This window comes from Balaenoptera physalus (assembly GCF_965194825.1).
Source record: "Balaenoptera physalus genome assembly, chromosome: 7".
Classification (NCBI taxonomy): Eukaryota; Metazoa; Chordata; class Mammalia; order Artiodactyla; family Balaenopteridae; genus Balaenoptera; species Balaenoptera physalus.
Genome location: NC_138886.1, coordinates 14,138,699 through 14,427,056, shown reverse-complemented (window position 1 = coordinate 14,427,056; position 288,358 = coordinate 14,138,699). Strand labels below are relative to the sequence as shown.

Sequence of the window (288,358 nt, the reverse complement as noted above, 5' to 3'; positions counted from 1 at the left end):
ATCTGTGAATAGTGGCGCTGAAGCTTGAGGCCAGTCTTCGTGATCTCAGAACCCAGCTGTACCTGTGAGAATGTGGGTGCCAGGCAGCATTACCACTTCCAGCTGACATCCTTTCTGCAGGATACCCAGGGGCTTGTATTTGCCTGCAGGAGCCAGCCAGGGGCAGCTGAGCAGTGGCTCAGGAATGAGATGCTTGTGGTCTAGAGCACATTTGAATCCCCTGGCAGGCACATTGCCACAAGCAGGATTCATCTCAGAGGTATTCATCCAGCCCAGCATGAGAGGAGATTATTCTAAATAACATACAGTCTGACGTGACATTATTATTCTTAGACTATAAATCAGTAACCAAAATAAAGTAAATTGTTAGGTCTGGCTGGCATAAAATACGGGCACAGACAAAAGAGACTTAGGGGTACAATTTGCTCTAAATCAGTTTAACCACCTTGTAGCTTCTGGCATTACAGTCTTAATCTAGCACATTAGCGAGATTAGTACGTGGTTTTTGCAATTACATTGCATATTTTATCACTTCTCCTTCTTTCATGCTATATAAACTTCCAGGAAATGACAGACTCATAAACTTTGGCATAAAGCATGAGGCGGTAGGAAGTGGAGAAACCAACAAGGCATTTGGGGGCAGCTGGTTCCACGTTCCTTATTTTTATTTGATTTTAGAAAGTCCTCCATTCAGGTAAAGAAATTTCAATGGACAGATTTAGAGATGAGTCTTTTGATGCACATAACTGGGCCCCTGGGGATTACAGTGTGGTTTTTACTGCTGAGAAGAAATGTTTGAGATTTTAATAGAGATGGGTTGAGGGGGTGGGTTATTCTGCTCTAAGAGCAAGAAAAACACATTTTCTTCTGAGTTTTGATTACTGACTTCACCATGGCCCTAATACACATGATCAGGAATCAGAATCTATTACTTAGTAAATTAGAGAGTGAAATCCATTTCATAGGGGCCTATCTGGTGAGCTATTTGCTGTGACTTTGTCCTTGTGATGTTTGAGGGACTAATGCATGATGCACACACGCACACACACACACACACACACACACATGCACAGTCTTTCATGCACAGATCAAATCCCTTTCCTGGAAATAACTCTGTCCTCCAGCAAGTCAGAAGCCCCAAGTCCATAGCTTCAATTAGCACATATTTCAAGGGCTGGACGTGGAAGGATCTTCCAGCTCATCTTCTAGAACCCTGTCCTGTGAAGCCTGAAACACAGAAAGTCTGGGGACTTACCAGGTCTCGTAAGGTCTCGAAGCAAGGTGCTGACAGAGACGAGACCGGAAGTTACAGAGCTGGACAAACTCAGTCTCCTGCCCTACATCTGCTACGGTTTGGCAATCTTAACTCCCATCGCTGCCTGTGACATCACCCATGTTGGCAAATGGCAGTCACCAATCTCAGACTGGACCTACAGCCTGGGGTCCAGCCATCTTGACCATCAAGCCTTAGACTGACCACTGCCCAAGTGGTCAGAGGCCATGTTGAGTTACAGCCTCTGTCCTGCAGGAAACTATAAACAAGATGCAAAGAAGTGGGTAGAAGTACCAGGACCTGCAGCTACACTAATGAAAGCAGAGTTCACCGGTGTCCGCCATTGTTCTAAGCATTTTTCTTATAAGTCATTTTTTTCCTCACAACAGTCCCTACTGGAGGGTAGTTGCTATTATCTTCCCCATCTTATTGGTAAGGAAACTAGGGCACAGAGAGGTTAAATAGTTTCCCCAAACCACATAGCTACTGAGTGGCAGAAACAAGATGGTACCCAGGCAGTTTGTCTCCACCCCTGGGCTGAGCCGCTTCTTAGAACCTATGTGTGTACATAGGCTCTTGGCTCCAACTAAGCACCAGCCCCAGGGACCCCTTCTGGCTGTGCAAAGTGAGACGCACACAGTCTACAAAAGCCCGTCATCCTGGAACCCGTCTCTGCTGGCCACTTAGTACTCCTGCCACAACAGCCATCCTTTTGGCTAAGAGCAATAAGCCACCTTTTATTTAAGCAATAATTGGGTGAAATTGTCGCTTTTGCCTCCTGAAAATGTGTTAGACAAAAGCACATGTATGTGTCTGGGTGGGAGGGAATTATCAACTATCAAGTTACCTGGCTATGCATTAGAATCATCTGGGAGCTATTAAAACTCCTGATGATGGGCTTCCCTGGTGGCACAGTGGTTGAGAATCTGCCTGCTAATGCAGGGGACATGGGTTCGAGCCCTGGTCTGGGAAGATCCCACATGCCGCGGAGCAACTAGGCCCGTGAGCCACAACTACTGAGCCTGCGCGTCTGGAACCTGTGCTCCGCAACAAGAGAGGCCACAATAGTGAGAGGCCCGCGCACCGCGATGAAGAGTGGCCCCTGCTTGCTGCAACTAGAGAAAGCCCTAGCATAGAAACGAAGACCCAACATAGCAATCAATCAATCAATCAATCAATCTTTAAAATAACAAAAAACAAAAATCAAAAAAACAAAAAAACTCCTGATGCCCAGGCAGCACCCCCAGAACAATTACATCAGCATCTTTGGGGTTGGCCAGCATTACCATTTTTTAAAGCTCCCCAGGTGATTGCAACATGCAGCCAAGTTTGAGAACCACTACTCCAGACTAATTTCTTGGTGGGCAGACCACGAATGGAGAGACCCATGAAAAGTTAAATCACCACTTGACGACTTCTGCTCAGTGCCTGGGGTATAGGAGAGAGCCAGGAAGGCTTCCTGGAAGAAGCAGCACTTGATCTGGGCTGTGAAGACAGACTAAGTCTGGAGAGGTGGCCATGAAGGTCTTTCTTTAGCCCTGAACTCAGCCCCGTCTTCAGAAGCCGCAGCCGCCCCTCCCCAGCAATCTTTCCTCCTTCTCTCCCCCTCCAGCCGCATCCCCACACGGTTCCTCATGTCCCCCAGGAGTGAGCCAAGCACTCCAGACAAACGTGATGTTGGATGAAGAACATATGTCCTGCCTGCGTTCAGAGAGCACTTCTCCTCCTCTTCACCAGTCTCATCGGGAAATAAGTTCTCTCGGCTTCCACATTTTAGGGATGAGCAGACGGTGAAAGCTTTGATTCAGGAATAATGTCCATCTGAAAGGCCCACGCTCAAGGGCCCCTGACTGTCATCAAAGGACCGTCATGGACACACAATCTGGACTCTTAAAAGTTCCTATTTCATCCAAAACGGAAATCTTCACCTACCCACCCCCGGCCCAGCTTCTCCTCCTGTGTCCCTGTCTCAGTAAGTGGAACCCCCATCACCCCAGCCCTGACTCCTCTGACTAGCCCTGTCAATTTCACCTCCTGAGTGCGCCTTGACTCGGCCCTCTCCTCTCTGCCCCGCCCCTCCCAGCCTGAGCTCAGGGCTCCCCACATATCCCACGGGCCGCGCCCCAGCCTCCCCACTGCTCTCCTTCCCTCCAGCTCCCTCTCTTCCATCAGCACTTGTTCCTCATTGTGGCCTCAGAACTTTCTAGAACACATCCCTGTTTAACAACCTCCGATGACTTCACCCTGCCTGCAGCATGTTTCCTGCCTTTGTCACTCCATGGCTTACATTGAAAATGGAAATATTTATCCAGTATGTTGGAGAAAGCAGATGAGCTGCTTGTTGCTGGGAGCAACCAGCCCTGGAGCCCTGGCTAAGGGCTGAGGGGCTTTGGAGCTCAGGACAGTTATAAACCACTTGCATCTGCCTGACTGGGAAGCTCAGGCCTACAGCGATGGATCCCAAACATGAGTGACCATCAGAAATATCTGGGGACCTTTTTGAAAATGCAGATCCCCAGGCCTCCTCTGACCAGTATTCCTCCCCTACCTCCCATCTATTTTAGGGTCTCACGGAGCTGGGCTTTTTTCCTTAAGAGCACTTATCTCATTGGTAATTATACAATCAAATGTATCAGGATCTGATTACAGTCTACCTCACTTACCATAAACCGTAAACTCCACTAGCCCTACTGTGCACCCAGTCTTCCTAGCTCAGATCAGGTGCTGCTCCTTCCACGAAGCTGTCAAGGATCTTTTATTCTTGGTACCCCAGACTGACCACCTTCATCAGGCATATGTGATGAGCATTGATCACATGAGATGATGCCTGGCACATAGTAGATGCTCAAAAAACATCTGTTCATGATGGATGGATGGATGGATGGATGGATGGATGGATGGATGGATAGATTAGAAGGAGGATGGATGATGGATGGAGCTTGGCTCTGCTGAGCTCTCCAGCCTTCTTTTCCACCGTATCGCCATAGACATGCCAAAAGCTCACAAAATTGAAAGCTGCCATGACTGTGTTTTTACATGGTTTTGTCCTTTTAAAAGAGGAGTCATTTTGCTATTTGAAGAGGCTTTTTTCTGCACCCAGGAAACACTTCTGGGAAGAACAGGAAGAGGTGTTTCCAAAAAAGTCATTTCCAAGATGCAGCTTTGACGCCAAAATAAAAACTTCATAGCCTCGTACACTCTCCCTCGGCTGCAGGGGAAGTGGCGTCAACACCCAGGGGGAAGATCAAGAATAGCTTTATTATTAAGCGTGTTTCATCATCCAGCATGGGACACCAAGCAGAGAGAAGGTTGTGAGTCCAATCCAATAACGCTGCAGCTGGATCCAGCTGAGGGTTCAAGGTGAGCTGCTACCCATGGTAACAGGAGCAGTAATATTAGCTACCGTTCTGGTTGAGCACATCCCATGTGCCACGCACTCTGCTGAGAACCTTATGCACAGTATCTCCTTTAATCCCACCAGATCTACACTGTAGGAAGCACCCTAAGTGGACTCTGGATCCCTACCGCCTGGGTTCAAATCCTACCTGCCCCTCCTAGTGGCTACATGGTATTGGGCAAGATATGTCATCTCTCCCTTTCTCTGTTTCTCATCCGTGAAATGGGCATGATTCTATTGGCTATTTTGTGGAGTCGTGAGAATGAAATGAATTAATATATACATGGGAAGTGCTTTAAATACAATCCAGGCACAGAGTAAGCATTCATTCGTTGTTAGCTATTATTATTATTAACTCTATTTAACAAATGAGGAAACTGAGGCTCAGAGAGTTTACACAGTAACCAAGTAGCAGAGTTGGGATCTGAATCCATCTCTGTCTAGTCAAAGCCCATATTCCTACCCACCAGTGCTGCTCCAGTACCCCGGATGTGTGGTCTCCACCTCAGGTGCCTTCCACCTCCATCGTATCCGGCAATTTCATCCCTCTAGATGCAGTCTGCCAGTCCTAAATAATTCCCACGTGACTGCGGCATGCTGGCACCAGATGGATACATAAAAGGATCAGACACAATCCCTACCTCCAGATGGTTTCTGCCTAGTAGTTAAAGACCTGGCTATGAGTAGTAAGGTACAAAGTAGAAAGGGAGCTGTGTGTATTGCACACCTACTGTGTGCCGAGCCAGGATCCTCCTCATGTCCACCTCGCTCTATGAGGTAGTGTTAGTATTCCCTTTTTATAGATGTGGGAACCAAGGCCCAGAGAGGTTCGATCACCTGCCCAAGGTTGCACAGCTAGGAAAGAATTTGAAGTAAGGTCTGCCTGATTCTGATCCACTCAGAGCAGTCTGAGCTAAAGGATGACTCACTCTAGCATGGGTGATGGACACGGTACTGGGATACGTGGGTCCTGAGGACACTATCATCTAAGGGTCACAGAGCCTCAGGTTGAGAGGAACTCCGTGGGAAGGGCTCAGATGGTGATGACAATAAATTAGCCAAAATTGTCAGTTTTCTAAAAGCATATAACTTATTGAAATGGACTTGAAAAGAAATGTAAACCTTAAGAGATCTATTATCATTACAGAAATGTAATCAGTAATTTAATATCTACCTACCAAAAGGCACACACACACACACACACACACACACACACACACACACACACACAGGAGTACAAGTAAAATTGGGGAAATCTAAATAAGATCAATGGATTGTATTAAGCGATCTCTTCACTGTGATCTTACATTGCTGTTTTGCAAAATGTTTCTATTGGGGGAAACTGGACAAAGTGTTCTGTGGATCTTTCTGTATTATTTCTTATGACTGCATGTGAATCAATAATTATGTCAAAAAAATTCAACTAAAAAATCAACAATAAAATAAAATCCCAACAGGAAAGTGAGCAAAGTATATGAACAGGCAATTCATGGAAGAGAACATATAAATGGCCAATAAACATATGTAGAGACAATCAAATTAAAACAATGAAGTAACATTTCACACCAAGTTAATTGCCAATTTTTTAAAAGAAATTTGATAACACCAAGAATTGGCAAGGATAGAAGAAAAAAGGTATTCACTCACTGCTGTTGAGAATACAAATTGGCACAAGCACTTGGGAGAGCAATTTGGCAGTATGTAGTAAGCTACAGATGCACACATTCTTAGCAACTCGGCTTCAGGTCCCTACCCTAGAAACGCTCTCATATACACACACAGGGAGACATTTACAAAGACGTTTGCTGTAGCACTGTTTATATAACAAAATAACCCCACTGTCCTTCAACAGCAGACTACAGAAATAGCGATTTGTTAATACAGTGGAATATAAGGTAGAAGTTAAAACAGCTAAAACTGATCAACATGGAATAAACTTAACAACAAACTGTTAAGTGGGGGGGAAAGCAAGTTGCAAAATAATGGGAGAGCATTTATTTTTAAAAAATTAGACCTGTAATACTCTGCTGTATATTGCTGATGGAAACATATATATATAATGGAAGGTCAGATATACATGTGAAAATTGTATGGAAATGATGCACACAGGAGAGTGGGTACCTCTGCCAGGAAAGTAAGGGAAAGGACCAAGGTGAGCTCTCCATGCAGCTATGATATTTGTTGTCTTTAAAAGAGAGAGAGAGAGATGAAGGCAATGTGGCAAATGTATATGCATGTTACATATGAGAAATGAGGATGGGTGTGGGTAACAGTTATTTCTTTACATTTCAATAAATTTTGTGATGCTTCAGAATTAAAAAGAAAAAATAATGATTATGAGAGCATTATAATTACTGATTCAGCAACGCCTATTTTAGGAATGTAGCCAACCGTTAATTTTGTGCATGTACTCATGAACAAATATTTTTCTTGTAGCGTTGTTTGTAATAGCAAAAACCTGAAAACAAGCTAAAAGCCTATGCATTGGTGACTGATTACACAAAATATATAACATCTGTAAAATGGAATACTATGCAACCATTGAAATGAATGACATGGCTCTCTGTGTGCTGATATGGAATAGTCTCTAAGATGTAATATTAAACAGGAAAAGAGCAAGGTACATAACATTATGTATAGCATGACCCTCTGTGTGTTTATGTATGTGCATGTGTGTTTCAAAGGAGTCGTGCAAAAATTCTTGTATACACATAACAACTTAGGAAACACCATGCAGTGGGGAATAGAATGAAGAAGAGAGATTTTCATTTTCATTTTATAGTCTTATGTCATGGTTTACTGGGTTTATATGCATTATTTAATTTTTAAAAACTAGTTTAATAAATTATAATCACTGATTTCTAAAATAGCCTTCTATTAGCAAAACCATATATCGCCTGAATAATCCAATTTTGTAAATGAAAATTGAATTTACTTTTGTTCAAGTAACATTTTATCTTCTGAGCTAAAAAACAAACAAAACAAGTGCGTATCGACCACGTACTCTGTGGTAGATTCTAGATACACAGAGATGAAAATACCTGGTTTTCCTTAAGGAACTTAAACAGTCCAGGAGGGGCTATAACTAAAAAGATAATAGGGCAGTAACAGACAATTGGGACCATGAGGACATGAGGACGATGAGAACTGCAATGAAGACAAACGCAGAAGGCTGGGAAAGCACTGAGGTGGGCATCCAGAGAAGGCTTCCTGGAGGAGTTGTCTACTGAATGAATCTTAAAAACTGAGTAGGAGTTCTCCAGCAAAAGAGGGAGAGGGTGCTCCATGCAGAGGCAGATGTAAAAGCGCAAAAGGATGACGCAGCATAGTGCATGCTGAAACCGTGAACAGTTCAGTACGGCTGGACTTGGAGGAGGAGGAGGTAGGCACTAAGAGTTGTCATCTGTGTTATCTCACGTACCCTTTTGTAGGTGAGGAAGCTGAGGCACAGAGAGGTTACGTAACTTGCCCATGGTCTCACAGGCAACATGTGGCAGAACCAGAATTTGAACCTGCATACAGTGGCTCCAGAGCCTGAACCCCTAACCCTTATGGAGAATGAGTCAGACCTGGGGTGATGGTGGGAGATGAGGCTGGAGAGTAAGCTCAGGAAAGACAATGGGGACTTTGGGAGCAGTGTGGGCAGTGGGGAGACAGAAGGATGGTAAGGAAGGAAGTGACATGGTCAGATATGGGTCCATTCCTAAGAATTCATGACTTAAGATCTCAGGAAACATTTGCTGAATAGATGAATGAATGAGTGCTCTGCCTGAGCTATCTATGAAACCTCAAAGCAGAGACCAAAGCAGGGGGAATTGCCTGGTAGTCCAGTGGTTAGGACTCTGCCCTTCCACTGCAGGGGGTGAAGGTTCAGTCCCTGATTGGGGAACTAGGATCCTGCACGCTGCGTGGTGCAGCCAAAATAGATAAATAGATAAATAAATAAATAAGGCTGGTTTTAAGCAAAGTGATGGCATTGGTGAAGATTTTCCCTTTAAAAACCCCTCTCCCATGAGCCCTTCCTGATTCTCAGACCCTAATCCACAAACCATCAATTTATCCTCACTGCTTTGTTACCTGTAAACAAAACAAGTTTCACATTGTTTATCTGCCAATGGTCTTTGCCCTTTAATAGAGACACTTAAAAACAGGAAAGACTACAGACACCATAATGATGTGGTTCACTGTGTCAAGTGAAGGGAAATTTCAGGACATTTGCTTAAAGAGCAAAATAAGCCTGACCTCTTTGAGGGTCCATAAATTTGACTCAAGTTTGCATTTTTTATAGAGGAGTTGAAAGTACATTCAAAACAACAAATAATGGTATTAATAAAAATCAGATGTGACAAGATGAGAGGACAGTTATCTCAGAGCCACTTTGCTGGTTTGAAATCCCAGCTCTAGCACTGTATCAGTCAGTTTCACTGAGGCAATGCTGAATAACAAACAATCCCAACATCTCAGAAGTTCAATAACAAAGATTTGTCCCTCCAGTTCATCTGTATCATCTGAGGTTCAGCTGTAGCTCTGTAGCTCTGTAACTCTGTTCCCAGCACCAAGTGGACTTGAATCTACTCCATCTGTCTCCTCGTTCTGTGACTCAGGCTGAAGGAGCAGCCTCCACTGGGTACGTGAAGTTCCCATGCAGAGGGCAGATTCTCCAGAGGAATGGTGGAAATGTGCAGTGTTTCTTAAAGCTTCTGTTCAGAACTAACACACTGACACTTCCACTCATATTTCATTGGCCAAAGCCCAAAATTAATAAGGGGCAGATGTATGCTCCAACCACCAGAGGCAAGTAAGTTACATGGTAATGGATGTGAACCTATAATCCTATGGGGAAGGAGGTACTGATGAATAGTTGTGAGCAAACTAAAATTGATTATAGCCACTTGCTGGCTGGGTAACTATAAACAAATTATTTAATCTCTTGGAGTCTGTTTTCTCACCTACAAAATGGAAATAATAATACCTCCTTTGCAAAGTCATGGTAAGAACTAAATAAGATAATGATCATTAAAGACCCTAGCACAATGCCTGGGATCTAATTGGTAGGTCCTTGTTTCTTCCTTACCCAGTGGCCGCTAGTGCATCAAAATTTCAAATGGCACTTCTTAGAGCAGTGCTTCTTAATTTTGTTTGTTGAAAGACCAATGTTTTGTTTTGCTTACTCCCAGCCAGTACTTTTGTAAAACACGGTAAAAATGAGTAGCTAGGAAATGAAAGAAAAATAAAGACATAGAAAATGCTAGCCACAATTTTTTACTATTAGAGTCAAGAGATTTATTAAATTGCATCCCATGAGAGATAGCCTACCGTAGCAGAGGTCATCAGTGGTTACAAGGGTACTGACTTCTTTCTTCCCCTTAATCCCTTCACTGCTGGGCTCTGACCGTTGCCAGGCAGGGAAGGAGGAAAAGAAAAAGCAAAGTGAGGATGAACAAATGAGAAGACTAAGCCCCCACCCCACTGCAAGTCCCTACACCATAGGGTAGGCATGGGCTGGGGGAGGGGAGAAGCTCTGAAATACAGGGGGACTGAAGTTCTGATTTGGATCAGACTGGGTTATTTAACCACTGAGAGGAGGACGATTTTAATACCTAAAAGTGATTGAATAATGATCATGTATCAATATTGGTTCACTAATGGTAGCAAATGTACCCCACTGAGTTAAGATGTTAATAATACAGGAAACTAGGATAATATAAGAACTCTCTGTACTATCTTCTCAACTTTTCTGTGAATCAAAACTGTTCTAAAAAATAAAATCAAGTCAAAGATTTTTTTTTAAAGTGATTGAAAGTCTGTGGGATCTGCCTGAGTCGTCTTGAAAGGGCGGGGAAATGAGAACCAGGAGAACATGTCTGAAGGCAGTGGAGGGAGAAAAGTAAGGCTGTTTCTTGTTTGTACCTTACGAGGCCAGTACCATCAGTGACAGGTGATATTAGTGATTCTTACAGATGCGATAATTTTGAAAGTATGACAAAACCGAATTCTCTGCTTGTTTTGCTGTGCCAAATGTAGTAAAACTTACCAGCCTTTCTTCTGTTTCAGGTACAATGCTACAGAGATGACTGGAGGCGCTGAATGTGATTATCTGTGGGCATGTTTTGTTGCCTCTGCATCCATTTCCCCTGTTTCTGGTATCAGCTCTTTAGGAAAATATGCCAGCTACCCCTACTCAAAGCCCAGGTGACCCAGGTAGGACTGGTTCCAACCTCCACTCCCACCCTAAACCAAAGATGGGACATGACCCAGGTCTGGCCAATCCTTCAGGTCAATGATTCATTCTGGAGTGAGCACCAGATCCAAATTACTCCAATGAGTTCAGCCCCTAAAACATGAGAAGCTCTCTTCCTGCTACGTGGCTATGAGGGAGTTGTAGTGTTGCCAGGTCCACCTGATAGAAAGAACTCCCTGGGAACAAAGCAAACATGGGGGAAAATAGAAAATGAAGTACCAAATTCTAATGACATCATTTGAGCACCTAGATCCAGCCTTACCTGATCCAGCTTCCCTGCAACCTTTCAATTATGTGATTCAATAGTTCTGTTGTTGTTGTTGTTGTTTGCTTAAGCTAATTTTCAGATGGGTCTATTCCTTTCCAGGAAAAGAATCCTGACAAATGTTGCATGACTTCCACCTTAGAACTAATCTGATAGGAGAGACAAGCATAAAAAGGAATATAACCAAGATGCCAACTGGACTCTCCTGGCCCTCAAGAGATGCAGGTACCTGCCTCAGACATCCTCATTCCAGGAGTACAAAGCACTTCTCATGACTTCTTCTCATTCCCAGAGACGTGTGTCTTCCTGGACCCCTCTGCCTGCACCTTGGTCTAAGGCTGCTCTCTCTGTGTCTACTCTAAATCCTCTCCAAAGCAGAAGCTGAACTTTGCCAATTTCCCAACATGCGCAAAAGCATTTGTGAGTGATATAGACTTACCTAAAGGTCTTGAAGGGAAGACGGTGGAGGTATAGTGCACATCCTACAGTGATCAACTTAAAACTCTCATCTCACACACTCTCCGTCCTCCCTAAATGCCTTCTCAGCTGCCCCGCTGGTGGAGGGGAGCTTTCCATCTCTGGCTCTGCCCCCGTACAATGCCCAATCTCAGGGACTCCTCTCTCCCTGGCCCCCACCCCTAAATTATTTTCCCATCCCCCAACCCCATTCCTGGATCTTCAAGCTTCTCTCCCTCCATCATACAAAGTGATTCAACTTTGGCTCCTGCCTAGAAGTTGTTTATACACAAATACACCGAGGTGCTTGGCTGAACAAAAGTTTGCCTATTAACTTAATCCACTCTCTTTAAAAGCAATTTGGGTTATAAACAGGAAAAGAAAAATTTATTACGCACAAAAAAAGTTACAACACAGTGTGATCAATACTGCACCAGAGAAAGATGGGCAAGGTGTATGGGAGCGGTGGGGATGTGAATTCTGCCCAAGGGAGCATTAGGGAGGCCTCTCCAAGGTGATGTTGGCAGTTTTTGACAGGCAGGGAATAGAGGAAGCACATGACCGACAGAAGGCAGAGCATGTACTAAAGTGCAGAGACGGGAAAGTTCATGGTCAATGTGTGGGGCAGCTCCTGGGGAGTCCCAGGACAAATAGTGAGTGGGGAGGGGCTGAGGAAGTGAGTCAGGTGAGGTTGGCAGGATCCCAATCACGAACGGTCTTGGAAGCCAGTGAGCAGATAGATTCGTCCAGGAGGTGAGGGGAAGCCGTTAGCAGATTTTTCAGCAGAACGGTAACATAGTCAGATTTTGTTTAGAAAGATCAGGTTGGTCACTAGTTCGGAGGAGAATTTGGAAGGCTGATGGGAAAGGGTAGAATTGGTAGGGGCAGGAGGTGATTAGGAGGCTGTTGCAATGATTGGGGCTGGAAATGATGGTGACCTGATGGGAATGAGGGGAAGCGAGTGAGACACACTGCAGAACTTGGTGGCCCCTTGAAGGAGGGATAATTATCTGTCTTCCCCCTAAAATGTAAGCCCCTCGACAGTGGGTCCAGACTTTTCTCTGTCTGTATTCCCAGAATAGGATCCTGCACAGGGTAGCCCCTCACAGCTGCATGCCTGCATGAATGAAGGAATGAGCACTGATGAATGAGCTCCAAGCGTTCTGCCTCGGGCACTGAGCGAGAGGCTGCCCCCACTGAGATGGGAACCCAAGACAAGGCACCAGTTTCAGAACCCAGGACAATGTTCAAATTCGGCTCATGGAAGAAGCTACACTAGACCCAGACAAGCTGTGAGGAAGGGGTCCCTGGAGAGGTAAGGTCACCTGGAGTCCCCACCTCAGTCGGGAAATAGGTCACAAGGTGAGCAGCCCTGCAGAACGGAAGTACTCAGGATGCTGAGCACAGATCAGGGCAGGGTAGGCGGCTCATGGCTAGGTTGGTGAAGGAGTCTCCAAGATCTACTTTTCTGTGGCACTGAATCAGACAGACATGTTAAAAGGAGCCTCAAAGAACCAATCAAGGGAAGAATTTCAAGCAATAGTCCATTTCTGCCCTGTATCAGGAAGCTGATGCTGCCTAACAAGCCACCCCAGAACTCAGTGGCTTGAAATACGAGGCGTTTCTTCTTGTGCTCAAGTCGTGCAGAGATGCAGGTCACTGTAGTTTGACTGATCAAGACTGAACTGGCTGGGCAGCTCCACTTCAGCCTGCACTTCAGCTGGGCTGGGTTGGGCTTGGGTTCAGGCTGCAGGTTTGCCTCGAGGCCACTTCAATGTCTCTCAAGTTCCTTGCACCAATGGCGCGTTCTTCTCATGGCAAATGGTAGAAGCACGAGAGCCCAAACCAAACTGTAGGAACACATGTAAGGTCTCTGAACAAATCTCATCCACTATCAATCCATTGGCTAAAGCAACTCAGGCAGACAAGCCCAATATATACTCCACTGTGTGCAAGGCATGGCAAAAGGTGCAAATGTATTATCCTATTACAGTGGAGTGAAGAATTGGAACCAATAACTCAGTCTATCACACACCATCTTACTTCTCCAGAATCTCCAGTCTCCCTCAAACCCGGCCAATACAGCACAATCATCAGGCAAAATGCTCCCACCTAGAGGGACATGCAAAATTCATGGGAAAGCACAGCTAATAGAGGTCTAGTTAACCATATCATCTGGACCTCATCCACTTATTCATACAACCCACGCATCTAAAGTAATTAGAAGTCTTTTAAGGAAGGTTAAGTTGGAGGGCCTAAGAAATTGACAATGTCCTTACGAAAAATCTTCCATTTCCTTGGGAAGACCAGAGTGGAGACTTCCTTAGCAAATTCCATCCACGTAAGTCATAGCCACCAAGGTTAGCTCTAATGTCACCCACTCCTTTGTCAGCAAGCTCCTCCCTGCATCCACTTCATGCATCTTTTATTACCACCTTAACGCCTTTATAAAATATTGATTACTCATTCCAGTGGCCCAGTCAAGGGTCCCAAAATGAGCTTGTGTGCTGATGTCTGGAGTTTGGGACACGCCACAGATGACAGAACCCACCTGGGGGACTGGGAAGACCCTCTAGCCCCAGGCTGGAAAGGATACTGGGGAGTTAAGTGCACATTGTGTTTACTAATGAGAAAGTGAGGATCTAGGAGGGGGGTTCATGAGAAGGGAGATGAAAGGAAATAAAAAGGTCAGGAGGAAGGAAAAGGAAGCTCCTGAGTTGATGGTGGGACCAGGCTGAAAGCCTGATCGTCAGCTGCATTTGTTGTTAAATTTAATGGGCTGTAAGTGTTGATTGCTCAATCCATAAAATGAGCTATTAATTTGCTGTTCTAACAGGATAGAACCTATCTTATGCAAATTGATTTGAAAACCAGCATCATCTCTGAAAGAATGGTTCAGACTTCTCTAAGCAAAAAGTTCCCAGGCTTTCCTTTGGAGGGCGCTCAGCCTGTTTGTTACTGTGCAGAGGGAGGGTCCGCCTGGTGGAGGGTCCCTGAAGTCAGAAGACCTAGGTCTCTTGTTCATCCCCTACTAGACATGAGCTCCTTAAGGCAGGGCTATGCCTGCCCTGTTCACCTCTGTACCCCAGCACCTAGCATGGTACTGGGAACCTAGAAGTACTTGTTGGAAGAATAAATGTGTGAAGGTCAATGGTTGATCCCCGTGTGTGACTTAGGGTAAGTTACTGCCCTTCTCTCAGCCTCTGGTTCCACCATCTATAAAGGGGAGGGTTTGGACCCAGTGTTGTCATGGAACTTCCATTGTCTGGGTCATCCATCATCTCTGGGCATGGCCTATAGAAGCCATGAGTCACTGAGAGATGAGAAGGTAGGTGGAGAGGCTAGGAGGCTTCTGACAGCCCTGGATCTCACATGTTTCCATGGAGTTATTCTTCTGGACACAGGGTCTGTTGACCCAGGTTTCAGGGAGCCCTGGCCTAAAAGACCTCACCTTCAGTCCTGCTCTAGTGCTGACTTGCTGGGAGACAGTCACTTTTCTTCTATGGGAATAATGACTTTGACCTCACAAGGCTGTGGGAGGCTCAGGTTGAAACAATGGGGGGAAACCGTGCCTTAAAATCAAAATGTTCTGTGAACACGTCAGGTGAAAGAGGCTGGGCTTTGGGGACAATGTGGTAAGGGTTCAAATCCCAGCTGTGTAACTTTGGGCAAATAACTTAACCTCTCTGAGCTTCAGTTTCCACAACAGTAAGGCTAGAATGATCATTCCTACCTCACAGGATTTGTCAGGAGAATTCAATGACAGAAGGTATGAGTAGTGCATAGTATCACAACACCTAAGTACTACAGGACTGGCTACACAATTGGCAGGACCCAGTGTGAAATAAAAATGCAGGGACCCTTGTTCCAAATTATGAAGAATTTTAAGGTGTGATCTCAGAGCATTAGAGCAAGTGCAGGACCCCTCTGGGTGCAGAGTCCTGTGCCATCCACAGGTCACACACACAGGAACCCAACATTGCTGACACACAATAGCTGCCTAAGATTTGTGGGACCTTTTTCTTTCCTCTACCTTGGACCTTGCCCTCCTCAACACATATAAATAGGATTTGGAAGCTTTTTATTAGAAGAAAATCACTATTATTATTCTTGAGGCAGCTTCATTTTTCCTCCCCTGAGTGGAACAGAGTCACCCATCCTGATAAGACATCAGATAAAGGTGGAAAGAAATCAAATTCCTGGCTGCTGGCAAATGCTGTCGCTGGAGGAATAGGTTTACAGGATAAGCCAGGAATTGGAACAGGGAAGACGTGACCAGCAATGATTTTCCACCCATGGCAGGAAACCATGAGCAAGTTCCTAAACACACCATGTCCCTTGTTTGTGAACCTTCAGTGGCTCCCCCTCTGGCACCTTCAAAGTAAAGTTCATTATCCCTAGCAGGGTGTTCACTGCTCTCCATGGTCTAATTTTGCAACTGTTGTCCCTTGTTCCCTATCGTGGTGCTTCAGTAAAGCTGTTTTCTCATTGGCCTCATATATTCCAATGCATGGTCCCACCTCCATGCCTTCGTTCACTCATTTTCTGCCTACTAAAATGAACTTTCCCCATGTCTCAGCCTAATAAAAAACTTCTCCAGTCTGAGTTTACATTCCACCTCTTCCAGGAGGCAATGCAGAATAGTCTCCATGATTTGGAGACTGTATTAGTCAGCTTTACAGTAACAAGCAATCCCAAAATCTCAGTACCTTAGAGTACAACATTTGTTTCTTGTTCACATTACCAGAGGGCTGCTTGGAGATTGTGGGTCAATTCTATGTGTCAGTTTTGCTCCATGTATTTTCTTATTTGGGGACCCAGGTTGAAGGAACAGCGTCTGTTGGACACATGCCACATGGCATGTTTCATGTTTTCTCATGGCAGAGAAAAGGAGCACATGAGAGGCAGAGTGTCTTTAAAGCTGCTGCACAGACATGGCGCCCCTCACATTCCACTGGCCAAAGAAAGGCACATGGCCAAGCCCAAAGTGAATGGGGTGGAAAGGACGCTCCACCTACAGGGAAGCAATGCAAAGAAAGGAGTGAGTAACTGAACAGATCCCACAATGTATTCAGCAATCAGATAGCACACGCTTCAAGATCAAATACTTCTCTTTTGAATCCCAGTTCTTCCAATGATTTGTTGAGTGTGCTCAGGCAAGTTCTTAAAGCTGTGCCTCAGTCATTATCTGTAAAAACAGGATAATAATACCTATTTTAAAGGCACCCATGAAAGATTAAGTAAGATAATGGCTGTAAAATGTTTTGCACAGCCCCTGGCACATGGTAAGCACTCAAAAATGATTATTTTTATCAATAGCATTTTGAAAATTCATTTTTTTCCCAGAATAATGCATTTTTATTGAAGTATAGTTAATTTACAATGTTGTATTCATTTCAGGGGTACAGCAAAGTGATTCAGTTATACATATATACACATATATACATATATATATTCTTCAGGATCTTTTCCATTATAGATTATTATAAGATATTGAATATAATTCTCTGTGCTATACAGTAGGCCCTTGTTGTTTATCTATTTTATATATAGTAGTGTGTATCTGTTCATCCCAAACTTCTAGTTTATGAAAAAAATGAAAATTCATTTTTATTAATCATAATTTTCTTTTTAATCATTATTTTCTATTTACTCATTTCTCCATTTTTCATTTATCTATTCAACAAACATGTCCTGTGTACCCACTGGCATCTGCCTGACTCCTCATCACACTATCTTAGCCCTAAGGAACTTGGATTCCATCAATTAGTCCTATGGTCCCCAAACCAAGGCTTGGCTGACATTTTGAGTCACCCCCCAACCCCACACTTGTAGGAGAGTCCAGAAGACTTTTCCCTCTTGGCTTAGTTCCATTTCAATCTAAGAAATCTATGATCAGTCCAGTAAAGGAATGTAAGCACATAAAGCTTTAATTAGTTTCATGAAGTTAAAATTGCTTTCATGGGTAGAAGGAATAAGATAGGGGATGTTGAGACTAAAGCCAAAAAAAAAAAAAAAAAGAAAGAAAGGAAAGAAAAGGAGAGGGAAAAAAAGATTGTAGGGAGCAGGAGGAGTTTCCCACATGAGCCTAAAAATGAACTGTCTACGTTTTGCTAGAAACACTGCAAATGTCATCTGATTCTGCAAGGAATTGTCTTTGTAAATCACTCAGCTTTTCAAGTGAATGAGAAGAACATCGGGGAAACCCTGAGCTGGATGGTGATTTAGGTCTCAGCCTCAAACAAGGGAACAGACAGTTCCCTTAAGGATGAATGGGAAAACAAGCAAAGAAACTTACTCTCCCACAAATTCCTCCAGCATCTCCCAGATGCTATTTCTATAGAAAATTCACAAATCTCAACTATGTCTTTACCATCTCTGTAGCCTTGGGCAAGCTGCTCCACTGCTGTGAGTCTCCATTCCCTCCAGTGATGAGAGGCACCAGGAGGACCCCCTCTCTGGGCTGTTAAAAGATTAAATGAGATACTGGGTGAAAAGCACCTTGTCAGTGCCTGGCACGGAGTGGCCACACAGAAGGTATTAGTTCCTCTTCCCCTCACTGTGTTAGGAAGGAAATCCTACTTGCTTCAGAGTCAGATGATTAGAAAGCGTTCTCCAGAGAAACAGAACCTGTAGGATGTATATATAGAGAGAGAAATAAATTCATTCTCAGGAATTGGCTCATATGATTATAGAGGCTGACAAGTCCCAAGATCTGCCATCTGCAAGTTGGAGACCCAAGGGAGCTGTTGGAGTAGTTCCACTCAGAAGACCAGCAGACTCAAGACCCAGGAAGAGGGACTTCCCTGGTGGTCCAGTGGTTAAGACTCCACGCTCCCAATGCAGGGGGCCCAGGTTCTATCCCTGGTCAGGGAACTAGATCCTGCGTGCCGCAACTAAAGATCTTTCATGCCGCAACTAAAAATCCCACATGCTGCAACAAAGATCCTGCATGTGGCAACATAGGTCCCACGTTCTGCAACTAAGACCTGGTGCAGCCAAATAAATAAGTAAATATTAAAAAAAAAAAAAAAAAAAACGACCCAGAAAGAGCTGACGTTTCAATTTGAGTCCCAAGGTAGGAAAAAACCACCAATGTCTCAGCTTAAAGCCAGTCAGGCAGGAAGAATTCCCGCTCATTCATGAGAGGATTAATCCTTTGTTCTATTCAAACCTTCAACTGATAAAATGAGGCCCGCCCACGTTAGAGAAAGCAATCTGCTTTCTTCTGTCTATCAATCTAAATGTTAAACTCATCCCAAAACAGCCTAACAGAAACACCCAGAATAATGTTTGGTCAGATATCTGGGCACTCCATGGCCCAGTCAAGTTGACACACAAAATTAACCATCACAATTCTTAAATCGGATGCCAAGATACTCTAAGGAGACAGTGCTGTTCACATCTCGTGTGGAAGTGCATCTGATTACTTTCTATCTGCCACACTACTGGGAGAATCTCAGCAACTAAAGCACAGGGGGCTTGGCACCATCATCATTTATCATAAAAGAAGTCACCCTCTCAGCCCTTTTCCTACTCTGTTAAAAGGAGACCAGAAAAAAAAAAAAAAAAGAAGGTCATGTAGAACCTAGGGGTAAGACGGGAATAAAGACACAGACCTACTAGAGAATGGACTTGAGGATATGGGGAGGGGGAAGGGTAAGCTGTGACAAAGTGGGAGAGTGGCATGGACATATGTACACTACCAAACGTAAAATAGATAGCTAGTGGGAAGCAGCCGCACAGCACAGGGAGATCAGCTCGGTGGTTTGTGACCACCTAGAGGGGTGGGATAGGGAGGGTGGAGGGAGACGCAAGAGGGAAGAGATATGGGAACATATGTATATGTATAACTGATTCACTTTGTTATAAAGCAGAAACTAACACACCATTGTAAAGCAATTATACTCCAATAAAGATGCTAAAAAAAAAAAAAGGAGACAACAATGTCTTTGGTACTAACGAGACACTGTCAAAGGTTAAAAGGAAGAATTTTATATGCATATGTGTGAGGCTATGAGTAATATACTCTGGGGTACCGTATATGCAGGAGAAATCAGGGCAGCCTCCCGGACCTGTTGCACAAGTGGGCTGCAAGTAACAGAATAAGCCAATACGTAATTCCTTGAGTAATAAAGATACACAATCATCTCACATGACAAGAAGCCCGGATTTCTATCCAAGATCGGCTTCTTCAGCAGCTCAGTAACATCAGAGCACTGGGTCAGCCCCTCGGAGGGTCTTCTGGCTTTCCCGTTAGGGTCTCAAAAGGGCTGAAGTAGCTCACGTTCCTCACTGGACAGTGGCCAACACTGGAAAGGAGGGAAGGAGTGGGGAAAGGGCTTTCTCCTCCCTCGTATCCTCCTTTTAAGACAGGAAAATCTTTCTCGAACTCTCCCCACAGACTTCCCCTCACATCTCATCCACATGACCTCTGCCAAGAAGAACAGTATCTCCATGATTGTCTTGGACCAATCCTGATTATCCCCTGATGCTGGGCACATTTTTCCCAACCAAAATCAAGATTCAATCAGCATGAAAGAAAAGAGAGTAATTGGATGGGCAACCAGCAGTGTCCACCATTGCTTTCTTATAAGCAGTATGTCAGTGTAAGGCAGTGTTAAGTGGCTATGAAAATATACAGGATTAGATGTGAAAAAAAGTATATCCCAGGTAAAATGGGCCGTTTTTAATCTAAGGATTATGCCTCCATCTTGAGCAGGAAGGGTCCCCAAAAAATCAGTAGAAATGCAAGGAGCATGAACTAAAGAAAACCTGGTTTTAGCGACAACAACCAACTCTATAGCGATATCAAACTGACATCATATGATCATCAAATAGGTTTTTCTTTCCCCAGGGGGGAGTTGAATTCTCAGTAGTAAATAGTAGTTTATTATTAATTCCTTTACTTTGCTCTAAAAGTTATGTCTTATTAATTTTGTATTATGCTTACTTAGTTTTGCTATTTGCTCATGAATAGTTTATCTTTTGTTCATAAACTTGGAGAATCCAGAGTTCTTATTTCTCTGATTTCTAAATCAAAGATTTATGTTCTTAGAGATACTCTGCCAGACTCTTAGATCATCAGCTGTCAAGTACCTGATACCTGTTTGCCCAAGGGCAGTAGTATCAGAGCATAGAGGTAAAACTCCCTGGCGGAAATCTACAAGATGAAGTCAAAAAGATATTGATCATAGTAGGTGCTCAATAAATGTTTGTTTAATTAACTAATTCTCAAGCACAACGAATCAACTATAGCAAGGATATGACATCCTCCTCAGTTCCCTCCTAGGGCAGGCTATGTAGCTTGTTGGTTAGCTGGTTGGTTGGTTAACTGGTCGGTCGGTCGATTGGTTGGTTGCTTGGTTGGTTCCTACTATATGTAGAGCAGTCTGCTCAGTTCTGCTCCTCAGAAAGCATCTGGCAGGAATGGGACATGAAGACTAATCCATCTATTCCTTCCCCTCGTCTGAACCAGGACCTATGCTGGGTTACTATTAGGCTGGAGAGATGGAAAAGTCCTATAAAAACCAGAAGACAGCAGATCCAGTGCTTAGGTATACAGGCGTTAGCACTTGACGCCCGTATGAAGACTGCACCACCACTAACTTGCTGGGTGACCTTGTACAAGTCACTGAACCTCTCTGTGCCAAGACTGTGGTAGGAATTAAATGGAAAATTCATGAAAAGAGTTTAATGCAGGGCTTATCCTAGAGTAAGAGCTCAAGACATTTATTACAATCATTATCAGGAAGGTCAGAGGAGCTTTGATGGGGAAGAGGGTACTTGAACTGAGCTGTAAAGTGTGAGTAGATGTTCGCCAGGGTGGGTATTCAGGGCGATAGAAAGAGTGTGAGCAGGGGCAGAAAACTGGGAAAGGGCTGTCGTGTTTAGGAAATTGCTGGAAGTTTGGGGTGAACTGGGCAGGATGGCAAACTAAAACGCCCAGCTAACACGACACCGGTTCCCTCCCCCAAGGCAAGCCCCGAAGGACCTGGAGAAAGGACACCAAGAAGCAAGTCAACAGTGATGAACCCCTTGGGGAAGGACCCTTTTTAAATGGGTGGAGGAGTGATTTTGACCCAAGCAAGGGACCAGCCCAGCTGGATAGGTGGATAAGAGGACAGGAGCTGATTGTTTATTCTTCCTTCTCAGCCACCGTTGTCCTGGGACAAGCAGTGCCTCTCCTACACCTGCAGGGACCCCCAGCAGTGGCCCAGGTATCCTCAGGAGTGACATCAGGGAAGTACAGGAGCCCTGTGCTTGGGAAAGGCTGAGAAAAACAGATGGGGGTTAGTTCACTTCAGGAATCCTTTCCCCACCTTCTCCCCTCCACACCCAAGGCTGGGGGGCTGCAATCCAAAGAAGATTTCCTCCAAATTCTGCTTTTCTCAGGGGCACAGGGTGAGGTTCAAGCTAAAAACCTGTCAGGTGGGGCGAGGGTAACTGGCTGTGGCTTTGTGATGCTATGGCCTGTCTACTTCCCCAGCCTGACCCTTGAGTCCGCTGAGCCTGGAACTGGCTGCCACCCCCATGTATGTTCCCTGGGGAAAAATTAATTCACAGGGAAACACAACTAAATATTTGAGAAGCAAACCTATACCAAAAGAAAGAAAAAAAACTAGCGTTCTGGAATACAAATTCCATCGAGAAGCAAAACCATTAGATCAGAAGGAATAAGAATTTAAAATTAGCCTAATCAACCCATAAAAGAAGGTAAGGGAAGATATTTGTCGTATGAAACAAGAAGAACAGAACAAAAATAAAAAGATCGAGCAGAATAGTGCATAGAGAAAATAGAATGGTTTCTATAATGAACAAAGCAGTTGGGATAAATAGCTAAAGAATGAATTAGTCAATGGGAAAAGAGATTGAGAAAAACTCCCTGAAGGAAAAAGAATGAACTAATTAACTAATTAATTAATTGAAAGAACAACTAATCCAGTGGGCAGAAGTCAAAGTACTGACATCGAGATAGGAGATCCAGAAAGAGAGAATGAAAATGCAGATGAAAAAATATTTAAGAGAATAATGAAAATAAACGTCCTGTAGTTTCTCTTTAAAAAGGTGATCAAATTCAAGTTGAAAGGTCTGAGAGGGGCAAAGAGAAGAGGCAAGGACCCCACACACCTCATGAGATGCATTCAAGACAAAGGAGAACAGGGTGAAGCCAAGAAGACTTGGAGCAAGAGGAGGGGAAACTCTGGGTCCAAACCTGCCTCTGACTTGAGCCCCGCCAGTCCCCAGACTAGAGAGCCCCATCCTCTGCTTTATGGTCTCATGGAACCCTGCAGTTTTCCTTCAAGTCCAAGTTTGTCGGGCTGGTTTCTTTGTGTGATTATTCAATTCAGCTCTCTTTCTCCACTGAGCATCATAACAGCAAAGACTCCACCTCTTTGTCCCCCGGGGTATATTGAACACATGTAGTTGCCACTGAGTTGCTGCTTGTTGAATGGACTAATTCATATTCCAATCTGAGTGTCTCAAGGCCCAGGGACCATTCCTTGTGCCCATCTCCCTCCATGGGGGTCTGGCCTGCTGGGCTGGGACCCTGACATCCCACCTAACTGTGGCCAACCCCTTCCGCCTCAGAGGACTAGATCCAGCCTCCTCCATCCCCTATGCCATTCACAGAAGGTGCTCATGCCAACCCCTTACCCACAGCCTGAACACTCACTCTGAATGCCCAGCCCCAGGGTTGGATTTCAAAAACCTAAATCAGAGAAGGGAATGGACTTGCCACGGTCACATGGTACCAGGGTGAGGACCTCCGATCTCCTGATTCCCAAACCAGGATGCACTGTCCTGCTCCACATTGCCTTCAGAGGACATAAACGCAAGTTTTCTGAAGTAGGTCACTTTATAGCTTTGGGTTTGAGGCAGTGATGGAGCACAAAGCTTATGAAGTCAGACAGCATGGCTATCCTCTTTCTGTCATTCATGTGGCATTGGCTCTGGAGCCAGACAGACCAAGGTTTCCATCCCAGCTCTGCCACTGACCAGCTGCCTGACCTTCAGCAATTACTTTTCTTGCTGAGCCTCTGTCTCCTCCGCCTCTAAAGGGCAGGTATTAATCCCCAAGTCCCAGGGGTGAGGACGAAAGCAAATCATGTGTGTAAAGTACTTAACCATCCATGGCACACAGTAGGCACTTGATAAATCTACTTTCCTACCAGCTTTCTTCAGTGTTGCAAGGAATTCTGTGATCACTGAGATCAGAGTACTCTAGCTCACCTTTCCATCTCCACACACTGATGGAAGTATGGGAGGTGCTTAATAGATATTTGTTGACTGAGTGGTTGGATGGATGGATGGACGGATGCATGGATGCATGGATGAATGGATGGATGGATGGATGGATGGATGGGTAGATGGGTGGATGGATGAGTGGGTAGGAGGATGGATGGATGAATGAAGGAATGAATGAGTCAATGAATGAAAAGTTTTCCATTCTGATTATGCTGGGGAATTGATGGGAGGTGTTAGCTTGTATGATGGCCTTTGTTGGCATAGAATAAGTCACTGAAATGAGGCAAAGGAATCCTTTCTGTCATATTACTAAATCCAAGGCAATCCTCACCCAGGAATTTATTGGGCCAAGCTCTCTGTGTCAGGAAAATGGCTAGATTCTCAGGAGAAGAGAAGTCAGTTATGCCACGTAATCTCAGCCTATAATATTTAACATTGTAAGCTCTGCTAATAATTCCAGGTCACTTGTCTGGGGAAGAAAGATAAGGATTTGAAAATTATGCATATTAGCATGTGTAATCTACCACACAATGTCGTTGACTCTGAGACCGAGATATTTTAATTCACTCCCCCTCACCACCACCCCACTTACCCTCTGACAACACAGTTATTTAAGGAGAAGTAAATGGAAAGAGATGATTGCTATATGGTTCCATTCTGGAAATTTTATTCCATGTAAAGCTCGTTTCCACCCATATTGCTAAGGTAAGTCCCTTCCCTGGAGGGAAAGGAAATGTTTCTGGAGCTAAATAGGAGCAATGATACCCTAAAGTTTAAGGCTGGGCTCTCCTAGTGGTCTGCCGTGTGGCTTTCTACAAATTGTGTAACTTCTCAATGCCTGTTCATTCATTTATTTATTTTCTGCCTTCCTCCACCCCCTGAATCCACACTAACTTAAAACCGGAATGTAGAGGTACTCTTTCCTAGCAGATTAAAGATAGCTGCAAATTCTTTGACCCTCCTCCGATCACGAGGTGAGCTGTACGTGCCTGCTCCTTGAATCTGGGCATGTGCTGTGGCTGATTTGAGCAACAGAATACAGCAGAAGTGATGCTGTGCCAGTTTTCAGGGGGGCCAGTTTTCAGGCCCCACGTTGCGAACCCAGCAGCTTCTACTTCTTGTAACTGGGACCACTCTCTCTGGGAGCTCTGAACGTTCTTTTTTTTTTTTTTTTTTTTTTTTTTTTAATTTATTTATTTATTTTTGGCTGTGTTGGGTCTTCATTTCTGTGCGAGGGCTTTCTCTAGTTGTGGCGAGCGGGGGCCACTCTTCATCGCGGTGCGCGGGCCTCTCACTATCGTGGCCTCTCTTGTTGCGGAGCACAGGCTCCAGACACGCAGGCTCAGCAGTTGTGGCTCACGGGCGTAGTCGCTCCGCGGCATGTGGGACCCCCCCAGACCAGGGCTCAAACCCGTGTCCCCTGCATTGGCAGGCAGACCCCCAACCACTGCGCCACCAGGGAAGCCCTGAACGTTCTTGAAAGAAGCCCAACTTCCCTGAAGCAGCCGCACTGGAGATGACCCAGGTAGGTACTGTCGTTGGCAGTCCAGCCAAGCCCAGCCTTCCAGCCATCCCCACCAGAGAGCCAGACGTGTGAGTGAAGGAGCATCTTGGGAGTGGATATTCCAGCCCCAGCTGCCCCAGGAGATGCCACGTTGTTCAGCGACTAACTGCCCGGCTGAGCCTTCCCCAAATTCCTGACCCTCAAATTATGAGCAAAATAAAATGGTTGCTTTAAGCCACTAAGTTTTGGAGTAATCTGTAACACAGTAATAGATTACAAAACATCTTTTCTACAGGGAACAACAGAGCCCATTGAGATTCAATCTAAAGCTTGTTTGCTCTTGAGTTCTTGCTTTTGTTGTTCATTTGGGAAACTCACGTCTGTAGACAAAAAGCCAGAGAGAAAAGAGCACCTAGAAAAAAGGGGATGATCAAACAGAAACAGACAATTCAAAAAAGAAGAAATGCACATAGCCAGTAAACATTACAATATTTCTTTGACCATGAAAGACATGCAATCTAAAATAAGAATGAGTACTCTTTTCGCCCATCAAATTAGCAAAGTTTCTTTTTCCTCATAATAGTTTATGCTGGTGAAGGGAGCAGGGGGGCATTGGACATCTTCACAGACTGCTGAAAAGAGTAACACTTGGGTATGATATTTCTGGAAAGCAAATTGACTAGTAAGTTTTAGATCTGAGTATTTCTCTGAGGAAAATCATCTGATATGTGGACAAAGATTGATGCGCAACAAATGCTCATCACAGTATCATTCGTAAGAGGAAAATGTTGTGGGTAGAAAAACTTAAATGTTGGATCTGGGGCAATGGCTAAGTAAATGGAACTGTCTGTACAAGATAGAATATTGTGCCACCACTACAAATGACGCTTGTGAAGTGTTCTTAATGACATGGAAAAATGCTTAATGATATAACATTAAGTAAAAGAGCAAGATAGAAAAAGCTTATAAAGTATGATTCCAACTACTTTGAAAAGCATAAAAAGACGGGAAGGAAATATGGTAAAATGTTAATAGTGTTTATCTGTGGGTGGTGGCATTATGGGTGGTTGTTTTTCTTATTTATTCTTTGCTGTATTTTCAACATTGGGAATGCATTACTTTTGCAATTTAATTTTTTTCTTTTAATCGGAAAAGAAATGGTTAACAATAGTCAATCTTAGGTCCAAATGGAGAAAAATGAAAATGGAAAAAAGGGTATTGGGAGATTTTTAAGAGTCCCTGGAATTGAAAACCTGTGGTAATGCAGACCTTTCAGGGTGAAGTTTACTTTTGTCCTTGTCTTTAAAAGGAACAATATTTGCTGAATGCATGAACGGTGTAAACACAGAATCTGCTTCCACAGCGGGGCTTAATTTGATAAATAAACCCCACCTCCTTCCCAAGAAATAGCTCTGGGTTTACCACATGAAAACTGCTTGGGACTGAGAAACTTATATTCACCAAAGCAAATGGGAATAGGTCAGAATCCAGGTAAATTGTCCTCAGACTGAAAGTGAAAAAGTCCTTGAATTTCAGACACCAGGAATCTGCCTCTGTGGTTCCTTGGGCACCTGTTTTGGGCTTTTCCTGGCAATTTCATATGGTGTTATTTATGGAAAAGGGAATGAGAGAACTGAACTCCTTAAGGACTTAGAATTATAGAATCTCAGGGTCTGGACAGGTGAGGTGGGGGAGTGGGTAGGGTTTCAAGAGTATATTTCTAGTCCAAACCTTTGTTTTACTAATGAGAAACAGAGCTACAAAGAGGTAAGGTGCTTTGCCCAAGGTCAGCCAGTGAGTCAGTGCAGATATGGGACTCAAACCTGGCTCTCCCCTGGGCCTCAGTAGCATTAACTTACTGGGTAATATTCAGCTCATTTTTGTTTTATGGGTTTTCTTGTTTCTTGGTTTTTTGTTTTTTTGTTTTTTTGGTTGTTCTTTGTATCTCCCCATAAGGACGTGAACCTTGTTTACCTGGTACACAGTAGGTGTTCAATAAATATTTGTTGAATGGATGAGTAGATGGATGAATGGATGGGTGAATGAGTGGATGACAGATGGATGGTTGGAAGGATGGACGAATGGGTGGACAAACTTAGGCAGAATGGTAAAATGGAAAGACCATGTGTTCTGGAGTCATGTAGGCCTGGGCTCAAATCCCAGCACTGCCACTTATTGGCTGTATAACCTCAAGCAAGTCACACAACCTCTCTGAGTCTCAGATACTTCTCCTGTAAAATGGGGATGATAATATCTCAAAAGGGCTTCTGAAAGTTAAATGAGATAATATATAAAGGATATAAAACCTTTTGCTAAATTCCTGCCACTGCAGTAATTGCTAATTAAATGTTTCCTCCTCTCCTCCCTCCCATGACACCAAGTCTGAGGTACAGTTATTATATAGCTATTATATAGCTATAAATCTGGGTCTTGAAATGGAGACACCAGTGTGTCCTGACTTCAGATGTCCAGGTGTGATTAACTCACCTGGATATTCTGGGACAACATCTGCATATATTATGGCCACCAAAATGAGAGTCAGGTGAACTCAATAGGATTTATTAAGCTTCTATTAGGTGGCCAGGTCAATGCTAAGACCTAGGGAGGACACAGAGAAGAATGGTCTTTGCCTTCACGTTTTGGTACAGAAAGAAACCATACATGAAGCCCATGAGGAAGCCTGTGGTTCCTCAGGTCAGATGAGGAATAACAATGTCCCTACAGCGGGCACACATGGTTATAAGAGAAAAGTTCAGCCCTGCTCAGAATCTTCCCACTTGCACAGAAATCCCCAGGAGATATGCCCCATGAATGCAAACTCTTAGACCTCCTGGCTGAGATTGTAGGTAGCTTCTGCCATTTCTTCCTCAGACACTCTGGGTATAGGCATGTGGATTCTCATTCCTCCAGGTTCAGTGGTGATGACAGCACTCAAAGAGCCTCAAAGAAGGGAGAGCCCACTATGTGAAGACGCAGTGAAGGACATCTCCTGGAAGAGGTGGCCCCTGGCTTTGACCAGGGGTGGTACATGCATGCCATCAGTGCCTCCACTCCCCACCTCATCCAATCAATTGGGGCACACACCTACACTGAGCTCAGGATCCTACTCAAACCCAGGGCCATCACCAATAGATCCAACTGGCAAATAAGAGGATACCTACTTGCCATCCCTGAACCAGTCATTGATTGGGGTAAGATTTGGGAGGCAGCATGGTGCAATGACAAAATCCTAACATCTAAAGTCAGACAGACCTGAGTCTGACTTCTCATGTTTCCACTAACCTGCTTTGTGGTGTTAGTTACATTGATTAGTCATCTCTCTAAACCTTAACTGTTTCTTTAACAAACGTTTTTGTAGCATTTACTATATGCCAGGCGCTCCTCTAAGCACTTTATAAACTTTAGGTCATTTGTCCATTGCCACCCTGTAAGCTGATTGCCATTATTACACCCATTTTACAAATGAGGAAATTAAGACACAGAAAAGTTAAGCAACTTTCCCAAGGTCAAAATATTTTTCACTGAATGATGATGAAATTATCAAAATTTATAGGATGCAGCTACAACTGGGCACAGAGGGAAAATAGTAGACTTAATCGCACATATTAGAAAAGAAAAAGGTTGACAATCAATGATCAAAGCTTCCATCTTAAGAAGTTAGATAAAGACAGCAAAATAAAACTTTAGGAAGTAGGAGAAAGGAAATAAAAAGCAGAAATTAATGAAAGAGAACACAGAGTACAATAGAGTTGATTAACAAAGGCCAAATTTGTTTCTTTTTTTAAATTAATTTTTATTGGAGTATAGTTGCTTTACAATGCAAATTTGATTCTTTGAAGATTAATAATACTGATAAGCCCCTGGCAAATCAGATCAAGGAATAAGAGAGATAGCAAGAGAGCACTAATAACCAATATCCAATGTCAGTAATAACAAGGGGAACATCATTGCAGGATTGTATATAAATTCAAAATATAATAGGATATTACAAACAACTTTATGTCAATAAATTTGAAAATAAAAATTGAAATTGACAAATCCCTAGAAAAACACAACCCACTAAAACCGACACAAGACGACAAATAATCTGACTACTGTCTCATATCCATCAAGGAAATTGAATTCATAAAGGAAACCTTCCCCCCAAAAAACTCTATCCACCCAAGTGGCTTCACTAACGAGTTTCACTCAGTACTTAGGGAATGATGCCATTTTACACAAGCTCTTCCAGAGAATATAAATACTTCTCAACTCATTTTATTTTATAAGGCCAGCATCATCTTGATACCAAAACCTGAAAAATAAATTGTGAGAAAATTACAGACTAATTTCTCCCATGAACCCAGTAGCAGAAATCCTCAGCAATGTATTAACAAGCAATTATTAACAGCAATAATTTACTGTAGTGAGTTGATTCCCTTCCCTTATTGGAGGCAACTTTGGATAGTAAAGTTGCCTGTGGAAATCCTAAACTTAGTGATAAACAGAGGTCCTTTTTTTCTACTAGGAAGGAGGGAGGCCTAGAATTTCAGAGATGCCATCATCACTTTTGAGGGAAGGAAGGAAGGAAGGAAGGAAGGAAGGAAGGAAGGAAGGAAGGAAGGAAGGAAGGAAGGAAGGAAGGAAGGAAGAAAGGAAGGAAGGAAGGAGGGAAGGAAGGAGGGAAGGGAGGATGGAAGGAAGGAAGGAGGGAAGGAAGGAAGGAAGGAAGGAATGAGGGAAGGAAGGAAGGAAGGAAGGGAGGGAGGGAGGGAAGGAGGGAGGGAGGGAGGGAAAGACACTATGATTTTTATGGGGAGGAGGAATTGGAAGCCTGTGCTTCCAAATGTCATCTGCTTTTGGTCTAATTCAGCCTGAGCGAGGACACCAGACTGGGAAGGACAGAGTATAACTCAGCCACCAAGGTTTCCAGGAGCCTTGACATCTGTGGTTTAAAAGTGTGGGAAGTCAGCGGGAAGGGAGTCAGAAAAGAGACTTCAGGCAGGATTCAGCATTTCCATATCTGTTGATGAGAGCCTTGGTTTATAATTGACTCTAACACCCTGTGCTCCCTCCCACCTTTGTTCTCTCCACTGAACAAGGAAAAATCCTCTTAACCCAGCAGCCTGAAGAGCAGAGCTTCATTTGAACTGACTGCACCTGAGTGTACCACCCCTGGTTAGAATGAAATGGTCTTGTCGCCTCTGAGTTGAGTCAACTGCTGAGCCAGTCAGGGCCCTGCAGGAAGGAAGTGAGGCTCCCAGGCTGTTCCGCTCCCCGCCCTCTGCCCTGAGCTCTCAGGAAGACCAGCGTGTGCTCAGTCACCTCGGGAGTTCATGGGCCCCGTCACTGGAACCGAGACAAGGTCAGTGGATGGGGGGGCTTCTAAGACAGAGTATCCAGCCTTCTTTTTCGCATGGGAGTGATTTGCCCAAGTTCACCCGAAGATGAAGGGCAGGGGCTCTTTCTCCTCCAGCCACCTCCAGGGGGGCTGTGCGGTATAGTACACAGGCAGAACGTCACATTCAGACCCCATCAACTTCATTTATTGGACAGATTGTCTACCTTAATTCCTTACCTCCTTTCTGATCCTGAAATGAGAGAGGCCATAAGTGCCCTTCTGCACCTCTTCCATCCCTCTAACCTTCCACCTACCCATTCATTCGTTCTTTCATTCATTCAACAAGCACTAACCCAACTAGTTGAAGTGGTAAGGACACACTGTTTAGAGTCCTGTCATTTATTATCAAGTCACTTGAGCAAGTCTCTTCTGTCTCTGAGCCTGTGCTCTCACCTGTGATTGGGGCTGACTTGAAAGACCAGACCTGATGGGTCGTAAGGATTAACTTGAATGTGTTCATAAAACCAATGACGTAGCGACTGGCATTTAACTGGTGTTCAAGGAAAGTTCATTTATTTCCTTCCTTATGTACAGGTGATTACAAAGGTGAATCTGACGTTTTCCCCTGACATCAAGAAGCTCATAATGCAATAAGGGAGATAAGGAATACATGAGAGGGGCCGGGTGGAAGAGGGTGCAGGGTCATACAATGTGGAGAAGGTGGGGAAGAGAGGAAAAAGCTGAGCTACCAGAACGGTGGTGGGACAGTGGTTGTTCTGTTCTTCAGAGGGTCCCACTGACGAGGTGTCACAGAGCATGAAGCTGGGAGTCTTCAGACCAGACCCTGGAGGGTCCTGAGTGCCAAGCCTCAAGTCTGGGCTACATTCTGGGCAAAGCATGACGTAAAAGACAGGCAATGAGAGCCACTTAGGATCGACGTCCAAGCGAGTCTTTCAGGCCTCACCTTCCCTGATGACATACACCAGGATGCAGGAGGCTCTCCACCTGCCCTCTGCAACTTCACAGCATCAACCACTGTCCTTGCCAGCTGTCACAGCGTTTTGACTCCTCTGTGTCCCAGGGAGCAACCGACTCTCAGCTCGATGTCACCGCAAAAGTGGTGCGAATCTGGAGAGGTGCGTGTGGCCAAGAACATACTAGTCAATACGTGTCAGACTCTTCCTGGGGCCCCAGACACTGATGTTCCCCCAACACCAGTACCCAGATGAAACAGAAACCAGGACATCAGCCCAGAGCCTCCCTTTCCTCATCCCTCCCCAGCCAATCCATCAGGAAGCCCTGCTGAAACTCCCTCCCAAATATCTCTGAAATCCATGTGCTTCTCTCCCCAGCCACTGCCTCCCTGCTGGCCCAGACCCCATCCTCCCAGCCAGAGCCTCTGTCCTTGCCATGCCCTTGTGTAAAATTCTTCAGTGGCTCCCACTGTCCTAGGACAAGTGGCAAACTCCTCTCCAGGGCCTTCAAGATTCTCCAATCTGGCCCCCACTAACTTCTGCAACTTTACCTGTGCCACTCCCTGTCTCACCCCCCCAGTCTCACCCAGCCAGACTGGACAACTTTTAAGTCCTTAAAATCACTGCCTCCTCTCTCACTTCCAGACTTTGTACACACTGCCCCTCCAACCCAGAATCCTTCTCCCTCTCTCCGAACTTTCACCCGAGCATTTGCCTTCAGACCCAATATTATGAGTTGACTTGTGTCCCGCCCAAAATTCATATGATGAAGTCTAACCCCTCAGTACCTGTGAATGTGATCTTTTCTGGACATAGGCTCTTTACAGAGGTGATCAAGTTTAAATGAGGTCAGGAAAGTATGCGCTATTCCAAGATGACTGGTGTCCTTACAAAAGGAGAAGTTTGGAGACAGACATGAAAACAGGAGGGCGCCACATGAAGATGAGGATAGAGATCAGGGTGACGAATTTACAAGCCAAGGAACTCCAGAGACTGCTGGCAAACCCCCAGAAGAGGAGAGGGGTCTGGGACAGATCCTCCCTCACAGCCCCCAGAAAGAACCAACCCTGCTGACACCCTGATTTTGCACTTCTGGCCTCCAGAACTGCAGACAATACATTTCTGTGGATAAGCCACCCAGTTGGTGGTACTTTGTTAAGGCAGCCCTAGCAAACTGACACACCAATCAAATCCTAATCACCCATCAGAGAGCGTCTTAGATGTCTTTCCTCCAGGGAGTCTTCCCTAACACCACCCCCCACCGCCACCGTGGGTTAAATGCCTAAACTCTGTGCCCCCAAAGCATCCCGCTCTTCCTCTATTGCAGCACCCATCACCCTGCATAGTCTCCATGTGGGCGCCTGTCTCTGTCCCCTCATGGTCACCTCGAGGGCAGGCCATCATCACTCTGGCTCGCTGCTGTGTTCCAGAGCCCAGGGCAGAGAAGGCCCCAATATGTGTTTCTCGGATGAATGAGTGAATGAATGAATGAATGGGCAGAGGCTAATACCAGCCAGGACTAATGACCAGAAACTCAAAAACTCAGTGCCCACAAAGGTGTGGGCGACTCAGGCTGGACTGAAGCAGCTGTGAAAGCTCAGGGCAGGTTGGGTAGGAGCCACGTTCAATCAGACAGACCCCAGCCTGGCTCAGGCTGTGTTTTGGAGAAGAGTACCAAGTAGTTTCCGGGGTGGGGAGGGGGGGAGGTCCAGCCAGGAACCCACTCATGAAGGGTGGGACTTCTAAGAACTGGATCCCCCCCAAGCAAGCAAGGCGCCATTTGAGTTCACATTTTAGCCTCAGATCAGCAAAATCCAGACTGTGGGAAATTTGACAGGACTAATTACCTGGTTTCATCAACCAAATATTGCAATGAAAGAAAAGAGAGATTGAAAGGGAACCTACAGATTGAAATAAAGGCAAACGACGGGGAGGGGGAGAATATCCTTTCATGCCCAGGACAGAAACCAAGACCAAACCCCATGGACTGAGCTGAGTGAGTGAGTTTCAGGGCACCCAGGAAGCAGACTCCCTGGAGAGTGAGCTCAAAACAAAGACCAACCTAGAGTCTGCCCACTGGAGTGCTGACATGAGCTGCCCACCGTCTGGACTGGCGGGAAGGGCAGGGGTGTACCCACTGACGAAGGAAGGAGGGGCCCTCAGGGTGGGAAAGTTTCCTGCATTCCCTCTAGGGTCCCTGAGGTTGATACAGTTCACAGATGCAAACACCTGGTGCTGCAGAGGTGAGGGAGGAACCCGGCCAGTCAGGGAGACTGGGCAGTAAACAGGCAGCAGCAACATCAGGTGGTGTGTGAGTGCAGACACACGTGGGAACCGCAGACTGGGAGATGGGGGGCACCTCGCTCCACCGTGACGTGGCGGCGGGGAGGGGGGCAGGATGAGCTTGAGTGCCCTAAGCACAGGGATGAAGCCAGTGTGGCCAGACCAAAGTCAGGAGGGATTTTCAAGATCAGAGAAGCAGCCCGGGGCCAGGTACTTGGTCATTCTCGGCTTCAGCTCTGTAAGGACTTTTGGATTTTTCCCTGAGGCGGAGGACTTCGAGCAGATGGAGGTTATGATCTTATTCTGTTTTGAGAACAACTGGCTGTTACAGAGAAAAGAGACTGAAAATGATAAAGCTAGTGTCCTAAAAAGCACCTGTGCTCTGGAAACACATCTGGGTTCAAATGTCTGCTTCAGATCAGCAAAATCCTGACTGTGGGACATTGGACAGTACTAATTACCTGGTTTCAGCAACAAAATATTGCAAAGAGGGAAAACAGAAATGGAGAGGGGAGCTACAGATTGAAATAAAGTTAAGCCATGAATCAATCTATCATGATCCGATTCAAAGCCCGAACTAGAAATGGCCGGGGAGATACAGCCACAGCGGATATTTGATTTCATAAGGAACTGCTGTTAATTTCATTTACGTGGGAAATGGTGTTTGTTTCTTAAGTCCTTATCTTTTCGAAATAGGATCTGAAATACTTAGAGATTAAATTATTTTTTTAACATACAGCTTCACTATTTGCATGCTATGTGACGTCTGGCAAGCCGCTTCAATCCTCTGAACCTCAGTTTCCTCACCTTTAAAATGGGTATGAGGATATTCAGTGGGAAAGTGCCTGGCACACGGTAGACTCTCGGTACCTGGCAGAGGTTATTGTGACCAGTGCCTCCACTGGACACAGGATTTTCTCATCGAACTGGCAGCCCCTAGGATGGCCCCTCTGATGGGGTCTCAGAAGATGAAGGGAACTACATTTCCAAGGCAAGCCCCCTGAGAGCCCCCTGAGAGCTGGAAAGACTGGGGGTCTCTCCAGATCAGAGTTCCAGCCCCAGGGTAGCCCCCAAGCCAAGGCCAGGTCTGCCCCCTAAACCTCTCCCAGCTCAGCCTCACTCTCAGAAGGTCCAGGCAGGAGGTGGGGTCAGCAGATGAAATCCCCCAGGTGACAGCCCCTCCAACTCCCAGGGCCCCCGTGTCCCCAGGCAGCAGGGCATGGGCACTCCTGAGCAGCAGGCAGCCGGCCAGTGTGGTTATAATGAGGCTGGTTCCTGTGTCCTCCCGGGGCTGCTCTGCCCTCTCCCTCTGGTCATTTTGCTTGTCAGATGGTCCCCCCCGGGTCACAACCACTTCTCGGAATGGACTTTGACTAAAATCCAGTGAAGCCGAACAAGCAGCCAGATTCACAGGAGACGGAAATCTCAGCCACTACCTCAGGGAACTCCGCTTAATTCACTCTTCACACTGGGGAAAGGTTGGCCCCAGAAGTGGGCCTTTGACCATGGGGACTGGCGGCTTTGAGCCCCTTCCCTGCACCAGGCCTACGAATGACGTTCTCTCACTTGCTTTACCAGGGTGGGTGGTCTTTCTATGTGCCCCTCTCCTAGGAACCCCTAAAGTCAGAACAGAAACTGCAGGCTTCTGCTGTCACTGCCCCCTGTAACTGGGTGTCATTCCACTGCTTCTCTGCCCTGGATGCCATCTTGCCATGACAGTCAGATGTGACCACCCCCCAAAGCCAGCGGAGTTAACGCCTTGCTTCTCTCCTCCCCCCACCCAATTTCTTTACAGTACTTAACACACAGCATGATGGTAAGTCAGGCACATGCCCACCGCCTCCCAGACTACAAATTCCTTGAAGGTTTTTTCCAAACTGTAGAATGTTGAAAGGAGCACGGGAATAGTGGCCCGTGAGGAACGGTGGAGGAGGTGGGATGGAGAAAGTGAATAATAAGAATAATATTTGCTGTGTCTCCTACCTCCTGGGCACTGAGCCAGGTCCTTGACCTTTGGAAGTATACCCAAAAGATGGGGACGCGGAGGCTTTGCATTGAAGACATTTCTCCTCCTGCACAAAGGCTCCCTAACACAGATGGGCTAGAAAGCCAGCGTTAGTTAGGGGACACAACTGACACCACTGCACCCCTTCCCCGATTCCATCCCGGGATAAACTAACAAGTTGGAAGGAAACCAGCTTAGAGCAGGGGCCCACACTTATAGTTTCACCTGTTCTTTCGCCTAAGTGAGTAGCTGTCATTTAACTTGATTGCTAGAAACTCATTGGTTTTGATATGATACAATATGTTGTTTCAGTTTCATCTGATTGGGGTTAATTAATCAAATAGCTATTTTGAGGTGCCATGACAAAATAATCTCAAAATCTATTGGGAAAAACTCTCTCATGATTCAAACTCCTACGAGAAAATAACTAATTGTGAGTTTGAAATGGGTTATTTACTTTTCTTCCCCCCTCACTGAAAAAAAAATTGTTTCTAAAATACAAGTTTTGAGAATGTGAGGTTTTCATAGGAATGCAGCTGTCATGTTATCGCCAATCAGGCTGTATCATTCCCATTTTACAGACGGAGAAATCGTGCCACAGGCTAAGTGACTGCATCACAGTCACCATCGAGTTACATGCAGAAGTAAGATCATCTCTAGAATACACCTAGAAATAGAACTGCTGGATGTACTAGATAGAGCCAAATTCTGCAGCTAAATCAAGTACCATTATATGACTAAAACATTTAAGCTTTCCAGTTTCCCTTTTAAAAATATACCAATCTGTTATAAAAAGCAAGTTTATTTTTATTTTAGAATTTATCGCTTTAGTTATAAGTGAGGTTGAGCATCTTTCAGACATTTATTCCTTTTTTTTTCTGAAAAGGTTCTGATTATACCCTTTGCCCATTTTTCTCTTTTGCTCTTGAACTGGAATTTCTAAGAACTTTCATTAATAAGAAAATGTTCTCCCTGTCATTTGTTGCAAATATGTTTACCAGTTCAGTGCTTGCCTTTAGCTTATTTATGGCATTCTCACCAGACAGAAATATTTTAAATTATATGTAATGCATTTGTCTATATATATGTCCATGCCACTCTCTCACTTTGTCCCAGCTTACCCTTCCCCCTCCCCGTGTCCTCAAGTCTATTCTCTACCTCTGCACCTTTATTCCTGTCCTGCCCCTAGGTTCTTCAGAACCTTTTTTTTTTTTTTAGATTCCATATATATGTGTTAGCATACGGTATTTGTTTTTCTCTTTCTGACTTACTTCACTCTGTATGACAGCCTCTAGGTCCATCCACCTCACTACAAATAACTCAATTTCGTTTCTTCTTATGGCTGAGTATTATTCCATTGCATATATGTGCCACATCTTCTTTATCCATTCATCTCTCGATGGACACTTAGGTTGCTTCCATGTCCTGGCTATTGTAAATAGAGCTGCAATGAACATTGTGGTACATGACTCTTTTTGAATTACGATTTTCTCAGGGTATATGCCCAGTAGTGGGATTGCTGGGTCATATGGTAGTTCTATTTTTAGTTTTTTAAGGAACCTCCATACTGTTCTCCATAGTGGTTGTATCAATTTACATTCCCACCAACAGTGCAAGAGGGGTCCCTTTCCTCCACACCCTCTCCAGCATTGACTGTTTGTAGATTTTTTGATGATGGCCATTCTGGCTGGTGTGAGTTGATACCTCACTGTAGTTTTGATTTGCATTTCTCTAATGATTACAGATGTTGAAGCTCTTTAAATCAAATATTTAGGGAGGGAATATTTACCTGCACATCCTCAAGGAAGCATTTCTGGTCTTAAAGGCAAACGCACGCTGCAGCAACCATGAGGTGATACAGGCATGGGGAGTATAATTTCTTTGATTCTCACAACAACCCATGAGGCACGCTCTTAGCATCAGTGTTTTATAGATAAGGATACTGAGACTCAGAGAGATTGCGTGAACTTTCTCAAGGTTAGTCAGCTGGTAAGCAGAGGGCAGGGATTCAAATCTCAGCCTCCTGACTCGGGGCTCACGTGCTGCCTGGTACCCAGGCTTGGTGTGGGCAGGAGGCTGAGAGCCAGGGTGATACACAGGCTTTAGCCAGCCGACACAGCAGTGCCCACCCTCGCTGAAGGCAGAGCAGGGGCGTGGAGGGGGTTTACAGAAGAAGCAAAATAAACCGAAGCCCGAATTAAGAGTGCGTGTAACCCATCTGTAGAACTGAATGGAGCTGTGGCCGGAACCTGGAAAGCCAAAGGCAGGCGTGAAAAGAGGCCTCGTGGGGCCAGTTAAGGAGCTCGGAGTTTATCTGAGGGTCCTGGGAGCTGTAGGTGGCACTGGAGAGCCAGGGAGTACTGGAGTGGCCAGCGTTGTATTTTAGGACACATCCTGAGTGTGTCCTTGATGCCTGATGCCCAGCACTGAGCCGGGAGCAAAGGACTCAGAGAAGAAGACGCCACAAGCTCCTGTCTTGAGAAAGAGGAGCAAACCAACATTTACTCTCTTTCGGGCACTGAGCCGGGCTCTACACGATTATATCCTTAAAGGATGGCTCCTAAATTCCCATTGTACACAGGAGTGAACTGAAGCCTAAGGAGGGCAAAGGAGGCATGGCCTGATAGTGAAGACAAATACAAAAATGGCCAACCACACTGCACTGTAGCAATAATTACAGCTTTGATTAAGCCCTTTATTAAGTCAAGGTCACCAGGCCATGCACTTTCCCAATGCATACACTTCCCCAATTTTCTAGCTATTAAGAGCTAACTATCCTCAATCTACAGGAATGAAGAAACTGAGGCTCAGAGAGGTAAAGTAACTTGCCCAAAGTCACACAGCTAACAAGGGCCAGAGCACACTCATTCTTAGCCATCATGTCTCACTGCCACGCTGCAACCCCATGTGTCCACAGAGCAGGGTAAGCACGAGAGAAGGGGCTTAACCAGGTTGATGAGGTTCGAGCTGGCCCTCGAGGAGGAGGAGGAGGAGGAGGAGGAGGAGGAGTTCCCCAGGCAGAGAAGGAGGGAAAGGGCATTCCATGCACTTGACAGCATCCACGGACAGTCAAGTGCATAGTGGGTTCAGGATGTCTGCAGTGTGGGGAACGTGGTAGGAAATTCAGTCAGAGGGAAGCTGGGTTAGAACCTGGAGGGCATTGAACGCCAAGCTAAGGAGTTGTGACTTTATCCTGCAGGCAAAGGGAGGCCCTCGGAGGGGCTGATGGGCTCATGTGGGGTTGAAGGACGCATTGTGGAGGCTTTGGGACTGGAGTAGAGGAATGGCAGCCAGGATGTTGGCTGTTATGATCATGATTTTGAGGAACCCCCAAATATGGAGCATCTATGGTACCAGGCACTGTACAAACTTCCTCTCTAGTCTTTTTTTTTTTTAACTTCTTATTTTATATTGGAGCATAGCCGATTAACAATGTTGTGACAGTTTCAGGTGCACAGCAAAGTGACTCAGCCACACATATAAATGTATCCTTTCTCCCCCAAAGTCCCGTCCCATCCAGACTGCCACATAACATTGAGCAGAGTTCCCTGTGCTATACAGTAGGTCCTTGTTGGTTACCTATTTTAAACATAGCAGTGTGTACATGTCAATCCCAAACTCCCTAACTATCCCTTCCCACCTCCCTTCCTCCTGGTAACCATAAGTTCGTTCTCTAAGTCTGTGAGTCTGTTTCTAGTCTTTACTGGACTGGGACAGGCAGGCGTCATTGTCTTCTTTGTACAGATGGGGAAGTAGGCTGCAGGAGGTCGTGCCCGGGAGGCGGTCCCTTCCAGGAGAGCAAACTAAAGCTGCTTCCCTCCCGCCTCCCTGGTCATCCTCCTCAATGACCCATGACCTCCCCTGCTGCCCTCCTGAGAGACCAGGAGCTGATGGGATCTTTGTCCCTTCACCCTGTCCTCCAGGGTCCTTCCCGGACTCCTACTATGTGCCAGTCCCCACTGGGCTCCGGGAAAGAGTCCCGGACAAGACACATCGTGCTTTCACTGCTGAGGTCATCAAAAGCAAACAAATCAGTCTGAATCCTGGGCTGGCAGCCCCAGTGCCATCCCCACCCCCAGCTCCAGTCCTGGACTCGCTTAACAATTACGTCCAGGCACATTAGCAGCCTCGAGCTAAATGCTGAACTGTGTGTTTCCTGCTCAGAGGGACCAGTTATCGCTGACTCTGCAAGGGTTGCTCTAAGTGCTTGAGAGCTGGGGAAGGGGTCTGGCTTAGAGAAGGCCGGACCCAGAGTGCGGTGCAGCCCTCTCCCCACACAGCTCAAGGCCCCCATATTTAAGGAGCAGGAGCTACCGGGGAGAGGGGGTCAGGGTTAAATGCATTTTTTAAAGGCAAAACACCAGACAACTTTTGCAAACCACAAATGGAGAGAGGGGTGGCCAGAAAAAGAGAAGGGGGTCTGGTTAATGGGAGGAGTAGAAATTGGAGCAGCAAATAGGATGGAGATGGTGGAAGAACGCCAAAGCCCTTTTTGGCCTGGGATTAAGGCATTTCTGAGGGTTCCCGGGTCTAAGGAGCTGCTCAAGTTCCATTCACATCCACAAACATTTATTGAGAATTTGCCTTGATGTCAAGGTCACACAGGTGGCTGCCAGGATCACCTTGCAGCTTTGAGAGTCAAATGACACTAAGTCTGAACCCCCATCTCACCTTGCAGGTCAAAAACCCAAAGTCACTTCCAGCCTACCTTCGAGCTTCCTGAATGTGGAATTTAAATTTCTCCCACTTCGGCTCTGGCTCCCAGCATGTGTTTCTGCTGCAGTGATTCTGCTTACACCTTGTAAGCACTGTCCCTTTTCCACCTCACTTGCAGTGACACATCCTGACGTCCTCTCCCCCTCCCCTTACCAGCATCCCTGCCCCACAATTGTGTGAGAGGCAGGCTTTGCTGAAGGTATCTGGGCAAACGGCAGTGTTCCCACAACCCTCCTGCACCCACATCTCCATCCAAGGCACCATCCTGGTCCCAGACACCCTCCTGTCTCCCTGTGTGGTCTGACCCCCCCTTTCTTTCCAGGCTGGTCTCACCCTACCTACCCTCTTGCACCCTGAGATCTAGCCACTCTCACATTCCTCACTCTATTGAACACACAACACTCCTTCCTGCCTCAGGGTCTTTGCACAAGCTGTTTGCTTTGTCTGCAATGCTCTTTCTCTGTTCTTCCCCTGGGGAAGTAGGAGAGGACGCCTACTCAGTTCTCAGCACAAACATCACTTACTCTGTGAGGGTTCCCATGACTTCCTAAGCTAACCATTTACCAGTATGTTCTAGTCTTCGTTATTCTTTTGCTTTGTTGCACACATCACAATTTATAAGTGTGTGTGTGTGTGTGTGTGTGTGTGTGTTAAATGTCAAACTCTCCCACCAGATCGCAAGCTGTATGAAGGTAAAGATCAAATGTCTAGCGGATGGTCAACAAATGTTTGTTGAAAAAAACAAATGTCAGTTGAATTAATGAATGAATGGTGTGTATAGGATACGGAAGTAGGCTAAGAAGTATGGTAAATATCTGTCATGTTGAGGGAGGCTTCAGAAGGATAGCAACACCTAAGAAGGTGCTCAGATCAGAGAGCAGGGGCCGACATTCTTCGGAGAGAACAGCCAGAGGGTACAGAAGAGAAAGGGTATTTGGGGGAATTACATATGGTTTCATCTGACTGGGGAGTTAAATGCAAGAGAAAAGGTTTAGGATGAGGCTGAAAAGACGGGCAGGAGAGGAAGGGAGAGCTTAATAACAAGGCAATGGGGAGCCAGTGAAGGATTGTGAGCGGGAGTGATGTGGGCAGAGCTGATTTCAGAATCAGGAAGCTGGTGCCCATGAGGAGGGAAGAGACCAGGGAGGGTGGGGGAGGGAAGAGCGATCGGAGGGCTGTTGTGGTGACCGGAGCTGCGGGTGGTTGGGTGACTCAGGTGTGTGCACTGAAGTGAGGGTTCACCCAGGAGGATGGGCTTGTGGGTGGAGATAGCTGATCGGGTTTGGGACATATTGAATGGGAGGTGTCTACAGTCACCCCAATGGGGGTGTCCATGATCTGCGATCAGGAGCACCTAAGGAGGCACCTAGGCCGGAGGTGACAGTCTGGGAGGCCAGCTTGGAGGCGGCACCGGAAGCCGAGGGCACAGGAAGAACGCTGGAGGCATACGAGCTCCCGAGCTCCTTCCGGTCCTGACAGCGGTGATTTCACAAGAGCTGGAAACTCTATCTGCGAGGGGGAGGGGAAGAGAGGAGTTCGTGCTCTGAGGTCCAGACGTGAGAGCCAGAGGCAGTGGGAGAGAGAGAAAGGGCTTACTATCCTCCATCTCCTGGCATCAGGCCACTCCCAGGCTGGCATCTGATTGCTGGCGCTCATGAAATGGCACGCCTGCAGCCCAGCAGCCTGTAGTCAGGGGCTCGCGAGGCTGGGCCGGGCTGCCACAGCCACTGGGGTTCCATCCCCCTGAAACCTGGCAGGTGGGAACCCCATGTGCCTTCGGGGCCACGTGGCTGGTCTTCCGCAGGGTGGATTTTCACCCCAGATGTTGGCCTTTCAGAGGGACAGGGACCCGTGGAATATTCACTAGCAAAAGTCACAATCTATGTTTCGTGAGAAGCAAGAACTGGAGGCCTCAACCTGGAGAAGAGAGAAAGTACAAATCCCCGGACGCCGTACTGGGCCAGACAGCAGATATGACCTGGGGGTGACAGTGGTAAGCTCCCTGTCACGGGGAGTGAAGTCTGAACATCGCTGCGGAGATGGTGCTATGGAGAAGAGTCAAATCTTGAAGAAGGGCTCGAGCGAGGTAACTCTTGAGGCCCCTGCTGACCCTTAGAATCTAATGCTTAACCATCCAATGCCAAGTCTTCTCTGGGTGTCCATTCCCACATCTCACATCCCCAGATCCAGAGAATTCTACCCAGCATCCCACCTCAAACCCTACGGCCACAGTCTCAGGTCCATGTGCCCATGTGAAGTGGCTAAAAGCATTCAGGAGCCACACATGACGTTGAACCAGATGCTGCCAGCCCCTCCCCGCCTGCCCACCCCAGCCCTGCCAGCCTGTGTAAGTGCTGGACACCGGGAAGAGGGAAGCTGAGAGCCCAGGTGTCAACACTGTGCAAACGGAAATCGGTCGCCACCTCTCAGGGAACTTGGCTCTGTCCCTGGCCTTCTCTGGGTCTCAGTTTACCATGTTGGAATACGGGAATTGGGAGAGATGTTTGTATTGGCTGGGGTTCAGCTGCAAAATCACGAAGGGTCTTACTGTAAAGTATTCCATGTGTCTCAGGCCTTCTTACTGCACCCCTGTGCTCTTTCCACCTGACTCCAGTGACAGAGAGACGGTAGACGCTCGGGAATGTTGTAGCCAGGACCAGGGCTTACTTCAGACAATGACTCTGTTGGTCTGGAGGTATCTTTTCTTAATTTAGAAGAAGTTATGTACAATGGCACTTTGTGCTAGAAGGAAGATGTTAGGCCTGACGCTGTTTCCTCCTCCCAGAAATCCCCTACCTGGGAAGCGCTGGCTGGACCTAAAACAGGGCATTGGTAGAAAAAAAACAGTAAAATTTTGACATACCATTTAAATCAATAAATACAAATTCTAGGAGACACTTGCCCCTAACATGAACCAGATTTGTCAATATTAAAAACCTTCTCAGTGAGGATGAAAAGTGATTGCCTCTGGTGAGTGTAATTCTGGGAGCCCTATTGCTTTTCTTTTTCAATTATTTTCTTTATCAATCAGATCGTTTCGTTTTTCAAGCACATGCATGTATTATTTTTATTCAACAACATTTAATTATTAAAATAGTAAATAATATATATGCCAATGATTTTATATTTCTAATACATTAAATATATTTTTTGATGTATAATATATATTATATATTGTTAAATATATATATTGTGTACACTTGTAGAGTCTTAATTTCATGACAAAGGGTAATCATGTAAGTTGAATAAATTTAGCTTTATGAAAAACTGACTTTTAAAAAATATCTGCTATGGCAAGTAACTTTCCTCCAGAATTATCTTCTTTAGGATTCAGAAAAACATTTTCTCTTATGCCAACTATATCCCGTTTTTTCATGCCAGCCCTGATTTACAACGTGATGTCTTTTTTTCTTCTTCTTCTTTTTTTTTTTGCTTGCATTCTCCCATTTTATTATTTTTGCAAGACTTGGCAAAGGGCTTGTGTAGTGGCCTTTCCGTAGATTATCATGATGTTAAAGGCGCATTTTTCTGCATCGGTTTTAAGGAACTCTGCATTAAACAGATCTCTTCTGTCCCACAAATTTTAAAATTTGGAGTGCAACTGTCAAACTCCTATCCCACGAAATACCACGAGCAAAGCTGCAATCGCTAATGGCTTCCTGTGCAATCAGGCAGGAGCATGCCCACTTACCTACTCTCATTCCAGTCTCAATAACCTCTGCCCCTGTGCTCTGGAACTTCAAGACTGAGACTGGGGTTGGCAGTCAAGGCCCTGCTGAGAGTAGAGTGTCCTCAAGGCCTCTGAAGTCTGGCCCCACCTACTTTTGAAAATTAACTCTTGCTACGTTCCATCACACACCTCACTCCAGCCAAGTACCCCTTCCCTATGCGTTCCTACACTATACCTTTACTCACTCCATTCTCTCCTTTAAAATGCTATCTCACGTGTCCAACTCCTCAAAGTGAACTACAGGAATAAAGAATAGCCAATAAGGTGAGCCGTTACTATGTGCATGAGGATTCCCGCAGGGATTTTGAAGTACTGAGCATAATGACTCGTATAAAGTTCTTTGCACCCATTTTCATTTAATCTGCACAACACCCTACAAGACCCACCTCAGGAAAATGAGCAACAGATTTAAATAAATTGCCCAAGGTCTCCCAACTGGTAAAGCATGAGGGCAGGATATGAAGCCGGCAGTTCATTACCAGAGTCATACTCTTCACTGCGACACTATACCAGGTCTGGGGAGGCAATAGGTACACCACAAATAATTGTCATCACAGAAAAAGGCTATAAACACCTCAAAAAGTTAAACATAGAGTTACCATATGACCTAGAAATTCCACTCATAGATATATATCCAAGAGAAATGGAAACATACGGGCACACAGAAACATGTACATGAATGTCCACAGCAGCGTCATTCACAATAGCCAAAGGATGGAAATAACACAAATGTCCATTAACAGATGAATGGATAAATAAGTTGTGGTATATCCATACAATGGAATAGTATGCAGTCATAAAAAGGAATGAGGTAATGATACCTGCTACAACGTGGATGAATCTTGCAAACATTGTGCTAAGTGGAAGAAGCCAGCCACAAAAGCCCACTGCAGGATGGTGATAGCAAGGGAAGCTCTGCATATGTACATACGGGGGATCAGGGATACATGGAAATCTCTGGACCTTCTGCTTAATTTTGCTGTGATCCTAAAACTGCACTCAAAAATAAAGTCTATTTTTTTTAAAAAGGTCACTGTATTAGTTCACTGTAACAAAACAGCACAACCTGGGGGGTAGCTTAAACAACAGAAATTTATTTTCTCCCAGTTCTGGAGGTTAGAAGTTTGGGATCAAGGTGCGACAGGGTTTGTTCCTTCAAGGCCTCTCTCCTTGGCTTGTAGATGGTCATGCTCTCCTGTGTCTTCACGTAGTCTTCCATCTGTATGGGCCTATGTCCTAGTCTCCTCTTCTTATAAGGGCACCAATCATATTGGAGTAGGGCCTACCCTAATAACCTCGATTTAATTTAATTTCCTCTTTAGAAACCTTATCTCCAAATACAGTCACATTCTAACGTACTGGGTGTTAGGATTTCAACATACAAATTTTGAGGGACACAATTTAGCCGTAAGCCATACATTATATGATTCCTTTTATATGGCCTATCTAGAATAGACAAATCCATGGAGACAGAAAGCAGATTAGTGGTTGCCAGGGGCCAGGGGAAGGGGGAAATGGGGAGTGAATACTTAATGGGTACAGGGTTTTCTTTTGAGGTGATGAAATGTTTTGAAACTAGAGAGAGCTGGTGGCTGCACAGCATTGTGACTGCACTAAATGCCACTGAATCATACGGTTCACATGGTTAATTATATGCTATGTGAATTTCACCTAAATTATTATTTTAAACCTAAAAAAAAGACTATAAACATAGGCAACTCATAAGATTCCCATTCCCCCCTCTCCCTCCCAGCCAAGCTTTGAGGTCTCTTCTTCTCTTACCCAGAAGAAGATGGGACTCTGGGGGCTGATGGGACCCTGAGTTTTCCTAAGTATGACATAAGATTAAGTCAAGTTTGCCAAAGAGAGAAAGATGAAAATGGCCCCCACTTCAGGAGAATGTAAATGAAACCAGTGCTCCAAGCAGAATATCAGTCCAAAGAACCAACTGCCAAACGTCTGAGACAGGCCAGGTGTGAAGTTTATTCCTTTGTTCTGGACCCTCTGCCAGTGCTTGCCGGGGGGGTCTGTAAATGCCGCTGGCTGAGAGCTACTTCCCAGACTTGGCCTGAGAATGGGGAGTCCGAAGAACGGGGCAGCTACATTGAGGAACACTGAGAGGTTGTATTATGCCTCCTGACGGCTGCAGCCTGGACCGCACCTCTTCTCAGGAGCCTCTGTGACACCTCCCTCCCAGTTCCCTCAAGCCTCGACCGTCTCCATAGAGTTGTGGATTTCCTCAACCCCAGTACTTCCCGGGGTGCATCGTAAGTGTCTGCCTCTTCAGCTGTGTCCCACTCAGGACTGGGAGGGCAAGGACAAGGTCTCATTCTCTCATGGAACCCCATTACCCAGCCTAGGGTCTGAAACAAAAGAGATGCTCAGCTAAAGTCAGTGAAAGGAAGAGATGGAGGAATGAAGAAAAGAAAGAAGGCATTTAATAGGAAGGTGATGGCATGGTTAGAAACAATTCACTTGACCTTGAGATCCAATCATCCCAGGTCTCTGTCTCCAGAAGACCAAAGAAAAAATGTTCTGGAAATGACTCAAACAAGCACAGGTTTTGAAGACTATGCATCATACAAGACTCTGTCCTTACTCACTGTCAAGACCATACCAGAGGCCTTCGCGGCACAAACAGCGTCACCCGCCATCTTGGAAACGTAAACACCATCCCTTAAGCCATGGGCATGACTATGGTGTTACTTCACCCTGGGCTCCTGGGCAACATCCATCACTTGAGGTAGAAGGAGAACCGGCAGTCACAAAATACCTGCTCCTGACAGACGACATCTCAACCATCTTGTGAGAAAATTGAGAATCAGGGAAGCTAAATAGCTAGAATCCTACAGCCAGGGTGAAAGAGCCAGAATTAGAACCTAGTTCTATCTGACAAGTTCCACTTATCACCCCTACCATGACCTCCCCAAATTTAACTCTCTGACACTAAGTCCTGTGTTTCTAACTCAGCACATGGTCAATCCTTTCCTGACTACATGATCTGTATCCCTGGCTGGTCTGGGATTACATCTAGACATCCGTACTCACTACAGTGTCTTGCATATGGCAAGCGCTGAATAAGCGCTTGATGATGGAGGTAGGGAACCAGTAAAATAGAGAGAGCCCAGGACTGGAGGCTGGGAGACCTAAGTCACATCCAGTCCCAGCCACTTGCCAACTTTGAGTTTTAGCTAAACACATCCTTTCTGCTCCATAGTTCCCCCATCTGTGTTTGGGCTGAGTCTTAAATGACACATGCAGATATTCTTTGTTAACTAACATATATTGTGTGCCTGCCTGTACCATGTGCTTTCCACACACTGATGCACTGAATCCCACACAAGATTGAAGGAATCCTTCTAAGTGGACGAAAGAGAAATCTCTTTGAGGTCGATTGTTTTTTTTATTTGTTTCGTGTGAGTCTGAATTCTTTTCAAAGGTGACTCTGTTTTATCTCTGCGGTGGTTTTGCAAGTACCTGAGAATATAAAATCGTGGGGATAGACCTGCCATGTGTTAATTCATGCTAAAGTTTGGAGTGTTTGCACTAAAATCTTCTATAACTATTACTTGTTGAACCTTTGTGCTTTTATGTTGGAATTTTAAGAAGCTGGGAATAGGCCAAAAATATCTAGGAATTATTTGGTCTTTGGGGGTATCTAAAATGAAAATGGAATTGGACTGAAATGTGCCATAATCCAGTCATTTTTGGATCTTTTACGGCTGGTTCGTGGGGAGCCGAGCTCAGTCAATAGTGTGGGAGCTTCACGACATCAGGGATGTTGCTCTTTTCAGGTGAGAGTTCGTATGTTTTCATGTTTTGGGCCAATCTTGGTGAATAATTTGGGTAAAAATGAGAACATAGAACCCTGATTTTAAAAGTACATACCTGAGGGCCTCTAAGAAATGGGAAGGTGAGGGTGAATAGAGTTTAACAATGGCTCTAGTAAAAGGAAAGATAGTGGGAAAAGAAGTAGATGGACAGCTGTGGCTTCTTCCACCTTGTACATGGCTGGTAGGAATGTAAATGATCCAGTTTGGTGGTTCCTCAAAAAGTTAATCGTAGAATTACCATGTCACCCAGTAGTTCCACTCCTAGGTATGTAGCCAAAAGAATTGAAAATAGAGACTCAGACACTTATACACAATGTTGATTGCAGCATTATCATAATAACCAAAAGGTGGAAACAACACCAGCGTCCATCAACAGATGAATGGATAAGCAAAACGTGGTATACACATAAAGGAATATTATTCAGCTATAAAAAGTACAAATATTGTATGATTCTACTTATGTGAAATCTCTAGAATAGGCAAATTCATAGAGACAGAAAGTAAATTAGAGGTAGGCAGGAGGAGGGGGAATGGGGAGTTATTGCTTAATGGTACAGAGTTTTGTTCAGGGTGTTGGCGGCATAACATTGTGAATGTAATTAATGCCATTGAATTGTACACTAAAAAATGATTTAAGGGGCAACTTTTATTGTTGTACATATTTTACCACAATTTTTTTTAAGTTGGGAATAGAGAGGAAGAAAACCAAAGAAACCCATATAGATATCTGTGGAGCTGAACTGACTGGAAAATGTTTGGGGGTTCTTGATTGATTTCATTGTTCAACTGCCCGTACATTTGCAATATGTTCAAGATACACAAATAACATTAGTGATTAGAGAGTGTCAATTTCTGTCTCGTTAAAGCATTAAAGACTTTCTTTTCCAACTCTCCAAAAAAAAAAAAAAATTAAGGTTTGGAGTTCCAGTAGAGAAAACTAGGAGAGGATTTTAAACAAAACCTTCAGCATCTGTATTTGTCTATCTTCACCCTTTGATTTTCATCTTTATTATGCATTCAGAGAGTCTATCTGTGATACTGAAAGCGTGTGTCCCGCATCTGAACTTCAACCTGAGGGTAAATTGCCCCCATCCTCTGCTCCCCACCACTGGAATGTAACATTTGTGAAACTATGCAGTATAGGGGGTGTTTAGTACAAGAAGAGTTGACATTAAAATTAAAGGAGCCAGTGCAGGTGGTCTCTCCTCCCCGCCAGAATACAGACTTTTTTGGATTGTTTCAGTCGGAACTTTACTCTTGGTCCTCCAGAGTGCAATGAAATGAAACAGAAACAAAAAAAGTTTGTCAGACTTTGGGTAACAGAGCAGCGAGAAAGTTTAAATTTAGAGGACATGACATAATGGTTAAAAATACACTGAGGGAGAGCAACGTCTGGAACAATGAGATAAAGTAGGTCAGGGCTGTTCACAGCGGCCAGAGGATGCTGCTCCTGGGCCTGGCAAAGAGCGAGCAGGTGTTGGGTTTTGGGGTAGTTGCTATTTTCTGTTGCTTAGAACACAGAATTATAATATTTCAGAGTATCGTTATTCATCCATAAAAGTAGCAAAGTAATAAGAAGGAACGGAGGGAGGGAGGGAGGGAGAGGGGGGAGGGAGGGAGGAAAGAAGGAAGGAAATGAGGAAAATCACAAATGAGTTCCTTTCAACAGGGAGATAAAAAATGTAAAAGGTCACTTGGGGAAAGTGGGATAATATTAAATGTAAATTATTGATCAGAGGGAATCTATGGTCTAAGAGGATGGGAAAGCATCAGGGTAGCTAGAAAAACACCAAAACAGTAGTTGGTAAATTCAGGAGAAACTCTGCAGACCACTCAGATCTTGTTGAGGTAGAGAGATGAAACCAGGAGAAAAAACAGGCAGAACTGCGGAATGGTTACTTTTTTTTTTTTTTTAATCTCAAGAAGGAAGCCCACTTGGGAAAGACAAAAATCTCCATCAAAGCCACCCGCTAATATTTCACTCCCTGGTGCCCTGGAAATAGAAAGCCCACTTTATACTAATGATATTACAATAAGGAGAAGGACATTTAGAAATGAAGAAACAGTAAATGTGGGGGGGTATTCGTTTCCTTTCGCCTCTTTAACAAATTACCGTGAATTTAGTGGCTTAAAACCACACAGATGTATTTATTATCTTGCAGTTCTGGATGTCAGCTGTCTGAAATGGGTTTCACTAGGCTAAAACCAACGTGTTTGCCGGGAAGCGTTCCTTCTAGAGGCTGTAGGAGAGAATCTGTTTTGTTTCCTTGCCTTTTCCAGCTCCTAGAGGCCAACCTCCATCCTTGGCTCATGGCCCCTCCCTCCATCATCAAAGCCAGTAGAACAGCATCTTTACATCTCTCTCTTTCTAACTCTGACTTCTCTCGTGCCTCCCTCTTCCACTTTTTAGGACCCTGTGATTCTATTGGGGCCATCTGGATAATCTTTCTCTTTTAAGGTCACACGAGTCACGATGTTAATTCCATCTGCGATCTTAATTCCTCTGTGCCATGTAACACAACATATTCAGGTTCTGGGATTAAGACAGGTACCTCTGGGGGAAGCCTTTATTCTGCTTCCCACAGGGGGAACCACACATGTTATAATTAGCACAACCCTACGGAAAGATCTGAAGAGAAGTTTGGAAGGGTCTGTTGCCCCAGACCATAAAAGATACATGAGGGAAGACTCTTGACGTATGGCCAGTGTGAGCCTCCAGCCTAAGGAGAGTTTTACCATCCAAGTCTTGTCGACCTGTTGTTTCTCCTCCTCGATCTAGCCAGCTTCTGTGTTGAGTAGTAAATCACGTAGCTGTATATCCAAGCTGCGTAACCAGGTTGACTCATTAGCATTGCTGCCCAGAGCAAAGCGCAGATTTCCTCAGTCAAGTCTGGAGAAAAGCAGATGTTCACCATCCTGGGGCTCCACATAAGGAGCAAGTGGGGAAGCCCACAGCTTACGTTATTCCCTTGTCCTTACCATCTTCCTGGAAGGTGGGGACCATCCAGAGGTGGGGCATGGACCAGGCGTCAACAGTAGGCTTTATTATCAGACTCATCCTAAAGATGAAAAAACTAAAGCCTAGAGGTTAAATGAGCTGTCCATCATCCCTTGAAGAGTAAGCAGTGGAATTGGGATGTGGATCCAGATCTGTCTGACCCCCCAAAGCTTAGCTATTCGCTCAATAAGTATGGCTGTGCCGTTATATTGGATTATAGGTACACAGATATAAGACCCAGTGTCTACTTTCAATGGATTCAGTTTTAAGGGGACCCTGGCATTTATTCAGTTAGACACGGCTGCATAGGTGTCTGTAGATCAGAAAGCCCAGGAAGCTGTGGGAGCTCACAGGAAGGATGACTAATCCTGCCTTGTTAGTTCTAAGTTTATAAAAAGGGACAGCTAAGCCGAGTCATCAGAATTAGATAGGCATTGCCCTGGTGAAGGGGTCAGTAACAGACAAAACTTGGGAGGCATCACAATCAGCTGCATCCCTGCTGCCTGTTGTCTTCCTCCAGAGGCTGGCAGGGCAGCCTCTGTCTGTCTGGGACATTGTCAGTCATAATGGCAGAGACACAGGAGATGATCATGGCAAACCACGTGCGGCTCCTGAAGCTTCTTCCTTGAAGTCACACACATCACTTCTCCTCCACTCATTGGACAGAGAAAGTCACATGGCCAATCCTGATGCAAATGAAGGACCAACAGGGAGGAACCACACATATAAGCGATTCAGGATGTGACCTGTCTCGCAAAGTGCGCCAGGATTTGGGGACCAGCTCAATCCTGCGTTTATCACAACAACCTAACTCACACAGGATTTGATCTTTCTTTCCCAGAGGCACGAAATCATCACAGGAAGCAAAAACTTGCGTCCCTGACACAGCGTCAGATGGACCAATGCCTGGCTGTGGGAGCAGCATCCCGCCCAAGATTTCTTCATCATAAATGAACAAAAACATTCCCCCGAACTCTTTAAACAGATAGAGGAGCTTAATTATAAGAATTTAATTTTCAGAAGCAAAAGCTGCTTTTATACAATTACAGCAGGGCAACTTTTAATTAACTTTGGAAACTTTCTTTTGCTTGGAAAATCCAATTAAAAATACTTAGGGAACTATTAACATAACACAAGATTCAGGAAGGGGGGTAGAAATAATATTGGGAAGGTGTGGAAAAGAGACAGAGGAAAGGTGTCCTTGGGGACTTAGGGCCACCTAAGTTTCCCCAAGCATTCAAAGGTTCCTGTCCCTTTCAAGCTCTCAGGACCATCAAGGAGAGATTTTGCCAACACCAGTGGCTCTGTGGGATTCCTCTAAGCCGTGGAGTCTGGTGAGAGTTCTGTCTTTTCTTTCTTCTACTTTTGGGACTCCCTCATCTCTGATGTAGGGAATAGAGAGGAGGGGGTGAGTGATTAGATTTGAGAGTCAGAAGAAATTCAGAAAGTGATGTGATACCGTAAAACATCAGGGGACAGCGGAGTGGATGCGTGTTAGCTTTGCAGCTTATCTGCCCTAGCACGTGCCCAGGGGATGAGAGCGTGGTCTCAGCCACCTTGGCTCTCAGAGCGTGGTCGGCATCACCAGGGAGCTGGTTAGACATAACACCGATTCTTGGGCCCCCGCCTCGGATCTACTGAATCTGAACAGGCATTTGAACACGACGCCTGGTTGATTGGTACACACATTAAAGTCTGAGAAGCACTAGAACTTGTCTGGGTGAACCCCAAGTATGACCCGCTTCAGAATTCTTTGAGGAGTCTGCCTAGAGAACGGATCCCCAGGCCCTACCCCAAACCTAGTGAATCAGAATCCTTGGAGGTGGGGCTTAGGGACCGATATTTCAAAGAAGTTCCCCAAGAGTTTGTGGAGCGCTGGCACACGGAAGAATCCAAGCTCGAGATCGGGGAACCTGGCCTCCACCTACTGGCTGAGGGAGCCTCTCAACCTTTCTTTCTTTCTCAGTCTCCTCATCTGTGAGATGGAGGGGGCAGTGCCCCCCGCCCTTGCAAGTTCACTGAGCACCAGCTGAGAGAGTGGCCGGGAAGCTCTACGTAACTGACAGCTGGTGATGTAAACACGAGCCTTCTTTGCTGGTGACATCACATCCCGGGCTGGTTCCACGGAAATCGGAGCCAGGTGGAGGATAGGAGACCGAGATTCTATCCTAGCCCTGCCACTAACTCCCTGCAAGACTTTGGGCAAATCTGGCCACCTCTCTGGTCTCAGTTTCTCAACTTTCTGAACAACCAAGCAGAAAGTTGTCAAATGTGCAGGATCGTCGGAGATCTAGGTCATCTCTGAGATTCCCTAGGGCTCTGGAATCTGTCATTTGCATAGAGCTGCCCTTTAGGTGGACCCCACCTTACCAGGTGAAAGCAGAGACAGAAGGGGTCTCCACCAACCCACCAGGGACATCGGGTAGGGAAGGGCGTGGTCCTCTCCATGTTACAGAAACGCGGCTTTCTCAGGAAGTTCCCTCTGAAACTCTTCAGATCAACACAAAAAAGAAAACAAACAAACAAAACTGATTCCCAAGTGGCTCTGCATCCCCCAGCCCACCTTGCCTCGTGCCTGCCCACCAGGGGTTCCAAATATAACTAGCTGACCCAGATTCCTGAACCCAAGGGCCTCCATCAGGGTACGTGTGCAGGGCAGAGCTGTCCGGAGGAACTTTAATGCTGCACTGACCCCCTGTGGACGTCAGCGGCGGCAGCGACCCCTCCCACCTCGAGCATATCCCCTCTCCCCCCTCCCTCCCATCCCTCCCCACCGTCCCAACCAGGCCCTCCGGCAGCGGCCCCGGATGTTCTCAGGGAGGGCCATTCACCAGCTGCCACCTCTAAGGAAGAGACAACAGGGCAAACGGGATTGTATCCCGGGGGACCCCCGCCAAGGTCGGACAGAGGACAAAGGGACGGGGCGTGCCCTCCGCTCCAGCCGTTGTCACCCACCGGCCTAGCTGGAATGCGGCTACAGACTTCTCAGTAGCCTCCCAAACCCTGGATTCATCCTGCTCTGGAGAGAAGTCTCTTTCCTGCTCAAAAGTCTTCACCAGCTCCTTGTAGCCCACGGGATGAAGTTCAGTCCTCGGTCAGGCTGGCAAGGCTTCCCAGGATCTAGCCCTGACCTGCCTCTCCAGCTTCCTCACCCAGGCTCAGCAAGGCCAGGAGTGTAGGCATATCCCTGCATCCTGCAGTTTCCCACACCATGCCTCTGCCCGGGCTGTCCCTCCTCCCAAAGGCCTCCCCCTAGCCTCCCTGTGTCCACGCCTCACCCAGACTTGGGAGGCCAGCCGAAGTGCTTCCTCGTCGCCAAGCCTTCCCCGATCACGCCAGCTCCTACAGCAGAAGGTGGCCAGAGACCTGGGTCTGCACGCATGGAAGCCACTTCCCCTCTCTGAGCCTCAGTTTTCTCAGGTGTAAAGTGGAGGTAATGACTCCAGTCTCATGTAGCTCCTAGGATAGGCACTAAGATGTAATGAGGTAACGGGAGAGCTTTGGAAAGTGTTAAGAAAGTACCAGGCTTACTTTACGTTACGGAGGTTTGTGCCATACTTTGTCCTGCATCACACAGAGGTTTTATCTCACATGCTAGCTCCGAATGATGGAAAGCGACCATCAGAGCCAGTGAGTGGCAGGGTCGAGCCTGGAACCCTGAGGCCCAACTCTGTGTCAGATGCCAGAGACACCCAGATGCCCTCAAAGAGCCTTTGGCTAGTGAAGGAGACAGAGCCATGAGGATGACAGTTCAGCTTGATGAGGACTAGGATAGAGGTAGGTACAGAGTAGGGTCCTTGACCCAGGCTTGGAAGTCAGGGAAGGCTTCCTGGAAGAGGTGGCATCTGAATTGAGACCTGGAAGACCAGTGTGAATTGGCCAGAAGGACCGTGAGAGTGGGTAGGGAAGTGCTACCGGTATGGGCAATGATGCCGGGGTGGGAGGAATCTTAAGAGTCCAGTGTGGCCGGGCCGAGACTTGGGGGGAAAGGCAGGAGGGGTCAAATCATACAAAGACTCCAAGTGTGAGCACAGTAGGAGCCTCTGCCAAGTTCCAATCAGGAAGTCAAGTGGTCAGATTACCATCTGAGAAACAGTCCTCTGACTCAGGGTCGGTGGCCATGCCACCAGGGAGCATCCCCTGATTTGACAGGCGACTTGGGGGACAGTAATGGGACATCCCAGACGCAGCTTCCCTGTTTCATCCACCTCCTAGACCCTTTAGACCACTCCTGAGGGTTTTCCTTCCATTTGCAAATTTCTGGGGAGTGTGTGTGTGTGTGAGTGTGTGTGTGTGTTTGTACATGTTTTTCTGCCCGTGTTCATGACTCTGTGCATGTCTGTGTTGGGGTATACTGTGTGTTTGCCTTTCAATGTTTTGGGGTGATTTTGTACATCTCTTTATGGTACACTCTGCTTGACATTCAAATGTGTGGGTTACATTTGCCCACCTGAGGGCGTCCGTGTTGGAATCCATGCACGCAGCAGGAGGTGTACAGTTGGGAGTTCAGGTGTGGGTCCATTATCTACACCACAGGCACCCAAGTAAACTTACTAAAATGCTAATCTGACCCCAATGTCCTCCTCCCATCTTGATTTCTAGGACGGCCCATCCGTCTCTCCACGAGAAGCCTGGGAGCAGACAGCGCACAGTGGTTGGTGCTCGTGATCTGGAGTCAGACACCAGGGGTGTGAGTCCCAGCTCACCTCTCACTAGCCGGTGACCTTGGGGAGATGAGATAACTACTCTGTACCTCAGTTTTCTCAACCGTCAAATGGGGTTGATGGTCAAGTCCATGACACAGATTCGTCAGCACATGTGCACAGCAGTCAGCTCTTATTCTGAGCCCGAACATGCCAGGCCTTTGTTCATTCATGTGAGTCCATCAGCCTGGCTTGGTCTCCTCCTGTCAAGTCCTACTTTTTCTCCAGCCATTCATCAAATATTCAACTGGCCTGTAAGACAAACACTCTGTGAGTCATGAACAAGCTGAGGGTAACTGCCCTCCGAACTCCAGGTGAAGGGAGATGCTGAAGGAAGCAGACAACGCCCGTGCCAGGAAGGGGGAGGGTGGGGGGGGGTGCAGTGGAGGGCCAGAGGATCAGGGAAGCCTTCCTGGAGGAGGAGGTATCTAAGCCATAACCCAAAACGTAAGGAGGCATTGTCTGAGTGAAGGGAAGAAGGAGAGAGAGCCAAGCAGAGGGCACAGGTGAGAAAGGGAGGAGCTTAGTTGTGGAAACTGATGGAGGATGGAGCAGAGAAGGTGAGGGGAGGGCTGGGGAGAGAGGACATGGGGAATGCCAGCTGGACCCCAGGGCACAGACATCCTGCTGATGAGAGTGGACTTCCGTGAGGGAAAAGGGAAATGGCACCCTCAGAGGTGCATTTTAGAAAAATCCAGTCAATGCAAAGAAGAGGATTAGTGGGAGGGGACTAAACCAGACTCAGGAAGATAGGGAGTGTTTCCTGTGGACGAGGCATGGCCCTCAGCACCTTACCTGTTTGTTAACTCATTTCCTTCTCACCAGAAGCGATGGTGGAGGAACTACTGTTATCCCCACTTTCCAGATGAGAAAGCTGAGGCCCAGAGAGTTTAAGTAACTTGTCCAAGGTCACACAGCAGTAAGGATGCAGTGAGTGGAGAAGACTGGCTGGCCTCAAAGAACAGAGAGCACGCCAGGGCCTCAGAGACAGGGCGGCTTGGGACCAGGGTTCCACCTTGTGAGGCTGGGTGTAGGGTCCCAAGAGCCCTGGCTCTGGGACAGCAAGCTCTAGGAAGGCTTTCCTGCTCTGCTCATTCAGCTCCACGAGCTCAGACAACTGATGTCTCCTCTCGGCCTCCTCGGCTGCAGAGTGGACATGATGAGACCCATGAGGATGAGCAGAAATTCTACCCTTCAGAGATAATGTTCATGTGAACATTTCGGTGAACATTCGTCCAGATGGTCATGAAATGAAAGTATAAGAAGGGGTAGGCACCCATGAGGGGCCCCCCATCGCCTCCCCTGCAGGGCAGCCTGCCGAGCCCCCACAGGCACACACCCAAACACCAGGTGCTGACAGTGGAGAGCAACTCCCCTGCCCTGCCTTGTTTCTCCCCTCATAAGCTCACATCACTGCCCTCATGGCCCACGTTTAGGAGTCTCACTTTCGTGTGTACCGAGAAGATGCATGGAGGACGCTGTTCATCACAGCAGGAAGGAGCCTCTCCCTAAGACCCAGGAGGAATGGCTCTCTCAGCCTCTCTCAGGAATAGGCTCCTCCTCTATAAATAAGTTGTAGGTGCTCCTTGCCCTCTTTACTTTGGCTGCTGGGGAGCTCAGAGCCATGTATAAATTTGATCATCCAGCCCTATCAGTTTTCTAGGGCTCACTGAGAGGGGACAATATAGAGGGCCTTTCAACAAATGCAGAGGACTCCCCAGTATATATTTGGGGGGACAAACATTCCCTTGGGTATATCTTATGTCACTACATTTATTTACTCCTAGTTCCAATTTCCTTACTCTTTTTCCCCCCCCAAACAAAAATACATACATACCACTTGAAATTCTACCCTTCAGAGATGATGTTCATGTGAACATTTCAGTGAACATTCTTCCAGATGGTCATGAAATGAAAATATAATTTTATAAAAATGGGATTGTATAATCGACTCAACTACATGGCATGGATAGCTTTTCATGTCAATGACTATAAATCCACATGACATATGGATTATCATGATTTATTTAGCCAGATCCCTATTTCTGTGCATTTAGGTTGTTTCTCATTTTGACAATTACAAAGCAAGCTGCCATGGAATTCCTGGTGCAATTATTTTTCCCATTTCTGCAATATTCTTCTGATGAAAAATTCTCAGATATACTCTCTTACTTTTGTTTTTAATCTGACAGTATTCTTTGCACTTTGTGATTGGTAAATCTTTGGAGGAACAAGAAGAAAAAAATACTTACAAGATAAAATAAATGATGGCATATTTAACCATTTATCAAAACAATGGAATAGTATTTAGCCATAGAAAGGACTGAAGTACTGACACATGCCACAACTCACAAACGTTATGCTAAGTAACAAAGCCTGTCACCAAAGACCATGTATTGTATGATTCCGTTTATATGAAATGCCCACAACAGGAAAATCTATAAAGACAGAACGTAGGTTAGTGGTTACCTAGGGCTGGGAGGGATGGTGGGTTGGAGGGTGACAGCTAAAGGATAATGGGCTTTCTTTAAAGAAGATGAAAATATTTGAAAATTGACAATGGTTGCACAACTTGGTGAATACCATTCAGTTGTACCATTGAATTATACCCTTTAAATGGATAAATTGTATGGTATATATCTCAAAAAAGCTGTTACAAAAACTAAACTATACTAAACTAAACTAAACTAAAATAAAACAAAATAACTGTGAACAGATCCATAGGAGCCTGAGGGGAGACAAGAGCTCTGTTGGAAGACAGGGGACAAAGGAGCTGCCATCATGGGGCTCCTTGTCCTGGGGAAGAAACCAGGAGGCATGTCTTGGCCCCCAGACCTGAGACCGAGGAAGTGGTGGCGGATGACTCCCTCTGAGGTTTGGGGGGACACAGGAGACATTCCCAGGCCTGCAGGGCCTCCTGCCACTCCAGCCTGCGTCCCCAACCCCACGTCCCCAAGCAGCTGTCTCCTTCCAGCTATGAAGACCAGGAAGGCAGGTGGAGAATCCTCAGGCACCCATATCTTCAACGATAGATGGCTCGAAGTTCTCTGATTACAACCACTTTTATCATTTCCCCAGCAAACCTATTCCCCTGAAATTTGCTAATAAAAGCCAAGAAGCAAGAAACTGAAAAGAGGAAGAGAGAAAGAGCCGTCAGAGTTCCAGTAGCCCGGAAGGGAGAGAGGAAGAAGTGGCCCAATTAGGGCCCATTTCTCACCCCCATTTTATTGGGCTGGATCTTTGGGATCATCTCGGGGCGGGGGGTCCCCCCAGTGGACTGCAATAATCCCACCACAGCTCCACACCAGCTTCAGCCTCCAAATGCCTGGCAGAGAAATGGGCCACAGAGATTCTGCCATCTGTACTCCAACAGCCAGGGCCCAGGGAGGAGGGCAGTTGGCCACCACAGGCTACCAGGTGGCCCCCAATATCCAGAAATGTCCCTCCTTCCTTGTCACCCTCAGAAAGGCCTTCCCCACATACCAGCCCATCCATTGTGTGGAACATATGCTTAGAGTCAGGCTGGGGCTTACATCCCATTTCCCAGCTCCAGGGCTCTGAGCTAGTGACTTCCTCTCTCTGAGCCTCAGTTTCCTCATCTGTAAAATGGACAGTGACGGCCACAATCTCCCTTTTGCTCATTTCCCTGGGTGTTGTGTTGTAAAGATCAACTGAGCCACCAGACAAGATAAAGGGAATTAGGGCAGCAGTTCCTGAATGCCAGACTGACTGTCCCAAAATCCCTGTGGGTACATGTTAAAATACAGATTCCTGAGTCCCCTTTCAAAAGAGGAATGGCTCATTGAATATAGGGTGGGGCCCAGGAATCTGTATCTGGAAAAGCCACTCAGCACTTCTGATGGGTGGCCAGTCATGGAGAACCTCTGCTTTACAAACCAATGTGGCGTGGCCTCTCCGTGAGGGGCAGGGGTCCGACAGTCAGCCCTGAGGAAGCGGCTCTCACCTGGGCCAGTTACTTTTCTGCTCTGAGACTCAGTTTCCTCACCTGGAAAATGGGGAGCCACCTACCTTTCAGGATGTGAAGTACTCAGCATATAATGAGCCCTCGATAAATGGTAGCTGTTATCATTTTTATATTAGTTTATCATTTTTATTATTACTAGATACTATTATCAATCATTCAGATAACTTAGAACCTAAAAGCCAGCATTTTTTAATGTTATTTACCTACAATTTTTCTCTAATTTCTTTTTCCATTCAAAAAGTGCAGGCATTCTCAGCAATGCACATTCATTATGAAAATTCAAGACATCTAGAAGTATTAAATCCCACTATTTATAGTTTGGAGCATAATTTTTCAGACATTTCTCTATAAACCAGGATAAACATATGGCTGACATTTCACACACAGACAGAAATGGCATCATACACTGCAAGTTGTCCTGAAACTTGCTTTCTTCTCCACTCAACCATCTATCGTGGACAGCCTTCCACACTGGTATACTGATCTATTGAATTAAGGGACAAAAAGGGTTCCATTACATGGGCGCACCCTGATTTATTTTACTAGGCCCCCTCTGATGGGCATTTAGGTAGTTTCTGATTTCCAACGCTTATAAACAAACCTGCAGTGCCCATCTTTGGACAGTTATCTGCCAGGTAAGCTATCCTGGACAGCCACCATGTACCTGGTGCCAAAGACTTAAAATACATTTGTTTCACTTAAACCTCATCACATCTCTGCCAGATTGGACAGATGAAGAGATCATGACAGAGTTTCAAGGCCCATGACTCTGCTCCCGTAACTAGCAGTGGCAGGGTGAAGATGGAGGAAGATGGAGCCTGTGGTAGGTTGACTGCTTTGCTGGCCCCAGGTTTTGCTGCCTCCCTGGATCCCTCCCCTTTTGTAAGTCCCTCCCACGCTGACTCTGGGCGTGGCCGTATCACTTACTTTAGCCAATGAGACAGTAGCAAACCAGATGCAAGCTGAAGCCTGCATGCTTCTGCTTCCTCCCTCAAACACCTGTTCTGCCATGAGAACAAGCCCAGACTAGCTGGCCAGAGAATGAGCAAATATTGGGCTGGCCAAAAAGTTCGTTCAGGTTTTTCTGTAACGTTTTCCACATTACAGAATACATGAAGCATCACATCCAAAGTCATCCTAGACCAGCCAGCCCCCAGCCCACCTGCCAGTTGACCCCAGATATGTGAACAAGCCTGGCCAAGATTAGCCGATCCAGCCCAGATCAGCAGAATAGCATAAGTGACCTGCAGAGTCTTGAAAAATAATAAATAGTTCTTACTTTAAGCCATTATGTTTTGGTATGATTTGTTATGCAGCAATAGCTAACTGATACAGAGCCAAACTCTAATTCACAATCGCTACTATCTCCAACTCCACTGCCTTCATTCGGGTCAAAGCCCTACACATCGCCCACATGAAACAGACACTGTGCTGACCGATCTGGAGGTTCAAGACTAAATGAGATATTGCCCTGCCACCAAGGAACTGACAGTCCAGTGAGCAAGAACAACTGAGCAAATGATTACCATTCACAGATAGGATCCTGGGGCTCAGAAGGCGCTTTTGATTTGATCATCATCATACAGTACTTTAGTGACAAAGAGAAACCCCAGGCCTCCTGACCCTAAAGCCAGAGTTCCTGTGGCCCCTCAAACCTTTGAACATCCTTGAATGCCAATACAAACTACATGCCTAGATCCCAGCAACCCCAGAGAGAGCCTGTTTCCAATTTAGTGAGTCAAGTCAAAGCGCTGCAATTTCCTTCTGAGGGTATTAACTGCAAATTTATATTTGAGGCTCTGTGTGCAGTTTTTTATGCATCCTTAAATACCAAAACATAATTACCAATGTCAATACATAATGTTTATTCCTTTCAGAACTGACATTTTAATTTTCCTGAACAGGCGGGAAAAATGATATGCATAAAAATAATGACAAATATTAAAAGTCTCCCAAATAAGGGACCGGATCACCCGCGTAATCCTAAATTTAAATGCATTCACGATCACAGCCATATTAAAGGTCTGATAAGCCAAATTAAGTTCCTTGTAAGCATAATTAATCTTCTTTTTCAATGAAGATATTACAAGGGCGTTAATTTGAATCCCAAAGGCCTTTGAGAAATTGAATTATATAGATAAATCAAATATTTGACCTTTTGCAGATAATTACTATTTTTTTAAAAATTCACAATGCAAATGAACTGCAAGTAAACCTTGGGTGTCACCAAGCCTGCCGAAATGAAGTTCGTTATAAACATTCAGGTATTGCATTCTATTCAGCCCCTCAGCTTTTTATTTCAAATTTGGAAGCGTGAAACTCCAACTGGGGGTCTTGGTGTTTATTAACAAATAATTGAGTGGAATTGGCCTGCGCTGATTATGTCAAATTTGCAAATTATCTGGTATCATTCATAGGTCATTAAATTTCAAAAGACATAAAGCAATGGTGCCACAGTGATGATCCCGGGGTCGGCATTAAATGAGGCTAATGCTTATCCGGGTACATGACTCGCCATAGGAAAGGTGCTCCTGTCACCCGTGAGTCAGGCTCCTGGGTCCCCAAGCAAGATGGGAGGAGGGGATCCCCATCAGCACCACGGCCCTTCCCCTTAAGCTGCCTGGTGGCCTCAAAGATTAAGATCGGGGGCCTAGGACCAAATCCTGGTCCTACAGCTCATGGACTGAATGGCACTAGATCATCTCCAGCCTCAGTCTCCTCAACAGTAAATGAGCAGAATCGCACCAATGGTCAGGGCCCCTGGGAATATGAAATGCGATCAAAGATTTGGAGTGTTAACACCTGAGACACTTGGAGTTGGTCAGACCTGCATTGGCATCCTGGTGTCAACCCCCATCCCCACTGGTGATCAGATCTCCTGAGTTTCCCAATCTGCAAAATGGGTCTCCAGCACTATCGAGATATCCTGAGGTTCTTGTGAAGATTGTTACAAACGGGCTTACAAGGCGTTTTTCAGAGAGAAAGTGCTCCTTGAGGGTTGACCCTATGTCAGAATGCTAAGTCACTTCCCACGCTCCCAGAAAGTAGCCATGTGCCTCGGCCCCTTCCCCAATTCCAGAACGCACTGCGTCTCTGCGCCCAAAGCGACATTGCTGGAACCCAGAATCTCAAACGATCCCTCCTGAAGACTGTTCCTGCCACTTCTGACAATGATTCCTCTCCACAGAGAAATCCAAACATCCCCTGCTGCTGAGGCCAGCACTACTGAGTGTTGACCTGTGAGCCGTCCTAAGAGCTTCATGTTGCGATTGCATTTAATCCTCTAGCATTTCTACAAGGAAAGTCTGTGGACATCCCCATCTTACAGATGAGGAAACCGTGACCTGGAGAGCTGAAGGAAGTCCCCGAAGTGGTAGCACTAGGGCTCATACCCACGGTCTGGCTCCAGGACTCACAGTTTTTACCCCATCGGTACTGCCACCCAACCCAGCCACATGCCATGGCCACCCTGGGCCCAGACTCCCTATCCTTTCTCAGTGGCCTGAACACAAAGATAGGAGCCTACCCCTCACCAAAAGCCAAGGCCTTTATGGTCATTAACCCACTCTAGCAGATACCCCAGGGTCCTGGCTGGTCAGGCCTGCAGCTGGAGGGGACCATGATCATATGACACAAAGGTGCTGGCCTGAGGGTCTCCCTGGTCCCCAGCATGGCCAACATTTTAGAATGGTGTCTGCCTCAGTTTCCTTCTAAGACTGAGCTTGGCCCCATCTAGATGGGACAGAAATGGCCTGAGTTCAATCTAACTAGGGCTTTCTTGAGAAAAGCAGATGTGTGGCAAGAGATACTGATGTTGAGCTACAATGGGACAGAGCAGAATGACCTGATTTGCCTGGGGGAATTGATGACTTGGCCTTCAGAGGGGACATTTTGAGTGGGCTTTGAAGGATGCATAAGAGGTCACCAGGTGGAGCAGGGGAGAAAGGGCATTACTAATGGAGAAAACAGCAAGACAAAGAGAGGGAGGTGCATGGAGCACAGGCTGGGGGGTCAAGGCACTCTCTGCCAGCCTTGGTCATCACTCCTTGTCCAGTGTTTCCAGCTCCAGACTCCCCTCAGCTCAGAGGGTTGCCACCAGGTGCTCGGACTCATCCTTGGACCCACAGGGGCTGTTAGGATGCAAAGCTGGGCCAGCTCAGAGCCGAGCAGAGGGGTGAGTTCTTCCTATAACACTATTCCCCATCATGTTCCAAGCTCTGCCAGAGGCATCATTCAAAGGCTGTCCAGGAAAAGAGGATATTGACGTATCAAGATCAGGTAAGGAAGCGCCACCAAACCCTTGCCCTTCCCACAGTCCCGGCAAGGCCAGTCCAGAGGCCTCAGCTCCCAGGAAGTGTTAAACAAAGACGTTTTCCCTGTCATTATCACACTGGGGTTTTCTATCTCTGTGATTAGAGCAGAATTGAATCTGGCCGGGCAAAATTGAATTTGTACATTTCCCTAATCATACAATCTTCAAACACTGAACGTTCTAGTCCCAATTAGTCTGCCCTGATCTGGAAGGAGCAGGGAGACATCCTTATTGACAAAAGGAGAGTTACTGGTGATTGATCCCAAATAAAAGTCAGGGCCTCCCCGGATACCAGGAGGTTACCTCCCCTCCGGGTAGGGGATGGGCCTTGGTGAGCTCCACCTGCAGTGGGCAAGGATTTAGGGCATTTCCTGGGCCTTTCCATATGGCAGAGGTACTTCCACAGGAGATATTTGTTGTGGGTCAAGCAACTTCTTGACCTCGATTGCCTGGAGGGCTCCACAGCCAAGAACAGAACCCACGTTAAACCGCAGGCTGGGCTCAGACCTTCTCCAGGTCCCCCTTTGCTCATCACAGCGGTGGTCCTCCTGCACCAGACACACTTTCTTGGTGATTTAATCTGCCCCTCCAGCTTTAGTTACCATCTCCAGCCCAGACCTCTCTCTTGAGCTCCAAACCCAGGGATCCAGTAACCCTCTGGACATCTGGGGATGTCCAAGATGCCTCCAACTCCCCGTGGCCCCAGTGAAGTCAGCATCTTCATTTATTGAGAGCACCAGGCCAATCAGAATGAATGAAACCCCAGGCTGGGCACCGTTCTAAGTGTCTAAATCCATGCATATTTCACTAAGCGCTCTAACGATCCCATAGGGAAGAACTGTTACTAGCCCTATCTGACAGTTGCAGAAACAGTTTGCCTTTCTATATGTAAGATTCTTTGGAAGAACAGAAAATCGCTGGGCCATGACTCTGTAGATGCTAGTTTGTTTTCTCAGAGGAAGTCTGAAGCCAGCCTGACTTGTTCATTGCTGGGTCACCTCTTAGGTGTGTCACCTTCTCCTGCCAGGATCCTTGCATGTTAGTGGCTTTGATCTTTTTCCTTGTCATTCAGCACACTATCCAGGGTCTGCCCACTGGCTTGGTCAGGAAGGAGGGGACTTTTCTGACCTGCACAGTCTGTCTTTAAATTCTGCCTTGGTGCCAATTGTCTTGCTCTTTCCTCAAGAAGTGCCGTCATATCGATATTGCCCCATCTTTTCTGTGTTTATCCTTTTCTTCTGACTTCTAAGGGAGACTTTTAAGATTGTCCTCCACATCCCTGACTTGATTTTCCATCCAGTCGATTCGGCTGTTGTGATGCTTCCCAGGACATTGTAACGATTCTATCGCCTTTTGGGTCCCTTGTAAATCTTCTTTACCTCATCCATCTCTCTTTATATTTTATCGAGGTATCTGTTCATCTCAGCTTCCTCTCCCTATGACTTTCTGCTCTAATTTCATAAAAACCACCCTCTCCTTGCATTTACATGAGGCTCCTCACAAGATTCTAAAATTTTCTTCTGGATCAAGAGAAAACACTTTTCAGAGATCTCGTCATCCTCTGAATTTTGAACAATATTCTTATTCAATTATTCAGCAATTTTTTTCCAGAGGTCCCAAACCATTTCTTGAAGAAGAATATAAAACACACTCATTTATTCATCAAATATTTCCTAAGCATCTTTATGTCCCAAACACTGCAAAGAATGCTGGAGAACTCCCTGCTACCCAGTGGTCCAGAGAAACGTGAAATGTGTTTCTCCTTAGCCCAGGGGGAAACTCAACAAGGGCAGGGGACAGGGCTGTCTTCCGCTGCTGCCACAAGCCTGGCAGAGCGCCCACGGATGGGTCACTGGATCTGAAAGTACTAATCATTCAGGAGAGGGAAAGGGTGACCCTTGATGTCCTTTCTCAAGTCTGGATTTGGACAAGAAGTCCCCAAGAGATTATTTCATCTCTTTTGCGATGGAACCAACTTTCTTTCTGAGCCCTTCCTTTGCCTGTTGAAACAGAGACCAACCACAGAGTGGGGAGCACGGATCCTGCAGTGCGGAAGGGAAACTGAGAGCAGCCTGTTCCAGAGTGGAGCACAGGAGTAACCAAAGCAATAATGGCTAAAAGGCTGACTCCTAACAGCCCTGCTCAGATCCTCACCGCCCAAACCACGCCCCCTCCGCCACACATTCTAAACCACGCCCCCTCCACCACCCTGGGACTTGGTGCTTGCCATTTCAGAACAGAACAGCAGTGGCTTGGGCAAGGCAATCATGAGGAAAGAGAAAGGTTTTGTTGTCCACAAGAGAAGTGTTGGTTTTTTTTTTAACAGCTGAACTGAGGTTAAATAACTGCCTATATTTGATGTATACAATTTGATGAGTTTGGCAGTATGCATGCACCTGTGATACTAAAGAGATCCATCACCTCCGAAAGCCTCCTTGTGTCCCTTTCTTTCTCTGCCTGTTTTTGGGTTTTTGTGGTAAGAACACTTAACGTGATATCTAACCTCTTAAGTGTTTAAGTGCACGATTCGGTATTGTTAACTACGGGCGCTGTTATTGGTTATTGATCACAGGTATTGTTAACTCCTGTCATACAGGAGATTTCTAGAATTTATTCATCTTGGGTGACTGAAACTGTGTATCAATGGAATAACAGATTCCCCGTTTCGCCTTCCCCCAACCCTTGGTAACCACCACTCTATAGCTTGACTATTTTAAATACCTCCTAGAAGTGGAATCATGCAATATTTGTTCCTCTGTGACTGGCTTATTTCACTTAGCATAATGTCCTCGAGGTTCATCCATGACGCAAGTGGCAGGATTTCCTTCTTTTTTTTTAAGGCTGGATAATATTCCGCTTTATGTATACACCACATTTTCTTTTTCCATTCATCTGTCGGTGGACATTTGGGTTATTTCCACATGTTGGCTATTGTGAGTAATGCTGCAATGTACATGAGAGTGCAGATAAAGAGAGAAAGTATTTCTTTAATCTTCCCAGGTCAAAGGGAAGGTCCTGTGGGAGAAATGACAAGGGAAGAAACTCCTTACAAGATTCACAGGAAAGAGCGGGTGCTATATCTCCTATCTGCTCCTTTAAGGAGCAGGTATAATTTAGTAGAAAAAAAGGACAGAACAACATGTGAACCAAGCAAATACACGTGTGCATGTTTGATTATTTCAGAGGTGCACCAATTCTGTGCATCTTAGCGGCATCTACTAAGTAAGGTATATAGGGCTGAAATTCATGATGTCTGAGACTTGCCACTCAAGTGCAACCCTGGGGGACCAGCCGCTTTACCTGGGAACTTGTTAGAAATGCAAATTCTCAGGCCCCATCACAGACCTACTAAATCAGAATCTGGAATTTAACAAGATCCCCAGGTGATTTCTTAGCACATTAAATATTGAAAAGCACCGATTTAAAAGGAAAATAGCACTGATTTAACATAGAGAGCGGGAAGAGACAAAAGGGCGAGTGAAGCAAATAGAGACAAATATTGCTAACTGTTGAATCCAGATATGGATATACGAGAGCTCATTGTACTATTCACGGCTTTTGCATTTATCTGAAAATGTCTGAAGTAAAAAAGCAATGCCCTGACGGATTGACAGAGGAAACCATGGTCAGAGACAGCAGCGATTGCCTCAGGAGAGACGCTCCTGGGGCCATGTCACAAATGCAAATAGCCATGCCAGCCCTGGGCACAAGAACATCAGCAGATTATATGTCAAAGGGCTGCATTTGGATGCCGGATGCTGTGGCCTCAAAGAACAGAGAGCACCAAGGCCACGCAGCATAAATGAAAAAGACAGACACGGGACGCCTCCTGGTGAGGTTTCAGCTCTCCTCAGATACAGAGAACATTTCAAAAGCTTCAGAGAGCAAAAACACAGAACCTAGAGATGCTAGCTGCCCGCTGGGTGCTGCAGGCCTGGAAGCCGCAGAGCTGTGCCTCTGTGTGAGCCTCCTATGGCCGCTGTGACGAACCGCCCCAAACTCGGAGGCTTAAAACCACACAAGTGTGCTCTCTTACGGCCTGGAGGCCAGAAGTCTGAAATCAGTCTCACAGGCTGGAAAGCAAGGTGTCCGGCTGTGCTCCCTCCAGGGACCCTAGGGAAGAATATATTTCCTTGCCTTGCCCTTTCCAGCTTCTAGAGCTTCTCTCCTCACATTCCTTGGCTCAGGGCCCCTTCCTTCATCTTCAAAGCCAGCAGGTAGCATCTTGCTTCAGTGGCCACGTTGCCTTCTTCCTCTGTAAACAAATCTCCCTCTGTCTCCCTCTTATAAGGACACTTGTGGTTACATTTAAGGGCCCCCTGGATAATCCAGGGCAATCTCCCCATCTCAATATCCTTGATCACATCTGCAAAGTCCCATTTGTCATAAAAGGTAATATTCAGGGGTTCTGGGATATTCTGGATATTTTGGGGGGCCATGAGTCAGCCTGTCACAGCTTTCAGGTTCCAAGGAAAAGTGTTTTTATCCAAGGATTCTATACAAACAAATAGGGGGAGGTCAAAATAAAGATATTTTATGATTCCCAGGAACTCAGGATTTTACCACTCTGCCCCCAAATTAAAAACATGTATATTAAGATGCTTCTACAACCAAATAACAATATTTTTTTAAATATTTCAACAACAGAGAGACAAACAACCCAATCTAAAAATGCACAAAGGACTTGATACTACCGCAAAGAAGATACACAATGACCAATAAGCACATGGAAAGATGCTCAGCATCACTAGTCATTAGGCAGGTGCAAATCAAAACCAGAGCCACTGCTTACACCAAGAAGGACAGCTGCATCAAAAACCGGAAAATAACAAGTGGTGGCAAGAGGATGGATAGAGGATGTGGAGAAATTAGAACCTTCGTACATTGCTGGTGGGAATGTAAACTGGTGCAGCCACTGTGGAAAACAGTTTGGCAGTTCATCAATAAGTTAAACATAGAATTATCATATGACCCAGTAATTCCACTCCTAGGTATATACCCAAAAGACCTAAAAGCAGGAACTCGAACAGATACTGTACACAAATGGTCATAGCAGCACTATTCATAATCGCCAAAAGGTGGAAACAACCAAGACGTCCATCAATTTTTGAGTAAATAAACAAAATGTGGTCTATCCATACACTGGAATATCATTCAGTCACAAACAAGGAAGGAAGTAGTGTTACACGCTACAACATAGATGAACCTTGAAAACATTATGTCATGTGAAAGAAGCCAGATGCAAAGAGCCACATATCACACGAGTCCATTTACATTAAATACACGCAATAGACAAATCCACAGAGAGAGAAAGAAGATTAGTAGTTGCCAGGGGCTGGTGAGAGAGAGGCATGAGGAATAATTGTTTAATGGGTACAGGGTTTCCTTTTGAAGCAATGAAAGAGTTCTTCTGGAGCTAGATAGTGGTGATGGATGTATAACATGGTGAATGTACTTAGTTGTACACTTTAAAATAATTAAAATAGTAAATTTTATGTTAAACAAACTTAGGAAAGAGAAAAAGAGTAAACATGGGAAACAGTGGCAGTTAAGGATAAGTTAGGATCAAGGAAAGTGCAAACAAAATTACAGGAGAATCCACTGGCCCTGGTGTTTAGAACATTCCTAACAAAGCTGCAAAGCTTTCAAGACATAGGATTACATTCTCTTACCTATAGATCTACTTACATCACTTAGTTCTGCAGTGAATATTTCTGTAGCCTAAAGTGTATAAATGGCATTTTATTGGGTTTAAAATTTTAGAACCAACCTATAGAGAAATCATGAACGGCAATTATGGTAACAGAGAGAATGGAAATGTTATGAAGCTTGACCAGGTAAGAATAATTATTTAACAAGAATTGGGGGGTGTGCAGGAGAAGAAGAAAGTATAAGACCACTGACAAAACAAATGAAAGATTTCTTTATTTTTCATAGCAGAGATCAATACTTATAGTTCAAAATGAATAAATCAAGAAATAGAGACTTAGTATGGTATTAAAAGTTACATAGGCAATCTGTAGAAGAATTCAGAATAATACCATAACTACAAAATTCAGTAAAGGAAAGAAGAGGTGAAAGACAGTAAACTGTGCTCTATTTCTCATTTTTCTTAGCAGAGAGGAAATAGATACTGACTAAAGGGCATAAGTCAAGAAATAGAATTATAATACTTAAAGACTTCAGTTGTTGGTACATATCTGTTTTTGTCTGGTTTCAGATACCTTCTTTCTTTGGCGATTAACCACTTGTGTGGTTAACGTGGGGCTGACCTATCCTTTTGGCCATGGGGGTGGTCACATGACTCAGCCTGGCCAATCAGAACCTCCCCTGGGACTTTTTGGTCAGCACTCTTGGGGAAGATACCAACTCTTAGCCAGGGTTGTCAAGTTTGGGGAATGTGAACCTGGGCTTGTCTGTGTCCATCTTCTTACTACTGGGCATGAGTCCGAGTACAGGCTGAAGCAAATCAGGGCAAATGACATTAGTGAGTCCCTAGATGTGCTGAAGTTTATATCACGTTCCAGTTTCTGTTATCCTACTCAGTGAATTCTCCTTTTGCTTAAAATAAATAAATAAAATGCCCTGGGCATCCATCTGGCTCACGTGCTGTGCTGATGGGTGGTACTGATCCAAGGAATCTTCTAGGAGGAAGTGGGGTTCACTGGCATTGAAAAAGAGGTAGAACAACAACGCATGTGATGACCCTAAGGAGTTACCCATCTGTGCTCCATTCTGCCATCCAGGAGCTGAGCAACTTAGATGCGATTCTTAACCACACTGACCTCAGCTTCCCTGGTACCCAAAGAGAGTGGGGACTATCCCATGGGGTTGTGAAGATGGTTGAAATAACAGATGAAAATATACTTTATAAACCACACCGGGTTTTCTTTTTTATGATGATTGGTTTGGTCCCTGGGTTGGTCAGTTAAACTGGTTCTGTTCTCTGACCACAGACTGAACCCCTAATTCTACCCCAGCCACCCCACAAATGTAAGCTATAGTCCCAGGTGGTGAGGGTGAGAGAGCCTGAAGGATTCATTGCAGCCCCTTCTAACTAGTGGGGAGAAAAACCTATCCCAGCAATCATTAAGTCACTCAACTGAAATTGCCATCATTTTCTCCTCCTGCCTCTCCTTCCTCTTTCTACAAGGTATGGCACCCTTCTAGCTAGTTCTTCTTTTAGCTCTACTGTCTTATAAAAAAAAATTTTTTTTTTTTTTTTTTGGTTTTATAAATGCCATCCTCAGACTTCCCTGGTGGCACAGTGCTTAAGAATCCGCCTGCCAATGCAGGGGACACGGATTTGATCCTTGGTCCGGGAAGATCCCACATGCCAAGGAGCAACTAAGCCCATGCTCCACAACTACTGAGCCGGCGCTCTAGAGCCCGCGAGCCACAGCTACTGAGCCCACGTTCCGCAACTACTGAAGCCCGCGTGCCTAGAGCCCGTGCTCCGCAACAAGAGAAGCCACCACAATGAGAAGTCCGCGCACCAAAACAAAGAGTAGCTCCCGCTTGCCGCAACTAGAGAAAGCCCACGCACAGCAACGAAGACCCAACGCAGCCCAAAATAAATAAATTAAATAAATAAACTTAAAGAAAACAAGAGAATAAAAATAAAAATAAAAATAAATGCCATCCTCATGAAGTGGCAAAGGGGACTTTTTAAGGTAGCAGGATATAAATTCAGGTGACCTGTGCCTCTGGAGAGACAGTAAGAAAATCCACTGTAATGGCTTTATACTGAGACAGTATCATTTACAAATTATGTAGGGTTATGTTCCTTTTGTAAACTTTTACTTTTTTTTTCTTATTCTACAAATAATATTGTTTACTGTAATTTTTTATTGTAAGTAATATAAGTAATATTGCTTATTGCAGAAAACGTTGAAAGATAAAGAAGGAAATAAAAGTCGCCCACAATCCCACAATCCAGATACAAACCCTGTTAACATTTTGGTGGCTTTTCTTCCATGCTGTTTTACTAACACCTCTGAAAGCATGTCATATATTGCACCCTGCTTTTTCCATTCAACACTATATTGTGAGTATATCCTCACTTCATTAAAAATTCTTTAAAAAAAATTTTTTCCCAGCGTAATACTCCAGCGTACCAACATCTGTTTAATCAAGCTCCTAATATTGAATATTTTAGATCTTCTAGTTGTTCACTACTGATCTCTCAGCCTAACATTTTTTTATCTGTTCATTTGTATGTGTTGTCATAATTGATGGGTTTAGCCTTGCAGCTCCCTTGGTTTCCGGTACCACATCCGTGATGCTAGGCAGCGGGTCCTGAGGGATGCCACCACCACCTACACACAGGGACAGTCCCCTTCCCCAAAGGGCAGCGTTACTTCACAGGCCCTCCCTTGCTTCTGATCCTCACCCAGGGCCACGCCAGAGCTCCCTGACCGAGCTCCCATGTTTGTATCTCCGGAAAGAGAAGTTCTCAGCCAAGTCCTTCTAGAAGGCTCTGAGCTCCTTATGTGAATAAGCCCCTCCCTCTCAGCCCCCCAGCCCCAGAAGGTGAATGTGAAGTTTTCTAAACCCCCAAAATAAACGGCTGCCTTCCACCCTAACCCCTGAGAATCAGGTGCCTACTGACCTTGCATCTGCATAATTAAGGTCCTCCATCTGTCCCATCTGCAAGGGGAGGGGGCACGAGAGGAGATTAGAGGCCAGAGAGGACCCACCAGAGAGATCCTGGAGCCAGTGCCCATCCTCCAAGCCACGAAGTGGAGCTCACGTCGGAGAAGGGATGGCATTGCTCCACATTCACGACTTCTCATCGGGTGCCCCCGTCCAGCTGGACTTATTCACTACCTCTCATTATGCCAGGGTCTGGGCTAGGGAAGGGGAGGCCTGGGGTCTTGCTGCAGCTCTACCACGAACATCCTGTGTTAGTGGCATGACCTCCAGACAGTCACTTTCTAGCAGCTCCCAGAGGCCATGCTGTTTCTCCTCCTAATTATCAAGGACTCATTTAGAAGGCGCCTCCTCCCTCCTCCGTGTCCTCCCAGCCTCCCTCCCTCCCCAATCCCAGCCCCCATGTAGCCCGTGTTATAAGGAGGGTACCATCTGACTGTGAGTTTAGCGAGGGCAAAGGCTCTGTCCAATTCCAAGTGGGCACTCAGCACTCGACCCCAGGCCTGGCCCCAGCACAGAGAGGGTACTCAGTGCCAAGGGCCCACATGCGTGCCCGAGGCATGATGGGGGAGGGAGCCCCACCGTCACTCCCCCCGGGGCCACCACTCCAATGGTCAGAGCAGTACATTCAGGAGTCAGTCTTGGGGTCCCAGACACTGGTCCCTAGAAGTGGCCTTCCTGTGCTGGGCCCTCAGCCCCCAGCATTGCCTTGAGACAGCCCCCAGGGAGTTTCAGGTGCTATGAAGGAGCAATTTGTACTTCAGGCTGTTCGTGAATCCCTGAACAGAGGAATTAATTACTGTCTGTCAAAATTAGACTTCTCCCTTCCTTCGAGATGCATCTTCTTTTTATTCTTAATTAATTTTTTAAATTACGAAGTCAGCGCGGTCTAATTTATTTTACTTTTAGCATTATTTCTCTGATAAGCAATTTTGTCTTATGCCAGGCACTCGCCTCGGCACCAGTCTGTCACATCGGCTCTGCCTTCCCGGCGCTGTGTCAGACCCGAAAGCCCAAGAACCAGGGGCCTCAGTTTCCCTGCTGAGAGATGAACACATTCCCCTAAGCCACTCCTGAGGGCCCCTACCTGCCTCGCTGTCTGTGGTTCCATGAGCTCATCCCTCCCTCGTCCCAGGATCAATGGAAGGGGTGATACTGAGGCGCTGGCCTTGTAAACGCACAGCCCTCAAGAGTTTATGATATGCTTCCCCGTGCGTGTCTCACTGACCCTACAAAAACCCTCTGAAGCAGGGCCTGTCATCCCATTTTACGGGTGAGGAAACTGACGCCCAAAGAGGAGGCATTACTTGGACATGCTGGAAAAAAGGATTTCAATCCAGGCTCCGACTCCAAATCTGACAACTCTTCCACTTCATCCTGAAACCTAAATGCTGACGGTTATAAATTTCCACTTGAAGACCTGTGATTGAGACCCAGATGCTGACAGGACAGGTCCTGCAGGATTCCAGTTTTAGTCTGCCCCTTACCCCTTCTCCCTTCTTCTGGTAAACTCATCCTCTTGTTTGGGGGTCTGCTCCCCGATCCGACCTCCCCACCCCACATGCTAGCCAGGAACCCAAATGAGAGGTGCTCGCTTCATCTGGGACCCTCCTCTCAGCCACGGGGACTGTTCACAGGATGACCCCATGACTCAATTCAAGCCAATCAGGGGCTTCCCTGGGATTTTTCTCACCACAGCTGCAGGGAGAGAGTGTTTTCCTCTCTGGTTATGAAGCTGAGAAGGCGTGAGCCAGAAAGCGGCTGCGGCCGTGTCCCCCACCTCCAGCCCACCCAGGAGGGAGAGGGTCAGCCACAGAGATAAGGTGACGCTAAGTTGTGTGAGTCCCTGGTTCCAGCTCTTCCCCAGGCGGGCTCCACCCGTGGCCTCCCAGCCGGGCACACAGACGATAAACCTCCTTTGTGGTCTAAATTGGTCTGAATGGGGTTTCTGTCACTTGCTGCCCTAGGGGGTCTGACGGGCATAGATTGGCTTGTAGAGCTGGAAGAAAATAGGAGCCCAGCCTGATGTGTCCAGGAACTGCCTCTAGTCAGTGACGCCAAACACTGTGGGCTAAGGGGCTAAAAGTGGATGTTCTGAAACCCAGGAATGTCCCTGCCTGCTTGTCCCTTCCCCCTTCCGGAGGAGGAAGCCACGAGTAGGAGGCTGCTATGCCAGGCCCTCCAGGCTCCAGCCCACACTTCCTCCAGCTCACCTCCCACCCCAGTATCTGTCACACACAGCCTCACCTCATCACGTATCCACAGCAGCGTGGGGACCAGATCTTTCCACACTTCTGCACATTGGTTCCCTCAGCCAGGCCCTCCTGCCACCACCCACCTACTCATCTCAGACCACACCTCCACCAGAAGGCCTTCTGGGAGGCTGGAAGATTCAGGCTCATCTTGTTAAAAACCTCAGAATGTGCTCGAACAAACTGAATTGTGATTTGAGAAGTTTCTTATAGTCTAGGTAGCAAGAACTACATAGATAATTATAACTGGGGAACACAGATGACCTGACATGGCTATATGGTGATCAGGGGATAAATGGGTGGAATAAGCCAGGGGAATCTCAGAGGCTGTGATTGAGCCGGGACTGGGGACACATGTCTACACGTGTCACGCTGGCCGAGTGCGGAGCGTGACCACAGGCCCCAGAGGGCCGCTGTAGCAAGATACCACCAACTGGGTGGCTTAAAACAGCAGAAATTTCTCCTCTCACAATTCTGGAGGTTAGATGTAAAATCAAGGCATCATCCGGGCCAGGCTCCCTATGAGACTCTGGGTAGAATCCTTCCCTGCCGTCCGTTCCCAGTTTCTGGTGTGGCCGGCAATCCTCGGCCTTCCTTACTCGCAGCTGCCTCACTCCAGCCTCTGCCTCTGTTGTCGTCACATGGCTTTCTCTGTGTGTCACTGTGTCTTCACTTGGTGTTTCCCCCCATGTCTCTCTCACCTCTTCTTATAAGGACACCAGTTTCCTTGCGTTAAGGGCCTATCCCCCTCCCATATGACCTCATCTTAGTTACATCTGCAATGACTTTTCCACTAAGGTCACATTCTGAGACACTGGGGGTTAGGACATCAGAGTATCTTTCTGGGGGGACACAGCTCCACCCATACCAGAGGCCACACCCCCCAGGGACGCACTGTGTGACCTTGGTTGTGCCCATTCCCTCTCTGGGTCTCAGCCTGTCCTCCTGAAGACAGGGGCTGGCACATCACCCCTCTGGTGCTGCCTGTGTTTCTCCAAGTCCTTTTTTTTTTTTTTTTAACATCTTTATTGGAGTATAATTGCTTTACAATGGTGTGTTAGTTTCTGCTGTATAACAAAGTGAATCAGTTATACATATACATATGTTCCCATATCTCTTCCCTCTTGCATCTCCCTCCCTCCCACCCTCCCTATCCCACCCCTCTAGGTGGTCACAAAGCACCCGAGCTGATCTCCCTCCTTTTGAAGAATCTGTTCCCCTCCCCTCACTGCACCGCCTCTGATCTCTGGCAAGGCGGCATGGGGAAAAGAGCTCAGATGACTCCAAACTGTATCTTCACCATAAAACAAATATCATGAAAGCCTTTTGATGTCACCCTGATGGAGTGCAGAAAACCCCCTTCAACCCCCCAACCCCACCTCTTCGCTTTTAATTGCATCCTTTTTGCTATTTTTTTCTTCTCCTTTACAACTTGTGTTTGCTTTCATGTTACGCATTATTTATTTAGTTGCTTGTCAATTAGTGTCTATTCTCCGAGTGACAAGCACATTAGCAGCTGCAGAGATTAGAATTAAAATTTGCAGCCCAGTTGGTGCTACCAAAGCCACGCCTACCCAACTGAGAGGACAGCACCTCTTTGTCATTTCAAAAGATGACCTTCTCCTTCTCCCCGTTCCTGGCTCCTGATTTAATTCCAACTGACTGCTCCATGGTCACTGCACGGTGATGGCTTTCAGATGGAACTTTTTCAGATGCACAAAGGAAGATGCAGGCCCCTGTTACAGCGCCTTTGATGACGGTTAGTGTAAAGAAGGAGTCGCTGGATTTGAGTAACGGGCTCCGATGGCCTGTTAAGGGTTCTAAATCAGCCAGCCCGATGTGCCACACCTCTGGTCCACAGTTCAGCCAACATTCCTGACATGGCAGCGTGACCAGCTCCTTGATTCACTGGGTATGTGACCCTGAGCAAGTGAATTAACCTCACAGATCCGTCAGGGCAGCCTGCACAGGGCAGGGAGGAGCGTGACGGGGAGGAAGCCGTCTTAACTCGTGCCCTTTAGGGATTCCTGCATCTCCCCACAGACCCACCACAGCTCAGCCCCTAGGGCTGGGCCCCCCACCTGGATAATTAGCAAGTGCCCATGACTGAGTGTTGAGAAGAGGTCTGAGCACCAGTGAGAGGACGTGAGTGCCAATCCCAGCTTTGCCCAGTTTGGGGTATGGTCTCCGGCAAGCACTTCCCCATCTGGACAAAGAAGGCGTGGGGCCACTGGTTTGCAAAAGGGGGTCTCCTGGAGCCCCAGTATTTTGTGGAGAGGCCTCAGAGAGGGGCGTGGAGGGGTAGCAGGCTCCCGAAGTGGTCAAGACCCAGGGTAGCCCAGCCCGGCTTCCTGCAGAGCTGACCCCTCGGTCTGCTTGTATATGAGATTCTTTCAGAAGAAGGGGTTCCAATTCCCCCAAAAGGTATTTGGGGACCACGGGCAGGACGATGGCTGGGACGGGAGATGCTGGCGTTGCCAGGTCTGGATCTTGCATGAATCGCCTCATCCCTCAAGGATCCACCCTCCCCATCTGTCTAAAGTAGGGTTGGACCAAAGGACCCCAAAGTGTCCTCCCAACTCGGAAGCTCGGGTATCCTGATTTCACGCCGGCAGAATCATCATGAAGGAAGCATAGGAACCGGGTGAAGACGGACAATTATCACCACCCAATATAACACTCTAATGGCAGAATCTTTTATATTAGAATAGATATTATGGAGCACAGTTCCATCAAATGAATATAATAGACTTGTTTTATATTACAATGCACACTGTAATTACAAATTTCAATAATTCCTTCAATGTGTTACATAGAAGCGTTCTGAAGTAATGGAGTCCTGGAACCACATATAATAAATCACCTAAGGGGAGGACGCCGTGGGTGGTAACAGGGTGACAAAGAGGCCTCCTAGCGGGCCGGGAGAGCCATCATCTTCTCAGCCCAGGGCCGCTTGGCTGTGACTCTGCTCTCCGGAGGCTCTTCAGAGGAGGCCCTGTGTCCAAGCACCTGCCCATGTAGGCAAGAATCCCCTCTCTGACATCCCCAATGGCACTTCACACCACACCTCTAGGGACCATGGGGAGCTCACCCCCAGGCTACCTATTGGAAGGGCCCTGTGATTAAGAAATTACACTACTGCATGCATATGGCACACAATCTCTAAATTCATATGATCATATCTATACTGATTATTTAAAGCATTATAGTAGATTCCTATTGCTGCTATAACAAAGCACAACAAACTTAGTGGCTTAAGACAAATTTATTCTCTTATGGTTCTATAGATCAGGAGTCTGACATGGGTCCAACTGGGCTAAAATCAAGGAGTTGGCAGGACTGTGCCCCTTGCTGGAGTTTCTAGGAGCACATCTGCTTCCTTGCCTTTTCCAGCTCCTCCATGTCGCCTGCACTCCTTGACTCGTGGCCGCTTCCCTCCACCTTCAAAGCCAGCCACTCTCTGACCCCTTTTCTGTTGTCACGTCTCTCTGACCGTGGCTGGGAACGGTTCTCCTCTTTTAAGGACTCGTGTAATTAGCGTGTCCCACCTGGATAATCCAGGATAACCTCCCCAGCTCAAGGTTTTTAACATTAAGCACATCTGTAAATTCCCTTTTGCCATGTAATGTAAATATTCACAAATTCTGGGGATTAGAGATTGGACATCTCTGGGGGACACTGTTCTGCCTACCATGGGTGTTATTTTATTATTACAATACCAAACAGACTGTGAGTTCCTCCTCACCTGTAAAAGGACATGACAGTTTGTAGGATTAAGTGCGACAATATATGTGTAGAGCATGGCATATACAGGCTTGATGAATGGAACACAACTTCAATGAACCAGGGTGAAAGTATCAATGAGATAATCTACTTTGTCAATATCCCTCCAAAAGCAAGTCATGGGAAATGATCTCAAGGCTCTCAGTGCAGTATGGCAAGTCATGGACAGAGTAAGACTATTCACCTCCCTTGTTTGGACTCTATACCTCTATTAATGCAGCCAAGGTACCATTAGCATTTGAGGTCCCTTATTCTTCGGTCTCAGTTAACTTAGCTGATTGTAGTCAATTAAAACCCTAAATCTGTCTCCGGTTCCAAGGGGCAAATAAGATCATGCCCATTTTAAAGGGGGATAAACTGAGGCTTAAAGATGGCGACCCAGAGGTGACGGCTGAGATGAGTCTTTAAGGATGAGTGGAGTGAGTCAGGCTGAGGATGTGGGAGATACATGTGCAAAGTCCAGAGCTGCAGAGAACAGATGGTGCCTTCAGGGCCTATGAGGAGTATGGCAAGTCTGGCCCTCATGGGTGGGAGTGGAGTTAACATCCAAAGATACTGGAGAGGAAGGCCAGGGTCCAACTGGGGAGAGCTTGCATGCCGAGGAGGAAGGGGCACTCGGTCTTGGGAGGGTGTGTGCAAGCAGGGAGTGAAATGATGGGGCTTGTGATTGACAAGCTCACCTGGGCTGTGCACAGAGACCGGACGGGACAGGCAGGGGCAGGAGACAGGGAGACCCATGAGGACCCAGGCCAGTAAGGAGGAGGTGGATGGAGAGGAGAGGATGGAGGCTGGGTGGGCTGGTGAGAGGACATCCTTCTGGGGAGACTGAAGTATCTAGGGGGTCAAGGGAGCTGATCTCAAAGACAGGGAGCCCCCAAGGGAGGAAGTGATTTGGGGGGAAAGGGATGCATATTACCCCCACCTTAAAGATGAGAAACTGAGGCCGGGTGCGTTCAGACCCCTCCCCGAGGTCAGCTGGTAGTCGTGGGGCTGAATCCCGGGTCCTTCCTACACAACTGCTTGGTCCTGCCGTCCTCGGGTCACCAGGTCACTCTAGGGCGACATGCAGAGTCGGCGGATTAAACAAGAGTCCCAGCTGGTCCCCGGGAGGCCACCTCCAGGCGGGTCTCCTCCTCACTGCCCCTGCACCAGGCTTCCTGCAGCAGCAGCAAGAAGAGAGCGGGATCCCGTGTCGCCAGAGCCGTGGCTCCCCCGCCTGGAGATGATCTGAGTCCCCCACCACCCTTACTTCCAGCTTTTCTCTTCCTGCCTGTCCCCCTTTCCCTGGGCTTTCTCCCTCCTCTCACTGCAACAATCACCACTGGTTCCCCAAGGCCACAAAATAAAAGGTTCCAACTCTGGGCATCCTGTGTACAACTTCACGCTTGACACCCTGGCCTCGAGTCACCACCACGGGTCTCCTGGTGGCCTCTGTGCCTTTGCACAGGCTGTTCCCTCTGCCTGGAGCGCCCCTTCCCTACACCTCGCCCCGTAACACTCTGCCTACTTTGAAGGACACAGGCGGCGTGAACACCCTCCCCACTGCGGAGCCAGACCCAGACTTCTCTCCCTCACCCTCACCGACATGCACGCACAGATGCACACACACACGCACGCAGAGCCCCCGCCATCCGCGCACACACACAGCTCCCCAAGTCCTCCTAAGAGTCTCGAATCCACCTCGCCGCCCTGTGCCTGGCCCTGGCCTGGATCCTCCCAGCAGCTTCACCTCGTCCCCCGACTGCCCCCCCACGCTGTCCCTTCCCTGCCAGCTTGGCCTTTGCCCTGACACCCTCCCGGGAGCCCTGCTGCTCCCAGGATGCCCGCCTGCCTGGGGCTGCTGGCACCTGAGGCCTCGTCAACCTCTCCAAGCCGTCTGTCCCCACAGGTTCCCAGCCGGCCTTCGCCACTCGCCCACAGCACACAGGGCATCTTCCCTGCCCACCTGCAAGGCCTTTTTCCAGGTGCCCCTGTTGTTATCATTTACATGACGTAACATAACGGGATGCTGGCCTCTCACCCACCAGCTCTGGGCGAAGGTGAGTGACGGAAGATGGTGAATTTGATTAAAAACAAATGTCTCTGAAACCCTTCCTATGCTGAGAGTCCAGCCCCGACTCCCTGAGAAATGGTCTTGCCTGCAGGCAGAGGCCACGGCATCAGCTAGGTTCTCTGAATACTCTAGGGGGAGAATATGAGGGGACCCTGAATTACCAGAAACACCAGTGTCATCAAAATAAAGTGACCCTTGCCAAGAGAACCATGGTGAAATGGAAGCTAAAATCAGTTTGCCCATTTTGCAGAGAAGAAAACTGAGGCTTCAAGAGGGGAAGAAAAGAAAAGAAAACACACACACTCAGGCTTCCAACCATTGGCTTCTGCAGCCAAAGAGCCTCAGGATCTGGTTCCCCGTGTCTGTGACCCCCGACCCCGCCGTCATTTTGGAGCCAGGACGGCCATTTCTCTTTCTTCCCTGCTGTCTGCCGTCACCGGCATCCAGCGCCACAAATGAGCTGGGGCCATACGTTGTTCTGTTTGGAAGAAGAAAATAGCATTAATACAAACAGAGGATCTTTTAAAAGCTGAAAACCTGTAATTATGCTCTCATGTGAATGCCTGTTAAAAACGACGTGATTCCGGCATTTGAGAGAGGAGCGTGTGGGAAGGCGGCTGGTGAAAACACTGTGTGGTTTTACTAACATCGTGATCCAGTAGAAGAGGGGCTCACCAGGCCCAGTGCTGCCCTCTGGGGTCAGGTGGGGGTAACCGCTTCTCCAAGGATGGGGTCAAAATGAATGAGCTGGAGGGGCCCTGGGAAACCTGGACGGAGGCTAGAGGGGTGAGCTAGCTAGAGGTGGCTCCAGCTCCCCGTCTCCTGTTCAGGATGGAGAGGCTGAGGCCAAGCCTGAGACAGGGCGGGCTTTGCAACTGGAGGCAGGAACCTTCTGGACACCCTGCCAGCGAGGATCACACACCAGCCCACCTGAGCCACCTTGCACTTACCATACTCAACAGTGCTTGCACGTAGCACAGTGGTGGGGACCTGGGCTCTGCAGCCTGCTGGCCTCCGTCTGAATCCAGCTCTACGGCCGACTGGCCGTGTGATCTTGGGCAGGTCACTCTGTGTCCCAGTCAGTCCTTTATCTGCGAAAAGCAGCATCTCCCCATAGGGTTTCACATGATGGCCTGTGATATTACAATGCCTGCCCAGCTCACAGGAGCCCCTGAACAAGCCTTCCCTATTGGCCTCATTACTTGTCTGTTCTCCCCATCAATCTGAGTCCTTCCAGAAGGCGGTGGGAGAAGTTTTGGGAATGTCTGGTGAGTGAATATATTTGCTGGCCTGTGGCTGGCACTGGGGCCAGAGTGGTGAGCAATCACACGGGGTCTGTGCCTTCATGCCCTCCCAGCTAGTGACGGGGGGAGGGGGGCATAAGCCCCCCAAAATCACACTCACACAATCCAAAGCCACAACTGTGGCCAAGTGCCAGTGAGAGGGAATCATCATATGTGAGAGTGAATGATAGGGGCTCCTGATTGGAAAAAATCCTCTGACTAGGCTCTGAGGCAACTAGCAAGAGAAATAAGAGAAGCCAGGGAAGTGGACGGGAGCGTGCTAGGCAGGGGGCAGCATGTGCAAAGGCCCTGTGGCTGGAGAGAGGAACGCCCTATGAAACTGGAGCATGGGGAGCTGAGAGGGCAGGCGGCTGGTGGGGAAGGAGGAATGGGCAGGGCTCAGCACACCCAGGGCCTGCAGGCGATGCTAAGTGCAATGGGAAGCATTCAACATTTTAAACCAAGAAGATTAATAGGATCAGCTTTACACTTTGAGCTCTAGCTATGGGTGGGGACATTTGCAGAGGGTAGGGGTGGGTGTGGGGAGGCCAGCTGGGAAGCCATTGCAGCAAGTGGTCCAGGTGAGAGACGATGGTCCAAGGTGGACCATCTGGAGATGAGTGAGGAATGGCCTTGAGAGGTAGAGTGGATAGTGAGGCCATGGTCGTGGACGAGACACAGCGGGTGAGGGAGAAGGAGGTGTCGAGGGTGCCTCCAGCACGTGCTGCTGGCCAGAGGCAGGACCTTCACGGAGATGAACGAACAAGCAAACCCCAATGATGTGGCCAATGTCCGGGCCTCCCAGCTGTTATAAATCTTTATCCCTCCCCATCATCATCTTGCAGATGAGGGAATGGAAGCAGGTTCTATTAGGAGCCCCAAGGGCCACAGCAAGACCCTGGGCCTCTGGACCCGCCCACACCCACCCCACCTGGCGCCCAGCAGAGTGAGCTGGGAAGGCCCCAACTGCGGCAAGAGGTAAACACGACTGGCCCCGAAGGTAGCGTCCTGGGCTTCTCTGGAGACGGGATGAGTAATTCTGATAATTGAATTTTTGAGTTAGACTTAAAATATGGCCAAGATTGAAGAGGCAATTTGGCAGGGTCCGGAGCCTCCAGGCAGGTTTCTCTGCTCCACGCTGCGGAGAACTTATTAACAAGATCACTCTTCCTCCCTTCCACAGCCCCATTTACAAGCAGTTCTCAGGGCTGCTGTGGCGAAGAATTCAATTGTGTGTCTCTGGGCTCCAGCTCTGGTCACCCAAAGATGTCTTGGTGGAAAGGGCAGAGGGAGAATACTTGGGTTGTAACGCAGGGAAGGGCTGCAGGTTTTGGAAGAGACGGCATTTCAGGGAGACCCTGTATAATTCAGAGGACAGGATCATTTCGAGAACAGGTTTCAACAGACTCGGGTTCAGATTCTGGCTCCAGCACGTGCTCAGGTGACGACACTCCACCCCTCAGTTTCTCCCTTGTAAAATGGTCAGGTGGTACAGATAAACGAGACGATGCCCAGTGTGGCTACCGCTAATCAGGTGGGTGCCAGCCTGTGGGGGGCGAGCGGGCCCACAGGCAGAGGGCTGGTGCCTCTCTCCCCCCTTCCTTCTCGCTAGGTATTTAGCCCCTGCAGCTGCTTCTCTCAGGTGCAGCTCCTCAGGCACATGTGGTGGTTAATTTCACCAAGGGGGAAATTGATGGGGGTTCTGATTAGGGCTTCAGAGCCTCCAGAATTCAGCTGCTGGTAAAATTAACTCACCAGGGACAATGGAACTTTCCCGGAGGTCCAAATTGTCTTTATTTGTGGAGTTTGTTCTTGGCCCTAATCCAGCCCAGACACATCGGGCTACTCCTCCACCTCCCAGAGGAGGGCGGGCCTTCACTAGCCCAAGGTTGGGAATATTTTACACGATTCCAAACCGGGAGATAAAAATACACTTTGCTTTGGATTACTGTGTTCCTGAAAAGCTGTGGGTGACTAAAGCAAATGGCCAGCTGGATTCCCAGAAGCCCCTGCTCTCAGGCATCCTGGGTTTACCACCCAATGGGCAGGGGATGAACCATGATCCCCCCTCACAGCCTTTCCATCTCCCACAGGCCAACCACGTGCCAGGCAATATACTCAGAACTAGCAATGAAGCAGGCACTAACTGTGGGTGCATCTGAATCGGGGTCTGGCTTCCAAGGCTAGCCTGAGCTCTAACCACTGTACTACACCACCTAACCCCCAACTCCAGCCCTACCCCCCACTTACACTCCTGTGTTTTTGCACATCAACCATGGGAACTTAAAACAGAAGAGTCACTGATTTTTGAAAGGCTCTTATTGTTCAGCTATTTCCAAATTACACAGGTTCACCCTGTGTGAGCAGGTCTGGGCTGAAATGTAACCCCCATTTTCCAGGTGTAGAGACTTGTAACAGAAGCGTCCCACTCGGGTCTAGATCCCGGCCTCCCGCTCCCTCCGCAGCACCATGCTGAACCATCTCGGCCGCAGCTCGGAGACTCCCTTGAGGAACTCAACGGTGTTGACTTCTAGAAAAAGGAGCTGCCACAGTACTTTATACCTAAATCTGAGTTTTCCCACACTGGAATGTACTGAGGTACACGTGTCCACGTATTTCTCACGACAAGAACTCAGATGACAGGAACCCAAGCGGAGAAGGTCCTTACTGGCCACGTACCCGCCCATCACTTGATGGGTAAGAGGAGAAGAGGTGCGGCCCTGGGATGAGAGGCCCAGGCGGACTCCCAGCCCCGGCTTCTGCTCCCCTACTCCCCCTGCCTCCAGCTGATGCAATCACGTCACCTCAGGTCACCGTCGTGTCTCGGGAGCTGCAGGGGCAGCAGCGCAGAGCGGGTCGGGGTTTGGAAGGACAGGCGGGATCAAGGCCCGGCCCCACCACTCATAAGCTAAGGACCTTGGACGGGTCACTCGGCTGTCCTGTGGACACGGGAGTGGTCCGGACCTCCCCAGAGTCCCCACCTCCAGGGAGGTCACGGCGGGGGAGCCCACAGACCGTGCCGGACTGAGCGACGGAGCCACGTCACTCCGCATCCCCACGGTGGGGGGCGGATTCCTGAAGGACCACTCGAAGCCGCCTAGGCAAGGAAATGGTGGGAGAGCATTCCAGAGAGAGAGCATCCTGGGCCGGGGCTGGGACGCTCCCAGGAGCTGACGTCAGCGCAGTCTGCCTGGAATGCGGAGGCGAGGGGGCGAGGCGGGGAGCCGGAGGTGCCGCAGGAGCAGACCTGGGCCCCGGCAGACTTGTTAGGGGTGAGGGCGGGGCGGCGCGGTGGTCAGACCCGGGCTTTCTCTCTACACCTTGTCTGCTGCAGGGCCAAGGAGGGACCAGGTGGAAAAGGAAAAGGAACCACAGAAAGGAGCCTGTGGACGGGGACAGAGGTAAAGGGAGCAGAGACGAGGGTCTCCAAGCGGTCCAAGCAGAGGGGGGACAAGGGAGCGAGCAGGCTGACGGACAGGAGGCGGTGGGCGGAGGGCAGAACGTCAGCATGAGTGACGCACAGGGAGCGCAAACCAGGCTGGATGCAGAAAGGCCCAGGATGAGGGCAGGAACAGGGACAGAGAGGAGACCCAGTCAGGATTCAAAACGCTCCCAGCTGTGGGCTGACAAACGAGGCCCAGCTGCCCGGCTGCTCAGTGGCTCCGAGGTGCGGGGCACGGGGCCGCGAGGCAGAGAGAGCAGAGCTGGGCGCGCAGCGTCGCGTCGGAGCATGGCCGGGGAGCCCCCCGCCTCGGGCAGTGCCTCCTGGGGCGCCCTGGGCCAGTCTGCGGGCTCATCTGAACCCGGGGCCAGGCCCTGCCCTGTTTACTTCTCGGGGACACCGTGAAGCTCGGGCAGGACAAATGCAGCTCAGGTGTGGCAAATGCACCAGGCAGGACAGTGGGGAGGAAAGACCACCACCATCGTCAGTACACTGCAATGCCAAGTCCCCGGCCCAGGCCTCGCTGGGTCTTTCCCACGCTGGGCGCAGCACCCCCGCAGGGCGCTGCTCCGGACGTCACCGTGCCGTCACTGTGTAGTGCCGAGGGCGCACCAGGCACCCTGGCCGCACCACGTGGCATCGTTCCTCTCTGGTCACTGAGTGGGCTCAGCACAAAGCTCAGGTGACCTCTGAGTGCCACGCCAGCCCCAAGACCCCCAGGCTGTCCTGGGCTTTAGGCTCTGCACAAAATTACTGCATCACCAGGTTGAAATGAGTCGTTTAATGAGCATCTTCAAACTGCGGGGCTGGCTGAGCACCAAGCAAATCTGGGGGGGCGGGGGGGAACGCGAGCCCACCCCGTGCCTGAGAGTAAAGCCTCAGCTCTGCGCCGGCCCCGGAGGTGACAGGCCTGGCGCCTGGAAGCTCCCACCCTATCTGACAACAACTCCACGCCAATCTTAAGGTGAAAGATAGGTCTCCTTTGGCCAGACAGCCCTTCTCCCCTCAATAAGCGGGAACCACGCTTGTAATAAAGAGACAGGACGAGCTAAGTGGGGAACCACAAGCTTTATTGGCTGAAAGTTCTCCTCAGGAGCCTGGCCTGCTGGGACTGGACGTTCCAGGATGGGCACTCCCGGGCCTAAGCTAGGAGAAGGGAGGGGAAAAAATGAGAATTTCAGGTCCCACGGAGGGTTTCTGGAGTAAGACTACTGACAGAATTAATGGTGAGAATGCTATTCTGAAACTACTTTCAAAGACATACTGTTTGATCAGTAAATATTTATACAACCAGATGATAATGAAATATTTATCAAACGCCTACTATGTGCCAGGCATCGTTTGCTGTATTTCTCACTGGTAAAAACGGCAAACCAATAATTAGAACCACCATAAAAAACATGGGATGATAAAATGAAACTTTTCATGCGCTGCTGGCAGAAAAATACAACTGACAGAGAACATGTGACCGGGTTTCACCTTCAACTTCGTTTTTCAAAAGAAGCCATTGCCAGCCCCACACCCATTCCCATCCCCCAAATGGCTTTCTCAAAGGGGCATCACCTCCAGGTTTCCTCTGGCCTTCCGAAGGACCTTGTGCGTTACAACCACTAAGGAAAGAGCAAAGAACGGGATGATTAGACATAGATGCCCAGGAAGACAGTGTAAAAGCCAAACGCAGGGAGGACCCCCAAGCCCCACAGGGTTCAGGCGTGCGGTGAGCCCTGTAGCATCCAGACCCAGACGTGTAAGGCCCCACCTGCCCCATCACACACCCCAGGATCAAATAACCCACCAGAGAGGGTGGACCAGAGACCCCGCCTCAAGTCCACGCTGAGCCACAACCTCGGCGATACTAGAAGGCAGAGCAAGCAACACCACGTTATAGACGGAAACTGAGGCTCTGCAGGGCCAGCAGGACCCCCAGGGCCCGCCTCTGCGGGCTGGGCTCGTGGTGCCGGGCAGGGGAGAGGCCTGCACCTGACTAGCGCCCCTCAGCCCCCCGGAGAGGCAGCGCTGGGAAGGGGGTGCACCCGCTGCAAGCAAACCCACTCGTGAAGGCCAAATCGAGGGTCGAGGGCACAGCAGTCCTCAGAGCGGGGAACCTAATGACGGGGAGGAGGACCGGACCGTGGGCGTCTCTCTCCTGAGCTGCCCTCCAGTGGCTCCCTGGGCCAGGCACACTCTACCTGGACAGCAGCGGGCGGGGCGGGATGATCTCACAGGTCCCTGTGATCTGACTGATGCCCTCCGAGCTGCGTGAGGCAGATCCCCAGCGCATCAGAACCCACGGGGTGGGGCGGAGTGCCCACTTTCAGGGCAGCAACTGTAAAGTAAGGTGGCTTCTTCCCTCAGTCCCTGTCTTGTCCAACAAACGCCAGCAGCAGCAGGAATGCCGCCACTGAGGCACCGAGGGGAGATCGGCCCGATAAGGGATCCACCTTAAACAGGCTTTGGTGATGGCCAGGGACTCCGGCTACCCCCAGGGAGGACACACAGGCTTCTGGAACTGGGCCTTTGGCCAGTGGGGCCCAAGGCTGAGAGAGTCTCCCCGTCGGTACACACGGCCCAGCTACCCAAAGGCTTATTCGGAATAGGTGCCATGTGGTAGCCTTGAGAAAATATTTCTTGCCTCACGAAAATTTCCATCTGGAGGTAACGAAGTCTGTTTGCAATCTGTGACACCGCGGGAGGGGACAGATGGTGTGGGCTTTGTTTTTAACTGGGCAAAGTGAATTTCAGAGGTGCCCACTGCCTCTCTGTGCCCTTCCCCAGCCCCACGCCACAGGGCAGACATTCTTAACCTGGGCCCAAGGCTATGCGTTGGAGTGTCCTAAATCCTCAGAAACCATGTGCAAATCTTGGTGTGTACAAGGATGCGTGCATCCTTCTGGGGAGAGAGATCCCCTCTCCTGAGATTCGCCAAGGAGCCTGTGACCCGGAAAAGATTCAGTACCATGGCTGTGGAGGTTAAAAATAATGTTAAAATAGTACTAAAAGTGCAGAGCGATCTAAGTCTCACCTGGCGCAAGTGTGAAGGGGCCCCATGTCTGAACTGCACTGCCCACGTTCAGAGCCAGAAACTCCCACTGAGATGAGAAGCCCGAGGGACAGAGCGGGGAAGAGCTCGTCCCAAATCAAGGCTGGCCCCAGGCAGAGGCGTGACTAGAACCCAGGTCTGTCTGACTCAGCACCCACTCTTTCCACCTCAGCAGGGCACTGGCAAGGAAGACACCAGCCTCAGTGGTGTCCAGCGGTGACAGGTGGTTTGCCAGCTGAGACGTCAGTGCACACCCCCCAGGGATTCCTGTCTACGGGCGGAAGTGAAGTGGGCGGCTCCAGGTCACGTGGGGAGGGTCTCACAGTCACCCTCCCCCTCCTCTCCCTGCAGACTCCGGGAGGAGCTGGAGTGTTCGCCTTGGCCCAGGCAGGGAGCAGCCCCAGGCCCACGCTCTTCCTCGTCATCAGGCGGGGAAGGGAGAGGAGGGAACACTACCCCAACTTCCACTCAGTCCCTTAGAGCCAGAGCAGACCCTGGGAGGCTGGCGGGGTTTGGGGTCTTTGGGGCAAGTCACAGGCCCGGCTCAGTCACCAGCTGTGCAACCTAGGGTAAGCCCTCCCCTCAGCCAACGCCGACTCTGTGTCGGGCCTCGGAGGGAGATGCGGAGAGGGTGGCACCGTCCTGAGCGCGGGAGACGCTACGACACGTTTGAAGTTTTTCTGACTATTAAGGGTTTGCCGCCACCTGCACGCATAGAATTCAGTCTGACCTCATGGAATAAAGGAGTCAGAGAACTAACACTTATTGAGCACCCCTTCTGTCCCAGGAAGAGTACCAGAAAGTTGAGGTATCACTACCATCCCTCTTTTACAGAGGAGAGAACAGGGGCACTTTTTTAATAAAGTTGTTATGAGAAATCCAGGCCCATCCGGCCAGTCCGAGCCCTCTGGAATTACCGTCTCCGGTTAGAGAGAAGGAATCTAAAGCTCAGAGAGTTCAAGTCATTTATTCCAGGTCACGTGGGAGAGCGGAGATCTGAGCCGCGCTCACTAACGATGGCGGCGGGCTCAGCGACCCGGGACTCAGGGCTGGGTTCTGTCCTCTGGACCTGCCGTGGTAACTCACCCATCTGAACCTACTTCCGAAATATGCTCACCTGCAAACGGGGGTAATTTCACGTTCCCTGTGACTGTCCGGGACAACGGCTACAGGGCAACGCCAACGCCGAGAGCGCCCGTGTTCCCTGGACTTGGGGGCTGTACGAAAGCGCCCTTCCCACCGCCTCAAAAGCTGCTCCAGGAGCCCGACCCACCTGGTCCACAGCCACCTCAGACACGGCCTCGATGGCCCTCCCCCCACCCCGCCCCCTCCAGCGCTCCTCTTCTCTGCCAGTGGCTTGAACCCCTAGGCGGGAACCCCACGGACACCCACCGGTCTGCCAAGCTGCCTCCTCACCATCTTTCAGCCCCACCCCGCCCTCCGTGGCCCTGCGCAGCCCCCAAAGAGGCCTCCCCGCCTCCCGGCCCCTCCGTGCTCAGCCAAGGGGACCTAACACACGACGGGCCCCGTGAGCCCTGCGGCTCCTTCTCGGGTCTGGTCCACGAGGCCCCTCGCGACTCAGGGATGTCGAGGGGCTGGCCCCCCGAGGCCTGGCGGGGCCTGTGCTGCTAGGAGGCTCCGCCGCGCGCACGAGGGCACGGGTGCCGGGGGCTGAAAGCGGGGAGGTGGTTTCCACCTCTGAAGCCCCCGGGCCAGGGCTGGGGCGACCTTACAAGCGTTATTGGATGTCTCCAGCCTGGCGTTTCCATGTCTGTCTAGGAATGTCTTTCTCAAATCGGTGCCCTCCTCTGGATCCCACTGCCCGGCCGTAGGCCCTCCTCACCTGCCTGGACCAGCCGCCAGCAAGCCCTTCTCGACGCAGATGGACAGTCCGCTTGGAGTGGGAGCCCCCGTGGCTGCCACCCGAGGCCTCTCACACGGCGGCCCCGGTCCCCCAGGCCCCTCCCACCTCCACCTGCCACGGGCAGCTCCAACTCCCGCAACATGCGCTGCTGTCGGCTTTTCTCACAGGCAGTCTCACTCCTTGTCCCTCTGCCCCTGCCCACACTGTCCCCTGTCCACCGGACCAACACCGACTCCTCCTGGGAGACTCAGGTCCGGTGTCTCTTCCTCCACGAAGCCACCTCCCAGGACAGAGTGACCCTCTCCCCATCCCACCTCGGCGCTCCCCGAGCCCCTACACATGTTCCCGTCACTGCACGCCACACACCTGTCTCCCCAGGGAGATGACAGTCCCTGGCACCGAGCGGCCCCTCCACAGAGGTCTGTTAAGTGAACTCATCTGTCTGGGCGGGTCAGGAAGGGTGAAGTATGAAAGGAAACCCGTAAACAGGAGGTGTGAGGACAACCCAGGGCTGGGTTTTCAGTCCTCAGAGGCAGGCAGTGGTCAGACGTGGTGGCCACCCCCCAACTACTCACACTGATCAAAGATGACTTTCTCCTGGTTCTTGCTCAGCTGCAACAGCTTCATGGTGTTTTGCAACTTCTTTTCTTGTTCAAACAATTTTTTGTGTAGTTTGTTGATCTCTGCCTTCAACTCTCCAGTCTAAAGAGAAAGGGAATTAGAAAAATGAACAAAGAATATAAACATCAGATCATAGAGAAAGAATTACAAAACCACATAAAAAGTGCTCAACCTTACAAACAAAGGTATCTGAATAAAAACTAGAAGCCATGTTCCACTGGTCAGATGGCGGTGAGGGTGCGGGCAAAGCCCTCTCACGACTGCTGGTGGAGCCGTGAACTGGCAAAGCCCAGGTGGAACCACGCCCGGCAAGATGCAGCAGGATGTAAAATGTGCTCAGCAGTTCTACACTTGGGCATTTACCCCAAGGAATAGTAACGCAGGCACGAGAAGATGCCTGCGCCCCAGGATGTCCACCTCAGCACTGTTCACAGCAGGACAAACAAAACCCTGATTTGTTTCACTGGGGATTTAGACAACTCAACTACGGTACTTGCATACAATGGAAGGATTTTGCAGCTATTAAAAATGATGTTGTAGAACTTCATTTATTGACATTGAAAGATGATCATAATTAGTGACAAAAGAGCCCAGAACAGCTATTGTGCACCACGCACTCCCGTTTCGTAAAATTGAACACATATACTTCTATCCATAGGTGTGTATATCAAGATGTCTAAACTGTTTGATGAGAGAGACATCACGAAAATGTTTATAGTGTTTCATTTCTGAGAGATGGGATCTGGAATAATCATTTTCTTAATTTATCAGCATTGAGGGTTTTTTTCCAAAAACTATAATGCTGATATTTTTTTAATGCTTAAATCTTTTTTTTTTTAAATTGGAGTATAATTGCTTTACAATGTTGTGTTAGTGTCTGCTGTACAATGAAGTGAATCAGCTGTATGTATACCTATATCCCCTCCCTCTTGGGCCTCCCTCCCTCCCACCCACCTATGTCATCACAGAGCACCGAGCTGAGCTTCTTGTGCTTTACAGCAGGTTCCCACTAGCTATCTATTTTACACAAAGAGAATATAAAGGTATTATTAGGGGAGTATGATCTATTAGGAGAACCAGAGGTGAGGAGAGTGGATGGGTGGCAAAACCAGAGTCCCCAGACCCCTGAAGTGAAATGTGAACACAATCGCGGCTGTCTTAACCAATCTCCACTGAACTCGTTCATGGGGTTAAGGACACTCCCCTTCTCATAAAATACCTGAACTGTCAGATACCCCGGCACGGGCCACCCCGTGCTACACTGAAATACCTCTGCTCCCAAGAGGGGAGATGTTGGGCTGTCAGCTTACGGAGAGCCACTTTAGTTTGTCCCCAAACTTGTTTATGGCTGTTGTACTTGTAATCAGTTATATGATTTAATTAAGTATTAAGTAAACCTATGAAATATGTGTATGAAAAGAGAGAACCGGTTGAATGAAAACTAACATATGTTTCAGCAAAGACTTGATAAAGACGAGTCACTAAAAAAACCACATTTCTGGCAAATTAGGTGTGGGTGAATAAAAGATGTGGGAGGAACACAGTCTAGAAGGATTCTATATTCAAATTGCTTTGCAAGTGCCTAAGTTTTTTCTTCATCTTAAAGAAACGGAAATTGGAAGTGACAGACATACATTATGGATGTAGTTTATGAAAGAAAGAAGATGTGGAACTTCAATCAGCAGACCCATATTCAAAGAAAAGGCCCTGGCCCTACATCAAAAGAGTGGCAAATGAATGTACATTTAACTGCTTTAAGTTAAACTGAAATGTTTAAGGTGTGTATCATTTTTTGATTCCCTACTTTAACCTACTTTTAAGATTAACCAATTGTGTCGGCTACAAGGACTTCAACTGTGCTTCCAAAACAGATCCTAATTTAAACATAAGGTTTTCTTTGATTCTTCCTCAAGCTGAGAGCCCACAGATTTGTGTTCTGGTGGTGGCTTTGTAGGCCACACGTTCTGGGACAAAGTCACTCGACATTCAGAGCCTTAGGTCCACATCTGTAAAACAGGGATGATGCCTGACCCTCTCGTCACACTGCAGTACAGTGAGACTCAGATGAGAGGATGCCTGAAGACAGGGAGAATGATGATTGCTCACCTCGCCTGGCTAACCTCTACTGCTCTTTCTGAAGTCAGCTCAGGCATGACCCCCTCCAGGTCTCCTTGAGACCCTTCTCTACCAGGAGTCGAGGTTGGTTACTGCTCCTCTGGGCGCCCATCGTGCCGAGTGCTTCCTCTAACATTGCCCATTTCATGGTGGATTGTAACTGGTTATTTACTTGTTTGCTTCCCCACCTAGACTACAAGCTCCCTGAGGGCAGAACTCAATTCTTCCCTCTGACCCCCAGCGTCTGCCATGGAGTAGGTGCTGTGAGACCATCTGTCAAGCGGTGGGTTCACCTGTGCTCTCAAAACACCCTGAACGCCCTGAATTCTATCCGGCACTGAGGACGAGGAATTTTCATTATTTATGTGTCTGCTGTTCCTCTGAACTAAAATCTTCCTTGTTACAGGGTGAAGACACCATGGTAAAGACAGCAGGGCTCCAGAGCCCAGCTCCGATGCTTCTAGCCGCTAAGATGATGGAGCAAGGGAGCTTCAGTTCTTACTTCCAGAAAATGGGAATACTGCTACTTAACCCTCTGAAGGCTCCCGTAAGGGATAAAAGGAGTTGCTGAGTGTATAGCAGAGTACCTGACACCCAGCAGGAGCTCAACAGAGCAACTCTTCCTCAGGGCCACAGAGCTGAGCTCAGAGCTGGGACTTACTCATGAGTGTGCTGCCCGACTTCTGGAACTGCTTTTTTTTTGGTTGGTTGCTTTGTTTTTTAAAATGAAAAATCTCAAACATTTACAAAAGTAGAAAGAATAAGATAATGAACCACCAGTTTCAGCAGCTATCAAATCATGGCCAAAATTGTTTCATCTATATCCCTGCCCATCCTCACCCGAAAACTATTTTTAAAATCAATCCTAGAAGCCAATCATATTTCATCCATAAAATATTTTAGTACATAGCTCTAGAAGAAAAAGATTCTTTAAAAAAAAAAAACAAACCCACAATGTCATTATCACATCTAAAATAATGAGAATGACTGCTTAGTATCACCGACTAGATGTCAGTAGATACATTGCCCGGATTGCATCATAATTTTATAATTTTTTTTTAAACAACTGGTTTGATTCAGCATCCAGATAAACGCCACGTTTTGCATTTGACTGTTATGTCTCCAGTTCCTTTTAATCCAGTGGGTCTCAGAGCTACCAAGAAGACTTGTAAAAAACAGACCACTGGGGCCACTCCCAGACTTTCTGATTCAGTAGGTCGGGGCTGAGGCCTGAAAATTTGCCTTTCCAAGTGTCCACATGATGCTGGTACTGACAGTCCTGGACCATAATCTGAGAACCACTGTAAATCTGCAAGTTTCATTCTCTCTTTTCTCTCTTTTTTCTTAGGATGAAAAGATGTTCTAAGCTCACACTGTACATTTCCTGCCCCAGACCTAGAATCAAGCCATTTCTCCAAGGAGTCCTAGCTCCTTTTAGTAAGAAAAGGTATTTAGAAACCATAATTTGGTGCCAGAGGTGCTCACTGGCACTGGATTGGACATTTTTAGAGCCTTTTAAGTAGAAAGAACTAGTAAATTTTTAAAACAGAAAATACATCATGAGTTCATACTGGTATTTCCAATTCAAATTAGGGATTACAGGATTTTTACTTCTTTGATTTTTTTATTTGTATCTCTTCCCTGACAGTAAAAATTTCGACATAATAAGTTATTTGTTTTATCCTATGATAAAATTTAATAATTCTAAAACATACATACAAATATCATTACTAACAATATAATCACTGAAAACAGTTAAAAAAATGCTGGCAGTTCTTTTTGCCCACTAGGAATACACAGTCAAATTACTGTGTTTTAGTCATTGAAATGTTTCCTCTTTTTTTTTTTTTTTTTGGCCATGCCATGCGGCTTGCAGGATCTTAGTTCCCCAACCAGGGATCGAACCTGTGCCACCTGCAGCGGAAGTATGGAATCCTAACCACTGGACCACCAGGGAATTCCTGAAATGTTCCCTCTTTGTGTGGTTATGCCTCCGATACTATACACAGGAAAGTTGGTTTGTTTCATCTTGCTACGAATTTTTTAAAATTGCTTTTTCCCCACTTGGATTTATTTTTATTTATAATTATGTAAAGCATTTATACAGTTTCAAAGTCAAATTTATGAAACAAGGTCAATTCAGAGACGTCTACCCTCGATCCCTGTCCTTCCATCCTCTTCCTTCCCAACCCCACATGTAGACTGTTTTGTTACTGTTTATCCTTCCACTTAAAAACATTTTTATAAATGAATATGTGTACATATTTGTATCTCTCCCCACAATTTTCTTAGATAAACTGATATATATGATATACACTTTCCAGAGTAGTCCCAGGGACTGACTGTAGGAGATGCAAAAGGCAATTTAATGACACTCAGAGAAAACACCAGGTAGTAAAAAACCACTGGAGCTGCTGGTGGAAACTTGGAAATCTGCTTTGCACAGATTTCACACCAAGAAAAAGGCACTGTATGAAACATAGACAGGGACAGTAAAGTGGCTAGAGGCAATTTAACACCACACAGGGGTCTGTGTACACCAGCAGCCATATCAGAGCATCTCCAAGGTCCTTTTTCTGGCTCTAAAATTCTGTGATGCTAGAGTGAGCGTAATCAATTACCCGAGAAACCCTCGGAAATAAGGGGCAAATCATCACAAGCACTGACCAGTCCCTAGACTAATTTGCTAACGGGAGAGATCAATGTGACTCTAATTTGTATTTATACACACTCACATAATAGAAATAAGAACTGCATTCCTTCTATTTAACAGACATTACTATGTACTGAGGTCAAAAACACTGCATCAAGGGTGAAATGTTTAGTTCAGACACATGCTTTAAAAATCATATGGGGGGGGCTTCCCTGGTGGCGCAGTGGTTGAGAATCTGCCTGCCAATGCAGGGGACACGGGTTCGAGCCCTGGTCTGGGAAGATCCCACATGCCGCGGAGCAACTGGGCCCGTGAGCCACAATTACTGAGCCTGCGCGTCTGGAGCCTGTGCTCCGCAACAAGAGAGGCCGCGATACTGAGGCCCGTGCACCGCGATGAAGAGTGGCCCCCGCTTGCCACAACTAGAGAAAGCCCTCGCACAGAAACGAAGACCCAACACAGCCATAAAGAAAGAAAGAAAGAAAGAAAGAAATACACACACATTTAAAAAAAAAAAATCATATGGGCAAGTACCAGTTTGGGAGGATGAGCGGAAATTACTCATTCATTCATTCAAAAATATGAACAAAACAGACATGGCCCCTCATGGAAAACAGAGGGACACAGACATTAAACAGACAAGTATGTAATTATAACTTGTGATAAGGGCTAGGATGAAGCAGAAGAGGATGCTATGATAAAGTGACCGGGAACCCTCTCTGACCTTGAAGTAACATTTAAGTTGAGACTTGAGAGGTGGGAAGGAGCCAGTTGGCCTGGAGGGAGCACCTGTGCCTTCTGGGCTCAAGATGGAAGAGAGCTTGGTGGGTTAGGAGGAAAGGCAAGGCCAGTGTGGGGCTGGAACCCAGTGGGCCGCCCTTCCTCTCCAACACGCCGTCTTCCACTCTGTGCACAGATTTCCCTGCACAATGACTGCTCGTGTACTTCCCCGAGCTTACGGCACCAAACTTCCTCCCCAGGATCCCAAGACGGAAACCTAAGCACAGGCTCAGCAGAACCTTCCGAGCTGAGAGAGCTGCTTCACTGCTACTTCTCTGCCATAGTTGGGAGACCTGAGAGCTGTCAGAGGAGTGAACTAGATGAGTGGTGACGTGGAATGCACATTTCCCTTCTGCCTTCCTGCTGGCCTTTGGCAAAAATGTATAGGTTAGATAAAGGGGGAAATACCTATCAGGCCACCAAGCAAAGAGCTCTAACTCTTCCTTAACAAGTAGGCTCCTTCTTCCAGGGAGGTTTCCCTGATTACCAGAGCAGGTGCTCACCTTGTCATAATACGACATGTTTCCCACACACACAGACCCGGGGGACAGGCTCTGCTCTGCCTGACGCCTGATCTGTGCCATGACAGATGGGGATGCAGATGGAGATGGGAGCAACTGTTCTTCATTCAGTCATGTTCAAGTTGCTACAACGTCTAGCTTTTAAGGGAAATTTCAATGGTTTTGTAATAAGTAATTTTGTTTGGTTAAAAAAAAAAAAGTTTCTAAGTAGTTAAAATAGATTTACAAACCGCACTAAAATAGGATGCTGAAGGCTATCAAAAGGGATCAGACAGTCCAGAGAAAGGCATCAGAAATGAAAGACATTCTGAGCAGAATGATATGACCTATTCCATGAGGAAAACCTGGGACTTACAGCCTCTAAATCATAGTTTGTCCTTGGGATTCAACACTTGTGCCTTCAAAACCAGCTCTGTAACCTTGAGTGTGTGCCTCACTCCCCGAACCTGTCTCCTCACGTGTAGAACATGGACAGGGCTCCCCTCAACAAAGATGGGCTGGCAGTGGGGACACGGTAGGGTCCGGGCGGCAGGCCAAGCTTGCAGGGCCCCAGCGGATCAGGTAAGAACCGGCCTGGAGCAGCCAGCGCGGTGTCGGACATGTCACTTGACCAACGTGGCGCCCTCCCTGCCCCCCGCCACATTCCCCAAACTGAGGGCACACCTGCTGGGGGCCAGGTCCTGGGCCGGACACAGAGGAGCCTGAGACACAGGCCCCAGCGGCACCCTTGAGCCTCTGCACCCGTGTGCCGCCACCCACCTGTTCGCAGCGGAGCGCGCCCTGGCCGCTGGTGGGCAGTGAGACCCTCCAGAGGAGCGTCAGTAACCTCGAGGCCTCATCCAGGCTCAGTCTGGCAGCACCGACGCCGGCGACGAAGCTGCTCATGGGCGCCGCGTGTGGCCGCTGCGCGGGGGGATGAGAAGGTGGTTACATGCAGTCTTGAAAAAGACGAGAGACAAGCGGCTGTAACGGGCAGCATAAACCCCCAGACCGCAAGGCCGGCGCTCCACACGCCGCGCAAGAGCCTGCTGCCGGACGACACCAATTCACTGTCCTTAAAGACGGTGACTTACAGATTATGAGAGAACTTCGGTGGTGATTTTAGCCCAGTCAATAAGCATGAGTAATGGCCACCTGAGTTCACCCTATTCACTATGCCAAGAAGAGGGTCCCCGCAGCCACGGAGCCTCTCCGGAAGGTGAACGACGCCAACGGCAAGCGACGCGACACGAATGTTTCCCCTGGGGTCTGCATGGCACCGGCGGGAGGCGGAGGTGCCCGCAACGCTCTTCAGGGAGCAGGATGACGGAGAAGGAGAGCGCCTTGGAGGACAGAGCCCTGGGTTCAAAGCCGACCGCCCCGAGTTACTCTACCTCGGCGCCTGCACAGCAGGAATGACAGCACCCGCTGTAAAGGCTGCTCTGGGACGAAAGAAAATACGACACTAAAAGGCCCTGGGCAAGAAGAAACAGCGGCCGCCAACCATCCTGAGGCGGGTGCAGGGCAGCTCGCATCGGCAAGCAGATGGCAGCGTGGCTGAGCAGACCGCACGCCGCGTGAGGATCAGGACCTCAGGCATCCTGTTCAGCACAGTGGCCCCGGAGCCTGAGCACGGAGGCCGGGAGGGTGACGGACAGGGGACTGGGCGGGAGAAGGGATGGACACACTGCAGGACCGAAGGACAGAGGGATGGACGAGAGACTGGACAGGCCGTGGAGGGGGGCAGTGCAGCGGAGCCCAGCGAAGCGACCGCAGTAACACAGGCACAAACCTCAGCAGGTGTCCCTCCCACAGAACGACAAACAGCCTCCCAGCCCGGACCTGACCTCATGAGTTTCATGGGCTACGCTCCCTGGCCCCTCTTCCCAGGGCCTTACTGAGGACCCGTGAGCCCCTCGCCCCCTAGTGCCCTCGGCCAACGCCTTCCACCTCCTGCTCCCCCGTGCGTCCCTCTCCCTCCAGCTCTGTCGCTCAGGTCACCTTTGTTGCCAGCTCCTGACTCGTGGGGCTGGGAGCCTCTTGGACCCGCATGTCCATCTCGGCGAGGAGCTTCTGGCCCCGGCCAATCTGCTCGCACAAGGCATAGTAGTCCTCGGTCAGGCCCAGGACGTGGCAGCCGCTCGCGCTGGCCCACAGGCGGTGGCCAGGGACCAGGCGGGACATGTCTGAGGCGCTGGTGATCGAGCCGCCACTGTCGCAGGAGAGGGTGTCCATGTCATTTCCAGAGAGTGGAGGAGTCTCTGAAGCTACAGAACGAGAAGGAAGATGTCAGACCCACCTGGGGCGGCACCCTGCACTCGATGAGCTGCGTTCAACGACGTCTAGCCAGCCAGGAGGGCTAAGAGCCCTCGGGCCCAAATGCCACCTGACACAGCCCCGAGGGGAAAGAGGCCTGGAGCCAGGACCTCAGTCTGTGTATTACCCGCCGTGGGCTTATCCATCCTGTGGGAGAAGCTCATTTCAATCCAACCAACACTCATCAGGCACCGGCTCTGCAGAAGAGCCCTGATTCACACAGACGAATCAAGCCTGGGCCTGCGCTTCAGGGGCCCGTGGTCTAATCGGAACACAGATGCCGTGTGGGAGGTGTAACAGCATGACGACAAAGAGCCGGGGCTCAGCGGACAGAATAATCAAGCCTCTGTGCGGGAAGGGAGATCAGGGACGGCTTCCTAGAAGAAGCAACAACTGCGCTGGGCTGAATGGGTAGCAAGAATTATGCTACACAGAGGTAAAAGCCTGCCGCTTTCCACCTTTGGATCAACAGAAGCACGGATGGATAATTCTGACCGGGGCCATCAGGAAAGACATTTCCCTGGGCAGTTGCATTCAGGATGAGTCTTCGGGAAGCAGCAGGATTTTCACTGGCACAGAAGCGGGCAAAGTCGGTCTGGCAAAGGCAGGAGCCACACTGCACAGTCCCAGCGAGAGGGAAGTGCAGGCCCATCTGCAGGATGGTTTGACCCATCCGTGTGGCACCAGGAGGGCAGAGGGGTGTGGCTGGATGGGCCCGCTCGGGCTGGATGCTGCAGGGCCTTGAAAGCCACGATAAGGCGGTCACACTTTAATCCAGGGCAACAGGGAGCGAAACCAATAATGTCGCTAAGGTTGGCAACACCTAAGCTTGGAGAACGAGATTGCCAGCTAGAAATGCTGAGAACACAAACCCCCAAATCCTGCCAAATACCCTGCTGAGTTGGGACCAGGGACCCCCTTTCCTCCAATTTAAAAAGTCCCACTGCCAAACCCAACTGTGCCATAGTTACCCAGACTTCAGCTTTGTACCTGATCTTGGTGGCACTGCTGGGGTGGAATCAAACAGATCATATGAATTGTCAGCTGCCACGGGACACTTGTCACCATCTACAAAATGCAAAATAAGGGAAATAAACCATCAAATGTTTTAGTTTCACTCTCATCAGCATTTGAGAGAGAACTGAATGAAAACACAGTGAAGTACCAGACACACACAAGCGTTCATTCAGATCCTCACTGGGCATCTCTCCCGCCAGGCCCTGCGCAGGACACGGGGGATACAGAGTGAGCAGGCCCGGCTGCCTCCCCGGAAGGACCCTCTTGTCCAGACAAGTAAACAAGCTGTTTGCCCTCAGGGGTCAGGGCTAAGGGAGGGAGGCACGGGGGCTGTGGGAGCTCAAGTGAGGGGGTAACCCGAGGAGGGACAGAAATGTAGGCAGAGGAAGGAGCAGATGCCAAGGCACAGAGGAGGGAGCCCTCGTGACACACTCAGGGAGCATGAAGTGGGGGACGTCAGGCGGGACAATGTCAGGCCGAGACCTGTTTTGGGCTGGAGGAGTGAGCCCGGAGGCGGCTGCAGTAACCCACGTAAGACAGAAGAGTGACCCGAAGTAGGATTTGGGAGGTGATGCATTCGAAACAATGTAAGGAGGCAAAACCAATCACATGCGGGACGAGATGATGGGCCACACTCTATAATTCAGGGAAGCACTTTCACATCTGAACTCTCAGTAGCTCGGGGGCAGGATGGCACTGTAATTCAGGTTTCCTGGAAAAGGAGACCAATGGGCAGAGACAGGAAGTGATCTGCCTAGCATCACCCAGAGTGCCCGTGGCAGAGAGAGGACTGTGTCCAGGCCTCAAGGTGTCCTGCCCAGCTTGTTCCCCACCCAGGCCCCTCCAGAGAGTGTACTTCAATTTTGGGGCCGAGGAGCCCGGGGGTCAGCTCTGTGGAGCTGGCCCGAGAGCGATCACTTCCTGCAAAAACAGCAGTCTTTAGGCCAGAACTTTCAGACAGCTGCATTTAAATATTGTCCTGAAAAGTCCTTTGCAAAGGAAGAAATGCTGCTGCCTACTATTTAGTTCTAATCTTCACTTGAGGAAACTGGAAAACTTCTCCACGGAGACAGCGCTGTGAATTTTGAGCACATTCTCCTAGATACCTCTTTGGAGACACCCCCAACAGGGTTGACCCTGGACAAATTTCAAAAACAGGCAAAGGCTGTTCGACAGCTTCACTTCAACTGCCCCAAAGCTCCTTCCTGGGTGCCCCAATCACTGAACTGTTCTCCCTGCTTCAATCTCCCTAGCTCACACCGACAACCTCCTTGGTCCCATCTCCTCAAAGCCCTAAGAAGGGCCAGGAGCAGACCTCTATTTAAATATGGCAAGGCCCACTGCTGATGTATCCCCTGCGCAGAAGGCGGTAATAGGGCCCCTTCCCAACCCTGTGAGGTTCCCCTTGCAGGATTTTACCCTAAGAATACTGTTTAACAGAAAAAGCGTGTTAACGCTGATGTTTATTAAAGCTCCAAATCAGAGACCACTTTAATAATCATCAGGGCAATGGTTTGGTGACTGACAATCATCTGAAAACAATAATTAGGAAGCCCGTGTGAAACAAGGGGAAACATTTATGATGTAATATTGGGCAAAAACAAAGAAAGGACACAGTATGGCACAAAAACCAATTTGAACATTATAAATTCATGCCTACATTTGATTACCAAATGAAGAGATACATACAAAGCAAAAAATCATTATTTTGTAACCATGAAGGATTTTTTTTTTTTTTTCATATCGTCACATCATCTTTTTGGTTCAAATGTTAAAATCCTTACCAAGGAGAAAACCATGAGCCAGTCACTGTAAGTTCCAAAGCTGGGTGACTAGGTGCTCTTTGAGAGATTTTAATTTTTTAAATTAAAGGCGACAGATGTTAATTCCCAATCTAAGTAAAGGTAAGTCCAAACTTTTCTACACTACTTGTTTATAAAGTCTGTTGGCATTCCTTGTCCCCTGGATGCGCACACCCACCCACCTGGGCACTAGGATGATGACCCCCAGACACCAGGGCCCCTGAAGGTCAGGTGGTACTTCAGACACAGCACTGGCCTTGGAGCTGGAAATGATTTCTAGCTCCAGCTCTGCCACCTACTTGCTGTGTCACTTTGGGCAAGTCCAGCACCCTCTCTGGGTTTTAGTTCCTTCATCCAAAGAGCAAAGAGGATGGCCTGGCTGACTGATTTGAGCCTGACCACTTGCCAGTTTATGCCCGGCCCTATGCAGGAGTGGGGCAGAGGAGGCCCAGTCTGTCCTCTTCCTGCTCCCTACACAGCCTCTGCAGGGCTAGACAATAAACCCAGAAGTAAACGCCAAACTGAACCAGTTTGCAAACCTGCCGGGAAGCTTTTGAGATCCTGAGACACTGACAACCGGAGGAAGAGGTGAAGATTCTCTTTTAAAGGCAGTAAGAGGGACTAAGAAGGATTTCCAGCAGCAGGTGATGTGGACAGGACTAAGGGGATGGGAGGGAACAGGGCTGGAGGCAATAAGGGCGGCTGGAGGCCCCAACTCCACTGCCCGGAGAATCAGCAGGCCCCAGAGATGACACCATTTTGCCAAAGGTGACGGCTAATTAGCGGTCAGGTCCCAAGCTCCCAGGGTACACGGCGTGTCTGCTGTCAGTGAGAAGACACCTCCATGGGGCAAGGGCGGGATTCAGAAGCTCACACGTGCCGCGCAGACGCGCAGGGCTGCATTTCAAACAGTGAGGCGAGGCAGGGCAGTACCAGGCTTGTCCAGCTGCAGGGGCCGCTCGGGGACAGACAGGGTCTGGAGAGCCAAAGTGAGATCTGCCTCCTGGGCCTCCTGCCCGCCCTGCACCAGCTGCTCCTCCAGCCTGCTCTGCAGCGCGCTGTTGGTTTCGATGCTCCTTTCCAGCTGTGCCCGCAGAGCCTGGATCTCTGTCAGGAGGCCATGCAGGTGGCCTGAAGGGTCCTGTCCCCTCCAGCCTTCTCCCGATGCCTCTGCCCTGGTCTCTGCAAACACAAGCAAAGGGAAGCCTCGACACTGTCAACCGCCAGAGGGTCAGCCGTCGAAGACAAGTGACGGCGCTTTCCACCAGCTGCCATCACCACCCTCCCCTGCCTAAGACCTAGGTACCATGGAACGTAACAACTCGACTTGAAAAACAAAAATACTGGCAGACTTAATTGCTGCTATTCCACAGGCTAAATAAGAGCTGGAAATTAATTTTCCCTTCTGGCCATAAAGGCCTAACAAATTGCACACCAAACCCTGAAATTATGTCTAGTAGTAATAAAATCTATTTGGGCTGCAATTATATAATGAAAGGGCTGATTTTAAGAGCCACGGTATATTAAAAAGACACAACAGCAAGAATAAGAAAAGCAACTTGAGGAGAAAATGAGAGCTGAGAGGTGACCCTTTTCTAGATAAACTTTCAAGAGGGAGAAACCATCTGGAAAATTAATTGCGGAAAAAAAAAAAAAGAAAAAAACCCCACCACACCTCAAAACTGATTCTAAAACATTAGAGTTTACAGTCAAGTCGCTCTGATCCGGTATCTCTCTAGGATATAGCGAGGCCCAGGGCCAGCAACCATCTCTAGAGCAATGTTCAGCACGTAGTAGGTGCTCCATAATTATCTGCTGAATGAATGGGCAAAAAAACCCCAAAAACAAACATACACTAGCAGGAAAATTATCATAAAAGTGATTTCTTGAGTGTCTACTGCGTGCCAGGTACTGTGCTAGGACGCGCTTAATAAATGATTTCATTTAATTTTCACAACTGTACACAACATAGATTAGTAGACATGCTTCACAGAGGAAGGAGCAGGCCCAAAGGGATGAGGTGACCCGTGGAAGGCACACACTGGGACGCGAGGCCGTGAGGACCAAGACCTCCGCTCGCCGGACTCCGGAGCCTAAGTCCTTCCACGTTTCCCGCTGCCACTTGAGAAGAAGGGGGGCCCAGAGAGCCCGCCTCAGCATCGACCTACTCCACCCTGGAGGCAAGCCTGGGGCTTCAGGAAAGAGGGGCCCGCCTGCCGTCCGGGGGAGCTCACAGGCCGGAGCGCCCAGTACCTCGCGGCCTCCTGTGTTCTTCATCCAGCTTCTCGTACACCTTCAGCTCCACCCGGAGTGACTGCAGTAGCTGGTCGTTCTGCGCGAGCAGCTGCTGCCTCACCTTCACCTCCTCCTGCACCCTGCAAAGGCCCCGGCGCCACGGGAGGAGAGGTTATTCTCGCGCAGGGGCCTACTTGACCCCCAGGGCGGGCAATTCCACCGCCAGCCAGAGAGTGTGGGCAGGAGTGACAGCGCGGGGAGGAGTACCGCTCATGGCACTGCCCCCCGAGGGCTCCTCCAGGCCCAGCCCTTTACAGACGTGATCTCACGTCGTCTTCACAGACACCCTAAAAGGTACGTGCTCTCTAACCCCCAATTCACGGATATGCGGAAGTGAGGCTCAAAAAGGTTATGTCTCACCCAGGGGTGCACAGCCCAGGAGAGAAGCCAGCACTGTGTGATGGCAAAGACAGCGACCTTGCAAATCACCGCACCACCCTGGGGAAGCGAGGGCGATGTCAGGAACTAAAGGTGTGGGGCGTCCGGAGTGCTGACGGAACTACCGAAACACGGGGGACAAGATGGAGCCTCCGGGGGACTGCAGAGGGCAGTCAGCGTGACGCGCTCACAGTCTAAGGCAGACTCCCGCACTCCTCTGTGCAGAAACTCCCGTGGCTTCCTGAGTCACTCGGCGTGAAAACCGAGGTCCTCACCAGGCCTCGGGGGCCTGCGGGACTCGGCCTCCAGTCACCCCCGTGCCCTCCTCTACCTCGGCCTCTCCTCCAGCTGCACTGGGTCCTGGCTCTGGCCTGCACAGGCCAAGGACACCCCGCCTCGGGGCCCTGACCCTTTCCAAGGAAAAGGATCTTCCCCCAGGATCTGCAGAGCTCACGCCCTCACGGCCTCCAGATGGCCGCTCAGACGGCAGCCTTTCCGAGAGGCCGGCCCAGAACCACCCTGGACAAAACACACAATTCGCCCCCAGGCCCTGTCCCCCTTCCTTAGATGACTTCGCTCCTCGGATTTTATTCCCACCTGACGTGCCACGTGTTGTGTGCTTAGTGTCCGTCCCCGGGTGCCGGGCAGGGCCAGCAGGCCCGGGGGGCCCTGCCCCCTACCTGCTCAGCTCGCTGCGGCCGTGGCAGACCTCCCGGAGCAGCCGCTGGTTCTCACTCTCCTTCTCGCCCACCGCCCTCTGCAGTCTGTCATTCTCCGCCCTCACACAGGCGAACTCCCGCCGAAGGTGCTCCAGGCCGGCAGTCTTCCTGGAGAGGGACGCGCGCAATTTCTCATTCTCCTTCTGTTTATCTGCGTGCACAAAAAAGCACCACTGAGAGGAGACACCATTTGTTTTTTCCAACCTTATTATGCAAATACGGCGCTTCGGCTGGAGTGCTCAGAGAATACAAAAGAGAACGAGATTTCATCTGGCATTTATGATTGTGACATTCCAATTATCTCCTGCATTTTGGGCAGATAAATCTGTCAACATCTAGGGTGCAGATAAACGTCACTGGGATGAAATGGGCCCGTTTAGTCTTCTATTAAATAATGGGCCGCGCAAACCTAGTTACTTTGCCTTCACAGAGCAAACAGTGGGTAGAAATTAAAGACGGAGGCAAGAAACAGGGCCCCAAACTCTGGCGACGGGTGTTGGGAAAGCCCGAAAGCCTCCCAAGGAGGCCAGCACGCCTGCTGAGGGATGAGGAACACGGGGGCACGGGGACCAATGGTCAAGGGCACAGCCTGGAGGCAGAGGGGCACGTTGGAGTGAGGCTCTTCCGTTTACTCAAGAGTACCCCATACTCTTGTGGGGTCGCTGACCCCACAACCTTGAGCCAGGCTTTTCACTCCTCTGTGCCTCAGTTTCCTCATATGCGTGGCCGGGAGTAGTAACTGAGTTACTACATGTAAGGGCTTCGCGCAGGGCCTCACAGCACGCTGAAGGCTGCCAGCACGCCGGCAGGCTGTTAGCTGTGCTGGTGGTGGTAACAGCTGACGTCGCTGCCGTGCTCACTGCAGGCATTACCTTAGCGCCTCCCCATGTGTCATCCTACTTGCTCTTCAGAGCACACCTCCATGTAGGTACTTTTTTACTCCCCATTTTCCACATAGGAAACTAAGGATCAGAGAGCCTAAGACTTCACCAAAGTCACACAGCCAGTAAGTGGCAGAACCAGGATTCAGACCCAGGTTTTCTAATTCTACTCTTAACCACGGCATGATCATCTCTGAGCAAGCTTTCTCCTCTTCCCTCAGACTGCAGCCACGCTAAGCTTCCTATAACTCCTGACTGGTCCAGACTCCCCCCCACCTCTAACCTTCGGGCCTCTGTCCACTCTCTTCTACTTAAAATGCCCTGGCTCTTCTAAACCTTGGGTCCCTCAGCTAACCCTTACTAATACTCCAGACTCAGCTCTTAAAGACCAGCCTCCCGGGCTTCCCTGGTGGCGCAGTGGCTGGGAATCTGCCTGCCAATGCAGGGCACACAGGTTCAAGCCCTGGTCTGAGAAGATCCCACATGCTGCGGAGCGACTAGGCCCATGAGCCACAATTGCTGAGCCTGTGTGTCTGGAGCCTGTGCTCCGCAACAAGAGAGGCCGTGACGGTGAGAGGCCCGCGCACTGCGATGAAGAGTGGCCCCCACTTGCCACAACTAGAGAAAGCCCTCGCACAGAAACGAAGACCCAACACAGCCATAAATAAATAAATAAATAAATAAAAATTTAAAAAAAAAAAAGACCAGCCTCCCCTGGGTCAGGAAGCTTTCTCCGGGGTCCTGCGCTCCCTGAGCCTTTACCATGGCTAATCCTCACCCTGGTCTGCCATGGGTTGCCTGGCTCTCTCTCCCATCAGACCATGAACCCCTGAGGGAAGGAACCGGGTCTCGCTCAATTCTGTATCAGAATCTACACAGGCTGTGATACAGAAGAGGAACCAGGAAGTGTTTGCTGAATGAATGAATGAATGATCTGCAGAAGCCCCAGTTTCATCTCTTAAGCCAGAATCAGCATCAGTATCCTCTAGTGAAAGTGGGATAAAAGGGCCCAAGTTCCAGCTCCACCGCCTTCTAGCTCTGTGACCGCAGGCCAGTCAATTCCTCAGGCCTCAGTTTCTTACCTGTAAAATAGGACTAACAATAACGTCATTCCAGAAACATCTTAAGTGTTGAGAGAAAATATAAGTGAAAGCTCTTTGGGAGTTAAGCTCCAAACAAAAGGAATTAAAAGAAGTGATCTTTAAAATGCTGGAAAAACTTTCCTGATAGTAGGAAATCTCTGAAATTTGGGGAGCAATATATTTCCAGCCCTTCTCTCCCATTGTGAACTAAGCCAAGCTGAGAGATGGCTGCACAGAGGGGAGGGTGACAAGTGAAGAAAGTAGCATTTACTAAGCCCCTATCAGAGGCACCACGCTGCGGGCTTTGCGGTGCTTAGTTGTCACCACAGCCCTCTGAGGCATTCCTATTTTACAGCTAAAACATACTGAGGTTCAGGGAGGTTAAGTGACCTGCCCAAAGTCACAGAGCCACAGGACTTGGTCTCACTCCAGCGCCTGCGTTCTTTCCACGCCACAGAGGGCTGTGGAGCTCCAGGCTGCAGACGGCGCCTCTAGTTTTTACCTCTGGATCCTTTAGCGAGCATGGCATTGAGGGCCTCGTTCTGCTTCCTCAGGAAACATATTTCTGATGTCAGAGAATTATGTAGCTCTGAACCATAAGCAAAAATGTTTGACGAACCTACAAAGACACACATAAATAGTAATTTATAGATAGTCTCCAGGCCCGTACGGATGGAACTTTTTGGAAAACAGTTTTAAATAATGAGGAAACACAACACACGATGAAAATTACTCCTGTGAACCGTCTAAGGTATTACCAGAGCCCAAAGGGAAATGAGAGTGAGCCCGAAAGAGGAGACGGAGGGAACTCCCCACATCCTACCCGTCGTCGGGGTGAACAAAGGAGGAACCGGGCTGGCGGGGCGGGCGACAGTCTTAACCTCCACGATTTCTCTCCTGAGGTCCAAACCCTCAGGGGACCTCTGCACTGAGGCTCCGGTCCACTCTTCACCTTTCCCCCCAATGCTTCCAAACCTGCCCTCCCTCCTGTTTCCTGCCGGTGTAGACGGTCTCGCCTCTATCCCTAACCAGAGCCGGAAACCTGGGAGCCAGCCTAAAGGCCTCTCTCTTCCACCGCCCTGTCAGGCAATCATGACTGCTGACTCTTCCTCCAAAATGCCTCAGACGCTGGCCCCCTCTTTTCTGCCCCTGTAGTTCAGCCTTATACCTTGCCCCGCTGCCTCTGCCAATGAGCTTATCATCCTAAACACGGTCCATTCAGGTTTTTTTCTGCTCAAAAATACGTGATGGCCCCACCATCACGTATTTGTGTTTGGTTGTGTGACTGGCAAAAGACAATCACACAACCAAACACAAGGTCCAAACTTCAGATCTCTATTATTTAGCGCGAATCTCAAGGCCTACACCCCACTCCCTCTCACGCTAGACCCTGGTGCCCTCAAATGCAGCCAAACTGAGCCATGCGTGCTCCAAAGACACACACACACACGGTCACACACCTCACTGGCTTTACAGGATGAGGTCTTCCCTTTGCCTACAATGCCTATCACCTTCCTCACCTGTCAAAATCCCACTCATCTTTCAACTCTTAGCTCATACTCACCGCCCCTAAGTGTAGACTAGAAAGACCAGCCTCTAAAGCTAGACAGACTGGGTCTGAGGAAACTTACAAGCTCTGATCGGTCTCCTTATCTGTAAATACCTGCCCGGGTACTGCCTGTCTCCTGAAATCCTGGCCCTTCCTCCGGCTGGGCAGCTCCCTTGACACACCACCTCAGCACTGCCCATGCTCTGAACTTTCTGCAGCTGCACCATATATGACGTTCACGTTCACAGCGACCCCTGGAGGGCGCTTGTCGTGTGCAAGGCACTTTCTACACTTGGCAGGCAGCTGCTTCCCGGCCTTCCGTACTGATGGAGTCTACCACACCACAGAGCCCAAATGCCAGACACCTGCTCTTCCAGGATGGCTAGCACACGGTCATGTGTGACCACTTCTGGTCGATGAAACTTGACGGGAAGCCTGCTGGGAACTCCTGGGAAAGATTTTCCACCCGGATGAAAAAAGAAGGACAGGGAGGAGCAAGTCCCACCCTCTTCTTTCCCTGGTCTGGACTCTATCCTGACAGGAAGGGATGCTGCAGTCGTCACAGGTACTAACCCCATGCCCTGCTACCGATCAATCAGACTTTAGACCTGCCTTAGAAATGCCTGCCTCTGGATTTCTTGTTACGTACGAAGACATAAATCCCCATTGTTTACACTAGTTTTTACTCATATTCTGTTACCTGCAGCTGAAAACATCCTGATACACAATTGATGACCTGTAATATTCAAACTCCCTCTAAGGAAGGTATGGTATTGTGCCTCTCGGAAGCCAGAGTTCATTCTCTTTCCACTCTACAAGCACTACCTTTTTCTCATGCTAATGATTCACTGATTACAATGTCATATGTTTCTTTTTTATTCACGTATATCTCTCCCCACTATCCTCCTCCACTCTCCACTATGAACTCTGGTGTCTTTCCAGAGACACCTGGGTTTGAACCATGGCTCCGGCTTCTTAGTAGCTGCATGATCTCAGGCAAGTCACATAACTTCCCTAAGCCTCTATTAACTCAATAAAAATGATGGATGGATGTTATTGTTACTGCTATTACCATTTGTTAATACACGACTGATGATAGGCTGGAGCCAAAAGAGGACCAAAGAGCAATCTGGATGAACAGGAAAAATTCTACAGAAGATGTCTCCTACAACCACAGCTAAGGTGGTCACTTTCCAAAGGAATAATCAGGCCAAGGAACAGCTCCTGACGAAGCCTGAGCTAGCAGTGTCCACTTCGGATGCTATGAGGCCCGTCTTTCCTCTGAACACCATCACTCTAAGCTTGTATAACTGGTGACAAGCCGGAAGATCTAACACATAAGATGACAGTTTTTAACAATGTTCCACCTCAACATTACAAGGAGCCATGCCTTTCTCAAACCTGCTCCCAAGATGAACGTTTCACAGCAGGAGGGAGGCAGAGCCACTATTATTTCTTTGTCTTTTCAGGGATTGTGACAACATGGTGAGAACAGCACGTCTTCCCACCAGCATAAATACTTTATGAATGCCTTTTTGTAAACCTTCCCATCAGAGTGAATTGCTCTCCAGAGCAATTGCCTGCTCCACTGTAGCTGGTGGCCATTTGAGCCCCCAAATAATTCTATAATTGGATTTGTCAGGGAAAATGTAAAACAGAATGAATCTAATTCAGGCATCACCAAGAGTGACTGTGATGGGCCCAGGCGTGTATTTCTTTCCTGTGTTTGATGTGACTAATAACTCAGATTAATCAATTTCCCTGGGAGGGGGAGGGGGAGGAAGAGGAGGATGCCGCTGGGGGGGGAGGGGGAGGGGGAGAGGGGGAGAGGGGGAGAGAGAGAGAGAGAGGGAGAGAGGGAGAGAGGGAGAGAGGGAGGGAGGGATGGACGGATAGAGGGAGAGAGAGATGGAACCTTTATGTTTACCTTGCAAGCTACAGCACATATGGTACTTTGAAAAGATGTCCTTCTAAGCTGATGGCTATGATGGGCTAGAAAGCAGTGACTAGGGGTCCAAAGAAGCAAGTGCTGCCACTGACTACATCTTTCTAGAACTCAGTTATCTCATCCCTAGAAATGGCAATGACATTAGTGTCCCCACCCCCTGCAGAGCTTAGAGCTTTGCAATGTTAAACTAATAATGTTATACAAAATAAAACAGTAAAATAAAACTGATGATGATGAAGAAAGCCACCATCTCTTGAGTGAGGCACTGAGCAAGGCCCTATTTATAACACTGTCTCATTTAATCTCACAATGACCCCGTTTTATAAGATAATGAAGACTGGAAGGGAGAGGTGACTTGCCCAAAGTCATGAAGCTAATCAACAGAAGAGCTGGGTCCCTACCCAGGCCAGTCCAGCTCCCAAACAAACTGAGGCTTTTCCTGGTGCACAAAGCTGCTCTCAAGATGTATTTTGACCGGAGTGAGGACACTTTCTTTGGAGCAACAAGGAAAGATGACCAAAATAGATTATTCAATGAAAAAAGGAACAGAGCAGTGATATAAAGCATTCTACCTTTTGGGCAGGTGAAGGAGAGAATAAGAATATACATCTGTATCTGCATTAAGACTGTAAGGATAGAGAAGAAAACTAACAAAAGTGGGAGGAGAGAAGGGAGAACAGGACTAATGGGTATAGAATGGCGATATTAATTTTTGAACCACATGAATGTCTTGCCTATGGAAAAAAATATGTATTTTTAAGCTTTTCATGGAAGAATATTCCATTCTGAGATAACTGTGGTTATGCAAGAACACTGGTGACCCCGCGACTGGCACGTGGGAGTCACCAGATTGCCAAAATGCATTATTAACAAAAAGACAAAATACTGCTTTGTTTTATTTTAACATACCTATCTATTTTGCTTCAGCTTCTAGAGTCAAATGAGGAACCAACCACAATTCACGATGCCAGAAGCTGGCAGACTCCTCCACTGACCAGGAAACGAACATTCTGTTCTGCGCCAGGGGCTATGGGACACTCCGCTTAAGTTAGCGCACTTAATTCTCATCGCCACCAGAATAAAATGGGAATTATTATCCTCACTTAACAGATAAATTACTGTAACTGAGAGTCAGCAAGGTGAAGTAAACAGCAAAGTCAGGATTTGAACTGAAATCTCTCTGGCCACAAGTCCAAAGCTCTTCCCAATACACAGCGCGCTTATCCAGGCCAATGCGCCACAAAGGAAGCCCTCACCGCCCTTTGGGAAGGTCCACCTTACCTTGGTCAATTTCAGAGCCTTGTCGCTCCAGCTGTCTCCGTAGCTTCTCATTTGTTTTAATAGATTCTTCTAAACGTTTCCTCAAGCTTCGAATTTCTTGTATATGTTCCATTAGTAAGTCTACAGGAAGGAGGACATTTTTAATTTAAAGTCTGAAGCCCCCAACGAACTGAATAATTTATAGACTACACAGTGATCTTGAAATTCTAAATCGTACTGGATGTGTTAAGAGAGTCTTCCTTAGGCCTGGGGAGGCTGAGCTACTGCCCACAGCCCACAGCCAGTCTGTGATGATTCCCTGCAGCCCTCTACAAAGAAGATACTTCATATCACATGGAAAAATTACACACCATACAATTTTAATGCTAACTCTAATACAGCCTTTTATTCTTCTAAATATCAAATATTAATTTAAAATCTTCCTTTCGGTGAAACTAAAAGATCACTTTCAAGTTCGCCTGAATTGCCTGAGAGTTGATTAAGCCACCTTCATAACGAACTCAGATATTTCTGAGACTAATCCTTTGAGCGGAATATGTTAACCATTTATCACTTCCTGATTCAAGACTTAAAAACAAAGCAAAACAATAATCCCAACACTAGTGAGAATGGTAAGAGAGGTGCGATCCAGGAGTACATCCCGTGAGCACGAGTAGAAACGTGTATGACTCTGGGGGCTATTTTTATCATTAGCCTTAGAAAGGTTCTTTCCAATGTTTTTTTACCAAATAATTCTACTTCTAGGACTCTATTTAAAGAGATCACCAGAGATGCTGACAATCATTTGTCAGAATGTTTGGAAATGTTCATCTTAGCACTATTTATAACAGTCAGAACTGAAAATAACGCAAATGATTAAATTAACTGCATTACATCCCTTATGATGCAGTGTTATGATGCAGCTATTAAAATTATATTATGAAGACCATATAATATCATGAAAACATACAGATACAAAATGGGTTATTCGGCATAATCACAACTCTGTTTAAAAACCTGCAGACAGGAAAGACACATATATGCAAAAGAAGGAAATACACCTAAATATTAACAGAGGTTGCCTTTAGGTGGTAGATCTTAGGCTTCTCAAAACTTTAATACTACATCTTAACATAATACTTAACAATATATAGACATTTAAATTTTCTGAATTTTCTAAGATGAGCTTGCTTTTATTTTCTCAGCCTCTGCCACATCTCACTTTAACAAAGAAAGAAGGAAGTGCAGCTCCAGTCCAGAGGTAGCTTTCTAGTATCAGTGTTTACAGCATAATCACATTAAGTATCCAAAGGCAAAACTAATGTCTTTAATTCATCAATTAGGGTATACTCAGTTTTGTCTTGGTAATGTTTGTTTTAAGACATTATACTAATGTTATGACCCAGTTTTAATTCCTCCAAAATGACTTTCATTTAAAAGTATCACAATGTTACAGATCTTTTCCTAATTAAATAGTAATTTTGCCATGAATTTGAATGTTTATGAGATGACTTAATTCCCAGATCTTCAGCTATCTCCTATTAATGCCAGGAGTGCAGCAAGTCATTTGGCGGACTGTCTGTGGACCTCGCCTGCAATAAACTGAAACAGCACGGCAATGCACCTCCCGTTCCTCCCTTGCTGCCCTGCAAATCTTCCAGGGGCCAGTCAGGTCTCAGTGAGTCAGGAACTTATCTGTTCTGACTGAAGCCTTCCTTGCTGGTTTATCCACGTCACATACTGCCGGCTTCTGGGGCAAAAACGCTCAGCAGCGATCGGTACAACATATCTTCTACTGAGCCTGGTTGGAAGCTGGAATCATCCCTTGGCCTTAAGGAAACATTCCCGGTCGAATTGGACACCGCTTGTTAATTATGCAGCCCTAACTGGGCAGAAGGAAATACTATACTCATCTTAACACGGGAGAAAAATATCTGTCCCTCTTACAATAATACCCTTCTGACAAACGCCGACTCTTTAAACCCATAAATCCTGCAAGAAGCAGCCACCAATAACGACAGTATAAATATCTTTTGCCTAGTAGTTCCAATTTATAGAATCTAGGTTAAGAAAATGCCCCAGAATAAGGGGAAAGCTTTATGTTCAAAGATACTCCCTGCAGCACTGTTCACAAATTGTGAAATTTTAGAAAATGACTTAAATGTTCAGCAACAGGGGAACATAAGGAAAACTGCAGTTCAGCCATTCAACGGACTATTCCAAAGCCACTGAAAATAGTGTTATGTAACACGTCGGAAAACTTATGATATAATGCTAAGGGAAAAAAGGACAAGTACTAAATTATCTTTCTGCTCAGATTATAAGCGTGACAAAAGGAAAAACAGATGCAGAGACCAAAAGTCTGAAGAGAAACAAACCCCAAAAAGCTAGCAGTGGGTTCATTAGGACAGCTCCAGAGAGCACTGTCCCCATTCAGGAAAGTGCCTGATAATCCACTTGAGAAGCCCAAGGTCATAGGTCCTCAGAGGAATAAGAAGTAAAAGAGATGCCTAAATGGTTCTACACTGGAAATAAACCAAGGCTGGGGTGGCGGATGGGGTCTAGAGTGAAAAAAAAGAAGGGCAGGCTGGGGGAGAAAGAGGAAGTGCCTGGTACCACCGTAGCAGGAGGGTCTTAAAGAACAGGGATCACAAATATCCCGTCAATGATCAAGCTTGCTGCACTGTAAACCCCGCCCCCTCTAGTCCCTGACACCTCAGTCTGCTCCTCCCACCAAGGCCCTGTGGGAGGGGTCTCGGGCAGCAGGAGGCAGCACGAGGCAGCACAAGGGACAGGGAAACCATTCGTGGTCTAGCCCAAAGCAGGAGAAGGCAGAGAGGAGAGCCAGAAATAACCCAGAGAAACCACGTACACAGAAACTCACAGAAACTGCAGAGGGATACGGCCAGAAATCCAAAGAAAGCACATCTAGGTAACTGGTTACTGGAGGACCCCAGCTGATACCTGAGTTACATCAAACGTGTACACTTCGTGCTCTAGGTATGATTTCAAACTGTGCTCCTCTGGCCCCTGTGTATCCTAAAGGAGCCTCAGAGGCGCCACTGGGGATAAAGGCTCCACTCCTTTGGAAAAAATGTGTATCTTTTATATATTTTATATATCTTTTATATATATTCAGTTTCATCTGAAAAAAAAAAGGGAGGGGGGATTTCTGCTGCTAAAAAAAAAGATTTAAAAATTTTGAAACCCTGGTTCTATGTGATCCGGTGTCAACAAAGAGTTTTTAGCAGGGAGGTGTCTGATTTGTTCCCTGGGTCCATTCTGGGCGCCTTGCAAACAACCCACTGGAAAAAGGAGAGACCAGAGGATGTCAGCTGAGGTCCAGAGTCTATACCAGGGCTCAGAAAACTATGGCCCCTGTGTCAAATCCACCTACCACCTGTTCTGGTAAATAAAGTTTTATTGGCACATACCCACACTCATGCATTTACGTATTTTCTACAGCTGCATTATGCTGCGACAGCACGACTGAGTAACTGCGACGGAGACCATATGCTCTGCAAAGCCTAAGGTACATAGCATCCAGCCTTTTACTGGAAAAGGTCTGTCTGTTCTGGTCTGTACTAGTCCTTGAACTTATGAACAGTAAGCCCTACCTAATGCCCAACAGGAGGCAATCAAGACTGCAAACACAGAAGGGGTAAAGGGGAGCTCAGAGGCAGGTGGGGTCATGGGAGGCTGATTCTGCCAACTGAGCCCACGGCTCCGTGCCCAGAGGCAGGACAAGGGGTTGACGGAAAGGGCCGAGGGTCACACTAAAGAGAAACACAGCAGATTTACTGAATTCAAAATCTCCAAACAGGGGGTTAGGTACTCTCGGGCCCCTGTACAGTTCAAAGCAAGGTCCTCAAAGTGACACCACCTTAGGAAGAGCTCGAAAGAGATAGCAAGAATTGGACCAGACCTAGACCTGATCCATAACCCCAGTGCTTTCCAGCCTGCCAGATAAGGAATGGCAAGTCATATAACACGTCATCCTTAAAAAATAAAAATGATTTTTCCCCAATCTCCAACGCTTTCAACAACTGTAGCTTTCCCCGGTGATAAATGATACTCTGAACAACGGGCCTGGGCCCTCGCAGGATCTCCTCTCATCTGGTAACTATTCAAATGTCACTACACTCTGCTTTAGTACGAAGGCAAGACAGCAAATTATCGTTCAAAGCAGGAAACTTTGGCTAGGTTTACGACGCACAGTGAAGCTTGGCTTACCTTGAGAAACGTTGTTTGCCAGGTCCGAAGTCTTCTCGGTCTCGCTGTCTTGCTTCTGGTCTCGTGAGAAGGAGGACTTCTCGGACATCTCACAGTCGGACAGCACGTGACAGTCGGACAGCGCGCGGGAGGCGGAGGGCGCAGGAGACTCAGGGAGAATGTGTTGGTAGCCTAAGTTGTCTTCCTCAATCCTTGACCGTTGGGATTGAAAGAGAAATCGTTTTCCACACTAAGATCCCAAACCAGGACCATGACTTAGGAACACTTAAGATGACTGGCTCTTTGTGATTTACCCATATTTGCAATGGTGTTCTGGAGGCTTTTTGTTTCCCTAGAGCATTTTTTTAGCAAGGATATTCTAAAAACAAACAAAAAAAGGGCTCAGTGGGCTTGATTTGGAGCCAGTGAAGGAGGGGGAGCCACCGTCTGGCTGGTAGCAGAGGGGCCCTGAGAGAGGGCATGAGTCAGCGGCAGCTGCTTATCAACTGGCCGCTCTGTGCCAGGCATTTTACACAGACTGTCCTCCTCGGTCCTCACAGAATCCCTCTGAGGTAGGGAGGACCATCCTCATTTAGAGCTGCGGGGACGGAGGCGCATCAGACCCTTGCCCACAGTCTCACAGCCTGTACGTGGCATAGCCCACATCTGAATCCACGTCTGTCTGGCTCCAAGGCCCCAGGAGAATGGGGGGTGGGGGGCCAACCCAAACCCACGAGGTGGACTTACGGGTTTAAAAACCTCAAAACCCTCACGGTCCGCAAGCAGATTCCGGTATCACCATTGAGGCAATCATCTGGTTACTGACCTGTATTTCCCAAGGGCCACCTAAGCCGGGAGGAGGACCACCCTGAACTCTGTGAAGAGCCCACGTGAATCCCCATTACAGTTAAGCTCCTTAATTTAAGCTCTTTTTTCTCCCACTTTTTCCTATTACTTCTCGTCTCATTATTCATGAGCTCAGACAAGAGCAAAGGACTCCAAAGCTGCAACGCATTCATTAACAGGTAAACAGCAGATGCAACTGTGCTCAGACAGCGTGATGGATGGAATGGCTTGCTGCTGCCTTGCAAAGTGCAGAAGGGGCCGAGGGCACCCATTTAATTAGCATGAGCCCTAAGCCTACAGCTGAAAACAGCAGAACAGAAGGAACAGAAACAAACCTTCCAGAAAGGAAAGGGTGACACGTGGCTGAGGAAGGCCAAAAGAGACTCCCTGACATTCTCCAAGCAACCACGGTTGGCCTTCAAAATGGCCAATCTGATCATGTCTAGTCCCAGCTTACTATCCTTCAAAGACTCCCCTCTTCCAGTAGAACAGGATTTGGGTTCTTAATGCAGTATCTGAGGACCAGCCCAAGGCAGCCCTGCCTGCCTCTCTAGCCTCACGTTCCATGCACCAGCCACGCAGCCCAAAGGGGCCGTGTCTCCGTCACCTCGAGGGGGGACACTCTTCCAACAAGCTACGCCCCGGAGCCTCATGCTTCAGATCTCAGCGAAGACTATCTCCACTCGGGGAGGCCCTTACTGCCCTCTCCGCAGCCTGCCAGTGGGACATAACCCACCATTATTATCAGGACGGAAGTGGAGGGTTGAACTGGGAGGGGTCTTGAGAATACTGCAGTGGGAGAGGAGAGTTTCTTCTAAACTTACAGAAGCCCTGATTAAAATGTCCTCCAGTGAGCTGTGATACCTCCCTGCCTGCTCACTCTAGTGATGCTGGTGGCCTTCATGGTGCCAGTAAAATCTCAAACTCTGCACCCCAGACTGGTCTTTATTTCTTTACTTTGCCCCCAGGAGTCCAAAGGGTCGCAGCTCCAAAGATGAGGGAAACATCAATAGCACTAACGACAGTCAGAACCTTGAACAAGTCAACAGAGGAGGGCGAGACCTTGACGTTTCCAGGTGGCCACAGAGGCAAGCTAAGAGTGTTTGCAATCCATTTATTCCATGAACATTTTTAAAAAATTCCAACCACATGCCAGATAGCTGGGGCCAGAGCAGGTCTGCAGATATTAAAGAAGTCTTTGCCCTCAAAAGGCAATGTGGAATAACAATAAGAGCCCAGGTGTTGGGAGTATAACAGATTCAAGTTCAAATCCCAGTTCTGCCTCTTAATGGCAAGTATGCAACTCTGACCCTCAGGCTCCTCATCCTAAACTGGGAACAATAATGCTCACCTTGTAGGGTCAGAAATAACAGATGTGAATGCCTAGGGCAGCAGCTGGCACATACCATACCTAATTAATGCTGTCTCCTTACCTCTTTCAAGGAATCCTGGGCACGGAAAGATAAATGCAGAAAATATTATAATACCATGTGGTAAGTGCTGTAGTGTAATTATGTGCCGACTGCTATAGGAAGGACCACTGATGCTGGGATGCAGTGGAGAGATGGGGGTGTCGGGGAGAGCAAGGTCCGTTTCCACGTGAACTGACGCTGAAGAAGGATTTTTAAATTATAAGAGGAAGAAGGCAGAGTGTACCGCTTGTGTCCAGGCATGGTCTGGAGAACAATCAAAAGTAAGATTAAGACTGAAGCACGGGGTACATGATGAAAAGGAAAGATGGGTCAGGCTCAGGAGTCTGGAATTCATCCTGCAAGTATCCAGGAGCCGACAGAAGGAATGCGTCATCTGGGTCAAATCACCCGACAGAAACGCCAAGAGCAAACTAACGCAAATGAATGAAGGCTGCAGGACACACGGCGTGAACTTCTGGTTTTGTATGCCCATTGTCAGTTTCGTAGGTGTTTTTGCTTTATTTACAAGACGCAGGAAACTAATAGAACAGGAGGGAGCAGAACACTCAAAACGCCGGCAGACAAACCTAACCCATAACGTCTTCTTACCGAAATGCCACACACTCACCTCTCTCTCAGTTCTCCCTGGGTGCTCATTGCCACTTCAACTGAATTTCCTGCAAGCAGAGATAACATCAAGAAGGAAAACATTAAAAAAAGAAAAGTGCTCCCTAATAATTTCTTCCTCATCCATCTGCAGAGGCACCATTCCATTTGTTTAAACACTCTTCATAACAGTCCCGGATATTTAAAGTAGGATTACCAAGAATACCACTCAGACTCTAGACTCCTCCTTTTATCACTGCTCTGGCGCTAGTTCCAGGAGGAAGGTGACAGCACTGAATCTGAAAAGCAATCACAAAGGCGCTGCTGGGTGCGGGCTCTTCTTCCTTCTCTAAAACTCTGATACTAACAGAATACAGGCTTGTTCTAGGAAACGGGTAACAGAATCAAGAGAAAGAAGATCGCTACCCTCCAGGTACCCACCACAGACGTGTTACTTGGCTTTCCTTCCATTCTTTCTTCCACGCATTTTGACATGGGTGATACTGTATTACGACTTAATTTTTCACTTTGGCCTTTATTATGAGCATTTCACTTACCAAATTTGCCTTAGTAACGGCGTGTTTAATGAGTACATGAATATTCCCTTGGAGGTGGACGTGGACCAGTTTCTGCCAGTTCCCTAGCTGATGTCTAGGCCCTCTCCAATTTTTCACTTTTAAAAAATAAATAAAATAAACATCTTTGTGCATGCAGCCCTATCTACACTGAAACTATCTCCTCCGGAAAGGCTCTCAGAAGTGGGATTCCTAGGACAAGGAGGCTGTGAGTGCAGCTAAAAAAGCTGGTGCCTGCAACAGGGGGAATGACTAGAAGAAATGACAGAAGAAAACAAAATAAGTGGCTCAGAACGCAGTCGGGGACAATGCTCTGCGCCCCCTGTGTGTCATCATGCGCTGTTTGAAAGGAACACGTGAGCCCAGATTTCAGAGATGAACAACTTTAGTTTAAAAATACTTCAGAACGCTGGAAACTGCAGACTGGGAGGAGCTCTTTGAAGAAACGAACGCGCGGCTAAAGAAAATAACAAACCTTCTATAGCAGTACTGGAAAAATGAGACTATAATTAAACTGCACCCACATGTACCATTTTCAAAACTACTCATAAAAGGAAAAGTTCTCAAACACCACAGTGCGGAGGAAAAGATCACGGGAGACACGCACATCTGCTTTGTATCTTGTGGTTCCCACCCACTAGCTCCCCAGGCCGGCTGGGTGGCTGCCAGGGCTCCCTCTCCACCCACCGGGCCGGGCCCTGGGCACCAGCACCACGCAGGGCGCACGGGCTCCGGGAATGGGCGCTGAGGGCGGTTCCTCGGTAGCCACCGTCTCCTTCAGGCCTCACAACAACCCTACGGGCACGGTGTCCGGATCTCCGTTTGAAGGTAAAGACGTGAAATCCAGGAGGTTGAATGTTCCCACTCTCCCACTCTCCCCACTTCCCACTCTCACCTACTTTACTGCTTCGGTGAAGCAAGGGCAATGGAGACATTCTCACAGCTGCCCCACCGCAAATCTGTATCTCCATCCTCTGGTTCCATCCCGACCGAAACTGGTGTGATATCTGGACTCCCCAAGAGGTAGGGAGAGGTTGACAGGCCTCCACCCCAGGGGATGCTCTCAAGGGCTCCCCCTCTCTGTCCTCTGCATCCCGCCTCAATAGGGGAATCTACATCTGATACCCCTGACTGGTCACATTCCAAGACCCTGACATTCCAAGTCCCACATGAACGGGCATGGCTGAGTGTACCTTAGAAGAAGAACTCACTTGGCGTTTTCCTCTCACACCTGCACAGGGCTGCTTACTGATGTTCAGTTAATGATACAATTTTGGCCCTTAGACCCTAAGGATGGGCCGTCTGCCCCAGCCTAGCCTTCCAAAGAGCTCAGGGCTCTACATGTACTAGCCAGGCAAGCAGTAACGCGACATCTGCTTCACATTTCCCGTCGTTCTTCAGAGGCACGTGCCTCAGGAACTACAACTGGCCCAGCACAGGCTCCAAGCACTCTGGCTCAGCTAACCGTAAACTCATCTTAAAACCAGCAAAAAAAACTCTCCTCGATTCCTAACAAAGTCCACGACCACAGAGGGAGGCCATGACCCGGATGCCACCAGCAACCCTGGGCTCCCCTTCTTCAAACCAGAGATGCTTTGGGGAGCTTGTAGTGACTCAACAATTGTACTCCACTCGTTTCGCTTCCACCACAGAGTTCTTTAAAACCAAGTGACAAAGTGTTACTGTGGGACTCATAGGGAGATCGTCGGTACAACTGATGCACTGAATTTCTTGGTGGAATCTGCCTTCACACAGGTGACAGGGTACCATCTGTCAGGCTATTCCAGAAGCTTAGGAAGCACGTCATGGAAACACTCTCCCATCTCTCAGGCGAATCTTATTGCTACACCTAAAAAGCTGTGGAGTATGTGGCAGTGGGGGGGTTTCATCTTTCCAAATAAAGAGACATCTAGTTACCCGACACATAGCTGAACAAGCCGAGAATCACGATGCAGGACAGGCTTGTAACTGATGGACCCGCCTTCAGTCCCCTCCCCTCACTGACCCTTCTGTACTCGGCCACCACGCAAGAAGCCTCTTTTGAAATGGTACTCCCTAGGTCAAAACCCATCAATCGTACAAAATTAAGTTCAAGTATCAGAGCCTGGCATCTCCTACATGACCCAAATGTTTCTTCCTTTCCATCTCACTGGTAATTCATATTAAATATTTACAGTCCTCCTCCTGGGTGCCTGTGCCCGACACTGAGGATACAGAGATGAATGAGGGGCCTGCCCCCAGTGAGTTGACAGCTGAGTGGGGACGGTGGACCCAAAAGACAACTACACGACAGCGCTGTGACAGAGGCAGCATCGGATGCTGGGGGAGGACCTACAGAGGAGACAAGCACGATCCAGCCTGGACCACGAGAGAACTTACAGGAGGTGACACCTGATCCAGATCTTTCAGGCAGGAAAGAACTGCTTTATAAAGGTAAGAAGAAGCTAAGGTGCTGTGTGGAGGGCAGATTCCACAGATACTCAGGAGAGAAAGTCCTCCATTCTATCGGACAGCCTGGCTCACATAGCTAACCAGAGCTTGCACGCCCCATCACCACTCCTAAGATGCCCTTTCCCACCAGCTGTGACTCCTCCCAGTGTGGAAGACTGAGCTCCAATATCCTTTCCTCCTGGAAGCCTCCCTTTGGAGTCCACAGTGCCCCCCCTCCAAGCTCAACTATGTGGGCCAGACAGAGGCAGAGCACATTTCATCCAAGGGCACCCCGGAACCAGGTCCATACCACATAAAACTCCCGGCAGCATCATCAAATCCCGACTGGGCACTACTTGTCTGGTCCCTTCCCAGGCTGGGAGGCCCGGACAAGACCAGGTCCCCCACCTTCCAGGAGCTTACGCTCTGAAGAAATAAAATATGCCCACAAGAAATCATTGCTGTCACCTCCTGAGCTCCCACTACTGGCCAGGCAGGACACCAGATGTTTTAATAATCTCATTTAATCCTCACCAATAACTCTGCCAGACAGGTGCTATTACCTCAGAGAGGAAATCTGACCCTTAACCACAAAGCTGGGATTTGAACTCAGGCCTGTCTGGTTCCAAAGAGTCTGTTCTCTCCACCCCAGCACATGGCCCCCATCACAAGGCCAGACGTGATGCCATATGTGAGCTACAAACAACCCGGAAACAAAGAAAATGAATAGGTTTGCTTTTACTTGAAGTGAACAAAGGAAGCTTCCTGGAGGACAGGCAGAATTTCTAGAAGCGGAGAGGGAGTAAAAGCCTTTTAGAAAAGGACTTATTTGAACAAAGTCCCAGAAGTGGGGAAATGCAAAGCCAGGCCCACGGAAATGGTTGACAAGGACACCCAATTTGACAGGAGTGTGAGGGGCATGACCTCATGGGGGTCAGGTCTGGCTGTGAAAACAAGCTGCCTGGGCTCAAATCCAGACTCGGCCACCTCCTGTGTGACCTTGAGCAAGTAAATTAACCTCTCTGTTCCTCATTATTAAATGAGGATATTAAATAGTAGGCTGAGAACAATGCCTGGCATACAGTAAGACCAGCCCTCCTCATTGGTTCTCCTTCATAATCATCATTATCATTCCAAGGTTAGAGGGCTGGAAAAGGCAGACCGTGGAAGCCCTTGAAAGAAATGGATGCTTCGGTCCAGAAGAGAGTGGATATATGTATATGTTTAACTGATTCACTTTACTGTACACCTGAAACTACTACAGCATTGTGAAGCGACTACACGCCAATAAAAATTAATTTAAAAAAAAGAAATGGATGTTTCGGGTTCATCCCTGTGGCAAAGGAGCACCAAGGGAAGGGATCCCAGCACTGTCTTCTACTCACGTGGCTAAACCCTGACACACACGGTGAGCGCGCTGAGGACAGGGACTACCTCACCTTCTCCTTCCTCGGCACTCACTCAAAAACACCTGAAGACAAAACCACGGCCTTCCTGATTCATGCTACTGCTCTCAGGAGGTACCACGGACAAGGATATGGTGGAAAAGCTGGGACTGCAACACCAGTCCTTGATCTATCTGGGGTCTCAACCCGCTTTGAGAATCTACAATTTATAGACTGTCACCCCAGAAAAACACCCACACTCACAAAATCTTGCGGGGCTCCAGACCCCTAGTGAACTCCCTAGCCTATGGAGCGAGGCAAGAATCCCAGCTCTAATCCTTACCCGCATTAAGAAAGCACACCACCATCCTACTTCTTGGGTTCTACCAATTAAATATCATTAAAGAAATAGCAAGGATATGCACAAAGATTCCAATCCACTGTCCTTTATCATCGCCCCAAACTGGAAACGACCTAAATATCCATCTAATGGGGAATGATTAATTATGGTACATTCATACAAAAGAATGCTCTGCAGCCACTAAAACCTACAACGTAGATTAACATTTATTATCTATAACTGAACAAAGGGAGAGGTTGCAAATCGTCCTACTTCCACCAAAAATACACATACATATAAAAAAGGTCTGGAAAGTATACACTCCAGGGTGTTCATGTTTTGCTGTATAAATGATGTAATTACGGGAGTATTCGCTTATCTGCTATTCCACAATAAACATGTACCGCTTTGTATTAATAAAAAAAAAAAAAAGGGCTACATTTAAATTTTTTAAGAACTCATGCTACGCAACTACCTCAAATATAAAATTACTTTATGGTAAGCTCATTTCATAATTCAGGAGCCAGACTCTTCAGATGGCATCCCAGAAAGACCCACCTCTGTTACATTTTATTCTCTACGAAAAAGAGCTGCTGTAGTGAGGTTCCTGAGACTTTTATGCCTTTTGTAGAAGAGAATTAAGTTCTGTGTTTGTGTTGTCTGCTAAGCCCGAAATGCTTCTGCTTCCAGAACCCATAGGAAACAAGAAGTGAGATCTCCTTGGGCTTGTCAAGGTAAATAACTAAAAAATAAATCAAGGGGAGGCAGGTGGATGAGGGAGGGAGGGCATCTGGTGCCAGAGGCAGTCTCTCTCAGCCTCCCACTCCCAGGTTGAGGGCCTGTAGGAAGAAAAGAGACAGATGGAAAATGCCTCGGGCCAGGAAGACACAGCTCTCTCTTGAGGACCCACTTATCCCTCCAATAATAAAATGGAAACTAGCTTATTTGGAAAACCTTAGCCAGAAAAAGAGTGGATTTCGTAAAGCTGGAAAAAGTCAAGTGCTCCTGTGTCAGAGGTCCCAGGAGCTGGTACTAGAAAATCAGCCTGCGACGCGCCTAAGCGGTGGGGCCCTTTTTAAAAATGGACGAAAAACATTTCCTGGGCCCAGAAGGCCATGTTCTATCTTGGCATCACACTGAACACACGTGGACCCTCGTGACCCATCTGTGTGGATGTATGAAGGCACGAAGACTGAGGTCAAATCCAGGTTCTGCCATGTCAGTTGTGACTTTGAGCAACTGACCTCCCTCTGTTAAGGCCAAGTTCCTCACATAAATCAAGTTGTTCTGAGGATGAAGCCCCCAGGCTCACAAGTACAGATGCGAGTAAGCACTCAGGACTCCAGGGCCGTGCAACGAGCCATGCACTCTGCCAAGGCCTCACATCCATGATTTAACTTGACCCTCATGACTCACAAAGGAAAGCCTTTGATTCTGAGCAGAGAGTGGTCATGACCTGACTTACACTTTGTAAAGGCCACTCTGACTACAGTGAAAACGGACCGCTGTGGGACAAGGGTGGAAGCACAGAGGCCAGAGGAGAGGACCGCAAGCACCCAGGCGAGGTGACGGCAGCCAGCTGGAGCCGTGGTGGCAGGGAGGGGGAAACCCGCTCAGGTTCAGATCTGGAACCGGCGCTGAAGGCAGGGCTTCAAAGGGGCAGCCAGTGGGGTGGGCGGGAGTACTGACTCTGAATGGTGTCCTCTTAGGAGCCAAGGGAGGACGAGATTCCCCAGGGAAGAAGGAGCAACCGCATCCACTCTCAGAGGGTTGGGAAAGATTGTCAGTAATGTGTGTGTGTGTGTGTGTGTATATGTATGTGTGTGTCTATCTAGAGAGAATGAGAGAGCAAACATGGCAAAACGGATGAAGCTGGATGAAGGTATAAGGGAGATCTTTGTTGAGATCTCAAAAAAGTGCAAATTTATTATTTTTTAATTGTAACGCGATAACATCTATTCAAGTACCTAGCACGTAGCAAAGGTTGTCTTTCATCCTATCTCTGACCACCTCTGACCCTTGAATATGTTGTTAACCGATGAAAGTTTGGGTTTTCTTGTTTGCTTGTTTTGTTTGTTGCTGCCAACATTTAAAATCCACAAGTCTTTACCTGCCAAACCCTGGTTTCCATCTTCTCTTGAAAATTTGCAGGAACTGGCAACCACGTGGCCACGCCTCACCAGCCTGGCCCCTGAGGCCCCTCCACCGGACCCCAGGTTTGGAACACTGCAGAGTGCCAACCACGCGGAGGTGACCACCAGGAGGAAGCAGCGGCCAGTGGGGCTCTGCCATCACCTCACCAGGGCAGAGGGGCGGAAGGTGAGGCCAAGGAGTCCATCCCTCCTGGGCCCCTCCAAGAAGTCCTGGATCAAGTCCTGATGGGTCTTAAGATCCGCAGTCCCCCGCCCCACTTACCCTTGAGAAACAGCTTTTCCAACTGCTTCAGCAGCTCCGCGCACTGAGTCAGCTGCTCCTGGAAACCCTCGGCCACGCGGCAATCCACGTCGCTGGCCTGCAGCAGCTCCTCAAAGGCCTTGATCATGGCGTTCATGTGCCGACGATAAACGACACAGATGCCGTGGCTGTCCTTAATCTGCTGTCGTTGAAGGGAGAGCTCCCTGGCTTGGGCCTGAACTAACGAATCGTATCTGATAAAAGGAGGGAAAAGAAAATGCTTGGACCGTTTTAGAATTGAATTTCCATGACTTTAACTGGAGAAATGACAGAGCACAATTTTGAAAAGCCTGCAGCTATGCAAGTATCTATACTTTTAGAAAAATTGCAACTGTACAAGGTCACTCCTCCTTCGATTTCAAAACAGCCAACAAATGCTGGAACAAAGGCTGTTCTGCAATATTTTTAACCTTACGAAGTCCCCAATTAAAGTACAGATTGGCAAGTACTCGGGAGATCAATTAGTTTCCACTCACTCTTCAAAAATACTCCTCCAAATTGTAGAAACGAGTGCTCCAAGGGTCAGGGGACCCAGCACAAATTCTCACGAAGGACAGAGAAGAAACTGTAAGGCAGGAAAACAAAAACAGGACTCTCTCCTCTCACGTGAAAGGTCAGAGGGTAATAATAATCCTAACTAACATTTACGGAGGGTCTATGACCTGTCAGCCACTGAATTAAGTGTTTTTTTTAAAGTTATCTGTTCCTCTCAATGTCGCAACAACTGTATGAACACCCCGTTTACAGGAGAGGAAACTGACTCTTGGAGATGGCAGGTTGGTTAAACAGTGAAGACTTCTCACTCAAACACAGCTCTGCCTTCAAAGCCCAACTCTGTTATTTGCAGTGAGGGGGATGGACCTAGAGTCTGTCATACAGAGTAAGTCAGAAAGAGAAAAACAAATACCGTATGCCAACACACATATATGGAATCCGAAAAGGAAAAAAAAATGGTTCTGACGAACCTAGGGGCAGGACAGGAATAAAGACGCAGACGTAGAGAATGGACTTGAGGACACGGGGAGGGGGAAGGGTAAGCTGGGACGAAGTGAGAGAGTGGCATGGACATATGTACACTACCAAATGTAAAACAGAGAGCTAGTGGGAAGCAGCCGCATAGCACAGGGAGATCAGCTCGGTGCTTTGTGACCACCCAGGGGGGTGGGATAGGGAGGGTGGGAGGGAGATGCAAGAGGGCGGGGATATGGGGATGTATGTATACGTATAGCTGATTCACTTTGTTATACAGCAGCAACTAACACAACATTGTAAAGCAATCATACTCCAATAAAGGTGTTAAAAAAAAAAAAAAAAGCCCAACTCTGTCCATACAACATCCGTCTTTCCCTATGTGAGCCCACAAGTATTAGTCGGCACTGAGAAAAACGCAAGTTCAGGAAAGCGTGGCTCTGTCTTCCTTACCAACTGTGGGCACAGGAAGCTGGCCACAGAGTGGCTTGCCAGAGACCCTTACCCTTCCGTTCGCCGTGCTCCCCGTTCCCTGCAATGATGACTGGTGACCACCTTCAACCCCACGTAAGCACAGAGAGATCACGTGACAGCAGCACTGCAGGTGGGGCCGGTTTAATGGATGGGAAAGAGCCCAAGCATCAGCACGGGATACCGTGGGTCAGACCAGCTGGCTCTGCGAACCCCCCCAGGCCACCTTCTCAGTCACGGCAGCCTCTCTGGGGCCCCACTGCCTCACCTACAAACACATGGTTTAAGAACACCTCGTTCTCAGGTGACTGTGAGGATTAAGTAAGAAAAGTGCCTGACCAGGGGTCTGACCAAACTGCCTTTCACTAAATACCAGCTGCCTTCAACCACACTGTCTGGGAAGTCTTGAAACATGCACTCTGGCTCCTGACAATTCAGAACAATGTGTTTGTCTCAAATTAGTGACAAATGAAGGTCAGCTTTACAAATGATCCCACGTCTGTCGAATCTTGTGAAGCAAAACTGTATATATCTATGCCCGTAAAACGTATCTTCGTGACCTGAAGATTCTTCTCTTTCAACACAGGCTATTTCTCTAAGATTACCTTGAAGGGTAAAGATGTGGCCGGTATTTCTTTTCCTCCCACCCTGCCTAGGACATCAGTTTCAGCACCGCCCTCTCCCCACCGAACCCCTCCACCTCACCACCCGCCCTCCCGCCATCACAGTAAAAGCCATTAACAGGGTCAGGGGTAAACACTGCCATTCGGCAAACTTACTATAACTCACCAAGTGACTGGTATAAAACCTTTACCCCGAGTCCCCAGCCTGAGGAGGGCAAAACCTGCTTGGCCAATTTCAGAAGACACAGACTAGTATGTGCACAGCCACTGTTCCTTGTAGCCTCACATGTCACTTCCCCGTAGGCGTAGCTGCCTTAACGGTGCCTTCAAGCCTTCCCCAGCACACACCGGACCCCCATCACAGGGCAGCATTCCCTTTTAGCTCAGGGGCGCCGACCTAGTGGCAAGTTGGGGAACTGCAGGCTTAAACGTGGGAGAAGACAGGTGGGACGTACCTTGAGGGTGAGAGATCTCTGAACTTATTCTGCAGGTTATGGATTTCACCGAAAAGTTCCAGGTTCAAATTCTGCTCCTTCTGCAGTTCATATTCCCGGTCCACCAGCTGCAGCCTAAGGCTCTCCAGCGCCCTGCCATCAATCATCTCTGGGGCCAGCGGGTGGAGGAGTTTCATGTGTTTCACGTAACGTACTTGGTGCAAACGTGAAAAGGTCACTTCTTCTTCGTCGGTACTGCCCTTGGACTTGTTCAAGCCGTCCTGGGCCCCTTCTCTCCCACACAAAACTGTGACGATGGCCTCACTGAACTGGGAGTGCTTTTGAAGCTGCAATATGAAGTTCCGGTAGACCTCGAGCTCGGTTTCCAAGTCACAGATTTTCCGTTTTAAGGTTTCTTTATCATTTGAGGTATCTCTGTTCTCCAGCTGATCGGTCTCAACCACGCTGACTTTAGCGGAAAACTGACTCTTAGGACTCAAGTATGTAGCTACGGAAGTGGGGCCTGGAAAATCTTCAGAAGGATTCTCTTCGCATGGTGGAAAGATGGCAAGGTCATCAGGCTGGTAAATTTCGGAGTCTGAAAATCAAAACACATTTATGTCGGTGTCTCCATCTCCACTGCTGAAATCCATCCCCTCGGTCCTTCCTCACAGCCACCGCCAAGCAGAAACCACTGCGGGAGCCTCCCACCAAGCCCGCCTGGCTCTTGGCCTTCCCTCTTCCCTCTCAATCCATCCTCTTCCTCAGAGCGACTGTTCTAAAAAGTGAATTCAACCACGATAACCACCACCTAAAACTCATCCATATCCCCGCTATCTTGAGGATTAAATCGAAACTTCTTCTCACAGCATCTGAGACCCTGCTTGATCTACTTCCAGGCAACCTGTTCAGGAACATCCCCTGGCACCACCTATGGAGAGTCCCTGCTAAATTAACCATAAGTCCCTGCACACACCAGGCTGCTCGTGCCTCCATGCTTTTGCATGTGCTGTTCCCGCTGCCTGGAATATGCTTGGCTCCCTACTTAACTCCTCCTCAGTGAACTCCTCTTCATCCTTCAACACCTAGATCTGATTTTCTCTCCTCTGCAAGCCCATCTTCAAGCTATGCAAAACAGTCACTCCCCTCTGTGCTTCCACAGCACCTTATACATAACACCAGAGACAGACGTACCACGTGCTCGGTGTTAGCATATGACTGACAATTGGCTTATTCATTTATTTACACAGCACTTAGTTACTTGGGTTCCTCTCTCCCTCTCTGGACTGCAAGTTCCTTCCCAGCAGGGACTGGCCTTTCATCTTCACATTCTCAGTGCCTCGTTCAGTACCCAGCCCAGACCTGGTGTAAATGAAGGGCTGAAAAAACACTGGGGAATGAGTGAAGGAACATCAAAAACCAGTAATTCTAAAATCCACAGCAGATGAGAGTCGTCCTCTCATTTCCACATCGACAAGTTTCCAGAGATGCCGTGATGTCCCCTGTAGCAAGCTGTTTCACTGACTCACAATCCTACCAGGAAATATCTCCTTACAGCTAGTTTAAATCCCCAGGTATGTGGCCAAACTCCTGTGGGAGGCGGAATGGTACTGCAGAAAGAATACGCAGCTTTGAAGCCAAAGAGAAGAGGGCGCATACCCAGCTTTGCTACTTGCTGGCTGCACAGCGTTAGGCAAGTAACTCACTGCCCAGAGCCTCAGTTTCCCCAAAGAGATGTCTTATGTGCTGTTGTGAGGTTTCAAGGTCAGGCCTGAGTCTAGAGCTTCTGTCCTTAACCACATACCACAATGCCTGCTGTCCAGGGAAAGCTCAGCTCAATACAAGGAGTGGTTTGAATACTTAAGAGGCAGCAGAATATAGTAGAAAAACCCATCTCTGAAATCCAACGGATCTGGTTTCAAACTCTGGCTCTGCCACTTACTAGCTGTGTGACCTTAGGCAAGTGACTTAGCCTCTCTGAGCCTCAGTAGCTTCATTTGCAAAATGGAGAGAACATCAATCACTGCGAAGGCTAAGGCTTCTGTTTTGTTTTCAGGATCAAATGGGACAATATCCGCAAAAAGGCTAACAGTGTCTGGCACACAGCAGCGAAGGAGACCAACTAATACGAATATCCTTTGCTTCCCTGAAAGTGTTCAAAGATGGAAGAGGATGCCTATCACAGGAGGCTCGTGAACAAAGCCTTGTGGACTTGGGGAAACACTGCCAGGGCAGCAATGTGGGTTGGATGAGATGACCTAGGAGACCTCTCAGAAGGAAAGGCACATACAAATCCTTGTCAGACTGTATGTTCCAATTTCTGGGTTCTGCGGCTGCTCCTCGTGGCTTTCAGCCCATTCTTGTCTCTCTGCTCATGATGCAAATACCATAAAATAAACTTTTTTATTTTAGAAAGCTGCTGCTACGTGACCTCAAGGAAGCACTCCTGATAGAGCATTTTTAGTGCACAAAATTTGTTAGGAAAACTCATCTCTTGAGGTCCTTTAGGGTGGAGACCATGCCATTCACCTGTTTCTCCAGTGTCTGGCATGGGGCCTGGAGCAGAGAAGGTACTCAGTAAGTCCTGCTGGCTGAACGAGTGTAAGAGACACAGAGGGAGAAATCTCAACAAGGCTTTTTTCCAGTGACTCACACTCGAAGATAAGGAAATATCTTTGCTATAACAACCTCACGATAATGGAATTTCATGGCAAGAAGTGATTTCACTCATGGGAATAAAGATCAGTTCTGATGACTTTCGTTAAGTAATCATGAGGCAAAGACAAATGTAAGCCCTGTACATGTGTCCTTTTGTGACACAGACTGTTTAGACACACACGCGCGCGCGCGCACACACACACACCCCCTCATCATGACTGGGAGGTGTCATCCTCACATCCACACTTAGACCTCCACTTTAAACTCTGCTCCTTACAACACACTCAGACACTTGACACTCGTAATTTTGACTTGAGAAGGTGTGAGAGGGTGTGAGAGATGGAGGATAAGCCGTAGTGTACAGTGTGAACCTGCAGGTGTATCAAGGCGTCAGGACACATAACTATGTGCTGGGGCCTGGCCCAGGCACCCAGCACCTCACCTATGCCGTCCATTTAATCGTCACAACAACCCTGTGAGGCGTCACTCATAACCCCATTTTACAAAAGAGGAAATTGATGTTTAGAGATAAGAACTTGCCCAAGGTTCAGGGCTAGTAAGCAGCAGAGCCCCCTGTCCAAGCCTGGTGGTCCAACCGCCTGAATACTGCCTCCTGATATATCCCTCCTGCAACTGGGGTCCCCGTCTCAGGGGGGCATAACAAGGAAAGACAGTCCTCAACCCTCGATGTGAAGGCCAGTAATGACTGTGGCACCCCCTTCACCCATTTCTCAAGTTTCTGTCCAGGAGCTACTGAGGAAGAGCCAGCAGTGAAGCCATCACAGGCAGTACCAGCCTCGTGCAGGGCAGTCACTGAGCAAAGTCGCTACGAGACCAAAACATGGCGGGCTGATGGGAATGTTCAGGAAGGCCTTCCCTGGAAAGTGACGTTTAAGCAGAGACCAGAAGGATGAGGCATCAGCTGGTCAACAGTTAAAGGGAGGAAATTCAGGCAGAGGCAAGCACAATAAGAAAAAGGAAAAAAGGTCACTCATGATGGGGATGTGAGAGGAAAGGGGAAACTGCCAATCAGTCAAGAAGCTTTTAGTAACCGACTAACCACGAACGAGAAATCAAAAGATGTCCCCAGGCCCATTTATTTACATTATAGGAAACAGTGCAGTTCTGGACCTTCCTACAGTTCAGCTAAAGGGCACTTGATTATCTGGGAGAGTGGCTTTCTCCTCAAAGCCCAGAACACGCGGAAGCCTGTGACCACGCATTCAGCGCACTGACTGGAGGCCTTGGGAAGCATACGCCATTGGGAACAGGGCCCACAGCACAGTATTTCCCCAGAGACTGGATTTCCCCATGACAAATTTAGCATCCTGAAGACAACGATTTCTTACAGAGTGAATCAGGGCCACCTTAATGGTGATTTTATTTTTTTTTAATTAAGGGGGAAAAGGAATCTAAGGTAAAAGAAAAAATGTAAGCATCTGTTTGTGGTTGAATGGGATCATGAATATTGTTATTATTCTTTGTGCTTATCTGTATGCCTGTGATACTTCATAATTCTAAGAAGGATACAGCTTGCCTGGGGCCTCGCTCACGTCTCTGTACCTTTCCCACTGACCCACCTGACAAACCCCCAAACCAGGTGTCAGCTCAGGCTTGCCCCTCGTCCACCCCAGCCCCCGGGCGGCGGGAGGCCGACCGTGCCCACCTCACACCAGCCAGCACTGCGGGGACGCTGAGGACGGCTGGCTGAGGGCGAGGCCCCTGTGGGCAGGCACTGAGTCCTCTGAGGCTGAACCACCAGAGCCCAGGCCGCTGCCTGGTAGAAAAGTGCCAGACAAATGGACTGCAAGCTCCGACACCCGACTACACCCTGACTCTCAAAACCCTCAGCCTCCTCAAGTGTCACATGGGCACAGTGATGACGCCCTAGGATGGCTGTTGCAGGGCTTAGTAATAATTTTTGTAATAAAACACCCCAAATGGCGCCCGGCACAAAGTAGCGGTTCAATAGGCATAGCGGGTGAATTCTGACCGGTCTCGCAGCTGGCCTGTTGATCCTCGGCCCTTTCCCTGTCTCTCCAGACACAGGGCGTGGCTTGGGGTCCTTCTCGCTCTCCCGGGCTGTCCCGGTAGGCTGCTCCCACGAGGGGCTGGGCTACAGGCATCCACAAAGAGAAAGAAAAGCAGGTAAAACCACAGGCTTGAAACTTAGCCAAGCAACTAAGAAGAACACAAAGACACAACAGGGAAAATAAAAACACTGGGGAGGCAAAATGCAATTCATAAGATAAAATTAATCTATCGAGCTGCCATAACAGGACATAAAAAGCATAAATATACTGCAGCTTGTCTGAAACGGTTGAAGTCCAGGCTCTTGAAAAACCGTGAGTGAGAAAATGAATTCTATAGACTCATGCCCGCTTTTCCCAAGAAGAGGGGCCTCAGGGGCCTTCCAGGCAGCTGCAGGAGTAGCCCCTGGCTGAGGCACCCCAGGGTCTCAGCAAGAAATCAAAACATTGTTAAGCGCAAATGGCAAGCCCTGGGCAAGGTGCCAGGGCCTCTGTGCGGCTCAGCCAGCTGTGCCGCGGTCCCTGTCCTGCTCACACGGCACTGTCCCCGCCCCAGGAGACAGGGAGCCCTCAGAAGGCAGAGACTGCATCTTCTTCCCCTCTCTCCCCTACACCCTGTGCGTGACGCCAGGACCACAGAGGCGCTCGGGGAATATTCACTGCGTGAGTGAACAGGTGCCCGGATGGGTAGATGGATGGAGGAGGGAGGCTGGGAAAGGAAGGAGGGAGGGAAGAGCAATCCTACCAAAGCCCAACTTATCTTAAAACCTCAACTGTGGTAAACCCAAAAGAGAACCTAAGATTAAACAGAAAATACCTCTGGCTACGGGGCTCAACGTAAAATCCATACGCACGGTATCATGTACTAGGCTCCCAGAAACAGTAGGGGAAAAGTAAAGGCTCTGAAATCAGGCAGGCTGGTTCCGATCCGGGTTGGGATGTCAGCGACAGTGTGACCGTAGCCAAGTCCCTTTATCTCTGAAACTGCTGCCTCAACGATCAGATGGGAATAATTAGCGTCCCTGCCTCAGAGGACTGTTAGGAGGATTCAACAAGATCATGTACATAAAGTGGACAGCGGGGCTCAGTAAGTAACGGGCACTCGTTTTGTTTTACCACCACGGGCAGGCCGAGGCCCCCAGTCACCTCCCAGGCCTGAACCGCTCTGAAAACCCCCCGCTCGGACGCAGTCGTCCACCTCGGTCTCCCACCCTTCCTCAGCAAACACTGCTTCTCCTGCGAGCTACCCAGGAGTGGACGTTTCTTCCCCTTGTACTACGGGCCTGGAAATGTGTGAGCACCTTCGCTCTTCACTGACACTTCCAGACCATTCTCTCTCTTCCCTAAGAACTCCGGCTTCGCAGCTCATGCCGTGAGACTACACCACTGACAACACCCGCCTTCCTGCAGACGCCCACCGTCCCGAGTCATGGAATCCCTCGAGATTCATGGCCACTGTGGCCCCCGACTGCCCTGCTCCTCTCCACCCCTCTATGGCAAACCCCCCCTCGAGTTGCCTATTCTTGTTGTATCCAATTTCTCTCCTCCATTCTCTCCGGAACCCATGCCAGTAGCCCTGCCCGCTCCATGGAAACAGCGCCCTTCAAGGTCCCCAAAGGACTCCCCCAGCGCTAAATCCCAAGGCCAAGCCCCAGTCCTTGACTTACTTGTCTCACTAGCATATCCAACACAGCTAATCTGCTCTCCACTCGGCTTCGGGAGGCCATACTCCCTGGGCCGCCCACCCCACTGGCTGCTCCTTCTCAGGCCCAGGCTCGGTTCCCAGACCTACCCTCCTTTGTCTCCAAGCCTCAGAGCTTCAGATACCAGCAACATGCTGAGCTGGCCCAGACCTCTCCTGCAACAGGCATCTCAAGAGTTCCAAACCAGACCCCTGAGGACCCCCGAGCCTGGCTCTCCTCAATCCTTCCATCTCAGGGTATGACATCTCCATCCTTCCCATGGTTCACGTTAAAAGTGACCCTTTAAAGCAGAGGCCAGCCTACTTTTCTTCAAAAGCCAAATAATGAATATTTGAGACTGCAAGCCCCAGGGTCTCCATCACAACTACTCAACCCTGCATCACAGCGAAAAGGCCATCACAGACAATGCGCAAATGAACGCAGGGGGCCGTGCTCCCATAAAACTTTACAAAAACCCACAGCGAGCCTGGCCCACAGGTCACAGTTTGCCAATCCCTGCGTTAAAGCATAAGTCAGATCACGTGACTCTGCTGCTCAAAACTCTCTGGCCGTTTCCAATCTTACCCGGAGTAAAAGCCAAAGCCCTAGACTGGCCTATGAGGGCCTAGCGGGTCTACCACCTCCCTGACCCCTCCTCCTCCTGGTTCCGCCCGAATATCGCCTCATCGGGGAGGCGCTCTCTACGACTCCACGTAACTTAGCAAACCCGACCCCCGGTCCACATTACCCGTGTCCTTCACCGGCTTTATCTCCCTCCACAGCACCGATCATTTCACACACGATACATCTGCTCACGGCTTACTGTCTTCCTCCCCCTGTGATATACAAGCTGGACACAGACTCGGTCTCTTTTGTTCGCTATCTCCCTAGTGCCTGGCACACAGGAGGACCTGATACATCCTTTCCGAATAAATACATAAAAGATCACTGTTGCCGTTCTTGTTACTGTGTGCTGCTGTCATTCGCTTAGAGCAGAAGTTCAAAATCAGGAGTCAACAGAAGTGCTCCTGTGGATTCACGAGCGCGCTAAAGATGGTGGACGGTGCTACACGCATGAGAAGGCCCTCAGCTTTCCTCAGACTCTCAAAGGGGCAACATCGCTTAAGCACCACTGTCTCGGGCTAGAGGATCCCACTGACGTGCTCCCTCCAAGTCCAGGAGTCTCACCCTGATACTCTGTAACCCCAAGGCTCTCTACTTGGGGAGCTCCCAGGAGAGCAAAGACAGCAGGTTCCAAGTGAGTAGGGAGGCAGGTCACTTCTAGAAGGCATAAGGGCAGTAGGGTTTGGAATGAGCCCCGAAGGACCCGAACAACTGCGGCCTGGCCATCCAGAGAACCCTGCAAAGACGACTGAGGCCTCCACAGAGGGAGCCCCCAGACAACTGCAAGTGAAGGGGGCAGTGACCTCACAAGGCCTGGGAGCACGACCAGTCCCCCTCTGCCCCCTCTGGAATAAAATGAAAGCAACAAATGAGTTTTCCTTATCGTGTTCCCTCGATTGTATATTTGTCAAGAGTCAAGATTAGTCACTGCAATTCATGAAATTTATACTCAAACGTATTGCAATTCCAAACAACACGGCTGACATTTCTGGCCGCCCTGTCAGGCCGTTCATCTTCTCGCAGAGGATACGGTTTCCTTGGTGCTTACCTTTCAGGAGCGCTTTGTCTGGCGCTGGCCTCCCCTCCATCACTGCTTCAGCCAGAATTAACTTCTGGTGGCGTTGCTTGTTGCAAATTTTAAACTCCTTCAGCTCCCCCTGCTGCTGGGCCACCACCTCCTGGGGGGCAGGGAGCCGGCACACGCTCCCTAGTGACCGTGATGGTTTCATCAGGATGGGCAAGCGGGACTTCTTCACGTCCTGAAAGTACACCCAGGGAGAAAATGAATACACTTCCTCGGGTCGCACAGTCAACACGCTCGTGCCAACCTTATAAAACAGGACTCAAAGTGTCTGTCCAGATAACAGCACCTCCGTTTATCCCCCAGCCTGCAGATTTGTGTCTTGGCAGGTCCCTCCTCTGACTGACAAGTGCCAAGCTGTTCCTCCTCGACACCCTCTTAAGCCCGGCCGTGTCTCTCTGAACGTTCCAGATGCTCCCTATACAGCAGTCCTTTTCCCCACACAACCTTCTGGGAAATGTTTTCTAGCTCCTTATCTACTTCCTCACTTCCCACCCTTTCCTAAGCCTAAGGCAATCTGCTTCTCACCCTGCTAGGCCACCAGAACCACCCCTTACTAAGGTTTTCGGGGGCCACTAGGTGCCTAGTCCCGTGGCTATTTCTCAGGCCCAGAGCTCCGAACCTGCCCAACCTACACATTTCTGATGGCCCACCAGCCCTCCCAAGTCAACTGAAAGCTGGGCTCTTTCATTCTATCACCCCAGGCCCGCAACCCACAGCTACAGCACTCCGACGACTTCTGTCTCGGTGAATCAGACCACCCTCCACTTGCTGCACAGACCAAAACTGGGAGCCATTTTTAAAATTCCCTGAGGGAACTTGCACAAGCCCCTTAGATAGCCTCATCCACCAGAAGGCAGACAGCAGAAGCAAGAAGAACTACAATCCTGCAGCCTGTGGAACAAAAACCACATTCACAGAAAGATAGACAAGATGAAAAGGCAGAGGGCTATGTACCAGATGAAGGAACAAGATAAAACCCCAGAAAAACAACTAAATGAAGTGGAGATAGGCAACCTTCCAGAAAAAGAATTCAGAATAATGATAGTGAAGATGATCCAGGACCTCGGAATAAGAATGGAGGCAAAGATGGAGAAGATGCAAGAAATGTTTAACAAAGACCTAGAAGAAGTAAAGAACAAACAAACAGAGATGAACAATACAATAACTGAAATGAAAACTACACTAGAAGGAATCAACAGCAGAATAACTGAGGCAGAAGAACGGATAAGTGACCTGGAAGACAGAATGGTGGAATTCACTGCTGCGGAACAGACTAAAAAAAAAAGAATGAAAAGAAATGAAGACAGCCTAAGAGACCTCTGGGACAACATTAAACGCAACAACATTCACATTATAGGGGTCCCAGAAGGAGAAGAGAGAGAGAAAGGACCCGAGAAAATACTTGAAGAGATTATAGTTGAAAACTACCCTAACATGGGAAAGGAAATAGCCACCCAAGCCCAGGAAGCGCAGAGAGTCCCATACAGGATAAACCCAAGGAGAAACACGCTGAGACACACAGTAATAAAATTGGCAAAACTTAAAGACAAAGAAAAGTTATTGAAAGCAGCAAGGGAAAAACAACAAATAACATACAAGGGAACACCCATAATGTTAACAGCTGATTTCTCAGCAGAAACTCTACAAGCCAGAAGGGAGTGGCATGATATACTTAAAGTGATGAAAGGGAAGAAACTACAACAAAGATTACTCTACCCAGCAAGGATCTCATTCAGATTCGATGGAGAAATCAAAAGCTTTACAGACAAGCAAAAGCTAAGATAATTCAGCACCACCAAACCAGCTCTACAACAAATGCTAAAGGAACTTCTCGAAGTGGGAAACACAAGAGAAGAAAAGAACCTACAAAAACAAACCCAAAACAATTAAGAAAATGGTCACAGGAACATTCGTATCGATAATTACCTTAAACGTGAACAGATTAAATGCTCCAACCAAAAGACACAGGCTTGCTGAATGGATACAGAAACAAGACCCATCTATATGCTGTCTACAAGAGACCCACTTCAGACCTAGGGACACATACACACTGAAAGTGAGGGGATGGAGAAAGATATTCCATGCCAACGGAAATCAGAAGAAAGCTGGAGTAGCAATACTCATATCAGATAAAATAGACTTTAAAATAAAGAATGTTACAAGAGACAAGGAAGGACACTACATAATGATCAAGGGATCAATCCAAGAAGAAGATATAACAATTATAAATATATATGCACCCAACATAGGAGCACCTCAATACATAAGGCAACTGCTAACAGCTATAAAAGAGGAAATCGACAGTAACACAGTAATAGTGGGGGACTTTAACACCTCACTTACACCAATGGACAGATCATCCAAAATGAAAATAAATAAGGAAACAGAAGCTTTAAATGACACAATAGACCAGATAGATTTAATTGATATTTATAGGACATTCCATCCAGAAACAGCAGATTACACTTTCTTCTCAAGTGTGCGTGGAACATTCTCCAGGATAGATCACGTCCTGGGTCACAAATCAAGCCACAGTAAATTTAAGAAAACTGAAATCATATTGAGCATATTTTCTGACGACAACGCTATGAGATTAGAAATGAATTACAGGGAAAAAAATGTAAAAAACACAAACACATGGAGGCAAAACAATACGTTACTAAATAACCAAGAGATCACTGAAGAAATCAAAGAGGAAATTTAAAAAAACCTAGAAACAAATGACAATGAAAACATGACGATCCAAAACCTATGGGATGCAGCAAAAGCAGTTCTAAGAGGGAAGTTTATAGCTATACAAGCCTACCTCAAGAAACAATAAAAATCTCAAATAAACAATCTAACTGTACACCGAAAGGAACTAGAGAAAGAAGAACAAACAAAACCCAAAGTGAGCAGAGGGAAAGAAATCATAAAGATCAGAGCAGAAATAAATGAAATAGAAACAAAGAAAACAATAGCAAGGATCAAGAAAACTAAAACCTGGTTCTTTGAGAAGATAAACAAAATTGATAAACCATTAGCCAGACTCATCAAGAAAAACAGGGAGAGGACTCAAATCAATAAAATTAGAAATGAAAAAGGAGAAGTTACAACAGACACTGCAGAAATACAAAGCATCCTAAGAGACTACTACAAGCAACTCTATGCCAATAAAATGGACAACCTGGAAGAAATGGACAAATTCTTAGAAAGGTATAACCTTCCAAGACTGAACCAGGAAGAAATAGAAAATATGAAAAGACCAATCACAAGGAATGAAATTGAAACTGTGATTAAAAATCTTCCAACAAACAAAAGTCCAGGACCAGATGGCTTCACAGGTGAATTCTATCAAACATTTAGAGAAGAGCTAACACCCATCCTTCTCAAACTCTTCCAAAAACTTGCAGAGGAAGGAACACTCCCAAACTCATTCTATGAGGCCACCATCACCCTGATACCAAAACCAGACAAAGATACTACAAAAAAAGAAAATTACAGACCAATATCACTGATGAATACAGATGCAAAAATCCTCAACAAAATACCAGCAAACAGAATCCAACAACACATTCAAAGGATCATACACCATGCTCAAGTGGGATTTATCCCAGGGATGCAAGGATTCTTCAATATATGTAAATCAATCAATGTGAAAAACCATATTAACAAACTGAAGGAGGAAAACCATATGATCATCTCAATAGATGCAGAAAAAGCTTTTGACAAAATTCAACACCCATTTATGATAAAAACTCTCCAGAAAGTGGGCATAGAGGGAACCTACCTCAACATAATAAAGGCCATATATGACAAACCCACAGCAAACATCATTCTCAATGGTGAAAAACTGAAAGCATTTCCTCTAAGATCAGGAACAAGACAAGGCTGTCCACTCTCACCACTATTATTCAACATAGTTTTGGAAGGCCTAGCCACGGCAATCAAAGAAGAAAAAGAAATAAAAGGAATACAAGTTGGAAAAGAAGAAGTAAAACTGTCACCGTTTGCAGATGACACGATACTATACATAGAGAATCCTAAAGATGCCACCAGAAAACTACTAGAACTAATCAATGAATTTGGTAAAGTTGCAGGATACAAAATTAATGCACAGAAATCTCTTGCATTCCTATACACTAATGATGAAAAATCTGAAAGAGAAATTAAGGCAACACTCCCATTTACCACTGCAACAGAAAGAATAAACTATCTCGGAATAAACCTACCTAGGGAGACAAAAGATCTGTATGCAGAAAACTATAAGACACTGATGAAAGAAATTAAAGATGATACCAACAGATGGAGAGATATACCATGTTCTTGGATTGGAAGAATCAATATTGTGAAAATGACTATACTACTCAAAGCAATCTACAGATTCAATGCAATCCCTATCAAATTACCTATGGCATTTTTTACGGAACTAGAACAAAAAATCTTAAAATTTGTTTGGAGACACAAAAGACCCCGAATAGCCAAAGCAGTTTTAAGGGAAAAAACAGAGCTGGAGGAATCAGACTCCCTGACTTCAGACTATACTACAAAGCTACAGTAATCAAGACAACATGGTACTGGCATAAAAACAGAAACATAGATCAACGGAACAAGATAGAAAGCCCAGAGATAAACCCATGCACCTATGGTCAACTAATCTATGACAAAGGAGGCAAGGATATGCAATGGAGAAAAGACAGTCTCTTCAATAAGTGGTGCTGGGAAAACTGGATAGCTACATGTAAAAGAATGAAATTAGAACACTCCCTAACACCATACACAAAAATAAACTCAAAATGGATTAGAGACCTAAATGTAAGACCGGATAGTATAAAACTCTTAGAGGAAAACATAGGAAGAACACTCTTTGACATAAATCACAGCAAGATCTTTTTTGATCCACCTCCTAGAGTAATGGAAATAAAAACAAAAATAAACAAATGGACCTAATGAAACTTAAAAGCTTTTGCACAGCAAAGGAAAACATAAACAAGACAAAAAGACAGCCCTCAGAATGGGAGAAAATATTTGCAAACGAATCAACGGACAAAGGATTAATCTCCAAAATATATAAACAGCTCATGCAGCTCAATATTAAAAAAAAACAAACAACCCAATCCAAAAATGGGCAGAAGACTTAAATAGACATTTCTCCAAAGAATACATATGGATGGCCAAGAAGCACATGAAAAGCTGCTCAACATCACTAATTATTAGAGAAATGCAAATCAAAACTACAATGAGGTTATCACCTCACACCAGTCAGAATGGGCATCATCAGAAAATCTACAAACAACAAATGCTGGAGAGGGTGTGGAGAAAAGGGAACCCTCCTGCACTGTTGGTGGGAATGTAAATTGATACAGCCACTATGGAGAACAGCATGGATGTTCCTTAAAAAACTAAAAATTGAATTACCATATGACCCAGGAATCCCACTACTGGGCATATACCCGGAGAAAACCATAATTCAAAAAGACACATGCACCCCAATGTTCACTGCAGCACTATTTACAGTAGCCAGGTCATGGAAGCAACCTAAATGCCCATCGACAGACAAATGGATAAAGAAGATGTGGTACATATATACAATGGAATATTACTCAGCCATAAAAAGGAACGCGATTGGGTCATTTGTACAGACGTGCATGGATCTAGAGACTGTCATACAGAGTGAAGTAAGTCAGAAAGAGAAAAACAAATATCATATGTTAGCGCATATATGTGGAACCTAGAAAAATGGTACAGATGAACCGGTTTGCAGGGCAGAAATTGAGACACAGATGTAGAGAACAAACGTATGGACACCAACGGGGGGAAAGCGGTGGGGGGATGGGGGTGAGGGGTGATAAAAAATAAAATAAAATAAAATTCCCTTTATGCGTCTCACCCACTTGCATCACTCACCGGGTTCCACTAACTCCAACTCCCAAGGTGTCTCTGAATTCTTCTGTCGCTTCTCATCCTCCGCGGCCACCACCCAACTCCAAGACGCTGTGAGCTCTCATCCAGGCCACAGAAACAGCCTCCTGAGGTGTCTCCCCACACTCATTCTTGCCCTTTCTAACCCACTTGCCATACTGCACCAAGACAGGCAACATTCCCCCACTCCTGCTTAAAACTATTTTAATTGTTCCCCAGCTCTCGTATGGCAAAGGTCACAGTCTTTACCACAGCCCACGTGTTGTGCACGACTGCAGCCTGAGTTACTGCCCCTCCCCACCCCCCCATCCTCCAGCCACAGAGACCTCCTACCAGTTCCTCAAAATGCTTTGTTCCTTCCACCTCAGGACCTTGGCATATGCTATCTCCACTGCCTAGAATACTTTTTCTTGCCCACCCCCACCTCTCCCACTAATCCCAACACATTCATTAGGACTCAGATCAAATGTGCCTTCCTCAGGAGACTGGGCCTTGATTCCCCTGTTATATACTCACTGCTCCCTTGGAATTCTCCTCGGAAAAACATTAGGACCATAATAATTAAATGCCTATGCAATTACTTGTTCTTTGTCTATCTTCTGCACCAGCCTATAAGCTTTAGGGTTCATGGATTCTGCATTTCTTATTCATACTCTATCCACAGCTTCGAGCACAAGAACTAGTAATATAGTACGTGCTCAACAACTATTTGTGGAATGAACATACAAATAATAACTTAAGACGCCTAGGACTTCCCTGGTGGCACAGTGGTTAAGAATCCGCCTGCCAGTGCAGGGGACACGGGTTCGATCCCTGGTCTGGGAAGATCCCACATGCTGCGAAGCAACTAAGCCCGTGCGCCACAACTACTGAGCCTGCGCTCTAGAGCCTGCAAGCCACAACTACTGAGCCCACGTGCCACAACTACTGAAGTCCGCGTGCCTAGAGCCTGTGCTCCGCAACGAGAAGCCACCGCAATGAGAAGCCCGCGCACTGCAATGAAGAGTAGCCCCTGCTCGCCACAACTAGAGAAAGCCCGCCTGCAGCAACAAAGACCCAACGCAGCCATAAATAAATAAATAAACAAACACAAATAACTCAGTTAAAAGATGGGCAAAGGATCTGAAAGACATTTCTCAAAAGGAGATATACATATGGTCAATAAGCACATGAAAAGATGTTCAAATCATTCATCATCAGGGAAATGCAAATCAAATCATAATGAAATACGACCACTCCCTACCCATTAGGATGGCTATCATCGAAAAGATAATAACAATTGCTGGTGAGGTTGTGGAGAAATTGGAGCCCTCACATGCTGGTGAAAACTTTTGTAAACCAGCTGCAGCCACTTTAGAAAAGAGTCTGGCAGTTCCTCAAACCGTGAAACAAGAGTTACTACATGACCTAGCAATTCCACTCCTAGATCTATACCCCGGAGAAATAAAAACACATGTACACACAAAAACTTGTACATGAATGTTCACAGCAACATTATTCATAATATCCGAAAGGTAGCAACTGCCCAAATGTCCATCAACTAATGAATGGATAAATAAAATGTGGTATATCCATACAACGGACTATCACTCGGCCATAAAAAGAAATGAACTACAGATACCTGCTACAGCATGAACGAACCTTGAAAACGTTACGCTAAGTGGAAGAAGCTAGTCACCAAAGATCACAGACTATGTGATTCCATTTATATGAAATATCCAGAACAGGCAAATCTATAAAGACAGAAAAAAGCTTAGTGGCTGCCTTCAGCTAGGGGTGCGCAGGTGGGGGAAATAGGAGGTGACTGCTAATGCGTTCGGGGCTTCTGCCTGGGATAAGGTTATGTTCTAAAATTGATTGTAGTCAATAATGGTTGGGAGCCTGGAAAGGAGGAAATCAGCAAAGCCTCTCAAGAAGGAAAGAAGAAGAAGGAGCCCTTCTTGCACGTTCTAGGATGTCAAATGCTTTCAAGCATGTACTCCCGTAATCCTCGGGTGAACTCTGCATTCCCGGAGCTCACAGGATTACAGAAGTTATTATACCTATTTTCCAGATGAAGAACTGAGACGTCAAACAACCAGCCCAGTATCATACAATAAGAAAGCTGGAGATCTGAGCCTCAGACTAGCTCTTCAACCTCTACTGCCCAGTTAAGAAAAGTGAGAGCCTTTCTGCCCTGAAATTCCACGCAAGAGGAGAGAACAGGTTCAAGGACAAGAGCAGTCTGCGGTGGTGTCAGGGACCACTCGGGAGGAGGTGGACGCCTCATCAAAAAGGGCTGGAAAATAAGTCACTTGCTTGGTCCTCAGTCTCCACCAATCTCTATTCTTGGATCCAAATCTGTGTGTCATATGGCAGCAGAGAAGATAGCTGCAAGTGCACAAATGCCAAAGCCAATTTCAGGCTGGAAGGCTGCCGTCAGTCACCCTAACGCCGCTTCCAAAATAACACCACACAAAGTGCTACCTTACAGATGCCGAACAGAATCCCACCTACCACCTTAGTAAAGATGGCACCCTGGAACTTCTCACTTGGGGAGGGAAGGGGGACGGGAGTGCACATACCCTGAGCTCCTACCACGGACACGGCCAGAGGCACTCGCCACACACTGCCTCACCGAGCCAGCACGCCAGCCCCGGGTGCCAGGTCACGATGATCCATCCCCTTGGAGCCACTGAAAGTCAGGTGACTGACCCAAGGACTCAGAGCAGGTGAGCGGCGAGGCCCAATGCAATCACGGGTGTATCTGTACAACCCAGCATCTCGCCTCTGTAACTAAACCAGAAGCATGTCCCGTCTCCCTGTTTCGCCCCTGGGCAGCAAAGACGTTCTTTTTAACAGGATGCCACAGTTCTAGCCTAAGCTCAAGGATTACTGATTCCTTGACTAACCAAAGACCACAGAGAAGACCATTAAATTTTCTTCTACGTCGCATAGACCGGAGGCCAAACTGGTGGTGAGAGAGCTCCTCCCTTCCTGAGAAAGGTGGGGTCACAATATCCCCGTCTGCCTCTAAAATCAGACTCCACTTTGCACCCCTGCTACTCCTCTCAACGGCTGAGCCACTCTTGACAATTTTCTGAGCCCTTCAGAGCTTGTATTTCTTCACATGCAAAATGTAGGTAATACCTACCTAACTCATATGCTTGGTGAGAAGGTTAACTGTGATGATACACGGATAGAATATCTAGCACAATCCTGGCATATACAGCAGATGCTAAAAAAATAAACACAGTAGCCTTCCTTTTGAAGATACCAGCAGGAAGATAGTTCCAAATGGAAAATTTTTTTCAATATATTTGGGGAAATTAAGTTCATTTGATTATCCAATTTTCCTGAATATAGGATGCTATCTCCCTCACAAATAGCAGGGGAAAAAAAACACATGCACACACACAACATCTAGTTTTCCTAATACACAGGTACAAACTAAACTAGCTGGGGCAGATGAGAGCATTTCTATTCTAGCCAAATTGCACAAATTTGCATCTCGAGTACTGTTAATATAATGGCAGTGTCTTTTTTTTTTTTTTTTTTTGGTCTCTACTGATATCTTTAGAAAACCCTTTTCTAGAAATTACAGTTTTGGTGCATAATTTAAAACAATCAAAAGCAATTTTGCTAATGATATATCTAACTCTCTTTGGTATGCACAAAAGCAGTAATTTACTGGTCAGAAAATAAACTTAATTCTCCATTCTGATGCTGTGAAGCAGTGTGCATGGCTGATTTCTCAGAGACAAAACACCACCACAAACAAGGAGACCAGTCGCTGCAGCCCCATCACAAACACGACCTCTCTCCTTCTCTGCCACGCCACTCCCATCTCCCTGCTGCGGGGCTCCTCATTCCCAACCCCTCCTCCCCAGGAGGATTTTAGTAAAAGATCTGATCAAACATTGCCAGGAGAGTCTGGCTTTTCATAATCTGGCGTATTTGATGGTATCTGAGGAGGAGCATCTAGAGAAAGCATCTTGACTGAAGCAAAATGCAGGCATTCACCCACCAAAACCAGACCCTACCACTCGGGCCAGCACAGGCTAGACGGGAGCCTGACCCAGGGAAAGGGCACGGCTGTGCAGTCAGGCCCCTCACAGCTGGCTGACCATGGGCACTCGGGACCTGGCTTCCTCACCTTTGACGGGTGTTGTAAGGATAAGAGAATGGAGACAAAGCCCACAGAACGGTACCTCTAAGACACAAAGTCCGTACAAAATAAAACCTAGGTTCTCGTCCCTACCCCTAAAGTCAGGTCATTCCAGTTTTACTGCAACCGGCGAAAGTAAAGGTCCATCAACAGGGGAAAATTATGTAAACTTTGGTACATTCCCCACAATGGAATCTTAGCAGCCATTACAAGGAAAGATGTTCCTGATACATGACACAGACAGTAAGCTACAGACAGATGTACACACGTGACTCTGCTTTTATAATGAAAACACACAGATATCACGAGTTATAGATAAATAAGAGAGGGCTGGGATGGGGGAGGAGACAGGGAGGGAGGAAATGTTGGTAACACTTTGGGGAAGATTAGGATGGACACACACCTCTAGGTAGAGGCCAAGATAAGCACAGAGAGAGAGACACCAGACTTTATACAAATTTTTTAAAAGTAGTGGGATTGGAGGTGATTTTTAAGTTTTTTGTCTACATTTAATAAGTAACTAAGTAAGTAACATGTGGGAAAACTTACTTTTTTGGTCCCCCTGGGGAAGGAGAAGGCAGCGGCCTGCCGCCCTGGCATCCTGTGCAAGCTCTCCGGCTGACGCTCGGCGCTGGATACGGCGTCTGTTGGTTCCTCTCCCCAAGGCTCTCTCGTGCCCTCGTGTCTGAATCTGACCGTGTCGCCCTCCACAGCCATGGTCTGTGTGGAGGCATCTTTCTGTTCCACCTTGGACGCCTCCGCCGCCTTTGCTAGCTGGGCTCCCGGAGGCCACTTGAGTTCATCACGTGGCTTGGAAGACAAGTTGGCTTGGATGAAATGTCCGAGTTCACCTCTTAGCTGAACGGCCATCTGCCCAAGTGTCTTCTCCGTTTTACCATCAAGGTGTTCTCCCGAAGCTTCCTGCTCTCTCAAGCACATCTGTTCCAGAAGCAGTTCTCGGAGCACTTTCAGAAGGTCCGGCCTGTTTTTCCAAAAGGGAAGGAAGTGGGGGAGGACTCAGCTTTCTGCTATGGCCTTGTCACCGACCCACTTTCCTAAGTTTTCCCCCATCGATTCTGGCCCAGATTCTGTTGAATTTAAACACAGTGAGCACCTGCCACGTGCCAGGACCCACGCCAACTATGTTATCCAGGTCACCTCAGGACAACCACACCAGGTAGGTACCACATGTCTCCTTCATGGAGGAGAAGGAGAGAACTGATTTGACACAGGTGCACAGCAAGTGAGGGGGGCACACAGCTACCTGGATGCAGGCTGGGCTTAGGAAGAGCAAACAGAGTCATAAGGTATGCATGACGACTGCAAGGCCCGCCCACCCCCCTGGGCCCATCCCTACATCCAGGGGCAAGTGTGGCTTTGGATGAATCTAGCCAACCTGGCAGATCCATGAGCGACCTGGTCCATCACGGTGCACAGTCGGTGCTCAGCAAAGGTATCGAATGAAGGGATGCTGGGAACCGCTCTGGATAAAAAGAGCAGTGGCTTTGAAATCAGACAAAATGGCTTCAGCTTCTAACTCTGTGATTCTTGGAAAGCAAGGTGAGTTTTCCTCCACAGGACGCTGTGAGGATTAAACGAGAGTATATATGGGTAGCAGATGCTTCTCACGCCCCTTGCCACACGGCCTGGGCCTCCCTGGGATTTCAGCTGCGGCTGCGTTGACAGCTCTTGTAGACAGACAGTCCCTCAGCCAGCGCCCACGGCATCTCTCTGCTGCCTTGGGCCCTTTCCCAGAGCTCTCTGAGCCGGCCAGCAGGGCAGCGGGCAAGTGCAGACCCATTTACAGCTCCAGGGGAAACCATAGCCAGTGGAGGAAGAGAGCTGTTGGGTGAATGTCCCAGTCTCCCGTCCTTCAGAGGGCCAGCGCTGACGCGGGGTCTACACCGTCCCTCAGAGGGTGGCCGGCAGGGCGGAGGCCCAGCTGCCCACAGCAGTAACCAGATCATAACGCAGCCTTCCTGGCTTTGCCTCCATCCCTCCCTTAGTCTCCCTCATCCCTCCTTCCTTCTGCCGGGAGTCACATCCCAAATAAACCACTTGTACCCAAGTGGTTACCTCAGGCTCTGCTTTCCCAGGAACTCAAAATAAGCCAACATGTAGAATACTCTGGAGCAGCTCCAGAAGAATCCCTTGTGAGTGTGTTTCTTGGTCCAGACACTATAATGGGCACTGGGGCTGCAGAAGTGCCTGCAGGGCCTGGTGTTAGAGGCAGATGTGTAAACAAATCACTACTCCACAGGCTAAAAAGAGAAACACAGGTACCATGGAAGTCTGGGAAGCTTATGGGCAAGCATCCCAGGGTGTCCAGACTGGGGGTGGCAGGAAGAACGCCAAAAAAGGGCCTCTAGAGTTGATGAGAGGTTAGCTGGGGGAAGGGAAATGGAACCTTCTAAGCATGGAAAACAATACGAACGGAGTCAAGACACAGTGTGGAGAGCAGGGAGGTGAGGCTGGAAGGTGAGGCAGGGAGACCTCAGCCATGTTAAGGAAAGGAGAGCCACTGGGAGGCTCTGTGTGACCGAGTGCATGGCCACACACGTGCCATGTGCAGAGAATGCATGGAGAGATCTCCCGTCAGGACGGTGGTGAGAGTACACTCAAGAGCCCCTACCATCTGCTCTAAACATATGTAAATGACAGCAAAACAGACAAGACAAAAAAATGGTCAAGGTGCACGACAGGACTCAGAATCAAATAAGATGTATCCAAAGGTCAGAAACAGAGGAGGAGACCCGCTGCCATGATAATGAGGGCATCCGCAGAAAGCAGAAATTTAACTCCCATGGTTGGAAGAAGACCCATGCAAACTTCTTGCCCCTCAAGTAAGACCTAGAGAGACAAGTCAAGGCAACTTCAAAACCACCGCACAGGGAGCAGCAAGGGTGGCGGGCAGAGCAGGGCTGCTGACACAGACAAACCACTGTTGCAAACAAAACCCACTATTATGAGAGACAGCAATCTGACGGATGAGTTCACACGCAAGGAAATAAAAATAATAAAGCAATCTGAAGAAGACTTAAGATAAGTATGTGTCAATCATCTAAAAAATAAAGGAGAAAAAGAGACTCATAAAAATGAGAGGAAGTTATAAAACTGAGACAGAAAACTATAAAACAAAAAAAGACTGGAGGGGGGCAAGCACTGAGGGAGGGCCAACTGGAAAGCTGTTGCTATCTTCTGGGAAAAAGAAGATGCGGTCAGGATGAGGTGGTGGAGTCAGGAGAGAGAGGGGGGAGAGAAGAGGCCCTCATCGGTGCTAGATCCTTCTCCTCTCTGCAGTTTCTCTTGCCTGCATTATTTCAAAAAAATCTTGTCAGAGACCGGAACGATTGACTGCCTTAACATACCTTGGCCTCCCCTTCCTCTGTATCTTTGTTACCACTGGAAGTGACAGGTACCCTCATGTTGTCTTCCCACTGAGCCCTCTAAGGGCAGGGATGAAGCCTTAACCCTTATCTGGATTCCTAACATCCAGCTCTGGGGCAGAATCAATTTAATTCAACTTAAACAGCTACAGCACACTGAAATAGGGTAAAAACTAAAAGTATGAAAAACAAAATTAAAACGTGTGGTACATTTTTCACTTCTAATACAGAATCATCTAGACTACACAAACCATCTTAAAATTTAGTAAACCCAGACTTCAAAAAATATTTCTGGTATTTCAAGCACATTAAACTAAATTTTCCTTTCCTCTCCTTCCCTTAATATAGATTGAAAATAATAACAGTTGCTATTGAGCTAGCCAAAGGAGGACCATTACTCACTACCAAACAACACACAATAAAATCCAGGAAAAAAGACTTACAAATGGGTAGTAAAAGGTGGTGAAAGAGGCCATTATAATAGACTAAAGTGGTAGAGCTGCTAACATGTCAAGTGTTACTCTGCTAGAAATCTGAACAGCAGATTCATTAAGCTGTCGTCATAATCAGGACCTTTTTAATGGTTCAGTCCGAGGGTTCTGTCAGAGGCCCAAACGTTGTTTATATACCCTGAGCATCTTTGCCACATAGAAGGCATAAGGGGAAAGGAACTGACATTTACTAAGCACTTAACGGTGTGCCAGATCCCTTAAATACACTAAATAGCTTTAGTCCTCACAGTAAGACTGAGATGGGGGCTGTCACTAACCCCATTTCACAGATGAAGAAAACAGGCTCGGGAAGATTCAAGATCTCCCAGCAAAGTGGCAGAGCAAAGACTGCAGACGCAGACCTTTCTGACTCCAAAGAAGCACTGCATTCTTTCTAGTTTTCTAAACTTAAACCTTCTGCTGTGATGCTGAGCTTCTAATTGTCTGCACATTCATTCAATTATTCATTGAGCCTCTCCCATTTGTCACGTAAGGCGGTGGGAATGCATGGTGAAAAAGAATCATGGCAATGACGTTTCACTGAGGAGACAGACATCCATACAGACACGGGTAACTAAATAAGCTAGCGCAAGGCAAGGAGAAGTACAAGGAAGGAGGGATGAGAAGGAGGGGAGGAGGGCGGCAGTCCTGAGACAAAGTGTAGAAGCAGGGATTCTTGTTAGACAAAGTGGTCAGGAAAGGCCTCTCTAGAGAGCTGAGACACCACCACATCCCGGGAAGAGAGCGTTCCAGGTAGCGGGAACTGCTACTGCAAAGGCCCTGAAGTGAGAACAAGCTTGGATGACTGAGGAACAGAAAGGTGAGTGTGAACAACAGAGGTAGCTGATAAAGACACAGAAACAGGCAGAGGCCAGGCCAAGGAGCTCTGATCTTACTCTAAAGGTAACGGAAAGCCACTGGAGGGCTTTAAGCACAGAAGATACATAATCTCATTTAAGTTTTTGAAAGCTGGCTCTGGCTCCTCTGTGGAGAATGGCTACAGAGGGGCAAAAACGGAAGCACGGAGACAAGTTAGAAGGCTGTGCTTTTGCAGTCCAGGCACGAGATGTGACAGTTTGGACTAAGCTGGACTAAGAGGGCATCCGTAGAGACGTGAGTGGGTGGATTAGGGATACATTTTCCAGGTGGAACAACAGGACTTACTGATAGTTATGAGGACCTTCGGCCACAGCAGTGCTATTAAGTGACTCGTGGAAGAACAGCAGAGAAGCACAAAAGAACAGGGGATTGGGTTTTAAACCAATTAGAGGGACTTCCCTGGTGGCGCAGTGGCTAAGAATCCGCCTGCCAACGCAGGGGACACGGGTTTGATCCCTGGTCCAGGAAGATCCCACATGCCGCGGAGCAACTAAGCCTGTGAGCCACAACCACTGAGCCTGCCCTCTAGAGCCCACAAGCCACAACTACTGAGCCCACGCGCCTAGAGCCCGTGCTCCACAGCAAGAGAAGCCACCGCAATGAGAAGCCCGCTCACCACGACGAAGAGTAGCCCCCGCTCGCCGCAACTAGAGAAAGCCCACGCGCAGCAACGAAGATCCAACGCATTGAAAAATAAATAGTTTTTTTAATTAAAAATTAAAGAAAATATAAGAAAATAAACCGATTAGAGTTGAAAGCGCCCGTCAGACACACAGGTGGAGACAGCAAGTAGGCAGCTGACTATGTGATCTGAAGGGGGGGGCGGTCTGGGCCGTGGGTATGAATTTGGAAGTCACACAGCATACTCTGCAGCCGTGGAGAAAGGAGGTACAGCGAGGAAAAGGGAGCTAGAACGGAGCTCCGGGACACTCCAACATCCAGCGTCCAGCATCCGGCAGAGGAAGAGGAGCCAGCAAAGGAGGCTGAGGAAGAGAGGCCAGTGAGGGAGAAGGAAACTAGAGAGGGGAGGTGTGAACAGAGGCCGGGGAGCGCGGCCACCGCTGCGGGAAAGCAGACGCTGGCCACTGGATTTCACAACTTGCAAACTGGCGTTGACCTTGATAAGTGAAGCAAAGGGTATGCAAGCACTTGGACTGAGATGAAGAGGCCTAGGTAACCCCTCACCTGTCCCATCCAACCCTGCCTTCAGACCTGGGCTTGGTGAGCTACTCGTGCTACATGCGTTCTCGGGATGGGTCACGCTTTGTCTTGATCGTCACTCATTTCAAGATGAGCGCTCAGCACCGCCCGGCAGCTTCTCTTCTCCCCTCCCCAGCTGACGACCTTGCCCTGCTCGGGGCAGGGGAGCGTGGAGGAAGCAACCGCGAGTGCCCATCCGGAGGGACCAGCATGTGCCCAGGCTCTGAAACGCGATGAAAGGGGTCTCGTTCCAGGGATTGGAAGGGCTGTGCTCCGGGGCCAGAGCACAGCAAGCACGCCGGGGACAGAGTGAGCAGAGCTGACGGAGGGGGTCGCCAGATCACATGGGGTCCGGCAGGCTGTGCTAAGGATTCTGGTCCCAAGAAAAGTGCAGCGTCTCCGAGGGGTCTTCAGTAGAGGAGTGACTTCACTGCATTTTAAGTAACCGCTATGGATACAGCATGGAAAACAGACTGGAAGGGGGATGGATGGCTGCAGGGGACTAGTTAGGGGGCAACTGCGGGGATGCCAGAGAAGTGTGACGGAAGCGAGGAGTGGAGAGGAGGAGACAGGGATGGGAGAAGCGCCTTTGGGAGGTAAAGGGTCAGGACTTGGGTTTGGGAGGTGAAGGAAAGGGGAGGGTCAAGGAGGACCCTGGGTTTCTGTCCGAAGCCCACAGACCCAGTCCCTCTGTAGCACAGGATCCGCCTGCAAGCACGAGCCGCGTCCTCTCCCCTGCAGCCCACACACCCAAGTCTCCCTGGCTCTTTCTCTGCTACCTTCTTCAGACCCCTCGCCAGCTCCACGCTCTGGTGGTCCCTTACCTGTCCCTTCACCAGGCCCAGAAGAGCTGTCCCAGGTTTTTTAGGAGAGTTAGCTTCTCTACTTCTACTAGGTACGGCTCAAGAATGTAATACTAGCCTTGAAGAAAAAAAAAAATCCCCAAGGGCTCCACTTTTAGACTTTTTCAAATGTCACACCTAAGTTTAGCTACAAAGACTGAAACACTTAGGTAATAAATCCTAAACCATGTCCGCTAGGGAATGGGGCAAACGAACCAGAAGCACATGAAGAGCGGGTTGGGAACCACACACATGGTGAAGACCATGGGAGAGCAGGGCCAGCCAGCCCGTCCTCCACGAGCTGACCCTTCACTCCATCCCCGGTGAACAAGTGCTCGGCTTGGTCAAATGCAAGACAGCTAATAAGGCTAAGTTGCTTCCTTATTCCATCCCAGTGGATGGGTAAGTTGAATCAGATTTACTCCTGGGGCCCAGCTACTCTGCTAGCCTGTTAGGCCCCAGGGTGGACGGCTAGAGGGCGGAAGAGCTCAGAGGCCTAAGTCTCGGGCCTAAGCCTATCGCACTCCACACCAGGGTATCAGACACGGGCTCAGCAATGAACACAGAGGCCTGAATCACGGGCTGGCCGACGTATCTTGCATATGGTATGAATCTTACCCGAGGGTAACGGGAAAGGGTAGGAGTAACTGGCCAGGCACATTTTAAGCAGTAATATCACCAAAGCCCCACTTAATACCAACCTGGATCCATATGTACACACATTATTTCATTTCATCCTCACAAAACCCCTACAGGGTCGATAAGTGTCATCACCCCCCACTTTACAGGTGAGGAAACCAAGATGGGGAGATAAGTCACAAGGTCTAAACGGTACAGCTGGACCAGAGCACAGGTCTGTCTGACTCTAATACCCTGCTTTTTCGGGGGATCAAAACACCGAACTCCTGGAGAGACTTTCTGGACAGAAAATTAGTGTTTCCCTGGCCAATGAGAATCCTAGTTACCCAAGCAGTCTTTTTAAAAGACCACTGCTGGGCCTTCAGGAGGGCCCTCGGAGCCGTGACCCTGCCGTCCTGGGGCTCAGTGGTGCACCGTGAGAGGCAGCTGCACGCAGAGCAGGATCAGGGCAGCAGACCCCGGCCAGCGTTTAAGAAAGCCTTTTCTAACACTAGAGCTGGCCCACAATGGCCTGGAAGCCGATGGAACAGACACCTACAAGGGAACAGGTAACTGAATGGCTGATGTCCCAAGCTTGCCTGCAGAGTGTCGGCCCGTGAAGCGCTTTCTTTAAAACTGTAATGAAGTCTAAATTTTCAAAAATCAGGAGATTGAGCATACAGATTTTGGGGCTTCAACTGAAAGACTGGAAGCTCTGAGGCCACGTGCTGGCATGGCAACAATGATTTGGGGCTGAAAAGCTCCTCCCTGCCAGGAGGGAGCACGTGGGCCCCAATTCCCTGCACTCCCAACACAGTCCACTGTACCTTCCCAGGTCACATCACCCAAGCGCATTCCTAGGTGGTCCTCAGAGAGAGCGAGGTGCGTCTTTTAACTCTTAACACAGGAGCCCCTGATGCTGAGGAAATCCTCCATTTCTCAAGTGTCATTATGGTCACCCAACTCCCTGTGATAATATACCAGAACAGCCGCTGGGCGTGTCCCCCTAGCATGAGGACTCATGCTAAAAAAATGTTAAGCAGATGTCAGGGGCTGGGGAGGGTAGCCTCCCGGGGCTCACAGGACACCACCATCCTTTTTCAGCTGAAGAAATGTCTGCGAGGCTGAGCCCACCAAGGACATGAGAACCACTAGGCTCCGGCGAGCCGTCCTGGGTGGTGGTACCAGTTCCCTTTCTCTGTCTGTGCTGGAGGAGAATGAAAGGTTTCACTGAACACACGCCACATGCCAGCCATTCTCCTTGAACAGCATTTTTTCCACTCCTCACAGCAACCCCAAGAAGTGGTCAGAGAAACGGAGGCACTGAGAGAGGAAAGCAAGCACAGCTCCCTCTGGCTCCAAAGCCCAGAGCAGCTGCTACCGTGGCCTGGAAAGAACGGGAAAGAAGGGAAATCTGCTCCTAAAGGACTAATTTTAAAAACACAAATGTACTGAATATTTCTCCTTTTTTGTTTTAAGGAAAACACCCTGTAGTGTTTCCTCACATAGGAAAGACTCCCGGCAGATATAATGAGAAGGGAATTGTAATTCAAGCTCAACATAAAACAGCAGAGTCACAAGCACAATGGCAGTTTTTTAAGCTGTTGTAGAAACTGGAAGGGACTTCGGGAGGGCTGATTCCTCGCACTGACAGCCAGGCAGCCCTTTCCGGGCTCCCAGGAACAATTCTGAAGGAAGCTTTCTCTCTCCTCTTTATGCTGGTCTTGCATGCGGCTTTGCTGAATGCGGTCCCCTCGCAGCCACGGAGCAGGCAGCCTAATTACTTAATTGCACGACTGGCAAGATTCCTTCCAAGCCATTTCGGGAGCTCTCCCAGGTAAATTACACAGCACCACCATCTAAATCCATTTAGCAAAATGAGTTTGTTCTCCCCTCAAACCAGAGACAACTGCAGTGCCTGGGCCCCATGTCTACCTGGATTCCAGCAACCACGAGGCCTTCTCGCTGAAGAGCGGGGCAAGCAGGCTCAGGAGCTCGCCTTCTTCCAGACTCTGGTCTCCGGGGCAGCCGGATTTGTGGGCTCCGTCGGAGTCTAAAATACTGGAATCTGTGTGCCTTAAATATCCATTTTTGCAGCCCCCTTTGGAATTGTCCTCCATAATCTGCAAATCAAAGCATGTGGTCAGATAATGGACTACAAAGGAGGGAAAGGGGGTTACGTGGAAAAGAGAGAAAGGATGGAGACAAACAGTGATGGGTGAGGGCAAGTAAACCCGAGAGAAAATGAAAGGGGAGAGGGAGGGTGCACGCGGTCCACACACGCTCATCTGACGGCACGGAGATGTTTATGTCACTTCCTCTCACCCTCAGTTTCCTCATCCGTAACTGGGCACAGTAACGCCACCTCCCATGGTGGCTACGAGAACAAAATGAGATGGCTGGCCCACTTAAGTTCCTGGCACAGTGTCTTACCCGCTACAGCTGTGTTCCCCCAGCCCACGGCCTACTGCCTGTAAATTCTTTCTAAGAAGGGTCCGGAACATTGTTAACTGCCATTAACAATGCTTTGGACATTTATTATATGCTTCTTGCAGTGTATCCTCCTCATTATGTATCAGAAAGCCAACCTCTTTACAGACACATCCTAATTACTGTGACTTTGATTTGCCTCATCAGGACGGTGGAGAGTTCCTAATTCCCATGGAGACGTGTTCTTTACAGATCCACCTTCTTGGGTCACTGAGGGTCCCAGAGGAGTGGTACCAAGGAAACATCTAGTTAAAGCCTGTGCTGGGCTTGTCTTGAGGTGCTGCAATTAGCATTCTTTCTCCCGCTTTCCAAAGCTGTAAATTTCTTCTACCAGTCTATAAATAACTCCTCTTGACTTCATTACTGCTGGTGATATACACACTGGCCATCACACCCCTCTCTCCACATGTGTAAAATGATAAAGATTTTTAAACGGAAGACAAGACCCACACAGATGAGGGGTCATTTATAGGGTCTTGTTTGCCACCAATCTAGCTATTAAATCCACCTAAATAAGCAACCTCCACAGAAGGAAAAGTCTAGAATATAATAATAAAAAGAGCAATTGCTACCATTTACTGAGCACTTAGTACATACCTTCTACTTAAATAGCACAACAATTCTAACCAGGAAGCAGTGTTATTATCTTCACTGATGGGGAAACTCGGACTTGGGGGTTAAGCAAGGGTTAACCCAAGGTCACAGAGATCGTGACCAAGACTCAAAATCAGACCTGATTCCGGAGCCCCCACTTTTAACTGCTTTGCTCTCCAAAACGCTCATGAGAATGATCTCTCATTCAAGACTCCACGAACCTGAACACCCTGAAGGCCACAAATGCCCAATCTGCAGCCTACTGTCTCCCACCACATCCCAGTCTTTACGGTTCTTTCAACCCTGGAGAATATTTGCTCCAAATGTTCAGCATCAGTGTGCCTGGAGTGAAATTCTCAACAACGCCCAGATGACACTAAGCTGGGTTTCAGATCAGGAGACTGCAGATGGACCCAGAGGAGGAAAGTCCGGTTCTATCAGTGGCTCCTTATACTGCACGCAGATGATCTGGGAGTTCACAGCAGTCCAGAGACAAGGGCTCTGGTCCCAACTCTGTCACTGATTTACTCTGAGCCCCAGATAAACCATCTCCCCTCCTAGGCCTCAGTTCCAATGCATAAAATGAATGCGTTGGGTCAGAGCTCTAAAGAGCTGCCCAGGTCCAGTGTCCAATGCCTGCGACTCTCGTGTAACAGCCTCGTTTTTATTTGCAACTGTATGTTTGTTTTCCTGGTTCATGACTGGCTCTACCACCCCGTCTGTAACTTCCAAAAAGGAAGAGACCTCCTCTCTTTGCTCCCCGCTGGCACACGGCAGGCACTCCACACAGATGGAAGGAACAGAAAACCCGTCGGACTCGTTCCAGACCGGAGGCGGGCTTGGGCACAGAGAGGGGCAGATGTTCCTACCTTGTTCCTCTGCTCCAGACACTCGCCACTCAGCAAATGATTCTTGTCATCCTCTCCAATTCTGCTTGAGTCCTCGTCCTCCTTGCTAGCCAGAAGCTACATGGAGCATGGAATGGTGTGAAAATGCAACCCAAAAATGAGTGCAGCATGAATATGTATGAATAAGTCGGTGATGTCTTTTTTAAAAGATGCAGAACAAAAAACAAACCAAAAAAAGAGGCAGAGACAAATGCCAAAGCCATGAAATAAAAATTAGCCAAAGTCAGAGCTGCTAGTGCTGGCAAATCACACACAGCTGCCTGGGATCAGGCATAATTTAAGGACAAATTCCCCAAGAAATAAGTAAAGCCATTTCCCCCTGTCCTCGCACGGCCTTCCTGAGCTGCTGGAAACTGACTGTGCTGTCCGGTGTGCCGCCCCCATCCCTGCCATTGCTGAATTCACTTTCAGATCATATGCAAGTAACAAGATTTTGGAAAACAGCTATTGATGGAATTGAAACTATCAAATAGCGAGAAGGCAGTAAATGAAATTTATGGTGTGCCCAATTCATGCATCCCTTCTATTTAGCACAGGGGATAAACCTCTTTTCGGACTGTCACACATCTGAGATGGGCAGTCTCAGCCACACTGCCATTTGGCTGACAAAAAGGTCCTCATCGCTAATGAGTAGAGTATCAAGCTTCCCTGACAATAACTTTATGCTTTTGAAAATGAAGGGGAGTTATTTCTAAAGACTGCGTAAATCCCTAATGCTCTAAAGAAGTGTAAACCCCAAAGCTTCTGCAGTTTGCATTCTACAGAACAGACAATACAGTGTTCTCAAGAGGGCCAGATCTTAGCTCTCGGGAAGAGGGAAAATTCTAGGCATGAGACGCCCGGATTAACCAAATAAAAAGTGAGAGGGAGGGTAGCCAACGCTGTTTCAAAAACTGTAGCAAACCTCATCTCACCAATGAAGTAGTGACCACTGCACCAAAGCATTAAAGCACGAGCTGAGTCTCAGCCGCCTGCTGGGCATGTTGTACATACGACGTATCTAAGGTTCTATCTCCATACCGTGATTTCATGAATTCCCACATTTAGTCAATCACCCCATAATTTTCCCAGCCCAACTTAAACTTTTCTGATCTTCCTTCTAAAAGAAACCCTTTTTTTGGAAGAAGAAAAACAAAACAAAGCAAACTGACTTCACAAAGTCTTTTATAGAAAACTTCCCAGGATCAGAATACATTCAACCCAACCATCCTAATCAGGATCAAAGAGGACTGATGAGTCTACAAATCTTACTACACTATCCAGCATTCAATAGGCTAAACATGTGTAAGTGTATTTCCTAAGGCATAAGAGTTTCTAAATATGGATGAGGAACTTCTCTCCCTCTGTTGGTTTCTTCCCTCATTATTAAAACATGCTCAAGTTACCAACTAGGACAATCAAATTTGTTGGTGGGAGTATAAAATGTTAAACTACTTTAGAAGAAGTACTGGCAATTTCTTATAAAGCTAATAACCCTATGATCCAGGAATTCCCCTCCTAGGTATTCATCAAGAGAAATGAAAACGTATGTCCACATAAAGATTTGTATATGAATGTTCACATCAGCTGTTATCATAATAACCAAAACCTGAAACAATCCAAATGTATATCAATAGTGGAATGAATAAAGAAATTAGAATATAATCTATACAATGGAATACTACTTAGCAATAAAAAGGAACAAGTTATTGATTCACGTAACAACATGGATGAATCTCAAAAACGCGCTGAGTGAAGGCAGCTTCACACAGAAGAGAAGATGCTTTATGATTCCGTTTCTATGAAAGTCTAGTACAGGCAAAACTAATGGTGGAAGAAAATGAGAAGAGCGGCTGGAGTGGGGACGAGTGGGAATTGACTAGAAGGGACGCGAGGGATCGTGATAGAAGTTTGGGTTACACAGGTACATACATTTGTAAAACTTAGCAAACGAAGACTTACGACTTCTATATTTCATCGTGCGTAAATTTAAACTTGAAAGAAAAAATAACTATAAACACATATTGAAGGAAAAGATATACATGTTGAAGTATTTAGGGGGAAGCGTATTGATGTTTGTGATTTATACTAAAATTTATCAAAGAGATATGATGGCTGGTGGGAACGGTTAACAGTAGAATCTAATGGGTGAGTATATGGGTGTCCACCGTGAAGTTCTTTTCACTTTGCTATGTTTGAATTTTTTCATAATAAAATGCTGGGGAAAAGCCACTCTCATTTGAAAAAAAGCAAAATAACTACGTTTTTCCTTCCTGGTTCACCAGCAGCTCTGGTCACTGAGTGCTGCCTGACTCTCTCCAAGCTTCTTGAAAGAACTCTCCATCCTCACCTTCTGCAACGTGGCTTTTGCTGCCAATGCTCTCCAGGAACTGCGCATGTAAGCTCCCCAAGACCTTCTAATGCAGGAGATGGAACCAACCCTCCTGGGATCAGGGAAGAGGCAGCGAGGCGCTCCTCCCCAACCCTGTGCATCAGAGAAGGGTCCCCCTGAAGTTCAGCCGAGCACAGTACTGTTAACCTGTGCCATTCCAGTTGAAGCAGCAAAAGCATCCGAGTTATTCTTCATTTCCAGGACCACAACCACACCGTGACTCAACAGACTGAAATAAAAATTCTCCTTCATTTCTCTTTACCTCTGCTGAGGTGGTTAAAATTAAGAGTCAGTTTCCAGCAATGATCAAGAAATTCAATGCTGTGGACAGAGAGATGTGTCCCGCGTGCCATATGTGACTTATCAGTTTTCAAAGGCAAGATCCCAGAGAGACCGATGCGTCACTGCAGGTGGGGCTCTGTTTCGGGCCCGCCCCCAACTGGAGAAGTGCCCCACACCTCCAAGCGCCCGCCTGCTCTTCCTTCACTTCCCCACCCTCACGGCTCCTCCCTCCGCCGCCACATGGCCTCGGCCCCCCTCACTCTGCTGAAACTGCCCAGGTCACGAAGGGTTTCCCAGCCGTTTTTCTCTTGTTTTCTCCGAGTACGTGACACTGTAAGCACGCCCTCCCTAAGCGTCGCTCCCTAACAAGTGCACGGGCCTGGTTCTCCCCCTGCCTCTTGAGCTATTCTCTCTTGACCTTTGCAGGCCCCCCCTGCTTCCTCCAGGAGGAAATTCCCTTGACCTCAGAAGAGGAGGCCCGGCCCGTCTCCAGGCCCTCTCCAAGCTCAGCTTCTCTGAATCACGGACTCCACGGGGCAGGGACCGTGTCTGTGTTCAGTTTTAACACCAGTGCCCGGTGCTCAAGACAACACTGCTAAAAGGACAAACAAATGAGTCAAGACTTTTTTCAAAATGACAGCTGGAACCAACAGGTTTTGGGGATTACCCCGGTCTTGCTACTCCAAGTGTAGTCTTTGGAGCAACGGGAGCTTGTGAGAAATGCAGACTCCCGGGCCCCGTGCCAGGCTCACTGAGCCAGAATCTTCACGTTAACAAGGTCCCCAGGAAATTCACACGCACAGTAAACTTTAGAAGCACTGCCCTATGGTGTTGCTAAAACAACACTGAACAGAGTCAGAAAAGGGTTTAGTTCCAACTCTGCCACTAATTTACTAAAAAAGTAAAATTAAAATAGCTGTGTTTTACATATTGAGTGCCTACTACATGCCAGGCACGGTGCCAAGGGCTTTATAAATCGGGTACAACTCATAATAACTTATGAAGTCAAAATGTTAGAAACTTCCTCCTTTCAATGAAATCCAATCTGCTTCTGACAAACCAAATTTTATTCTGTTGCTAATAACAGATGTTAACAAGCACCTTCTACTTCTGAGTACCACTTCTGTCCTCTGAGTCACACAAGGTCTATTTCTTATTCAAAAGGACAGCCCTACATATATCTGAGTTCAATTCAATTATGCCCCTTAATCCATGTTTCCTCTCCATGCCACAAAAAAAAAAAAAAAACCAGTTTTCTAACCATCCCCTAAAAATGACAACATAAGTAAATAATGACAGCGACTAACCGTTTCTGAGCGCTCGCCCGCGAATCCCATCCCCCAGGGGTGACAACTGCACATCACACAGCTCATGGTTTACAATGGTCACCCCCCACGACTGCAGTCCGCTCAATTCACTCCTGAACGTCAATTCTCAACCACACCGTTCTACAATACATAAACTATAACCAGTAAATAAATACAAAGAAATAGGGGCAACCTCATTCCAGATTTTTTCTTTTTTTTTCTTTGATGTACTTTAAAATAAAAGGATGCCTGTTCTTGGCCTTTTGTTGGTTTGGCTGGTTTTTCAGTGACATGCCCGCATGCGGGGAATAAGCGCTGTGTGCCCGGCAGGAGGGAATCCAGCCCAGGGCCACCGCTTTGAAGACACAGCTGCCAAAATGAATCAAGGGCCTCCTACTCTTTATAGCCTTTGTCGAATTAAAAGTTGCGGAGGCAGGGGGGTGTAATATGAAAATAAATCACGTGCCTATTTTATACACATATCTATCTGTGTCTGTACCTTTGACCTAGTCATTACTCATCTGGGAACACAGTCTAAGGAAAAAAAGCCTAAACCCAGAAAATGATTTGTGTCCAAAGACATTCATCAGGTAATCTAAAATAGTGAATCACGGGAAATATCTACATGTCCGACAACAGTGACGCAGCTGGCATCCCTAAGATGGAGTAAGAGGTTATAATACAGCAACCACTGGAAAGAAACAGGAAACAGGACTGTGTATGTACTGTGGGCGGGCACACACACGTTCAAATACACAAATAGAGAAGGAAAGACTCCAGGATGTTAATTAACTGTGTTTTAATGTGACAGGATTAGGGGTCATTTCTTTATTTTCCAAGTTTTAGGCAATGCTGTGGGTTAATTAAATATTGGAGGAAAAACTACTGAATTTTAAAAATACAAAATATATTTGCTGTCTTTTTTTTTTCCCTTTCTGATTTGTAGGCTCCCAGGGCACTGGAGCAGTGCCAGCCCCTGCTCCGCAAGCCCTGCTGCCCAGAAAAGGCTGTGGACCACGGAGTCATTTCCCGTTTGTCTCTGCCTCGTTGCTCATCCAAGGAGAGCCACACACACTCCCAGGGAACAGCAGCCTCTCCTTGCTGCCATCCCACCCTCACCCCGAACAAGCTCTCCTCCCTCAGCTCAAGATGATCGTGGGAGAAGCATCCTGCCCGTGCGGATCTTCCCATCGCGTGCCGGGGAAGACGGGCCTGTGCTGCGAAGGACACGACTATTCACAGGGAACATCAAATTGATGTGCAACCTGACAAATGACTCCAATCTGAATCAGCTGCTATTAAGATCTCAGAGTGGCAAGAGGAAAATCCCTCTGTTCTCCAAAGGACATAATAGGACATTTAACAGATTTCTTTCAAAGGGCAAATGAACAAACACTCGCCATCTGACACTCAAATGAAGCAGGTGACGAATGGGCTGCTTATTAAAAATGCCACGTTGGAAAAAACAAACCAAGAGACTTGTTTCTCCCTAAATGGACTGCAGATATTCTTGCTTTTCAAAATTATCTGGAGCCCTGGAGACTAAGCTCAGTAACACTCCCTCTCTCCAAGGGAGCAGATGGCCACAGCGCAGCATAAACACCTTTGAGCGTTTCCCACCTTGAAGGTGGGAGGAGACAGCTTAAGGCTGACAAATCTTTCCCCAGAAATGGTGTGGCGATGAGACCTCCATTTACCTGGCATGCCAGGCTGAGTTCAAGACAACCCCAACCAGGAAGGCTCTGGGGGATCCAAGTACAAAAGGCCCTAGTGCATTTCATGAGGAGAACAGTTCCAGTCTTCTGAAACTAACTAGCATAACACAGGCATGGAGCAAGGCGCTTCCTGGGGGAGCGTCAGGCCAGGTAGGGGCTAGAGGGAGGAAATGGCAAGCTCCTCCCCACTGTCACAACATCAGGGCCCTCTACTGTGCGGTCGGGTCGAGAACAGAGAAAATCGGAGACAACACACCACAATGCTGAGCAGAGAGCCAGAGTCACAGGGTGAAGCGGCTCCCTCCGCTTTCCCTGGGGTGGGCTAACAGAATGGGCCCACACCCTCAGTGAGTACAAAAGCCCAGGGACCACACGCTCTTTAGTGCAGACACCAGATTTAACCTTCCGTGGCCCTTCCAGACTTTCAAATGCCACCAGTGGGAAACTCCCACAGTCAGGAAGCTGAATTTGTGGGCTCACAGCACACCGACTCTTTGCTCCCCGTCGGGTCGTTGGTACACGGCAGAGTGCAGGGGTTCCTGGGTACACGTGGGAATAAACTGCACACATCTGGTCAAATCCAGAAGCCAGATGCCGTGGGAGTGAGAAGATGCATTTAGAGGGTTAATACAAAGAGTAAATGAAAAGTATGTTTTCTCGTTTGTTTTTCCATGGTAATGGGTTCATTAAGGCTGCATCTACACTACCCAAGTTACGCGGGTGATGTGGCAACTCTCCAGGCCCCTGAGACCAGACCAACCATCCAGATGTGCCACCTACAGCCCAGATCCCAGAGCCAGACTTGGAGTCCAAAGCATCACAGAACATCGAGTGTGTCCACGCAGATATGACCCAAACTTGCGGAATGCTCCGACAGACCTGCTGACCTAAGAGGGCCCTCAAACCCCGTCCACGGCAAAGGGAATTTCAACAGAGACCTCCCCAGAAGAGATGCAGCCTGGAGACGTGTGGGGGGGTGTTGCTCTTTGTAATTAGCACGCGAGGACGAGAATATTCTTTCTTACCTCCATCTGATCTACCGACTCAGGCCTGTCCTCTCCCGGGAAACCCATGGAGGAGAGATCAAAAATAGTTTTCTTCAGGTGCTGGTTGTCCGCGTACAGCTCCTTCACCAGCTGGATAAGGTCACCGACCTGCGAGATAAGAGCAGGAGAGGACTGACTACCCACGGGCACACTGCCGCCTCCCGGGGCCACGGCTACGGAGAAGACGTCCTGCATCACAGTCACGGAGAGTCAGGTGGCCTGATTCCAGGCTTCAGGCTACCCTGGGTACAGTGAGAAAAACACCAGCATTTCTGTATTCTAACCCCAGCGTCACACTTCAAGGCAAAGCTGCCTGGTCTAAGTCTCCATTTCTGCATCTGTGGAATGAGTTCCCGTGAGAACTGAACGTGATCACGGTCACAGCGCACTACAGCCCTCGGCATGGTCTAAGTACTCAGTCCATGACAGCAAATATGACCTCTGTCTTGTACTTGGGGGAGGAAAATCCCCCAAGACTGAAATTCTGAGGCTTGTCAGAGGCGTATTTTACAGCATCCACCTTCCTCTTTCTATGCCTATCTAGCACTGTCCGTAATAACAACAGTCCTCAGTTATAAAGCAATTCACGGCTGCTAAAATACTCCCACAAGCTTTAGTCAATCGTTGCTTACAAAAATCCTGAGGAGGTGGACAGCAGTATGACTGTCCCCGTTTTACAACAAGAAGCCCGAGACACAAAGAAGTTCACTGCCCAAGGTCCCAGAGTTGGGGTGCCTGGAGAATTAAGTGACATATAACAACAGCCAACGTGCCCGGTCATGTGGGCAGGGGCAGCTGCCCGCACAGAGGCAGAGCCGGGCCTGGACTCCCGGTCCAGTGCTCCTCCTTAAGGCACAGGTCTTGCGAGGCCAGGTACATAAGCATCTGAGCAGACACCACCTTCATTCCCTGCAAGCTTCAAATCGCAATGGCTAGTGATTTTCCAAACCCTTCGTAAGGGGGTAACCATTAGCCCCTCAAATAAAGTGGGAAATCCCACCCTGACCATGCACAGCAGGTGTCCACTGCACCAAAACATGAACACAAATCGGACCCAACCTCAAGGAGGTTATATCATAGAGGGAAGAAGAAAACATTCTGATTCTACAAACATTCACGAAGTGCCAACAAAGGGAACTAGCTCCTGCCCTTAACACAACCACAGTCGGTACCAGCAGCGGCTATCACCATCTCTGTTTTCTTCATCTTCAAAACACCAACAGATGCCTCAATGCTTCTTGTTCCACTCCTCCCAAAACACCAACATTTTCATAGTTCTCCTTTTTACTTCTTCTGCATCTTACACCTGCTGTTTTTCCTCTCTCTCTCTCTGCTGAAAAAGCCTTCCAACTAGATAAACTCCTATTCAACCTCCAAAACCCACTTCAGGCCTCACTTCTATTGAGAAGTTTCCTCTGATCCAGTGAGTACCTCCCAACCCCCGACAGCTAACCTCTCCTTCTCGGCTACCCCTAAACCTCGCACCTCTGCCTATTACAGCCACCCTTGCACTCCACACTGCCACTGCTCCTTCACACGTCTGTCTACTCTACCGGCATGTGAGTTATTCCCAGACAGAAACTGAACCTGTCATACACAGATGGTAATTTTATAATAAATCACAGTGTCCTCTGAGCTCACACTTCCTATTCTTATCAATGGCTCTTAGAACCTTGAAATACTAAGCCACTCTAACCACACCAATGATCAACAGATTGAAAAACCTTTCCAGTTTTAGAAAAGATTTACTGATCAAACCTGAACCTTTATTCTTTCAAAAAGCATCAGTTACCTCCCACTATGTGTGCCAGGCACTGGGAAATCAGAAATAAATAAGACACACTCACTCGCTTTAAGATGTTCACAGCCTAGTGGGGATACAGAAGAATAACCAGATAATTATAGGTCAGTATGAGAAGGACATCAATGCAGTCAGGTACAAGAAGAGAGGAAAATGACCCGAGGGAAAGATGGCTGATTCTAGGGGGGGATAGAGAGCATTTCCCTGGGGAGATGGAGCCTGGGTGGGGGTCCTCAAGCCTCAGAAGGCGTGCGTCAGACACGGGGTAGGGACTCCAGGGAACGTACATCAGGGGGAACAAAGACAGGCAGGGAGAGACGGAAGAGAGGCGGGGAGAAGGGCTTTCAGAATCTTACACCTCTGATCAGGAACCCAAGAGACAACAAATAACCAACAAAGCACTGAAAGTTAATAGGTCAATACCTTTTCCTTAAGCTCTTCTTGAGAAAAATGTTCCACTTGAAACCGATTGTGCTCTTCAAGGCAAATACTCAGATAAGATGTTTGATCACTATAAAACGAAAATGGTTCTTCTGCACCAAAAGAAAAAAAAAGTGGGGAGGAGGAGAAAAAGAACATCAGAAGTAGATCCTTCCCAGACAATTCCCCATGCAATCCATCTAAGGCACTTTGAATCGGGTAGCGGGGGAAAGGGAGATAAGCACACACAGGGAGTTTAATGCACCACCTTTGGAGCAAAAGTAATTTTCTTCTTTCTCTACAGGCTGGTATCTCAATGTATGGTTTCATCGTGGGCTGTAGGCTTTCACTGTGGCCAACTCTGAATTAAAATTGGCATATCCAGTGCTGTACCTGGAGACCATTCTGAGTGGCACAAGCAAATGGTGATTTTCAATTTAAATGAGGGAGTGATTCCGTTTAGGTGAAAATACAGGAAAATTAGATGTGACCCTCAAGTGTAGAACTCAAAAGTGCCTGATGGGGCTTCCCTGGTGGCGCAGTGGTTGAGAATCTGCCTGCTAATGCAGGGGACACGGGTTCGAGCCCTGGTCTGGGAAGATCCCACATGCCGCGGAGCAACTGGGCCCGTGAGCCACAATTACTGAGCCTGCGCGTCTGGAGCCTGTTCTCCGCAACAAGAAAGGCCGCGATAGTGTAGGGCCCGCGCACCGCGATGAAGAGTGGCCCCCACTTGCCGCAACTGGAGAAAGCCCTCGCACAGAAACGAAGACCCAGCACAGACAAAAATAAATAAATAAAATAAAAAAAGATAGCATCATGTAATGGCAATTCTATAAATCTGGGTTTAAAAAAAAAAAAAAGTGCCTGATGTGTTTTTTACCGGCCCCAGAGCCCGCCATGGGAGCGAGCACACGGAGTACAGAAACCGCCTATGAGATCTACGATGAGGGACTCCTGGGTCACCCACGGAAGGGTCGGCCTCCTCTGCAGCAAAGGTCACACTCTCACAGGGCGCAAAGGTGCAGAGAAGGGTCACGCTATTCACTGAGCGGGGCATATCCACAAGCATGATCTCACTCAACACATGTGGGTAAGAGCTGATACGCCTCGTATAGAGGAAAGAGCTAGACTTCGAAGGAAGATGTCCTGCCTCCAATCCGGGTAAATCAACCCCCACTGCCACCTCGGTTTCTTCACCTGTAATGTGACGTCACTGCCTACTCGATCCAATGGGACAATGGTCAGGATCAGAGGTGAGAAGTTAAGTGCCTGCCGCTGGGCCTGGTACACAGCGGGCGCTCAGGAGATGTCAAACCTACCACTGCTATTACTGATTGTAAGCAGGAATTACAATCAGTAATAAGGAAGAGAAAGGAAAGGAAGGCTAGAGATAAGGAAAGGAAGACGCCAACCCAGACACCACGGGGCTCAGGTTCTAGCAAGGGAGGGACCCAAATACAGCTGTCACGAGCACAGCAGCGCATGTACCACAGGACCCTCCCTAGCTGAATCCACTTGCGGTCATGACAGTGTGAAAAGCGATGCTTCAGCAGGAAACAGCGGTTTCACCCGCACGTGTCTGTGCAGTGGGGCTCTCTGCAGTGGCTGCCGTGGTAGGCAGAGCCCAGATGTTTAGGGTGATGACGGCCATTGACCAGAGAAAGGGGATGGCAAGGCCCCAGGGTTATCTGGAGTTAGAAGAGTCAAACGATGCAGAACACAGCAGAGGCAGCGAGGAAGCAGTCCTGCAGCAGGCCCTCTGCGGAATTAACTCTACCTGCTGGGCCCTTCGACTCCGCAAGCCGAAGCCAGCCAGGTACAGACTAGGAGAGCAACAGTAACACCTTCACTGCAAAAAAGGGCTTCCCAGCCGAAATCCCCGGGGTGCCTCGTCTCCTACTGCAGTCTTAGGACTCTCTTAAAGTTCGGCCAAGGCCCTCCAAGTGGGAAAACCAAAGGGAAATACATACAAGGGAGCATGTACCTTCCCGCCGCCGGATTTCACTGATCTGCTCCTCCAGGGCCTTCTGCAGGTTCTGATAGGAGAGCACATCCCGCTCCAGCCGCTTCCGCAGGGCAAAGATGCTGTTCAACTCAGCCTGCAGGTTGTTGACACTTGGGAAAACAAGACACCAGAATTTTAAAACAGACCTACTCGTGCTTTAAGATGCAAAGCCCAGCAAGCCTTCCTTTGATTTTTATGTCATTTGTGGGGTTTTTTCTGGTTATAAAAGTAAATACATGTTTATAAGACATTTAAAATAGAAACGTATAAAAAAAAAGCAAAAGTCACCATAACCCGACTACCAAAAAACACATGGCAGACTACTTCCTCCCAATCTTTTTCCCTGAGTATTTCTATAAGGTTGAAATAATTCTGGACATATAATACTAAGTTGTGCATTTCTCATTTAAATATTTCCCTACATTTTCAGAAATAATTTGCATACATCATTTTTAATGACTATATAACATTAAATCGGGTGAATGTCCCACCATTTAACTCATCCCCTATTAGTGGACATTTGGGTCATCTCCAAGTTTTTGCTACAGATGTAGCTAGGTGGAAGTCATTTAATTCCCCAGAATGTTTCTCTGGAATAATGCCTTGCATGGGCTTGGGTATGGAAGGAAGGCTCTCCACAGAAGAGAAGGTGACAAGGAGAATGTCAGCCATGTCACCCCTAAAAGAGGTGGCACTGGAGGTAAAGGTGAGGGGCAGGAGGCACAAGAAAAAAGAAAAGGAGAAGACTGAGAGTCAGTAATAGAAGGAAGAGAAGGATCAATTTAGGGGTCAAAAGAAGTCTACAGTGATAGGTTGGCCACTCACAAATGCAGAGTAGAATGGATTTTTATTGGAGGGGTGGTGATGTCAAGTATCACGTCTGGGTCAGTGTAATACGGTGCTGACCTGCACAGAGAGCCTGCATGAAACCAGCAACCCAGAACTCAGAGGAGGCCACGAAAAAGCACACCTCCCAGAACCTGCACTGACGGGGGGAGGACTGTCCCACAGACCTTCCTCCAATGATGCAAATGTTCTGTATCGGCGCTGCTGAATACGGTACCCACTAGCCGAACGTGCCTACTGAACATCTGAAATGTGGCTACATGCTGAGGAACTGATGGCTAGTGCCTACTGAACTAGGCAGTGCAGTTCCGCAAGCAGGGCTCCGGACTCCTACTGATGTGCACGTGGCAGGGATGTGAACCGGTTCTCAGAGGAACAGAGGCTCCAGCAGACACCTGAGTAACGTAAATATTGTTTCAATGAAAATCTCTGCGCCTAAAGCCTTGTTTCACACTCAGGGTTAGCTTCTTAAGATGGATTCCCAGCAGTGCAATTACTGGGTCAAAGTATGTGAACATTTTTTGAGACTACCAAAACACCTTAACGTATCAGAAAGCCTCCTTTTTTAAATACCAAGAAATACATCACTCTGTCCAGCGTCTGACCTATTTTTCCCTGAAAGGGTCCATCAACACTTTGAAACTGTCGGAAAAAGTGTATGAAAATGTGGATTTGTTTTAGGGAGAGGGTCCACGAGCTTTCATCAGATTGTTCGAGAGGGGTCCACAGCCCCAAAATGGTTAGGAGCCATCGCTCTAAAATATGTGTGCCACAGACTCAAGCCCCACTTATCCTCCAGCGATTTCTTCCAGCTCCATCCATCGAACTGCACACATAAATCAACATCTATTGGAAGGAAAATAAACCATTATGTCTAATCTTCTATGCTCGCTGCTTTGAAGATGGTTCACTGTGAAGCAGCTTCCTTGCAAGGGAAGGGGCCCTCCCAGCAACCTGTACCTAGTTCCATTTCAAGACAATCATAATGATCAATTTGTAAGGCTGATAGAAACCTTACAGAGGTGTCACAGCACTGCACTCGCTCGGATGCGGTCATGCCGCAGACACGTTTAACCAGGGGGAAAAAAAAGGAGATTGTTTTAGCGAAGCTCCTGCAGTGAGGGCTGGGGAAAGCTGACTGCTTCACTCCCTCTTCCATCTTCTGACAGGGTGAAAAGTACACAGCTGCTGCTCCTGTGTCTGTCATTTCTGTTTCCCCAACTCCACGATCTCTGCAAGGTGTGAGGAGTCGGTGGAACAAAAGGAGCTTCGCTCAGAAAGAAAGGACAGCCCTGAGCCTTCCTCTTTCTGGAGCGGAGTAGGGGAGGAGCTGGAGGACGCACGCCCCCACAGTGCCACCACTCACGAGCTCCATGACCTTGGCAGTCAGCTCAACTGCCCGAGTCCTGCTAGCCGCATCCGTAAAGTGGGGACAGTGCCTTTCCTTCAAGAGTGTTTTGAGGATTAAATGAGATGTTATAAGGGAAAGAGCTTAGCACAGTGCCTGACACACACGAGGCGCTCAACAAACATCACCTCCTTCCTTCCACGTATTCTAATGACTCCCATACAGCAGATATTTATATGCCAAGCTTTCTGCTACTCCTGAGTTACAGGCGTGATTTTCATCTGGAGATGACTTAAACCCCCCCAGGGCACATGTGGCAACTCTGGAGACATTGTTGGTTGTCACAACTGGGGCAGGGAGGGTGCTACTGCCATGTAGTGGCAAAAGCCAGACATGTCGCTAAACATCCTACAATGCACAAGACAGCCCCTCAACAAAAAGACATAAAGTTATCTAGCCCCAAATCCCAACACTGCTGAGGTTGAGAAAGCCTGAGTTACAGGCAAAGTATAAACTGTCCTCGTCCTCCAGATGAGCGCTGTCTCAGTAAGGGCCCGGGCTCAGGAGCCACGCAGATCTGAGCTCTGACACTCCTAAGTGTAGGAGCTTGGGAAATACCCTCAACATCTCCAAGAGCAGATTTCCACTTCTGTGATATGGGGTTGAAGCGTCACTGTGAGGAATAAATCGTAAAGGGAAAGGACCAGGCACACAGCTGCCCGTGGTCAGTTCCTCCCTCCCCGCCCCCCCTTTCCAACTTTAGTTACAAGTACGTCATACGTCTCCAGAGTCATCCAGCTTTCACTGCCAGTTTCCAGAGAGTGAGCAATGCTGGAGCTACCCCAGGGGGCTCCACCGGCCTTAGCCCACAACTCTGCCCTCTCGCTATGGCAAGGTCTGAAGACTCAAAACCCCCGACAAGCTGAGTTTATGTACAGTGGCATACTGAGGCATATGGAGGCTTTTCACATTGCTGTTAGTCTTAATAAACGTTACCATTTATTGAGTGCTTACTACGTGCCAGGCAGAATTAGGACTTTACACATTATCATCTCGTTTCAAACAACCCTGGAAGGTAGATAGGGAGGTAGGTAAACAGGTAGGTCTGTAGGCAGGCCAATCCCAATTGCACAAATACATATCCTGAGGCTCAGGGTGAAAAGTGACTTACCCAAGAGCTCAGAGCTGCTGAATGTATTTTGACTCTGAAGGTGAACAGGAGACCTTTTAAGCATCCCTATGAGTCACAGCCCTGACCCACCTTGGTCCCATGCACCTTGTTATTCACTAAGGAAGAGCCTATGAAACTCAGAGCCGCCGTCCGTGACGCTGAGGAAGCCTGACAGCGGCCACATGCACCCCAGGGCCTCTCGGTGCCCCGAGTCAGAACTGGCTCCCATCGGAGTAGCTGCACAATTAAACCCGCTGTGCCCATTCCCCCTCCGAGGTTCCCGGCGCTACTCAACCCCTCCCCCAAGTGAAAAAGACGAGCAGCTGAGGCTTCTTGAAAAAGCTCACTTTCAGAGAATTGCATCAGCATGTTTTCATTTTCCTTAAACTCGCTTCAGATTAAAAATCCTGAAAACTTATAACTTAGAACAGTTGGGAGGGGGTTCATCCACTGAACATCTCCCGAGTGCCTACTCCATACCAGCCCCCGTGACAGGCACTGGGAAATGCGGACAGCAAGACGGGACCCCTGCCCTGAGGGGGCGCACGGTCCAGGCCGCGACGCAGGCCACACCAGCCAAGTAACAAAGGGAGGTGAGGGCAGCAAAAGAGCGGGCCTCCTGACAAGGGGAACCCCTGAGGCAAATCCTCAAGGATGAGGGGGACACAGAGCAGGGCGCAGACAGCTGCTGAAGGCAGAGACAGGAGACACCCGGCCCCGGAACAGTGAGGACCCTGTTAGGGCTGGAGTGAAGGGCAGAAGAGAAGCAGCAGTGAGGGGTGGGTTTTCTTAACTTTTTATTATGGAAAATTTTAGACATTAGCACATGAAGACAAGTCAGTATAATGAGCCCCCCGACACCTACCCACACCCTGTCCCAACAACCAGGGAGCCGTGGTCAATCTTGTTCCATCGGTGTCCCCGCCCGCTCCCTGCGCTGCTGTGCAGTGTGGAAATGAACCCCAGACATCATATCCTTCCACCTGTAACCATCCCAGTGTGCAGAGAGGTGACTCCTCTACGGGAGAAATCACTGAGGCCAACCCAGTGCTGGGCAAAGAGAGGCCCAGATGTGTCACTTGCCCGTGGACACAGGCAGGGCAGCGGCAAGACCACTAGCCTATAATCAGCTCTCCTCCCCACATCTCATTGCACCAAATCACCTCGGCGATTCTGTGAAGACACAAGTCACTCCGAGTCACTTATGGAAAATAGGGATAATAATGTTACCTCACAGAACAGCAGTGAGGATTACAAGAGATAATACACACGAAGGCACTTTCTAAATCTATAATAAAGTATTATAAAAACCTGAGTAGGGGCTTCCCTGGTGGCGCAGTGATTGAGAATCTGCCTGCCAATGCAGGGGACACGGGTTCGAGCCCTGGTCTGGGAAGATCCCACATGCCGCGGAGCAGCTGGGCCCCGTGAGCCACAATTACTGAGCCTGCGCGTCTGGAGCCTGTGCTCCGCAACAAGAGAGGCCGCGATAGTGAGAGGCCCACGCACCGCGATGAAGAGTGGCCCCCGCTTGCCACAACTAGAGAAAGCCCTCACACAGAAACGAAGACCCAACACAGCCATAATTAATTAATTAATTAATTAATTAATTAATTAATTAATTTAAAAAAAACCCTGAGTAATTAGTATTAATGATATTTTTATCCTACATTTGCTGCCAAAAAAATCAGACAATTCCTGCTAGGAAATAGGTATATCTGATTTAAATAAGGCAATCACCATCCAAGCACTTTAAGCTTCCTAAGCAAAGTGGGAAGGCTTCACTGCCTCAGAAACTACCAGCATTTATTCAAAATACGTGTGTTACGCATGCGCGTGATGTCCAAACAGAAACCCTTACCTGTCTGAGTCCTGCAGAGATTTTACCAGATGTGTATAGATGTCCTGCTCTTTCTTTAAGACCTGAATCAGCTCTTCATAGCCTAATGGTTGCTTTTCCTGAAAACGACAATGGGCATCTGACATTAAGAGAAGAATTTTGAAAGCGCACATCCTTACATTATGCAAACACATGTGGATAGTTCTGGTTTATAAATCCAAACAAAGGTGATCCCCTGTGCCAGGCTCCAGATCAGGCCGCAGTCAGAGGGCACCACCTGCAGGGGGAGTGGGGAATGACCGCCCATCACTCACAGAGGAAGAAAGCTGAGCGCTGTACTCCCGACAATAGCCAACTGCCCTTCGTGGAACTTCCTCCCCCCTCCCCCCCCACAACCCAGCTCAGAGCTGCTGGTCACTGTTTTCACAAAACTACACAGAATGCCCTTCCACGCTTGTTCTTACTACAAAGAAAAGAAATTCATCAACCAAAACCTGACAAGTTTTAGGGACAAGGGACTTACATTTAAATAGAAGAGGTCAGGGCTTCCCTGGTGGCGCAGTGGTTGAGAATCTGCCTGCCAATGCAGGGGACACGGGTTCGAGCCCTGGTCTGGGAGGATCCCACATGCCACAGAGCAACTAAGCCCGTGAGCCACAATTACTGAGCCTGCGCGTCTGGAGCCTGTGCTCTGCAACAAGAGAGGCCACGATAGAGAGGCCTGCGCACCGCGATGAAGAGTGGCCTCCACTTGCCGCAACTAGAGAAAGCCCTCACACAGAAACGAAGACCCAACACAGCCATAAATAAATAACTAAATAAATAAACCCAAAGTTTAAAAAAAAAAAAAAAATAGAAGAGGTCGGGTGAGCCACGCTTTCAAGGCACCATGAACAGACTGATGATAAAGAGACCTGAGGTGGATCTCTGCCACGCACTAGCTACGTGACCTCAGCTAACCAGCTTAACAAACCTCTGTGAGGCTCAGGCTCCTCATTTATGAAGTGAGGATGTAATTTTGTGAATTTCACAAATGTGAAAATTTTTTTAGAGTTCAAATCTTGGCTCTGTCGCTTACCGGTTCCGGGGCCTCAGGAAGTTACTTACTAGGAGCCCCCTGTGAAATGCTGGACAACAGCCACCACCTTACGGAGTTACAGAGCAGATAGAAGTTCAACTGTGCGCTGGAAGGAGTCAAGGATCCCAGGGGAAATGGTCAGTTCCAGTACTGATGCAATGAAATTCAAAAGCAATCCATGTCTACAGCATTTTGTCACACCAGAAAATAAGGAAGTGTTTAAATAATGGAGCACTGTCAAAAGGATACAGGAGCCAGTTTGAAAAGGCCAAGCCTGGGACAATTGAGCATCAAAATAATGATAGTAACAGATTATAACCCACTGAGTGAAACAGACATTCATGTCCACACGGACATGAGTAAATGAGTACATGGGAAGAAGAACGGGCTTTTCTTTATAGAACAACTAACAAATGTAGAAGGAATAATGGAATTAGAAGAATCACCATTTGCTAACCATCATGGTAAGGAATTATTCACCCAAGAAACATAAAAGGAGGCTAAAACTAACGGGTGAAAGGTTGAAGAAGATCAGCGTATTTACATAGACTCAAAATACCTCCCCTCAAATACTTACTAATTACAAAGGAAAAAAGAGTAACTGCATAGTCAAGACACCATGCAGACACCACCTTCACAAAGTTACCCAAGTCAGCATGGCCGGTAATGGGACAAACCTAAGCCGTGTACTGTCGGATAGGACACACTGAGGACACAGCTCTGGTCCTGTGACACTCCTGCCAAGGATGCCTCACCTGAATCCAGGCACCAAGAAGCATCAGACAGACCCGACTGAAGGACGCTCCACAACAGAACTGGCCTGGACGCTTCAAAATTCTCAGGGCCGTGAAAGTCAAGGGAAGACTGAAGACTAAAGTCTATCAAATGCAACACAAGATCCTGAATTGGCTCCTTCTACTACAAAGGGCTTTACGGGACAGCTGGTGAGACGCGAATGAGTCTGAGGGTTCGATGGCAGTCCGAGGGTCTCTGCTCAGTCCCTGGCTGTGATGGCTGTGCCGTGTCATACAGGAAAAGGTCCCTGCTGACACAAAGTACACAACTCAAGTACTCAGAACTGACAGGGCTTCACACAGGCAACTTACTCTGAGATGGCTCAGGACAAGCAAAACCCTTTACTCTTGTAACTTGCCTATAAATCTGAAATTATTTCAAAATAAGAAGAAAACGTTAAAATAAAGAAGTAAAGTGTGCAGGACACCTGGCACAGCGCCTGGCACAGACTAGAAGCTCCTTAATGCTAGGGAGACACTGGGTCAGTGGAGAGAGAGGGGCTGCAAGCGGCCCTTGTGTCTCATGTGGACTCAGCCTGTCGCCCAAAGTTCAGATAACGACCTAGGACAGGGCTTCCGACCCCGATGAAAACTCAAACATGAACGAGGGGAAAAAGGTACATCTTTATTTCCGCTAACCTCTAACTGAAATTTAGCATTTCCTTCATTTAGGGGTTGAAGGAACACTGTTACTGCTACAAACCACAGTAGTACTCGTGTTTTCCTGAGATTTTGTCATCAAAAGAAATAGTTACTCTGTATATGTTGCAAGTATCTCAAAATATTTATTCTCATCACTACCTCAAAACTACAGCAGTCACTCTGTTCACCACTAGATCTTGTTATTTAACACATTAATAAAGAAGCACCATTTCTACAGCTGATTTTTTTTTATATTTTGATAACCAAATTTCAAAATAATTGGTTTCCTTTATAATCCTGTGCACATATTTTGTGCATTTAAACACTTTTCCAGGGAAGAGCTCCTTGGCTCCAGCATACTACCAAAGGGATGCAGAGGGCAAAAAGGTTAGCAGCCCCTGACCCAGGAGAACGCTGCTGTGCTTCTAGCCCTGAATGAAACAAGGCCAAGGCACCACCTGCCAATTGAGGGTTTTAAATGCTAACCCACCAGTTTGGTCATGAGAAGCTGGCCACCCACACTGCTAGAAATGTCAGGCCCTTTTGTAAATCGTGTCACATGACACTGGCACAAGGAGCTCCCACCTGCCTTCTGTACACAGTCACCAGTGTCAGCTCCCACCCGTACACACCGCACGTAGACAGAGGGCCCCAGGGGAGCGCCTGGGAGGAACTCACCCAGGGATCAAGACGAAGAGGCTACCATGTCCTCAGGATGTCAGCCGTGGTACAAAGTGCTCTCCAGCATTTTCTCATTTAATCCTCACAAGCCAGTGAGCTCAAGCATTACCACTCTCCCCATTTTGGTGATGAGGGAACTGAGGCACAGAGTCAGGGTGGTGAGGCAGGGTGTGGACCCAGGCAGCCAGGCTCCAGGGCCTGTGCTCTTCGGTCCACCCGTGAACGACCCATGATGGATGCAAAGCACTGGGAGCTTGACAAAGGTGACACAGTCACTGTCAGCCACATAAAGGCCAGCCAACAGTGACAACGAAAATAAGAGAACCTACTGCTTCTTGAGCATCTACCACCAAGGGCAGGGATTGTTAAGAGCGTGTGACCTTATTAGCTGTGTGACCTTGAACAAGTTACTCAACCTCTCTGTGCTTCAATACCCTCACCTGTAAGTAGAGGTAATAATTCTACATATCTCATAGGGTTGTGAAACAGATTAACTGAGCTAATCTATACAAAATTCTCACATGGATGCCTGGCACAGAGTAAACACTTAAGGAGTGTCAACCATAACTACCACTCCTATGCTCCAATACTAGACCAGGTCCTTTACATAGGTCATCTCTAATCACAATAACAACCAAGGAGGTATATTAATCTTCCCACTTTTCAGATGAATAAACTGATTCTCTGAGAGGACAGGTCATGTACTTGAGTCCATTCAGCTAATAAGTGGCAGTCAGAATTTGTGCTTAGATACGTAACCAATGAAGAAGGATTAGGAAAAAAGATGAACAAATGTGGACCTCGGTTGGATGGGAGAGACTCAGCCGTGGGATCTACATATCCAGTGAAAGAATCCCGACCCTGTATCTTAACTGGCTCACCGTGGGCCTGGCTGGAAGCCCCAGAGGACTGCCCACTGCGGTGCAGGGCCTGGGTGCCCGGCTTGGTTCCCCTCCCCTCCTTTCAGGCAGCCATTTCAAACCTTCACCAGGTTTTCCAGGTCACCGCTCACCTCAGCCCCCGCCCTCCACCTGCCAGCGGGCCACGCCTGTGCTTGCTTTCCTGCCCTTCCACCTCCGTGGAACCAGCAAACTCCCTCCTCCTCCTCAGGGACCACACTCCATCAGTCGAGCCCTCTCCACTGACACCCTCCATGGTCCCTTACAGAGACCCTCCTCCAGCCCCACGGCACCCTGGTTCACCTTCACCTTCACCCGGAGCTCGTGTACCAACCACGTGTCCACAGGCCTGGGGACCCCTTGCGGGCAGCAGCATCCCAAGCCAGGCACGGTGCTTGCCACAGACGCTCGCTGAAATGATGATTACAAAGGTAAGAGGGGAACACAGGGACCAATATGACTCTTCAGAGCACAGATTCCTGTGGATATTTTGCATAATGGAAGTCAGAGTGAGTCAACGTCTTCCTAGAAGCAAATTGCTCACCCATGTTAAATAAATGAACTCTTCAGAGCCATTTGGGTCCCATTTCATCAATCACCTGTTCCCCTGCGCTGAATCATGCCCCATTAGAATGAAGTCATTTGGCTCCCTCGGCAGAGCTGGCAAACCAGTGGATCTCCTCGGCACAGAGGCAGAGGGCCAAGCGGCCCAGAGGGGGCCCCTGCTCAGCAGGAGCAACCAACCCCCCTGTCCCCTACCCTCTGCCCTCCATCCCCACTCTCCACCCCCGCCCTCCACCTTGCCTCTCCAAACAAGACAGAGCCCAAGAGTCTACGACCCTTGGCATTTGTGAGACTCTCCAGTATGTTCCCAATAAACACTCCCTTTCATTGTTGTTTTGCTCAAACTCCTCGGATCCTACAGCTTGCAATCAAAAGAACCTTAACAAATACACTCACATTATTTTTAATCCTCTCAGGAGGTAGGCATGTAACTCCCCATTTACAGATTAGGAAGGTGAGTTTCAGAGAAAGGCGGTGACTTGCCCAAGGTCACAGAGCTAATAAGCGGCAGAACGGACATTCTGACACCAAAGCCGAGGCATTTTCTACTCCACCATAGTTTCCTCAATGACTTGAAGGAAACGCATGTAATGGGCAGACCACAATCTGAAGAGGCAGCAGATATGTAAAGAGAAACTTTAATGGCTCACTTCTTGGTCATCAGGGCAATTTAGTGGCCTGGTAGACAGATGGTGTCTATTTCAGTAGCTGTATCACAGCTCTGCAACAAAGACATTTATTTTAATACTCAGGAAATTCAGCTGCAATGTCCCAACCACGTCAATAGCCAAACTATAAATCTCTGGCTGCAGCAAGTTAAATATGGTCAGTGTGTTTTACTCTCTGTTCTTCAATTCCCTGGTCATCCAGCATTAATTCTCAGGATCACACACGATTAGAAGGAAAACAGACTGCCCAGAGCCAACAGAGACATCACGACAGCCTCAAGTTCTTCGTAGAAATGGGCAGAGGATAAACCCTAAATCAACACAAAGTGGCCAAGGGCAGAGCAGAAGAAATCCATGTTTTCTACAAAGAAAGAACCACAACCTGAGAAGTACACCTTTCTCGGGGGGAAAATACCGTAGGCTGCAACAGCTGGGATTTCTTAAGCTGACACCTAGAAATGTTCAATTCCTAAATGGTCATTTATAATCTTTTATCCTCGATTTGCAATTACTCTTGCAGAACAGAATTAAAACCTTTGCTAAAATATGTAGGTATTTTGCACAGTCATTTAAGCATCACCAGGATCTAAAATATGACTGAAGTGCCCATGGGATGACTTTATACTTGTGTTTCTAAGAGACAGCGGCCCGCACAAAAAACTAAAAACAATGTGGTACAGATGATCAAACTAGTGACATGAAATATTAAAATACTCTGTTCAGTAAATTTAGAAACATTTTGTTCAACATCTAGACACTTTTTACGTATCTAAAACATGATTCAAAATAGTAAAGTTTAACTAAATGCATTCAAATTGGTGATGATTTGTCCATCTAAAAAACCTGATGGGCTGCTATCTTGTTTCAAAACAGACCGTGCCTCGTGAAAAGACGCTCAACATCGCTAATCATTAGAGAAAATGCAAATCCAAACCACAATGAGGTACCACCTCACAGCGGGCAGAATGGCCACCATCAAAAAGTCTACCCATAATAAATGCTGGAGAGGGTGTGGAGAAAAGGAACCCTCCTGCACTGTTGGTAGGAATGTAAATGGGTGCAGCCACTATGGAGAACAGTATGGAGGTTCCTTAAAAAACTAAACAGAGGGCTACCATATGATCCTGCAATCCCACTCTCGGGCATATATCTGGAGAAAACTCTAATTCAAAAAGGCACATGCACCCCAATGTTCACAGCAGCAGTATTCACGATAGCCAAGACATGGAAGCTACCTAAATGTCCATTGACAGCTAAATGGATAAAGAAGATGTAATGGAATATTACTCAGCCATAAAAAAAGAATGAAATAATGCCATTTGCAGCAACATGGATGGACCTAGAGATGATCATACTAAGTGAAGCAAGTCAGAAAGAGAAAGACAAATATATGATACCACTTATATGTGGACTCTAAAACAATATGATACAAATGAACTTATTTACAAAACATAAAGAGACTCACAGACATAGAAAACAAACTTATGGTTACCAAAAGGGAAGGGGGGAAGGGATAAATTGTGAACTTGGAATTAACAGATACGCCCTACTATATATAAAATAAACAAGAACCTACAATATGGCACAGGGAACTATATTCAGTATCTTGTAATAACCTATAACGCAAAAGAATCTGAAAAAGAATATATGTATACACACACACACACACACACACACACACAGGTGTATAACTGAACCACTTCACTGTATACCTAAAACTAACACAACATTGTAAATTAACTATACTTCAATTTTTAAAAAACGGTTAAAAGAAACAAGACTGTGTCTGATTATGGGTTAACGTGCATCTTAATATCCAACTAAATTTGGTCAAAATAAAGCAACTATTCACAAAATAAAGCAACTAAATCACAAAACATTAGCCCTCTGAGATTTAGTTATTGGACTTGCCCAAGGTCACTCAAGTGAAGTGACAGAGCCAAGAGAGGAATCCAGGCCTCCAGACTTCTGGCCCAGCCCAATGGCCAAGTCCTCACTGACATTCTTATTCAAGAGAGATGGCAAAACACAAAACCACAAATGGTCAGAGTTAAGAAGGAGCTCCCACCGCTCAGGCAGCGGTGCCCTCCAGGACCAGAGCCGATACGGAGCGGATACATGGTGCAATGGCTGGTACTGGTGCTAAAATACTGAAACACGTCTACACCAGCTGTAAACCAACCCCTGATCCATCCACCCCAACCACCCCAGCCCCTCTCCAAGACCCAGAAACTACAGGAACTACAGGGTTGGTGCCTGGCACAAGAGCAGGCCTCCGGGACCCCACTGCAACCCTAGCGCCTGAGTCTGTTCTGATGGCTGTGCCTGTGCTGCCCTGGTTGTTAATTATTTTGAGAATCATCCTTCACAAAAACCACAAGTCATGATCAGAGTCATTCATCAGAGAACTAATTTGCATAAGAATTCCCTGTTTTCTGAACGTATGTACTTAATTAAAGCCAGGCTTAAAAGAAAACAACAAACCTTGGCCGACAGTGCATGCCTTTCTTTCCCATCTCTGGCTGCCTAGCTGTATTACAGGCAAGCTGCACGTCAGAACAATCTGGACGCATCTCCACAAACCAATATCATCAGTCATTCAATCAACAAACGTCCACTGAGCCAGGCACTGGGATTCAGACACGAACACCAGTTCCCTTCCCCTGAGGTGCCTCCTGGGGTGCGCAGGGCTCGAGGGAGGGGAATCAGCAAGGCGGCTCTGTAACGTCAACCCAAGGGCTAAGCGCTGCGGTGGATGGGTGTGCAAAGTGCCGCACACGGGGGAGGACGAGGAGACATCGCTTTCAGCAGGCCAGGGAAGGAGCCCCAGAGAAGGTGACACCAGCATGGCAGCCCTAGGGGTGTGCAGGAGCCACCGGGTCAACAAGGAAGAAGAAGGCATTCCAGGCAGATGGAACAGCGTGTGCAAAGGCACAGAGAGGTACAAACGGCGTTTTCGGGAATCTGCAGGAAGTGAGGTGTTGTTAGAGATGATGGGGAATGAAAGAAAAGGAGAATGGAAAGCTAGCTTGGGGCCAGATCACGAAGGGCCTGCTGTGCCATTGTAGGTGTGCATGGAAATGTTCAACTGGAAAATGTTCTTACCTCGAGATTACATAGTTCTTGAGAGAGTTGCCCCAGGAGGGCAAACATGAGGCTCATCTTTGAACAAGCTCTAGTTTCTCGGTTTCCTGGGCAGTGCAAATACTAACACTCAGCTGAAGGATACTAATCTGTAAGGAGGAAAGACTGAGAAGCCCTCCTGCTACCTGTTGTAAGCTCATTTACCAGCACGAGGGCCTTGGAGGATCTTCAGGTCAGAGGAGTCATCAAATATGTGTCAGGAAAGGATATGAATTTGCATGTGAATGTCCAATTTCAGTCGAGCTTACCTCGGAGAAGATGCTTTTGCTGCCTGGTGACTGAGAAGAGCACTTTTCTGTTATTAAGTTTTCACTCCTGAACTCGAGATCCTCCTCAGTCATTAAATAACGGTTCTGCTGTATTGCTTCCAAGTCTTTTTCATTGAATTTCTAAGGAAGAAAACAAATCATGAGGAAGCTGTCAACAAGAAAAAAATACTAAGAGATGGTCCCAAACTCTTTAAGGGAAGATTTACTGTTTTTCACAATTTAAACAATTTCCACCATCCCCAAATATTAGGCAATTACAAATGGTAATGCAATCCCTTTGTGCATTACTACAACCAGGAGAGCAGCACGCCAGCAAGGCACAGGCAAGGAGAGTGGCAGTCATTACAAACCTCCCCTCTTGCCACCACTGGGACACCTCCCAGCGGGTACAGAAGACAAAGCCCAGGCTCTGGCCCCACGACCCAGGCTCCAATCCTGGGTCCTCCTTGGCCAGGGTGTGATTTCTGAGTCTGTTTCCCATGCTACAGGGTTAGTGCAGTGATTAGAGGGACTGTGTATCAAAACCCAACAAAGTCTAGGTGCTCCCGAAACATTACAAATTTCACAAAACTTGAACCGTCTGTATCTACGAGGAGATTTGACTTCCAGGAAGAAAACGGCAAGACTGCAACGACTTTGGGGGTCTGGTCACAGGTGAAAGCTCCTCCTTCACGATGAGACACAATACAGCCCGCTTCACCAACCCCTTCAGAAGAGGTGACATCCAACGATACTACAAGCCTGGAAACCACTTCTCTGGTCTTTTGGCCAAATTCAAGCACAGAATCTATTCCTAACTATTTAAAACCTGGTACCTCCTGAACTAGGTGTCCGTCCACTCTCTGTGGGAAATTAAGGGTGAGAACCTCAACTCATTCCTAACCACCCATCAGAATTAATTCATCATGTCAAACATTTCTAAAAAAGCTGAAAGTACAAACAAGAAAGTGGAAGCAATTTTTTGTAAAAACCCATTGAACTGTTACAGGGAGCACTGGGAATCAAATAACCAAAACAGAGATTCTAGAAATTACCATCACACAGCTGTGCTTGAGTTACAGTTTTCATTTCTATTTCTTAGAAGTCCAACTACACATACACATTAACAAACGGGCCCACAAGGCTTAGAAGGGAACAGCCGCCCCTAGCTCTCCACTTCTCACCTCTGAGTCCCACTTGCAGAAAAAACCAGCTTTTGACTCTACTGATTTCTGTTATTTACTTCCACGTTTCTACATTATGCTCCTACGCTCACATTGCTTGATTTCCTAAGGTTAGATTTTATTAACTGGTTCCTGTCAGAGAAGTTTAAGGACGTAGCTCTCACATCATCTACCCCCCCAACGCTTTTCGTAATAGTTACATCACGATTTTGGTTAAATCAACATTCTGCATTTACGTGATTATGGCCACGCACATACTGTCCACAGCCCAGCCGAATGGTGTTCCGTGGTGACATTTCCGTTCGTGTTTAATTCCTTGCTTTTCTTGGAATTAGCAACAACTGTTTTGTTCCGTTTACTTATTTCATAAAACTAAATTATATACTTAGTGTTAATTTATCTCCAAACTTATAAATTCTTCTACATGGAGTCAAGACACATCAGGTTAATGATGGGCTCTATTTCAGTTTCTTGAAAAAAATCCCAACTAAGCCCTCCCTCAACGGCTCAAATCCGGGCTTCTACGTAAGTGGCTGGGATCTCCCTTCCCCACATCCCAGGTGAATTCCCTACTTTCTGGATCCCATTCTGTGTTACTTCCTCATTTGTACGGACTCGTCCTCCAGCAGTTTCCTGCAAAGAGCACATGGAGGCAGATGATTTTAGGCATCAAATATCTGAAATTGCCTTTATTCTGCCCTCATTCTTGCTGCCAGCTTGGCTGACTACAGAATGCTGGATCGGAAACCACTTTTCCTCAAAACTCTGAAAGCACTGCTCTCCTGTCTCCTGGCTTCCAGTGTCGCTGCTGAGAATTCTGATGTCATTTCGGGTCTGGGTCCTTTGTATGGGACCTATTATTTTCCTCTCTCTGGAAGCCTTTCAGATCCTCTCTTTGCCTGTGTTCTGAAATTTCACAATGACACAGGATTGTGAAATTGAGATAGAGGTCTTTCTTCATTCACCGTGCCAGAAACAGAGCAGGCCCTTTCAAGGTAGAGATATCTGCCCTTGCATTCTGAAAAGTTTTCTCCTATTACTTTGAACTTTCCCTTCCCTCTGCTTTGCCTCTTCTATCTTTCTGGAACTTTTGTTCATCATATATTGGAGCCCTTGACTCGAGCCTCTGATTTTCTTATCTTTCTTCTCTCATTTGCTCACCTTTTTGTTTGTTTCTGTGTTTAACTATATTTTCTGGAAGATGTACTTGATTCTCGTGCAACTTTTCTAACTCTTTTATTAGGCTTTTTATATCTGTAATCATACTTCAAATTTCCAATAAGGTCATTCCTCTTTTTCCCAAATATCTTTTTTATCAGATCCCGAACTCATTTCTTATCTGAAGATGTTACAGTACTGAGTTTTTTGAAAAGCTCTCTAGTTTTCTTCTCCGCCTCCACTGTTTCTGTTTCCTCTACGTAGCTTTGTTCTGTCTTTGTCTTTCCTCTTAGACGCTTTTATCCTGTTTGGGGAATTCGGGCCACCCACGTATCTTTAAGGGTAGAAGTGTCCAGAAGCTCTGTGAGCGTGGAAAAGGTACATCAGAGGCAGCCTCACTGTGAGGTGATCAGGCGGGGACTCGGCTGTTTTGTTGAAGGACCCCCTACTGTCAGTCAGCATCTTTCAGTCTTCTCGGTCCACAGAGGACTCTCCGTGCTGGTACGCACACTTCCACTCCTTCTCACTGAGGGATCCACTCCTGTTTTCAGCTGCACCTGGTGACCCCAGGCCAGAGCTTCTCTGGTTTAAGGTCCCCACAGAGTAAACCTCCCATATACTGCTGGGGACAATAAGGCCACCTAACTGCCCAGCATTCCAGCAACCTCTGTTGCTGACAAAGGTACCAGGTACCCCCACTGCCCACTGAGCCTTTCTGGGTTCTGTAGGACTAATCAGCTTCTTCTTGTTGGCTTTTCATCCCCAAGGCATGAAGCAGAGGGGAGAAAGCTGAATCCTATGCAGTTACCACTTATCATTCAGACAGCAACCTGCCCTTCCACCATTCCCATTCTCCTGGTCCTGTGCGTTTATACCTTTTCACCCCTTCACCGTCACATTAATGAGGCTTCAGGAGGAAGCAGTGTTAAACATGCATGTTCACTCCATCATGGTTACCTGTAATTCTGAGCTGAATCAAAACTCCAATATACCATCAAATGATAAGGGTAGTCCAAGACAAAAAAGGAACAGATAGAAGAAAAGTACAGAGGAGTGAGAGAGCATGGCACAAAGGAAAGCCAGTACCGCAGCAGAAGAAGGCTGGCGCTAGAGCAAAGCAGGCCGGGGCCTGAATCAGGCCCTGCCATTTACTAGTCACGTGACCCAGGACAACTCCCTTCTCTTCTCGAAGCTTTCATTTCTCCAAACTTACCTCCCTGGTGGCTGAGGTCCAAATGACATAAAGAAAGCTCTACAGCGCTCCGATATATAACAGTGAAGACCACACTCTTTTTTTGCCCAGCCTTAACCTTTTTATAAGCATTCTGTAAAAAAGTTTAAAAAACAAAGCAAAACAAAAACAACCTATGCCGAAGTCAAAATATTTAAATACAAAAGAAAAAATGTTGTGGTACCTGAAGCAACAAGTCCTTCTGACTGGCACTTTCTGTTAAACTTCTGATCACTTGCTCTTGACTGTGCAATTTTTTATTACTTTCATTCAAAAGACTCTTGTAACGATTCTCCACTGCTTTCTCTCTTTCATTCACTTCATTGCGTAATTTCTCAACTTCATTTCTAAGGTCCTACCAGAAGAAAAAGAAAGAATGGAATTTACTTGACAAAAATTTCAAGGTAATCTTTCCCCTGTTTACCTTACTGCTGTAAGAGAGCAAGCTAAACAGATATATTTAACAAACGTGAGCTTCCTTCTCATTTAAAGTCTTATAAAAACCAACTTTTAAGAATAATAAATTTGGGGAAAGCTTCATGCACAGACATGTATCACAAAATTATTAACAATACTGAAAAACCAGAAAGAAACTAAATGTCTAGCAACAGAGAATTAATTATAAAAAGCATATGGTATAAAAAAAAATCACAATTATTAGTAAAAACAAAGCAGGATACTATGTAATACGATGCTGATTGTTTTCTAAGCGGTTACACAAAATGTTGTCAAGGCTATAGGGAAACACACCAAAATAATGACAGCATCCCCAAGTAGAGGGATTATGGGTGACTCTGCATTGATTTTCATTTTTCTGAGTTTCTAAAATCTCTAAGTAAGTCTGTATTACTTTCATAATCAGAAAAAAAAAACTGTCTTAAAAAATGACATTTATAATAACATGGAAAATGCTCATGTTATAATGTTAAGGAAAAAAACAGAAAACAAACAGTATACAGTGTGATTTTTTAACTACCTCAAAATCTGTACTATTTATAATATTGAAGCACTATTCATAACAGCAAAAGGCTGGAAACAACCCAGATGTCCACCCATGGAGGAACAAACTCTGGTGCATTCTCACAGTGGGGCACTCTGAAGCTATAAAGGAAAAGGAATGAGTACTCTACAAATATCCCGCCCTCAAGTAATCTTCTAAATATACTGCTCAGGTGGGCGTGTGGGGTGGAGGGTGGTGTGGACCCCAAGAGAAAAAAGAAGTATGTCTAGCATACTGCCATTTATTTAACCATAAATAATGGCTGCCTATATGGAAAAGGAGAGAACAAGGTACAGGAGAGAGTCAACTCATTTTACAGATGTGCCAGTGAAACTGTTTAAATGTTTTGATAATTATTTTAAAAATAAAATAATCTCCTAAAACTAAAAGCAAAAGAAACAGAAAAAGAATTTAACTGTGTATCAAGCTGACTGGTTAACCAACCAGAGAGGAATGATTTCAGTAACGTAAAAGCAGATTAATTTGTACACCCCTAGTGGGATATTTCTCCAGTGTCAAAGGGTCTGCTGCAAAAATCGTAAACCGTTTTCAGTAATCATGTTGCAGGAAATAATATTCGTATTGTTACTCTGAAACTGTGTGTGTATAAATATATACATATTTATTAAATAAGTAATTATCACTATCATAAGAACCAAGCCTCAGAGAAAACAAATACAAATATAGAAGAAGTTAAAACATGTAATTCCAAATTTGAATTGGAAATACGAATATGAACTTACGTTTTGTTATTTCTTTCCTTTCACTGAAAAAGCCTACAATCAGTATCCTCCCTAGCATGCAGGCTGTAGTCTCTAAATGTCATCGCTCACCAAAAACAAAAACACAACAGGGTTCTTTAAAACAGTGGTTCTCAAAGTGTAGCCCCTACAACAGAGTTAGCAGCAGCCCCTGGGAACCGCAAATGCAAATCACTGGGCCCCAACCCACACCTATTAAATCAGAAACGCTGAAGGGAGGGAGGGAGGGCCCAACAATCTGTGTTTTAATAAGCCCTCCAGGTGATTCTAAATCACACCAGAGTTTGCCTTATAGAAAGGGATGATTCCAGGCCTGGGGCAAGGGTATATAGTATGAGCCCAGACATCTTATCATGTCAGAAAGGAAGGAAGCTGTCAAAGACTACACGTTCACGTCCAAAGAACTCAGGAATCAACTCGGATAAGCTTTTTCACTGTCGAAAGATAGGACAATTAGAATACCAAGGATAATGACAATGAATTAAAATACGTCAAAAATGTTAAAAAAGCTATGAGTTCATAATAATTTAAAAATAAAAAACCTTTTGGTCACTGTGATAGGCAGAATTATGGCCCCCACAAAGATGTTCACATCCTAATCCCCAGAATCTCTGACTAGGCTGAATTACATGGCAAAGGGTAATAAAATTTGAAGATGGAATGGAGGTTGCTCATCAGCTGTCCTTGAAATAGAGAGATTATCCAGGTGGGCCCAATATAATCACAAAGATCCTTAAAAGTGGAAGAGGGAAGAACGAAAAAGACTCCACCAGCCATTGCTGGCTTTGAAGATGGATGGGGGTCACGGGTCCAGATGTGCAGACAGCCTCTAGAAGCTGGAAAAAGCAAGGAAATGGATCTTCTCCTGGAGCCTTCAGAAGGAACACAGCCCTGCCATGGTTAAGACCCATTTCAGATTTCTGACTTCCAGAACTACAGGGTAGGTTTGTGTTGGTAAGCAGCCAAGGGTGTGGTGATTTGTTACAGCAGCAATAGGAAACTAATACAGTCACCTTTGGAAGATTTTAGGGAATTCTTCCATTGTCTTTCTTGTATGAACTACACCCCAGAGTAACTAAATAGATGATGAAAAACAAATTTTTCTTCATACAAGTATACAGCTATAAAAGAAGAAGGAATGATGAAATTAAATTATCACCATTTTGCAAACAATCATCAATGGCTAGTAACATCACAAAAACAGGGACTATCAGATACAATGTACCTCCTGTTGGAAGTACAAAGGACCACCTATGATGTAATCTTGCCAAAAAAATAAACCTGAATTTGATCGTGCACCTTATCTAACTTCCAATTTACTAGAAATAAAAGTCAGCAGAGAAACAAGTTGAATGACATTACAAAAATACAATCAGCAAAATCCAGAATGTGGAAAACAATAAAGGACAAATGACCCAACTTATTCAACAAATAAATTTCAAAGAAAAAAATGGAGAGAGAACCTGTAGATTAAATAATAATTAAGGGGCATCCCTGGTGGCGCAGTGGTTAAGAATCCGCCTGCTAATACAGGGGACATGGGTTTGAGCCCTGGTCCGGGAGGATCCCACGGGCTGCGGAGCAGCTGGGCCTGTGCACCACAACTGCTGAGCCTGTGCTCTAGAGCCCGCGAGCCACAACTACTGAGCCCGTGCTCTAGAGCCCGCGAGCCACAGCTGCTGGGCCCATGTGCTGCAACTACTGAAGCCCGCACGCCACAACTGCTGAGGCCCGTGCGCCTAGAGCCCATGCTCCACGGCGGGAGAGGCCACCGCAATGAGAAGCCTGTGCAGAGCAACAAGGAGTGGCCCCTGCTCACCGCAACTAGAGAGAGCCTACACGCAGCAACGGACACCTAACACAGCCAAAAATAAATAAATAAATTTTAAAAATAATAATAATAATAATAATTAAGAAAGTTAGGGAAGGCTATTGTGAACTCACAAATTCATACTGATTCTACTGATTCATTCTGAGTTCATTCTAGCTTCCCTTTCTTAATACACACACACACACACACACACACACTCGCTCACAAACAGAGATGGGCATAGAAATAAATACAGATATGTATGTGTATGTATGCAAACATATTTTCAAGCTCTGTCTACTGCCAAGGCTTAGAAGTACTGACACCCCAGTAGTAATGAGGATACCTGTCATTCAGATCTTGGTTCCTAAATATCATTCTCCAATAAAAGAAACCAGAGATCCTTAGAGAAATGGCTGATTCCAAGATTGGGTTAGGGAAAATACAAGAAGAGTCCAGGACATCCTGTGACCCTAACAAGTGTGGAAGTGCTCAAGAAATGTTAAAGACACAGGAATCAATTTGAAGGAGTTCCCAATGGCCATATCTGGGTCAATCTGAACAAGAAAATAAAACACGATAGTTAACGGCTTAACGACCTACAGAATAGAACAAATATCCATGAGTCCATACTGATATAAACAACTATATAATAAATAACTGCAGGAGAAGGGGCAGCCCTTCGTTACAGTAGAATTACAACTAATAAGTGTAGAAGGAATGATGGAAAATCACCACTAAGCAAACACCACAGTAATGACTGTTGTAGGTAAGGGTCATCAATAAGATTCTTAAAAGTATGAGGAGAAACAAGACATTTACATAGTGTCAAAGTATTTCCCCCCAAAATACTTATCACAAATGGAGAACAGTAACTTTACTGTGGAGAAACCCAGGAGACCCCCACCTTAACCAAGTGACCAACACTAACTGCACCAGAAATAAGACGGATTGACATTATGCACCTCCAGATGTGACATATCTCGTCTATGCTATTCTTGCCAAAAATGTATAACCTCAATCTAATCACGAGAGAAACATCAGACAAGCCCAAATTGAGGGACAGTAACAAGATAACTGATCAGTACTCTTCAAAGGAGTCAAGGTCACAAAAGACAATGACTTGAGCAACTGTCCCAGATTAGACAAAATTAAGGAGACATGACAATTAAAGGCAATGTGGATCCTGGACCAGAAAAGGGGCATCAATGGGAGAACTGGCAAAACTCAAATACAGTCTGCAGATAACAATATTGTATCAGTGTTAATCTCCTGATTCTGTTGAGTGTTCCATAGTTATGTAAAATGTGAACATTGGGGAAGCAGGACGAAGGATATATGGGAACTCTGTTATTATTTCGAATCTTTATGTCTAAAATTATTTCAAAAGTAAAACTTTTTAAAAAAGAGACTTATCAATCAGTACAACATCTAGATCATGATTTGAACAAACTGTTTAAAACAATTTTTAAATAAGACAGGGAAATCTAAACATTAATTGGCTAGTTGGTAATATTAAGAAATTATTAATCTTCTTGAAATGGAAAAAAAATTTTTTTTTTTAACATACTGAAAAACCGACGAAATAATATGCCTGGGAATTGCATAAAATACTTGAGCGTTGAAAGTGAGGGAGTTGGGAGGAGGCTATAGATGAAACAAGGTTGGCTATGAGTTTATGAGCGCTGAGCTGGGCGACAAGTACCAGAGGGTCAATGTACTATCCTCTCTCCTTTTCTGTGCATTTGCGTTTTTCTTTAATAAGTACTTTTTTTTAAAGCAATGATTAAAAACCTGAAAGAAATTACCAAAACGCATGATTATGGGTGATCTTTTCAATTATCAAAATATTTTATACTAAGTATAGACCACATTCATAATGGTGGATAAAGTAAACATTTTTAAAGTAACATTTTTTAAAAAGAGAGAAACCACTTCAAAAATTAAATGTTACTTTTTTTCTTGGGCAAACAGATGATGATAAGATTGTCCTAAGCCTTTAATCCAAAACAAGGGGACCAAGAACCTATCATGAATTATAAATGTAAATAGAAATTCAATTCTAAAGGGAGGAAAGAAGATCTTATTACACAAATAATACTAAGGCAACAGTAACAGAATTCTAAAGCTAAAGAATAAAAACATTCTCCCACAATACAGTTGGGCCAACAAATTAAGCCATTTTCCCACTGCAGACGTTCCTGTCAGCCCTTGTCCATCTGCAGCCATAATTTTTATACAATTTTAACTTTGGTTTGGATTTTTTCCCAAAAATGTTACTTTATTCCATTACACCATGAGCTACAAAGAGCACACACCAGTTAAACAATGATGACACATAAAGAAAAAATCTTTAAAGTTAAAAAGAAAAGTTTAAGAGTATAACGTCCTGAAAATAATTGTTTAAAAAAAAGAAGTACAAAAGACGGAGGTCCACGGAGCTGCTGCGCCTGAGCTTACAACGTGGCTCTCCTCCTCTGAGTCCAGGAGAAAGGCTAGATGAGGTCACCAGGTGATGCTGAGTGAAGATACCACACAATCTTCCTATCTATCCATTTTAATGAGAGTATCCTGCCTCTCCTATTTCCCCACCGTCTCTGTCTACTCTTATGGGTAATAGAGCAAAGAATAGCTCTGTGCATAAAACAGGTTTTTTCTAACTTCTGGTTTGTTTTCTTAGGCTAAATCTCCAAGAGTGGAATTACTAGGCCAAAGAGTAATAATAGTAAGCATGGTTCGAGGATTCTCTCTACAAAAGAATTCACTTTCTTCCCAAAAGACAGTGGCTGAAATGCCACCAACAATGCCTAAGTTTCTTGCTTCACCACAACCTCACCAGCACTGCTATTTTCTTAAATCTTTGCTAATTGAATTGGTATCAAGTGGTCCTTCACAAGAGTTTGAATGCGCATGTCTTTGATGGCCCCCACCATCAGCGTTGATATATCTGACTATCTGGATTTCCCCTTGTGCAAACTGTCTTCAGCCATTCATGAAAATAGTTTCGAGGACGGTTCTACGGAAAAGCCGATCTCTCAAGAATCGCCCACGGTGAGCGTACACAAGCACACACACACTCGCACACTCTCTCACAGTCCCCCGACATCAGAAAGGCCACCGGGACAAAGTCCATCTGTCTTACTAATGCTACCAGAGAACAGGCAGATGATGAACGTTTCGTGATCGTTCTGCCTTCCTGACCGCTTAGGAGCTGTCCTAGTCCGAAGGAAGACGTGCGCAAGCGCAGAGGAGCAGCCATGGCTGGTGGGCAGTAGCGTGGGACCGCCCACACCCGGGACCGCCCACACCCGGGACCGCCCACACCTGGGACCGCCCACACCTGGGTTCTATTGGTAAGAAAAGCTGCGGTATGTCAAATCACATTAACCCACGTAACCTTCGCAACCCACGTGGCCTGCAAGGCTTTACTCCACCTGGACCCCCACTACCTCGCCGACCTCTTCTCCTGCTGCTCTCCCCTCACTTGTTCCGCTCTGGCAACCCCAGCTTTCTTGCCGTCTCTCTTACATGCCACATACACTCCCAGCTCAAGGCTCTTCTACTTGCTCCTCTGCCTGGAAAATTCCCCAAGGCTGCTCCCTCACTTCCATCAAGTCTGAGCTCAGATGTCAACTTCTCAGTCCAGTCTTCCCAAGCCCGTCCCACCTGAAATAACCACCACGAGTCCCACCGCAACCTCACTCCCCATAGCCCTTCCCTTCATTATTCTTCCTCATAGCATCTGCTAATACGGTGTTTAATTATGTGTATGTTTTGGTTGTAGTCTCCCCTACCAGGATGTAAGCTCCATGAAAGCAGGGATTTTTGTGTATTTTGTTTACTGTTGTATCTCCAGCACCTAGAATGGTCCCTGGCACATAGTAGGCACTCATGGCAGATTTAAGATAGCCATAAATTCTTTGACCTTCCCACTGAAAGGTGTGGCGTCTGTGTCCCCTCCTATTAAGTCTGGGCAGTGCGGTGACTACCATGACCAATAGAATATGGCAGAAGTGACACTAAGCCAGTTTCTGGGTCCAGGGTTTAAGAAACCGGCAGCCTCCAACTCGTGTCTCTTGGAACTATGAGTCACCACCCAAAAAGCACGACTACCCCAATGCTGCTATGCTGGAGAGGCCACACACAGGTGCTCCAGTTGACAATGCCAGCTGTGTCAGCTTTCCAGCCGTCCCCCAAAAGGCAGCAGACATGTGAGTGGAGAGTTATGGATCCTCCAGACCAGCCCATCCACCAGCTGAATGCCATGAGTGACCTGGGCCATGAGGAGCAGAAAATCGCCCAGCTGAGCCCTGCCCAAACCCTCAAGCCACAAAATCATGAGATATAATAAAATGGTAATGTTTTGAGACACCAAGTTCAGGGGTAATTTGTTATGTAGCAATAGATAACCAAAACAGCACTCAGTAAATATTTGTTGGATGACTGAATAAACGAAGGAGGTAGATGGGACTGCTCCCATTTTATGAACGAGGAAACAGCTCCAGATAGGTAAAGTAATTCTCCCAAAACCACAGTCACTAAGGGACAGCACCTGTCTGATTCCAAGCCTCTCAGTTCACTTCCACACAATGACAAGGGTTTGGATTTCTTCGTTATCAGCCACTAATGCAATGATCCCAATCCACTCAATGGTCATCTGACACTTGCTTTTAAACAAACCTCCCCCTGAACACTGCTGAGAAAGGGACCATGAAATCTTTTGTTAAGCCACTTAGGTACATCTTTAAATTCACAATAAATTCACCTGCCATCCTAGAAAGATCCTGTCTACTTTTTAATTTTAAAATGTGTATTATGCTAAGTAAAAAGTATACACTGCTCATGTGCACAGTAATTACAGGTCCACTTACATCATTTCCCAGATTCAGTTCCCTCCTTTATAAAACACCTATCAGACCCGTATTTTGACGTCTGGTCAAGTTTTTGTGTATGTGCGTGTGTTCGGCAATCGTTTATTCCATTCTCCAGTTCTTGTTTGTTTTTTGTTTTTTTTTTTAATTCAGCAACCTAGGTTAACAACTTCTTACATGTTTTAAGTGATAAAAGCCACTATGTTGTTGCTTTTCTCCCTCATATATCCCTCAACCTAATAGAGCTGACAACGTGAAAACAACGTACCTGTTCCAGGATCCCACCAAGGACGTGTAGTTTTGTCATACCTCCAGATTGGGGGGTTCTTAACCTGAGGGCCACTGAACAGGTCCCTGGGAGTCCATGGAAATTTGTTCATTTGTACATTTTGGGGGGTAGAGCGCTCTCAGCATAAATCAGGAGTTCAAGGAAAGTCAGGACACCAAAGAGTACAAACTGTTTCTCTTATTATAAGCTTAGTAACAGAACTACTATTTACCAGGGCCAAGGCATTTTTACATAAAACATCGCTAACTCTTAAAACTGCCTACACAGTAAGTATTATTAGTCCTGTGTTTACAGAGAGGAACCTAGGGCTTGTAGAGACTAAAAGATTTTCACAAAGCTTTACAACAAGAAAGTTCTCGTGCTGAAATTCAAACCCAAGTCAGTTTGACCTCACATTCTGTGCTCTTCCCATTCAGCGGCACTACTGGTAAAACCAAAGAAAGTATAAAACCACCCTGCGACACGGGCTTCCACTGGTCAATCATCCACTCCCCGGAGCTAACTTTATAGTTTCTCAAGGACTCGGGACGGATGGACTAAACCAGCTAATGAACGAGGCAGGACCAAGGATCTCGGACCTCACATGAAGAGCAGTCGGAGAAGGCTTGAAGTCAAAGGACCACTGCAGGGAGGGGGGAAATGTGTGCCAAGGTGGCCTTGAGGTGGAGTGGCTGCCATGGCAACACAGAGACAGCTGATGGGCTCATGGGCCTGGCACCAGCAGGGTTATAATAAATGTTTAGGGGAGGTATGGAAACGGCATGTCTCGCCTGAGCAAAACAATCAGAAACGAAAATTGATAAACTTGGGTGGTTTCCCCAAACCTCCTTCAATATTTCTGGGCTGTGAAGACAGGCAGACTTAGCCTTGAATCCTGGCTCTACTGCTAACTAGCTGTGCGGCCAGAGATGGCTAACTTAAATCTTTGTTTCCTTTGCAGTAAACGGAGATACTAATATAGATTCCTAGCATCCTTGGAGGGTTAATTGAGAGATGGGTGCCCGGCACAGAAGCTGGTGCCCAGGAGACGATACTGTGTCACCTCCGCCTCTCCCTACAGCCCCCACCCCCCACCCCCGCTCCAGAATGGCCTCGCCTCCCACGCTTCCTCGGCTGGGCACAGCATCGCCATCCAAGGTTCAGCTCTTCCCCCGGCCTCTCACACACACCTCCTCATCCAACAGGAGGCCCAGGCCTGAAGGTCCAGCGCAGCCTCCACACAGAGCCCGTGAGAGATGAAGAGTGAGGCTCTGATGCTTCCACACGGCCACGAGTGCCCAGGTCCTGCCCTGCCATCCACTCCTACTGCCCTCCCCACACGCCCAGAGTTCTCAGAGGCACTGAACGTAAGAAACAATTGCAGACTGAAAAGCAAAGTACAAGTCTGGACAATCTCATATCCAGAGTAGAGCTTTCTAATAAAATTGAGGGCTGTTTATTTTTTGGGGGGTGGGGGCAGGGGCAGGGGGGAACAGGGAGGGGATATGCAGCTTAAGGGAGCCGTCCGAGTCCTCTTACTCAAGTAGAGGCAGAAGTGGAAAAAGAAGACGACTGGGGAAATGAGGACGTCAGCCGGCCCAGCAAGGGCCAAGCCCGGCTAGGTCTGCAGCAGGAAAGCAGAAGAATCCAGAAGCTGGGTTCTTAAGGTCCAGTAACCCATGAGCAAGGACGGCCCCATGAATCTCCCGGACTCTGATTAAGCAGATCAGCCCCTCCTCCTCCCTGGAGGAGGCATTAGAAGGGAGGACGGGCGAAGCTGAAGCACTGGGGGCAGAGAGAGAAGTATCCCCTCCCTCCCTCCAGCCCACCGCACTGCCTTCTTCAGCACGTGGCTCCCATCTGGTCGACGGCAACCGCTGTCTAAGTGCTCTCCTGACTCTGCGTTCACCCACCAAACCACATGCATTCCTTTGATCATTACATCTCTGCCCAGAACCCTTCAGGGACTCTGAGTTAACTACTGCAGGACGGAGCTACCTAACAAGCAGTCACTCTGGGCTCCCTCCGGTGGGCTCCCTCCAGCGGCTCCAGCTTACCTTCTATCTAGCCTTATCTCACCCAACTGCTCCATCAGCGCTCCAGGCCCCCACCTGCCTCCACCCCGTCCCCTCCATCTGGAAACAAAATAATAACATCTCCCCAATTCTGCCTGGAGACAGCACGCTTATCTTACAAGGGCCAATCCAAGGGCCATCCCTTCGAACAAGGCCCTCCCTGATTACTCTGGCCCTCAGCAATCATCCTCCCAAAATGCTACCCACCACTTTTTTCTATAAACCTCTACAGCATCTCGGAGAGTGCTGGGCACTTTACATCCATCACACCTCATCCACCTCTCACAGCAGCCCTACGAAGTAGAGGTTCTGATTACACCCATTTTACCAATCAGGAAACTGCAGTTCAGAGAGCTCAAGCAACTTAACCAAAGTAAAAAGTGGTGGAATCAGGATTTAAAGCCAGGTCTATCTGTGTTCTTTTTACTAAACTAGTGGTTTTTCAAACCGAGCTTGCGAAGCCCTCGGATTAGCAATGCCCAAGCCTGGCCGGCTATCAGCATCATCTAACTACACGTTCCCGGGCCTTCCTCCAGAAACTGAGTCGGTTGGCTGGGGAAAAGCATGAAAATTTATATTTGGTTTTAATGCAGGAATCTGCAGAGCTCCCTTACGTACATCTGTTTATTTGCTTCTGAACAAAGAGACAAGGGGAAAAAGTTTGAAGACCCCTATCCTACACCAGGTCACCATCTTGCTTTAAAGTGAGAGTGGCCCCAGCAAGTCTGCATGATGCCATGAACTGAGCTGCCTCAATTTCCACCCAAATGGGCCATATTCCTTGAAGATCCCCAGGCACACTCTGGGCCAGCACTGAGCTGAGCGTTGCCTTTGCATATCAGAGCTCTCTTAGGGCAGTTTTGTTTTTTTTTTTTTAAAGTGGGCTGTACGAAAAATAAAATATCCCTGTAATCTTAGAATCACGTTAGAAATGAAAAGCCAGGCCCTCACACTTCCTTCTCCAGGCAGCTGGTTTGTTTTATCTCTAGCCAGATGGAGAATGAGAAGGTTCTCATCCATCAAATTTCCATCTTATCAGGTTTCACTGTGAGAAAGCTTGTCAAAGTGCTCAGTGGTTACCTTTAAATATACAAAGGAAACTTCTCCAAAATCTTAATGAGGTACAGACACTCAGTGATGTAAGAATCTCCAGAATTAGCAGGAGATACTGGCGTTCCAGCCACGCTCTGTGGAGCCTCGTGGCTCCTGGGGGCTGAGGCAGGAGCGGGACGAGGTGGGGAGAGAGGGGCTCCCAGGCCTCCTACCTCACCTCACCCCACCCTGAGCAGCGCCACTTTTCTATGTTTTCTCTCCAGAAGAGTTCATTTGAACAAAGAATTCATATGCTCAAAATATAAATAAACAGAAACCACTGAAATGAGACAGTCCTTGCCAAAGAGACCAACAAACATGCGTGGTACTGGCTGCGAGCGGTGCAGTTCTGAGCAGGGAGCTCCGTGTTGGCTCCACCAGGAAGCTGGGGAAGAACGAACGGACAAAGGCGGGGAAGCTCAAGCTGCGCAGGGGTCGAGGCCCAGCTGTCAGGCAGCAGGCGAGGCACCACACGTCTCTAAAAGCCCACCTGAACGATGCAGCAGAACACACCTGCCCTCTCCTCCAGCCCCCTCCCCGCTCCCCCTGTGCCAGGCTCATTCATGCCCCAGCCTTTGCACAGGCCTTCCCTCTACCAGGAATGCATTTCCACCTCCTGTTCCCCTTACCCCCAGGCAAACTGCTACTTATCTTTCGGGTCTCAGCTCAAACCCACCTCTTCTGTGAAGCCTGCCTCCCCCTCCCCAGCACCTCTCTCAGCACAGCTGCATTCTCTGTGCTCCCAAAGCACTTGGGCCATCCCTCTATCAGCACTCATCGTGCTATACTTTAATTAGCTCTTGTCTGCGTTTCTATTATATTTCTCTACTAGATTCCTTCAGAGACTGTGTCTGACTTGATTCAGTCCTGTACTCTCAGTGCCCAGGACAGAGCCTAGCACAGATATTATGAAGGAAGAACCAGAGATAAGGGAAGGCCTCTCTGTTTGCACCCCAGAGAGACGATAGCAATTCCCTGTGAAAAGTGATGGGAACAGCCTTCTAAACCAGCTTCCCCAGCAGGCCCACGCAGGAGGCACTCACACCCCAGGGTCTGTCACTCGAAAAGGGTTCTGACGCCCTTCCTAGAGGGATTAATCGGTTGAAAAGGAACAGACAAGCACTTTCTTCAGAGGAGAGGTGAGTGCTGATCAACGAAGAAATTTACAGCTTTGTTGCCTGGAATGGTGAAAAGGCAGAACACATTCATTAGTCAGCAGCGCCTGTTAGAGAGTCTAGTGGGCTGGGCCGTGTCACCCCAAGTCTTGAGACAGCACCTGCCACACCATTAAAAGCAGGAAAAGAGGAAAGAAAAGAAGGAATCTAATGTAATGAGCATCGCGCTCTGTGAGCCAGGAACCACAGTGGGCATTTACCCCTGCATTAAATTTTATTATCCATTTATTTAATCCTAAATTAGATATCATCAACCCCATTTTAGGGGAGTAAACATTAGTTTAGAAAAATTAAGTAACTGGCTTGGAAGCTCAGAGTTAAGCACCTGCTGACGCTGAGATTCCAACCCAAGTCCGGCACTGTTTTCCCCTGTCCCAAACATACCCACTAAACTGCTAAGTTTCTAGCACCCAAGGCAGTGACGTCATCACCATCAACAAAACAGCTACTATTTATTGATCACTTATGATGCGCCAGGTGTAACGCTAAGTGCTATACTTTATCTCACAGAACCCTCACAACTGATGTCTGATTTTCTGACAAGAAATGGACACCACAGTCTGCAGAGGCAAAGTAGCTGGTTCCCAGCCCCACTGCTAGCAAGCGATGGAACCGGGATTCAAATCCGGTCTGACTCCCAAGTCTCTGCATTGTGCCTCTCTTAAGAGAAACTGGAATTTGCAAAGACAAAACTTCTCCCACACAGGTCATTTAAACTGCACATTCTACAAGGATACCGACTCAAAATCTTTACACCTGACCTTAAGAAAAAGGGCGGGGGGAGCTTTGACCCTTGGTAAAAATCACACTACCTCAGGTCTGTGGTCTTAGCCCTAAACCAACTAGCCTACAGCCTACAGACGCTGTCTCCAAATGCCAGGTTTTGATGACGGTTCACCAAAAGATGTCCTGAATGCTGTCGCAACCTCATCTGGAGCTATCCGTCAACAAACACATGTGAGAACCCGAGGGGTTCAGGCTGAGCCACCCTGAAATTAAACCCGCTCCTGTCAAAGCACACAGGATTAGCCAGCTGGGTGACGGGTACAACTTTAATTAGATCTTTGGGCTGTAGCCAGCAAATGCATCCCCACAGAGCGAAGGGCGCAGGTACTGAAGCACACACTCGTCAGAGTAGTGGGTGACAGGTCTCGTAACAGATGAGAGCGTTATGAGACAGTCTGGGGAATAGGCTAAACCAGTGTCTAATAAACGGTGCGTATAAAGGAGAAGAAAAAGACTATCACTTGCTCCTCTCCTCCCCGCACCCACCCCGAGCAGCACACAGAACGCCTGAACCAGAGACAGCAAATCTAAAACCAAGATTTACCTCTATCACCCTCCACCAAACACACACACACACACACACACACACACACACACACACACACACACACACACACACACACACACACACACACACACAGAAGTGCTTTGAGTCTCTGGAGCCAAACAAGGTATCGAAGCCAGAGACGTGAGGGCAAGGATGTGAGAATCCAAGCGGCATTCCTGTTAGGCCACAGAAGCTAGGACATTTTAAACATCACAGTTAGGACACCGACTTGGGAATACTGGGGGTTTTTGTTTGTTTTTTGCAAAGGCCTCCTGAATTTCTTTGAAGGGATGTGGGTCCCTCTGGTGGCAAGGAGGTATAACACAATAAAGGGAATCTATCCATGAGACCCTCACTTTTCGACCTTTCTTTTCGTAAAAGACTACGAGGTAGAAGCCAAAGCTTGGATTCACCCGAGCCTACCACAGTGCCTGCACCACTGCAAGTGCTCAATCAATGTCCCTTGAATAAACAAATGAGCAAACTGCAAATTACCACACATGCTGAGTTGCCTGGCACTACTAGGTCACTGCAATCACAGGCAATTAAAACAAACAAACAAACAAAGAACTGACTCTCACAGCCGAACGTCTCAGTGTTCACGCACCATCAGACACAGTGAATTCAGATGCCTCGGATCCAAGCTGCATTTTCAGACAGGCATTGTCTCCCTCCAAAATGCTTAAGAGCAGGCACAATGAGACGGCAATACATGTTTTTGGCATGAGCAAAGGATGGTTTGATCACATCCAAGAGAGGCTGGCTTGCCATCAGAAAGAATTCAGGGAATGCTACAAAAGCCCATACTGCTTGACAGGGGACCACTGCAAAGGCTTTGAGTTGGGGATCATCTCTCAACAGGGCTGCAGTATTTCCCACTTATTTTGAAATTCTTGTCCAAGAAACGGGAATAATGGGAAACAGCTAGACAGAGTCCTGGGGACTGAAAACCTTAATACTTACAAGCTTAACCGACTTGGATGACATTGATCTGGCCCTGTGCAAAATTGCTTCTACTGAATGGGGTATTGTCGAAGAGTCTGTATACTGCTCAGAGAACTCTTTATAAAAACCCACCAGAGGCAATACTTCCCTCAGGCCTCAGTGCCAGCAAAAGCTGTCCCTTTATCTTAACGTGTTCTTCTTATAGACACCGGAGACCTTGTAACTGAATTTCCCTTTTTACTTTTGCTGCCAGGAGCCCCAGCTGGATTTTAAGTCCCCCTCTTCAGCGCTGTGACAGCCCTCATAAGTGGCACTTCTCCTCACTCACCTGCCTCCATTTCACTGGTCACCCTTATTGCTCCGTGACCCTAATGCCTTTAATCTCGTTTAATTTTATGACTTTCCATAAACCTCTGAAAATGTTTTTGAAACACAGAAAGAAAGAAATTACAAGTCTGAAAGCTTCAAATAACCAAAATACTTCAAGTTGGGCAGTCTTGAAAATGCATTATCGTAGTCCGCTGAAAAGCTGAAATTGTATCAATCTTCCTTTTTGCTAAAAGCACGATATTCTTAACATAAATATTGTTTGGCATAGCCTCAGCGTGGTATCTTAGGCAAAGTCCTGAAATTGAGAGTCCACAGACTTGGATCCATGTCACATATTTATCACTTTCTATGTGACCATGATCAAGCCATTTAAATTCTGAGGCTCCGGGGCTTCCCTGGTGGCGCAGTGGTTAAGAATCCGCCTGCCAATGCCGGGGACATGGGTTCGAGCCCTGGTCGGGGAAGATCCCACATGTCACAGAGCAACTAAGCCCGTGCGCCACAACTACTAAGCCTGCGCTCGAGAGCCCGCGAGCCACAACTACTGAGCCCACGTGCTGCAACTACTGAAGCCTGTGCGCCTAGAGCCCGTGCTCCACAAGAAAAGCCGCCGCAATGAGAAGCCTGTGCACCTCAATGCAGAGTAGCCCCGGCTCATCACAACTAGAGAAAGCCCGCGCACGGCAACGAAGACCCAACGCAGCGAAAAATTAATAAATAAATAAATTTATTAAAGAAAAAAAAAATTCTGAGGCTCTGATTAATCTGTAAAATGGGAAAAACCTTTTGTATGCCCAATCACAGGGTTGTGAGCACCAAGGGGAAGACAGGCAGTCCTTGGATTCACTGTAAAGTACACCGAAGAAGAATACACCTAAGAAATCGTACCCGCTTTATTTATGTCACTCTGTAACAGCAGTTTTCATTAACAGAGGGTGGTGTTGAGGATTGAGCTGAATGTGGACTGAGAAAAAGACCAGTGTTTGGAACACATTTTCTTACCGGTGTTTTGCAGCCCTGCCTGTGGGATGCAGTGAAGTTTGAGTAAATGCTGAGTGTTCCCGAGTCCTGGAGGGGAGCTTTAGTACGCACCCAGGCAGCCCAGAAGCCACACCTGAGTGGCTCCATTACAGAGGAGCAGGTCCTTCCTCTTTCCCCTCTATCCCCGACCTCACGGAGCCTGACACACGTCACGTGCCTTTTCTCATCTTCTTGTCTCCGGGCTCTCCGCAGCCAACCCATTCTCCAGGCCTCCATCAGACAAGTCTCTCTAAACTGCAACAACCCTCTGCTTAACTCCCCCTCGACAGGGGCCCCACTGCCTGTAGGTCAAGTCCACACTCCCAAACTCTGTATCCAAGGCCCTCTACAATTCAACCTCTCTCTAGGTTAAAGCCACCCTTCACTACAGCCCCAAACTCTTCTTCCCCCAAACACCATACTCTCTCACATCTGTGTACCTTCACCTCCTACAGGAAACTCTCCTCTGCCTCGCCTAGCTCGTAACCTTCAACTCACACTTCAGAACCAGTTCGACAGTCACTTTCCCGGGGCGCCTTCTCCGATCCTGCTCTGTGCTCCCGTGGTTACTCTGTTCCTACCTCCGTCCCGGAACTGTCCCCCGGCGGAGCTGAGGGCCTGCACAAAGCGTTCCATGTGGCTGAAGGCATGAATGGAGTCCTTTCCATTGCCAAGCCAGACACAGAGGCCACCAAGAGGCCTGGGGTTTTCTTTCTTTCAATCCAAAAGCAACAGCAATAGCAGCTGGTGAGTGGGAGGCTCTAGTTAAAGAGCCTAGTTACCAGAACCAGCTGATAAGCCATGCAAGGCTGGTGGGTTACACTCTACCTCTGCATGCGTCCTAGCACCATGAGGCAAAGTCACCCCCAGCAGGTTTCCCCAGACCCTGAACAGGCCAGTGCCCCCAAGATCGGGTGCAAAGCATGCTCATGATATGGACACAGTCAAATTCTTAGGATAAAACCAGAAGGTAAGCAGAGATAGCGTTGTGATGCAATACATGCTCAAAAAGAAAGAAACCACGGCCAGATCGTCTTGTCAGAAACATGCATGACTCAATGTAGAAAAGCAGCCGTGATGAGACACTAGGAAGCCCTGAGTCACAGGCACGCTCACCTGAGGTGAGCATCCAGAGGCACAGCTGCTATTTTGGTGCCCACTGCCCTGAAGCAAAGCAGCGCCTTCTCTGGATAACTGCTCACTCCCTCCGAACATGTGGTTCTAGGGGAAGCTGCCAGTGATGATACACGAGCTCACACACACACACACACACACACACGCACACGCACGCACAACCACACACACACACACACACACACTTCTGACAAAGAATGAGCATGTGACCCAAGTTGGGCCTCTCGATACCTCAGCCATCTGGCCCCCCCGACCAGGGGACGACAGGGGTAGTGGGGTGTGAGAGTCCTCCTTCATCTCATGTACTAAACTGCGGAGCTGTGATCCCAGCAGGGCTGGCAATGGTGGGTCCAACCACTTGGAGCTGGAGTAAGAGGACGCAAGAAAGAGAAGCCAGCTCTCAGAGAGACACAGACTCGGTCCCGGCAGAGTTCTGTCACCCCTGTCCTTCCAGCCATTTAGTTACCCAAGGCAATGCATTCCCCTTTCTGCCTAAGTTACTTAAAGCTGGGTTTCTGTCCCCAGCAAAAAAAAAAAAACTCACCCGTAGTAAACTTCACTCCAGTCTCTCCCTCTCACTGTCACATGCCCCTTCCATTCCTTGCCAAGCATTCCTTGCTTCCTTATGAAGACGTATGCATGTTACTTAGGAATAAATCTTCTCATCAACAGCAGTCCAAAATCTTTTAGAAGCACTAGGGTTTTCATGAATAAGTGAATTATGGAACCAACATTGTCTGACAATAGAGGGATTGGTAAATAAATTACAGCGTATCCACTTGATGTAATGTTATAAAGCCATTTCAAGTGTAAGTTATAATGTAAAGAAACAATTACGTATTTTATACACCTAGGTGTGGGTGTGTGTGTGTGTGTGTGTGTGTGTGTGTGTGTGTGTGTGTCATCCGAATCCAATTTCTATTGAATAAATATTTTTATATGCTACAGGGGGATGGAGGGGACAAACTAAACTGAAAAAAAAAAAAATGTTACCCAACAGTGAAGGATCTAAGAACTGGTTATGAAAACTGACCTCTATAGAAGGACCCTCTGGCCAGTCTTTTCTTTACCTCATCCACAGAGGCACACGACTCAGACCTCACACCGCTCACTCAACTTAAGTGTCATCTCCTCTAGAAGGTTTCCCTGACTACTCTGTCCCACAAGGATCTTTCGCACTGACTATGTCAGCTGCATGAATTAGCTCTGGGTTTTACACTGCTTTGCATTTTGTCACGTGTAACATTTTCACCTCCCTTAAGGAAAAAATAAAACATTCAGGGCTCATGCCATGTATTTCCATCAGCATCTCAACTAGATACATCTGGTGTTCAGTAACACTGAATAAATATGAAACAGGTCTTTTAATAACATGCAATAAACTGGTAAATGCCAATGCTGCTGGTGGCATCATAAACTGGGCCAGCCCTTTGGACAAATAATTTGGCAGCATGATTAACTAGTATAAAATATTTGTACCACCTGACCCAGTAATCTCACTCCTCAGAATCTATCCTTGGGATTTCAAGAAAAAAAAAAAAATGCCTTTATGCCCAAAGATGTTCACTGTGGCATTATTTAAACAGCCAAAATGTCCAAGAGAGCAGGCAATTATTAAGTAAATCGTGTGAAATCTATTCAATGAAGCGTATGCATCATTCAGCATGACTGCTCTGGCGCCTACACAACACGGGGAGATGGCCATGAGAGAGAAAGTGATCAAAGAATACACAACAGTATTTAGCCTCCGATTGGACTGGGGCCCCAAATGCACCAGGACTAAAGGGTGATACTGAAAAACAGAGTTACTTTATGAGGGTGGTGGAATTATAGGTGACATTTTCTTATTTTCCTAAGTTTCCATTATTGCTCTCTTGATGTTCATTAAAATTTCTGTTAAAATAGACAAACATTTATATTTCAATCCTCTTGTCAGTGCCAGCCTTAGGATTTCAAACTATGGTCCTGACGTCCCGTCCCTGCCAACAGCAGCCACCAGAGAACTAACCTCTGGTACCTACCTGCGGGCTCTCCTTCGAGCTCTCTACTCCAATGACTCTGCCTACCCCAGGCTCCCGTGCAGGGAACTCGTTTAACCTGAGTGTCAACGATCAGTCAGACTCAGTCCCTGTGCTACCCGACTGCACCGAGGCTGTGGATCTGGATGTGACCTCAGGATGCTGAATACTTACGTTTAAACATAACAGAAACTGTAGAAGATAAACTTTTTTGTCTACCAAGTTCAGAGAGAATTTCTTAAATACTAACATCCAGTGCTAAATAGAGTAGTCTTAAAAAAAGATCACTCTCACCTAGGGAAACGTGGTATAATCTTTCTGGAGAACAATTTGGGTGTATCTATAAAATAGTCTTTAAAATATTCATACTCTTTGACCCAGTAATTATACCTCTATCAGGAAATAATCAGCGGATAAATATTTAGGTACAAGGATGTTTGCTGCAGCATTTGTTATAAGGCAAATATATATATATATATAATGAACTAAACATCCTATAGTAAGGACTAGTTAAATAAACTGTAGCACATTCAAGTGATGAACCATTATGTTCACACACAAAAAAACATGTTTTTGAAGAACATTCATGACGGCCCCACACCAAAGGGAGAGCACTGAATTGAAAAAAAGAAAAAGAAACAGAATACAAAAATGCATTTTCAGCTTGACACCAATAATGTGCACGCGTGTGTGTGTGTGCGTGTGTGTGACAGAAAGAGAGACAGAGAGAGAATAAAAGGACCGGAACATCAAATAGCTAAGACTGGTCATTTCTAGGTGATGAGATGGTGAGTGAAATATTTTATATTCTTCCGGTTTTTCTAAGTTTTCGGCGATGAATATCTGTCTCCCTAAGACAGCCAAAGAGCCCCGGCCAGCCCAAGCGCCCTGCCCGCTGTCTCGAGGGCCGAGCGGCACTCACGTGGGTGATGCGGTCTCCCTTGCTCCTCTCTCGGTGGGCTGCCCCCAGCTCCTTCTCCAGTCTCTCCCTCTCCTGCTGCAGGTCGCTCAGCTCCCGGGTGGCTCTCTTAATGCTCCTACGCAGTCTGTGGTTCTCTGTGCTCTTGGTGAGGTTTTCTGAGCGCAGCTCAGCCAAAAGGGCTGCCTTTTCTAACAGAGCAGCCTCGTAATCTTCAGACCCCTAGAAGAAGAGGAGGGGAAGGGGAGCTGGGCTGATTTTCACAGCTCGGTAAACAAACTAAGAAATCGGTGCTCCTTGTTCACCAGTTTTTTTTTTTTTGGTCGGGGGCCGGGGGGAGGGTGGAGGGAGGTGGAGATTAACATAACATTCAGGACCCACAGCACAAATAATATGAAAGTTTTGAAATAACACAGGGTAGTGTTTATGTTATGACGGTGATGTTAAGGGGGAAAAGGCTACAATTATTGTGTAAAAGAAATTTTTTTTTTAAAGATGAGAAAGAAAAGCACAAAATGTTAATAGTAACCGTATTTAGTAGGGTGGGAATACAGATGATTTTTTTTCCTTTACTTCTCTGTATTTTCAAATGTTGTAAGGTTAGTGAGCATGTTATTTCTGTAATAGTTTAAAAAACAATTTAATTAAGTTATTTTTAAAAGATAGAAAATAAAGAATTTTATTTGAAAAGCAGAGATGGATTCAAGCACTGGCAATGTCCATCTCTGTTAGAGATGAACCCACAGTCATCTAGAGAAAAAGGAGTAGTCAGCCTGGTAATCGATAACCACCTCAAGAGGCTACAAGTTCAGCAGAGTCGGAGGTCTACACGTGTCAAGAACATGTTTATTTCATTAATACAGTTTATTAGAGAAAATATATATGCGATTATCGTGCATATGAAAAAATGTCATAACTCACCAATAATCAAAAAGAGCGAATTAAAACAGGCTTTCACTTAACAAGTGAGATTGTTTTAATGAGACTATCCGGTGCTGGCAAGCTTATTGGGAAATGGCACAATTAACATTCACGTTTCAAGAACTGACCAAGCATCTAGAAGCCAAGAAATATGCTGGCAGGAATGTACATTGATAGAACTCCCCGTGGACAGATTACGTACATCAAGTATATGTGTATTATATAAAGATGTTCACAATCATCCCAATAATTCCATTCCTAGGATTCAATCTCGGAGAAGAATCCAAAATATAAGGGGGAAAAGCCTTATATACAAAGTCATTCATCAAAGAATTACTTAAAACAGTGAAAAATAAGAAACAACCTAAATGTGCAAGAATATGAAAACAAATAAAGTATGACAAAGCCACACAATAAAACCTTAAAACTATATCTACAAAAAGTTGATAATATGTGAATATTTCTAAGTCACTATGTTACATTAAAAAAAAAAAAAAGAAATCCCTGGTGGCTCAGTGGTTAAGAATCCATCTGCCAATGCAGGGGACACGGGTTCGACCCCTGGTCCGGGAAGATACCACATGCCGCAGAGCAACTAAACCCGTGCTCCACAACTACTGAGCCTGCGCTCTAGAGCCCGCGAGCCACAACTACTGAAGCCCGAGCGCCTAGAGCCCGTGCTCCGCAACAAGAGAAGCCACAGCAATGAGAAGCCCGCGCACCGCAACGAAGTGTGTAGCCCCCGCTCGCCGCAACTAGAGAAAGCCCGCGCTCAGCAACGAAGACCCAACGTAGCCAAAAATAAATTAATTAAGAAAAAATCAAACTGTAAATGATCTAAAAAATAAAATCTATGCATAGGAGAAAGCCTAGAAGGAAAAACAACAAGGCGTTAATAGTGGTTGGGGGACTTCCTGATTTCCCTTTTTTCCCTTCTTGCCAGTCTTCTGAAAAAATTTTTGAAACATATATAATACTTATACTCAGAAGAAAACTAACTTTTTAAAAAATCTGTCTTTTGAATTAGATTGAGGACAAGATTAAAAATTTTAAAGCAAGGGACACTCGAGCTGTCAAGGTCGCAGCTCAGACTGTGGAGTAAAGGGACTGGCCCCAGCTTCCGGGCCTTCCCAAGAAATCCATCTCTGCCTCTGTCGACAGTGAAGTCCTAGCTGTTCAGCAGAGGTGGGTACAACCACGGTCACTCCGGAGGCAGAGGGGTTCCGCTGTTCCCGGGCCCCTACAACCCAGCCATCTGGTCCCATGCTTCCCCAACTATTGTCTAGGGCACAGCAACAGAGGCTGAGGGAGAAAGCCATTAAAATTCCAAAGTAGGTTTTATAGAAGCTTCTGTTTTAGTTTCCTTTAAAATTAAAATAAATAAAAAGAAATGGGAAACCTAGGTCACGGACCCACCCAAAAAATGCATCTGGGGCAGTGCTTATTTAAATAAACTCAAAAAAGAGAAAAGAAGATAAACAATGATTTGGGAAAACGCTCACCTTGAACAATTTTCAGTTACCTTTTATTAAGCACTGATTGTGCATGAGGGGCTAAACCAGGCACTTTTACACATATTATATTTCAGTCTCTCATAGGACCCTACAAAGTACACATTATTATCCCTATTTAAGTAACTGAGGCCCAAAACTGTTAAATGACTAGCCTGTCATCAGACCATAAGTGATTAAATCCGGGATTCAAACGACTCCAGAGCCTGTGTTCTTCCCAGAGCACTATTCTGTCTTGCCCATTCCAGGGAAGATTCCAATTAACACCAATAAACTACAAAAAATTAAAACAAGCAGACTGAATTCAAGGGGAGAACACCAGTTAGGAGCTTGTTAAACAAAGGATAGCAATGGTTGATACTAAAATAATAGATATTATAAAGTGATCAAAGTTCTGTGGGATTATCATGTAAATAACAATAACAAAGCCTCTTTAAAAATCTAAGCTCAAAGAATTCAAATTCATACATTCGATTCACTTCATAAAAATACTTTCCATGTTAATTTTCCCTTAGATGGCCCTCTGGAAAACTTCTTTGGAGAATTTTTTTTACCTTTTCCTGCAAGACACCCTGACTTTCAGATTCTATAACACCAGTCAGGTGCTTATAAATCAGGTGGCAAATACTTGACCCAGTTAGACATGGTCAGAAACTAAAGCACCCCCCTACCCCCCCACCAAAAAAAGAAACTAAAGCCCAAATAATATGAAACAAATTGTTCTTCCCCACAGTACAGAAACATGATGAGTTCAATAAAGAAAGAATCAGAAGGCCCAGAGTTCAAAGACCAGTTCTAGCTGTGTGACTTGGGAGAAGTTAACTTCTCTGAAGTTCTGTTTCCTCATGTGTGAGAATGATCTCTATTTCACAGGGTTGTTGTGAAGATAAAATATGACACATAAAGTCCTGTTTCAGCAGGTGCAGGATAAATAAATCTAGGTTCCCTTTTCCATCACTTACTCCATTATCTTTCATTCCCAATCAAGAGATAATATGGAGAGTTTCCTCAAACTAAAAGCTATGTGTATAACACCATTAACTGAGAATCTGAAAATAGACCAAAGTAAAAACTACTGTATTTTAATGCCAGAACTACATCACCCAACTTAAGGATGAGTTAACATTTACTGAGTTACCACCTGTGCCCAGATGCATGCTCTTATTTAATCCTTGTAAGGATTATGTGACATAAATGTGACTATCTAGATTTTACAATGCGCAAGCAGACTGGGAGAGTGCACATATCTTGCCCAAGATGATACAAGTTAGTGAAGCAGAGTTAGGATTCAAATTCATGTCCCACCCCAGGTTCTTCATAGTAAAAATAATACGATACATACATATAATGGGCTATATGCAGCTGTTTAAAAAGACTGTATAAAAAGCACAGAGATACACACAACACACACACACACACACACACACACACACACAAATGACTGCATGTCCAACTGCTGAAATCTGAGTAAGGTCAACAGACTGCACCAATATCCTGGTTGTGACATTGTCCTATGTCACATAAGATGCTAACTTTGGGAGAACTAGGTAAAGAGTATACGTGCAGAAGTCTACTGCATGTGAATCTACAATTATCTCAAAATATATTTTGTTAAAGATTGGTTAGCTCTATATATATTGCCAGGGAAAGAATGTTAAATGAAAACAGAAGAGATTATATAACAAAATACATATTATAATGCTATTTAATTTTTCAAAGGTGATATATATATATGTACAAATATGCTTTGAAAAGGGTCAAGGTGCTAACAGTGAACATCTTTAGACGCGAGTTTACTGGTGACTTTTATCAACCTCTTTCTACCATTTTAAATATTTTATGAGTTTCCTGCCATGTGCAATTTTACTTTTATAAAGGCGAGCAGGGAGGGGAGGAGACATGACCGCTGCTTCCAATTTGAACATACATTGTTTAAATGGCTTCCGAGGTAGCACAGGCAGGCCACACTGCAACCTTCACAGAGTCACACCTGTGATTAGAATCTACCTCTCTGCACTGTGGCAACTGCTCCAAGAGTCTGAATACCACTTGCTGCTGCTTCACTGTCATGCTTGATGCCACCCCTGTGAGCTTTAGCTCTTATACTCATGCTGCAATTAGTTCAAATCATGTGACATCCCAAAAAGGTCCCAAAATGTGAAAGACAATGCATTTTCAAATGTCTGTGCAATATTCAAATTATACATACCTCGCAATGAATTAGCCGATATGAGGGTCTGGTGTGTATTGACTCACACACATAATCAGAAAAATGGAAAGAGCAGAGACTTTGGAGCCGGACTTTGAGTTCAAGTACCGGCAACCTGTCAAACGGGTGAGCACTCTGCCTCCGTGGGTAGAATTAAATGAGTGCCCTCCGAACAGCCAACGTGCCACGCAGAACCTGAGGAATTTCGACAGTGTCTGATCTCCATACTTTGCAAGATGAGAAACCCGGCCAACACTGTAAACTACAAGACCTCAAAGATTACTTTTAGACTAGGACTGAGGGTTATGAAATTAATCAATGGATGTAACAAGTCTGGGTAACACGTAAACGTGTAAGACTCTTTTCTTTCCTTCAAGGCCCAACAACAAGTAAACTATCACAACACGTGAGGATGTCTGGTCTCTGCTTTATCAATTGCCAACATACACTTTTTTCCCTCAAGGAATGGGAAATACGGACGGTTTTGCTAAGAACTCAGCTTCTAAGGCTTGTTATTTTCTAAGCAAGGAAAAAAACCTCAGTGTAAAGTGTAATCTCAGCTCCATTTCATCAACCACTGTCAAAATGGTGGGAAGGCAAGTCTGAGAGTCCAAAGGCAGATTTGTCTCTGCTTCTAGTGCGCCCGGACTTAAACCAAATTACTTCAATTACTCTTACTGTGAACCAAAGCTCTGAAAAGATAAGGCACGGGATATGAATCTGAGGAACCAAACAGTCTTAAATTAGATTTAACTCCTAACTTCTACTTTATCACCAAAAACAACACGGGAGGAAGAAGTGGTGGGGGGAGCTTTAAGGCAGTACGGGCTTAATCCCATGATGGAGCATTACTGATTCATCAGTCATTAGTAACAGGTATACACTGCAGAGGGAAACTAGAAACACGGGCAGAAAATGTTAATTCAAAACACAGAACTAAAAGTAGCAAGAAAGAGGGAAGATCAAGGGGATGACCACCAGGAGCCCTTGCTGCACAACGTTGGCGGGGGGGAGAAAAAGGCGGGTCAAATAACCAAAGCCTGGAACAGAAACCTGGCAGGGAGCAGGCAAGCCAGGTGAGGAGAGGTAGGGGGTGAAGGGAAAAGCACAGGCTTGGGAGTGAGACTGATTCTGGGGTCAAATCCTAGCACTTTCACTTACCGCTTCTGTGACCCTGAGCAAGCTACTTGAATCTCTGAACCTGGATTTCCTCAGCAGTAAACAAGGATATTAACAGTGCCTACTTCATGGCGCTGTTGTACAGATTTATTGAGCTAATCCACGGAGAACACCTGGCACAGGGCTTGACACATAGTACGTGTTCAATAAATGCCAGCTTTCATTAGCAGCGATTACTACATTTAAACCCTGGTCCTGTCATTTGCAAAGCTGTGTGACCGTGAATAAGCTGTATACCCTCACTGAACTTCAAAAACCCCTCAAATACAAGGGGGGGTGAAAATTACCTTCCCCACAGGGTGGTGAAGATTAAATGAGATAATCCACACATCTCGCACGGTCTACTCCTGGCACAGCCTAAGCTCAGCACTCCTCACTGTGGGCGTACTTGTCACCATCATCACTGTCATACTGAGGAAGGGGCTGGAGAAGCACCCAAAGCTGCAGAAGACGCTCCTTTAATTAGACTGAGTGAACTCTTCTGCTAAAGACCACTCAGAGGACTTCACTGGTGGCGCAGTGGTTAAGAATCCGCCTGCCGATTCAGGGGACACGGGTTCGAGCCCTGGTCCGGGAAGATCCCACATGCCTCGGAGCAACTAAGCCCGTGCGCCACAACTACTGAGCCTGCGCTCTAGAGTCCGCGAGCCACAACTACTGAAGCCTGCGCGCCTCGAGCCGGTGCTCCGCAACAAGAGAAGTCACCGCAACGAGAAGCCCGCGCACCACAACGAAGAGTAGCCCCCGCACGCCGCAACTAGGGAGAGCCTGCGCGCAGCAACGAAGACCCAACGCAGCCAAAAATAAATTAATTAATTAATTTAAAAAAAAAAAAAAAAGACCACTCAGAGCTCCCTTGGTTCCTTTCAGCTGCAAAGCCCTGACCTCACCAGGAGTAAGGATCATGGAGAGAGCCACTTCAAACAAAGCCAACACTTACCTGGAATTTCTGGATCTGTGCCTTCTGGTGGGCTTCTCGGGCTTTAGCAAAGGCAGCATTGAGCTCTTCAATTTCAGAGTTAAGTTCTTCAATCTGGGTAAAAATAAGGAAGAGCAGCCAAGTATGCAACTGGGCTCTCCTCTCTGTGCTCAGCCCAAAAGCTTTTCCTGCTGAACTGGGGAGTGCTTATAACCGAGGGCTCGGTAGTCAGAAAAGTGGGATTTCTAGTTTGGCTGTCTACTAGCTGGATGACTTCAGGCCACGCACTTCACCTCTTTGAGACTTAATTCCCTCAACTATAAGACGAGGATACGACCACTCACCCCACCACAGCACTGTTAGGCTTGAACAACGTTAATAGGCACGGGCGCTAAAGTACTGCCCGGCTCACGCTAAGAGTCACTATTATTGTCCACAGAGATGAGCCACCCAACCACCGAGCCTGCCTCTTCCCAGAACTCCTCACCCCCCAGTGACCTTCTCCTCTGGCCCAGAGTCAGCCAGGAACTCCCCTGGCCACACCTTGGACTCTGCCAGCAGCCAGAACTGCCCTACCACTGGTGCCCTGCACAGCAGAGGGTCTCCGACGACCACTGGGCCCTGAACTCCCAACACACGAGACAAATCACACGGACCACGATTAGGAACCAAATCTCCGCTGCGGCTGACACTGGTGGTTACTCAAACTCCTACCTCCTCGGCTTCCTCCACCCCAGTTTCCTGGTTAGCGCCCCACTCCTGCAGCCGTTCCTCCTGCCCCCTTTGTGCACTCCTCTCCCTATTCCTGAAACCTGCTGTCCCCTGCGGCCCGACGCTCAGCCTCCTTTCCCACCCCATGCTATCCTTGGATGAGTAGATCAACACTCAGAATTTTCACTCATACCTGTATACGAGCGACTCCCAGATCTATACCTCCAGGCCTGGGCCTTCTCCAAGCTTTAGATTCGCGTACCTATCTGCCTCCTGGACTTCTCACCTGAACGGTCCGTGGGCTGGTCAAAGTCGGGACCTTCTAAACTGGCCCATCACCCCCAGTGACGCCCCCATCTCACCATGATCCTCCATTTTCTACGCTTTTAAGGGAGGTGGTGGCACCCCCATATCCCCAGTCATGCAGCCAGAAGTCACCCTTGACTGCTCCTTCTCTCAAGTCCTACATCTAGTCATCAAATTTCCCCTAATTCACTTCTACTTTTTAATTATTTCTAATTGTATTTCTTGAATAAGCCCCACCCCTCCACTCCTACTTACTGTGACCGCTGCTCCAATTCAGTCTTTCTGAATTAGGGGGCTCTCACCTCAGCTACTGGCCTCCCTGCCTCCGTTCTCGCCCTTCTGCCATCCCCTTTTCCAGTACAGCCCCAGGCTGCTCTTGGATGCAAACGTGACCACACCCCTTCGCTCGGAGCCTTCAGTGGCCTTGCTACCCTCTGAGTTCCACCACCTCCGCTGCCCCTTGCAACCTCTCCAGCTTCTTCTCTCGCCGCACTTCAGCTCTGCACTTGATGCTCTGAGAACCTCAAACTCTTTTGTTTCCACAAACACACAAGGGGCTCTTTCCTAACGTAAGGCTCTGACCAGCATTCTCCCCTCTGCGTGAAATGGCCTCCTGGCCTCCGCCTCCCTTCCCAGCTAACTCCTAGTCCTCCTTTAAGATTCAGCTCAGACACCTCCTCCTGGAAGAAGCACTCCCCGCTCCCCGCATCCACACCCTACCCTGGACTAGGCCCCCTTCCCTCTGCTTCCACAGCCCCCTGCACTTCCCTCAGTCACAACACCTTCACGCCGTCGTTTTTCCCCGCTTGACTGGCAAGTAGAGCTGTGTCTTCTTCTCTGTATCTGTGCCGAGGAGTTACTGAGACATAACTGATGGCTATACTCGTGACAGGAGAACCGCAAAGAACCATGGGCCACCACCTTGGATCCCAAAGGCAACAAGCCAGGTAGCAGAAGTCAAGGGCGACTTTTGGCTGGCACGACTAGGGATACGGTGGTGCCACCAACGCAGACAAGAGCAGAGAAAATGGAGTAGGATGGTGAGATGGGGGCGGCGATGGAGGTGATGGGTCTGCTGAGAAAGTACCGGCTCTGAGGAGCCTGCAGATCACCGAGGTGAGATGCCGCAGTCATGGCCTTGCCTCCCAAAGCTCCTTTATCTCGATTTTCTGTTGTCTCTCAAAAGATTAGACCTACACTGTCCAATATGGTGACAAAAGTCAGAGTTTAAAAATGTTAAATACCTCCTTGCTATTTCTGTTTTATTGATTACATGTTGACATGATAACATCTGGCATATATGTATTTTAAAGTTAATTTCACTTGTGTCTTTTTACTTCTTTTAATGTGGCTACTAGAAAATTTTAAATTATATACATAACTCGCATTATAGTCATACTGGACAGCGCTGAATTAGACTCTACAAAAGAACTTCTAATTGACTACAGGACCCTTTCCCCACTTTCTATACTCATCTCAGCTCTCTTATAAACTTTTTACCTAAAGCTAAAAATTCAGGGTAAGACAGGCCTGTCACAGAAGCTAATAAAGAAAAGTCTCACTTCAGGTGTATCAGACATACCTCTTTTTCCTTCGACTTCAGTGCCATGGTTAGACCCTGAATGGCTTTATCCCTCTTTAAACTATTTTTCTTTTCCGTAGCAATTTCTCTTTCCTTCTCTCTCAGGTCCTTCTGAAGTGCCTAAATTAGATTAGAAAAAGATTCACTAAGTTGATGCATTCTAACCAAAATGCACTGTAAGTGTATCTTTAAGAGCACACTCAAACGCAGTTATTCCATCATTCCTGTCAACCTGTGATTAATGTTTCCAAGTAGAGCTGAGAATCGTGGCATCAGCTCCAAGTTACTGTTCTACCGCTCGCGGCAACAGGGCTGGGTGTAGGAAGGGGATCAGATCAGTTAAGACGATGACAGCTATGCCCGTGGAAAGGACTCCAATGCCTTCTGGAATTTGAATACAGTCACAGCAGAGCTTTTGAAACCGTGCCAGGTTGTTTAGGGGAAATAACAGATCATTAATTTCACTCCTTAATGCTACAAAAGCCAGCAGAGAATTTGGTTTGACGGAGACCGAATATATGCATTTATAGTCTGAGTTCATTTCTAAAGATATTCACCGCTGCCTCCCTCCCGGGCTGTTGTGAGAATCAAATGAGATAATGGACGTGAAAGCACTTTCTACGCTGGCAGGCGCTACACAAATGGCGGCCGCTGTGACTAGGGGACCCTGCAGCAGTGGCTTTGCGATTGGCCTGGCAGGTCTGAATCCTTGCTACACCTCTTCCAACTCTGCGACCCTGGGGACGGAACCTCACCTCTCTGAGCCCCATGTGTTACACCTGCAAAATGGGAATGCCTACTCCACAGAGTTACCGCAAAGGTTACAAAACCCTCTCTGACACACCTAAAGCTTGACTCAATGAGAGACAGCTACCGTCACACAGAATTATCTGTTGCACTCAGAAGAAAGCAAGAGGCAGGGATAAATCCTCAATACGTTTGTAAAAACTGTATCAACATACCTGGATCCTCTCTTCAAAGCGATTTCTCTCCTTCTCCTGCTCCATTTGTGCAGCCTAAGAAAAGGCATTCATTGGTGCCCGGAAGGGACCCACAATCCAGTAGCTTCCCCAGAACCGTTAGAATGAACACTGCATTTACTTTCTATTCCCCACCCCACTGCTGAGGAACTCATGAAAACAAGCATCCACTCCTGTCTCACCGGAAATCCACCCAAGTTAAGAAAATGTAAAGACAAGCAACCCGCACTGGCTGACCACCAGCCCCACGGAGCATGAACCAAAGAGCTACGGGACGGTGCAAAAGCCACTAAAGCACAGCGCCCGGGGAGCGAGAACAGTCAGGAGGAGGAGCAGACGTGGGCTAATCACAGCCAAAAACTAACCGGTGAGGCTAGAGGGTTCGCTGCTGTGGTCGGGACGAAGGAGATCCTGCTCCACAAAGCGACTGAGACGTTTCATGAGCACTGAAACGTCCCCTGGCGTTTAGGGACCACAGGCGGCAGCCACCCTGGGTCCAACCAGGACCGGAAGGCCACTACCAGGCCTGCCTGTACCTCCAGGCCTGCCCACCCGCTTCAAAACAGCTGGGCATGGAGGCGGCCTAGTGGGGGGCAGGGGTCCAGGGGGGGCTTTGGGGTCCCTACCAGCGACCCACCTCTTGGAGCCTGGGAAAATATAACGACGCCTCTGAGCGCGTTTCTCTACCCGATGAGGGGACCGTGATCTCTGCCTTGCAAGGTGCCAGGGTTAATTGAGGTGCACGCTGACACCCTTCGAGTGCTGCCAGGCCCGATACAAGTTATTTCCCTTCCCCACTGCCTCTGAAGTTTCCGACTGAAGGTGGCCTCAAGTCTGACTCTAACCACAGAGACAAACCAAACCCAGTGGGTGCAAACAAAGTTCCCAGGCATCGACAAAGTAACCCATAGGAAAACAGAGGCGCTCAGGTGTGGACTATTTTTTTTGTTTGTTTTTTTGGTTTTTTTTAAAGGTTTTGTGTTTTTTTTTTGGCTGCGTGGCTGCATCGGGTCTTAGTTGCGGCACGCAGGCTCTTCGTTGCAGCACACGGGCTTCTCTCTAGTTGTGGCGTGCAGGTTTTTCTCTTCTCAAGTTGTGGCGCGCAGGCTCCAGGGCGTGTGGGCTCTCTAGTTGTGGCGTGCGGGCTCTCTAGTTGAGGCACGCAAGCTCAGTAGTTGTGGCGCGTGGGCTTATTTGCCCTGCGGCATGTGGGAATCTTAGTTCCCTGACCAGGGATCGAACCCGCGTCCCCTGCATTGGAAGGCAGATTCTTTAACACTGGACCACCAGGGAAGTCCCTGGACTGTTTTTTTTCAACTGACTCTACATGAACACGAGACTGGAAGGATAAAAAAAATGCCAGGGCCCCCGACAAAGGAGGTTTCTGGTAATTCCTCAGCAGACAACAGGGAGCTAATATTTTGAAGGCCACTGTGCGCGAACCCTGGGGACTGAATGTGCATCCATTTCCCACAGGGGGATCAGGTCTGCTAATTAAAGTGCCCTCCAAGGGGCTTCCCTGGTGGCGTAGTGGTTGAGAGTCTGCCTGACAATGCAGGGGACACGGGTTCGAGCCCTGGTCTGGGAAGATCCCACATGCCACGGAGCAACTGGGCCCGTGAGTCACAATTACTGAGCCTGAGCGTCTGGAGCCTGTGCTCCGCAACAAGAGAGGCCGCGACAGTGAGAGGCCCGAGTACCGCGATGAAGAGTGGCCCCCACTTGCCACAACTAGAGAAAGCCCTCGCACAGAAACGAAGGCCCAACACAGCCATAAATAAATAAATTAAAAGAAAGTCTTAAATAAATAAATAAATAAAGTCCCCCTCCACGTCCCGTCACCTCACCTCGGTCTCTCTCTCCTCGTCTCCCCTCAGAGCAGCAGGAGGTCCTCGGAGCTCTCCAGATGACACGTTCTCATCTGGAGATGCCATCTGAGATTTCTCCTCTTTCAGGCACTGAATTAAAGCTTCTTTGCTCTTCAAAGACAGCTTCAACTCCTCAATCAGTCTGAAAGAGAACAAAATTTAAATATTAATTCTAAGCTGTTCTCTTAGCTCAGTGGAGTAGAAGGAGGTAGGAAACAGGGCCAGACATCTTCAAAGTAGACGCGTCCAACGACCGAACATAAACGGAACCGCATTTTGCAGGTGGGAGATTTGGGGCCAGAATTCGCCTCCAGCCCGGCCCTGGTCAGTCCATCCTCTGAGCTGCCAGACTACGGTCTGATCGAGTCACACTCCCGCTCAAGGACTTTCATTGGCCCCCACCATCGACAGCAGTGGATTACGAATTTGGGGGGCGGGGGGGTGGCAAGAAATCTCTCCCAAAGGAATCTGTCAGTGAGACTCAACAAACATGACCAGTAAAGCAGAACGGTTCCAGTGAGCGTGAAAACCGGAGAGCGTCTCGCCAAGGCTTCCCAGGGCAAAGTCTAAAACAGACTGGCTTCCAAAATAAAGGCCAAACTCCTCAGCAAGGCGATCACAGCCCTGTCTTTTCGGGCCTAGGAGATCAGAGGTGCTGCTGACGGCGTCCGTCTCGCCTCTCACAGGAGACGGTCACCCTCTTCATGGGCTCTCAGAGCCTCCCTCCCAAGCCTCTCCAGAAGCCGGGCGGCCCTGCGCACACCACTCCCTCTACCCAGAATGCCCTTCACAGCTCTGCTCCCACCTCCACCTGATACACACCCATGCATCCCGCCCCCGCCAGTGAGGCGTTAGCTCCCCTCAAGACCCCAGAGGCCCCCTCAGGAAGAGCTGAGCACACCCTTCTCCGGGCCACCGAATTACCCCGACCACGGCCAAGTTATTTAACCTCTCTGAGCCTGCACTGCCCCGGCTATAAAGTGGCCATAACTTGCTTATGTGGAATGGAGATAAGCTATTTAAAATGCTGCACAACTCCAGGCACATAGCAGAACTCAACAAGTAACAGTGGCTATATGGCTATAATTACTTTTTTTTTTAAACACTGAGCAATTAGCATTTTGTCAAAGGACCCTCAGAAGAGTCTCTCCAGCTAAGCCTAGAAGGCAACTCAGTAGGGTAGAAAAAGCAAAGGCTTGGAAGTCTGAGAGAGCTTCCCGAGCTCCCAAGGTGAAGGTGAGGAGTGAGCGAAAAGCAGTTAAAGCGCCTAGCAATGCGTATTTGAGCATCTGAAAATCTGTGTCCACCCAAAATTCCTACACTGAAATCCTAACCCCCAAAGGTGATAGGATTAGGAGGTGGGGCATTCGGGAGGAGATAAGATCATGAGGGTGGAACTCGCATGAATGACAGCACAAATGGAGCTCCAGAAAGATCCCTCACCCCTTCCGCCAGATGGGGCTACAATAAGAAGTCTGTGACCTGGGAGAGGGCCCTCGCCCAAGCATGCTGGCGCCCTGATCTCGGACTTCCGGCCTCCAGAACTGTAAGAAATAAGCTTCTATTGTTTGTAAGCTACCCAATCTGTGGTATTTTGTTATGGCGCCTCAAAAGGACTAAAATAATTGGGTACAGAGGGAACCGGACAGCACCAGCGCGATACCCCCCACAACTTGGAGGAGTAAGATTGCCCTCTAGGGGTTCAACTTTGAAATCATCACACAGTCAACTGGAGAGGTAAAAAGTCACCAAACTATACACTTAAAATGGATGTGTCGTGCTGCGTGCAACTTACACTTCGATAAAATTGATTTGCTTTAGTTACCTTAAAGCAAGTTCTAGACAGGGATGGAAATGAGCAGGGAAGGCCTGTGGGGACTGTAGCCAGCCCGGTGCACCCGCCTAAGGGAGCAGCCTCAGTCCAGCAAGACCCTGGCCCAGTCCTGCCACGCCTTCCAGGTTTTCAAGAGAAGCTGGAAATCTAGACTTTCACGTGAAATTAGGTGTTTTTTTTTTAACATCAGCAACGAATTCCATCTTTTCAAAGTACTGTTTGGGTCAAAGAAAACATGTCTGTCGGCCATACTGACCTGCAGGGCTCCTCAAGGCTGACTGTCTTAGAGATACGGACTAGCTGTAAGGTCCAGTTGAAGGAAATCAAGGAGCTAAAGCATGTACCTTTGGAAAGGGTGGCGGGAGGCCAGGACACGGGCAGTGCCCGGCCTGGTGAGGGCCCTGCTCAGCGGCGGTCAGTCGCGTGGCAGATCTGGGTGCAGCTCACCAGGGCGTGACCGAGGGCCCCTGCTCCATCCAATTCACTCACACCTCTGACCTCAAGTTAGCTTCCTGGGCAGGCCTGCCTTCAGGGAGGGAACACACTGATCCTAGGCCCAGGAGAGTTCCACCACAGGGGGCCACACCCAAGCGAGCGGGCAGAAACCCAGAGCTGGCTGCCGGGAGTGTGGCGGAGGCACCCCTATCCCTGAGAGACGGGTGCACCTGCAGGACTGACGCATCAGGTTTTGGTGCCTCCCCAGCCGGACCGGTAGGAGACCCCAGGAGCAGGCAGCCTTAGGGAGGCCCCACGTCCATGGAGACCCCACTGCCCGGACCACAGTCAGTACTCAGCAAGCATTAACCCTTCCCAAAAAGGGCTCCCTCTTCCAAAACGATAAGCAGCCAAGCTTCTACAGCGTATGCTAACAGGGACCGAGGCTGCTCCAAACTGTGCCACGCGTCCCTCCTTTGAGGGTGCCTCACCCCAAGCCCAGAGCTCTCCTCTCGTAAGCTCTCCCTGCCCCACACCCAAGCAGAGCTGATCACTCCCTGGCTTTTGTCACAGCCCAGACCCGGAACTTACCTCCAGCACCCATCATGACTTTCTGTTTTTAACGCGCGTTCCCTCCCCCACATGGGAGCTCCATATCAGGAAGGCAGTGTTCACCTCTGCGTTCCTGGCGCCCAGCCCGAGGCTAGGCTCAGCAGCTGGTGGAGGAAGGAATCTGCGTCTCCTTTAATTCAGGCCTTACTCCATAGGCCCAGCATCTCCTGGACTCTCCTCTTGGATGCCTGCAATCCCTCAACCCAGTGTGTCCCAACTGAAAGCTCATCTTCCCATCTCCTCCACCCCAAAACATCCCCTCTTTCTCCCCTTTTCCCACAAACTCAGCAAACTGCCCTACCATCACACGGTTGCTCGTGCTCAAGACCTGGGTCAGGGGGACCTCTGCGGCCTTTTCCCTCATCCACAGATCCAGCAGCCATCAAGCCCTTCAAGTCATCATGCCAACCCAACCTTCCCAGCCTCTCTGCCTGCTCTTCCCCAACCCGAGTTCTGTCACCTCGGTCCTCGTCACCATCACCTCTTATCTGGACTTCAGCACCATCCCCCCTGCCAATCCATCCTCCAGGGGGCAGCCAGAGGGATCTCTCTAAATTTAAATCTGATCCTGTCATTTCCGCCCCCCTCCACCCCCATCCTCAGCTCTTCTGTGGCTCCTCACATGCCCTGAGGACAAAACCCAAACTCTACCAAAAGGCCCACAGGACCTGCCCCAGCTTCCCTCTCCCCAGCTCCTCCTACCGCCCCCCCCTTCCAGAACACAACACTCGGCCAGGCTGTACTCGTTCAGTTCCTTGATCACGCTTTAGAACAACTTCTGTCGACTTCCAAACTAGCTTGGCTCTTCAGTGCATGGGCCAGAGGTTAGCTGGAAGTCTCACTTCTATTTAGTTAACTCAACCTTCCACTTAGTAACCACCAAAGCAAGGCAAGAGTATCAAAATGCAAGAACGGTAAAGAATTAAACCTCCACTCTCTCCTGACCAGTTTTGATTCAAAGTTTGGTTGCAAGACATAAAGGGCATTGAAGATTGCCGAAAAGCCGTATGGTCCACCCACTTCTCTGGACCAAATGGCACACGTTTTATTTCTGGACCATTGAAGAGCTCTGTACTTGGTCTACACTGTTTTGGTCCCTCGCACTGTACTAATCTGGGCCCTCAGCCTGCATTAAGAGATATGATGGAAAACGGGTCACAAAAAATTCACTAGTATTTTACTGTGGGGATGGAGTCACTTACTGTTCCCTTTGAGAAAATCTACAAGAGCAATGTCTCTCTGACAATGACAAGTAAAACTGGGTTTCTCCTGAGTTACTAGCTTGTTTTGTCTTGCGAGCAATGTGAATCTTATGTCCATCAAAATTGTTTTTCCCTTTTTCCTTTGGCTACCAGGAAGCTTATAGCCAAAACCTGAATGCTAAATTTAGTATCTGAGTAGAATTTTTCAGCATGAACTTCCGTCTACTAATTCTATCTCTGTCCTCATATCACTACCCTATTCCTTTCCCTTTCACCCTGATTTTATCCCTAGTTTTCTCACTATGGGGAACAAGTAGAAAAAGAAGGGGAAAAGGGTAGGAAGGCAACAACTCTTTCCGTTTTTTTTGGATCATGCTGCCAGATAAATGGATGTCAGAGCATCAGAGGGGTAAGAGCCAGACCTGTCCTTCTCTTCCAGGACCAGAGCCATCTCCAGATCCCCCTCGTGCATCTTCTTCATCTCTGAAAGCTTGTTTTCCAAGCTTAACCGAAGAGCCTTCTCTGTTTCTGTTCCAGCAAAGGCCTTTTCCAGCTCTGCTTGGGCGGCTTTCACATCCTAGAGTTAAATTAAACGCATGTGATGCAATTTTTCAATACAATTGGGAACACTTTGAAAGGAAATTGGATTAAAATATAAATATTTATGACTTTTTCTCCAGCACATTTCCCCTCCCTGAATTGTACTACACATGGGGAGAATCAGTAATAAATACATTCACCAGCCATTTTTCCCCTCTTGTATCCTGAAGAGTAATAGGCATTTCCAATGGAAAAGACTCTACAAGACCCGTATTGTGGGTTTTGAAAAATCCGATCAATATTTACAGTTTCAATGAAAACGAGGAGAAATGTGCCTCTCAATACCTAAACATACATAAATTCCTAGGAGTCACCATAATCTCCATGCAAATTCATCCCACACCCCACTGCCCCCTCACTATTTTTAAGATAATGACTACACAACTCTAAAGTGCATTTTCTGTATCTCCAAGGTGATTTAGGTGGTAAAAAACTCTTATGTTCTTCCTGAGAGCTCAGAGAAGCCAAAAAGGAAATTGCCTAAATCACGCAGGCAGCGTCTGTGTTAGGGAAAAAGGTCCTGGTGCTCAGGAAAGTGACCGAATAGTAGATGTGAGTCTCCAAGCCCTCATGCCACTGCCTCTGACTGCATCACGAAGATGAAAGGCAAATCGAACTGGATTCAAAACCCAGCTCTCCCACCACTTATCTGCTGGGTGACCTTGAGTAGTCCCTTAACCTCCCTGAGCCCGTTTCCCAACCTATAAGACAGGGATAACCGCTGTCTCAAAGAGTTGCTGGGAGACTCTGTCAAATGCCCGCTGCGTCACAGGAAGCTCAAAAAACGCTGGCTTCCTCTTCCCTGCCCTTCCCTCCAAGGTGCCTCGTCCACCACCGTCTCCCCAAGAGGGTGACGGCCTGTCAATATCAACGATAGCTGGGGAAAACCACTTCCCCACATTCTGAGACAAAAAACCAGCAAAAACTATTATTTACTGAGGGCCTACTGATGCCGGGCTTTGAGCAAGGAGCTTTATTTATACTATCTTTGATCCTCACTCAATCCTAGAAAGTTACATACTGACAGAGAGACTCGACCAGCCCAGAATGCAGGCTCTACAGCCAGACCACCTGGCATTTACTACCTGGGTGACCTTGCGCCAAGTGACTTGGCCACTCTGTGCCTGTGTCATCATGTTTTTGGTTTTGTTCTTAAAAAGGGATAGTAAAAGTATTTACCTCATTCGTTTACTGAAGGGATGAACTAAGTCAGTGTATGAAAAGGCTGAGAAGGGTGCCTCAGACACGGTAAGCCCTCCATAAATCGTTAGTTCACTGCGGTTATTACAATTACTATCACAGGGCAGACACCACTGGCCTCATTTCACAGATGAAGCAGCAGAGGCGCGGAGAAGGCAAATGTCTTCTCCAAGGTGACAAGCTAGTGACAGAGCAGGGATTCAGCCCAGTACTGTCAGTCACGCCGCTACCCTAAAACCTGGGGAAGCACTTACCGGGAAAAATAAGATGACTGAAACAACAGATTAAGTCTCTTAAAAGTCTCAGAATTACATTTTAACTAAAGTTCAGAATTTGGGCTCAGAAGACCCTCCTTTTGGTTTCAGCTCTACTGCTTATGACCGAGACTAAGTCTCCCAGCTCTCTGAGCCTGTCTCCTCATCTGTAGTTTGGACCTAGGATCTATACACCCCCATGGGGCTGATGTGAACATGACAAATGGAAAAGACCATTATAAGCTGTAAAATACAGTACAAATGAATCTGCTCTTTGTATCTAGAAGTGCTTTGTGGTGTCATTTCTCCTCTTATCTGCCAAGAAGAATCAGGGTTTTGGGTAGAGAAACAACAGACTTCAAAGATCAAGAATTTAAAGGAACTGGTATCACTCGATGATGAGCTTAATATGGAGGAAAGCTTTTCAGCATCTAGGAGATAAAGTTTTTTGGCCAAGGAGCGTCCTGACTCCCACCACAGGCTGAGAATGGGGGGAAAGAGGAGCTACACAGAGCGGCTCCCCGAGAGGAAGCAGGCAGTGGGCACAGGTGGGATGGAGGAATGGAGGCTGGGCTCTGGGGACAGGGGCTGCGTGGCCACGCGTGGCCTACGAGTCAGGAAACCTGGCTCCAGGCTTAGCTGTGTTAGGCGGGTCGCCTCCCCTCTCCGGGCCTCAGGCCTCAGCTCCCTCTTCTGTAAAGTAAAGAAACTAAACTAGATAAAAAGAAGGGTGGTGTTGCAGTCAGGACACAGGCTGTAAAATCAGCTGTGGTAACTTAAATCCAGGACTAAACGTGGACTAGTTAGTATTTCTCTCTGTACTTCCGTGTCCTCATCTAGAGGATGGAGACAATAAAGGCCAGCGTGCAGGGTGTAAGGGTATAAATTCCATACGCAAAATGCCTGGAACGGGGCTGGAGCCCAAGAGGTGCTCAGCAGAAGTGGGGGCTCTTGTCTCTGCTGAAACCCTGACAGTTTATGACAAGAGGAACAAAATTCTGACCACTCGGTTATGAACCCGCTGTAGGAAACACATTCTCCTCAGGGCTTCCAGACTTGCCTGTTCTTTTTTTTTTTTTTTCGGCCACACTGCACAACATGCAGGATCTGGTTCCCCAACCAGGGATCAAACCCACGCCCCCTGCAGTGGAAGCGCAAGTCCCAGACTTGCCTCTTCTAAGAGGAGCATCCTCTTGGTTAGGAGCTCTTCGACCTGCCGCACCTTCTTCTGAGCCTCTTGCTTCACCCGCTGCATTTCAGAGCCGCCCCCTTCGGCGAGGCTCTCCACTGCTTTCCTGCGAAAAGAGGCAAAGGCGTAAAATGCACACGAGTGACAGTCAGATGGTGATTCCAACCGCTCCTCCAAAGAGACAAAGAATATTTGTTGGTCACTTCTTCCACAGACCTGTGCTGAGCTTTTTTTTTTTTAATTAAGATTTGTAATTCAAAAGCACAGATAATGCAATATATAAGTGTATCAAGCCAACCGTGCAGTATACCTTGAACTTACACAATGTTATATGCCAATTATACCTCAATTACAACACATATATAGGGGCTTCCCTGGTGGCGCAGTGGTTAAGAATCCGCCTGCCAACGCAGGGGACACGGGTTCGAGCCCTGGTCCGGGAAGATCCCACATGCCGCAGAGCAGCTAAGCCCGTGCGCCACAACTACTGAACCTGCGCTCTAGAGCCCACGAGCCACAACTTCTGAGCCCACGAGCCACAACTTCTGAGCCCACGTGCCACAACTACTGAAGCCCGTGCGCCTAGAGCTCGTGCTCCGCAACAAGATGAAGCCACCGCAAAGAGAAGCCTGCGCACCACAACAAAGATCCAAGGCAGCCAAAAATAAATTAAATAAATAAATAAGTTTTTTTAAAAAATAAATAAATAAAACACATATATATGATATATACATATAGTTTGCATACTATCCAGTGATTTCCTTAGGGTCAACTCCTAGAAAGGGAATTATTAGGTTAAAGGATAAGCTCGTTTTTAAGACACTCGACAGCTATTGCCAAATTCCCCACCACGAAACTTCCAATAAAGTACACCTCCACCGGCGGCAGGAAAGGCAGAGAGCTGGTGTGACAAACCAATGCGCAAGGAGCAGGAGACAACGAAAATAAACCTGAGGGTAAAGGTCTTCTGCCACTGGAGGGGGAAGCATCTCAAACACAGCACGACCACTCTGCGAGCACGAGTGGCAACTGAGGGCCTGAGGAGAGGAGGTCACCCGCTCTCCACGTTCCTCCACCACCTCTAACATAAAAGGCAGACTTCACATCGCCGGGCATCGTGGAACATTCTCTCTGCTTGACCAGCATGGTGGGGCTGGCCCACCAACACTAGACACAGCGCTACGACCACAGACGCCTTTCATTCTGATTCTCGAAAAACAGTGTCGGATGTGAATTTGTGAGACACAGACTCAGAGCAGTTCTCATCAGATTTCTAAAATGACTGCGGGTTTCCAGAAGGCAGAATAATGAAGGAAATGGCTCCACCTAAAGCTAGTTTTTCAGAAAAACTGCAAAAGGATAAATCTATTCACCACCAGCCTCCCATGCCCTACTTTAAGGGTATATAACATTCTTCCAACCAGGGGCCACGTGATCAGACACTCACATGTACAGGCCATGTGAATTTCTGACTGAGAACAATGGAAAGTCAAGAGGGCCATACTTGCTGTCTCGAACATGAGTCGCCTGCAAATAAAGACTTTATTCATATCTTGTTTCCTTTCACCAATAAGCCTTCAGAAGGCCCCAGTGTCATGATATCATTTTAATGGAATTCAATGTGAACAATTGGAAAGAAAGAACAGGGGCTCTGAGGCTGAACAGATCTGCTTCCAAATTTTGACTCTATTATGTCCTCAGTGTGACTCTGGGTAAATTACCTCTTACACCTCAGTTTCCTCCTTTGAAAAATGAGATGATTACCTCTCAGAATTCATGTGCTAACACATGCGGTGGTGGCCGTAGCGTGGTGCCCTTCCTCTCTGATCTGAGTGCTGCCTGCTAGCCTGTTGTCCCCGAGGCCACCGCAGCACTGGCCCCTGCTGCGCTGCTGTAAGAGGCCTCATTCCACCCCCTCTGCTGGCATCTGAGCTGAGAATGGATCCTCTCTGGCCAGAACTAAGACCACATGGCCACCTCCTGATTAATGCTATGAAACGTCCTCAGAAATGAGCCGCCACTCCCTCAGCTCATTTCCTGATCAGTGCTGTCTGGAATTCACAGTGATGCGCAATCATTTCCACCACTCCTCAAGAGGCATTATACACGGCTGGAAGATCTCTGTACTAGAAGCTTCTCCCTCCTGAGCCTTGGACACAGGATTTTTCCAGTCCCAAGCTTCCACTAACCACCAGAAATGTTTTAGCCCTTGGGCTTTATAGAGACTTCTCTAGAAAATGGCCCGCTAGACTACCTCCCCCTCCCCCCGCCTCCACCACCCAGCAAGTGCAGATACACCGGCTCCCTCCTATCAGCCCAGATCAAACATTTCTGCTTTGCAGTCTGAATCATATACATTGTCAAGGGGCTGACTACAATTTTTAACAAGTACTGGTATTATTCAGTTTGGCTGCACTTTAGTTATACCAATAAAATATATTCCCAATAACAAATGTTCCAACTCTTCATTTATCATCTTTGTATCTCTGTAGCAATAAAATTTATACTCAGCAGTATGGCGCAATTTTCCCCTACTAATGGAATTATTGTTTTTGTTTGTGTTTTAAAGCCACAGAGACAAAATTTACTCCCGACAATATGTCTGCTTCTGTTTTTAATGTCCCCTTATTGTAAGTGAGAAATATAATAATAGAAAGCCAGCAAACTATATATTTACTCCAGAACAAGGCAGAGCGAGCTCCAGACCAGGCCGGTCCGAGTTCTGTTACCAACCTGGGCAAGACTTCCTACTCCTCTGAGCCTCAGTTTTCTTTTCACTCAAATGGGAACACTGGCTGCCTCAAATAGCTGTCGTCAAATCAACTGCGATAAAGCATGTCAAGTGCCAGGCACAGGGTTTGGGGCAAAGCTGGATCTCAGTAAACATTCGTTCTCTCCTTCTACCCTTTCTCTCTTTATAGAATCTGGGGCAACAGATGAGATAGACAGCAAGACCTAAGGAGAGGAAAGGTTTACAGAAACTGGTCTAATCCAGCTTTCCACCCAATACAAGACAGAACTTTCTATGAACACCACCCTCACTACCCTTTCTAACCCTCAACATTTCCTCTTGACTCTTTCCATTCCAATTATAGTTCTTTAGGAAAAGCAGGGGCTTTTCCTGTGACAGGTGCTGGGCACTTCGGGGTAAAGAAAGGCACCTTTAGCAGACGTGTGGTGGACAGAGCGCCTAGCCCGTGGCAGCTAATCCGCACAAAGGCCCCATGAAGTAGGAACAGCTGAGAAGCCAAGACTCAGAAGCCAAAGACCCACCTACTGGCAGAGCCAACCCAGAGCCCCTGCCCCTTCCACTGGCCCCATCTCCACTCAAGTAGGGGAACAGGTTCTTGGCCTCACAAGATGCACAGTCATGTTAGAGAAATGAGAATCACATACAGGAAAATAAAGAACATGAAACCTCGTGCCAGGCTAAAAGTCAGGGACTTGAGTTCTAATGCCAGCTCTGATCTTTCTAAGTGATTTTGTCACGGTCCTTCCCGTCTCCAGGCCTAAGTTCCCCCTGCTACAAAAGGTTTGCCTAGAAAGTTGCCTAGCTCCCAGGATAATGATGGAATGTACCAATAAATGGATGTGAAAGCGTTTTATAAACTGTGAAGTGTTACATACACATGGGATTGTCATTATATGCCAGAGCAGTCTGTACAGAGGTTGAGATGTGGACCACGGGCAGCCACGGGACTCAGCATGAGCCTTTATGGAGGGGAGGCGACAGGAAAGGCATCTGGGCCAGGAGGGGACGGGAAGCAGAAGAGATCTGCCAGGGCAAAGCTAGAGCAGCAGGGGCAGGACATTTTCAGTAGCTGTGCACTATCTGGGATAAAGTGTTGGTGGAGAGAAAGCTGGAGCAGTGAAGTCACTGTGACTTTCTTAAACAGAACCCCTGCCCTAGAAGGCATCCTTGACATCGCCCTTCCCACCATTACCAAGCCCTGTGGACTTTGCTTCCCAACCATCTCCCCAGTCCCCCCATGCAGCTCATCACAAATCTCTTGCCTAAACTACTGGCCCAGCCTCCTAACTCGACTCCCTGCTTCCACCCCTGCTCCCTCCACAAAACATTCCCCACTCAGCAACCAGAGTGACCTTTTAAAAAACAAAGCCCTGATTGTGTCAGTTGCTTAAAACCCATGACTGTTTTCCATCTGATCTCAGGATAAAGACCAAAATCTCTAGTGAGGCCTCAAGACCCTGCAAGACGAGACCGAGCCCCCCAGACTTGTCGTATCTCCTGAGACCTGCACATTCCCTCCTTCTTCAACACCTTCTCCACCCTTTCCCCTGGTCAAGGCCTACTTACCCCCAGATGCCATCTCATCTCAAATGCCACCTTCCCGGCCACACACCTACAGCTACGGACCTATTCCTGCTGCTCTAACTCTCATAGCTTCCTCCCTTTTTCTCACAGCTCTTTTCCCAACTTGTATTTATATATCTATTACTCCAAGTATTTTATCCCCATCACTCCTTCCAGAATGTAAGCCCCACGTGTCTGTTTGGATCACGGCTCTATTTCCAGGAACCTAGGCCAGTGCCACACACGACAACTGCTTGATAAATATTTTCTGAATAAATTAATAAAGCTGGTCAGACCAAAAAGGGCCTTGGACACCAGTCTGGGCAGCTGGAAAATCTACGCATACAAACAAACACGGGCACCAGCCCCCAAACGTTCAGCTAGGTGTGTTGGTATTGAGGCATGCAAGTAGCCTTTTTGAGTCTGGGTTTCCACGTGCACACGCCTGGCTAGAAACAAGTCCTGGCTGAGATCTGCAGCAGGCAGGGTGAACAGAGTAGGAAACAGACTGAATTCTGCTACTGACTTCTAGGCTTGGTAAAGTCGATTTGACTTCCTGCCCAGAGAACGATGTGCTTCCGAACAACAACAACAACAAAAGCAACCAACAAAAACAACGTGTTAAGGGAATTCCCTGGCAGTCCAGTGGTTAGGACTCGGCGCTTTCACTGCCTTGAGCCCGGGTTCGATGGGGAACAAAGATCCCGAAAGCCCAGCAGCATGGCCAAAAAAAAAAAAAAAGTGTCAATCTAGTTTGTTCATTCATTCATTCATCGCTCACTCACTCACTCAGAAAATACCACGTGTGCACAGTCAGCATAACTCAGAGAAGCCTGGGCCAGGGAACCTCTAGTCTACTCAGAGCCCACAGCAGTCCGTGCCGGCTGCTGGCTGTGTGACAATAAAAGGAATTGTGTGGCCCGGCCCAGAGCAGCGCAGCTGTGCCCTAGGCCAAAGGCCCCACGCCCCTGGGCAGCCGTATCCAGCAGGAGCTCTGCTGCTAGGACAGATGAAGCAATTTCCACGTAAGCTTCCAGCCAGGTCCTTGGTGGGTCAACTCTGGGAAGTCTTACTCCTCTCTCGCCAAGCGAAACTCAGCACACTCTGGTGCCTCACCCTGTGCCCACAAACGCCCTCTGTCACTGCACCTCCAGCACACCCCGTTCACAGGCTCACCCGTCTCCAATGAGCTCCTGAGTGAAGGGACATCTCTTCTCAAATCCTCAGTGTGTGGCACATTTACGTGAGAAATGTTTATGAATGAATGAATGACCAACTGAGTCACAGACTGTATCCTCTGAACTGTGCTTGTTGTTCAATAAATATTTAAATTAATTAACTGATTGATTGACTAAAATAATAGTTTTCAAATTTTTTAAAGCAGTAGAACCCCTCTTATAAACGAAGTATTACAAGGGACCCTAGTACATAAAACACATACAGAAACGAGTGTCTCTGGTTGAAGCCCCACCCTCTGCCCCCATGCCTCACCCACCGCAGGAGTCCTTCAGGACGCCGAGGCCCCCCAGCCTTTCACAGCAATGAAAACGAAGGAGCTGCTGATGTAACTGACAACAGGGATGGATCTCACGGACACACGGCTAAGGAAAGAGGCCAGACACAAAAGGGCGGGTGCACAGCGTACGATTCCTTTTCTATACAGTTCAAAAACAGGCAGAACTAAGCAACGCGGATGCCAGCGGTGAGCAGTGGTTCTCTTTGCGGGAGAAGGGTAAGTTCTGGGAGCACAGAGGAAGCGTCTGGGGGGCTGGTGATTGTTCTGGTTTCTGATCTGGAAGGTGGCCCACAGTTGTGTCTGCTTTGTGAAAATCATCACGCTGTACACTTACGATCGGTTCATCTTCCTGTAAGTATGTTACATTTCAAAAGTTTGTTGAAAAATAATTAAATAAAAATGAAAATTTCCTCGCGGTCCTCAGAGCCCCGCTGGAGAAGAACTGGCTTAGAAACACAAGGTTCTCTTGTACCGACGCACCCAGCCTCCGCCACCAGAACCCTGGGCGACCTGTGAGCTCGCGGCAGGGGGACAGGTACTCACGAGGCTTTGACGAGCAGCCGCTCTCTCTCCTGGAGCTCCCGCTTCAGACTCTCTACTTCCACCTTGAGCTCGATGTTCTTCCAGACAAGATTAGGAAAGAAAAGAAACAGTGTGAAGCACAGGACATCCGAATGCCTATAGTGGGAAACCTGCTTTCAGCACGGACTGGCTCCGTGGTGCTCATAATAGACAAGATATTAGATTCAAACCCTCATTAGCCTCGGGGCACAGGGAAAAGGGAATTACTGAACACTGGTGGGCTCCAAAGAAGGCCCTGGATTTCTCAAGGCTTGGAACAATTATGTAAATTTTCCAAGCTCCTAACAGCCAGAGCATTCAAACATTCAGGCATAAATGTCATACAAGTGAGGCTGATTTAAAAATTGTTTGCCCTCCACCAGGCAAATTTACAATCAATTCTGCAGCTTGCTTTTACCATTCCAAGGCAATTACTTCTGGTTGTTTGCAATCATGCATGTGGTGGTTGTAGCAGTGGGAATGTGTTACAGCTTCAAAAAAACAAAACCTGTGGATGGATAAGCAGGAGGCCACATCACTGCCTGTCTCACTTCCGTATAAGATTTCAGGCTGCTCCCTTCCCAAAGAGCCATGACCACACAGGGCCAGCTGTCTACAGGGGACACCGCAGTGCTCCCCAGCCGTCTTCCTCTGAAGTGACTGGAACAAAGGGAGACACACGTGGTCTTGGGCTTGTAACTCACGTGAGAATCCAAAGACAGAATCTTTGGCCCACGGATCACAACACGAGGCAGCGGGGAGTGATGGGCTCCGCAAACCAGTCCACAGGCGTACCCCAGGCGGAATATTAGGTGAATTCATGCAGTCAAGAGGAAGGTCTGCGTGCGCAGCCTGCGGAGGACTGCTGTAAATCCAAGATTTCTCTAATCTTGCTCCTGCTTTATTTTAATAATTTATGCCAACTTTACATTTTATTCCATACCACCTGTGTATTATTTTAAAGAAAAATAACATTTCCAGTAACATTTACAATCTCCGAGGACAGGTCTCCCTCCTTTTCGCCAAGGAGCCCTGGGGGGAGAGCAGCCCTGACTGAGAAGCCAGCCGGAATCAGCCTCAGACTGGACGGACCCGGCTTCAAATCCCGCCTCCACTCCTTCCCGGGAGGAGACCGCGGCAAGTCAGTGGATGCTCGTTTATTTACTCACTCCTTCACTTCACAGACATCCACCAACCCCTGTGACGGGCCAAGCACAGGCTAAGCACCAAGGCCACCACGGTAGGCGAGGCAGACACAGGCCCTGCCGTCCTGCTCACATCCAATATGAAAGTGCAAGTGCGAGCCTGTAGCTGTCCTTAGAAACACAAGCCCGGGAGGTCAGAAAGCAAGGGGTCTCCTTTCGGAGCCCTCAGGTGTCACACGAAAAACAGAAAGCCCACCTGACGTGGTGGATCTGAGGATTGAATGAACTAACAAATGAGAAGAGGCTACGAGACGGGGCTCAGACTGTGTTATTTTTTTCACTGTCAAACAACAGGAACTCAAGAAGTCATCTCTGCAGCAGAACTTTTTCTAGAAGAAACTGATCTTCGCATAAAGGACACTGAGTGACAGTGCACAATGTCTTCAACTGTGGTTTTGTGAAAACTGCAGAAACACCCTTCAAAGAGAAGATTCCCGTTCCAGCTCTCTGAAGGGCAGAGAGCTTCTATGTAACAGCTGATATCATATGTTCTAAGTGCTTTGCTTTCTGATGAACCAACTGGCACCCCAGCCCAGCAAATTTAAAAGAACGGACTGCTAACATGTCCACTAGACTTTTTTTTTGCAAGCTCAATACTTCAAGTTATAAACTTATATACATGGCGACCGTAATGTCTAAACCAAAAATCAAGACACCTTATAAGCATAAAATGGAATATCACTATAAAAAAGAATGAAGAAGCTCTTAAACCACTATTAAGGGAAGATATTCAAGATACTGTTAAGGAAAAATGCGAGGTACAAAGCAGAACATGCTCGCATTTATGTAAAAAGGGGGTTTGTACACATATACATACACACACAATGCTTGCTTGTATACACATAAAACTTCTCTGCCTGAGGAATTAAAGATATTGGTTAGATCCAGGGAATCTAGGAGACAAGGGTGGAAGAAAGTCTTTCCAGTATATACCTTTTATGCTTTTTGATTTTGAACCATGTACACCTATCCAAAGCTTAAAATTTAAATAAAGGTGCAATCAAATCAAGTCATCTAGCCAAACAATGGAAAAGAAGAGCTGAAACTGTGTAGTAGAATGAGGTAGGCAGAACCGGGTCCAAAACCCATCTCACAGAGCAGCTATACGACATCGAGCAAGTTGCTGATCTTCCCTGAGCTTCAGCCGCCTCTCCTGCAAGATGAGGATCATCTCCATTGTACAGGACTGTCTTGAGAATTAAAATAAGATGATGAATGCACAAATGCCCAGGACAGGTGCCTGACCAGGAGCAGGCAATTAACTTGCTTTGATTTCCTGACACCCATATTCGTTCTGAGATACATGATAATCATACTTACATACAAAATATTTTAGGTTACTGGTTTTTCTTTAAAACTTTGATTGCACCACCACTTCCTTCCAGAAAAGGGGAGATCCTCATTGTCTTTCTCTCCCACAATAAAGAAAAAGAAATCATGTCTTGAGGGACAAGGGAGCTTTTCAACTGTTGAAAAGGCTCAGAAGTACAGTACCATCCCTCTTCAAGACAAGCCCATTTAAGTCCATCCGCTAAAACTCAAGGAGAGTTCTTTATCCTCCTTCAAAAGTTTCCACTGGTGCAAACTTCCAAAGAGAAAAAAATGGAAGAATTCTCAGGCCAAGGGCTAATCTCCTAGAGAAACTCAAGAAACGGGCACTAAAATATTGTTTGTACTCATGTCTTTTCAAGAAAGCCAAGTTCTTTTTTCAACTTTCAGAACCAAGGTTTGTTTTCACGCAGAGACCTCCAGGTCAAGACTTGAGATAGGAATAGACTTCTTTTTCTGACAGTCATAAGCAAGCACACAAGGAATACAGAAGAGTCAGATCACAGGAAGAATGACAAGCCTCACTTCGGGCTGCCCACGGAAGCCCCAATAAGACAATGATGATCACTGTCAAGCGTTGACTGGGTGCTGAGGCTTTTCATCTGTCAACTCATTTTAATCCACACAAATAACGCCAAGACAGAGGGATTATCACTTAACTCTGGAAGCAAGCCCAGAGAGCTGAAGTGACTTGCCTACAGTTACACAAGTTAGTTAGTAACAGCAGGATTCAATTCCAAAAACATTCTACCATTTCACCGTCTTTGTCTAAATTATAAATAATGAGAAAAAGGCAATTGAGATATGGTAAATCAGAATTCCCATTTTAAGAAGAGAGAAAGACTCCCTTAAAATTAATCTTGTATCGCCTTGCTTAATATTAAGGTCATCCTATTATCTTTGTGCTCCCTGTAATCAATTCAAATGAAGTGAAAGCAGTGCTCTCTACTCATGCCAACTCGGAGAACAAATATTAATCAAACTTCTGCTTGGAATGACTATTAGAAAAGACACTGGGGAGGGCGGCAAGAAGCAGGGCACTCACAGTTTTATAGACGTGTTCAGTGGGGCCATCAAATTCCTGTTGCATCCTTTCCTCGAGGAAATAGATGCGGAGCTTTAGGTTAAAGTTTTCTTTCTTCAATTCAGTGATTTGCTGGAAAATAAGCACAGATGGGTCACCAAAAGTAAGATCTAAGGGACAATACCTGCATGAATCCCCACAGCCTCCAAGGCTACAAATGGAGTAAAAGCTTACCTTTGCTATAACTGTACTAACCCAGAACTAAGAGCCAAACTCAGGACAATCTGACCACTGAAATGAATGATGACTGAGTGGAGAGAGAATTCATGACTCCACACTGATAGTGAGTGAATAGGTAAAGAAAGAAAAGGAAAGGAAAAGGGGAAGCTCTTCTTTACAAAAGAAATCCAGTTAATAAATGTAGAAGAATAACAGGAAGAGAAAATCACCCTTATACAACTGCTATAGTAATAACTGACTCAGGCAGGAATCATCAATGCGTACAGCATCAGGTGAAAGAACACTGGAAGACACGATATTCCCACTGTCTCAAGATATCACCCCACAGACGGCTTGTTATTTACAAAAGGAGAGTATCTTCACCATTTAGAAACCTACTAGATACCACCCTAATCAAGAGAATATATTTAATACCACCTCCCTGGTAGAACAAAATGACATCTCGTGCCTCCTGAACTAAATCACTGAAAGTAAGCAATTTCATTTAAAATGTTAAAACACCTACAATCTTTTTGTTTTTTCTTTTTGCACCTCACCGTTTGCAGGATCTTAGTTTCCCGATCAGGGGTCAAACCCAGGCCCGGCAGTGAAAGCGCTGAGTCCTAACCACTGGACCGCCAGGGAATTCCCCAAATGCCTACAGTTTAACTTGCATCTAATCAAGAGTTGTCAATCAGACAAATCCAAATTGAAAGACATTCTACAAACAACGGGCCTGGACTCTTCAAAAATTTTAATGGCAATCTTAAGGCAAAAATGGCTGGGGGACTCTTCTAAATAAATGGAAGTAATAGAGGTCTGACTACTAAGTACAGTGAAATCATACAGTGAATCCTGAAATTTTTTTAAGCTATATGGAGATAACTGGGGGAATCTGAATAACAATTTTATATACGGTAAGAGTATTATGATTTTGTAGAAGAATGTCCTAAGTAAGAGATACATGCTGAAGTACTTAAGGGTGCTGTCACATGTCTGCAACTAGTTCTCTAATAAGTGGGGAGGGAGGGAAAAAAAAGAGATAAAGCAGATGTAGCAAAATATTAATTGATAAATCTAGATGAAGAATATATGGTTGTTTGTTGTACTATTTTTCAACTTTTCCATAAGTTTAAGATTTGTTAAAATTAAAAGTTGGAAATTAAAAAAAACAGATTAAGAAAACTGGTATTTACCAAGACCCTACTGTGTAAGAGACACTGATCTTAGGTAATTTAAATACAATATCTCCATCCCTAAAACAACTCTGAGAGCAGATTACCCCCGCTATACACATGATCAAAAATCACACAACCAGTGGAAAAGCTGAGATTCATATCCTACTCTGTCTGGCTCTAGTGACTATGATGTGTCAAGTAAACCTCACTGCCTATAGAAAACACCTGATTTATTTGTTTGTATCATCCAGCAAGCTTTCTGAAGCAGGTTAACCCAACTCCAAGAACAGAAATTAGCATACACACTAAAGCTACTTATATGTTCACTTTTTTGACAATTTATTGAACCGTTCTTATGCGATTTAAACGTGCTCCTACATGTATGTTACAGTTCATTTTTTACATTTTTGAAAGTCAATAGTCCATGGTTATAAGTAAATTATGATATGGCCACTCAACAGAATCTTATGAAGCCACTAAAAAGAATAAGAGGTCACTCTGTGTACTCAAAGGAAGTTATCAAGACACACTGTTAAACAAAAACACTATGGTATAGAATACTATATGTGGCAGGCTACCATTTTAAAAAGTAAGGGGAAGATATGCTTACTTGCTTGATATAAATGGTATGTATCTGGAAGTATATGCTATATAACCTTTTTACCTTTTGAATTTTTTTAGTATAAATTTCCTAACAAAAAATAACTTAAAAATAATATTAGATGCAGGCATCCTTTTTGAAGACTATTTGAACTGTGAAGAGACTGCTGATGATGTTTTATTAAACCCAGTGTGTCTGCCCAGGCCATAACTCATGCATCTGTTGTTCCCTTGCCATTCTCCAAGTCACTACTCCAGCTCAGTTCTCAAAGGCAAAGCAGAAAGATCAGGGGCTTTGGAGACAACACTAAGTTCAATCCTAACTCTTCTCATAGAGTAACCCTAGATGTGTTACCTTTCAGAGCCTCAGTTTCTTCACTTATAGAGATAATAGGCTTTTGTCAGTACTAAATGAAATAAAATACTGTATAGAGGATGCCTAAGACAGGGTCAACAAAATGCACAAAGAATGAAGAAGAAATTATATGACTTGACTATATCAAAATGTAAAACTTCTAACTACAAAAAGACTCATAAACATGGCTTAAAGTCAAGTGATTAAGATGTTGGCAAAATGCCAAGACATAGGGTGAACTGTCTTGAAATGAAGGGCAAAATAAAGTCTCAGCAGAGAAACAGAAAATGTAGAAAAGAACCAAATAAAAATTTTAGAAATGGAAAATACAAAAACCAAATAAAAATGGACTGGATGAGCTCAAAAAATGGTGATGACAGAAGAGTCAGTGAACTTGAAGACAGATCAACAAAAATTATCCAATATGAAAACAGGGGGGAAAAAACTTAGAAAAGAAAAACTTAAGAGAGCCTCAGGGACCTCTGAGACAATACCAAAAGGTCTTTCATCAGAGTCCCAGAAAAATAGGAGAAAATTAGGAGAGTGTAGTATGAAAAAAAACTGAAGAAATATAACTTAGAACTTTCCAATTTTTGAAAAAGGCATAAAACATACAGACTAAAGAGGCTTATCAAACACCAAACAGGATAAGTTCAAAGAAATTCACACCTAGCAACCACTGAAAAATAAAGACAAAAAACATAAAACAAAAAACAAACAAAAACTCTTGAAAGCAGCCAGAGAAAAATGACACATATATGAGGAACAACGATTCAAATACAGCAAATTTCTCAGTCAAAACCATAGAGGCCAGAAGGCAGTGGAACAATATTATTAAAATGCTGAAAAGAACTGTCATGCTAGAATTCTTAAGCAGTGAAGGTAAAATGAAGACATTCTCAAATGAAGGAGAACCAAGTGAATCCACTGCCAAAAGATCTGCTCTAAAAGAAATGCTAAAGGAAGTTCTTCAGACCAAAGGGAAATGATACTAGAGAGAAAGGTGGAAACTTCAGAAATGAAGGAAGAGAAAAGCAAATGATAGTAAATCAACTATACTTCAATTTTTAAAAATGATAAATATCTAGATAACTATCTAGAAGAACAGTAGAAATGAAAACCCCTCAAGTTCTTTAAAACATTTATGACAGTAAAGCAAAAGTTAAAACATAGTCTGGTGGTATTTTCAATGTTTTTGTATATAAAATATACTGGGGATAGGTGTGGCAACGTTTTTACATTTCACTTATGGTGAAATGAAAAGTTACTATAATCTCTAAAGCAACCACTAAAAATTCTTTAATGTTTTAAAATCAACTATACAAAGAGATATGTTCAGAAACTCAATAGATATATTTAGATGAAACAGTAAAATAATTCAAATAATCCAAAAGAAGATTTAAAAGGGGAAACAGAATGATCAAAAACAGAAGAAACAACAGAAAACAAGTAAGAAAATGGTGGGCCTAAATTAAAATGCATTGATATATGTTAAATGTAAATGATAAACACAACAATTAAAATACAGAGATTATGAGAATGGATAAAAAACCCAAAGCTGTATACAAGAAACCCACTTCAAATATAATGATAGAGGTAGATTAAAAATAAAAGTTAGAAAAAGATGTACCATGCAAACACTAATTAAAAGAAAGCTGGAATGGTTATTCATATCTGAGAAAAGTATTCAGGCATATAAGGGACATTACATAAAAATGAAAAATAACAATCCTAATTATGTATGTACCTAACATTACAGCCTCAAATTCATGAAGCAAAAACTGATAGAATTGAAAGGAGAAATGAACAAATCCACAATTATTGTTTGAGACATCAATACTCCTCTCTCAAAGAAAAAGTAGACCAAAAAAATAAACAAAATATAAAAATGCTGAGCAACACCATCAACCAACTAGATCTAATTTACACTTATAAAATACTCTAGGGATTTCCCTGGTGGCTCAGTGGTTAAGAATCCACCTGCCAACACAGGGGACACAGGTTCGAGCCCTGGTCCGGGAAGATCCCACATGCTGCGGAGCAACTAAGCCCGTGCACCACAACTACTGAGCCTGTGCTCCAGAGCACATGAGCCACAGCTACTGAGCCCATGTGCCACAACTACTGAAGCCTGCGCGCCTAGAGCCCGTGCTCCGCAACAAGAGAAGCCACTGCAATGAGAAGCCCGCGCACCGCAACCAAGAGTAGCCCCCACTCGCCGCAACTAGAGAAAGCCCGTGCGCAGCAACGAAGACACAATGCAGCCAAAAATAAATAAATTTATAAAAATACTCTACCCAACAACTCAAGCGAACATGGAACAGTTCCCAAGATATCCTGGCTCATAAAACAAACCTTAACAAATTTAAAAGAACTAAAATCAAACTATATTCCCTGACCATAATGAACATAAACTAGAAATCATTAACAGAAAGAGAACTGGAAAATTCCCAAGGACTTAGAAATTAAATAGCACATTTCTAAACAATCCATGGGTAAAAGAGAAAAATCAAAAGATATTTTGAATAAATGAAAATGAAAATAAATCAAAATTTGTAGGATGCAGTTAGAGTAATATTTAGAGGGAAATTTATATTATTAAATGCTTTAGAAAAGAAGAAATATATACCTATTATATATAAAGTAGATAACTAATAAGGACCTACTGTATAGCACAGGGAACTCTACTCAATACTCTGTATTCCTATATGGGAAAAGAATCTAAAAGAGTGGATATATGTATATGTATAACTGATTCACTTTGCTGTACAGCAGAAACCAACCCAACATTGTTAATCAACTATACTCCAATAAAAATTTTTTAAAAAAGGAAGAAGTATCTTAAATCAATAATCTAAGCTTCTATTTTAAGAAACCGTGAAGAGAGCAAAATAAACCCAAAGCAAAAAGAATGAAGGATATAATAAACATAAGAGCAGAAATCAATGAATGGAAAGGAGAAAAACAATAGAGAAAAGTCAATTTAAAAAGGAGATATGGGGATATATGTATATGTATAGCTGATTCATTTTGTTATAAGCAGAAACTAACACACCACTGCAAAGCAACTGTACTCCAATAAAGATGTTTAAAAAAAAAAAAAAGATAGCTCTTTTCAAATGATCAATGAAACTGATACCTCTAGCAAGACTGGCAAAAAAAAAAACAAAAAGAGAAGACATAAATTACCAATATCAAGGATGAAAGAGGAGTTATCATTACAGATCCCACAGTAATTAAAAGGATAATATGAAAATAATGCATACAAATCTATGCATGTAAATTGGAGAATTTAGATGAGATAACACAATTCCTTCAAAGGTACAAATTATCAAAATTCACCAAAGAAGAAATAAGAGAAACTGAATAGTACTATAGCTATTTAAAAACTTAAATTTGTAATTAAAAACCTTCGAAAAAAGAAAATTCCAAATCAAGATGATTTCAGTAGCAATTTCCACCAAATACTTAAATTTCTACCAATTTTACACAATCTCTTCCAGAAAACAGAAGATGAGGGAACTTTCCCACTTCATTTTGTTAGGGCAGCGTTACCCTTATAAAATCAGACAAAAATATTACAAGAAAACTACAGACTAAATCCTTCAGGAATGATAGACACAAAATCCTCAACTAAATTTTAACGAGTTGGAAAAACATATTAACACATCATGAGTGGGATTTATCCCAGGAATGTAAGGTTACTTCAATATTCCAAAGTCAATCCATGTAATCCACCAAACTAAAAGACTACAGAAGAAAAAATACATACGATCACATCAAAAGAGGCAGGAAAAAGCATTTGACATTCAACAGCCTCTCAGGATAAAAATTCAGCAAACTAGGAATTAAAGGAAACTTCCTTTATCTGCTAAAGGACGTCTACAAAAAAACCCACACATCTACAAAAAACATATTTACTTAAAGATGAAGAAATGAATGCTATTCCCCTAACATCAAGAATAAGGAAAGGATATCGGCTCTCACAGTTCCTATTCAACACTGTATTTGAAGTCCCAGACAGTGCAGCAAGGCAAGGGAAGAAAACAAAAGGCATCCAGATTGGAAAGGAAGAAATAAAACCATCTTTATTTGCATATAGTGACCATACATATAAAAAATCCCAAGGAATCTACAAAAAAAGCTCCCAGAATTCATTAAGTGAGTTTAGCAAAGTCAACTTGCAGATATCAATCATATTTCAATATACTAGCAATGAACAATCAGAAACTGAAAATTTTTTAAATACCATTTACAATATCTCCAAAAAATGAAATTTTTAAGTATAAATCTAATAAGACATTATATATGCTTGAAAGCACAAAATGCTGATGAAATCAAGAACCTAAATAAGTGAGGAGACTTACTTACCAAATTCATGGATTGGAAACCTCAATATAATAAAGTTGTCAATTCTCTCCAAATTGATCTATAGATTTAACACAATCCCAATCAAAATCCCTACAAGAGTTCTTATAGATAAAGGACATGCTGATTATGAAATTTTTTTGGAACAGTAAAAGAGTTAGGTGAGTGTAAACAATTTTGAAAAAGAATCCAATGAAACAGAATACAGAAATAGACCCATACAACTATGGCCAATTGATTTCTGACAAAGGTGCAAAGACAATTCAATGGAGAAAGGATAGTGTTTTCATTTTCAACACATGACATTGGAACAGTCAAACATCTATTAACAAAAAAATGAACCCTGATCTATCATACCTTAAACAAGCATTAACTCAAATTCGATCATAGATCTAAATGTAAAATGTAAAATTGTATCTTTTAGAAGAACACACAGGGAAAAATCTTTGGGACCTACAGCGAGGCAGAGTTCTTAGCTATAACATGATCCATAAAAAACTTTTTTTTAAATCAATAAACTGAGCTTCATCAAAATTTAAAACGTTTGCTTTGGAAGGCACAGTGTTAAGAGAATGAAAAGACAAGCTACACACTGAGAGAAAACTTTTGCAAATCACAAATCCAAGACAGGAACTGCATCTAGAATACATAAATAACTCCCAAGATGTAATTGTTAGAAAACAACTCAAATTAAAAAAAAACAAAAAACAGGCAAAAGATTTGAAAAGAAACTTCACAGGAGAAGATATACAGATGACAAATAAGCACAAGAAAAGATCTTTAACATCTTCAGCCATTAGGAAAAAGCAAATTAAAACTACAATGAGATACCACTACACAGCTATTAGAATGATTAAAAAAATTTTTTTTAATTGACAATACCAAATGCTGATAAAGATGTGGAACAAACAGAATTCTCATACTTTGCTGATGGGAATGCAAAATGGCACAATCACTCTGGATGACAGTTTGGCGGTTTCTTACCAAAAAACAAACTACACTTACCATATGACTCAGCAATTCCAGTCCTAGGTATTTTCCCTAGAGAAACAAAAACCTATGTCCACAAAAAAAAAACATATACAGGAATGTTTACTGCAGCTTTATTAATAACCACCAAAACATGGAAAGAACCTGAATGTTCTTCAAAGGGTGAAGGAATAAAGTGTACATCCATATGATGGAAAAATATTCAACTACTGTGATACACGACAACATGAATAAATTTCAAAGATATTACGGTGAGGAAAAGAAGCTAGCTAGCCTCAAAAGATTACATACTGTATGCTTCCATTTATATCATATCGGGAAAAAGCAAAATTATAGGGACTGAGAACAGAGGATTAGCTGCCAGAGGTCTGGGGTGAAGAGTCTGACCACAAAGAGGCAACACATGGGCATTTTTTGGCATTACGGAACATTATGATTGTGGCTGACAGTCACATGAGCCTAGAACTGTATACACATATACCAAAAAAATTAAAAATAAATATATATATATTTTTTCGATTATGACAAAAGTTACAAGGGACTATACAAATGTCAAAACTCAGCCAACACTTAAAACTGGTGAGTTTCATTTCATGTAAATTATATCTTAATAAAGTTGATTTTAAAATAAGTAAAATAAAATATAGCAAAATATTAATAGCCATACTTGAATGCTAATACATCACCATAAATATACGTTCATTGGCATTTTTCTTCAGCATTTTTAAAAATAATTGGTAATAGTATATAATACTCTTTCTAATAAACTCTTTAATACTTTTATGACTGATAAAAGAAAGTGATTAACATACTCTACATTAAGTATATTTCAAACTTTCTGCCCCTGGCCCCTTGTTAACACTTAAGGTTTCAATTTTGTGGCTAAGAACAGTGCAAGAAACAATTGGTAGGTTCATTAAAGCCTCCTTTAAAATGTTTTAAGGAGGGCTTCCCTGGTGGCGCAGTGGTTGAGAATCTGCCTGCCAATGCAGGGGACACGGGTTCGAGCCCTGGTCTGGGAAGATCCCACATGCCACGGAGCAACTGGGCCCGTGAGCCACAACTACTGAGCCTGCGCGTCTGGAGCCTGTGCTCCGCAACAAGAGAGGCCGCGATGGTGAGAGGCCCGCGCACCGCGATGAAGAGTGGTCCCCACTTGCCGCAACTAGAGAAAGCCAACACAGCCAAAAATAAAATAAATAAATAAATAAATAAATAAAAGAACGTGAATTTAAAAAAAAAAAAAAAAAAAAAAAAAAAAAATGTTTTAAGGAAACAGCACATAAAACATTCATTCAAACAAAAAAGTCTACCCCACCAGATGCTTCCTATAAAGAGAAACCTTATTCTATTACTCGGCTACCAATAAATTATTTATGGAGTGGGCTTAGAATGCCCACATTGTGCGCACTGCTAGAATTCTTAGCAACACTTGAAAGAATATTTGTCCTATTTATAGGTAAAGAAGTTTTTGTTGATTTTTTTTAATGAGAGGAAGGTAAATAAGCCTTCAGAAGGTCACTGTAAATGCCAGACAAGCCCAAATGAAATACAGGCACCATCTTTTCTGCAACAATGCCAGTCTCATTCTCTGCTTAATACCACTGCCCTCATGAAGTTTTCTCTAACTACCCCATCAGGCTGTACTGGGGTCCTTCTAAATGTTTCCACACACCCTCTAATTTCCTTATCATGGCAACTATCACACTGCATTGTACCAGTTGGGTTATTTGCCTTTCTACCCAATACATCTCTAAGAGATGGGGAACCATATCTTTGTGTGTATTCTAGTCTAAAACATAAGAGATGGTCGCTAAATACCCAATGGCCGGATGGACGGACACATTTAAGAATTTCTTGAAGGCAAAGTGATGCAAGGAGAGACCCATAGGCTTCAGAGTCAGACAAATCTGGTTAACATCACTCCACTGCTTTTTTTCTATCACTCTTGGAACAAAGCTTCCTGCCGTGGCCCCAGGTTGTGTGATCTGGCTCCGCTATCGGCCTCGGGTAGAGCCCTCACCCTCACCGCAATGCTCCAGCCTCCCTGGCCTCCTTCCGGTCCTCACATAAGCCACCCTGTCTGCCTGCACAGCTCCTCCTGCAGCACTTCCTGGGGTGGCTCAGTCTCAGCCTTTGCATCTCAGCTCAAATGTCAGCACCTCAGAGACGCCCTGCCTAGCCACCTGCTCTAAAGCAGACCTGTCTCCACCACCTCCACCAAGTTACTCTCTAACACAGACCTCTTATTTTCTTGCTAGAGGTTGTCACAATCTGTATTCATATTATTTATTTACACGTGTGTTATTTACTATCATGCTTGTCATATGAATATAATCCACTTCTAGAGGGCAGGGACCTTATTATCTATCTGCTCATGGCTATTTCCCCTGAGGTTTTAGCATAGTGTCTGGAAAACAGCAGACATTTGCTGAATTTGTTGACATTTGTTGACATTCAACATTTGTTGAATGAATGAATAAATTAATGAATGAATACAGTCCTGACTACCTTACTAGCCGTATGACCTTAGTCAAGTTCATTTTTCTGTGTGCCTCAGTTCCTTTATCTATAAAAATGGGATTATAATAATGCCTATTCCAGAGAGCTATTATAAGGATTAAAGGAAATTAACTGGGATGTTTAGTATTGTGCCTGGCACAGCATAAGAACTTAAAACGTTAATATTCTTTTCATTTGTACTTTTCATCTGTACTTGAAACAAGTTCAAGAAATGGAAAAAAAAAAAAAATTGAGTGGAAACACTGGAAACAGCTTACCATGCAGCAGTAATAAATACCTCAAAATATAAACCCCACCAAATATGACAGAAACTCAATGCTCAGAAGTAAGCTAGGGACTTCCCTGGTGGCGCAGTGATTAAGAATCTGTCTGCCAATGCCGGGGACACGGGTTCGAGCCCTGGTCCAGGAAGATCCCACATGCCGCAGAGCAACTAAGTCCGTGCGCCACAACTACTGAGCCTGCGCTCTAGAGCCCGTGAGCCACAACTACTGAGCCCGTGTGCCACAACTACTGAAGCCCGTGTGCCACAACTACTGAAGCCCGCGTGCCTAGAGCCCGTGCTTCACAGCAAGAGAAGCCACCGCAACGAGAAGCCCGTGCACCGCAACGAAGAGTAGCCCGCGCTCGCCGCAACCAGAGAAAGCCCGCGGGCAGCAACGAACACCCAACGCAGCCAAAAATAAATAAATAAATAAAATAATAAATGAAAAAAATAAAAATAGTACTTAAAAAAAAAAAAAAAGTAAGCTAACACAAGGCTGTACCTGCCACATTCCGGCCCCTGCGACTCAAGTGTGTGTGGAGCTGCAACATCTGAAATGGGAACCATCCCAACCTGATCATGGGGTGGAGCTTTCAGAAGCTGCAGCAGTCGCAGCTCAGCGGCGGGACAGACCCAGAAGGAGCTACTAGTTGGTCATTATGGCTTCCTCCCATTCCCACTCCCACCCCCACCCCCATCAAAGGCCTTCCTAGCCTACAGCACATCAAAAAGGGAAGAAAAACAAAAGCCAACAACATAAAAACGAATCGGGGCGACTCCAACCAACTGAACTCTCAGCAAGGTGCCTAACTCTGGCAATCAGTTTCAATGGCTTGCAAGAGCCTGGGCCTCCAAAGCTGAAGCTCACCCACCAGATCACCTTTCAATTCAAGGCACAAGGACTAAGAGCAAGGGCCCTGGGGTCAGCGGAATAGGAAACGGATGAACTCCCAATGCTGTCACTTGTGAGCTGCATAACCTCGGGAAAACTATTTAACACCTTTGAGTCACTGTTGGCTCATCTATAAAATGAGGATAAAAATCAATTATCTCGGGACATAGTAAGAAGACTGCTGTCTATGAACCAGAAAGTGAGTTCTCATCAGGACCTGACCATACTGACACCCTGATCTAGAACTTTCAGCCTCCAGAACTGAAGTCTATGCTGCCACTAAAAGCTGTGCTGTAGAGTGATGCGTTTTGGCCCCACAGTCATCACAGTGCTTTAGTAAGGAGTAATCCTAGGAAGCCCCAGGACCCAGTCCCTTCGTTTGCTAGCTGTGTGACCTTGGGCAAGTTACTTACGTCCTCTCAGCCTATTTCCACGTCTGTAAAATTGAGAGAACAATTCTTCCCTAATGGGATTGGCAGTGAGCATCTGATGAAGAAAGAGATTAACCAAGATGGCGGAGTAGAAGGACGTGCTCTCACTCCCTCTTGCGAGAGCACCAGAATCACAACTTGCTGCTGGACAATCATTGACAGGAAGACCCTGGACTTCACCAAGGAGGATACCCCACGTCCAAGGACAGAGGAGAAGCCACAGTGAGACGGTAGGAGGGGCGCAATCAGAGTAAAATCAAATCCCATAACTGCTGGGTGGGTGACTCACAGGCTGGCGAACACTTATACCACAGAAGTCCACCCACTGGAGTGAAGGTTCTGAGCCCCACGTCAGGCTTCCCAACCTGGGGGTCCGGCTACGGGAGGAGGAATTCCTAGAGAATCAGACTTTGAAGCCTAGTGGGAATTGATTGCAGGACTTTGACAGGACTGGGGGAAACAGAGACCCCACTCTTGGAGGGCACACACAAAGTAATGTGTGCATCGGGACCCAGGGGAAGGAGCAGTGACCCTGGGGGAGACTGAACCAGACCTACCTGCTGGTGTTGGGGGGTCTCCTGCAGAGGCGAGTGGTGGCTCTGTTTCACTGTGGGGATAAGGACACTGGCAGCCGAGGTTCTGGGAAGTTCTCCTTGGCGTGAGCCCTCCCAGAGTCTGCCATTAACCCCACCAAAGAGCACGGGTAGGCTCCAGTGTTGGGTTGCCTCAGGCAAAACAACCAACAGGGAGGGAACCCAGCCCCACCCATCAACAGTCAAGTGGATTAAGGCTTTACTGAGCTCTGATGCCACAGCAACAGGGAGGGAACCCAGCCCCACGCATCAACAGTCAAGTGGATTAAGGTTTTACTGAGCTCTGCCCACCAGAGCAACAGTCAGCTCTACCCACCACCAGAGCCTCCCATCAAGCCTCTTAGATAGCCTCAACCACCAGAGGGCAGACAACAGAAGCAAGAAAAGCTACAATCCTGCAGCCTGTGGACCAAAAACCACAGTTACAGAAAGATAGAGAAGATGAAAAGGCAGAGGGCTATGTACCAGATGAAGGAACAAGAAAAAACCCCAGAAAAACAACCAAATGAAGTGGAGATAGGCAACCTTCCAGAAAAAGACTTCAGAATAATGATAGTGAAGATGATCCAGGACCTCGGAATAAGAATGGAGGCAAAGATTGAGAAGATGCAAGAAATGATTAACAAAGACCTAGAAGAATTAAAGAACAAACAAACAGAGATGACCAATACAATAACTGAAATGAAAACTACACTAGAAGGAATCAATAGCAGAATAACTGAGGCAGAAGAACGGATAAGTGACCTGGAAGACAGAATGGTGGAATTCACTGCTGCGGAACAGACTAAAGAAAAAAGAATGAAAAGAAATGAAGACAGCCTAAGAGACCTCTGGGACAACATTAAACGCAACAACATTCGCATTATAGGGGTCCCAGAAGGAGAAGAGAGAGAGAAAGGACCAGAGAAAATATTTGAAGAGATTATAGTCGAAAACTTCCCTAACATGAGAAAGGAAATAGCCACCCAAGTCCAGGAAGCGCAGAGAGTCCCATACAGAATAAACCCAAGGAGAAACACGCCGAGACACATAGTAATCAAAGTGGCAAAAATTAAAGACAAAGAAAAATTATTGAAAGCAGCAAGGGAAAAACGACAAATAACATACAAGGGAACTCCCATAAGGTTAACAGCTGATTTCTCAGCAGAAACTCTGCAAGCCAGAAGGGAGTGGCATGATATACTTAATGTGATGAAAGGGAAGAACCTACAACCAAGATTACTCTACCCGGCAAGGATCACATTTAGATTTGATGGAGAAATCAAAAGCTTTACAGACAAGCAAAAGCTAAGAGAATTCAGCACCACCAAACCAGCTCTATAACAAATGCTAAAGGAACTTCTCTAAGTGGGAAACACAAGAGAAGAAAAGGAGCTACAAAAACAAACCCAAAACAATTAAGAAAATGGTCATAGTAACATACATATCGATAATTACCTTAAACGTGAATGGATTAAACGCCCCAACCAAAAGACATAGACTGGCTGAATGGATACAAAAACAAGACCCATATATATGCTGTCTACAAGAGACCCACTTTAGACCTAGGGACACATACAGACTGAAAGTGAGGGGATGGAAAAAGATATTCCATGCAAATGGAAATCAAAAGAAAGCTGGAGTAGCTATACTCATATCAGATAAAATAGACTTTAAAATAAAGAATGTTACAAGAGACAAGGAAGGACACTACATAATGATCCAGGGATCAATCCAAGAAGAAGATATAACAATTATAAATATATATGCACCCAACATAGGAGCACCTCAATACATAAGGCAACTACTAACAGCTATAAAAGAGGAAATCGACAGTAACACAATAATAGTGGGGGACTTTAACACTTCACTTACACCAATGGACAGATCATCCAAAATGAAAATAAATAAGGAAACAGAAGCTTTAAATGACACAATAGACCAGATAGATTTAATTGATATATATAGGACATTCCATCCAAAAACAGCAGATTACACGTTCTTCTCAAGTGCGCACGGAACATTCTCCAGGATAGATCACATCTTGGGTCACAAATCAAGCCTCAGTAAATTTAAGAAAATAGAAATCATACCAAACATCTTTTCTGACCACAACGCTATGAGATTAGAAATGAATTACAGGGAAAAAAACGTAAAAAAGACAAACACATGGAGGCTAAACAATACGTTACTAAATAACCAAGAGATCACTGAAGAAATCAAAGAGGAAATAAAAAAATACCTAGAGACAAATGACAATGAAAACACGACGACCCAAAACCTATGGGATGCAGCAAAAGCGGTTCTAAGAGGGAAGTTTATAGCTATACAAGCCTACCTAAAGAAACAAGAAAAATCTCAAGTAAACAATCTAACCTTACACCTAAAGAAACTAGAGAAAGAAGAACAAACAAAACCCAAAGTTAGCAGAAGGAAAGAAATCATAAAGATCAGAGCAGAAATAAATGAAATAGAAACAAAGAAAACAATAGCAAAGATCAATAAAACTAAAAGTTGGTTCTTTGAGAAGATAAACAAAATTGATAAGCCATTAGCCAGACTCATCAAGAAAAAGAGGGAGAGGACTCAAATCAATAAAATCAGAAATGAAAAAGGAGAAGTTACAACAGACACCGCAGAAATACAAAACATCCTAAGAGACTACTATAAGCAACTTTATGCCAATAAAATGGACAACCTGGAAGAAATGGACAAATTCTTAGAAAGGTATAACCTTCCAAGACTGAATCAGGAAGAAACAGAAAATATGAACAGACCAATCACAAGTAATGAAATTGAAACTGTGATTAAAAATCTTCCAACAAACAAAAGTCCAGGACCAGATGGCTTCACAGGTGAATTCTATCAAACATTTAGAGAAGAGCTAACACCCATCCTTCTCAAACTCTTCCAAAAAATTGCAGAGGAAGGAACACTCCCAAACTCATTCTATGAGGCCACCATCACCCTGATACCAAAACCAGACAAAGACACTACAAAAAAAGAAAATTACAGACCAATATCACTGATGAATATAGATGCAAAAATCCTCAACAAAATACTAGCAAACAGAATCCAACAACACATTAAAAGGATCATACACCACGATCAAGTGGGATTTATCCCGGGGATGCAAGGATTCTTCAATATACGCAAATCAATCAATGTGACACACCATATTAACAAATTGAAGAATAAAAACCATATGATCATCTCAATAGATGCAGAAAAAGCTTTTGACAAAATTCAACACCCATTTATGATAAAAACTCTCCAGAAAGTGGGCATAGAGGGAACCTACCTCAACATAATAAAGGCCATATATGACAAACCCACAGCAAACATCATTCTCAATGGTGAAAAACTGAAAGCATTTCCTCTAAGATCAGGAACGAGACAAGGATGTCCACTCTCACCACTATTATTCAACATAGTTCTGGAAGTCCTAGCCACGGCAATCAGAGAAGAAAAAGAAATAAAAGGAATACAAATTGGAAAAGAGGAAGTAAAACTGTCACTGTTTGCGGATGACATGATACTATACATAGAGAATCCTAAAACTGCCACCAGAAAACTGCTAGAACTAATTAATGAATATGGTAAAGTTGCAGGATACAAAATTAATGCACAGAAATCTCTTGCATTCCTATACACTAATGATGAAAAATCTGAAAGAGAAATTATGGAAGCACTCCCATTTACCATTGCAACAAAAAGAATAAAATACCTAGGAATAAACCTACCTAGGGAGACAAAAGACCTGTATGCAGAAAACTATAAGACACTGATGAAAGAAATTAAAGATGATACCAACAGATGGAGAGATATACCATGTTCTTGGATTGGAAGAATCAACATTGTGAAAATGAGTATACTACCCAAAGCAATCTATAGATTCAATGCAATCCCTATCAAATTACCAATGGCCTTTTTTACGGAGCTAGAACAAATCATCTTAAAATTTGTATGGAGACACAAAAGACCCCGAATAGCCAAAGCAGTCTTGAGGGAAAAAAATGGAGCTGGAGGAATCAGACTCCCTGACTTCAGACTATACTACAAAGCTACAGTAATCAAGACAATATGGTACTGGCACAAAAACAGAAACATAGATCAATGGAACAAGATAGAAAGCCCAGAGATTAACCCACGCACCTATGGTCAACTAATCTATGACAAAGGAGGCAAAGATATACAATGGAGAAAAGACAGTCTCTTCAATAAGTGGTGTTGGGAAAACTGGACAGCTACATGTAAAAGAATGAAATTAGAATACTCCCTAACACCATACACAAAAATAAACTCAAAATGGATTAGAGACCTAAATATAAGACTGGACACTATAAAACTCTTAGAGGAAAACATAGGAAGAACACTCTTTGACATAAATCACAGCAAGATCTTTTTTGATCCACCTCCTAGAGTAATGGAATTAAAAACAAAAATAAACAAGTGGGACCTAATGAAACTTCAAAGCTTTTGCACAGCAAAGGAAACCATAAACAAGACGAAAAGACAACCCTCAGAATGGGAGAAAATATTTGCAAATGAATCAACGGACAAAGGATTAATCTCCAAAATATATAAACAGCTCATTCAGCTCAATATCAAAGAAACAATCACCCCAATCCAAAAATGGGCAGAAGACCTAAATAGACATTTCTCCAAAGAAGACATACAGACGGCCACGAAGCACATGAAAAGATGCTCAACATCACTAATTATTAGAGAAATGCAAATCAAAACTACAATGAGGTATCACCTCACTCCTGTTAGAATGGGCATCATCAGAAAATCTACAAACAACAAATGCTGGAGAGGGTGTGGAGAAAAGGGAACCCTCTTGCACTGTTGGTGGGAATGTAAATTGATACAGCCACTATGGAGAACAATATGGAGGTTCCTTAAAAAACTAAAAATAGAATTACCATATGACCCAGCAATCCCACTACTGGGCATATACCCAGAGAAAACCATAATTCAAAAAGACACATGCACCCGAATGTTCATTGCAGCACTATTTACAATAGCCAGGTCATGGAAGCAACCTAAATGCCCATCAACAGACGAATGGATAAAGAAGTTGTGGTACATATATACAATGGAATATTACTCAGCCATAAAAAGGAACGAAATTGAGTCATTTGTTGAGACGTGGATGGATCTAGAGACTGTCATACAGAGTGAAGTAAGTCAGAAAGAGAAAAACAAATATCGTATATTAATGCATGTATGTGGAACCTAGAAAAATGGTACAGATGAGCCAGTTTGCAGGGCAGAAGTTGAGACACAGATGTAGAGAATGGACATATGGACACCAAGGGGGGAAAACTGTGGTGAGGTGGGGATGGTGGTGTGCTGAATTGGGCGATTGGGATTGACATGTATACACTGATGTGTATAAAATTGATGCCTAATAAGAACCTGCAGTATAAAAAAGCAAACAAAACAACTAATACTAAACTTTCATTGGGTTATTTGTATGGAAATATGTTAATATAAATGTTTCAGACATTACATGAAATTTCTAAAAATCTTATATTTGTATTTGTATGGAAATATGTATGGAAATATGTTAATATAAATGTTTCAGACATTACATGAAATTTCTAAAAATCTTATATTTGTATTTGTATGGAAATATGTATGGAAATATGTTAATATAAATGTTTCAGACATTACATGAAATTTCTAAAAATCTTAAAAAAGAAAAAAAAAAATCAATTATCTCACAGGAGTGTTGTGACAACTAAATGAGCTAAAGTACCTGGCAGAGCCTGGCACTGAGCAAGCAGAAAACACAGGACAGCTTTCAAAAGGAATCCATTTCTCACTCAAGCCCTCAATACGCAGATCTTCGGACCACTGTCAATTTTTTATCCTCTTTGAAAGTCCAAAAACTCTTAGACCATTCACCTAGACAACACAAAAACCATGAAATCTTGCTGCCCAGAGTTCATCTCCGGCAAACAGTACCACATGTACGACAATTCTGCCAGCAGCAACTAAGTGAGGTTAATACAATGAGGAAGACACTTTGGAATTAGTTTCTGATTCCAGTACTCTCCCGGTGTCCTCAAATCATCCAGAAAACTGTTACTAGGCAAACATCTATTTATTAACAAACAATACTGTAGCAATAACAGAATTTTAAAACTGAACCCCAAATAACACTTGGAATACAACTATCTTACGAAAGCAACTCTATTTATATTCTTTTCAGCCTTTGCTCATGAATACACATTTTTTTGTAAAATTATAACATAAGTGAATTTGTATAATCCATTGCTTTCCCCTAACATATCTTAAATATTTTCATGTTGCTGCATAATTCACATAATTATCACTTAAATTGACTGCACTAAATTCCACTGAATTGATTTGCAGTCAGTTACTTAACCCTTTTTCTCTATTGAGCATTTACGGATCCAGTGTGCTCTAGGAGAAAGCCTACAGGCTTTACAACCAGAAAGACCAGGTTTGAATTTTGTCTTCTTTTTTTAAATGTTTTATTTTACTTATTTATTTATTTAGCTGCACCGGGTCTTAGTTGGGGGCATGTGGGATCTAGTTCCCTGATCAGGGATCGAACCTGGGCCCCCTGCATTGGGAGCGTGGAGTCTTAACCACTGAACCACCAAGGAAGTCCCAATTTTGCCTTCTTTTTGTTTCTCAATCACGCTAAACTCATGGGCAAGTCATTTAATCTCTCCAACCTCCACTTCCTCACCTGTGAAATACCTTCATCACAAGCTTGTTGCAATATGCCAAAGAGATAACAAACGTAAAATATAATTCCCTTGTTCCCAATTTTTCCCAATTACATACAATGTGGCAACAAACACCGTCATGCCCAGAGCTTTTTTCCTTCCACTGGGTTGTTTCCTCAGGACAAATTTCCCAGAAATGGATTATCGGGCTCAAAAGTTATATTATTTGTATGACCATCAAAATCTCTTTTCAAATGGCCTTCAAACACTCTATGACATAAATCACAGCAAGATCCTTTTTGACCCAGCTCCTAGAGAAATGGAAATAAAAACACAAATAAACAAATGGGACCTAATGAAACTTAAAAGCTTTTGCACAGCAAAGGAAACCATAAACAAGACCAAAAGACAACCTTCAGAATGGGAGAAAATATTTGCAAATGAAGCAACTGACAAAGGATTAATCTCCAAGATTTACAAGCAGCTCATGCAGCTCAATAACAAAAAAACAAACAACCCAATCCAAAAATGGGCAGAAGACCTAAATAGACATTTCTCCAAAGAAGATATACAGATGGCCAACAGACACATGAAAGAATGCTCAACATCATTAATCATTAGAGAAATGCAAATCAAAACTACAATGAGGTATCATCTCACACCGGTCAGAATGGCCATCATCAAAAAATCTAGAAACAATAAATGCTGGAGAGGGTGTGGAGGAAAGGGAACACTCTTGCACTGTTGGTGGGAATGTAAATTGATACAGCCACTATGGAGAACAGTATGGAGGTTCCTTAAAAAACTAAAAATAGAACTACCATACGACCCAGCAATCCCACTACTGGGCATATACCCTGAGAAAACCATAATTCAAAAAGAGTCATGTACCAAAATGTTCATTGCAGCTCTATTTACAATAGCCAGGACATGGAAGCAACCTAAGTGTCCATCATCGGATGAACGGATAAAGAAGATGTGGCACATATATACAATGGAATATTACTCAGCCATAAAAAGAAATGAAATGGAGGTATTTGTAATGAGGTGGATGGAGTTAGAGTCTGTCATACAGAGTGAAGTAAGTCAGAAAGAGAAAAACAAATACAGTATGCTAACACATATATATGGAATCTAAGGAAAAAAAAAAAAAAAAGGTCATGAAGAACCTAGTGGCAAGATGGGAATAAAGACACAGACCTACTAAAGAATGGACTTGAGAATATGGGGAGGGGGAGGGGTGAGACGTGACAGGGTGAGAGAGTGTCATGGACATATATACACTACCAAATGTAAAATAGCTAGCTAGTGGGAAGCAGCCACATAGCACAGGGAGATCAGCTCGGTGCTTTGTGACCACCTAGAGGGGTGGGATAGGGAGGGTGGGAGGGAGGGAGATGCAAGAGGGAAGAGATATGGGAACATATGTATATGTATAACTGATTCACTTTGTTATAAAGCAGAAACTAACGCACCATTGTAAAGCAATTATACTTCAATAAAGATGTTTAAAAAAAAAAAAAAGATTGTAAAGATTTCCTGTTATTGTGTAATGCTTAAGTTGTATGTCACTGTTTGAAATTTTTTAAACCTATAGTAGCTTGCTTAAAATTACGAAAGAGAAAAAAGCGTTCACATAAAAATAATTTTAAAATAGTGGATTTTGAGCATTATGCCATTTTAGAAAACAGCAATAAAATTGCAACATCATTTTTGGATCACATTTATAGACAAAATTCATCACTTTGGATCATTTCCACAAATCTTTTAAATTGTTACTTGTAAAAAGTAACAAAAGTTGAGTTTTGCTTCATAAAAAAAAAAAAAAAAGAAAGAAAAGATTGTAAAAATTTACACTGCCCAACCCGCCATCTGGCCAGGTCTTTGGAGGGCATGGCTGGGACGTGCAGAGGTCCGAGAACTCAGAGCATTGGATCCGGCACGCAGGAGGCCACCCTACCACACAAGTGAACCTCTGCACGGGGCACAGACATCCCACAGCCAGAAGCCCAACTTGATTCCCAAGACCCCTGGCACTGACAGGCCCCATCTCCTGCAGAGCCAGCACCCCAGGGTGGCGGCAACACCCACTCTGCCAGCTCCAGACTCGGCCTCAACCACGCCCACCGGCCTGCACCCCACGCGATTCTTGCTCTCCTGCCTGGTTCTAAAGGCGTCCCTGTTCTCCTTCTCGGCCTCCCCTTGCCCTCACCACTGCCTGCTCTCGTAAGACTGAGGCGTCTGCGTGCTCCCTCCCTCCTGCCACACTGCTCCAGCCACTTGATTCACAAGAACATAGCAGCCACCCGCATCTGCTTAAGACCCGGGACACCAGGCACTGTCCTGGCATACGTTACTTCATCCTCACCACGGCCCTAGGAGTTAAATATTACTTTTCCCATTTCACAGATAAGGCAACCAAAATTTACAGCTTGAGTATCTTATACAAGGTCACACATTCATTTTATCAACAAGGATTTATTAAGTGACTACCATCTGGTTCAGTTGGGTGCTGAGCACTAGAGACGAAGTAGAGGAGACACGTGTTAAGCAACCACACCAGTAAAATACACAGTTACAAACAGTCATAAGACTCATGGTGGAAAAGACTGGGTCCCGAGGGCTTGCTGGGTCCCTAGCGAGCTGGGGAAGGGAGTTCGGGACGGCCTCTCTAACAAGGCCACATTAAGGCTGAGACATGAAGGGTCAAGGGGCCTGCCACTCGGGAGGAGGAGAAAGGGCGGTCCCAGCAGAGGGAGGAGCACGTGTGAAGGCCCAACTGCGTGGCTGAGAGCAGCCTGCGTGCTGGAGCACAAAGTGCACCGCCGATGACACGGGGCAGGGTGTCGGGGACCGTGGCAAGAAGTTAGGGATTTCATTCCAAAGTCAAAGGAACATCACAGAAGGATCAGCCGAAACTGACAACTGATGGGGCAGAACCGAGGGAGCTGGCTGTAATAGACTCCTCAGATCAGAGGGGACGCCAGCAGGTACTGAGTACCCACTGTGTGCCAGGCATCACGCTAGGCGCTTTCCACACCAGAACTCATATAACCCTCATGACAATTCTGAATGAAAGACAGTATCAGCCCCCAGGTCAGTTAGTGACAGGGCCAAGACCTAAAACCCAGTTCTGGTCATTTCCAAGTACGTGTCGCGTCCTCGTACCACCGTGCTTCTGAAGCTTCAAGGGCCGTACAAACCGGGCGGGGGTGGCGGGTGAGGGGGCTATTCTCTGGTAGTAAGTAACTCACCCCATGGAGGTTACAGAGCAAATCTGAAGATGCAAACCTCCTGGCCATACCACAGATAAAACATTAAACTTGACCAACTGCCTCCGCTCAGACCAAGACTTTTCAACAAAAAGGAATAAGGGCCTTGATACAAGAACACCAGCACCTCAGGGCAGGTGGATTTGAAACAAGAGAAGCAGAGTCTATCCTAAGGAAATAACCACATAACTGTACGAAGACACATGCACCAGGATATTCACCACAGCTTTGTTTATAATAGTGAAGAATGAGAAACAATCTGAACGTCGCACAGGAAGAGATTACGTAAATTATGGTTCAATCCATCCCTTTTAAAACAAGTCTTTATGAACTTAAGACAGTAATTAAATAATACTAGCCACTTGTATCAACAGAGGTGGAAAGCTACACGTGTCACTCTCTGTCACAGTAAAAGCCAGAATTAAACTCTTCTACATACGGATAAAGATAGCTACCCGGACTGGACACACTGAACCAGATTCTGGGTCTCCCCACTCACTCAAAACATTTTGAAAGAAAGGGAGAGAAAGACAGAGAGAGAGAAACTGTAGTCTCTGAAACAGATCACACCAGATAAGCACAGTCCTTTACAAAACACATCTCAGCCAAGCCTCCTCTGGTCCGGGGAGCTCCCCACTATGTTATCATCTAGAAAGGACCAACAAGACAGGCTCCCACTGAAGACCAAACTGATAACTAATTTGCCAACCTCCTGCTATAAGGCCTGCTGTGCAGGTGATTACACCTCAGCTGATGAGGGCACTAGACAACGGATCGATCACCAGTTTAAAGACCCACAAGAAGGCGTGTGGCTTTTCCATGTCAGAAGAGGACTCGGAGTGTAACAGAAAGACCTCCTGTGCCCGAGGCCTGGGTTCAGAACCCAAAGAAGCCCCTCTGCCTCTCCGGGCTTGAGTCCCCGTGTGTCAGATGCAGGGCCTGGGTGAGCCGACGATGCCGGCAGACTTTCTTCCCAACACCTCCGGAGCCGTCCCCTTCTCAGGCATCATCCCTCCCCCACACCACCACTCACTGCAGTCTTTCAACCGATCACAGGGCCACCAGCCTCGCTCCCTCCTCTGTCCATCTAGTCACCAGCCTGGCTGATCTTCTGAAGCATGATTCCGGACACTTCCCTCCCCAGATTAAAATCCACCACCGGCTCCCCTTCATCTTCAGGACGAAACTAAAAAGAAGCAGTGCAGCTTACAGGAGCCTGCAGAATCTGACCCCTGCCTGCTTCAGTGGCCTCACTTCTCTCCGGCCCTCCATCCCACCGCCTCCTTCCAGCCAAAGGGAACTCAGATGCCCAACCTCCTCACACCCCGTCATGCCTCTCTCTACGCCGTCACACGTGAGTCCTTGTGCCCGCGGTGCTCTCCCAGTCCTCTCACCTTGGCTAACCCTAATCCCTCCTTGTCCTGATGACCCTCCTCCAGGGAGGCTGCCCTCAGTCCCCTGGGCCAGGCTCGGGGCCCCTGCTCTGTGCCCCAGAGCGCCCTGTACTTAACCCCTATCACTGCACTATTTTCCTATCCATCTCCCTAACTAGACTGCGAGCCTCTTGACAGGGAGACTTACAGGGTCTTAATTTACTGCAAATTCCCTAGCCCCTGGCACAGCCTGGCACAGGACATGTATTTGAAAATAGTCACTGATGAATGGATGAACTCTAAGCAAAACCAGGAGGCCCGTATTTTGCTAGACTCTTGCTAATAGACTCTGATGTTCAGATATCCGTCATCTAAGACGAGAATAAAAGAAATCATGAGTTTCCCCTTTAAATCAAAAGTATTCTAGCCCCCTCTTTAATATGCACGCGGACTTTAAAATTAGCATCAGGAGGCATCCCTGGTGGCGCAGTGGTTGAGAATCTGCCTGCTAATGCAGGGGACACGGGTTCGAGCCCTGGTCTGGGAAGATCCCACGTGCCGCGGAGCAACTAGGCCCGTGAGCCACAACTACTGAGCCTGCGCGTCTGGAGCTTGTGCTCCGCAACAAGAGAGGCCGCGACAGTGAGAGGCCCGCGAACCGCGATGAAGAGTGGCCCCCGCTCGCCGCAACTAGAGAAAGCCCTTGCACAGAGACGAAGACCCAACACAGCCAAAAATAAAAAAATAAATAAATAAATAAAATTTAAAATTAGCATCAGATGCCAAGAGCATTTCCTATAAGCATCCCAACACAGAGATCATGCATTTAGTAGCTCAGGCCAGATGAAATTTTCAGTGTTTGATAAAGACCTGAAAGCAAGACACTGAGAACAGTGTGGTCATTTCAATTTCAACTGCAGAATTTGCTCTTGAAAATGCTACAAAAAAAAAAATCAATGCCATAAAAAACCTAACAGCAGCCGAAGGACCACAGTCATGAAGAAAAAACATAAATCCTAAAACATACTGGCAGAGAAGGCTCTCCCTCACCTTTAAGAAAATCAGTATTTGGGTCATCAAGGACACATCTGAGCAAGGGAAACGTGAATCACATGGCAGAGCAGACAAAAATAACAACAATAAATAGAACAGTAAGAAGGAGAAATAGGTAACACACAGAATGAACTCTGTGCTAGGCATATGTGTTTCACATATATTTACTCATTAATCCACACAACAGCCCTATGAAGTAGGAACTAGTAACATGTCCATTTTAAAGACAAAGGAAGTACAGAGAGGTTAAGTGACTGGCCCGAGGTCACCCAGCAGAAGTGGATGAGCAGGCAGTCTGGCTCCAGAGGCCGTGGTCCTCAGGCAGCACAGACTGCCTCTGAAAACAGCTTTGCCATGTCGCATCCCTCAGCCTCTGTTTCTGCTACATATAATAAAGAGGGCTGGATTCAATTCAGAGATTTCTCCCAGTTCAAAAGGCAGACAACAAAATGTGAAGCCAAAATTCTAAGATTCTGTTAAATTTTTCCATCTAGAAATAAAAATCAAAATTGTGCCCTTCAAAACTTAAATAACTCTGTATCTTGCAGAGCTGCTTCAATATTAAAGTCATATATATGAAGAGCTTAATGCTTCAGGTTCCCAGCTCAGAGCAAGAGCTCAATAAACAGTAGCTATTATTACTCTTATGATAAAACAGGAACAACCATTTAATAGTAGAGCACATTTTAATTACACACGATGTGGAATAATCAAATCTCATCTGTTTCAGGCCCCAGGCCCCACAGCATAGATCGGGTTGTACAGTTGAAATTGTAACAACTCAAAGCTCAGAAATTACTTGTTTCCATTAGAGATCTGACAAGTCATTTCTTCAATTGGTCACTGGTGGTTTGCAGATAACTATTAGCAGTAATGAGTATTCTAAATTAAATCTAGAGACAGTACCACTCTGTTCAGGAAAGACAACTGGAGAGAGAGAAACATGATGGTGGTATGTCCTTCCCTCTGTGTCCTCCATCTTCTCTCTGATAAATATCTCCCGTGTCTTGCATAGTATGGATTTCATTTGGTTACAAAGGAAGAAGAGTCTAGATCTTCCCATGACAAATGAGAGCGCTGAGCAGGTAACGTGTTAAGGAGAACTGGAATTGGGAAAATAACCTTCTTTTCCTGTTACTTGACAACAAACCCCGTCCACTAACAAATGAAACACACGATGCTGGAAGACAGTAAGCACTGAAGCCAAATCCATCACTGAGCGATCCATTCTTAGACAATTACCACACAGCAGTGGGAACAGGCCGCTCAGGTTTCATTCCACAGCAACAAAGATGCAGCCTGCAAAATGCAAGGAGGCCACACAGCGCAGCAAAAAGAATAACGGCTTTGGAGTCATTAAAAACCTGGATTCAAACCCCAGCTTTGTCACTCAAGTATGATGTGACCGTAAGCGAGTCTCCCCTAGTCTTAAGATTCTTTACCTGTAAAATGGGGATAATACAAAATACCTCAGTCACAGCGAGGATTCAATGGGGACCATAAATAACACGCCTTACATCACAGGAAAGCCCTTAATACATGTTAGTGCCTCTCAGCTGTGCTACATGGTGACATCCTCTCGTTTGGGACACCAGAAATACACCAAACTCCCCAAGGCTGGAAACCACTGATCCTGTTGGAACCCGTAACTGGCCTGTGTGCAAAGGGCCGTCTGTGTAGGAATGTGAGGGTTGCCCAGAGATAGCCCACGAGCTCTGGCATTCCTCCTAACCCTGGCCTTATCCAGTTTGGATGCTTCTTAAGAAATACCGCTCCCTCCTGGGTCTGGCTGGACAGTGGCTGCAGACGTGATTTGTGAGGGATGGTAATTTGGTATCTCCACTTACGTTTTCAAAGTCCTTCATGTTCCGGGCTCTGGTGGGAGACACCGTTTCTTCCGACACACGTGGGAGCACTATAAAAAGGGAAAACAGACACAGGAAAACGTCATGGTATGCAAACTGCCCAGCATCCCGACTAGAGAAGAAAAAAAAAAAAATGACTAGCTTCCACAATATATTCGGTCTTGTGATTTGAGTCTACAATGAGAATTTGAAGCCATTATACTTCAAATATTTACGAATTACTTGAACTAGCCCCAATGTAACAATGTAAATGTCAGAAGATGAACCCAAAGAATGCATGGGGCAAACAAAGCAGAACTGCCCTGCTCTGTACTTCCTTACTGCTTGTCATAAAATTATTTTGCTGAACAGGATATCATCTTCACATGTCAGCAATTAAAACAAACCATATCTGACTGACGTGACAGCAGGGGTTGGCAAACTTTTTCTTAAAATGCCAGACAATAAACATTTTAGGCTTTGCAGGCCCTACACAAAGCCTCAAATCTGTCACAACCACTCAACACAAAAATAGCCAAGGACAATTCAAAAACAAAGAAGCTGTGATCCAATAAAAGTTTATTTTCAAAAGCAGGCAGTGGGTCAGAAAGTGCCAATCCCTGCTTCAGAGTGATTCAAGACTTTGCCAGTACCCAAATCTTTCCACAGCTTCTTTAATTCAACAAACATTTATTACACCCCTCCTCTGCGCCAAGCACCACGCGAGGTGCTGGGGAAGCAACGGTGAGAGAGACATTGGTCCTACACCCAAGAGGATCCCGATCCCGTGGGCAAGACGGAGATGTAAGCAAACTGTTCCACGCTGCACAAGTGCGTGGCGCTTTTCAGGTGCTGAGGAAATGTGTGCTGACTGAATGAATGAATTCACTCTTCCCACAAGAATGCACTGAGGGCCTACTCTCTGCTTGGCACCATTCTAGAAACAAAACAAACAGAAGGAGCTGACAGTCTAGAAAAAGGAGACAGACAATAAACAAAACAATAGGTAATTACAGAGTATGTTCAAAGGTGATAAATGCTACGGAGAAAAATACAGTGGGCAAGGATAGGAAATACCAATAGCAAGGGTGGGGTGAGGACTTGCAGTTTCGAATAAGGTGGTTAAACTGCGGAAGGGCTCACTGCGGAGGTGACCTCCGGGCAAACTTGGAGAAGGCCCAGGGGAAAGGCCTGGGGTGGGAGATGCCCAGTGGATCTGAGGACCAGCCAAGAGGCCGATGGACGGGGGAGCAGTAAAGGGGGAGAGCAAGAGGTGGGTGAGCCAGGTGCTGGCGGACGGGCTGTGTACGGCCTCACTGGCTCCTCTCAGGACGCCGAGGATTCTGAGCTCAGGAGTTTCCACAGCCTCCCTCTCCCTGCCTCGCTGAGCACAGATTAAAAGGCGCTTCGAGAGAAACAAGGAGACCAGTTAGGAGAACACTGGGAGAATCCAGGCCAGAGGCCCTGATGGCTTAGACCAGGGAGGGAGGGTGAGAAGGGGTCTGATTCTGGGTACTTGTTAAGTAGCCAACAGGAACAGATGAAACGAAATGCAGTGAAATACATACGGTTCAGAGAGGAAAGCACACCTAAGGCAGCCTAGGGAGAGCCAAGGAGGCGGTGGGCTTGAGCTGAGACATAAAGACTCAGGCAGGCAGCAGGCAGATGAGGGCAAAGGCCCAGAGGACGGAGCGGGCGTGGCGCTCAGCATTCAGCAGACAAGCGGCTCAGGAGCCGGGCAGCCGGGGGACTGTGCAGAGCCCCGTGCGCCAGACCGAGGGCACACAGGTTGCCTTCCTGTTTGTCAGAGGGGCTGTGCTCTGTCACCTGTGTCTGCGTCCCCACCTAGGTCCCAATCATTCTTCAAGTCTTGGCTCCAGTTCAGCTTCTTGGGAAACTCCGGCCCACCCCACCTCCTTCATCTGAGGGTAAATCTCCTTCTCATCCCCTCTCATAGCTCCTTTCACTTCTTCGCTCGTTACACTGACTGTGTGATCTATCCTGATAATTCTTTAGCTGTCTGCCTTCTAGGCTTGATCGGAACCATGATCGGAATCCCAGCACTGAGCCCAGAGCCTGGCATGAAGCAGATGTATAATATGGGCTGAATTAAGGAGGAGGCCTATCAATTTTCTGCTCCTAACTGCCTGGGCAGGAAAAAGAGAAACCAGAACTGCTGGACTGTATGTTTAAAGTAAAAGTTAATAGGTTCTAAAGGAAAACCTGGGGGTGGCCTGTAAGTTAAAAGAGTCTCCAGAAATAAACCTTGTGAAACTTACATTGTCTGCTCTAAACCCTTCTTCCTTTTGCACATAATCTCATCATTTTGGAGACGGGGTTGGGGGTGGGGGGGAACAAGTCAGAATATCTCTAAGACATTTCAACATGGCAAATTATTAGCAGTTCCCACAGATAATTATGATAGCATCCATTTTTTTCAGAAACAAAAATTACGAAGAATGCTTAGCAAAACCCAAACTGCAAAACAGAAAGTCTCCTCATGATCCAGCTTCAACACAGCAGACTGCTTATTTCCTCAGCGCTGTCTCCTGTGGTCTAACCAACTATTTGTCTCCAAAGGGCAGGCCCGTGTAGGAATGCTGGGCCTCAGCGGGCAACTGGAATCCAGCAGCCTGCCAGGAAGGCCTCTGCACACTGAAGTTTGGACAGCAGCCCTCAGGGGCCTCCAGCCACTCGGTAGCAGGGACCAACAGATCCTCCGAACCCGACCGAGTCACCAATTCAACATCCAGCCTCCACTGGTCATTCAGTTCAGCAAACACTGGCTGAACCCCTATAAGCGTGGTAGCAAGAAATGAAACATGAAATACGGCCCAAAGGACATCAATTCCTCTAGTCCAGTGTTTATGAAAGGAGTAAGTAGCAGGTCAATATGTATACAAAATACTGTGTACCTCCTGGGAGCACCAAGCCATGCCAGGCTAGCTCGAGCCCTGGAACCATCAAAGCTCAGGCCCAGGCTCAAGGCCTGAAGGCCCTCGTGGCCTAGCGTCTACTTCCCTTGTTCTTACTTTGTGTACTTACCACCATTTCCCAAACCAGCAATGGGGCTGATGCCATCCAGGTCATCTGGTAAATTGGGAACAAGGCCACTAGGAGAGAACACGTGTGATAAAAGAAGAGTCAGTGTTTGAACAGCAGAGACTATCAGACGGACTGTCTGTCATCAGGTCACAGCCAGCCAGCTACCTGCGAGGCATGCAGTGCAGAGGTTAAGAACTCAGGCTTTGGGGCGGAGGTCTCGCTCTAACACTTAACAGCTGAGTAAAGTCAGTCATTCATTCACGCGCCATGGGTTCTGTGGGCCATAGACGGGCTAGGTGCAGAGGCACCATGCCAAATATAAGCTACTGATGTTCCTGAGTCTTACTTTGTTAATTCGTTACATGGGGATACCACCCTCTACCTGTAAAGATTAAACGAGTTAATGTATCAATACATAAACGCTCAGCACATAGTAAGTGCTCACTAAATGGCATCTAGCGTTGTTTTTGTCATTACTATTATTATCATTATTAATATGACTATCACAACCAAAAATTAAGCTTCCAAGAATCAGGCAGCAATTCGGATGCTTTAAGAATACCAAACAAAAATGCAGAATTCACTGATTCAAGAAGTTTTACTGGTTGAATTACAAAAATAGGTTCAGTGAGGACCTGGAGACACTGACAGAAAACTAAACCATAATAGGAGGTGTGGTTCAACACAAAACACACCTCCCTGGATTCTGTTCTAAAAGCTCTGCCACGTACCTCTCCCAGCCTCGCTTCCTTCATCTGTAAAAGGAGAACAGCAGCCACTTGATAGAGCAACTGGCAATTAAATAAGACAACAAGTGTCCAGCAAGTACCTGGCATATTGTGAGTATTCCATAAATGGGAGCAAAACACCCCTGTCACCTTGAAACATACAATGCTCAATAACTTACAAAAGATTTACCATCATGAGAATTGCCCAATTCCCTGAGGGTCTATGCACTTCTCAAAGGAAGGTGCTAAAGCCCAGATAATTTCAGCGGTCTACTCAGAGTCTCATGGCAGTTAAGTAGAGAACCAAGTCCAGAATCCGAGCCCTTTATGTCTAACCCCCAATAATGCTTCCCTGTCCCAAGCTGTAAACTAGGAGTTGATGGAAGTGCAGCTTGACTTCTTGGTAGTTTGCTCTTTCCATGCCTCTAAATTCAGATCCATTCTGTTCCTAGGACAATTTTGCCTGATCACCAAACTGCGGAGTTGGAATGAACGTTCAAGATCAGAACCAAGCCAAAAACTGGATGTCGTAAAATTCCAACATCAAGAAAATGATTACAGGACTTCCCTGGTGGCGGAGTGGCTAAGAATCCGCCTGCCAATGCAGGGGACACCGGTTCGAGCCCTGGTCCGGGAAGATCCCACAGGCTGCAGAGCAGCTAAGCCCGGGCCACAACTACTGAAGCCCATGCTCTGAGAGCCCGTGCCCCGCAACAAGAGAAGTCACCGCAATGAGAAGCCTGCGCACCGCAACGAAGAGTAGCCCCTGCTCACCGCAACTAGAGAAAGCCTGCACACAGAAATGAAGACCCAATGTAGCCAAAAAATAAATAAATAAAATAAAATAAATTAATTTAAAAAAATGATTACATTAAAAGTGTCTACTATGAGGATAACTAGAAAAAAAAAAACTCAAGTAGAATACGCTTTCAATTATTGAAAAAAAAATACATGTACACCAAAGACACCTCAAATCCTTCTTGGAAACTAGGTGGGCTTTAAATATATATAACAAGACAACTGAAATATTAAAAATCATAATTTGCAGGGAAATGAGAGATATGTTCCTCCTTTTTAATTTTCTACAATTCTCAATTTCCTCCAATAAGTATCACTAGAAGGACAAACTCCATTTTCTAAACTGAATTGTAAAAATTAAAATCAGGGCTTCCCTGGTGGCGCAGTGGTTGAGAATCTGCCTGCTAATGCAGGGGACACGGGTTCGAGCCCTGGTCTGGGAAGATCCCACATGCCGCGGAGCAACTAGGCCCGTGAGCCACAACTACTGAGCCTGCGCGTCTGGAGCCTGTGCTCCGCAACAAGAGAGGCCACGATAGTGAGAGGCCCGCGCACCGCGATGAAGAGTGGCCCCCGTTTGCCGCAACTAGAGAAAGCCCTCGCACAGAAACGAAGACCCAACATAGCCAATAATTAATTAATTAATTAATTAATTTTTTTAAAAAAATTAAAATCAAGTTCGATCACCACCCTTTGCAGATGGTGGCCCAGTGGCCCAAGATCACACACCAGGTTATTGGTCAAGCTTAGCCTACAGTCTGGTCTCTACATTCCCAAGTTTGGGGTTCTCTCCATCACAGCCATTGATTTACTACTATTGGAGGAAATGGCCCATCAATTACTCAAGCCAAGATCAATCACGGTTGAAAACCACGTGGCAGGCAAAGCCAAAGAATTTGGTCTTAGGCAAATTTCCAACAGGCAGACAGCGAAGTCTGAAAAATGACATTTGACACCGCAACTCAGAAGAAACCACTATTTAATGCAGCAATTCCGGCCTGGTTCCTGCCAACTTTCCATTTGGGCTTTACCTGCCCACTTCTTAAATGCCATGAACCTCTGTCATCCGCAGTCTCAGTCAGTTCCAGCCACACCTCCACCTTTAAGAATTCACCTTTATGTATCCCATTCTGATCATTCACTCTAGGTCTTAGAACTAAAGTTGGGGCTTCATGGGGCCCCACCCGAAGTCAAAACTAGGCAAGCAAAGGAAAAGGGTTTAGATATGATTTTATCATGGTATGGATGGGGGAGACTAAGGCCCAGAAAGGGAAGGAACACATTTGCTCAAAATCACAAGCAGTTGGTAGTAAAGCTGAGACCAAAATCCAGGTGTCTCCGTGCCCTTGCCACTCGCTAACCAGCATCCGGGCTGCCCAAAGCTCCTACTCAGTGGGGCACATAGTCAGGGCCAGTTTCCTCACATGCAAAACACAGCATAGCTGTAACCACTACCCTGCAGGGGCCCCACGCCGAACAGACACCACGCTCAGGGACAGGCAGCCTCCCGCCTACGCCGCACCGCAGCCCTTCAGTGGTAGGTGGTAGTTTTTACATGTTACCATTTTTTTTTAATGAGGAAAAGGGAGGCCCAGGAAAGTTAATAAGCTGAAAGACCAAGCTGGCCTGATTTCAAAGCCCATGCTCTTAGCCTCTACACCAGCCTGGCCCCTGCCAGCGCCTTCCTCAAGGGGCTGTGGTGAGGCCCCCACGAATCGAGGCAGGGCCTTCCAGAGTCTGCACAGCGCACGGCCACGTGGCTGCTTCCTGTCTACTATGTGTCGGGTAAATGAACGAACACTCACCTGCACTTCACCGACCACTTCATCCTCCTAGCTCGCTCCACTGCCCCCCAAAAGGGGCGGTCTCCTGAGCCCGTACATAGCAGCCAACAACTGTCCCTCCACGCAAGGCCCAACGAGGATGGAACGTTTCACGGGCAAAGCGTTATGAGAGCCGTGGACGGACTGGACATCACATTCAGAAAACAACTACACCAACTAGTCTTGTCTGTCTTTCAACAACTTGTTTTTCATTCTCTGTCATGTATTCTTAATGAGAGAAAAATATATATAAATACAAAATAGACAGACAAGCTTCAAGTTCTCCTTGACTACTCACTCCCATCTTGGTCTCCTCCTAAGAGGTAACCACTCTTGTCAGCAAGACATTCCAAACCTTTCCCTATGTATGTAATTGTATATGCAGCATCTTTTCTTCACTAATGTGTCCTAAAGATGTTTTCATGACAGTACAAACAGATCTACCTCAGTGTTTTTAACTCCTACAAAGCACTGTACAGCAGTGTTTGCAAATTCTATTGACCCCAACCCACAGAAGGAAATATATTACCCTTCATTCTTGAAATTCTTTCTATTCTGTTCTACTCAATTTTTTTTTTTAATTCTGATTGCAACCTACTACATTCAATTTCATGAGTTGCCAATGGGTCACAGTCTGAAAGACACTTGTAAAAGGATGTGTATTTACCAGGCCTCCTGATGATAATTCAATGTTTCTAAATCGTTCCTTTCACAAACAATGCTGGATCTCCTTATACAGGTCTCATTGTGCACATGTGTGAGGATTTCTCTAGTCAGATAGATAGCAAGAAGTGGAATTGCTGGGTCTAAACACATTCACATTTTTTTAATGGGCAAAGGATTTGAAAATATACAAAAGGCTAATAAGCACATGAAATAATGTTCAACATCATTAGTCGTTAGGGAAATGCAAATCAATACCACAATGAGATACCCTGTCACATCCCCAAGGAGAGCTATAAGCAAAGACAGACAATAACAAGTGTTGACACGGCAATGGAGAAATAAGAACCCTCATATACTGCTGGTGAGCATGTAAGATGGTGCAGCCACTTTGGAAGAGTTGGGCAGTTCCCTCAAAATGTTAAACATACAGAATTACCATATGACCCAACAACCCTACTCCCAGAGAAACAAAAATTTATGTCCACACAAAAACTTGTACACAAATAAGTGTTTACAGCAACATTATTCATAACAGCCAAAAAAGCAGAAACAACCCAAATGTCATCAACCAATGAATGAATAAACAAAATATGGATCAATACATGTATATAATGGAATACTATTCAGGCACAGAAAGGAATGAAGTACTAATACATGCTACAACATGGATGAACCTCACAAAAGACCACATATAGTAAAATCCCATTTATATGAAATGTCCGGAATAGGCAAATCTATAGACAAAAAGTAGATTGTGGTTGCCTAGGGCTGGGGGAAGGGGAAGGAGGAGAAATGTGGAATATTATAGACTAAATGTTTGTGGCCCCCCAGAATTCATATGATGAAACCCTACCCACCCACCCCCCAAGTGATAGTATTAGGAGGTGGGCCTTTGGGAGGTAGTTAAGTCTAGATGAGGTAATGAGGGTGGAACCCTCGGGAATGGGATTAGTGCCCTTAAGGGTTCCCAGAGCTCTTGCTTCCTCTCTCTGCTCTCCACCATGTGAGGATACAATGAGAAGTATCAATAGGTAGTCTGCAACCCAGAAGAGGGTCCTCACTAGAACCTGACCATGCTGGCACCCTGATCTTGGACTTCCAGTCTCTAGAACTGTGAGAAGTAAACTTCTGTTTTCTATAAGTCACCCAGTCTATAGTTTTTTTGTTACAGCAGCCCAAGCTAAGACAGGGAGTGAATGTTAATGGGCACAGGGTTTCTTTTTTGGATGATGAAAATGTTCTAAAATTAAGATTATGGTGATGACTGCACAACTCTGTAAATATACTAAAAAAAAAACACATTGAATAGTATATTTCAAATGGGTGAACTTTACGGCATACAAATCAGATTTCAGTAAAGCTGTTAGAAGAAAAACACAAGGCACATTTTTAACGCCAAACTGTGTTCCACGAAGACTGTACCAGTTGACACTCTGTTGTGCACTTTTTCACACAGTGATTACAAAGCAGCATTTTACTACTAAATATGGAGCCTGTATTCACGGTATTTATCTTTTCAAAAGGAGACTGAACAAAATTGATTCATTCAACAAATATTTGTTGAGCCTCTACCATGTGCCAGACACAGTTCTAGGGCAGATACAGTGGGGAAGAAGCCAGATGTGCTCCCTGCCCTCACTGAGCTAACACTGGCGACAGAGAGCACCTCCTCAAACCTCACAGCCTAGGGGTACCTCTGGTCCAAGGTCGGCCTTGGATTAAGCTTTCAAGCCTTCACCAGAAATTTCATTCCACCATCCTCTTTCTCAACCTCCTTCTACAAAATCCATAAAGGCACTCTTTGCCTGAGAAAGTACAAACTGTACAAAACTACAGGAAACATGTCTTTCTGGTCTGCCCCTAACTGGGCAGCAAGCACGTAATGGCCATGTACCTGAGGAACCCATAGATGTACGAGCCTGGGCCAGGCCTCAGGAAGCTCACAGGGAGAGGCAGAACCCTGGGCTTGAAAACAAACGGGTGAACCCAGGGGTGTGGGCACAGAGGACTTCGTCCAGGAAACGGTACAACACGGTAACGGTAAAACAAAAACAGCCAACATTTAATGTACTCCCCAGTCGGTGCTAGGGACTTAATACATACAATCTTGCTTCATCCACAAAGTCACCCAACAAAACAGATATTATCACTGAAGAGAAACTGAGGATTAGGAGGGTTAAGCGCATTACGCAAGCAGCACAGCTAGTGACTGGCTGAGGCAGGATGCAGACGCAGACATCCTGCGTACAAAGTGCAGGTTCTTTCGACACCATCAGGCAGGACCTAATGAAGGGCCTTAGCTCAGGCGAGGCTCCAGGGGCCGGAGCTCTTGGGGCACCCACAGGTGATCAGGTTTGGAGAGAATAACACACACTGACCTAATTCAGCAGAAGTCCAAGGACAAACTGGACTCTGGTCTAGTCTCTAAAACTGGGGCTTGGACGTAAGCAAGTGGAAGAGTACTCATGTTAGCATAAAAAGAGATTTTACTGCAGGGATTTTTCTCATCCACTGTGACCACCTGACGGAGAAGCGGACTCTCTCAGGACATTTCTGCCACTCTTTGAGGGCCAGTTCAAGCACCAGCAGCTCCAAAAAATCCTCCCAGAATCCTCTCAGAATTGGTTCAGAGAACTGGCTGGAAGGCAAGACATGGTACTGATAGCCAGGCTTTGGAGTCTGTAGGCCTGGATTTAAATCCTGGCTCGATCATGTACTTTTTGTGGGATCCCAGACCGTTCACGTCACCTCTCTGAACCTCAGGGCCCTCACCTGTAAACGGGGGATAAAACTGTCACCCCACCAGATCATTGTTTATTCAGTGATTTAACAAATGGTTACTGAGCCCCTACTACGAGCCAGATACCAGATTAGGAAGTCGGCTTACAAAGATGATCAACATGCAGCCCCTGCTCTCACGTAGGTCAGAGTCTAATCTGGGAGACAGACAAGTTAACAGTCATACCTGCAGTGGCCAGTACAGGAGCCACCAGCCACCTGGACCTACTGAGCACCTGAAATGTGGCTCATTCAAGTTGAGAAGGGCCGTAAGTGTAAAATACATACTGGACTCCAAAGACTTAGTAAGATCAAAAAGAAGGTAAAATATCTCATTAATAATTTTTTTCACAAGTTAGAATGACAATATATGGAAATATTGGGTTAAATAAAACATATTATTAACATTAATTTCACCAGTCTCTTTTTACTTTTTGAATGTGGTTATTATAAAGTTTTAAATTACATACGTGGCTCAAATTATATGCTGACTGGACCACACTAGTTAATAAAATTCAGTGAAGTCATGGGACTTCCCTGGCAGCCCAGTGGTTAAGACTCTGAGCTTCCACTGCAGGAGGTGTGGGTTCGATCCCTGGTCGGGGAACTAAGATCCTGCATGCCGCATAGTGTGGCCAAAAAAAACAAAAAAATTCAGTGAAGTCAATGAGGGCTATGAACAGGTCAGTGATGGGGGGACTAGAGGAGAACAGAGGGCCCAGGTGGGGATAGGGGGATATCAGTGAAGACTTCCTGGCAGTACCATCTAAACTGAGACCTGAAAAATAATAAGGCAAAGGGGGAGGGGGGAGGGGGGAGGGGGGAGGGAGGGCAATCCAGGCCGCAGGAACAGCGAGTGCACAGGCCCAGCTGTAAGAAAGAACAAGGCAGATCATTCATAACAGTTTGGCAGCCAGCAAGAGTGACGGGCTTGGGGAGGAGACAGGGAAGGAGGAGGGAGGACAGGAGGTTAGTGAGGTAGATGCGCCAGAGTATAAAGAACTCGGAAGCCATATTAAAGAACTTCATCCTGAGGGCAGAGAGGAGCCAGGGAGGGTACGAAGCAGGTGAGTAAGAGATTAGTTACCAGGAATGTATGCAGCACCAGGGTCACCAGCAAAGGCAGGGAGAGGAGGGAAAGGAGAATAGCTGATGCTCTGTTGAGCTGCTACTCTGGGTCAACCCTTAAACCCTTTTAGACTCACCCATGTTACAGATAATGAAAACTGAGGCTCACAGAGGGTGACTTGCCCAAGGTCACAGGATTGTTACGTGGCAGAATTGGGACTGAAACCCAGTTAGGTCTAGGTCCCAAAACCCAAGTGCTTGGCCAATTGGTGCTGAGATGTGAAAAGCTGTCTGAGAGAATAATAATGGACTTTACCTTAACGGCAATGAAAAGCATTAAACATGTAAAGCAGCAGGCTGTGACAATCAGATATATATTTTAAAAAGAGCTTTGAAGCTGTAGTATAAAAGGCTATCAGAGGTGTGAAGGAAGCCAGGACAGTCCAGATGAGAGGTCGTACTGCAATATACTGGGGCAGTGGCAGAAAGATGAAGAGAAAGGGACATGAGGAACTACCTTAGGATCCAATTAGCAGGAGCTGCAAAGGGCCTTGCTCTGTGCCTGATAACTAGTAGGTTCTCAATAAACAGAGTAACCATTTGTCCAAGGTTTGCCCAAGACAGGACCTGTTTATGCCTGCTGCTCGGGCATAAATTAATTGTGCCCATTTTACTCTTAAAACCGTCCAGATTTGCACAACAAATAACATGTCACCGTTTCAGTTAGGATCTGTTGACTACAAGAAGCAGGCTGTCCCTAGCAGAGCTGGATAAACACTGCAGATTCTCAGTTAGGGATCACCTCTGAGACCTTCTACCCTCTCCCCAACAAGGAGCCCAGGACAACCAAAGGGCCCCAACCCTGCAGCAGTGCAGGGCTTTGTCAGGCCTTCCTACCAGGAGAGACCCCTGCCGCACCAGCAATGTGGACGCCAACTGCCTCTTGGGACAGGTGCATTGGGAGGCCACTCTCAGACATTATTCCCCAATTTGTATTACTGTTGATGATAATGACAATACCGAATCTTTTTCTTTTTTTATCTTTTGGCCTCGCCCCACGGCATGTGGCATCTTAGTTCTCCCACCAAGGATCGAACCCGCATCCCCTGCATTGGTGTCGTGGAGTCTTAACCATTGGGCCGTCAGGGAAGTCCCCCGAATCATTTTTTAAGCACTGATTATATGCCAGGCACTACTCCTGACAAGCAAATTGCTGGGTGGGCATCTTCTCTTTTGATCCTCACCCCAACTCTGTTGGGTGGATATTACTACCAGCCTCCTTTTACAGATGGGAAAGTAGATTAAACCATTTTATCAAGGTCATACAGCTAGTTAGTCTAAAGGGCTGGATTTGAATCCAGTTCTGTTCAACTCCAGCCAAGGTTCCTAACCACTGCACTCCATGGCCTGAGTCTTGGTGGCCACTATGTGACCCCATAAGCAAAGTCTGGACAGACCAACTGCACTCCCCATAATGAAAGCAAATTCCCAAACCAGCATGAACCATCAAGTACCCTCAAGGTCCCCGCCCCTCAACCAGCCCCCACTAATTGCACACTCCAAGAGGTCCCCATCTCCCACCCTTTCAGAGAACCCTTTACCTGTCCCTCACCTCCTCTTCAAAGTATGTCCCGAAACGCGAGAGGCGGGCGTGGGGCAGGTCGGGACCTCCCAACCACCTACACTCAGTATCAGTGGGCGGGTCCCCAAAGAGATTCCCCCCCCGCCAAGAAACCCATCCCACATACTGCCCACGTCCAGAACCCTCAAACACCCAAAGAGCAAACCCCAAGTCTCGGATGGAGCAAACCCCCATCAGCGGGAACCCCCGGCCTGGTTACCGCGAACCCCCAAAGGCCGAGCCGCACCTGGAGCCGCTGCGTATCCCGGGGAGGGTGACGTCCTCTTCCAACACCGAGTCCATCATGGACACAGAGGAGGTGGTGGCGTTGGTGTCTGGCGGCGTCGCCACTGGTTTCCCTCCCCACCCCCGCCCCCGGTCGCGACCCGCCCGGCTCCCCAGGTCCCCGCCCCCTCCAACCCAGGTCTCGTTCGGACTCCGGCGGCGCCGCTGGAATTCAAACCGCAGCCGCTGCCATCTTTCCCGGCGCTTCTTCCTACGGAAATGAGGCGGGGTCACCGAGGCGCGCGCTGTGAAGCCGACCGGCCGGGCCCCGAGGCCGGGCCGGGCAGCGCGGGCGGGCGCCATCTTAACTAATGGCAGGGGGCGTCTGCACTTGCGCCAGCAAGACTTAAGGAAAGAGAGGCAGGATGCCATTTTTAGTGAGGGCACTCGGCCCGAGGCCAGGGCAGGTGCCATCTTTGTTGAGGGCTGAATCGGCCTTGGGCCGTTAATTTAAGCGGGAGATGGGAATCCAGCACCTCTCGGGACCCGCAGAGTTCCTAACCAGGTGTGTACTTTTCTAGAATAACTCCGAACCTTAGGGTCTGGGCATCCCAAAGGCTTCCGCCTTGAGTTGAAACTCAGATAATCCGGTGCTGCCTCGCTTTAGAAAAATCCGACCTAAAGCAGTAATTTGCACACTTAGTTTGAAACGAAGAAGCTCATCCCTATGAGCCTAGTGGTCAGGGACTCTCCCTCTCCAATCTCTCACCTGGTGAACCTTTATTACCGTTAGGGCTCAAATGCACCTGAGATCAGTAAACTGAGCCCAAGAGAGAGGAAAGTCTCGCCGAAGGTCACGTACCATAAGTCGGTCAACTGGAGCCAGACCCGTGGTTCCTGCCAACTATATCCGAGCTCTCTGCATAACCCTGGCTGCCTTTCTTAAAGCAAATAGCAATCACCAAACACCTAGATAATTTGGCAGAGCTTGGCCAGTGAAATCGACCTTCCTCTCTTCACTCAGTGTTGCTACCCTTTCTCTGCAGACTATCAGGACTGTTCTCAGTGCTGCCTGAAAATAACTTGAAAAGATGAGTGACTGGGTAGATGTACGTGTCCTCCGTCAGCCTCAGTTTGCTCGTTCTTTCCAAAAGAGGCCTTCTTTAATCCTCTAATCTACATCAAGCCCTTTCTTGTATTCTTAGCAATCTGTGCTTTTCCTCTGTGGCGCTTACCACATTTTGCAGTTCTATACTTCCGTATATAATTTTTTTAACTGTATCCCTTTTGCAGTAGACTGGAAGCTCGGTGAGGGCAAAGGCTGTGTTCTGAATTGTTCACGGCTGTATCCCCAACACCTAGCACTGTGCCTGCCACCCAGCAGATGTTTAAACAGATATGTTGAGTGAATGATTCAATCAGTCTGGAAAATGGGGCTAATACCTATCCTGCAAGGGGTTTTTTATAATCCATTTTATTGAAAAATTATTGATTTACAATGTTGTGTTAGTTTCTGCTGTACAGCAAAGTGATTCAGTTACATGTATATACATATATATATTCTTTTTCATATTCTTTTCCATATAGTTTATTACAGAATATTGAATATAGTTCCCAGTGCTATACAGTAGGACCTTGTTGTTTATCCATTCTATAAATAATAGTTTGCATATTATCCTGGAAGGTTTTTGTGACAATGGGGAGATGACCTAAGATACCTTTAGTAGCTCAGTCAATGGTAATCCCATCTCTCTGTCTCTCTCTTTCTCTCTCTCATACACACACACACACACACACACACACACACACACACACACACCCCTTTAGTGAAGGCTACAAGACTCATGGTCCTGCACCTGTCCCTCTTCCATTCCCAGATCTTCAAACACTCCCAGAATCAACAATAAAATAACAGCCTGAAAGAGAGTGGGCAGGAACCAGCTGGCACACAGGGAAGGGGCAGTCCCTGAATCCCTGGAACCAGCAGTCCTTGCCAATGCTAAGTTCAACCAATGAGATGACTGTGTCCAAAAGCAGGGAAGCTGGGGTGTCAGGATTCCTGCCCTGGTTCTGCCACTGACTCTGTGACCTTTGCCAGACTGCTCCTCTTCTCTGGGCCTCAGTTTCCCCAGCTGTAAAACAAGAGGGTGGGACTGGACGGATGTCTCAGGACCTCACAGCGCTGGAGCAGATTTCTTTGTGTCGATTTCAAAGCTACTCACGAACAACCAGCTCTATTCTGGTGAGGGAGTCTGAGTTCCAAATCATCACTTCCCAGACGAAGGAACTAACTTTCCATCCAGCAGATGAAAGCTCTTGAGAAAGGACACAAGGAAGAGGATGTGCACAGTTTGACATTCCTTACGTGACACTGGTACCGGGTATATCACAGGCGCCACCGCATCTCACCCTCACAACCACCCTCAGCATAGGTGCTACTGTTAGCCCCATTTCTCTCACAGATGAGAAGACTGAGGCTGAAAGAGGTAAAAATAATTTATGGTCTCCCTGCTGCTAAGTGGCAGAGCTGGGATTTGAGCCCAGGTCCCTCTGAACCCCAAAACCCTTATTGTTTCAGGAAGCCTGTCTTCTCTCTTTGTTTTTCTCCACTTTAGAATTTAGGATTAAGAGGTGAGGTCTACATCAGACAACGGTATTTCAGGGGTGTGTTCACCAGACTCTACTCCTTGGGCATGTGCTTCAGGGCGGGCACGAGATGAACCTGAGTGAGGGCAGTATAATTTCAGGACGGGAGGTCTGGGCACCTGGATTCTGACTTTGGAAAGTCCTCCAACTTATCCTGGGACCTGGCATCCCTTCCCCTTGCTCCTCCTTGGTTTTTCCTGTGTAAAATGGGACAGACAATGCTGAGCTCACTCGGTTACATTAGATACTTTGGAATCTATAAAAGAGAAAGAGCCGGGGAGGAATTCTCCTTATGATTAATCCATTGCCCATTCGGTGAATGGCCATATTCCTGGCTTGTGTGCTAAACATTTTAGTGAACCTGGGAACTGAAAATAGAATCAATTGCACAAAAGATGGGCTATTTGGGAAGTTGTTTTCCTGTTTTCATGGTCAGGGACGAAGCCCTTTGCCCTGTCTCTGTCTCACCATGGCCTTTCTTTCTGCCAAGCCTGGAGGTGACGTCACTACCACCAGCTGTTTGGGCTCTCTGGCGCCATCTCCTTGACGACAGCCACCCAGCCACAAAGCTGGCATTATTATTTCCTTGGGCAAGGTCATATTGAATGGCTGGGAGGAAGTCGCTTGCAGCCAGATGTTTCTCATTAGGGTAGAACCCTCAAGACACAGGAGCTGCCATTACTAACGGCAAGAGTAACTTTTTATAGCATCAATACATACACACTGCTACTTTGCACTATTTCATTTTATCCTTAGAACACTGTGAAGTAGATTGGGATGACTGCCCTGCTCTTCAGGTCAGGAAACAAGACTCAGGGAGGGAAAGAGATTTGCCCAAGGCCGCACTTCCTTCCTTCCTTTCTCTCTCTCTCTCTTTCTCTCTTTCTTCCTTAGCTCTTTGTTTAGAAATAATTTCAGGCTTAGAAAAAAGTTGCAAAAGTGTGCAAAGATTTCCCTGTGTAGCCTTCACCCAGCTTCCTAAATTACTAACATTTTAGGATTGGCCAAAAAGTTCGTTTGGATTCTTCCGTGCCATCTTACAGAAAAACCCGAATGAACTTTTTGGCCAACCCAATACATAACCATAGCACAATTGTCAAAAATAAGAAATTACATTGATAGGATACGATTCACTACAAACATTTTTAAATTTAATCAATTTTCCCATTAATGCCATTTTTCTGGCTCAGGATCCAATCCAGGATTTGACATTGCATTTAGCTGTTATGTCTCCTCACCCTCCTCCAATCTGTGGCAATTCCTCTGTCCATGCCTTTCATGACGTTGACACTTCAGAAAAGTTCTTGCCAGTTATTTGATAGAATGTTCCTATTTTGGGGTTCGTGTGGTGTTTCCTCACGATAAAACTGAGGTTGTGCACTTTTGGCAAAAGTACCACGAAAGTGATGCTGTGCCTTTCTCAGTTACCAGGAGGCAGATGATGTTAATATGTCTCATTAATTGGTGCTGTTAACTCTGTTTTCTTGCGTAAGGTGGTATCTGGCAAGATTCTCCATGGTAAAATTACTATTTTTTATAATTGATAAAAATCTTGTGTTGATATTTGAAACTACGTAAATATCCTGTTTTTCATCAAATTTTCACCCACTTATTTTAGCATCCATTGATAATTCTTTTTTTTTTTTTTTTTGGCTGCATTGGGTCTTCATTGCTGCGCACGGGCTTTCTCTAGTTGCAGTGAGCGGGGGCTACTCTTCCTTGCGGTGTGCGAGCTTCTCTTTGTGGTGGCTTCTCTTGTTGCTGAACACGGGCTCTAGGTGCACAGGCTTCAGTAGTTGTGGCACGTGGGCTCAGTAGTTGTGGCTTGCAGGCTCAGTAGTTGTAGCACACAGGCTTAGTTGCTCCCCAGCATGTGGGCTCTTCCTGGACCAGGGCTCAAACCCGTGTCCCTTGCATTGGCAGGCAGATTCTTAACCACTGCGCCGCCAGGGAAGTCCCCATTGATAATTCTTACCCAAAACAATTATCAAAGTGCTGTTTGCCAGTTGATGATGTCCTGTTTTCATCATTCCTTCTATCTTTATTAATTGGAACTCTACTGTAAGGAAGAGCTTTCTCTTCTCCCCCATTTATTCAGTTGTTTATTTAAACCAGTATGAACTCGTGGATATTTGCTTTATTTTGTGAGTTAAAATACATTACTATCATTATTTCTTTTGTTACCCAAATTGTCCTAGATTTGGCCAAGTCACCCTTTGAATACATAGGTGTGCCAAGATTCAAACCCAGGTCTGTCTGGTCCCAAGGTCAGCAGTATTTCTGGCTTGTCACCTGCCCCCTTGCTCACAAGAACTCTTCCCAGCCAACCCTCACCACCAGCAGTCCCTGACCAGTTCCCAATTGTTACCCACTGTCTTCCCCATAGTGTGCTCGGTCGCTAAGCCAGTGATGCCTTCTAGGACCAGCGTCTAACCCCAGGCTGTGCACATAGCTCAATGCCAGTTTGCCAAATTAACTCAAGTCCTGACTTCTTCTCAAGATGGGAAGAAAACTGAGAAATACCCCATACCAAGGGAAGAGCATGTAGATTATTAGGCTAGAGAGGGTAATACACATCAACACCATATGATCTCAGACCTGCCAATTCTACTTTCTGAGCTTCTTTTCTAACCTGTAAACTCAGTACATTAAACAAAAACATTAAGGCTCCCTTCAGCTCTGACATTCCATGAATAACTGATATCAGTTACCATGTACTGAGTGCTTTCTGTGTGCCAGGCACTATGTTGAAACCTTACATTCAATCCTCACAATAACCATTTGAAACAGGGACTGATTATGCTCCAATTTTATAGTTGACAAAACTGAGGCTTAGAGAGGAGAGGGATTTGCCTGGCCATCCAGCTGAGAAATGTTGGAGCTGGGAGCTGAACCCAAATTTTATTCTAAATCCCAGGCTCTTAATCACTATGCCATTTGCCTTTCACTGAATTACTAGTATCCCTGCAGTCACCAGCTGGTTAAAATGCAGATAAGTAATTATAAATCAAAGTAAAACATTTTAAGTACTTTGGTAGTATAAGAAAAATAAGTGTAAGATTCTAGGGACACAAAGAAAAGAGATGAGTCATTCTGACTGAGAGGTTGGGGGAAGGTGTTTTATAAGCAAGATCTATGCCCTGCAGAAGCAGGGTAGAAACCTGTATATGCCATATGGGCACCAGCTGCTCACTTTTTAACACCAGCAGAAATAAAGTAAAATTGCTATTTGATGCAACGCCATTTACAAAGCCCATGTCACTTTCTTTGATGCTGTCTCATAATTCAGACGTTTGTTATCCTTTATGAATAAGGAAACTGATTCTCAAGAGACATGAACTGATTTTCCCAAAGTCACACAATAAGCTAGTGACAGAGAAAGAAACTTGGACCTCAGTTTTCTAATTCCCAAAAGGTGGTGCTCCTGAATTTTTTTTTTTTTTGAAACTTACAGAAGGTATCGCAAATCAAGATCTCCCTGCCTAAATTGATCTTGCTCAGTACCATGGCCAGATCCCCACGCAGCTAAACCCAGAGGCTTGGCTGTAAGAGAGTCAAAGACTTCTGGGAAAACTGTCCTAAGGTACCAGGGAAAGCTTTCAAGCACCCTTCCCAGCTGCACACTTGAGTATGTAAAACAGCAACAGCTGTAGGCAAAGAAGGATAATTGAACTAATCAATTGTCTGGGCATTTTGCAGGTTAGAAGAATCTTGATGTCTTAATAGTGATTAAATGTGGTGAATTCCTAATAAAAGAACAGACCAGGACCTAGCGATGGTGGACCTCAAAGAGGTAGCTGCAGCACCTGTTTCCTCAAAGGGATCAATGTAAAGGCCCTTTGCCTTTGCATGTGCCTTCCCCTCTGTGTGGCAAGCCACCAGGTACACTGCACAGGTTGTGCCCTGTTGAGGACACCCAGCCAAGGACGGGCGGAGGCTTGAAATCCAGCCCATGCTCTGCTTGCCAGGCTGTGGGCTCTGCTTCCCAAGCTGAGTCCATTCCAAAGCAGGGGCATCTCTTCCTAACTCTCCCAAAGGAACTCTTTGTGCTAGTGGTTCTTTTTTTTTTTTTTTAATATTTATTTATTTGGCTGCACCAGGTCTTAGTTGCGGCACGCAGGATCTTTGTTGCCATGTGTGGGATCTTTAGTTGCGGGATGTGATATCTAGTTCCATGACCAGGGATCGAACCTGGGCCTCCTGCATTGGGAGCGTGGAATCCCAGCCACTGGACCACCAGGGATGTCCCTGTGCTAGTGGTTCTTAAGAGTCTAGAATACCTTTCCTTCCTCTTCTCTGTCTAATTCCCAGAGTTTCCCCAACCATAGTTGAAGAGAATGTCCTGGGCCACAATCTGTATAGCTGCCCCACCTCTGAACTTCCAGAACACCCTGGTCTTATTTATGGCACTTACACAGCTCTATAACTGTCCATTAACTTGCCTGTCTCCTCTATTAGACTGAGCTCCTTGAGAACAGGACTTTATTTTGAATTAATTTTATTGAGATATAATTTATATGCAGTAAAATGCACCCAGTTTAAGTATACATTCTGATGTATTTTGACAAACGTGTACACCCATGTAACCACCACCACAGCCAAGGTATAGAGCAGTGCTCTCCAAAAGAACTTTCCGGGATGATGGAAATGTTCTGAATTAGCACTGTCCAATAGGGTAGCCACTGGCCACGTGTGGCTGTTGAACCCTGGAATTGTGGTTATGGGAATGAGGAACTTAAGTCTTTTAACTTTTTTGTGGGGGGAGGGCCTCACCTTGTAGCATGCGGGATCTTAGTTCCCCGACCAGGGATGGAACCCGTGCCCCCTGCGGTGGAAGCACACAGTCTTAACCACTGGACCGCCACGGAAGTCCCAGTTTTTATCTTTTTTTGAAGTATAGTTGATTTACAATATTGGGTTAGTTTCAGGCGTACAACATAGTAATTCGTTTTTTGCTTTGTTTTTTTGCAGATTATACTCCGTTATAGGTTATTACAAGACATTGGGTATAATTCCCTATGCTATACAGTAAGTCCTTTTTGCTTCTCTATTTTATGTATTTTACTTCGAATCTGTTAATCCCATACTCCTAATTTGTCCCTCCCCCATCCCTCTCCCCTTTGGTAACCATAAGTTTGTTTTCTAGGACTGAGAGTCTGTTTCTGTTTTGTAAATGGATTCATTTGTATTATTTTTTAGATTCTACATATAAGTGATATCATTAAGTATTTGTAAAATTTTTATCTTAAATTTAAATAGCCACATGAGGCTAGTGGCAACTGTATTAGCATTGATATAAAACATTTCCATCACGCCAAAAAGTTCCCTTGTGATCCAGTTCCAATCAATCTCCCTTCCACTTCAGGAAACCATGATCTACTTTCTATCATTAAAGATTTGCCTTTTCTAGAGTTTCAGGTACCTGGCATCATACAGTATGTACACTTTCTGTGCCTGGCTTCTTTTGAAAACAGGTACTTTTAATTCTATATCCTAAAGTCTATCATAGTGCCTGGCAGATAATAGGTGTTTAATAAATGTTGGTGAAAGAGTGAATTATAAACCTTAATTAGAATTAATGATCTTATCCCAAACACTCTTTTTTCCCACCTAATAGAATACAGGAGTGAAAAAGGCCCTCACAGAGACCATTTAACTAAATCTCTTGGATGAACCAATGGAAATACTGAGACCCAGATGGGTTCCATGGCCTGTCCCAGTTCACTCTGTAAACTTAGAGCAAGGGTTACAGCCTACATGTGCAGACACCAAGGCTTGTACTCTTCTCACTTCCCAATACCCACCTCCCATCCGTTTCCCATAGGCAAACATGGCAACTCTATGAATCCCCATGGGACCACAGGGATGCCTGCAAGATGCCGTGCTGCCTACTTCAGCCTCCTGTGGATGCCATCCTGGCCCCAGATCACTTACCGAAGCACAGAAACAGCAGCGATTAAACTCAGAAAAGTATCTCATTTCATTCCAAGCATACCTAAAAGCTAGGAGTGACCTTCCTCCAATACTGGGCTGTGGGTTGGTTTTCTGCTCAGAAAACAAGCCACCTGGTACCGCTCAATAGAGAAAGAATAACACTGCATTTTGGGGGGGTAACACTTTTATTGAAGACCTCCTAAATAAAAGGGAGAGAGGAAAGGACCTTCCATTCATTATAGATGTGGCATGTGCTGGGGTGCTTCATTTAACCTCAGTGCAACCTTAAGAGGTCAGCATCATTATTCCTTCTACAGGTAAGGACAGTAGGATTAAGAGCCATCAGTTATCTTGCCCAGGATACTACAGCGTGGAGCCTGCACTGGAATCCTCTCTGCTTCCAAAGCTGATACTCTTTGTACTACAACCTATTGTGTTTTAGAACTCAGTTAAAGAGCTTTTCTACTGATGTTCCAGGATGCATCCTTTCATTAGTAATAGCTAAGTAAACTATATTGTTGTTTGCTGGGAAACTCAGCTAAATTAGGTGCCAATTACTAATGTAGCCTTAGCCTAGCTTTGCTGGTATACTTCTACCTCCTCTTTGTTATACTAAACTGGTACTTTCATCCTTTATTTAGTGGTTTAATGATCTCTGTCTTTTAATACAAAAGGTGAGGTACGGATTATAAGTAAATGAAGTTCATTCTTTACTCAGGACCAATACCTGTTAACACTGCTACCTTTTCATTTTAACTGAAGGAGATTCAAAATGTAACTGTTGCCAAACTCTGATCCTTGCTCCGGCATATAAAGGCCTCTCCATTTCAGACAATTGCTTTGGGGATTAATGGCCCATTGGAGTCTATACAACTTGCTTAATTGCCCCCAAATTATTATCTCAACTAAAACAGAATCTTAAGAGACAACCATTAATGTCTTTATCCTTGTCTGGAAGAATCTCATCTCTTGGCAAAAATAACTTCTTCAAATGAAACTGGATAATCCCCTGGCCATGGTGATTAAAGATAACAATGGCTCATTTAAAAAATGTTTTGGGGGAATTAAAAAGCTGAGATTTAGCCTGTTCTGCAAGCTATTGAAAATAAAGGCAGGAAGGGGAGGACAACAAAAGCATCCATATATCAGACTAAGTTTGCTTCCTGCCCAGTCAGCACAGGCCACCATGTCTGAGGATATGCAGTCCAGTCTGTGGGCGAGATCTCTCTCTGCACTATAGGCGTGAGCTTCATCGGCGCCATTCCGCTGAAGGAAATTTTGTGCTGTTTGTTCCCAGTGTCACTCAGAAACATCCCTATTTACAAATGACATGGTGCTGCCCCAGATAATAGTCTATTTGGTTTTTGGTTTAGGCTTGCATTACTTTAAAGCTTACAAACTGCAGTTCTTACATGCCTTTACCATATTTACCAGAGTAAACCCTGCAGTACAGCAGATTCCATCACTCATTCATTCACTAACATTTATTGAGCACCTTTTGGTACCAGGGCTACGCTTGGCAATGGCATTAAAAGATATATACAGTCCCAGCCCTCAACCTGAACAGATAATTTGATAGTAGAGAGTATCATCATCATCATCTTCTTCTTTATCCTCATGTTATTATCATGAATGAATGTTGGATTTTGTCAAATACTTTTTCTGCATCTATTGAGATAGTCATCTTAAGATTTTTTTCAGTCTGTGTGAATTTCATTGATTTTCAAATATCACACCAACCATGCATTCATGGAATAAATTCCAGTTGGTCGTGAAATACTATCTTTATATATATATATATATATATATATATAGATAGATAGATAGATAGATAGATAGATAGATATAAATATAATTATTAAATTATATATTAAATATATTTTATATATTGCTGTGTTTAATTTGCTTAAGTTTTCTTAGAAATATTTGTATCTGTGTTCTGTCTGTAGTTTTTCTTTTCTTGTGATGTCTGTCTGGTTTTGGCATCAGGGTAATGCTAGTCTAATAGAATGAATTGGGAAGTATTATCTCCTTTTTAATTTTCCGGGCCAAGTTTGTGTGGAATTGATATTATGTTTCATGGAATTTACCAGCGAAGCTATCTGGGCCTGGAGTTTCCTTTGTGGAAGGTTGTTAAATATAAATTCAATGTCTTTAATAGTTATAGGGCTCCTTATGTTATCTGTTTGAGTGAGCTTTGGTAATCTGTGTCTTTCAACGAATCTGTACATTTCACCTGTCATCAAATTTATTGGCATAAACTTCTCTTATTATCCTTTTAATGTCTGTAGGATCTATAGTGACATCCCCTTATTACTGGGTTTTTAAAAAAATTTTCATGATCATTCTGGCTGGAAATTTATCAATTTTATTGAATTTCTCAACTTCTAGTTCATTGATCTTTTGTTTTCTTTTATATTTATTTTTGCCCTTATTTTTATTCTTTCTTATCTTCTGCTTACTTGAGGTTTATTTTTCTCTTCCTTTTCTAGTTTAAGATAGAATCTTAGGTCACTGATTCGAGATCTTTCTTCTCTAATGTAAACACTCAGTGCTTTGAACTTCCCTCTAAGCACTGCTTCAGCTGCATCCCACAAATTTGAAATGTTGTGTTTTCATTTTCAGTCAGTTCAAAATACTTTCTATTTTATTCATTTCTTCTTTGACCCGTGTGTTATTTACAAGCATGTTAGTTTTTAAGTATTTCAGAATTTTCCAGATATATGTCTGTTACTAATTTTTAATTTAATTCCATGCAGAGAGCATATTTTGTATGATTTAATATTTTTTAATTTAAGACTTATTTTATGGCCCAGTGTATGGTCTATCTTGGTAAATGTTCCATGTACAGTTGAAAGGAATGTATATCCTGCTATTGTTGAGTGAGTGTTCCATGTCAATT

General features: G+C 46.4%; 1 protein-coding gene across 6 annotated transcripts; it reads right to left on the bottom strand.

The window, feature by feature from the left end:
• Positions 1-86,762: 86,762 nt before the first annotated feature.
• CDK5RAP2 (CDK5 regulatory subunit associated protein 2) lies at positions 86,763-277,047 on the bottom strand. Of its 6 annotated transcripts, none has more exons than XM_082470397.1 (38): positions 276,899-277,047; positions 267,170-267,237; positions 264,128-264,195; positions 237,501-237,611; positions 233,904-233,980; positions 227,512-227,635; positions 224,709-224,863; positions 220,183-220,345; positions 218,318-218,371; positions 217,356-217,475; positions 214,778-214,870; positions 208,021-208,239; positions 187,451-187,621; positions 183,694-183,834; positions 174,997-175,094; positions 169,750-169,880; positions 167,766-167,875; positions 165,521-165,649; positions 158,782-158,877; positions 156,764-156,951; positions 147,962-148,394; positions 137,329-137,539; positions 133,938-134,060; positions 129,308-129,884; positions 126,751-126,983; positions 119,628-119,676; positions 116,763-116,953; positions 112,551-112,670; positions 108,275-108,391; positions 105,771-105,960; positions 104,671-104,792; positions 103,351-103,599; positions 100,589-100,666; positions 99,284-99,549; positions 98,063-98,206; positions 91,189-91,315; positions 87,273-87,319; positions 86,763-86,855 (listed from the first exon to the last, which is right to left on the bottom strand). In XM_082470397.1, the coding sequence occupies exons 1-38, from the start codon at positions 276,955-276,957 to the stop codon at positions 86,799-86,801; spliced, it is 5,709 nt and encodes a 1,902-aa protein (XP_082326523.1). In that variant the 5' UTR covers positions 276,958-277,047; the 3' UTR covers positions 86,763-86,798. The 6 variants fall into 6 exon arrangements, with proteins under 6 accessions (XP_082326523.1, XP_082326528.1, XP_082326525.1 ...); XM_082470402.1 differs by having other exon boundaries at positions 86,763-86,850; XM_082470399.1 differs by lacking the exon at positions 108,275-108,391.
• Positions 277,048-288,358: the final 11,311 nt, after the last annotated feature.

Coding starts and splice junctions, on each gene's coding strand:
- CDK5RAP2 (XM_082470402.1), bottom strand. CDS start 276,957: ATGATGGACTCGGTGTTGGAAGAGGACGTCACCCTCCCCGGGATACGC. Junction 214,871..217,355: donor TGAAGTCGAAGGAAAAAGAG/GTATGTCTGATA, acceptor ATTTTTACCCAG/ATTGAAGAACTTAACTCTGA. Junction 175,095..183,693: donor GCAAAAGCATCTTCTCCGAG/GTAAGCTCGACT, acceptor TGTCGTTTTCAG/GAAAAGCAACCATTAGGCTA.